This window comes from Corythoichthys intestinalis, chromosome 21 (assembly GCF_030265065.1).
Source record: "Corythoichthys intestinalis isolate RoL2023-P3 chromosome 21, ASM3026506v1, whole genome shotgun sequence".
Taxonomy (NCBI): Eukaryota; Metazoa; Chordata; class Actinopteri; order Syngnathiformes; family Syngnathidae; genus Corythoichthys; species Corythoichthys intestinalis.
This window is the reverse complement of record NC_080415.1, coordinates 18,063,969-18,278,809: the sequence shown is the minus strand read 5'-3', so window position 1 is coordinate 18,278,809 and position 214,841 is coordinate 18,063,969. Positions and strand designations below refer to the sequence as shown.

General features: G+C 38.8%; 7 protein-coding genes and 1 long non-coding RNA gene across 15 annotated transcripts; 4 read left to right on the top strand and 4 right to left on the bottom strand.

Annotated features, from left to right (window-relative positions):
* The first annotated feature begins 2,173 nt into the window (after positions 1-2,173).
* LOC130909877 (cAMP-dependent protein kinase type I-alpha regulatory subunit) lies at positions 2,174-16,213 on the top strand. Of its 3 annotated transcripts, XM_057826802.1 has the most exons (11): positions 2,174-2,340; positions 7,369-7,577; positions 10,146-10,316; positions 10,392-10,483; positions 10,560-10,621; positions 10,697-10,743; positions 10,896-11,054; positions 11,133-11,193; positions 12,451-12,572; positions 12,653-12,734; positions 14,320-16,213. In XM_057826802.1, the coding sequence occupies exons 2-11, from the start codon at positions 7,404-7,406 to the stop codon at positions 14,490-14,492; spliced, it is 1,143 nt and encodes a 380-aa protein (XP_057682785.1). In that variant the 5' UTR covers positions 2,174-2,340; positions 7,369-7,403; the 3' UTR covers positions 14,493-16,213. The 3 variants fall into 3 exon arrangements, with proteins under 3 accessions (XP_057682785.1, XP_057682783.1, XP_057682784.1); XM_057826800.1 differs by having other exon boundaries at positions 10,146-10,483; XM_057826801.1 differs by having other exon boundaries at positions 2,186-2,340; positions 7,374-7,577; positions 10,146-10,483.
* A 3,990-nt stretch (positions 16,214-20,203) lies between these two features.
* Positions 20,204-46,192, bottom strand: fam20a (FAM20A golgi associated secretory pathway pseudokinase). The gene is made up of 11 exons (XM_057825669.1): positions 45,694-46,192; positions 33,414-33,607; positions 33,265-33,315; positions 28,758-28,836; positions 28,586-28,678; positions 25,666-25,781; positions 23,750-23,930; positions 23,564-23,673; positions 23,411-23,492; positions 21,053-21,112; positions 20,204-20,969 (listed from the first exon to the last, which is right to left on the bottom strand). The coding sequence occupies exons 1-11, from the start codon at positions 46,038-46,040 to the stop codon at positions 20,699-20,701; spliced, it is 1,584 nt and encodes a 527-aa protein (XP_057681652.1). The 5' UTR covers positions 46,041-46,192; the 3' UTR covers positions 20,204-20,698.
* On the top strand, positions 39,163-41,108 carry LOC130909339 (uncharacterized). The gene is made up of 3 exons (XR_009061732.1): positions 39,163-39,407; positions 39,601-39,736; positions 39,963-41,108. It is a non-coding gene; the product is annotated as an uncharacterized LOC130909339 (long non-coding RNA).
* Positions 46,193-86,829: 40,637 nt separating the features above from the next.
* LOC130909335 (myoferlin-like) lies at positions 86,830-123,387 on the top strand. Of its 3 annotated transcripts, XM_057825667.1 has the most exons (55): positions 86,830-86,945; positions 87,517-87,585; positions 88,215-88,270; positions 90,838-90,929; positions 99,143-99,251; positions 99,328-99,421; positions 99,499-99,653; positions 99,732-99,860; positions 99,931-99,993; positions 100,085-100,135; positions 100,247-100,277; positions 101,663-101,778; positions 101,856-101,982; positions 102,058-102,161; positions 102,244-102,312; positions 102,391-102,434; positions 102,985-103,067; positions 103,242-103,280; positions 104,955-105,079; positions 105,154-105,267; positions 105,353-105,530; positions 105,605-105,729; positions 105,809-105,918; positions 106,017-106,209; positions 106,340-106,495; positions 106,572-106,703; positions 106,835-106,998; positions 110,045-110,159; positions 110,378-110,480; positions 110,752-110,894; positions 110,973-111,143; positions 111,303-111,396; positions 111,472-111,549; positions 111,637-111,818; positions 111,895-112,053; positions 112,125-112,226; positions 112,290-112,451; positions 113,975-114,140; positions 114,295-114,371; positions 115,039-115,050; positions 115,123-115,221; positions 116,057-116,185; positions 118,572-118,727; positions 118,808-118,899; positions 118,962-119,132; positions 119,259-119,407; positions 119,548-119,687; positions 119,761-119,849; positions 119,926-120,021; positions 120,087-120,228; positions 121,640-121,739; positions 121,835-122,028; positions 122,828-122,937; positions 123,012-123,159; positions 123,268-123,387. In XM_057825667.1, the coding sequence occupies exons 1-55, from the start codon at positions 86,939-86,941 to the stop codon at positions 123,304-123,306; spliced, it is 6,153 nt and encodes a 2,050-aa protein (XP_057681650.1). In that variant the 5' UTR covers positions 86,830-86,938; the 3' UTR covers positions 123,307-123,387. The 3 variants fall into 3 exon arrangements, with proteins under 3 accessions (XP_057681650.1, XP_057681649.1, XP_057681651.1); XM_057825666.1 differs by lacking the exon at positions 86,830-86,945 and having other exon boundaries at positions 87,137-87,585; XM_057825668.1 differs by lacking the exons at positions 86,830-86,945; positions 103,242-103,280 and having other exon boundaries at positions 87,138-87,585.
* aarsd1 (alanyl-tRNA synthetase domain containing 1) lies at positions 122,961-128,158 on the bottom strand. Its single transcript, XM_057825670.1, has 12 exons — positions 128,024-128,158; positions 127,689-127,817; positions 126,074-126,233; positions 125,945-126,002; positions 125,703-125,859; positions 125,520-125,636; positions 125,305-125,435; positions 124,447-124,513; positions 124,276-124,367; positions 124,133-124,187; positions 123,971-124,065; positions 122,961-123,908 (listed from the first exon to the last, which is right to left on the bottom strand). Exons 1-12 carry the CDS (start codon positions 128,060-128,062, stop codon positions 123,770-123,772), a joined length of 1,239 nt encoding a protein of 412 aa, XP_057681653.1. The 5' UTR covers positions 128,063-128,158; the 3' UTR covers positions 122,961-123,769.
* A 2,180-nt stretch (positions 128,159-130,338) lies between these two features.
* On the bottom strand, positions 130,339-131,775 carry ptges3l (prostaglandin E synthase 3 like). The gene is made up of 7 exons (XM_057825671.1): positions 131,634-131,775; positions 131,448-131,561; positions 131,287-131,353; positions 131,115-131,213; positions 130,890-130,979; positions 130,756-130,818; positions 130,339-130,664 (listed from the first exon to the last, which is right to left on the bottom strand). Exons 1-7 carry the CDS (start codon positions 131,666-131,668, stop codon positions 130,656-130,658), a joined length of 477 nt encoding a protein of 158 aa, XP_057681654.1. The 5' UTR covers positions 131,669-131,775; the 3' UTR covers positions 130,339-130,655.
* A 2,644-nt stretch (positions 131,776-134,419) lies between these two features.
* LOC130909920 (olfactory receptor 52E8-like) lies at positions 134,420-136,563 on the bottom strand. The gene is made up of 4 exons (XM_057826870.1): positions 136,533-136,563; positions 135,467-135,728; positions 134,864-135,191; positions 134,420-134,794 (listed from the first exon to the last, which is right to left on the bottom strand). The coding sequence occupies exons 2-4, from the start codon at positions 135,715-135,717 to the stop codon at positions 134,420-134,422; spliced, it is 954 nt and encodes a 317-aa protein (XP_057682853.1). The 5' UTR covers positions 135,718-135,728; positions 136,533-136,563.
* A 6,547-nt stretch (positions 136,564-143,110) lies between these two features.
* On the top strand, positions 143,111-206,886 carry kat7b (K(lysine) acetyltransferase 7b). Of its 4 annotated transcripts, XM_057826787.1 has the most exons (14): positions 143,112-143,315; positions 144,096-144,246; positions 144,326-144,574; positions 144,674-144,756; positions 146,670-146,753; positions 146,843-146,941; positions 147,038-147,148; positions 147,456-147,647; positions 147,722-147,811; positions 147,926-148,066; positions 148,159-148,252; positions 148,329-148,475; positions 148,571-148,677; positions 149,057-150,362. In XM_057826787.1, exons 1-14 carry the CDS (start codon positions 143,298-143,300, stop codon positions 149,156-149,158), a joined length of 1,668 nt encoding a protein of 555 aa, XP_057682770.1. In that variant the 5' UTR covers positions 143,112-143,297; the 3' UTR covers positions 149,159-150,362. The 4 variants fall into 4 exon arrangements, with proteins under 4 accessions (XP_057682772.1, XP_057682773.1, XP_057682771.1 ...); XM_057826789.1 differs by lacking the exons at positions 148,571-148,677; positions 149,057-150,362 and adding an exon at positions 206,823-206,886 and having other exon boundaries at positions 143,111-143,315; XM_057826790.1 differs by lacking the exons at positions 148,571-148,677; positions 149,057-150,362 and adding an exon at positions 202,829-203,002 and having other exon boundaries at positions 143,111-143,315.
* The last annotated feature ends 7,955 nt before the right edge of the window (positions 206,887-214,841 follow it).

Below are 214,841 nucleotides of genomic sequence, written 5' to 3'. Positions count from 1 at the left end.
AAATCTGTCGTTTGCAGCTGCAAAGCTCAACCCTCCCCCACCGGTTATTGCTCAGTGTGAGTGAGTCAGCTTTGCTACATGATGGCTGGAGGAGGTGAAACTCCTGAACAGTTTCCCCAATCAAAGAAAACGAAATCGCTGCTATGGGAATACTTCGGCTACAGAGAAGTTACAAATGGCCGCAGCTTAGAGGAGGAGGGCCAACCGACATGTAAAACATGTTTGATGAGGGTGGCTCCCGAGGAAGCAATACTTCTAATATGATTTCACATTTATGCAAAATTAAAGGTTAGTTAACACTATCATGAATGGTTCCCACCAGCTTCGAGAGTTAACTCCAGCGTGTTTAGTGTGTCAAGCGGTGGTAAAACGTGTTTTATTTCTCTCTATGGCAACTGTCTGTGTGAGAAAGTGTGTGTATATAATGAAAACATGATACGAGTCATACACATGTGCTTTTTATGGAAAATAATTTTATTATTTTTGTTTTGATGGTAATAATGTTGAGCTGTAGCTGTGGGTTTACGCTCGCCTAAAGGACTGCTTTTATTTTCATTTTATTTAGAATATTTCAGTTATTTTTTGTCCCTTTTTCTTAATTATACCATACTCATGTTCCAATTTGCTCATATGTTTGGAAAATAAAAATCCTGTTCAATGAAAAAAAGTGGGGGTTTTTTCACCCAGATATCTCATAGTAACACATTTTAGAGGTGTATAGCGTGATACAGTGAACCGTGACATTTTTTGCTTAGGTTATAATACCGTCACATGCCTAATTAAAAGTCTTTATTGATGGAGTTAGTTATTACTATTTTTTTTTTTTTTTGCCTTATAAAGGGTTAACCCCATACGCGGATTATAAGGGGGGGGCAGGCCCCCCTGGTGGCCGAAAAGTGTCATTGCATTTAATTGACTTTACTATATATACAGTATATAGGTTGTAAAGCAATAAAACTGCAACAAAATGAATGAAATGAACAAATTTTTTTTATTTTTTTATAATGGGTCAAAATTATATTTCCAATAGCTCATGTGACCAGCACCTTAGACGGTCATTTGCTTCGCATATAATTAAAAAAAAAATAGGTGAGGGCAGTTTTATTTTCAAATGATTTTTTTCTTTGATTGAAAATATTTTTCGTTGATTGAAGCAACTTTTTTGGGGATTGACTGATTTTTACACAAATGTCCTACCCATAATATGGCCCAAACACGGATTGTTTCAATCAAAGAAAACTTTTTCAATGAAAAGTTAAGTCTTCAAACGCAAATTTTTCAATCTCAAATATATTGTCGCATTCAAAAACTTTTTCTTGGATTGAAATCTTTCTTTTTTTGATTGAAGTGATTTTGATTTTTTGAAAATACTTTATATATTTTTTTTTGAAGCAGCTTTTTGTTTTTTATTGAAAACTACAGACAAAAAGTCCTTGCCAAAATGTGGCCCAAACACAAATCAACATTACTTCAATCAAAAAAAAAAAAAAAAATCAAAGAAAAATAGCTTTCACATGCATTTTTTTTTTTTTAGTTTTTTTGAATTTCAAATTTATTTTTGCATTCAAACACATTTTTTTTTTCTATTGAAGCAACTTTTTTTGGGGTTGAAAATATATATTTTGATGTATATTTTTAATATATTTTAATATATATTTTGATTGAAGCAACTTGTTTTTTTAATTGAAGCAAGTTTTTTTTATTGAATAATAAAGACACAAATCTACCTCCATATGGCTCCGCCCAGGGGATACGATTTTTTCGCCTGGGGTAACTACATTGGCACGACACTGGCAGGCGTACCATATTCAATGGATGACGATCGTGGCGAAAATTATTGCCTAAGCAGCCTGATTTACAATTCTCCTCAAGAATGATGTGAAATAAAAAATGCTCATTGTCAACTTATTATTATAAATATCCTAGTAAGTTAATTTTATTGTCGACACTGCGTTTCGGGGTCATCAACATGTTGTGCCCCCCTGCCCCAAAAGTCAAACTCCGCCTATGGTTAACCCTCTGCTTTATGCTGAGTTTGTGCATAGGCCGACGTGACTTGTGTGGTTTTCCCTCCCAGTTGGCGCTGAGCTCCTTGACGTCATCGATTTGCATGCGGCCCCTTTAAGGTTGCCAAGGGTTACGGGCTCACGTGTCAGAACGAGGAGAATTGACGTCAGTGACGGTCGTTGATTGGCTCTCCGCCGTATCCGGTGGGGCAGCGGTCCAGGGCTCGGGAAAAAAGATCGAAGCGAGCACAAGCTGCTAACGGTTACAGCTTCGACAAATATCAGCCGTCCCGAGTCACCGTCAAAGGGCTCGGTAGGATTTTACCCCAATCTTGTAAGTAATGCTATTTCCGCACGCCGACGTACAGCGCGACCTCCGTAACGGCGAAATTTGTTTTCTCTTGTCTCGCGTTTGTTTATGATGGAACCCAAGATGGCGTCAATACAAGAGGGCTTTGCCTTTGCACGGTGTTAGAGAGCTATACAGCAAAAATATCAACGTTTTTGTTCAGCGCGCGCTATTATCAGTGGGTGGATAAGTAATATAGTTGTAACGACGGTGTTTTTGTGGCGAATGCAGAAAATAAGTGGCGTGGCTTCCTCTTCTAGCTGCCTTCCAAGCACCCGCTGACCTAGACGTCATTGCACACTGTTCTCACTTTTAAATGCATTTAGTTCATACGTAGTTTTTAACCAGCAACTGCAATTTAATATTACGTAGTCAGCTGACGCTTGCTCAGCAAGATCATTTAAATTCGTAATATTTCTGTCGAATAACTGAAGGCTTCAATTTTCGGAAAAAAAATCTGCCTGTATATTATTGCTCTAACGCACAATAAAATGATTGTGCAGTGTTTGAATGGTTTAAGATCACATGGGGTTATTTAGGCATACGATGATAAGCGGAGTTTCTTCCAATAAAGTGAAATTCCTGGATTGTTTCAACTCCGGAGAAATCAACGCCCCATTTAGATGTTAAGACTTGTATGATGAGAAATTAACTGCTGGTTAAATCTCACATAAATATCCTGGATTGTAGTCATTCCCTAATCAGTTAAATCTAGTGTTCGACACTTTCATAACTCAAAACAGAAAAAAAAAAAAATCTAATCTTTCCCTGTATTGAAATAAAATAAAATGTCTTTAACTAATATTCTGTATTAATTTTTGGTCTGAATTCTCTTATGGATTAGTAAAATATATATCCTTTTCAAACTACAAGAGGGGGAAACAAGTATGTTTTAATAAGAAAAAATTACTTTTAAAAAGTGTCCTACAATGTAGACACCGTAAAAATATAGAATGTAAAGATTAAAAGTTATTTCCTGCTTTAATTGTGATTTGATTGTGTGGTTCCTTACCACAAACTTACTTTGCATTAATATTACTCAAGTAAAAATAAAAATAGTCATCCAAAAAAAATGTACTCAAGTACAAGTAAAAAAGTACTTGGTACTTGGTCTAACTCAAGCAATGAGTAGATTGTGAGTAACTGCTTACGATTTTCTTTGAGCAATAGTATTTTTCTCAGCGCAATATTATCTATATAAAATTTTTAATATACTGTACTACAATTTATTACAAAATCACATTAAACCAAATAAATGCAAAAAAAAACATTCAATTTTATACTGTACTATAACTTAATACGAAATCACATTAAACCAAAGAAATGGAACAAAAAAAAAAAAAAATCATCTGGGAGAGGAAAAAATCTACGGCAATGAGGCATCATCCGTTCAAAGAGCATGAGTACCCTCTAGTGGAGAAAGCATATTTCCTATGAGATTAAAAGGATCATATCTCCAGTTTTCTATGGTCAATCGGTGACAAATAAAAACTGTGAGTTACAATTAGGCGTTTGCCGGTATGGGATTCTGACAATATTATAACCTTAACCAAAAATATCACGGTATTGCAATTAAAGCTCTAAAATGTTTTACTTTGAGATTTATGGGTTTAAAAAGAAAAAAAAAACTTTTTTCCCATTGAACAGGATTTTTATTTCTCAAAACATATTAGGAAATTGGAACATAAGTATAATGTTAGTAAAATTAAAAAAATAATGATTATAAGTTCTAAATAAAATCAAAATAAATGCAGTCCTTTAGGTGACCCTAAACCCACAGCCACAGCTCAACATTATTACGATCAGAACAAAAATAATTGAATAATTTTCCATAAAAAGCCCATGTGTATGACTCGTATCGTTTACATGATACACACACTCTCTTTCTCAACATTTACCACCGCAAGACACACTAAACACGCTGGAGTTAACTCTCGTACCTGGTGGGAAACGTTCATGACAGTGTTTACTGACGTTTAATTTGTTAAATATGTGAAATCATTAAGGGTGTAACGGTACATGTATTTGTTTCGGTACGGGGTGCTCGGTTCGGAACGGAGGCGTACCGAACGAGTTTCTGACGTAATGTAACCTTTACTTTTCGAGGCTGTGAGTCGATCGGGTTACAGTTTCTTTGTGTAGATTATATTTACTCCGTCTTCTCTATTATAAAGAGGACCAACACGGTAGGACAGTATATAACCCAGGAACGTCAACGGCGCGACAACGTGGCTAAAGTCAAGCAGCCAATGCACACCAGTCGCAGTGCGGCCGCGTGTTAGACGCGTCCCAGAAGCGGCTCAATGCGAAGCACGCGAAAAGAACGGCAGTGTTTATTATTTGACGCGAGACGCGACCCTCCTGCGTCAATACTACTAGCTAGGATCGGGCAGACCGGAACTCACTCGTGTAAAAATACGGTGGATCCGGTCGATTTTCAAACTAATATGCAATCTTAACCCACTTTTTGAGTCCATCAGATCTCTTGAGTGGTAGATCGGGGCACAGTTGACTTTTTTTGTTGTTGATTTACTGCTGTCTTCTCTGCTATAATAATAACCAACACGGCCCCGTGTTCAATACAAAACCCTCCTACCACAACAAAACAAGTAGGAACTAATATTCAGATAGGAACTAAAGTCATACAACATAAAATATACAATATAAATAAATTGCTACATCACATTTCTAAAATATAAACACATAATAAAATAAATAATAGCCCATTTAAATAAAATAAATTGAAATGAGCTAAAACACCTGTAATTAAATAATAAGAATAATACACAGATCCTGCTTACACAATTAAAAGTAATAATTTCTGTGTGGCACTTTAACTTGAGAAAATCCACCAATAAAGTAATAAATAAGGGGGGGGGAATGATTCATTGAGGCATTTCATTTGTAAAATACATGTTAAAGTCTTTGTCATTGGGACTGCTTTTCTCTTTAGCACAGGACTTCTTTATCTTCTTTCTTTCAGAAAGAAAGCTGACCAATATGCGGAGTCTGAAAGGCAAATTGTTGTTGGATTATTATCTTTAAATACACGCTACTTTTGAGCAGAATTTTAGCTTTGTATTGGCCAATGTTCCTATTGTTGAAAACACAAAAGTGTGTAATAAACAACTAGCACATTTATATTTTGCATTTTGTTTTCTTACTGTACCGAAAATGAACCGAACCGTGACCTCAAAACCGAGGTACGTACCGAACCGAGATTTTTGTGTACCATTACGCCCCTAGAAATCATATTGGAGGTATTGCCTCCTTGGCAGCCACCCTCCGCAAACATGTTTTACATGTCTGTTGGCCCTCCTCTAAGCCGCGGCCGTCTGTAACTCTTTGTAGCTGATGTATTCCCATACCAGCGATTTCATTTTCTTCCATGGGGGGAAAAAGTTAAGGAGTTTTACCTCCTTCAGCCATCGTGCTGCACAGCTGACTCACTGACACTGAGAAATCACCGTGGGGGAAGGTTGAGCCTTTCAGCTGCAAGCGAGTGATTCTCCATGCACTTTTGGGACATAAAAAATAGCTAATACCTTAGGGACGGTATAATGGAAAATTTTTGCCCTTTTGAAACCTTGACGTTTTCATACCTCGGTATACCTTGAAACCGGTAATCGGCACAATCTGTGCTTTTGAATCATGTTGACGGCAGTGCTCTATGTCAGATACTTTTCAAAATTTTTACGGTGCTTTAAAGCCGCTAAGTGACTAAACAGCCGGCGTAATCATAGAACGGCAAGCTTGAGTGTGATTGTTATAATGGAGTCATATGATTATTTTTGCAATGTCTTATTGGTGAAACTGGTAGAGCCGCTGTTGGCATCTCTAGCAAAAAAATGAAGTAAAATTCAATATGAAGAATGAAGAGGAAAATGTAATGACTACTGTAGCTAAAGTAGCAGAGTAAGAGGAGCATTTCTTCTTCAAAAAAACTACTCAAGTAAAAGTAAAAAGTATGGCTTAGCAAAACCACTTTTAGAAGTACATTTTTCTCAAAAAGTTACTCAAGAAGTAAATGTAATGGAGTAAATGTAACGCGTTACTGCCCACCTCTGTCTATTGCATATGTAGTCTGGCACCACTTCGTTTCAATTATGAAGGTACTTTGATGCTAGTTTTGTTAGCCTGTTGTTTTTATTGCACTTTGTGTCGTTACGTTACGCTCGCAGGCTTTTAAAGCCAAGTTAAGGTGGGGTTTGTTAAATATACAACATTTAATTCTTAAATTTTTGTTTAGTTTTACAATGAACTTCAAGAGTGAGATGCAGTAGACGGCCTGAAGTCAGAACTTGTCAACATACCACTTTATTTTCACTGTAAACAAAAAAATATTATTACTACGTGACCCAGGGTTTATGATTTCCAGTGTGATGATAAACAGATTTTAAGTGGGTGTAGAGTTGTTAGGTTGTGCTTATTTATTTTTGAACATTCGATATGTATGACGTGCATACTGCACAGGATGGATGTGGTTTGCAGGAACTTGCCGTTTCTAAGCACAACACGATGTCAAAGGCCTTCCTGTTTGATAAAGGCCAAACACCCTAAAAGGTTTAAGATTGCGTGCCAGACTAGGGTGGTATCTTATCAAGACGATCTTTTCTCGAAAGTGATGTTACATTTGAATGGAACCTCAAACACGAGGCCTGTCACGCTTTTGTTTCATGACAATTTAAACCAAGTTATTTGCGACAGGCTTTCATAGCCGGTCTTTGTGTTATCAAACTTGACTCGAGGAGATGAAAAATGTTGCGGTCTGAAGGGAGACATCATATGACAGGCTTCAGGCCCGCTGCGAACCAACAGCAAGCGTCTCTTTGCCTTATCGCTACGGTTTGATTTCTTTCACGTTCTTGTTATTTTTGTCCTGTTTTCACACATAAACTGAAATCATCCTATCCCTCATTTATAATCCTGTGATTTCATATGGTGTAATGAAGATGTCATTTGTTTTGTGTTTTGTGTCCCTCTTCCTGTTGGTGCTTTCGCCAACTCCCCAAGGTTAGAGGTCATAGAGCAAGGTTGCGGTTGTCGTCATGGCTTCTGGAAGCACGAGCAGCGAAGAGGAGCGGAGCCTGAGGGAGTGTGAGCAGTATGTGCAGAAACACAACATTCAACAGCTGCTGAAGGACTGCATTGTCCAGCTGTGCACCTCCAGGCCTGACCGGCCCATGGCCTTCGTCAGGGAGTACTTTGAGAGGCTTGAGAAGGTGCGTGTTTGTGTGCAATTTTTGGTACATTATCACCCACTGTACTTAGGGATTTACCGATCCACATTTTGTCACTTGCGGTCCGATCCTGATATCTGAATTTTAATATCTGCCATACCATTCAGATACTAGGTGTCTATGCACTTTAATATTATATTATCAATTTTATCTGTGGCTGTTATAAATTACTCTCTGCAGGCAAGTATGTCATGTACAAAGGTGCTCAAATATGTTCCAAAAAGCTTGAGTTGAGGCAAGTATGCAGTTAGACAAAGGAAGTTAAAAAAGGGAATCCTGTTAATTTGTACAAATATTTACTAAATCAAATGGTTAGGGACATACCAAATGGGAAATACAAAATAAAAGCACATAAAGCTGAATAATGAAGTATCGAATATTGTGCAAACATTTTACACACTGCAGTGTGTCTGAACAACAACAAAAAGTAAATAAAATCACTCAAATGTTAACACTACTCTTCATGGGGTTGAACTTATTCTTTCTAATGTAGCAGCAACAAAACAAAAATTTTCAAGTTTCAACATCTAAGGGTGTATATGAACCTTTCCAATGTGAAATATTGGTTTAATTGAGTGCTGCTGCTCACTGCCCACCTCTCTGGTTGCAAACTGTGGAACGGACTTCCTGAACCGACGTGCAGGTATTACTCCGCTTGTGAGTAGAACACCTTCGTTGAGGAATTCCATTCCAAATTTTGCAGAGCAGGCAGAATGTTCAGCAACAGCAAGGCAGACACACACCCTCGTGGATCGGGAAATTCCCGATTGGCGAATTACGTCTGTATCTGAGCCCAGTACTGGATCAGATCGGTTCTATCTCTAACTGTATTCAAAGTGAAAAGTTATTATTGTGCATGCTAGCATTGTGTGTTGCAGATTTTCCCTTTTTGCTTTACCATCCTCTTAATTAAATGTTTGTGCTCATTTATTACGCATCTATTAGCAATGCTGAAATTAGTTTTGGGGTTAAATGGGGCACTTGAATTTGGCGGTGTGTCCTGATTAATTGAACATGAATTTGATTGTGATTGGTTAATTCCAGACAGAGACATGTCTACTTTGTGCACAAGTATGCCTTTGTCTCTCTTATGAGTCGTAAAGGTTATAGATATCAACAATAAAGGATGTTTTTCCATAGACCTCACTATCAGTTGACGGGAAACGGGGCGCAGGGCCGCCCTGTAGGGGGCCTATTTTTAAAAACTTAAGATATTTTCAAAACCAAAGCTGCTAACAACCTAAAACAAAAACAGGCACCTCCCTTAGGCATACATGAGTATCCATGAGCAGCGGCAACAAAACATTCAAAGTCGGTTCCTAATAAAATTCTGATTATTTTTTATGTAAGTATAAAAAAAAACTTAAAATGGCTTTAAAATGCTCAGATTTAACGCTAGATGCACAAAAATCACCAAATGCAGATAAAATCACCTATATTTTCAGGATCAATAGCAATATTTTACATGTAGTTTTTACATAAGTTTTTGCCCAAAATAGCGACTTTTCAACAGCTAATAAAATAACTCAATTTTAACATCAGAAACTTAATACTTAGGAAAGCATGAAAAATCATCTTAATTTTACTCAACAAAAGCAAATTTAGCATTTTCTTTATACAATCACAACTTAATTTAGGTTGAATTCCAATATTACTATTGCCTCAGCACGTCTTGCCGGCTATTTGGCCCTTGTCGTTTTTAGATTGAAATTGTACATGAAATAAAACACGTATAAGCTGTTTTTTGTATGTATGCAGAAATTACTACTTTTTTTGCCAAAAACGGGTAGTTGGCCGAAAATTACCTGATTATTTGAATGTAAATTTACGCTACTGTGTATGGTTACAAAATCCAACATGGCGGCCATCACAAACAAAGAGCTTTTTAAGTTGAAAATTGTTGTAAATAAATGCGTAAATCCCGGAATTTCTATAGATATGAACGTAAAACAGTCTAGATGTTTGGTTAACTCATTCACTCCCAGCCATTTTCACCAGAGCAAGGCCCTTCGCTCCCGGCCGTTTTTCTGGATTTTGACTGATTTTGCAAGGCCCACAGAAAATTCTGTTGTATTGCTGTGCATGCATTGTGCTATTTTATATAATTATTAGCTTGAATCCTTGACCAAATCACTCTTGACACTCCTGCCTGCTTGTATGCACCAAAACCTTCGTCCTGTTTCCACCTAAATCCGGCGTTTGAGAGCAGCATGTGTGAGTTTATGTGCATGAGTTTATCGCAGTGAAAGCTGCCACGATTATCTGCCCGGAAGGAAGCCGTGGCGCAATGTCTTTAGGTGCTGTCTCGTCAACTGATAGTGAAGTCTATGGTTTTTCAATAATACTGTATATCTTGCTCCTTGAAAGATAAGAAAAATCTATCTATTGAGTCGTACAGGGTGTAGATCACATGAATGGAGGAAACATTTTTCAATTTTTAATTTTGCTGTCATCAAATGATCAAGGCCCTCTAGACTTTTTGTTGGCACAAATTAATCGCTCAAAGCAAATCATATTTATTGGCATTTGCAATTCAAATATTCCTACCAGGAGGAAGCAAAGCAGATCCAAAACCAGCAGAAGGCTAGCAGTTCACGTTCGGACTCCCGCGATGAAGAGGTTTCGCCGCCTATGAACCCCGTAGTGAAAGGTCGCCGGCGGAGGGGAGCCTTTAGCGCTGAGGTTTACACTGAAGAGGATGCCGCGTCCTACGTCAGAAAGGTAACCCACACACACATGCTAAGTCACATGATTGAAGCGGTTCCTTCATTCCAAAGTGGTGTGCTGTTTACTCAGGTCATTCCGAAGGACTACAAGACGATGGCAGCCTTAGCCAAAGCTATCGAAAAGAATGTGCTCTTTTCCCATCTGGATGACAATGAGAGGAGGTACTTGATTTGAACTTAAACTGTATTTTAGGAACTCTTTTGATCAACTGGCTAACTCAGAAATGTTTCTTTGCAGTGACATATTTGATGCCATGTTTCCTGTCACCTACATTGCTGGGGAGACCGTTATTTTGCAGGGTAAGGTTGTTTTTGACACCATATCAACTCAATCCTTTTTGAGTACATACTCATTTTTTGGTTCCATATCCACAGGTGACGAGGGTGACAATTTTTACGTTATTGACCAAGGAGAGATGGATGTGAGTTGTTCCTCATTTAATTTATTTTTGCATTCCAAATATTGTAATCATACTCCCAGGAACTGGTCTTCTATCTAACGAATATGCATGGGATGTAGTGTGAAGTTGCTAAGGTTCCAATACTAATATTTGAGTCCTTTTCTATCAACTAGGTGTACGTGAACAACGAATGGGTGACCAGCATCGGCGAAGGCGGAAGTTTCGGCGAGCTGGCACTGATATACGGCACCCCAAGGGCTGCCACCGTTAGAGCCAAGACCAATGTCAAGCTGTGGGGTATTGACAGAGACAGCTACAGGAGAATACTCATGGTGAGGAGATGTCACAAGTGGGAATAATTCCCTTGGTTCCAAGGAATATTAACAAAATTTTGTTGTTTTTAAATCTAGGGAAGCACTTTGAGGAAGAGGAAGATGTATGAGGAATTCCTCCGGAAAGTATCCATCTTAGGTTGGTTTTGCTTTTCTACAGGCGTCTAGCTCATTTTTAGATTCAAGATTAAAACTAAAATCCTGACACATTCATTTTATAACAGTTCCATCAAAAATAAGACAAATGAAGCGTGACGGCCCGTCAGGCTTATAAAGTGCTAGAGGAAACCCTGAAATGTATTGCCAAGAGGTTTTAAAGTCTTAAATTTAGTGTCTTAAGTTGGCATTTAATTTTGTTAAGTCTCAAATTTGTTAACTATTCAAATGTGCTGCATTGTATTAAATTGTGTCATAAAAATGACAAAATTTAATATGCTGATTTTCTAGGAGTAACTACAAAGTAGACTGAAAAAAGTCAATTTCACTTACCAAACTTATAGGAAGGCCTGTACTATTTTAACATGCTTCCTTGACACTACTTACTACGATTAGTTCATGAATATCAATTAGGGCTGCAGCTATCAATTATTTTACTTGTCGATTAATCTATCAACTAGTTAGTTCAAGTAATCTGATTAGGAACATTTAATGCATTGCAGAGTAAATTAAATGAGATTTAAAACAAAAGCTTGCCACTTTCAAAGAGCATTCCTGAGTGTTTCTTCAAACTATGCAGAATTGCACTTTCATTTAAAACTAAATCAAATGACCTAAGCTAAGCCTCAAACGGTATAATAAATAAATAAATAAATTAGGATCTAACTACAACAAGAGAACGACTGGCTAACTTGCATAGCAAAAGTCCACTAGCTTAAATGCAAACTTTTTTTTTTTTTTTTTTTTTTTTTACAATGCTCTCAACCAATCGTTCAAAAACATATTTCCACAAAAAACTGCTAAATATACCTATAAACTAAATTACGAATGCATAAAAACCATTAGCACAAACAAAAACCTCTTATGTTGGTCTTAACAGGGAGCAGCTGGTTTCAGCCATGTTAAATGAGTTGTGTCATATTCACTGTTGCCACTAGAGGGCAAATGTGAGGGCAACTAGTGTATTCACCCAAATCAATAAAAATAAATGCAAAAATTTACAAAACAGACCATTACAACGCCACTCAACGTCAATTAAACGAATACTCAAAGCAGCAAAATTTGATTCAAAGCTTTTTTTCTAATCGACTTACTCAAGTTAATCGATTAATTGTTGCAGCACTAATATTAATACACTTCAACTGTACTGAAGATGATGAGGAAGAAAAACTGCTAACGTGTTTAGTCTTTTAAAATGATATAGTCATGACTGCATGCTCCTTTTACGCATTTTCTTCAGAGTCCCTGGACAAGTGGGAGCGCCTAACTGTCGCCGACGCACTGGAGCCGGTTCAGTTTGAGGACGGCCAGAAGATTGTGGTACAGGGTGAACCCGGTGATGAGTTCTTCATCATTTTAGAGGTAACCACACAATCCCTGTTTTACATTGTGTCCTCACAAGATATTGGATGGAATTAAACTGCGACGTGTTTCTATTTTAGGGGTCTGCTGCCGTCCTGCAGCGTCGCTCAGAGAACGAGGAGTTTGTTGAAGTGGGAAGATTAGGACCATCTGACTATTTCGGTAGAGAAGCATTTCATTTCTGAATTTTTTTTTATTTGGAGTTGTCAAACAAGTACCGTGGTAGGAAAAAGTATCTAAAACTTTTGGAATTTCTCACATCTCTGCATAAAATCACCATCAAATGTGATCTGATCTTTGTCAAAATCACACAGATGAAAATACAGTGTATGCATTAACTAAAAAAAACCAAGCATTTATAGGTTAATGAGGATAGCATGCAAACAATGACAGATGGGGGAAAAATAAGTAAGTAAATCCTCTCCCTAAAGAGAATTAAAGAGCAATTGAAACCAATTTTTACCAAACATTTCAAGTCAGGTGTGTGCCAATCACTGATGAGTGGTTTAAAGCTGCCGTGGTCACTATAAAACACACACTGGGAAAGAATTGTCTAGATGAGAATTGTTGTCTGGTGTGCATCATGGCTCGGTCAAAAGAGCTGTCTGAAGACCTGCGGTCAAGGATTGCTGATTTGAATAAAGCTGGGAAAAGATTAAAAAAACATCTCTAAAAGTCTGGATGTTCATCAATTGACAGTCAGAGAAGTTGTCTACAAATGGAGAGTTTGGAACTGTTGCTTCTCTCCCAAGGATTGGCCGTCCACCAAAGATGACGCCAAGATTTCAGCGCAGAATACTCAGAGGGGTAAAAAAAAGAACCCTTGAGTGTCTGCTGAAGACTTACAGAAATCACTGGTACAGTCCAATATCTTTGTGCACACATCAACTATATGTAAAACTATGGCCAAGAATGGTGTTCATAGGAGGACTCCATGGAGGAAGCCACTGTTGTCTAAAAAAAAAAAGTTTCTTGTTTAATTTTCACAAAAAGGCACTTGGATACTCCACAGAAGTTTTGGCAAAATATTTTGGGGAATGATGAAATCAAAGTTGAATTGTTTGGGAGTCACACACAATGTCGTGTGGAAGAAAAATGGAACCGCTCACCAATATCAACACCTCATCCCCACCGTGAAGCATGTTGGAGGGTACATCATGATTTGGGTCTGTTTTGCTGCCTTAGGGCCTGGAGAACTTCCAATAATTAATGGAAGAATGAATTCGAAAGTTTATCATAAAGTCTTGCAGGAAAACCTGAAGCCGTCTGTCAGACAGTTGAAGCTAAAAAGAGGATGGATGCTGCAACAGGACAATGATCCAAAGCGCAGAAGTAAATCTACTTCCGAATGGTTTCAGAAGAACAAAATGCACGTTCTGGATTGGCCAAGTCAAAGTCCAGACTTGAACCCTATTGAGAGGCTGTGGCATGACCTAGAGACAGCGATTCATGCCAGACATGCCATGCCAATCTGACTAAACTACAGCAGAATATATATACAAAATATTAAATGTGATGGTGCACTTACCTATATTTCCCCCCTTCTGTCGTTGTTTGTATAATATCCTCATTAAAGTATGAAAACTTCTAAACCGGTGGAATTGTGACAAAGATCAGATCACATTTGATGGTGATTTTATGCAGATATGTGAGAAATTCCAAAAGGTTAAGATACTTTTTTTATACCACTGTATTTGAAGGAATCAGAATAAAACGTATATTTTTGTCTTTTGTGCACGTATTGCAGGTGAGATTGCTCTGTTGATGAACCGCCCCCGCGCTGCCACCGTAGTGGCCCGCGGCCCCCTGAAGTGCGTCAAACTGGACCGGCCTCGCTTCGAGCGTGTCCTGGGCCCGTGTTCAGACATCCTCAAACGCAACATCCAACAGTACAACAGCTTCGTCTCGCTGTCGGTCTGAACGAGCTCGCGTATTCCCTCCACCCTACCCCTCTTTTGCTCCTTTTATTCCCAAGATCCACCGACGCAATTTGCTTTCCTTCCTTTCCCCTCTTATCCCCTTTTTCTTAATTTCCCTTTTTTTCTTTCGTGGTTCCCACCCACCCGTCGCCCAGAGGTGACTTTTAGCCGTTCACCAGCGCTTGTACCAGCTGCTGTAACGTTACCGAGTAGGCACAGTCGCATCACGCTTACCTATGTTATATCCGCTGGTTCCGCTTAATTTTTGGGGAAGAACGCATAGCTAGATTTGTTAGGAGATCTGGGCTCTCAAAGACAGGACAATCAAAAAACCTCACATTGCAAATTTGATCCAGACGGATGTTTCTAGACTTGTTCGAGTCACTGTTACACTCAGCAGAAGCTCATGATTTGCACCAAACGTTGTCAGTTCGACGTGACGGCTCCTTTTAGGAACTTTTTGCTTTTCCATCAGTAAGATGCGAGAATAGCGCGACCTCTAAAAGTTGAGTTTCTGTGTGCAGCTTCCGGGCTGGTGCCAAATGTTTATTATTATTTCAGATGAAATGTTACCTTCGTTCCTGAACCCTAAACATTTTTTCTTCCCACACCCTTTTTGTCCTAATTAGTAGAAATCCTCTTCAAGATTTGCCTTGATGGGGAAAAAAATAAACAAAATATCTAAAGGGGGAACAAACCCGAAAGTATTGTGTATTTTTCAGTATTGAGTTTTCGAGTATATCCACCAAATAACTTGGTCACTTATGCTATGGTTTGTAATCAAAATGTTCTAGTTCAATGATTGACTCAATGACTATTATTCTTATTAAATTTATGGTTAAGGTGATAGTAATCTTGAAAAAAACATTCTCTTTGTCTTTTGTAAACACTTATTTTTCCATGAATTCTATTTTAGCTGTCCAGTGCCACAAAGTAAATGCTTCTTGTCAATTGACACAACAGTATGTAATTGTATTGTGTAATAATACGTTCAGACTTATCCCCCCGCCCCCCACCTAGAGGTAACGAAACCTATTTCAGGACAAAAGTATTTATGTATCGAGAGCGAGTTATTTATTTAAAACTTTCGCTTTTTTGCCTACTGGAAACTGCGCTTGTGATTTGTTCTTTCTGCGCTTTTTCGGCATGATGTTACACATCGACGACTCGACAGCAGCTTTGTTAAAAAAAAAAAAAAAGTGACAATTTTAATGAATATTTAATTTGTTACGTCACAACTCTACCATTGAAGTGATTTCAGCCTAACTTCATGATTTTTATGCTGATTTGCAGTGTAGTCAGGAGTGATCATTAGACGACGTGTTGCCCACCCGCTCAATCACTTCTTCTCCATCCCGCTCCACTGGTAAAAGATAAATCGATTCAGGACGAAGGGTTTTGGCGGACTTCCGTCTCAGTGTAAATAGCAGCAACATCAGCGATCGGATTTCAATGTTTTAGCCACACTTGCAATCGTCCCGGTTTGCCTTAGCTGAACTTTTCCTGGGCTTACAGTAGTCGTCAGTCACTCACCGCGGGTTCAGGCCTACAAAGTGGTCGGTGTGGGCCTGTATTGCGCTAAGCCGCAGGCGATCAGAGGACCATTCTTTTTCTATTCTTCCCTGTATTCAGTTTGACCTCTTATATGTGCAAAGATGTTTATCCTTTTTGGTATAGATTGTTCCAGATGGCAGTTTAAGCAATAAAAAGGTAAAAAGAATTTAGCTTTGCTTCAAGTGTCATTTGTTATTCGTTTTCTAATGATGTACTCGTTTAAAGTGCCTTTTTCTCTTTTGTATTTTTTGGGTGAAAAAGTTGAGTTTCAAACATTGGCAACTAGAGGACACATGGCTTTGTCTTATGGACTACGACGGAGGCCACACAATGAAAGAAAAATAACAGACCTGTGAAAAAAACAGAATATTACGGGTAGGAATGTCCCGATTACATATTTTTGCACACGTGTCCGAGTCTGTCACCTGATTTTGAGAATCTGCAGATACAGACTCCAGAGCCGATACCGAAAAAGTCTTTTGTTCAAATTAAAAAAAGTTCCAAACATGTTACAGCAGGGGTCCCCAACCACCGGGCCACGGACCGGTAGCGGTCCGTGGTGCGTTTGGTACCGGGCCGCGCAGAAATAATAAATAATTTATCAACGGCTGCATTCTGGCCGATTGACTTTGGCCTGTGCCGCTTAACACACCAATATCCCTGTCTACTCTAGATATACAACTACAGGATAGGAGGTCGTTATGGAAATGCATTGATTGGACTGTTAGCAGTACATCTTGTTTTGTATATCTATGTGCGCTTGGCCTCGATAATAACGTATGACGTAGGTCGTAGCCCATCACGTTTGTTCCCGGAAATAATTAGCCCCCACACTAGAATGACTGCAAAACAGACGTCTTTGGACAGATTTTTCTACAGGGAAAAGGGAACCTGACGAGCCAGAAGATGAGCCTACAACCTCAAAGAAAACAAAATCTATGCTACTTCCCAATCACTAAAGACCCACAAACTGCAAAGGAGTGGATTCATGACCCGTATGTGAATAAACCGAGTGATTCGAGCATGTCTGTGCAACAGGAATATCAGCCTGTAGAGATCGCAAATGACGGCGACCTTAAACATACATTTGAGACAACAACACTACCGAGTTTCTGGATTAAAGTCATTTCGGAATATCCTGACATTGTTAGGAGAACACTGAAAGCTGTGCTACAATTTCCAACATCGTATCTTTGTGAAGCGGGCTTCTCTCCCATCTTGTGACCATCTCGTCTCAACGGAACAAGCTCAGGCCTCCCATTGATTCAAGGGGTGAGTTGTATTTTCCCTGCACTTAACACGATGGGGCTAAAAACATGTTACTTTATATTTGCTGTATTTTTCTGCCGCACATTACCCGTGTTCTGACAAATTTGGCCTGCACGTAACGTAAAAAATAACCGCGAATGCAGCGATTCCAAAGTACACACTACAAACTTTAAAGAAAGGAATATTAACTTACGTTTGCCATGTTAGCTGCACACAACGACTGCACGCACCTCTCTCACTTAACGACTTCGCCGTTTCATTAAGCATTAATTTACGCCATTTTTGTGTTGCACATGTATGTTTATGATGTAAATAGTTTAAACAGTAGCACCGTTGGATAACATTGAGAGTCTAACAATATAAAACGGATTTTTTCACCGCCACAAAAGCTTTGGAAGCAAAATTTTATAAGGGTGCAAAATTTGACAGAACACCGGTCCGTGAAAAAAAGATCCAAATCACACCGGTCCGTGGTGCAAAAAAGGTTTGGGACCCCTGTGTTACAGTACTTACTCTTCCGCTTTTTCCTGGAGTGTTGCGGCGTATGAAACACAAATATGTGTGTTTCTTTTGGCAATGCCATTGTATTTCTGGATTATTCTTACTTTTTAGCCCTTTAAAAAATACATACAATACAGGCCTAAAGTTTGGATACATCTCGTTAAATGCAACACAAATGAAGGTCCCAAGCCCATTGATACAGCAATAAATTCCACTAATCAACCCTGTAAAGGCATACTTGTGAAGTCAAATCCATTTTAGAAGACTCCCTCTATAATATTAAACAAGTAGATGTTTTTAGTTATTTTCACCTTTTTTTTGCCGAGTACGATTCCACACGTTTATTCATAGTTTTATAACCTTCAGTGAGAATTTACAATGTAAATCGTCATGAAAATAAAACGCACGAATGAAGTGTGTCCAAACTTTTGGCCTGTACTGAATGTGTATATATGTACTGTATATATATATATATATATGTATATATATATATGTACAGAAAACACCCTGGTGACTTAAGTTTCTCCCTGGGAACCCGAATTTGGCCGAATTTCAAAATTTTCCTATATGCATGTGTGATATATCATTGGAAAGCTTAAAATCTCAATTTTCTGGAGGAAGAAAATTTTCAACAGGAGGGCATTTAAAAAAAATACAAACATTTTTGAACCCCTAAACGCTAACTTGAGATGAGAACATGAGAGAGCATAATTAAAGACACATGATTTTAACGAGATATTATCGCGTACTTACCTTGTTTGATCCAAAAACTCGTGAAGCATGTCTCACCGAGTGTCAAGACATAGCTGTGAATGACCCCAGCCGGACTTTTGGGGGATTTTATGGGTGAAACACGGTAATAGAACAAGGGTCACAATGCAGAAATCGCAGACATCAAGATTTCGAGATTTTGTTTTTCAAATATTTACCCTTTTAAAAGTTTTTGGGTTTTTTTCAATTTTTCTTTGTTTGGATCGATTATCATGTAAAATGTCGGTGGAAAATTCAACGCTAACAAAAAAATACAATTAAGTCATAGTTATGAGGTAGATATCCGTGACCTATTTACAGACTTTATTTTCATTATGACGTAATTTGTTTAAAAGTTTAAAATATGAGAGTGAATAATTTCCTAAAGTCGTTTTTTTTAACTAAATATTAGACATCAATTAATGATTCTAAGCTAAAAATGATAAACATTTCAAATAATAAAAAGAATTTCCTTCTTTTCATGGCTGGGTTGGAACAAAAGTGGTTGCGTGGTGTCTGTAAACGGGGGTCTCCAGGGGAAAAACGGACAAATTAAAAATAGTTCGGGGGCTACACTGGATACACTGCCCTCTAGTTGGAACAATAAATATGACATAACTAGATAATAATTGTCAAAAAAGTTAGCATTTTATCGCAATTAAGCTAGCGGACTTTTGCTATGCAAGGTATCCACTTGTTCTTTTGTTGTACTTAGATCCTCGTTTATTTATTTGAAGCACAGGTATTTTAATTTATTTTTATATGAAAGTGCAATTCTGCATAGTTTGAAGAAACACTCCGGAATTTTATTTTGTATTCACATTTAATGCTCTTTTGAAAGTGCAATCTTAGCAAGCCAGTGTTATACATCCTCTAAAATTTATTCTTCAACGCATTAAATATTCCTTATCCGATTACTCGATTATTCAAACTAATTAGTTGATAGTTTAATCGACTACTAAAATAATCGATAGCTGCAGCTGATCCTTTTTACCCAAATTCCGATCCTCTAAAAAATGGCGCGATTGGGCCGATGTCTGATTACGTGATCAGATTGAGGACATCCCTAATTACGAAATCTTGCAATTTTACAACTTTATTCTCGTAATGTTGTGCTTTAATCTTGTAATATGACAAATCTTGTAATATTATGACTTTATTTCCGTATAGGCCTATTTTTTTTTTCTTTATGTGTCTAAATATTCTGGTGTAGTGGAGGACCAGGCGTGCCAAAATAACTACATAATGCTGTGTTTCTGTTATTAAAATGTAAAATATTTCAATTTGTATTTCCATGTTTATTGTCTGATTACGTGATCAGATTGAGGACATCTCTAATTACGAAATCTTGCAATTTTACAAGTTTATTCTCGTAATGTTATGCTTTAATCTTGTAATATGACAAATCTCGTAATATTACGACTTTATTTCCGTATAGGCCTGTTTTTTTTTTTTTCTTTGTGTCTAAATATTCTGTCATCGTGGAGGACCAGGCGTGCCAAAATAACTACATAATGCTGTGTTTCTGTTATTAAAATGTAAAATATTTCAATTTGTATTTCCATGTTTATTTAAACATTTCAACAGCTATTTTTTTTAAACATGTATTTCACTTTTTATTTGTAAAGACATTTCATATCCACTCAAACAAAAAAACATTTTATTGTTATTTAACATTAAAATCCACTCTTTAAAGCCAGTCTTAAACCACAAAAAAAAATTAACATTAGACTTTTATTTATTCCAACATTCACGAGCAAAAATGCACATTCATTCCAGTGCATCACTTTCATCCTCAAATGATATACTTATGAGCATGGCAGCAGTCTATTGGTTCTTTTATCTCATTTGTTGCCATTGACAGCAACAAATGGATTGGACGTCTATTGCCGTCAATGGCAGACAATTAACATTCTTTTAAGTACTGAATGTGCCCATGTGTAACAATAGGCTTGTCACAAATACACTGATCAATGCATATTACTACATATGGAACCTCTCCAATCAGATCAGATTCCACTTATTTGCACAGCTTGAGATTCACAGCATTGATTTCTGCCTTGTTCCATTAAAATCGAAACGACTGCACTTCATCATGAAGTCTTAAGCAGAGTAGACGTTCATCCTCTGCTGCTACCTGGCCTTTTTGCTCTCTGCGCTTGTCCAAGGGTTCAAAGGGGCCCTAATAAAGTCGTTAGTGATAACTCGGTTGTCGCCCAGCTTGCGCGTACAGCGCTGGACAACTCGTAGGATCTTGAGGAGCCTACGGTCCAGGGCGGCGAGGTGTGCTTCTGTTAGAATAGGCTGAAGGGTGTCTTTCAGCAGAGACTCCCTCATCACGTCACTCAGTCTAAACTCTGGTTGGGCCAACAGCTGGAGTCTCAGAAGGGTGGAGCGCTTTATCCTGTGAGAGGATATTGGACATTATCAAAAATGACCTTCATATAGATGAGTAGTATAGAAAATGGATGATTTGGTGGTACTTACATGCAACACTGAGATAATGGTGCAAGAATAGACATCTCATCTTGGCTGTGCTTCCCAAATCTATGATTACATGATGCCATTACACCATTTTTCTTAATATAGCTTTCATGCACAGATTATGATCTAATTTTTATTTAAATGTTTTCCTTACATTCATATAGGACAGAGGTCTCAAACATGTGGTCCAAGGCCAATTGAGGTCCAACACTTGACATCCAATTCTAAGTATTAAGGGTTGCCCGCACATATTTTGCAATGTGCAATAATCAAATGAATTAGTTGATTGAAGGATCTATTCAAGGTGAAAAAAATCTATTATTTGAATAGTAAAATAAATAAATAAATAAATTACCCCCCCCCCCCCAAAAAGCCATGAGTAATAAAAAAATATGAGCAATTCTAAATAAAGAAACCTTATGGTGCAGCTTTGCACAAGGTATCGACTCCCCAATTTTCATCGCTCTATGTTGAAAAAAAACTAAAAAAGACCTTTTTGAAGAATTCAAGGGGGCGATGGTGAGCCATTTTGTTACGGTTTTTCGGAAGGTCGCAAAATTATCGAACTTTATGCCAAGCCGCATGTATCTGCAAATTTTGGTGAGTTTTCGAGCAAATTAAGGCCAAAAAATAAATAAATAAATTCACATTTAAATAAATTATTAAATGTGTCATTAAAATGCTTCTATTTCAGTATTTATTTATTTCATTATGTATTTCAATATTTATTTTAATATTTCTTTATTTCAATTTTTATTTCTTTCAATTTGTATTGTTTCATTTTTTTCACTTTTTAATTATTTCATTTTATTTTCATTTATTTCATTTTGTATTTATTCATGAATTTGTATTTCAATTTATATTTATTCATTTCAATTTTCAGTGTTTTTCACTTTTTATTTATTTCAATTCATATTCATTCATTTAGTTCAATTTTTATTTCAAAAAAGCACTTATTTCCATTTTTATTTATTTATTCCAACATTTATTTATTTTTTTTCCGATATATATTTCAACATTTATTTCAAATTTTATTTATTTTTCCAACATTTATTTATTTATTTATTCCAATATATTGTTATTCAGTTTTTTTTTCTTCACTTTTTATTTATTTCGATTCATATTCATTCATTTAGTTCAATTTTTATTTCAAAAAAGCACTTATTTCCTTTTTTTTTTTAATTATTCCAACATTTATTTATTTACTCCAATATATATATATATATATATATATATTTCAACATTTATTTATTTCAAATTTTATTTATTTTTCCAATATATTGTTATTCAATTTTTATGTATTTATTTCATTATTTATTTATTTCAACATTTATGTTTTTCATTTTTTATTTATTTCATTCTTGCACTCTTGTTCTCCTTGTACCACATGAAATAATTTTATCCGTCATTGGCTCATCAAACTCGGTGCTGGGCGGGCGTGAACTAGGCGGGGTTTCAGTTGTACGAGTTAATCTATACACAATCAAGATAAAACTCCTTCCTTCCCAACATAGCAGCATGGCAGCGATTGCTGAGGTTCTGCATGAGCTCCCTCTCGCGATAAACCACTGTGTTTTGTAAACCACGTGCTAAGGTTCCGAATTCCCTGCGTCAAAGTGTTCTGCTAAGTCTAACATGTCCGTTATCTACAAAGCTCATAAAAATCCTTTGCATTACAAAAGGGCTCTCCCACCACTTGGTGCTTGGGCCCTCATAAAATAAAAAAATATTTTTAAAAAATGAATTAACCCTCCTGTATGCATTCCTTGTCCTTGTCTTCCTGAAACCCTAATTCAAGCAGTTTAACTGAACTCTAAACGCCAAATTTCATATTGCTTGAACCAACATCTTGTCCTTTGCCGCAACCGCCGCAATATATGTAAATACTCTCTAAAACAAAACACGGTGGTGGGTCATTTTGACCTGAGGACAACGCGAGGGTTAAAAATATTGTAATAACCTAAGAAAATAAGGAGAATGAAAACATAAATTCAAATAAATGTAACCTGCGTGTATTTTGCTCGAAGAATTTTATATATTTTTTTGTTTTGTGACCTCACCTAGCTTAAGTCTTTTGCCTCCATTGACGCTAATCAATGTCCAGTCCATTTTGACTGGGAGGGGCTAAAAGTTGAAATGGATTGGACGCCTATTGCCGTCACTAGGTGTTTATCAAAATCAATTTCCCTCTTTTCTTACTACCACAACACATACTGTGACCTGGGCTGGCAGTGAAAGAGTTAAGCTAATGAAAACCTTAGAATGGATGTCTATGTAGTGACCACTTTCCTTGAAAGGGTTGATTTAAACAATGATATATATATTTTTTTCATTTATTTATTTATTTATTTTTGCTCTTACCCTCTGGCATTGTCCAAGTGGAGAAGAAATCCTTCATCGCCAAATTTGGTGAAAATCTCATAGTGATGTCGGTCCATGTTGCCTGCCAAAAGAAACAAATGCCATGGATCAAAATAGTTGTTGCTCTAAATTTCTCTTAGAACAATAACATACCCATAAGAAAGTCAAATATAGACATGTCAATGATGTTGAGGAGCCGGTTGCCGGAATTGTAAGGATAAAGCTTCTTCACAGTGTCACAGTAGGATGGATTCACCTGCCACCTTTTTTCAGAAAAATGACAACAAATGTTCCAGAAATTTTTCAGCCGTGTTGCTGGATGAAATGGAGGATTCCTACTCTTGCTTTCCAGTGAAGGTGTACGAGCGGGTCCAAGGGTTGGGGATGGAGATGCGGGGGGCGATGCTGAGGCCGGGCAGGTAGGCTGAGAGGGAACCCTCAAGTAGATCAGGGTTCCCGCACACGGCGTATTCTGTCTTACACATATAAAGGCACTTGGCGAAAAAACAAGTGTTGTTAGCTGTTTGGAGAGAGAGAAAAAAGATAATATAGACATTTGTTATTGTTCGAATGCTGCATAATGTTGAAAGTTCATAACGAATATTCTCTATTTTTTGATCAAACATTTTTATATGTATTTTATTTTTTGTTACATTATTATCATTTAAAAAGGGAAAACTGGAAATATTCGCATTTTCATTTTTTAAAGGTTTAAATTAGATGTTTATTCATATATATATATTTTTTAATCCAAAACAAAAAAGGGATTTAAAAAAAAAAAGTTTATTTCTGCAATTTCATTTGTTGATATTATTTTCAAATTTACCGAATACGTTCATATTTCTCTACTTAAGCAATCAGACCTACAACTTCAGTAATTCTGTTTGAACATTCTGATCAATTTTACATATTTACAATGACAACCTTTGCTTCAGGTTGTGTGGTTAGCAGTTTGACGTATTTTTATAGAGTACTGCATGCAAGGGCGTAGGCTTGCATAGGGACGGTAGGGACATAACACAACCAACTTTTCAGGATGCTCAAATCATCCTCACCAACTTTTAAGCAACCTTATTTGCATTATATAAGTGAATTACAGTACTTTCATTATGTTCAGACTTACTGATGTGCCAGTCCATTTTTTTTCACTCAAACGCACGTTTGATTGGTTGATGACTTGAACCCCTCCTCCCCCCCAAACACACGCATTCACAGCCCGACTGAAATACAACATGCCGCCTCCCCCGCCCCCTTCAAAGATGAGGGATATTAGAAGTTTTTTTCCCACCAGCAGCAGCCGAAGTAAGTCATGTAAAAAGAAGTCAATGTTGTGGAGGTGGGGAACACACCACTAATTTTGCTACTGCTACAGTGCTTCAAGTCAATTTTACTCACTTAGATTTCTTGAAATCAGAGTTAGCTGAAAATAAGCTTAACAGACTTATTTTAAGCAAAACGTTTGTATATTTAATCTTAAAAGAAAAACTTGTTTGTCAGCAATGTTCTTAATTCAAGAATACTGTTCAAAACATTATTTGAAATATTTTTTTTATTGATTTAGGCGAAAAATGGCCAACTTTTAGATGAATGGGCTCAATACGAACAAATAGTAATATTTACTTATAGTAAGTGGAAGAATCTGACACATTAATCTGTTAACTAGCCTTTAACACTCTAAATAAATAAATAAATAAATAAATAATAAAAAAGATGGGAGAAAATTGTTTCGCTAGATTTAACAAAAAATATCAGATTAAGACATTACAAATTTACAGTGTAAAGGTTAGTATAGGACAATACAGATTTATTTTGCATTGATTATTTAGCCTATCAATGAATTAGGTTCATATTGGTGAGAAATGCAGCCCTGACCCCCATTCACCAAATATGTTTGGTCTAATTAATGTCCCGTCCCCAGCAAAATGTGGACATGCAGGTTATGCTGTTATATTGTCCCTACCATTGTATTAAGACCAAACCTACACCCTTGACTGTATGTGTTCTATTTTTTCTTCCTGAAAGACTATTTGACATTCGGTTTTCTCCGTCTTGCTTGCTATTTATTATTATCCACTAGATGGCGTTAATTGACCAATGAATAATCCAGCATAGTCGAAGAAGTCAACCAAGCCAAACTAAACAAGTGGTTGTCAACTACATAAAAAAAAATGGGGGAAAAAATGAACGTAATGGATTTGTAGACCCTCAGAAGTACTAAACTTGTCTCTACTTGTCTCTCTGTGTGTTTCTATTACCAGGTGAGGTGAAGAAAACAGCCCGTAGGTCGTCATTTCGGGTAACTTGGAGCACTTCACCAGTCAGGTTGAGAAACCTGCCAACAACCGGTGGAACTCGGCGGAAGTCCAAGATCCTAACACAAAAATGTCACATCCACAAAAAAAAAAGTCTGTTTATGCGTAAGTTAACCTTATTATTATTTTTATTTACTTTTTGAATCGCCACTGAATGTGAATGTGTTTTTCACTCGAAAGTTACGAGGCATGTCCCGGTATGATAACCCTAAGCCAAAATTTCACGGTATCACAGTATTGCAATCACTGCTCTAAAATGTGTTACTTTGAGATATCTTGGTTTAAAAAACAAACAAACTTTTTTTCCCAGGATGATTATTTTTCAAAACATTAGCAAATTGGAACATAAGTATAATGTTAGGTTAAAATAGATTAAAAAAAAAAATATATATATATATATATATATATATATTAAAATTCAAATAAATGCAGTCCTTTAGTTGAGCCAAAACCCACAGTCACAGCTCAACATTTTTAGCATCAGAACAAAAATAACTGAATTATTTTCCATAAAAAGCACATGTGTATGACTTGTATCATGTTTACAATATACACACACTTTCCTTCTCAACACAGACAGTTGCCAATAAGAAAAAAAAACATGTTTTACCACCGCACGCACTAAACAGTAGAGGCGTGCGAAATTTCCTATTCTTAGATTATTCGCGATTCAGTCGCTGAAGATTCGAGAACGATTCACAATCATCCAAATTCCGATTACTGAAATATGCCAAATAAAGCAGAACTAAAACACAGTCAACGCGATCTTCAGGACGCAATGAGGAACAGACCGACAACTTTTGCCGCTAGATTTAAAAAAAAAAAAAAAAACCTGACTCCAGCCGCTTCAAACAATACCCACGTTGCTACAAACTACATCCACATAACGCTACAGTAGATATCACATGTATGTATCTAGAATTTGATGTGAAATGATGGACTCGGCGGCGTTAGCACATGTATAAAGAACTAGATGCGAAATGACAGACTTGCCGGTGTTAGTAAACAGCCGCCATCTTAAAGCAGTAGACTTCTCTGAAAGGCTGTTGTAGCGAAGCTTCCGAGCGAACCTAATTAACTATTTATCTAAAATACTCCTAAATCGGCAAAATCTTGACTTGAATCTATCATTAAATGATGAAACAGTTTTCAAACTTTCACATGTCGAAGGGAAATTATGGAATAACGGGAGCAATTTTAACAACTTTAATGGTTGATTCACAAAATTCTATTAATTGAATGTAGTTTAAAGCTGCTGATACAGAATGGGGACTTGAAAATTTTATTTACTGTTTTGGACTGTTAACTTGATAGAGAAATAGTAGTTTATTCAAGTCTAAGAGGATTTTTGTGGGTGCATCAATAATCGAATTGTAGCCTCCGAATCGTAATCGAATTGTTAGGTGCCCCAAGATTCCCACCTCTACTAAACAGGCTTGAGTTAACTCTCGTAGCTGGTGGGAAACATTATTGACAGTATTAACTAACCTTCAATACTGTATAAATGGGAAATCATATTGGAGGTATTGCTTCCTCGGCAGCCACTCTCTGCAAACATGTTTTACATGTCGGTTGGCCCTCCCCCTGTAAGACGCGGCCTTCAGTAACTTTTCTTTAGCTGAAGTATTCCCATACCAGCGATTTAGTTTTCTTCGATGGGGGGAAAAAGTTCAGGAGTTTCACCTCCTTCAGGCATCGTGTAGCACAGCTGACTCACTGACACTGAGCAACAACAGGTGGGGGAGTGTTGAGACTTACAGCTGCAAGGGAGGGATTTCTCCCTGCATTTTTGGGACATAAAAAATAGCTAATACCTTCGGGATGGTATGACAGGAATTTTTTTGCGGTTTTGAAACCTTGACGCTTTCATACCACGGTATACCTTGAAACCAGTAATCGTCACTCCACACTCGAAACACTAATGTACATCCCTTTCCAATATCCGATAAGATATTTCTCAATAACTGATTTAGTAAGTAATCATACTTTCTAATCAGTATCATGTTTTGACACATTTACACAAATTTAGACTAATTTGTTACCAACATAAAAATCTTGCATTCATTTAATCATTTCATCCTTACGAGGCTCACAGGGGTGCTGGAGCTTATCCCAGCTACCTGCTGTCAGAAGGCAAGGTTCACCCTGAAGTGTTTATCAGCCCATTGCAGCAAAAAAATCTTACATTGTTGATCTTACCCGATTAAAAAAAAAATACTAGCAAAAACCAAAAAGTTATATATTTTTGTATAGAGTAACTAATTGATGCTCCAATATTCTCTCTGAAAGAACGTTCACATTCCTGAGCCACATTTTTAATCATAGATCAAACAATTTGAGTGTTTCCTTGAGGAATTTGAGAGAATTTGTCCGTGTTAAAAGACTTTAGGCAGGACTGAAAATTATATAAAAATATGAATGTGTCTCGATTTTTTAAAAAGAGTTGTTTGCAAAATAATAACGTGGGTGAATTTATATTCAGTAATTGTTAAGAAAAATAAATAAATAAACATTTTGCAACATTTTGTTGTCGTCTGGTGGTGAATTCTATGTTTTAATGATACTTTCGAGTCTGCATGACTATACTTAAAGTTAATCACCCTGCCTCAGCTACTTTGCAGTCAAGGTTAGTAAGTATGTGTATTTCTGAATTATTGTTTACCTGACGTTTTGAAATTATAGGTTTGTTTTTCTGTATTGCCATTTCACCACTTTGATACATGTAGTCAATTTTTTCCCCGGAACAATTATGTCTAGAAGTCACTGACATTTTAGTGTCTCACTTGGCTGACTTGCCACTGGGAGGAATGAAAGGTTTTCTATGTCTGCTATGTAATTTTAAATTTAGTATTGCAGTCTGTACCTGTCCAAGTGAAAAGCAGCAATCTCTGCATTGTGTCTCTGGACATCGACGAAGTAGAAGAAATCTTCTGGAGTTTCCTCGTCCCTCCGCTGCCTGACATGCCAACACAAAAGTATTATTTATAAGTGTGCTTATGAAGATGGTGACTCAAGCTCATCAGATGTGAGCTCACCTCATTGGCTTGAACATGGCCTTGCCAAAATTCTGCAATTTCAGTGCCAGTTTCAGGTGGTGTCCGCTGGGCTTCACCACTAGACAGAGAAAGAAAATCTTACCTGAAAAGATCTTACAAATGGCTTACTTTATGGAAACCCGCAAAATATGATTAGTGTAAACATTTGCTATCTGTAAGCTGAGCTGGAGCTAGAGGATATTTGTGAAATGAGAGCGAGACTGCGTCTATTTGACGAGTGGGAACTAAAGGGAACTGTCAGTTAGTTGGTTGTATTTTGTCCCATTAGGCATTAATAATTAACTTAAGCACTGCATGGAATCCTTTTTAGTATTTAAAAAGAGGCTGAGCTTTAAATAAGTGTTGTTGAAGACCATCATCACTAGATTTTCATACTTTTAAATCATTTATTTTATATGCTTTATTTAGTTAGAAAATTCCATGCTTCTATTCGGAGTGGTTTGTTCCAGTTTCATTCTGTTATTTGACAAACACTTTGTACTAGAGATTTCCCGATCGGGTCCGATCACGTCATTTTCAAAGTATCGAAATCGGCAAAAAAATATCGGCCATGGCTTTTTTTAAATATATATATATTTTTTAATTAAATCGTTTTCTAATTGTATTTAACGTTACAGACATACTATGTTACACTCATCCAGAGTCTTTAGTTTAGGCTTAAGGTAGGGTTATCAAATTTATCCCAATAACGGCGGTAATAAGTTTTTTTTTACATGTATCATGTTAAAAAATTTAATGCAATTAATGTATGTGTTGCACGACCCACTCACGCATTATCGCACTCAATCTGTTATGACGCCATTTTACCTATATAGAGAGATAAAAGGCTGCATAAAATAAGTGGAGTGAATTTTGGCAGCCTTTGAAGGCTTATTTTAAATGGCTAAAGCCTTACAATTCTTTTCCCCACAATTAGATTTATCATGGGAAGCAATGTGGGGAATAAAGGTCGCATATGATCTTTTTCTTAACACCTTATTTTACTACCCAACGCAGAGAAGATATATGAATTGCTAGCACTACGCACAGTCATGGTTCCACTTCCCATCATGGTTCCTCTTCCCATCATGCATTGGGACATGGCTGCAGTATCATTTACTGAAAGCTCAACAAATACACTAGATGGCAATATTTAGTCACAATATACAAAGTCACAAGTCTTTCTATTCGTGGATCCCTCTCACAGAAAGAATGTTAATAATTTAAATGCCATCTTGAGGATTTATTGTCATAATAAACAAATACAGTACATATGTACTGTATGTTGAATGTATATATTCCTCCGAGTTTTATTCATTTTTTTCTTAATGGTTTGCCAAAATGTATAAGATCGGGAAAAATTATCGGGAATGATTGGAATTGAATCGGAAGCAAAAAAAAGCAATCGGATCGGAAAATATCGGGATCGGCAGATACACAAACTAAAACGATCGGGATCGGATCGGAAGCAAAAAAACATGATCGGAACAACCCTACTTTGTACGTATAGGTTTACAGTCTGTGTGCTTAAAGAACAGCGTAAATGAAATACATGTAGTCCCCGGGTTACGACGTAGCTGACTTACGTGATTTTGACTTTACGAAATTACGACGCCAGTGTCTTTCGCCATTTTGTTGCCACTCGTTTTTTTTATTTTTTTATTTATTTTTTTTTAATAATGTTGCCTTTTGTTTTGTGATGCATAGTTTTGTTTTGGTGCAGCATAGAGCAGGTAGTACTTCCGCACGTGAGTAAGAGCACATGTACACACGAAGAAGAACGCACGTGCACACACGAGGAAAAGCGCGTTTACTCCCACGAAGAAGTCGCGCACCCGAGTAAGAGAAAGAACAGGAAAATTACAGCTGCAAGCCTGCGCGCACTTTTGTTGCTTGTGAAGCAACCACAGAGGCAACACCTGTATTTTCAGTGGTATGAAAAAGTATCTGAACCTTTTGGAATTTCTGCATAAAATCACCATCAAATGTAATCTAATCTTTGTCATAATCACACAGATGTAAAAACTGTCTGCTTTACTAAAACCACCCAAACGTTTATAGGTTTTCATATTTTAATGAGGATAGCGGGCAAACAATGAAAGAAGGGAGAACAAATAAGTAAGTGAACCCTCTGCCTAACCTAAGGAGACTTAAAAAGCAATTGAAACCAATTGTTAACAAACAATTTAAGTCAGGTGTGTGCCCAATCACTGATGAGTGGTTTACCCCGGGCCGGACTTTGGACATGTCTGGCCTAAGGAGACTTAAAAAGCAATTGAAACCAATTTTTAACAAACAATTTAAGTCAGGTGTGTGCCCAATCACAAAGCTGCCCTGCCCACTATAAAACACACACCTGGTAAGAATTGTCTTGATGAGAAGCATTGTCTTATGTGCATTATGGCTCGATCAAAAGAGCTGTCTGAAGACCTGGGATCAAGGATTGTTGATTTGTATAAAGCTGGGAAAGGATACAAAACCATCTCTAAAAGTCTGGATGTTCATCAATCGACAGTCAGAGAAGTTGTCTACAAATGGAGAGAATTTGGCACTGTTGCTTCTCACCCAAGGAATGGCCGTCCACCAAAGATGACGCCAAGAGCGCAGAACACTCAGAGAGGTAAAAAAAGAACCCCAGAGTGTCTGCTAAAGACTGACAGAATCAACTATATGTAAAACTATGGCCAAGAATAGTGTTCATGGGAGGACTCCACGGAGGAAGCCACTGCTGTCTAAAAAAAAACATTGATGCGCATTTAATGGTCACAAAAGGCACTTGGACACTCCACAGAGGTTTTGGCAAAATATTTTTTGGACTGATTAAACCAAAGTTGAATTGTTTGGGAGTAACACATAACGTCATGTGTGGAAGAAAAATGGAACAGCTCACCAACATGGACACCTCATCCCCACCGTGAAGCATGGTGGAGGGTGCATCATGATTTGGGGCTGTTTTTGTACCTCATGGCCTGGACAACTGGCAATCATTAATGGCAGAATGGATGTAAAAGTTTATCAGGATGTTTCGCAGGAAAACCTTTAGGCTGTCTGTCAGAGAGTTGAAGCTAAAAAGAGGATGGATGCTCCAACAAGGCAATGATCCAAAACACAGAAGTTTTCAACTTCAGAATTGTTTCAGAAGAACAAAATACACATTCTGGAGTGGCCAAGTCAAAGTCCAGACTTGAACCCCATTGAGATGCTGTGGCATGACCTAAAGGCAGCGATTCATGCCAGACATCCCAGGAATCTCACTGAACTGCAGTAGTTTTTTTTTAGAGAAGAATGGCCCAAAATTAGTCGTAATCGATGTGTCAGGCTGATCTGCAGCTACAGGAAGCGTCTGATTGAAGCTGACAAAAGAGGGTCCACAAAATATTAAATGAGATGGTTCACTTACTTAAATTTTCCACTTCTGTCATTGTTTGCATATTATCCTCAATACAATATAAAAACCAATAAATGTCTGGGTCAATTTAGTTAAAGTAGACAGTTTTTTTCTTCTGTGTGATTTTGACAAAAATCCGATCACATTTGATGGTGATTTTATGCAGAAATGTAAGAAATTCTAAAAGGTTCAGATACTTTTTCATACCATTGTAATACTTTTTTTTTTACTGTTTATTGTGCGTTTTCAATTGTGGTGGAATACTTGGGGCGAGTTTGTGTTTGTTTTGATGATGTGCGTACGCTAACTGATACATGCTAATCATTTGTGTGGATTGTTATTGCTGTTTAAGCAGCTAGTTATAAACACAAATTTGAATTGCTGTTATTGATGATGATACTGACTTAATTTAATTTTTATTTTAGTGTCATTCTGCAAGTGTCGATGTCATGAGCAGCTGAATAAAGTCAGCAAACATAATTTCGTAGCTTAGCTCGCTGTCTAGCTAGGACGTAGCTCCAACATATTGGCGAGGACAGTACAATGACGTATTTTGGATAGCTATATTGAGATGTAGCGCGTATTCAGGGATATTTAAAGGGTTAATTCTTAAAAAAACTTAGGCGGAAACTCGGGTTACGTCGCAAGCGTACGAACGGAACTCGTTCGTAACCTGGTGACTACCTGTATAAATCTTTTCAAGCTAATACAAATATATTGTATTATTTCCTATTTTAATGGTCTAAAACAAAAATACACAGTAAACTTAATAAAAAGTCAAATACAAAGTGGTGCCTTGAGATCCAAAATTCAAATAGTATCTCAAATATTTGTTAATGCTAACATAAATTTAATAGAATGTGATAAATTCGACAATTTATAAATAAGGTTTTTGCTTCAATTAGAATATCATTGTGCTGCTCCCTATTGTGTGCGTGCCATCCACATGGGGGCGGTATAATGCAGACATAGAGACATTCAAAGAAGAGTTTCAAATCAAAATCAGAAAGCTTCTTTAATATTAGTTATTTTTCACAAACAATAAACAACATACACTTGTAACAATTACTACATTGGGTTACAGAGGTTTCTGTAAATTTAAAGGTGAACTGACCTTACCTTGGCTGCAGTCACATGCTCCTTTCAAAGCCTTCTCATCTTGAGTGTAATCTGGAAGAATTGACAGTGTTACAACAACAGCTACATTAATATATGTAAGTACTGTACTGTTCTGTCAAGAGAATTTGAGAATGTTGTCCATCTATTACCTGCGTTGACCACAGTCATGTCGCGCATGTCCAGGAGCAGCTGTGCAATAGCCGGGTCACGGCGGGAGTATAGAGCGTAGCGACTTATTCCCATGTGGAATTTGAGCCAGTTGGCGTCAGCGTCGAAGGCCATTTTGTGGTCAGTCACTGTGATGTTGGAGGCGGCCACTGCTTCGTTGTATAACTTCATGTGTCTGGACAATAGTTACAAGTTGAACATACAAAAAGAGAGGAAAAAAAACAAGCTTTTTTTTTTTTTTTTTTTTAACCAAGGGACTTCATCTTTATGTTATTTTTATTCAACAAAAGTATGAGCCAGCTCATACTACATACGAGGAACTACTCAAAATTAATACAATAAAATAATTCTTTTTCCTAAATGTTACTTTTTTAGTTTGTTTGACGAAAATTACCTAATTATTTAGGAAAATCACCTAATTATTTAATAAGATAAACATTTATAAACTATTTTAAATACCCGTATTTTTCTGACTATAAGTTGCACCTGAGTATAAGTCGCGCCAGACATAAAATGCCCAATAAAGAGGAAAAAAAAACATATAAATCACACTGGAGTATAAGTCGGATTTTTGGGGGAAATTTACTTGATAAAATCCAGCACATAGAACAGATATTTCATCTTGAAAGGCAATTTAAAATAAAAATACAATGTAGAAGAAGTTACTGATTAAGTGTACAGTATGATAATTAGAGCTGGGAATCTTTGGGCACCTAACTATTCGATTACGATTACGATTCAGAGGCTCCGATTCGGTTATAAAACGATTATTGATGCACCCCCCCCTCCTTTTTTTTTTTTTAATTAAATGTTTTGTACATTAGTTCCAAAATTGTTCAAAAATCCTCTCAGGCTAAACTAAACTACTATTTCAGTCTCAAGTTAACATATAGCAGTAAACAAATATACAAAAATAACAGTAAATAAAAAACTCCAGTCCCCATTCTGTAACAGCAGCTTTAAACTACATTCAATTAATTTAATGTTGTGAATCAACTGTTAAAGTTGTTAAAACTGCTCCCGTTATTCCATAACTTCCCTTTTGTCTACTTTCGACATGTGAAAGTTTAAAAACTATTTTAAAGATAGATTCAAGTCAATATTTTACCGATTTAGGAGTATTTTAGATAAAAAGTTAATTAGGTTTGCTTGGAAGGTTCGCTACAACAGCCTTGCAGGGAAGTGTACTGCTTTAAGATGGCGGTCGTTTACTAACGGTCGCATCTAGCTTTTTGTAGATGTGCTGTTCACGCTACCGAATCTATAATGCATCTAGTCCTATATAAATGATGTCTACCATTACATTATGTGGATGACGTACTTTTGTAGCAGCTTTTTGGCAGCAGTCAGGTATGTTGTTGTGTTTTTTTATCTCGTGGCATGAGTTGAGCTAGAGCCGTGAGTTGAGCATTGGCATTACCCGAGGGGCCGGGTAATGAGAAGCATGATGTTTAGCTACTCTCGCTCCGTTCTGTCCCGAAGACCGCGCGGCGCGCTGAGTGTGTTGTACTTCCGCTTTACTTGGCATATTTCAATAATCGGAATTTGGATGTTTGTGAATCGTTCTCGAATCTTCCACGGCCGAATCGTGAATAATCTAAGAATCGGAAATTTTGCACACCTCTAATGATAATGTTACATGATGCATGAACAGCAAAATGGGAACGTGGGCGGTATGTTAACGTAACATAACTATTAAGAGTTATTCAGATAACTATAGCATGAAGAACATACTAAAAAGTGTACCAAACCATCAGTGTCACTCCAAAACACCACAATAACATATGAAATGATATAATAATGTGTTAATAATTTCACACATAAGTCGCTACTGAGTATAAGTTGCACCCCCAGCCAAACTATGAAAAAAAAACTGCGACTTATAGTCCGAAAAATACGGTAATAAACAATGAATTCCCATCAGATGGCATTTCATTATTTTATGAATTTAGTAATAATTGAATAAGAATTATTATTTATGTTAATGTTTCATATGATTTTTGTTTTCTATTCATTTAAATAATGAATTCTAAGTACTACATATCTCAAATAAATAGATACTGATAAATTTTTGAAAGTAATGTAACACTATTAATAAAATCAAATTAAAATTTATTTATATACAGTAGCTCTTTGCAAAAACCTCAGAGGATCTCAGAGTGCTCTACAACAAATCAAAATACACAGTACCTGATAAATAAAAGGCAGGAAAGTACTACAGGTAGTCCCAGGGTTACGAACGAGTTCTGTTCCTACGCTGGTGACGTAACCCGAATTCCCGCGTACCTACCAAGCGTACCTAGCAAGGGTGGATCAGTTGATACAAATCCCTTTTGTATGCAGAGAAGGGTCATCTGACCCTAATCAGCATTTCTTTTGTGAGCATTGAGGCCCTCTTTAGTCATTCCAATTCACACTCCCAAAACCACAAGGTTGGATTGCTCCAATTAGTATCTTGAGTGTTTGCAGGGCAGGGGTGCCTTTGCTTTGTCGGACAGTGGACCGCTCAGGCAGGCAATAGGGTGGACAACATTTTTACATATTCCAAAAGCTGCAGTTTGCCTAGAGTACAAGCGACGGTGTAATAAAAAACAAAACATTTTTTATGTGGTGACACATGACACTTCTCCCTTTTCTCGGGGCTAGGTGTTGGAGGTTGCCATTATTCCTTCTGCGCCTTCTTTGCACCCACATAAGAGTGAGCCAATTCCTTTGCAAGACCCACCAAGAAGTCCACCCGTCTCTCTTGCTGTCCAGTGCATGCCTGATACAACACATTGGCATTCAGTGCTGCCATGTCAGTCATGTTGTAGAACACGGTGACTAGCCATCTCCGTGTTCCTCCGTGTTTTACAAAGCAAAGGGGAACCTGCATTTGCAAATATTCAAAATGCTAACTGCAGATATCCAGAGTGAAACCCCCCCTTCACAACTAGGCAGCGACTCCACAGGAGTGTGTAGGGCGGTTCTCTGCTTGATTGCTTGTTTGAGTGGTCTGTTGTTTGACAAAGCCAAGTAGTCAGTTTGTGTCAAAGTGGTCATTTAACGCCTTTCTGAAAACCTCCTGGTCTTTCAATGTTTAAAATTCAAAATAACTATCCAAAAATATTGTATTTTGTTTAATGAAGGAGGATACACTGCCCTCTGGTGGCAGCGTTGGGTCTGGCTGAACTATCGCCTCGTATGACTGAGGAGCGACTGGTCTGACATGGATAAACAGCTGCGCTTTGGTTTGGCCCACATCAGGCTGTAAGTTGTTTCAGCTAATATATTTTTGTGTATGCATTTGTAATCAAGTTTTGTGCTACAGTTTGTGGTGTTATGTGTGAGTGATTTGCTATTAGAATTGTAAATACGTTAGCACTCGTAGCATTTAAGCTAGCTGACTTTTAGTTTACTGAGGCAAATTTGGCTAATTTAACCCCTTCAGACCCGCATTATTTCTGCTAGGCAAAAAAAAAAAAATCTGTGCTGATTTTTTACTCAAACACCAGAACAAAGTGCAATTTTTGGGTCGGGGATAGTTTGTGCTTTTATTGGTTATTTTTTAATGTTAATGTCTTATTAATGACAAATGTGCACTTTACATTATCGTTTTTGAAGTTGGGTTTGGTCAGCCATTTTCAAAGAGCCAAAAAAAAAAGCAAAGATGGTTTTCCAAACCTCGTGATTTGATTAAGATGGGTAAAGTTTCATCCAATCATTTCCCAGAAGTGGCAATTGCAACTAAATTCAGTGTATTTATTGGTTTAGAAACGCCAACGCTTCATGTCCTTCAGCAGCATGCTTCGGTCTGAAAGGGTTAATCTACTAAATTTACATATTAATCAGACTACATGGACGTTTGAATGCCTATCGTTTCAAGTGTTTTATTGTTACAATATGTGTCGTTTTGAGCATAAGAGCACATATGTGTGTTACAAGATTACAAATTGTCAAAGTGAAGGAAGTAAAAAGCTTCAAAAAGCACAATTTCCTTGTTTGCTGTCTGTTAAACTGAAGAATTTCACTTTTAGTGAGGACAGAACATGTCATATTAATAAAGTAAAGTAAAAAATAAGATACTGTGAGGTACAATAAGGTACTGTTTATGCGACTAAAAGAAAAACGACTGGAGACAAAATGGCGGACAAGATTGGCATCGTGCAGCTAAAATCACGAAGTAGAGTACGTCGTAACCTGGGGACTGCCTGCATACAAATAATTATGAGGGGAAAAAAGCATTGCGCTAAGTGATTACAACAAATAAAACAATTAAACAGATAACATCAGAATACTGTACATTGAAACCCTAAAGAAAAATACATAAAAATACTAAAAATATCATATGATTTTTCATTTTTCATTTGATTGTATAGAATTGTTTGTAAAATTAAACTTACATTCATACAATTGAAAAAATGTTTTATTTTTCTGATGTTTTTATACAAAACAGTTTATTATACTGTCTTTACACACTACAGTAAACATAGGCGGAGTTTGACTTTTGGGTTAGGGGGGCACAACATGTTGATGACCCCGAAATGCAGTGTCAGTAATAGAATTAACTTACAAGAATATTTATAATAATAAGTTGACAATGAGCGTTTTTTTGTTTCCCATCATTCTTGAGGGGAATTCCAAATCAGGCTGGTTTGGCAATACTTTTTGCCAAGATCGTCATCCATTGAATATGATACGCCCGCCGGTGTCGTGCCAATGTAGTTACCCCAGTCAACAATTGAAGCAACTTTTTTGATTGATGTAATGTTGATTTGTGTTTGGGCCGCATTTTGGTTCCGACATTTTTGTCTTTATTATTCAATCAAAAAATAAGTTGCTTCAAAAAATGTATTTTCAAAAAGAAAAAACACTTCAATCAAAAAAATAAAAATTTCAATCAAAGAAAAAGTTTTTGAATGCAAAAAAATATTTGAGATTAAGGAATTTGCATTTGAACACTTGATTGTTCATTGAAAATTTTTCTTTGATTGAAGCAATGCTTTTTGTGTTTGGGACATATTATGGGTAAGACATTTGTTTCTAAATCATTTAATCCCAAAAAAAGTTGCTTCAATCAAAAAAATATTTTCAATCAAAGAAAAAAAATCATTTGAAAAATAAAATTGCCCTCCTCTAATTTTTTTTTTGTTTTTATTGGTAATTTGTATGCAGAGCAAATGACCGTCTAAGTTCCTAGTCACATTATCTGTTCGAAAATCATTTTGACCCATTATAAATTTATATATTTTTTTATTCATTCATTTTTGTTGTAGTTTTATTGCTTTACAACTTATATAGGTAAGTCATTTACATGCAATGACACTTTTCGGCCACCGGGGGGGGGGGCCTGCCCCACCTTAAAATCCGCTTATGACAGTAAATGGCAGAAGGTACAATTGCCATGTGCACCTGTTACTATATGGAGGACCAAAGCTGCCAAAATTCAAAATAAAAATAAAAATAAATCAATCAATAAAAAGCAAAATAAAAACGAAAATAAATACAAAAATAAGAAATATGATACAAAAATTAAATATAAATACAAAAATAAATGTGGAAATAAGTAGCTAATTAAATAAAAGTAGAAATAAAAATGAATATTTATAAAAAAAAAAAAAGAAATTACATTAAAAATGTAAGAATAAATACAAAAATAAATGTGGAAATAAATACAAAAATAAATATATTGATTGAAATAAATGTCAATCAATAAATAAAAACGCTTTGCCTTATATTGACTTATTTCATTGTCAGCGCCAACTTGCAAGTGGAAATGTAATTCAAATGAGGAGGCGTTCCTAAGGGTGCCATGGGTTGAACTATTCGCTTATTGGTTGATCGACATTCGATTTCTGAAATCTACTAGCCATGCCTGCCACAGACGACAGAACGTGGGTCTGAAAGTCAGGGAAATAGCCGACCTAGTAGTCCTACTTGGTGAGAAGTGGGGGAATATGCATTATCCACCGTCGAATGTCAAAGCATGGTATAAGGTGAGTTTGTATGACAGTGGCATATTTTAAAATGAAAACTTGGTTATTCGTATGGCATGCTGCACTCTCTATATATCTGACTGCTACTGGTATCAAAGCTATTTGAAACTGCTCCAGTGTAGCTTAGCAGAAGTTACAACTAAGTTCTCATGAAAGCAAACGATATTCCTGCTCACCATAACATTGTTTTTAGAGTCTCTGGCTTGAATAATTCCACTGACATCGCAACGTTGGATGCTGGGTGATTACAGGGATCCCAGGATCTCATCCAAATTCTGGGTTCAGAATGATGCAAGGACATCTCTGGTTCCGACGTACAAAGGTTCAGAGTAAGTGAATGTCATTAATAATTTGACTTGGACTATAGTTCCATTCATTCAAATGAAGTTTTGTGTTTAAAAAAAAAAAAAAAAAACAAGCCGAATCATGACTTTGCCATCAGGGTTAAACCATTTTGTTATTTCAAGTCCTGCTTAAACACTAGAAATGACTTCTTCAGCTTTTATGCAATGCAACTTCTTAAATTGCAACTTGTTTTCCTGTTTTTTCATGGAGTGTGCAAGAATCCATGACACGTCTGGATCCACCGGGAATTGTCCGCACACTACAACTACAAACTGTTCGCCGTAGAAGATATTCTGTGCCAGCCCCCAGCAGTCAAAGGCATAGCTATGGCAACCATAAAGTCATAAATTAAGGCTCTGTATTGGGGGACTCGGAAGGAAGTACAAAAATAAATTAAGACCATATTTTTTTCACCCATTTTGGAAAGATGAACCCATATACAGTATATTATAGACCATTTTAAATGTATTTTAAATATTTCATGCTTTTATTTTTTATTACGTGCTAGGAATCTAATTCATTTTGATTTGGAATGCTTTCGCTGCCAGCCTCTCCCAGTCAAAATGGATTGGGTGTAAAGCGCTGTCAATGGCAGCCAATAAGTTAAATGTTGATGTTTATGGCTTGCAAAAATAAGAAACCCTAAAATTTAATGTCTCAGAATTAAGAAAAAAAAAATTCTGGGCCCTGCAACATATTGTCTGTTATTGCAGAAATGTTGGTATAGTTTTTAGTTGCCACTTCTGGGAGATGATTGGATGAAATTTTACCCATCAAAATCAAATTATGAGGTTTGGCACGCCCTCTTTGCTTGTTGGCTCTTTGAAAATGGCTTAACAAGTTCAACTTCAAAAGGGATAATGTAAAGTGCACATTTCTAATCAAAAACATAACATTAAAAAAAAACAATAAAAGCATGAAATATCCCTGACCAAAAAAGTTAAATAAAATTATATAAATACGAACACTTTCACAGTCTAGGGCTAGGCACATACAGATGAGGCTAATCAATAACTAATTTGCCATATATGATGTGTGCATGTTTAGTTATATTTTAGGACTAGTTGGTTCAACTTTAAATTACATATTTGGAGTTTTATGTGATGGTCCACATGGTCATCACCCCCATGTCGGTGTCAGTCCCTGAAGTGCAGCTGCGACAGGCCTCGACTCCTGAAGAAATTCAGCAGATGTCAGAATTTTCTAATGTATTGAATGTCTACAGCGAGACAATCCATCCTGCGTCAAATATTTACACTTGTTTTAAATGACTGCATAGCATGTTGGTTGTGGTTGATGTGACAGTACCTCAGTAATGTGAAGAAATAATAAAGGCAATGATTGTTTTTCTGCAAAGTAATATTTTATTGATGACCAGTGTAATACAATACAAATTATAAACAGGCAATTGATGTACAAAAAAGGACTTCAGCACAACTAACTCGTTCATCAAAAAAATGTCCACTGGACACCAACATGAGCCACTTAAGGTCAGTAACTTTTTCTCCTAATACTGGCCAACTGCTCACCATCAGCATTCCCTAAAATGTAAATTCATTGTGTCTTCGGGGAGCTTTAGGGGGAAAAAAAAGCACGTAGATAAGTGAGGACGAGAGATGTCTTGTTGTTGAGGAACGACACCCCAACCTTCCTCGGAAGTATCTAGAAGAAAATAGATGACAACGGCAAAATGGTATAACAGATTAGCTACGAAAGCATTAAACGAGACACCAGCCGGTGCAAACAGTCTCCCGGAGCACCACACGAACTTGACTGTGTGAATTTTGCTTCACTAAATTGCGCTAACGCTAAACTATTCCTTGTGAGTTTAATGTTGTTAGCAGCTTTATCCATGTCCCGCCTTGCCTCCCCTTCCTGAGACCCAATGCGAGGTATTAGCTTATGGAAAATTATATAGATTCAACATACCTCAACTGGACTTAAGTAAAAAGTTTTTAAAAAACACACACCAAATTACCAATTTAATACGTACTTGTCCTCATCCAACCGATTGCCAGCCTTCCGTAGCCGCTTGGACTCCGGACTCCGACCTTCTCGTCTCGTCCCATTATTTTACGAAGCAAGCAAGCAAAAGCAGAAGGAAGGCAGACATTACTTCGTCGATCGAGAGGATCACTTAAATGGCATGTCGATCGACCAATGGGTGAATAGTTCAACACATGTAGTACCGCCCCCTCATTTGAATAACATTTCCACTTGCAAGTTGGCGCTGACAATGAAATAAGTAAATATAAGGCAAAGCGTTTTTATTGATTGATTGACATTTATTTGCATCAATATATTTATTTTTGTATTTATTTCCACATTTATTTTTGTATATATATTCATTTTTATTTCTACTTTTATTTAATTAGCTACTTATTTCCACATTTATTTTTGTATTTATATTTAATTTTTGTATCATATTTCTTATTTTAGTATTTATTTTCGTTTTTATTTTGCTTTTTATTGATTGATTTATTTTTATTTTTATTTTGAATTTTGGCAGCTTTGGTCCTCCATATTACTACTCATACATAGAACAGAGCATTCTGTTAAACTAACCAGAACCAGACTAGGTACAACATTATCATGTTAGTATAATATATTCTGATACATTAACTGTATCTTTGCAGTGCAATTTGTCTTTTGTAAAATATGTCCCTTGGCTTAATAACGGTTTCAGTAACACTTTTCTCTCATACTAGAAAAGTTGATGTACTGTCGGGCCACCACATCAGCAATGATGATATTCTGTAGTGTAGCATCAAATTGATTTTGAAGCAGTCATTCCAAGGCAATGTAACTACATATTGTTGCTTCAAATGGTAGTAGAGAAGAGGAAATAGCAATAAAGTAAAGCTCGAGTGCTCATAATTCTTCTCCCTTTCCACTTCAAGAATCCAAAAATCTCTCAATCTTGCTGAACGAGCAGACACGAGTCAAGACAGCTTCGTCCTGCGCAGATGAAGGCTGGCATCACTTTGTTTTTTTTGTCAAAACGCTGTACCTTCAAGTGAGCCAGACTTGGGATATGACAATAACATGCTTGTAGTGTGGACTCGGATGATGCGTGTTTTAATCAAGTGTTGTCTTAATCACTTCTCCCTAAAGCAAACACTCATGATTATCAGTGTGATTTTACATCAGTGAGTGTGCATCTGTTATCATGTGTTGATGCAAAGGAGTATTTTTGTAAGCGGTGGGTTGAATGACCGTAAAATCAGTGACTCTGCCCCTTGACCACAACCAGGCCCTCTTTTTACATGCTTTCACCATGAGAGGATGAATACAGTATGTTCTTACTTGCTTCACGTGTGGCAAGGATTCTTCAGTAAACAACCTCAAAATAACTGACAGACATGGAGCATAAACCACGAGATTGTGTAAATGTGTGCCACATGCTTTGGACCAGGTCTGTCACCTTGAATCATCTGGATCTCACGCAATGATAAATGCTGCTTCTCTGCGGGCGTGTCCCTGAATTGGAAAAGTTTATAAAACGCAACTTTTTTTCCCCTCTGTTTTTGAACCTTGTGGTTTTAATAACTAAACCTCTAATTACAAATAAATAAATAAACAGAGAACATTTCAATTCATCCCAATTTGGGTGAATTCAGTTACCGCCTACTTGCGTGACTGTTACATTATCCAATAACACTCCAAGGTTGGAGGATGCCAAGTGTAGCTAGCGCATTATCGTACGCACATTTAGCTTTGTTCCTCGACTAGCATTCCTTGTCCTATGCTACGTTTGTTTAACTTTTTCTCACAAGGAGACACTTGGTGCCATTGAAGGACATTTTTTCCACGATATCCACACCGTCACTGCCAGTCGACGTTTAATCTGGCTGAGAGCGACTTCGCTCGGCTTCGTCGCCGCTAAGACTCGGCCCACTCACCTCCTCTCGATCGATTTCACTTGTTGCACAAGAAAACTGCTAATCTTATACAGTGGGGCAAATAAGTATTTAGTCAACCACTAAAAGTTCTCCCACTTGAAAATATTACAGAGGCCTGTAATTGTCAACACGGGTAAACCTCAACCATGAGAGACAGAATGTGGGGAAAAAAAACAACCAAAATCACATTGTTTGATTTTTAAAGAATTTATTTGCAAATCATGGTGGAAAATAAGTATTTGGTCAATACCAAAAGTTAAGGTCAATACTTTGTTATGTACCCTTTGTTGGAAATAATGGAGGCCAAACGTTTTCTGTAACTCTTCACAAGCTTTTCACACACTGTTGCTGGTATTTTGGCCCGTTCCTCCATGCAGATCTCCTCTAGAGCAGTGATGTTTTGGGGCTGTCGTTGGGCAACACGGACTTTCAACTCCCTCCACAGATTTTCTATGGGGTTGAGATCTGGAGACTGGCTAGGCCACTCCAGGACCTTGAAATGCTTCTTACGAAGCCTCTCCTTTGTTGCCCTGGCTGTGTGTTTGGGATCATTGTCATGCTGAAAGATCCAGCCACGTCTCATCTTCAATGCCCTTGCTGATGGAAATAGATTTTCACTCAAAATCTCTCAATACATGGCCACATTCATTCTTTCCTTTACACAGATCAGTCGTCCTGGTCTCTTTGCAGGAAAAACAGCCCCAAAGCACGGTGCTTCCACCCCCATGCTTCACAGTGGGTATGGTGTTCTTCGGATGCAATTCAGTATTCTTTCTCCTCCAAACACAAGAACCTGTGTTTCTACCAAAAAGTTCTATTTTGGTTTCATCTGACCATAACACATTCTCCCAGTCCTCATCTGGATCATCCAAATGCTCTCTAGCGAACCGCAGACGGGCCTGGACGTGTACTGGCTTCAGCAGCGGGACACGTCTGGCAGTGCAGGATTTGAGTCCCTGGCGGCGCATTGTGTTACTGATAATAGCCTTGTTACTGTAGTCCCAGCTCTCTGTAGGTCATTCACGAGGTCCCCCGTGTGGTTCTGGGATTTTTGCTCACCGTTCTTGTTATCATTTTGACGCCACGGGGTGAGATCTTGCATGGAACCCCAGATCGAGAGAGATTATCAGTGGTCTTGTATGTCTTTCATTTTCTAATAATTGCTTCCACAGTTGATTTCTTTACACCAAGCGTTTTACCTATTGGAGATTCAGTCTTCCCAGCCTGGTGCAGGTCTACAATTTTGTCTCTGGAGTCCTTCGACAGCTCTTTGGTCTTGGCCATAGTGGAGTTTGGCGTGTGACTGACTGTGGTTGTGGACAGGTGTCATTTACACCGATAATTAGTTAAAACAGGTACCATTAATACAGGTAACGAGTGGAGCCTCGTTAGACCTTGTTAGAAGAAGTTAGACCTCTTTGACAGCCAGAAATCTCGCTTGTTTGTAGGTGACCAAATACTTATTTTCTACTCTAATTTGGAAAAAAATTCTTTAAAAATCAAACAATGTGATTTTCTGTTTTTTTTTTTTTTTCCCACATTCTGTCTCTCATGGTTGAGGTTTACCCATGTTGACAATTACAGGCCCCTCTTTTCAAGTAGGAGAACTTGCACAATTGGTTGTTGACTAAATACTTATTTGCCCCACTGTACATAATATCATGAATGGATCAAAAGTCCTTGAATCAAATCGTGACATGCTTTATAGTATCGGCATGTATTGTTGTCGTTAAAGGTCGATACAGTATCGAATCCTCATGAAAATGGCTGACCTACACCCCTAACCTACAAGTGAATTTTTTTCTGAATTGTTATATTTTGGTGGTGCGACTTCTAGTCATATGTGCACTACAGTGTGGAATTTACAGTATATCAATTGTACGGTATCTTTGTTAACAGCTGTTAATAACCAAGTCATCTTGGTGGTCTTGGACCAATTTTAACTCATTGGTTGCCATTGACTGTAATAGAACTTTGCTTCAAATGGATTGGACGTCTATCGCCATCAATAGCACTAAAACAGTAAAGCCATAACTGACCTTTCCCATCGTGACACCTTCTTCCTGTTGTAGTCCATCAACTGGTCCACCTGTAGCAGCCTCTCCTCTGGTACCAATGTTGGGGAATGAATATTATATAAAGGATGGGTGAACAGCCTGTTCAGCTTGGAGCCCCCATCGTTAAATCCAGAAGGCTCCACATCCTGAAGCAGTAAAGAAGTCCAGTTGGAGAACTGATCAGAATGGCTGAAGTTGTTCTGGCGGCACGTGCAGAAGTGTCCCGATCTTTCTCCTGCGCTCCGCAGTTTTGGCAGGAGGATAAAGTAGAGGTCAGCGGAGAAGATGGCGATGATGGTTACGGCCAAGAGGAATCGGTCTTTTCTCATTATTGAAGAGAAAGCAGGAAAAATAAGTTGACTAGAGGGGGTTTCCCTGGGGTAAGCGAGGCATTACCGCATGGCTACTCAGAAGAACTGAGTGAGTGTGTCAGCAAGAGTTGCTGACAGTTGGGCTGCGTCCTGAGAAGTGCTGCACTGTGTGTGAGGGAGGGAGACACAGTGAGTGCATCAGAGAGAGGGAGAGAGAGAGAGAGAGGAAGGGGTGGAGTTGCTTAAGTGCAGGTATGTAAACACACCGGTTATGGGTGTTCTAGAACTGGGTGCATAAAACTCATCACAGCAAGTAGATGTGGAGGTTTGAATGAAAGGTCCGTATTTGGCTTTCAGTTTATTTGGCAATTCCGTTAATGAAATTTCTATGGTTCTTGTCTTTCTTTAGATATATTCTGAACTGTGAAGCAAACATGCAAACCAACTGTAGACTAGGCTGGATTTGGCAGTTTTCTAAAATTACCGTATTGGCCCGAATATGAGACGGTGTTTTTTGCATTGAAATAAGAATGAAAAAGGGGGTTGTCTTATATTTGCGGTCTAGACGTCATACCCATTCACGACGCTAGATGGCGCCAGATATCATTGAAGCAATGTTCTGTCATGACAGATCTCAGCTACGCTCCCCTTTCACGACGCTAGATGGCGCCAGATATCATTGAAGCGATGTTCTGTCATGACAGATCTCAGCTACTCTCAAGTTTAACCAGTTTGCATTATTTTATGGCAATGTTTTTCCTTATTCATATTTGTTTCAATACTACAGTTACAGTTAGACTTAACTTTGATGGTTAATGCAGTTATTGCAATTTGTTGTTGTATCACAATAGATTGGTTTATTTACATTTAAAAAACCAGAAGCCATTCATTTACGAATGTGAGTGCACTTTAGTTTACATATTTAAATTTTCAGATTTGAATGAGGCAAAATAACATGCTTTTTCTCTCAAATATATTGTTATACTCATTTTTTTTCGGATGCAGTGTAATTATTTTCTGTATAGAAATTAATTTGGTGTTCAAAAAGTCTTTTTTCAAACTTGAGTCTTGAAAAAGAGGGGGTCGTCTTATAATCAGGGCCGTCTTATATTCGGGCCAATACAGTACTAAGCCCTGAAATTGAAAATTGTCATTGTTCGCAATTTTTCATTTTTGAAAGAAGAAATCTAGAAAAAAGTCTTCTTTGACAAGGTAAAGTTGGAGTTTGGATATTTGACTAATGACCGATTATATTTTTGGCATTAGTTGACTAATAGGCGCATATAGAAATTACATTATTTACTGTTAGAGTATATAATTCCGGGCTTAAAATTATAGCTGTAAATATGCATTGGAACCAAAATGTATACAGCGGAAAACACAGACAAGACTGAAAAAGCAGTTTCTGCTCTTGCAACCTTCTTTAAAATAAACTGCTGTATTTTAAGCCAAAAGAACTGTTGTGTTTGATAGAACAACATGTTTATATGGTGCCATAGCAGATTCATGGCGCATTAAACCCCCGAACTATTGTTAATTTGTCCGTTTTACCCTGAAAACCCCCGTTTACAGACGTCGCGCAACCGCTTTCTTTTGAACCCAGCCATAAAACGAAGGTAATTAATTATTATACTTCAAAAAGTCTGTCGTTTTTAGCTTAGAATGATTAATTAATGTCTCATATTTCCTTAAAAAAAAAAAAAAAACGACTTTAAAAAATTATTTATTCACATATTTTAAACTTTCAAACAAATTATCTCAAAATGAAAAAAATGGCGTCTGTAAAAAAAGTCATGGATATCTACTATCGCTTAATTGTATTTTTTTTTTTGTTACTGTCGCATTTTCTCCGATATGTTAGATGATAAATAATCGATCCTAACAACAACAACAACAAAAAATTGAAAAAAAAAAAAAAACGTTTAAAAGGGTAAATATAAAAAAGAAAATCTCGACCAGTCCTTAATGTCTGCGATATCTGCATCGCGACCCTTGTTATATTACCATGTTTCACCAATAAAATCCGAAAAAAAATCCAGCTGTGGCCATTCACAGCTGTGTCTTGACACTCAGCGATACATGCTACATGGAGTTTTTGGATCGAAACAAGATAATATCTCCTTAAAGCGTATTACAACACCTGGGGAAATGCTAATATTCCATCATTTATCCATAAATGCATGCCTTTTTGATTCATATAATGCCACTTCGTGTAATTACACACATCGCAACACCGAGAAAATGGTAGAAATTTGGATCGATTGTCAAGCTAAAACGACCGGCGCCCGAGATCCCAGAAATCTAGCGTAATGTGTGCGTGACGTCACAACTAGGAAACAGTGCTTAGTACTGAATGGCGGCGATGATTGCGGACAATTTTGTCTCTAGTTGCAGCGACGAATCCGACGTAACGAACGTTCTTCTAATGGTGACGAGGAGAGTTATAAACCTTTCTTTGGTGTTTTGGGTTATCAATTTGAGCTCAAACGAAAGCCAATGCAGCCTAATGAAACGATCATTGAGGGGAGCAATCATACTGATGAAACACCGGCAACAGATCGTGTGGGAAACACCGAATATTTTGTTTTGCATTTCTTTTTGTTAAGCTGATACAATGTGACCGCAAAATAATGTATAGAATAATTATCATTTATTGTGCTATCGTAGGTTTTCGCTCTGCCAACAGACACAAATATGAATGGGATTAGAGGATTTGTTGTATATATTTTACAAGCGATAATTTATACATGTGTCCAGTCCTATATCCAATGCGTGATGTTTTTTTTATTATAAAAGAGTTCTCACTCTGGCCATTTCGAGCTTGGCTGCTCCCCTCCTTTGCTTAGCCTAGGGTGGTGGGGTGGTCTCATCAGTGCCAGTCATCGTCCTCTTTCTTGATATCTCGGGACATTTAGGTGGCTGCACGTGTATGGTGGGCACCGCGTCTGCTTTCAGCAGCAATTTCTTAGCAAAACCTGATTTCATTTGTCCATAGTTCGAATAGCTTTTAGGTGTAAAATGCGCACCACACAAAACTATGCCGGAGGCTGGGTCTGCAAAATTAGCCCTCTTTGCACGGACGAACTTTACTCATTGTCTGCGTCGTCCAGCTCTTTTTCTCGCGTTCGGAAACTCATGGGTACTACATTGAGACAAATGGCTATTTGTACACCACTAGCATGACAGGTTTGAACCATTTTAGCGATTTTTTGATAAAACACGAACGCAACTCTCTCGTCGATAAACAACGATGGCACCTGCCTCGAACTGCCAGCCCCATTCGGCTGTTTCTGGAATACTTTCGGAAATGTTCGTAATTTTCGATCTATTTTTGATAATTTTTCATGAATGTGATTTAGTTTTTTGTTAACTTTATTATTATTTGTTATCTTGCCACATAACGGTTTTATTGATACCTCACAGCCCCTTGGTATTAGGAACTTCAAGTCACCTGAGTGTTTTCCGCCATACGCTGAATTTTTTTTTTTTTTTTTTAAAGTATGAATACTATGTAAATATATCAATATTTTCCATGCCAAGTGCAGATGTATGTAAATGTCATATTTTGGAGGGTTTATGCAGGTCATTAAAAAGCATTAAAAGTCATTAGATGGTTTTGGTCAAAATTCAGGCCTTAAAAAGCATTAGACTAAATGTTTGAGGCATCAAAAATTATATAAACTTGATGGTTTAAAAAAACTTTTTTTAAACATAATTTATCAGGGTTGTCTGATATGATCGGGTCGCTGATAATATTTACCGATAAAAGCATTTTGAATTCATTCGGATAATCAGTTTTGGGCCATTTTGCATTTGGCCTTCAAAGTGAATGTAGTGTTGAAGCCTTCTGTCTTTGTCGAAGGGCTGGTCATGGCTTAGCACAGCAGTAATGCTTATAGACTATTAGATGGTTCCAAACAAAGATCCTTGGGATTTGTTATGTTAACAGACCATTTGCATTCATGTTGCAACAATTAAATGAGCAATAAATGACTGGTGCAATATAGGCACTTTTTTCTCATAACTTCAGTTGAAGTCCTTTTCTTTCACAGAATGTTTATTGGAAAACCTTGAAGTTGTATCCAGTAAAGTAGGGCATGACAATCCGATTAGCCATAATACAAGGGCGTAAGTTTGGTCTCAACATTTGTAGGGAGAATATGGCATAACCTGCATGTACACTTTTTGCTGGGAACGGGACATTCTTAACGATCAATGCAAAATAAATGTGTATTGACTTATACTAACTTTTATGTGTATTGGTTCAGCCTACTCCGTTCAATTCAAACCTTTTGTTTTCAGAAATTACGAAAGAAACATTTTGAAAATGTCCAGGAATTGTCCAGATTTTATGAGCAAAATTAAATTGTATTATTTGAACATAAATTATATTAACATACACAATGAATACAAGCTTGTTAATCATCTCTTAACTATTCAGGAATGCCAAAAAAATAAATATTTGTCTTAAGACCACTCCACATTGTCTCAATAAAGAAATTAAATACAACTGAAAAAACTTCTTTGTCAGGGAATAACAAAAAAAAAAAAAAAATAGAGCCGTCCTTCAGGTAAAAAAAACTAGTTTTTGCCCACATGCACAGCCAAACTCAAAAAAATAAAAAAATAAAATGAAAGCACCAGTGGGCTGCTTTAAGATCACATAAATAAAGGAAAAAGTAAAATTAGGAAGAAGGGAGTAAAACTCAGTTCTCTACATTTCTCACAGTTTAATTAACGTTAACAGTCGAAAACACATATAGGAGGACACTTCTCTCTAAGCATCTACCTACTCGAGTTTTGCAGGGAAGCATGTTCACACAGTTTAATGTTATGCTAACTCTGATGCATGTCGGAATTTCAGTAGCAAAATTAGTGGTGTGTTCCCCGCTTCCACAACATTGACGTCTTTTTATATGTCTTACAGTGGCTGCTGCTGGCTGAAAAAAAACGTCTAATATCCCCGTGTGTGTGTGTGTGGGGGGGTGGGTCAAGTCATCAACCAATCGAATGTGCTTTTAGGAAGAAAAAAAATGGACTGGCACATTTAGCAAGTGAAAAGAGGTACATGTACTGTATGTCTGAACATACTGAAAATAATTCATCTAATAATGGTAGAGTCAATTACAACAATTAAAACATGGAAAGACAATCTAAATGACCTGTTTAACTGAAGCCATTATATAACGCAAATAAAATTGCTTAAAAGTTTGTAGGGACAATCTGAGCATCCTGAAAAGTTGGTAGTGGTAGTGTTTTGTCCCTATGCAAACCTACGCCCTTGCCATAATATGTTATATAATACCGCATGTATCTGTATTGGTTTGATATCTGTATCGGATTTTTGGAGTTGGGCCGTATAGGGATATTGGTTATCGGTTAAAAAGTCATTCTCGGACAACTACTTACATTTTGTGTGTGTGAAACTATCAGATGGGCATTAAATTAGTTTAATGTGGCATTAAAAAGCATCAAATGAGATTTGGTGATACCTGTAGAAACCCTACTTTTTTTTTTGTTTGTTTTTTTTTTTTACAAAAATAATCACTACAGAAATAATGTTTTCTTTTAAGAGGCTCAAAAAATAGGATTTGGACAATTCAAAGGAAACTCTCTGACAATTCATCGATTATCAAAATTAAGTGTAAAATAGTGTCTCTATAGATTAACTCATTGGCTGCCACAGTGAATGATCACTGTCTAGCCTCCCAGTCAAAGTGGATTGGACGTCTATTGCTGTCAATTGTGCTGAAACAATCATTCATCCCAGTTCACATCTCTTATTCATAGAGGTTCCAAAAATGAAAATCTGGAAAAATACATATTTAGGTTGTTGCTGAACCTCATGAATGGTTAACAAGTAGAGAAAACATCCTCCACTCACAGGCCAAGACTATTTCTTATAAAAACACTCAACTTGTCGGCTACAAGAGCTCTTTTTAGCCCTCAGTTCCCTATAAACTGAGGTAATGAAGATCTCATACAAGGCATGTGCATGTGTGTTGTTGTGGTATTTGGGAGCATACGTCGTCTGTTTGGGTGTTTGCGCGTCTGAGCATGTGGGTGTGGGTGGAGAAAAAAACCACACGTCAGTGTCTGGGAGTTGTTTTATCCTTTCTGGAAAGAAAATAAAGTGAGGAGACTTTTGCCAATTTGCCGTTTGTCCAAATCACAAACACACATACTTGTATGTTCACACACAGAAAGTCAGTATAACTATAAATGTTAAAAAAGTGACAGTTTTCTTCTTTGTCCGGAGTTACAAAAACAGAAAAAAATAAATATATAAAAAAAAAAAAGTAATTCTATTTTGCAGATGCTCAGGCAGTTCAATGTGAAATTTGACCCGTATCGATGAAACTACAGTTTAAACTGACAAAAAAATAATAAAAATGTAATCACCAATAAATATTTATTACTTTTTGCATGACTGAGCATAATGTGTGATAACATGGCAACATGCACTATCTAAAATATTCAAGAGACATTAGCAGTTTCTGTGGCTGAGGGGGCAAAAGTGCACTCTACACCTTGTCTGTTTGTATTCATCTCTGCACTCCAGACTCCTCACATTTGCTTACCTTGCAAAATAACACCACCACACACACAAAGCAGTACTATATATATGGCGGAAAACACAGACAAGACTGAAAAAGCAGTTTCTGCTCTTGCACTCCTCGTTAAAATAAGCTGCTGTATTTTAAGCCAAAAGAACTGTTGTGTTTGATAGAACAATATGTCCATATGCTGCTATAGCAGATTCATGGCGCATTGAGCCCCCAAACTATTTTTAATTTGTCCGTTTTATCCTGCAAAACCCCGTTTACAGACGTTGCGCAACGGCTTTTGTTTCAACTCAGCCATAAAACGAAGGTAATTAATTATATTTATTATTCAAAATATGTCATTTTTAGCTTAGAATCATTAATTGATGTCTAATATTTCGTTTGGAAAAAAAAAAACGACTTTAAAAAAATTATTCACTCGCATATTTTAACTTTTAAACAAATTACGTCACAATGAAAAAAATGGTGTCTGCAAAAAAGGCACGGATATCCACTTCATAACTATCGCTTAATTGTTTTTTTTTTGTTACTGTCGTATTTGCTCCGATATGTTAGATGATAAATAATCGATCCAAACAAAAACCAAAAAAAAATTGAAAAACAACGTTTAAAATGGTAAATACAGTGGGGCAAATAAGTATTTAGTCAACCACTAATTGTGCAAGTTCTCCCACTTGAAAATATTAGAGAGGCCTGTAATTGTCAACATGCGTAAACCTCAACCATGAAAGACAGAATGTGGGAAAAAAAAAAGCCCAGAAAATCACAGTTTGATTTTTAAAGAATTTATTTGCAAATCCTAGTGGAAAATAAGTATTTGGTCATTACCAAAAGTTCATCTCAATACTTGGTTATGTACACGTTGTTGGCAATAACGGAGGCCAAACTCTTCACAAGCTTTTCACACACTGTGGCTGGTATTTTGGCCGATTCCTCCATGCAGATCTCCTCCAGAGCAGTGATGTTTTGGGGCTGTCGTTGGGCAACACGCACTTTCAACTCCCTCCACAGATTTTCTATGGGGTTGAGATCTGGAGACTGGCTCGGCCACTCCAGGACCTTGAAATGCTTCTTACGAAGCCACTCCTTTGTTGCCCTGGCTGTGTGTTTGAGATCATTGTCATGCTGAAAGACCCAGCCACATCTCATCTTCAATGCCATTGCTGATGGAGGGACATTTTCACTCAAAATCTCTCGATACGTGGCCCCATTCATTCTTTCCTTTACACAGATCAGTCGTCTTGGTCCCTTTGCAGAAAAACAGCCCCAAAGCATGATGTTTCCACCCCCATGCTTCACAGTGGGTATGGTGTTCTTGGGATGCGTTTCAGTATTCTTTCTCCTCCAAACACGAGAACCTGTGTTTCTACCAAAAAGTTCAATTTTGGTTTCATCTGACCATAACACATTCTCCCAGTCCTCTTCTGGATCATCCAAATGCTCTCTAGCGAACCGCAGACAGGCCTGGACGTGTACCTTCTTCAGCAGGGGGACACGTCTGGCAGTGCAGGATTTGAGTCCCTGGCGGCGCATTGTCTTACTGATAGTAGCCTTTGTTACTGTGGTCCCAGTTCTCTGTAGGTCATTCACTAGGTCCCACCATGTGGTTCTGGGATTTTTGCTCACCGTTCTTGTTATCATTTTGACGCCACGGGGTGAGATCTTGCATGGAGCCCCAGATTGAGGGAGATTATCAGTGGTTTTGTATGTCTTCAATTTTCTAATAATTGCTCCCACAGTTGATTTCTTTACACCAAGTGTTTTCCCTATTGCAGATTCAGTCTTCCCAGCCTGGTGCAGGTCTACAATTTTGTCTCTGGTGTCCTTTGACAGCTCTTTGGTCTTGGCCATAGTAGAGTTTGGAGTGTGACTGAGGTTGTAGACAGTTGTCTTTTATACCGATAATGAGTTAAAACAGGTGCCATTAATACAGGTAACGAGTGGAGCCTCGTTAGACCTCGTTAGAAGAAGTTAGACCTCTTTGACAGCCAGAAATCTTGCTTGTTTATCAGTAACCAAATACTTATTTTCCACTCTAATTTGGAAATAAATTATTTAAAAATCAAACAATGTCATTTTCTGTTTTTTTTCTCCACATTCTCTCTCATGGTTGAGGTTTACCCATGTTGACAATCACAGGCCTCTCTAATCTTTTCAAGGAGAACTTGCACAATTGGTGGTTGACTAAATACTTATTTGCCCCACTGTATATGAAAATGAAAATCTCGACCACTCCTTGATGTCTGCGATTTCTGCATCACGACCTTTGTTATATTCCCGTGTTTCACCCGTAAAATCCCCCCAAAAATCCAGCCGTGGCCATTCACAGCACTGTCTTGACACTCAGTGATACATGCTACAGTTTTTGATCGAAACAAGGTAAGTACACGATAATATCTCATTAAAGTCAGGGCGTCTTTATTTCTTCTTTCATGCTCTCACCTCCAAATAGGGTTTCGCTGTTTAATTTTTAAAAAATGCCCTCCTGTTCAAGAGTTCAAGCCTGCATGATGTATCACACATGCATATCGGACAATTTTGAAAGTTAGCCAAATTGGGGGTCTCAGAGTGGAACTTCAAGTCACCTGAGTGTTTTCCGCCATATATTTATTTATTTGTATGCTCCGGTCGTAACGAAATATTTAGCTTAATATGCAAATTCACATGACTGGAGACCGGAAGTAACAAAATAAAAGCTGGTGGAGCAGGTCAGACTGTGTGTTTACGTTGCTTGAAAATGAATAAAACCTACTCAACGGTGGCAGTCTGTTCTTAGACATAAGTCATTTTGATAATAACAATATATAGGTCAAATACATATTTAGGAGAAACTATTTAATGGGTATTTTGTGTGCTCCAACTGTTATTGTGTTACTTCCGGTCTCCAGTCATTTGAATTTGCATATTAAGCTAAATATTTAGTTCCAACCGTTTCAAGATTTAGCATTTAGCATATAGGATTTAAATTTAAGATTTAAATTAAATATTTAGTTCTGGATTTAAACATTCAGGTACAAAACTACCTATTTAAAAATAAATATTTAAGTTGCTAAGTAATGTTGTAAATGTGCAAAAAAAAAAAAAAAAAAAGGGACTAAAAATTTCACACCACGTTTTAAACATTGTGTGGCACTAAATGTGAAAATGTGGTAATTTTCAGCATGTGCTTTTTTACAAATGGTGCCCCATAGTTTTCATCAACAAAAACTAGACGAAGACAAATACATTTTGAAATGACTAAAATAGGACAAAGACTAATTAGTATTATCATCCTAAAGACTAAGACGAAAATTAAAAGAGCTGCCGAAAACAATTGATTTCCAAAACTTTCTAAATATCACTCAAATAAGACTTAGAGTGTCGGCTGTATTCCATTTATGGTTACAAAACGATAAAAACCAGTTCTTATGTATGAGTCTTTGAAACTGAGAGGAAAGGAAGTTCATTTTTCTCCAGCGTTGGCTTTTTGACAACACTGGGACTGTGGGTAAATGCTCACCCATGTGAAGAAGCATATGAAGAAGCACGGTTTTGGACTGCCTTGGTAGTTTCAGAAGTTCCCATCAAAGCATTCCTAACATTTCCTTTTGACACAAAGACTTTTTTAACATCTTTTAAAAGCCTGCAGCAGTCAGTCTAGACAAGCTGGCACTCTTGGCCACAAACTTACAACGAGGCAGCAAATCACAGTTTAACAAAAAGCACAGCGGAGGCTATACGCATGCATTAGAGTAGCCCAATCCAGACAATGAAAAATATACTCAGCAACGCCTCGGTTGGAGGATTTTCCCCACATCAAGTGCAACTAAATATAACTCGTTCCTCTTCATTCGTAGCGTTGCAGACAACCTCGACTAAACAGTGGAAGCTTGCAGCCGCAGCGCTATCCTAAAAGACTTTTTACATTCTTCCAGACTTGAGCCTTTTATAGTCGCTTGTGCTGACCACTGCTGGATGTACGTAAGCCTAAACCTGCGCACATGTCAATTATTCAGAGAAAGTTGAAAGTGGAATTTTCAGAAATCTTGAAAAATGCACATGCAGTCAAGGTTGTTATTGGTGGAGAGATGAAGAAATGCTGTTTATCGAGTGGTGTTTTTTTTTCCTGATGTGTGTTACCAGAAAGCTGGGAGGTGTCCAGAATGCTGACTTTGTTCGCATGTGCCGCAGTATTCATTTAAGATCTCCTGAAGCGAGATCATTCATAATTAAAAGTAGAGGATTTTCACTTTCTCTGTTGCAAGCTAGGCTTTTGTGCCTTTGTACCCATCCAAGGCAAGGTTAATAGAGTTGACCAAAACTAACAAACATTTCGCTAAAGAAACTGAATTTTTGTCCGTCTGAGTATAAATCAAATCAAAATGAACTAAAATTACAGCGATAACACCTATGTCTTTTGCCTTTTTAAAATTATTTTCATTGCTGTTCCCCTTATTAGGGAAAGTGACCACTTTTGGTAATCAAAAATTAATTAAAAAGACAACCACGTAAAGATCTGGACATCATATTTATGGTCATAAAGACCAGTGTTTTTCAACCTTTTCTGAGTCACGGCAAATTTTTACATTGGAAAAAATCTTAACATAAAAAACTAAAAATTTTCCAAATGATTTTCTGTATAATATATTTAATTATAACATAATTTCTCGATATTTATACTTACTCAGTGTGATATTTGATGGAACGTAAAACATAATGGGGTAGGTTGCGTCTCATCCATGTTGAGAGTAAATCCGAAACTAAACACAGCTTTCACTTTATTGCCTTGCCTTTGAGCTCTTTGTCTTCGCTGGTTGAAGTAAGCAGTGTGTTAACAAAGTTAAAACTGCGAAATCAAACCAGAGGAACCCATGAAATCTCCAAAAATGGATTCAGCACGACGTAGATGAGACTCTGAGACTTTCTGTGCTGTGCGTCAACTCCTTGAAGCACCTATATATATGGTTTGAAGTGGAGTGTTTTGAACAGCATCCAGCTATAAAGCGCCAGTGTGGATCTATCTCGCCATATGCCTTAAATCGAAACCAGCTCCAGACAAGAAGTTAAGGATGTGATTTAAACCTAAGGATATATCTAAAAGATTGGATGATTGTTCTTATCACTTCGTTGATCATTCGTGGACAAAATTATAACAAACTGTCAGCCTGTGTTGACGTTAGGTGTAGATTGATACGCCGGCCACTTGAGTGACCAAAACCACGTACTGATTAGCAAGAGGCGCGCAGTGTTGAAACCACACATGTACAGTAGTTTTAGTAAATAATATTAAAGATCATCATAATTACAATCATCATCGTAATTACAATATCAAAGGCAACAAGTCGTTTCATTCATAACTTTAGTATTTTTTGAGCACTGGACACATGAAAATGCAAGGATAGGACGAACATGCCTTCTATAACACAGCGGCAACATGGCTACAAAAACACCCGGTCTTTGCGGTGGCATGAGCTTGGTTCCACATCTGCCTTCACGAACATGTCCTTCCCTGCCGTGAAGATGGCGGATGGATGTGGTATTTCCAAATGGTCTTTTTTAAGGGATTTCGATGAGTAATGTTACTCCAGCTCCACTGTTGTTTTGGATGGAGAAGTTGTAAAACGGAAGTTGCTAGCAGAAATGCGGAAGTACCTCGGAAACTTGTCTACACCACGACTCATAGTAGGGCCTTCATCTGGGTCTGAATCTTGTCCAGGGCTCAGTTTGGATTTCGTAGTTGTCCTTTTTATTAACTTATCCGCCATGACTTCCGTGTGTGTCACAAAGAAGGTTCTCTGTCACGTCCAGGCAAGCAAGGTAACTGCTCGTCTTGCCTTTGAGAACTACTCAGAATTATAGCCATCAGTCTCCTTGCTGTCCGCGACAATGTGTACCCCAGCACGTCTATTGTACATAATTTAATTAGACTCATCAAGTGTCGATATACACTAAAGCAGGGGTCCTCAAATACAAATCTTGAAGGTTCACAATTATTTTTTTCATACAAGCATGGGTCCATGGGTATTAATGTTGGTCAAGTACAAGGCAGGTCAAAGGTGGTTTTCTTTTGACCAAACAAAAATACAATGCACATTCTGATTAAATAAAAATAAATTAACAAAACATTTTCTTGACTTAAAAAAAAAAATACAAAAAAAGGATGCAGGTACAATGTTAACATATGTACAATAAATAATTGAAGATCTGTCATTGAGGTGCAAACAATAATTATTGACAGTACGTTTTGTAACCGTTAAACACTGCTGGACAAAAAAGAAAACGTGCAAATAGTAGCACAGTACATGTTCACATGTACAGAACATAGATGACAAGCTCTGTCATTAAGGTGCAAACATAATAATTAATGACAGTAACTTTAACTGTAAAACAGTGCTCAATGAGAGAAATGGCATTTGGGGGTCACAAAGCCGTTTACTCACGTCATCAGCCTGTACTTCAGTGTGTCTTGTGGTTGATGAATCTGAGAGTGAGATTTGTTTGATTTTTGTTGTCATTTCCTCCTTTTCTATTCCTTTGAACATTGTTGCCTTCACTTCAGTCAGACACTCTTTTATTATTTCGCCATCATCCAGAAAGGCTTCTTAAGTTTGGCCAACACCCGCGACACTTTGAATGAGCACTCCGTAGCAAATTGTTGTTGTGCCATAGATTTAACAATAACCTTCTTTGACTCTTGATATGACCGCTTCAACCTGTTATGGTAATTTCTTGCCTTTTCAGTTCAGATTTAGGAGGAAACTTAGCTTCATAAGAGCTGTGCACTTTAACAAAATGGCGTTTCCCATTTTCAAGTTTTATCAGAGCAACTGTCTTGAAGCATATTAAGCACATAGGTTTGGTACTTGCAGTTGGTAAAATGGACGCATATTTGTCAGTCCATTCCTCATTGAAACGGCGATTTTCATTGTCGACTTTTGGTCAACTTTGAGCATGCCATTTTATAAGATTCGGTCTTCTACTGGGATCGCTAAATGCCGGGTGCGACTCATGTTTCACACTGGTGCGGTCTGTCCACTCTATTAGCATGCAGGCTTTCTCAGCCAATCAGTGCATCATTGTCACTGAGATGACAACAGAAGTGGGAAGATATTTGGAACATGGAACATGGAAAATATTTGACTAAAAATGAAACAGAATTCAGCGATAGAATAGTAGCGTTTTTTGTTGTTGTTGTTGTTGTTTTTTTATTTAAAAGTGCCATTTGCTCTGGGTCCACAGAGAGGTGTGCCGTGGTCCGGTCGTGGACCGTGGTCCGCTAATCGAGGAAGCCGGCACTAGTATCCTTTCCATTTTATCCATATGTGATGACGTCAATCCTCCAACTGCGTTTTAAATTCCAACATATTGTCATGGACAGCAAGGTGGCTGATGGCTAGAAATCTGAGCAGTTCTTGAACGCAACACAAACAAATAACTCGCTAGCCTACACATGACTGAGAATGTTCCACCTACTCCTTCCTTCCTACTGCAAGTACGCCCGATGACGTCCGCGTGCTGTTAACAAGGCTGAGTGTCCTTCAAAGTACCGTGTGGGACCACCCTAATAATGTTATAAATGATATATTTTAAGAAAGCTATATTGGATAATTTCTCACGGTACACCTGACGATCTCTCACTAGCACACCGGTTGAAAAAGACTGATATAGACAATATTAGAATTTGGTATATTTGTGGCCTACACCTAAAATGTGATGGTCTCAATTCTAATAATTATATATATATATCTATATCTATATATATATATATATATATACATACATATTAGTGCTGTCAAACAATTAAAAAAATAATCTAGTTAATCATATATCAATTGTGTGATTAATCATGATTAATCACATTTCCCTCGGGATGAATAAAGTTGCTCTTCAGGAAAAAAAAAATCTAGGAAAATACTATAATTGACTTAAAATTTGTTTTAAGATGAAATGTATGATGTGTGAATGATAACCAAATCGAGTTTTAAAATTTTATTTAACAACTCAGCTCGTATAAAATAAAAAATAAAATAAATTGTCTGTATTATACAGCAAAGAGTTTTAACAGATTAAAGTGCTTTAGGCTAGTTGAGCTTCGATCGAAGGACAGTTCATCACAGCAGTATGTGCACACAACTTTGGTTTTATCCAGGTTTCCATTAAGCAGCTTTTTAAAACGGAATTTGTTCATCATCCTCACTCATCGTGGCTGGCTGCATTTTGTCCTGCATTGCCGCGCGGAGAATGTAAACATCAGCGTGTAGGACTACGGGAGACAGTTGTGGCCAAACTTAGTGTGAGCGGTAAATTTCGTTTTTTTTTTTTAATGCGTTAATATTTCCAGATTAATCATGGTCGTTAACGCGTTATTGTTGACAGGCCTAATATGTATACATGTATACATATTAGAGATGTCACCGATCGATCGGGTCCGATCACGTCATTTTCAAAGTATCGGAATCGGCCAAAAAATATCGACCATGCCTTTTTTTAATATATATATATTTTTTAATTAAGTCGTTTTCTAATTGTATTTAACGTTACAGACATAATATGTTACACTCATCCAGAACCTTTAGTTTAGGCTTAAAGTAGGGTTATCAAATTAATCCCGATAACGGCGGTAATTAATTTTTAAAAAATGTATCACGTTAAATATTTAACGCAATTAATGCATGCGTTGCACGACCCACTCACGCATTGTCGCGCGCAATCTGTAATGGCGCCGTTTTACCCATTTAGAGAGATAAAAGGCAGCGTAAAATTAGTAGAGTGAATTTTGGCAGCCTTTGGAGCCTTTTTTAAATAGACTAAAGCCTTACAATCCCTCTCCCTATGGTTAGAAAAATCAGTGGAAGCAATGTGGGGAAGTAAGGTAGCAATTGATCTTTTTCTTAACACCTTATGTTATTTCTCAACCCAGAGAAGATATATAAATTGGTAGCACTACGCACAGTCATGGTTCCACTTCCCATCATGCATTTGGGTTGAATGGCTGCAGTATCATTTACTGAAAGCTCAACAAATACACTGGATGGCAATATTTAGTCACAATATACAAAGTCACAAGTCTTTCTATCCGTGGATCCCTCTCACAGAAAGAATATTAATCATGTAAATGCCATCTTGAGGATTTATTGTCATAATAAACAAATACAGTACTTATGTACTGTATGTTGAATGTATATATTCGTCCGAGTTTTATTCATTTTTTTCTTAATGCATTGCCAAAATGTATATGATCGGGAAAAACTATCGGGAATGATTGGAATTGAATCGGGAGCAAAAAAAAAACAATCGGATCGGGAAATATCGGGATCGGCAGATACTCAAACTAAACGATCGGGATCGGATCGGGAGCAAAAAACATGATCGGAACTAGCTAATATATACAGTGGGGAGAACAAGTATTTGATACACTGCCAATGGGAAAACCCATTGGCGGTGTATGAAATACTTGTTCTCCCCACTGTATATATATAAATATATATATACATATTATTTTTTTGTTTTAAATGTTTATTTTGTTTTATTGTTATTACCTTTTCCACGAGGTGAACTGGTCTGTATGTTTTTTTGTGTGTGTTCACTGTTCAACATAACCCAAGAACAAAAAAAGGGGTTATAATCAAATTTGAAGGATATGGGGGTAATGGAGTCAAAGGTCACAGAGGTCAGAAAATGAATTTTGTGATAACTTGATAATGTATTGGCCTATTCAACTCAAATTTCCAGGGTAGGTAATCGGTAATAATAGTAATAATAGAGACTGGGTCTAAAGTCAAAGGTCATAGAGGTCAGAAATATGGTGACGCTTTGAATTAGACTGCTTTGGCAGAGGTCTGCATTTTCAGAGTGCTCTTCAAGTTATTGTTTTTATGTTTTTAATGAATACATAAAATTATAGATTAATCAAATGTAAATGAAAACAAAATTAATCTAAAAAATAAACACAGAAATACACTCTCGTAGTGGCATCCCTGCTATCTCTCCCAGTCCAAATGGATTGGACGTCTAGCGCCATCAGTGGCTTGGTTAATGATACAGCTTATCTAAATCCCAAACTATAATTGGTGTGTGCCTGTGTCTGACTGTACAGAGCCTAATTGTTATTCTCTTTTCAACAAGCTGTCAGTAACAGAAAAATATTTTCAAAATCTTTTGTCGAAACAATAACAACACAAACCCCGGCTCTTTAAAACATCTGCACCTCCAGATGTTTTCAACCCAGCAAACTGCAAAATTCTTGAGGGTAAAAGGTGATTAAAGATAAAAGTTGAACTTGCAACCTTTTGTTTGTTTGTGCAGAACATCTGTTGCACTAAGAAAAGAAATGTACCTTCAGGACATTGGTCCTGGAATGTTTGGTCCCATTTTATTGTCGTGGTCTGGAAAAAAAACAGGGAAACCCACTGCCCACTGATTTACTGCATATTTTCTTGAATCTTGCTTAGATCTCAAGATTCCTGCCCTTTTCATCTCTGTATAATTTGATATCCTGAACATCTGTGTGTTTTAAGTCATTTTTAGCATTTATGACTATGATCCTGATGCACCCTCTTTGCATGGGTACACTGTTAACCCTCTGTGGGCTCAGTTAACGTACCAGTCCACGCCCCTTTCTCTTATTTCTTAAATATAATATTCAATATGTGTTCAATAAATGTCCCCAAATAACCTGATATGACCAGGACAAGCCCCCCAAATGACCTAATATGACCAGGACACGCCCCCTAAATGTCCCCAAAGGACCTGATATGACCAGGACATGTCCCCCAAATGTCCCCAAATGACCTTATATGACCAGGACATGTCCCCCAAATGTCCCCAAATCAACAGGAAGTGACCTGATATTGTCCCCGAAATGTCCCCAAACCAACCTGGTCGGGGCTAAGATCTTTATCTCCACACAGCAATGCCCCAGAGTAATTTCTCCAGAAATTGCAGTTTCTAGTTCTTAGTGCTCTCCTAAACATTTAGTTCTACTTTAGATCGAGCCAATGTAGACAAACTTATGAGGTTCGCCTCTGGTATGTAGCTGGCTCGCTGATATTCCACATCAAGTCCTGTCCAAAAGAACCCACTTGATCGCCATCAGTTGCTCACTGTCCAACTGAGCCATCTGTTTCATCGTTAAGGACTAAAGTGTTTCTCGACCACCTCAAGGGCGTCCACGTAGACTAATTTGTGAGCCCTCGTAACAATGCAGCAGCTACTCAGAAATAAGAGATGGAGTCAGGTCATCTTGATTTAAGTTTTAGGATGCCATCTGCATCAATACAAAATGAAGAAAACAATTTACAACATGCCTTACAAAAAATCTAAATCAGTTATCTATTGTGTTTGTGTGTTTTTATAGAGGTGGTTCAGTCAGTACTGTAAACCAGGATATTTTGGACTTAAACAAAAAAAAAATCACCACCTTCTCAGTTTATATTGTTTTGTCACAATCTGGTACAATTTGACAGACAGTAAATGCTTCGTGTGCCACAGTTTACTCCACTTCCCTTGCGCGAGTCCACATAAGCAGTGGTCATAGTGCACCAACCCCACACCGCTAAACACAGTTCTGGAAAGGAAAAGGACATAGCTGTGGCATAGCTGGAATTATACCAGTTCAGTTGAGGCAAAGTGTCACTGCTGTTTTGAAAATACATCTAAAGGCCTGTCTGCACCTGGCTTTGTTTGTTTCAATGTACATTTTTCATTGTCAACACGGTAACTCTTCTGACATTATTTTGTAGAGAAAGCAATTTGTTTGTCTATCATAATTCATTTCTATTGGGTTTGTCATTTCATTGAGATAGATAAACCAGTCAAGCTTTAGCGAGGGAACGAAGGTCAAAGCCCCTTTAGCCTATCACCCACTTTCTGTATAGCATTTGCTTGACATGTTGTCAAGTTGGCTCTAACAAGTTCATTCTGTGTTTACTCAAATATACAGTGAGGAGCAAAAGTATTTGCACCCCTTGTGATTTTGCAAGTTCACCCACTTAAAGAGCATATGACACTAAAAAAAGAGTCTAAAATGTCATTATTATGTGAATTAGAATCATATTTTGAGACGATTCGACTATATATAACAATTTAGCAAAGCACAGATGACGAGAAATTCGTCTTTTAATCTGCCGGTTAGCCACGCCTACCATTATAGGGCTTTAGCGTCCCCAACAGGTGGATGACGTCAGCGGTAGACTTGGCTCATCGATTTTACTATTCAGCCCATTGAGGGGAAATTATTCAGAACGAGGAAAACGCGACGAAGAAAGCCGCAAAATGTCATTGTTTCAGTCTCTCTACTCCAATATTTTTACAGGATATTCTTTTTACCCAAGTATTTTTCCCAAATAGCTATATAAATGGCTTGAGAAGGACCAGTCAGCCCGTTGAGGGGGAACTATTCACAACGAGGAAAACGCGACGAAGAGAGCGGCAAAATGTCATTGTTTCTGTCTCTTTACTTGAATATTTTTACAGGATACTCTTTTTATCCAAGTATTTTCCCCAATTGCTAAATAAATGGCATGGTCATGACAAATAACAGTCTTGTGCTGAATGGAATATGAAATAATAAAAATGCATTTATTCAGGACGACATGGCAAAATTACTCCATAATGGTCAAAACTGTCGACTTCACCTTTACTGTCGCACCTCCCGAACGATATTTTATGACACCTATATCAGACATATGTTATTTCCCTTCCCCGGCTTCGGAGAATGTAAACAAACCAGAAGGCGTGACAGCTAGCCGACATGCTAACCCGAAACGAGTGATGTTTCAAAGTCTTCAAAGCAGAAAATCACACATAGCTATCCTGGATTATTTGACATGACGACCCGGTTGTCAAATGTCTTAGCGGATCGGCAAACCGCCCGGCGGAGAGCAATTTACAGTTCGTTCCCCGGAGGAGGGTGGCTGGAAGCCTGGAACTAACGCAGCTAATGTGCTGCTGCTAATGCATTAGGAGAGCTTTTTACATGCCTATCAATGATCAAACGTAAGTAGTCCTTAATTTAAAGGAAGTTTGTAGTGTTTACTTTGTAATCGCTGTATTCGTATTTGACATAATACAAAACAAGATGTTTACTCACTTCCTCGTAAGTCCAATGGTCCCACAGTAAATGTCCACAGTGAATGGGAACCTTTTGAAACTCCAAAAAGGCGCATACGCCTCTCCCTCATACAGAATGATTTTTCTGCAGCCGTTTGGCTGGCGTGATGCGAAAAATAAACGTATTAATCCGCAAAATCAGCTGAATCCTTCGTCCTCATACACAACAGTACACTGTAGCGTGAAGAGGACGTCTTCTACCGTACACGTCACAGCGCCCTCCTCCTTAATGCAAGACTGAAGCCGGAAGTCACTCATTTTCCTGGCGCGGGATTCAAAAAACTAAATAAATATAGCGATCGCTTCCACACACATCCAAGCGGTCCATATCATTCAGGAGCATAAAATACCGCGTGTATTATGAAATAAACATGCTTTTTCGTGTCACAGGCACTTTAAACCTGAATTATGCTCCTGTGTTGCGATGACGGCGAAGTGACTACGGCGTCAATGAGCATTCGATAGTTCTGCGGTGAGGGAACGCGTTGCTCTGTAATTCACCGCCAAGCCACTAGAGGGGTGTGGCGTTATGTTTGTACGGTTTTGGGGCATAATTGTTGACTACCTCTAGTCTAGTTTAACAGGGAAAAAATAAACAATGCAAGATAGAACGCTTGAATGTGGATCTTCAGCTCATCAACACTGAATAAACGTTGATCATACAAATGTTGAGGCGCAGGCGATGCAGAAGACTGTTTCGAGGCGGTCTGGCTGACTTTTTATGGTGCACAGAGAGTTCTAGCCTTGGGTGGAAACCAGCAAGCTGTGGCGGCTAGCTTCAAACTGCCGTCGAGCACTGCGTCCAGCGTTTTGTCTGAGGTCTGCAAAGCCCTCCAGCCTGATTTGTTTGCAGTGTCCTACAACCAGCCAGTGGGAAACTATAGCAGATTTCTGGCGGCTATGGAATTTCCCAAACTGCGTTGGAAGCCTTGATGTTGACGTTATCATAAAAGAACCGAGGCACTCTCAATCAGTGATGATGTATCCATGGTGAACTGTCTGCTGTGTAAAATTAAACATCAAAACAACTCTTTTAACACCAAACCTGTGCTTTATTCTTGATATACTTGAAGTTTGACACGTAAATAAGTCGGACTCACAGCAAACATATGTACACAATAAATGATGAAGTGTACCAACAAAAAATACGACATAAAATGATAAAAACCTGGCAGTTTTGGGCCGACTGGGTCAGCGCTTCGTGTGGCCATTCGATTCCGAACACACACACACTTGTCTCGGTGGTCCTTCAATTTTTTAAATTCAATCGCTGGCTGACCTCCAGCCCCATATTTTCAGCAATCTCCTCCCACGAATTGCTTGCCATATGGCAGTCTTCATAATGTCTTGACAAAACATTGTAGAAGTTGTCTTACTAGCTCTTCGTTGATACTCTCGTCGGCTTGGTCCATTTTTGCGTGTGTCAAAATCATGTTTGACAATGGCGGTGATATCACGCTGAACCGGAAACAACAGTCTGAGCGGACCAATCACATTCCATTTCCACCACATCATATGCGTCGACGTGATGCTAGGTTAGAAAATTCACTAGGAGCACGTCAGGCTACGCCGCAGGGTCGTAAATCGGGTCTTCATTGACGGTGCAGGTCTGACGCGGAAGCAAGAAAAATAGGTAAAAATCTGAAATTTCAATCATAGATGCATTTCCACTTAAAGAGACATAATTTAAAAAAATAATCCGGAACTCACATTGTATGATTTTTCAATAGTTTATTTGTATTTTACTGGGGTTCATAAGTATTTGTACCTGGAGGAGACCTATTTGGTCTGGAGACGGGCAAGGCCACTCCAGAACCTTGATATGCTTTTTATGCAGCCACTCCTTTGTCAGCTTAGCTGTGTGCTTTGGATCATTGTCATGTTAGAAGTTCCAGCCACGACTCATCTTCAGGTCTCTGACTGAGGGAAGGAGGTTGTGGCTCAAAATCTGACGATACATTTCACCATTCATCCTTTGCTTTATACAGTAGTCTCCCTATCCTTTGCCGAAAAGTATTAGGTTTCCACCCCCATACTTCACAGTGGAGATGGTGTTCTTGGAATTGTACTCATCTTTCTTTTTCCTCCAAACAAGAAGAGTAAAGTTTGCACACAAAAATTCTACTTTTTGCCCATGGTAGTGATTGGATTATGACTTACTGTGGGGTGCACACGTGACAATATTGAGCTCAAACGGGTGGGGAGTGGGTGTTATTCATGAGGTTTTTTTTTTTTTTAAAGGTAGATTGAGTGTCTTTTTGAATGTCACAATTATTGCTGATGCTCAGGGGTACAAATACTTAGGAACCCGAGTAAATTACCCCAGTAAAAAAAATCCTAAAATCTGATTTCTGAATATTTTTAGATTATGTCTCTATGAGTGGAAATGCATCTATGATTGAATTTTCAGACCTCTACCTATTTTCTAAGTGGGTGAATCTGCAAAATCACTATTGGTGCAAATACTTCTGCTCTTCACTGTAAGCACAGTGTACCTCGACATACGATTTTAATTCGTTCCAGGACCTGGTTTGTAAATCGAAATGGTCCTCTGTTGAGTGTGATTTTCCCATAAGTTCCACAGCCTAAAAACATATGCTAAATCCTTAATAAATACTGGTACAATTACAAATAGCAATTACACAGAGCAAAACAAATAAACTATAAATACAAATCGGAATAATATAATAGTAATAATGTAGTGAATCGGGTTTTAATGTGGCGGTTGTGTTTTGTGTTGTGACTGACGAGAGATTGAGAGCGGTGCGAAAGAATGGGAAGTTTTTAATTTCTCTTTTCATGTTGTTGTTGGCGATGGCGGACAGTAGCCGTGTTGTGTTGCACAAGTTCTGAAATAAATAATTAAAAACCTGACGAAGCTGGCGACTTCTTTGCCGGTGATAGAATACTAATTATAAAAATCTGACATAAAAAAGCGATTTTATTGTCACCTTAACTTATAGTGACGAAGGTCGGAAGAGACCGGCCATACCGTCGAGCCGGTTCACTTACATGCACACCACGCTCATTCTAATTCTTAAAACCAACGAAACGCCGGATTTATGTTGAAAAAGTGCAAAAGCTGTACCACATACAAACATGAAGGATTGTCTCAGGAGTGATTTGTTCAAGGATTCAAGGTAGTTATTATATTTTTTGTACCATGCATGCATTTTGAAACGTGAAAAAAATCAATGGGAGAAATTACCCGCTACGGCATTGGCGTCATAGTTCGTAATATTTACATAAAATAAATGCTGACTGCACTTTTTTGCCTATAACCAAGAATTGTGACTGTTTTACGTCCATATCTATAAAGAATTCAGGGATTTAAGCTTTTATTCACAAGAGTTTTCAACAGAAAAAAGCTCTGTTTTCATAAGGCGGCCTTTTGCTTTTGCTTTACATTTGCTTACTGACTAGCATCATAGTTCGCAATATTTACGTAAGATAAATGCTAACTGCACTTTATGTGCTTTTAACCAAGGATCAAGACTGGTTTACATCCATATCTATGATGAATTCAGGGATTTAAGCATTTATTCACAAGAATTTTCAACGGAAAAAGCTGTCTTCATAAGGTGGCCGCTACATTTGCTTACTGACTAGCATCATAGTTGACAATATTTACGTAAAATAAATGCTAACTGCAGTTTTTTTTTTTTTCTTTTAACCAAGAATCGAGACTGTTTTACGTCCATATCTATAAAGAATTCAGAGATTTAATCATTTATTACAATAATTTTCAACATCAAAAGCTCTTTGTGGTGATAAGGCGATGCCGTAGTGGCTTAATGACTAGCATCATAGTTCGCAATATTTACGTAAAATAAATGCTAACTGCATGTTTTTTTGCTTTTAACCAAGAAGCGAGACTGTTTTACGTCCATATCTGTGAAGAATTCAGGGATTTAAGCATTTATTCACAAAAATTATCAACGGAAAAAGATCTTTGTTTTCATAAGGCGGCCGCTACATTTGCTAACTGACTAGCATCATAGTTCGCAATATTTACGTAAAATAAATGCTAACTGCACTTTTTTTTGCTTTTACCAAGAATCGAGATTGTTTTACATCCATATCTATAAAGAATTCAGGGATTTAAGCATTTATTCACAATAATTTTCAACGGAAAAAGCTCTTTGTGGTGAAAAGGCGACGCCATAGTGGCTTAAAGTGCTTGTGACACGAAAAAGCATGTTTATTTCATAATACACGCGGTATTTTATGCTCCTGAATGATATGGACCGCTTGGATGTGTGTGGAAGCGATCGCTATATTTATTTAGTTTTTTTAATCCCGCGCCAGGAAAATGAGTGACTTCCGGCTTCGGTCTCGCATTGAGGAGGAGGGCGCTGTGACGTGTACGGTAGAAGACGTCCTCTTCACGCTACAGTGTACTGTTGTGTATGAGGACGAAGGATTCAGCTGATTTTGCGGATTAATACTTTTATTTTTTGCATCACGCCAGCCAAACGGCTGCAGAAAAATCATTCTGTATGCGGGAGAGGCGTATGCGCCTTTTTGGAGTTTCAAAAGGTTCCCATTCACCGTGGATATTTACTGTGGGACCATTGGACTTACAAGGAAGTGAGTAAACATCTTGTTTTGTATTATGTCAAATACGAATACAGTGATTACAAAGTAAACACTATAAAATTCCTTTAAATAAAGGACTACTTACGTTTGATCATTGATAGGCATGTAAAAAGCTATCCTCACGCTCATTAGCAGTTAGCTGTTAGCACGTTAGCTGCACAATTCCAGCCACCCTCCTCCAGGGAACGAACTGTAAATTGCTCTCCGCCGGGCGGTTTGCCGATCCGCAAAGAAACTCGACAACCGGGTCGTCATGTCAAATAATCCAGGCTAGTTATGTGTGATTTTCCACTTCGAAGACTTTGAAACATCCCTCGGTTCGGGTTAGCATGTCGGCTAGCTGTCAGTCCTTCTGGTCTGTTTACATTCTCCGAAGCCGGGGAAAATGACATATGTCTGATTTAGGTGTCATAAAATATCATTCGGGAGGTGTGACAGTAAAGGTAAAGTCGACTGTTTTGACCATTATGGAGTAATTTTGCCATGTCGTCTTGAATAAATGGATTTTTATTATTTTATATTCCATTTAGCACAAGTTATTTGTCATGACCATGCCATTTATTTAGCAATTGGGGAAAGTACTTGGGTAAAAAGAATATCCTGTAAAAATATTGAAGTAAAGAGACAGAAACAATGACATTTTGCCGCTCTCTTCGTTGCGTTTTCCTCATTGTGAATAGTTCCCCCTCGACGGGCTGACTGGTCCTTCTCAAGCCATTTATATAGCTATTGGGGAAAAATACTTGGATAAAAAGAATATCCTGTAAAAATATTGGGAGTAGAGAGACTGAAACAATGACATTTTGCAGCTCTCTTCGTCTCGTTTTCCTCGTTCTGAACAATTCCCCCTCAATGGGCTGAATAGTAAAACCGATGAGCCTAGTCTACCGCTGACGTCATCCACCTGTTGGGGACGCTAAAGCCCTATAATTGTAGGCGTGGCTAACCGGCAGATTAAAAGACTAATTTCTCGTCATCTGCGCTTTGCTAAATTGTTGTATATAGTCGAATCGTCTCAAAATATGATTCTAATTCACATAATAATGCCATTTAAGACTTTTTTTCTGGTGTCGTATGATCTTTAAAGACGAGCAGCACATTCAACATATTTACGTAAAATGATTGTTAATGCCCGTTTTTTTTTTTGTTTGTTTGTTTTTTTTTTTTTTTTTGCTTTTAACCAAGAATCGAGACTGTTTTACGTCCATATCTGTAAAGAATTCAGGGATTTAAGGATTTATTCACAAGAAATTTCAATGGAAAAATCTCTTTGTCTGTGATTGCCGCGGTCAACTTTGACGGCCATGCCAACAATGCAGGCCCCTATAAATCGGCTCCGTGCCCCCTGTCCCCTCAATATATTATGAAGTCTATGTGACAGTTTTATGACACCAAGTTCAAATAAAGTGTAACCAAAAGTTGTATTATTTTATTAAGTGGTGACCTACATATAATGTGGACTGGCGTGCAAATAAAAGAAATTGAATAAAGTCATCATGCTTCCCTACCTTATCTTTGGCCAATTAAAAGCTATCTTAGTTCAGACAAAAATGTATTATTACATTATTCTTTGAAGAATAAAGACATTTTTCCAGATTAAAAGGCATAATAATAGAATTAGGTTATATTTTTACCTCAAGCGCCTTTTACAGACAGGCATCACAAAGGCCTTGTGTTAAATCCCCACACAAATTCATACACCATTTATATATTTTTTAAATAACATAAAAAATGACATTCTACCCTTATTAAAATTTAACTTACCATACAGAGACTTTAAAATGGCTATCATGTTTTACTGACTTCAGGATTATGAGAAGGTCCTTGGAAAATTAAAAATATCTGTAGTCTACGTGCTCTGGCCTAAGACAGCAATTCATTCATCAATTTATATTGCATTGTGGCAATGCTGTTGTTTTCACCACCTGGGTCCACTGATGCAGTTTAAAGCTCTCGGCTAAAAAGTTGCAGTCATTTTTTATAAATGGACTCCTGGAAAGCTCAGCATTGTAGATGCCTGCGAAATTTGTGATTCAGCACAAAACTTCCTTCCTCTTACCAAGTTTTCACAGTAAACGATTTTATCATTCTCGGAAATCACATTAAATGCTACATAGCTATTTGCAGGTTACTCCTATTAAAATGCCTCCTTAAAGTCTCCTGAATAAGAAGCCAATAACAAAACCTTTTCCAAATTTGAATACAACTACTGACAGCTTTGAAAAATAAATCTTACCACAGAAGAAATATTGTTCATAGTTGGCAAGCGGAAGGTGTAACACAAGAGTGTGAGGTGATAAATTATGCACATCTGCGCGCCCAGACTGTACATTCTGTGTTTATGCTGGCTCATACATCATTAGATTCAATGTGTGCAGAAGAAGTGGGTGTAGAGCTTCTCTAGGAAACCACTCCAGACATGAACCCTAATTCAAATATACAATATGAGACGAGGTCAAGTTAATATTAGACGTCTATCCCTTAATGTCTGTAGTGTCATTTTTCATTGAAATAACCATACAGTAGGGCAAATAAGCATTTAGTCAACCACCAATTGTGCAAGTTCTCCTACTTGAAAAGATTAGAGAGGCCTGTAATTGTCAACATGGGTAAACCTCAACCATGAGACAGAATGTGGAAAAAAAAAACAGAAAATCACATTGTTTGATTTTTAAAGAATTTATTTCCAAATTAGAGTGGAAAATAAGTATTTGGTTACCTACAAACAAGCAAGATTTCTGGCTGTCAAAGAGGTCTAACGAGGCTCCACTCGTTACCTGTATTAATAGCACCTGTTTTAACTGATTATCGGTATAAAAGACACCTGTCCACAACTTCCGTCGGTCACACTCCAAACTCCGCTATGGCAAAGACCAAAGAGCTGTCGAAGGACACCAGAGACAAAATTGTAGACCTGCACCAGGCTGGGAAGACTGAATCTGCAATAGGTAAAACGCTTGGTGTAAAGAAATCAACTGTGGGAGCAATTATTAGAAAATGGAAGACATACAAGACCACTGATAATTTCCCTCGATCTGGGGCTCCATGCAAGATCTCACCACGTGGTGTCAAAATGATAACAAGAACGGTGAGCAAAAATCCCAGAACCACACGGGGGGACCTAGTGAATGACCTACAGAGAGCTGGGACAACAGTAACAAAGGCTACTATCAGTAACACAATGCGCCGCCAGGGACTCAAATCTTGCACTGCCAGACGTGTCCCCCTGCTGAAGCCAGTACACGTACAGGCCCGTCTGCGGTTCGCAAGAGAGCATTTGGATGATCCAGAAGACGACTAGGGGAATGTGTTATGGTCAGATTAAACCAAAATAGAACTTTGTGTTTGGAGGAGAAAGAATACTGAATTGCATCCAAAGAACACCATACCCACTCTGAAGCATGGGGGTGGAAACATCATGCTTTAGGGCTGTTTTTCTACAAAGGGACCAGGAGGACTGATCTGTGTAAAGGAAAGAATGAACGGGGCCATGTATCGAGAGATTTTGAGTGAAAATCTCCTTCCATCAGCAAGGGCATTGAAGATGAGACGTGGCTGGGTCTTTCAGCATGACAATGATCCCAAACACACAGCCAGGGCAAAAAAGGAGTGTCTTCGTAAGAGGCATTTCAAGGTCCTGGAGTGGCCTATCCAGTCTCCAGATCTCATCCCCATAAAAAAATCTGTGGAGGGAGTTGAAAGTCCGTTTTGCCCAATGACAGCCCCAAAACATCACTGCTCTAGAGGAGATCTGCATGGAGGAATGGGCCAAAATACCAGCAACAGTGTGTGAAAAGCTTGTGAAGAGTTACAGAAAACGTTTGGCCTCCGTTATTGCCAACAAAGGGTACATAACAAAGTATTGAGATGAACTTTTGGTATTGACCAAATACTTATTTTTCACCATGATTTCCAAATAATTCTTTAAAAATCAAACAATGTGATTTTCTGTTGTTGTTTTTTACCCACACTCTGTCTCTCATGGTTGAGGTTTACCCATGTTGAAAATTACAGGCCTCTCTAATATTTTCAAGTGGGAGAACTTGCACAATTTGTGGTTGACCAAATACTTCTTTGCCCCACTGTAAATTACCATGGTTTATAAGGCCATTGTGACTATCTTCTTCATATATGTCCATGTCTGTAATATAATGTCCCTAGGAAGTCAATGTCCAACACTGACGATTTAGGATGACATGTTACCACATGTCTGCATTAGGTTATACAAATGAGAGTAGTGACGCTGGTACAGTTTGGCCCAACTTTCCTTCCGTCATCAGTCAACCACCCTCCCTGCGGCCTCGGTCTGTCCGCCAGATGGAGCGGTGCCAGGTAATCTTTGGATGCTACCACAGGCTCATTAGAAATAGGGGGCACACCAGCAGGAAACAAAAGCTGCGTGCTCCTGTGTAAACTGCAGGGTGGCAATTTTTTAGTGGAGGTAGCAAAATTTCTCACCTCTGTATTTTACAATGAAAACTGAGTAAAAATGATTCAAGTACATGTCTAAATACTGATTAAAAACCAACATCGTACACATTGGAATGATGAGTGAGAAACATTGCAAGCTTGTGTGGTCATGCTTTAAATCCGCAGACTGACTTGGGCGTGACCTTATGTGACCCACAGCTGCAGTGATGCGTAGCTGCATTTGTGTGGGCAACAATACAAGTCACAGAGAGAAAATGAGGCATCATTGCAAAATACTTATTGTGGAGGTTTTAACTTGCACATTTCCTATACATAAAATGCAAGGGTGTAGGTATGGTCTCAACATTAGTAGGGACGGTATAACAGCATAACCTGCACGTACACTATTTGCTGGGGATGGTACATTAATAAAACCAAACAGATTGAGTGATTGGAGGTCAGAGCTACAGTTCTCACGAATATGAACCTAATTATTTAATAGGCTAAAAGATCAATGCAAAATAAATCTATATTGACTTATACTAACTTTCATGTGTATTGGTCAGGTCATTCGTTCGACTCAAACCTTTGTTTTCAAAAACTACTAATGAAACATTTTGAAAACTACCAGAATATTGTAAATGTTTGGGGGTTTTTTATCAGCAAATTTGAATTGCAATATTTGAACATGAATCATATCAATATACTTACATGCAGTGGTATGTGAAAAAGTATGTGAACCTTTTGGAATTTCTCACATTACTGCATAAAATCACCATCAAATGTGATCTGATCTTTGCCAAAATCACACAGATGAAAAGACTGTCTGCTTTATCTAAAACCACCCAAACATTTATAGGTTTCATATTTTAAGAGGATAGTATGCAAACAATGACAGAAGGGGGAAAATAAGTAAGTCAACCATCACATTTAATATTTTGTGCCCCCCCCCCACCCACTTTGGCATCAATAACTTCAACCAGATGCTTCCTGTAGCTGCAGATCAGTCTGGCGCATCGATCAGGACTAATCTTGGTCCATTCTTCTCTACAAAACTGCTGTAGTTCAGTCAGATTCCTGGGATGAATCGCTGTCTTTAGGTCATGCCACAGCATCTCAATGGGGTTCAATTCTGGACTTTGACTTCGCCACTCCAGAACGTGTATTTTGTTTTTCTGAAACCATCCTGAAGTTGATTTACTTCTGTGTTTTGGATCATTGTGTTGTTGCAGCATCCATCCTCTATTTACCTTCAACAGTCTGAAAGACTGCCTCAGGTTTTCCTGCAAAATATCCAGATAAACTTTTGAATTCATTTTTCCATTAATGATTGCAGATTATCCAGGCCCTGAGGCAGCAAAACGGCCCCAAATCATAATGCTCCCTTCACCATGCTTCATGGTGGGGATGAGGTGTTGATGTTGGTTAGCTGCTCCATTTTTCCTCCACACATGACGTTGTGTGTTACTCCCAAACAATTCAACTTTGGTTTCATCAGCCCACAAAATATTTTTGTGAAAACGTCTTTCGAATGTCCAAGTGCCTTTTTGCGAACATTAAATGAGCAACAGTATTTTTTTAGACATCAGTGGCTTCCTCCCATGAACCCCATTCTTGGCCATAGTTATACATATAGTTGATGTGTTCACAGAGATATTGGACTGTGCTAGTGATTTCTGTAAGTCTTAAGCAGACACTCTAAGGTTCCTTTTTACCTCTCTGAGTATTCTGCGCTGAACTCTCTGTGTCATCTTTGTTGGACAGCCACTCCTTGGGAGAGAAGCAACAGTGCCAAACTCTCTCCATTTGTAAACAACATCTCTGACTGTCGATTGATGAACATCCAGACTTTTAGAGATGGTATTGATCTCCTTGATCTCAGGTCTTCAGATAGCTCTTTTGACCAAACCATGATGCACATCAGACAATGCTTCTCATCAAGACAATTCTTACCAGGTGTGTGTTTTATAGTGGGCAGGGCAGCTTTAAACCACTCATCACTGATCGGGCACAGACCTGACTTAAAGTGTTTGGTAAAAATTGTTTTCACTTGATTTTTAAGTCTCCTTAGGCAGACGGTTCACTTACTTATTTTTCCCCCTTCAGTCATTGTTTGCATGCTAACCTCAATAAAATATGAAAACTTATACATTTTTGGGCGGTTTAGTTGAAGCAGACACTGTTTTTAAATCTGTGTGATTTTGACAAAGATCAGATCACATTTGATGGTGATTTTATGCAGAAATGTGAGAAATTCCAAAAGGTTCAGATATTTTTTCATACCACTGTACACACTTTTTACCTCGACTATGATTAATGCATGATTATTTGAAAAAATGTCTGCATAGGCTGCAGTTTAAATTATTTTTAAATAAATTATGTAGTTAATAATGTTAAATAAATGCAAGTCACCAGCCTATCAAACGTGCATTTGAGCGGAGGAAATGGACCTGCACATTCAGCAAGTGAAAATTGGTAAATGTAAGTCTCAACATAATGAAAAAATTCACTTAATAATGGTAGGGTCAATTCTATCCTTACAGCATTTGGGAAGACAAAATTACCTATATAACTGAACTCATTATTACATGCAAATAAGGGTGCTTAAAAGTTGGTCGTGTTATTGCCCCATCCTTCCCTATGTAAACCTATGCCCTTGATAAAATGGGAAGGGATCATTTTAGGATAAAACAGTGCAGTCTGAATTATGGCAACAACAATGTAAATGGGGCCCAGTTGCTACATTTGGTTTCCTTACAGATTCTACGATAAATCATGCCTTTGCAAAAGATAAGCATGCACAGTTTTAAGTGTTCGAGAGACATCTTTTTTTTTTTTTTTTTTAATAAAGTTTTTATTACTTTGGTGACTTTAGTTAGCTTTGAGAGTCAACATTAAACACTGCTCTCTGTATAATGCTCAATTCACTACGACTACTGTATCAAAGATGTTGGTTAAAAGATGTCTTTTTGAATGAAATCTGCACTTTATTATTTGAAAAATAAAAACCAGTCACAGTACCACCAGACCACCACACATCTTAAAGTCATTTCGTGCAACATTTGTTTCTGTTTTTCTTCTACATGCTCAGGCCAGCACTTAGTACAACGCACTTTGTCTTGTCCACTGGGAAAAACGTGTGTTTGATAATGAAATCAAGAAGTTACATAACAGGTCCAGTGAGGACATTGTCTGTGCTTTGTGCTTTTTGAAAACACATTTTAAGTGTATTTACATAGAACAGTTGACCTGCCAAGTAAAGTCAGGATCACCTGAAATAGCAGAACACTTTGATCGAGGCATTTTTTACCTCACTCTGGTCAGAGCTTTGAAAGAATTACATCTCATTGTATAAACAAAGCACATTAGTTCACTTACCAAACCAAATTTCTGAAGTCTTTTGCTATTTTCAAAAACTTAAAATTCAAATATTTTCAAAACCAAAGCCGCTAGTGAGCTAAAACCAAAACAGGCACCTCCCTTAGGCATATATGAGTCTGTATGAGCAGCGGCATCAAAAAAATTCAAAGTCGATGCCTAATAAAATCCCGATTCTTTTTTTCATTTACAGTGGGGCAAATAAGTATTTAGTCAACCACTAATTGTGCAAGTTCTCCCACTTGAAAATATTAGAGAAGCCTGTAATTGTCAACAAGGGTAAACCTCAACCATAAGAGACCGAATGAATGGAAAAAAAACCCCAGAAAATCACATTGTTTGATTTTTAAAGAATTTATTTGCAAATGATGGTGGAAAATAAGTATTTGGTCAATACCTAAAGTTAATCTCTATATTTTGTTATGTACCCTTTGTTGGCAATAACGGAGGCCAAACGTTTTCTGTAACTCTTCACAAGCTTTTCACACACTGTTGCTGGTATTTTGGCCCATTCCTCCATGCAGATCTCCTCTAGAGCAGTGATGTTTTGGGGCTGTCTTTGGGCAACACGGACTTTCAACTCCCTCCACAGATTTTCTATGGGAATGAGATCTGGAGACTGGCTAGGCCACTCCAGGACCTTGAAATGCTTCTTACGAAGCCACTCATTTGTTGCCCTGGCTGTGTGTTTGGGATCATTGTCATGCTGAAAGACCCAGCCACGTCTCATCTTCAATGCCCTTGCTGCTGGAAGGAGATTTTCACTCAAAATCTCTCGATACATGGCCCCGTTCATTCTTTCCTTTACACAGATCAGTCGTCCTTGTTCCTTTGCAGAAAAACAGCCCCAAAGCATGATGTTTCCACCCCCATGCTTCACAGTGGGTATGGTGTTCTTGGGATACAATTCAGTATTCTTTCTCCTCCAAACACGAGAATCTGTGTTTCTACCAAAAAAATTCTATTTTGGTTTCATCTGACCATAACACATTCTCCCAGTCCTCATCTGGATCAGCTCTCTAGCGAACCGCAGACCGGCCTGGACGTGTACTTTCTTCAGCAGGGGGACACGTCTGGCAGTGCAGGATTTGAGTCCCTGGCGGCGCATATTGTTACTGATAGTAGCCTTTTTTCTGTGGTCCCAGCTCTCTGTAGGTCATTCACTAGGTCCCGCCGTGTGGTTCTGGAATTTTTGCTCACCGTTGTTGTTATCATTTTGACGCTACTGGGTGAAATCTTGCATGGAGCCCCAGATCGAGGGAGAATATCAGTGGTCTTGTATATCTTCCATTTTCTAATAATTGCTCCAACAGTTGATTTCTTTACACCAAGCGTTTTACCTATTGCAGATTCAGTCTTCCCAGCCTGGTGCAGGTCTACAATTTTGTCTCTGGTGTCCTTCGACAGCTCTTTGGTCTTGGCCATAGTGGAGTTTGGAGTATGGAGTTTGGAGTTGGGACTGACTGAGGTTGTGGACAGGTGTCTTTTATACCAATAATGAGTTAAAACAGGTGCCATTAATACAGGTAACGAGTGGAGCCTCGTTAGACCTCTTTGACAGCCAGAAATCTTGCTTGTTTGTAGGTGACCAAATACTTATTTTCCACTCTTAATTTGGAAATAAATTCTTTAAAAATCAAGCACTGTGATTTTCTGTTTTTTTTTTCACATTCTGTCTCTTATGGTTGAGGTTTACCCATGTTGACGATTACAGGCCTCTCTAATCTTTTCAAGTAGGAGAACTTGCACAATTGGTGGTTGACTAAATACTTATTTGTCCTATTGTATCTCCAGTATTCCGTGGTCAATCGGTGCCAAATAAAAACTGGGAGAGAGGTTTAAATCTGCGCTTTCCAGTCATGTTGAGGGCAGCCCTCTTTATGTCAAATACTTCATTTTTTATTGTGCTTTAAAGATGGCACGTGACTGAACAGGCTGGCGTTATCATAGAACGCAAGCTTGCATCTGATTGGTTTAATGGAGTCATGTGATTATTGTTGCAACGTCTCATTGGAGAAATTAGTCAGACTACTCTTGGCATCACTAGCATAATTTATTTTTTTTTAATGGAATTTTATTGTCATCATCGCCATCGGTATCATTGACAATCATTGACAATTACAAAATGTGATATGATTTGCCCGAAGGAACCGTAGAAGACGACAAAGGCGGAGGAGATGAAGCATATACTTATCAGTTTCCCGTCCCCCATACAACTAAAGACGCACATTCAGGCATGGAACATACATCAAAACTGTAAAATAACACAGTCAACAATCTGGGTTTAGTAACTAAGCGTCCAGTCAAACAGCTCGATTAATTTTAGGGCGTACAAGGTTATGACTTTGTCATGTCCCCGACATTTTTGCATCTGTTTGCTGTGGAACATTTTGTTGTGGCTATGTGTGTGACATGTTATCACAGCTGGTGTGAGTAGCGACTCGAAGTGCTTTTCTTATAAGTCTCTTAAAATACATTGCTGAGGTGTACATGGTGGCAACAATTGGCGCACACAAGGTCACTGTAACAGTTTCATCAGACATGAATGTATGAGAAAATCAAACAACATGCTGTACATATTTTATCCCAAGATTAATGTCTCCACAACGAAAACGTGCTTATTATTCGTTTTATACAGTATCTTTTCCATGTACTCAGTAAACTAGACATTTGAATCAGGAGGTCGGTAGACACAGCAGATAATTATATTTTTACAATTGGGGATTAGGAGTTCAATTGTAATACATTCCAGGAGATTTTCAATCATAATTGCAACACTGCCTCCCCCCTTAGATGCCCGATACTTTTGTGTCATGTTATATCCGTGCAAATTAAAGTCAGCCTTTGTTGTCTTTAGTAGATAATCCTTAATGTGTTCAAGATTCTTGTAACTCCTGCCGTTGATAAGTTTCAGCTTACCGTCCACATCCACGAGTTGTTATACTGGTCGGCTGTGTAGTATTTACAGTTATCCAGCTATTGTAGTCAATTGGTCAAGACTCGTAATGGCTTTAATCTTCATATCTTGCGTCTTAACAAGGATCCTGCAATAATAAATCTAATATGTAAAATGAGGAAAAATGTAATGACTCTTGTGTGGCCCAAAGTCGTTGAGTAAGAGTAGGGTTTTTCTTCACAAATCTACTCAAGTAAAAGTAAAAAGTATGACTTAGTAAAACTACTCTTATAAGTACATTTTTTCTCAAAAAGTTACCACAGTAAATGTAACGGAGTAAATCTAACGCTAACCTCACCCACGTGCTGCAATCACTTTGAAACTTTAAAGCCACGATAACTTTTTCCATTATTAACATTGTAAACTATGACCTATTTTCTTTTTTTTTTTTCATGAGGGGAAATGAAAAGAACTCCAAAAAAAATGAGTTACACCCTCTTTTAACTGATTTATTGACATTGGAAAAAAATGGTATATTTTAACAGGGGTGTGTCGTCTATTTCACTTCCAAAGAGTACAACTTGGAATGGCAAAACTATTGATAAGCTTAAAAAGATATATCCGAGTGAGGTTATGGATAATCTCAAAAATCATGATGAGTATTAAAAAATGGAAGTGGTATTGAATGGGGGAGCCATTGGCGTTGCCGCAGGACTGGAGTGATGTGGTGGATGGGGTGAGTTGGGCATCTAGGGATCACCAGGGCGGAAGAGTTCTTCACAAGCTAGTAATTTGTGAAATGACTTATGAGGTAGACCAAACAGAAGACGTTTGCAGTGATTGAAATGGGAGATGATGAGTGAGGCTCTGGCCGGGGATTGTGGCAGTATGAGAGGTTAGGGATGGGCAGAAGTGATGAATGTTTTTTGAACGGAACTAAGCGGTTTGTTATATGTGGCCTGAAAAACAGGATGTGATCAAGAGAAAATGGTAGAGATCTGAGTTGTAAAAATAAGCTGTTTTGCCTATTTCCCCTTTTTACTTAGCATAAATGACAACATATCAGCTATTGGGCCAGATATTCATCCTAGAGCTTCCACTTGCACTGTGTTTAGATGAAAAAAAAAATCTGCATCTGTAATTCTGTAGTGGAATGTAACGAAGTAAAACTACTTTGTTACTGTACTTAAGTACATTTTTGTGTATTTGTACTGTACTTGAGTAAAAATATGAAGTGATGCTTTTTACATTTACTTCACTACATTTTACAGCAGCTGACTGTACTTTTTACTGATGCGTTGTTTTGTTTTGTTTTTCTTAATGTGATAGTATAGTACTTTCCTTCCTTTTAATTATCATGAACCCTGTTTGTAATTGTTGTAAAGCGCTTTGAGGGGCTTTCAGGTTTTTGGAAAGGGCTATAGAAATAAATTTGATTGGTTGATTGACTGAGTGATTGATTTACTCCACTACTTTTCAAACTGTTGCCTGTGTTACATGTTACTTTTGTTTTTGTGTTTGTCATTTCAAATTGTACAAGCAAGATTATGCAGGTGAACAAGATATTGACCAATTAAAACCACCACACTCTTGTACAGTAGGTGGCAGTATGCACCTGATAGTTGCTTTGAGTTTTTGGGCTTGTTAAGCTTCTGTTTACAGTAAAGTCAATTTTATTGCTTGTTTTTTTCCATTCAGCAGTTTTAAATAAAACTGAGCAGTCAATTTTCTGGTTCTAATGAAACGATAACGAAAATAATTCTTCAACGAACACTTTTTTCATGACGATGACGTAGGATAACAGGCTAAAAACATGTTTTGGGGGACTAAAGCATAACGAGATGACTGCCAGTTTTTGTCTGACGCCACGAGAACCAGACGAAAATGTGAAACAGTGTCCGCCACATGTTCACATTGTGTGACATTTAACGCGTAGTTAGCCTGCATCCTAGCAGTGTCTGGTTGTGTCACTCATGTGACGTGCTTCGCCCCCTAGACCTTCACGACACACGAGTGTGTCTCACCAGTCTCCATGCAGGTAAGATGTGATTTCTTATCTTGGCCAGAGAAAATATACAATACTGCATTATCCTTTAAAGGTCTGTGTTGAGTGATCATCACACACTAAGTGCAACTCGTAGCATTAGCATAGCATTTGCATTAGCTTTAGGCTTACGGCGAGCGTCCTCTTAAACTCTCGGACAACTTTGTTTAAATCCTGTTTGTGGATTCCAGGTGGGGGTAATTAATGAAAAATAATATACTGTTTTCCTACTAAGTCTGTATTAACGCCAAGTTGGCATTGTTCTTGTAGACGCTACAATATGTGCTCGTCTGCCAATGTTCATTCGAAATAGTTGGAAACCTTTATTTATTTTTGTATAATTTTTTTTTTTAATTTCACAAAAGTTTTATGAAAATATTTTTAGTAAACGTCGACTAAAACTGGACAAAATTTGTCTTGATTTTTTGTCAACAAAACTAGACAAAGACAAACACAGTTTGAGATGACTAAAATATGACGAAGACTAATAAGTATTATCGTCCCAAAGACTAAGGTTAAAACAAAAATTAAAAGGGCTGCCTAAAACAACACTGAATATTGTATATATCTGAAAATTGACTTAGATCTCTGTATGTACTGTATGTATGTAGGCCTATATCAAATCAAATTTATTTATATGGCCCTGTATGAGACCCCAAAGCTCCTCAAAGTGCTTTACAACAACAAATGCAATTATACGTATATTACATTATACTTGTACTTTTAATTAAATTATTTTTTTGCACCTGCATCTGTAGTTTTACTTAAGAAAAATAAAAGAAAGTACTTCATCCACCTATACTGTTCTTCTACCCGAATTTTTTAATATGGTTACACAAGTTCCTGAAGCAAATCCCATCAAGCAGTTACAATTCGATGCTGGATTCAAATTTACAGAATAAATGTGGCACCATCAAGTGGAAAAATAGGGCAATGCACCCTCCATTTGCTGTCCTGTACTCAACAACTAACATGAACATGAACGCAGTATATTATGAGAGCTGGTGGAGAGGAGGAAGGGAATTAATTCCCTATTTGCAGCAGTTGCTGGTGTGGCCCTGTTGCCGAGGAAACTGGTAACAGTCACAGTGAGTCAAATGTCTGAGCATTGTGGGGTCTATTCCAGCATTTACTGTTCTACTGTATTTCAGTGGTATCATGCATCCTTCTCACAAATGGAATTAGTGTGCCAATAATTCCTATAAATAACATAGGTACTTTTGCTTGCATGTATTTTTAAAACAGCTATCACCGCAAAAGCACCTTGCGATATTTCTCACAGGGACGGTATGTCCGCAATATATGTCAGCCTACACAGACAGGTCTTGTAACGTCATGTAACACTGATATGTAAAATTTGAAAGCAAAATGAAATCTGGTGTGAGTTTCTTCAGTCTCTTAAACAGAAATGGACATGTCCAGTGTTCTATACTCAAGATTGGCTTTTGTTAAAGCCAATCTTTTTTGTTTTTTGGAGTGAACATCCAAAAGTCCATACCTTGAAGACTTGATCTCAGTATTATTGCTGCAGACGTAATTGTTCACTTGCATGCCCATCATACTAACACAGGGGTCGGCAACCCAAAATGTTGAAAGAGCCATACTGGAGTGAAAAAAAATGTCTAGAGCCACAAAAAATTTAAAGCCTAATAATGGAGGCATCACATGCTGTATCTATCTATATTAGCTATATTAGCCTACTTATCAAAATGACTAAATTGGCTAAAAATACAGCCTTCATGATTACCGTAGTTTCCGTACTATAAGGCGCAACTAAAAGCCTTCAATTTTTTCAAAAAAGCCGACAATGCGCCTTATAATCCATTGTGCCTTATATATGGATCAATGTTAGTTAATCACGGCATGAAATTCCGTTTAGCTCAGCTCCATCTTGTGGATGCATAACGCAACGCCAACCACCACTACTACTACTACTACTACTACTGTGGCTTATAATGCAGTGCGCCCTATAAATGAAAACGGTTTGAAAAGAGGCCGTTTATTGAAGGTTGACCTTATACTCCAATGCGCCTTATAGTGCGTAAATATGATAAATGTATATTTTCTCTGCAGTGCATCCTATTGAGAATGATGCACCACGTGACTACTCTGTTGTATGATGCTTCCTCGTTTAACTTCATGACAATGTTAATGAACTAGAACAATGGTTGTGCCATGTTTTTCCTCCTACATAAACCATATCAAAACTAGGGCTGTCAAACGATTAAAATTTTTAATCGAGTTAATCACAGCTTGAAAAAAATTAATTAATCGTAATTAATTGCTATTCAAACCATCTCTAAAATATGCCATATTTTTCTTTAAATTATTGTTGGAATGGAAAGATAAGACACAAGACGGACATAAACATTCAAATACTGTACTTAAGTACTGTATTTGTTTATTATAACAATAAATCCACAAGATGGCATTAACATTATTAACATTCTTTCTGTTAAAGGGATCCACGGATAGAAAGACTTGCAGTTCTTAAAAGATAAATGTGAGTACAAGTTATAGTGATTTTATATTAAAACCCCTCTTAATTTTTTCGTTTTAATAAAATTTGCAAAATTTTAAATCAAAAAATAAACTAATAGCTTGCCATTGTTGACGTCGCCAAGCGGTGACGTCACATCGGGCTCCCTGCCGTTCTTCCACAGTGTTTTTAACTATGTAAAGTAGTGATTGAAATACACCACAAGGTGTCAATGGCGAGTTTTAAATTAATTAGAGATCTAGTCAAGGCGAAGTCTGAGTAAGTTTTATGTGTATTTTGCATAGCTATTTTGATTGAGAATGCCAGTTCTCTTTGCATTGAGCGCTTTTCTTTTTGTGAACTTTTTTTTTTTTTTTGAGAGATAGGAATATTATTTTTGTTGTGCTTTCACTAAATGATACTGTAGCGACTTAACTGTTCCGCCCAAAAGCATGATGGGAAGTTGGGCAACCATGACTGTCAGTGGTGGCTGCAAATGGTATACAGTATGTTCTGCGTTGTGTTCAATTAGGCGTGTTAAGTAAAAGAACGTCTCCTGCTCTTCCCAAACGCATGATGCTTTTTAGGTTCAAAATTCTTGTAATTAAATGCGTAAATTGCGGAATTTCTATAGATATGACTGTAAAACAGTCTAGATTCTTGGTTAAATGCAAAAAACTAGGTAGTTATCATTCATTTTAGCCATCATCATGTTGGGCAACCATGACTGTTAGTAGTGGCTGCCAAAGCTTAAGCCAATAAAAGGCGCGGTCCAATGAACACCTGTGTCCACTCGCATTTCTCTGCCTTTTCGCTCTCAATGTGCTAAAACGGCATTATTGTAAACTGTTTGAGGCAACGCATGAACTGGTAATTCCGTGTATGCGTTAATTGCGTCAAATATTTTAACGTGATCAATTTCCAGCACCTCCGCGACCCTCGTGAGGAAAAGCGGCATGGAAAATGAATGAATGAATGAATGGAATTTAAAAAATTAATTACTGCCCGTTAACGCGATAAATTTGACAGCCCTAATCAAAACTAAAAATATATTTCCATACCCCATCTTTTTCCATTTTCAAACATTTTTGAAAACGCTCCAGCGAGCCACTAGGGTAGCGCTAAAGAGCCACATGCGGCCCTAGAGCTGCTGGTTGCTGACTCCCTGCACTAACACAATTTAACATCCTTTTTTATTCCTCAATGTACTTTTTTCCAAATCAAAGACACTAGTAAAAAAAAACAAAAAAAAAACACAAAACACAAAAGCAGGCAGTTATTTATTATTTTTAGAAGCGTAATGATGATTATTGTTCATAAAACAAATACAAATGCAAAGGAGAAGTCCGATAGCTGTCACGTGATCAGCCAACTGGAACCAGGTGAATATTGATTGTTTGGAAAGTAGACGCCAAAAGAAGACGTTGGTGGATTTAAATCAGTGCTTAAACGACAATGGCAGGTTAGAAAAACATGATATGCACAATTTACCTATTATTATTATTGTTGTTTTGACAAACACAAAAGGTCGAAATTTGAGTTTGTACATGAACCAACGACGGCATGTATCAGTACACTGTGTCAGCCACTAGATGGAGACAAAGTAAAATATATTTGGCGACACTGACATTACAATAAAAGAGTAAATTGAGGTTTTGCAGTTATTTTTGTGTCGTGTGGAACACAAAGAAACTGTTAGAAAATTAACTTTTAATTCAAAAATTTCCCGATTGTCTATTTAGGAGTTTAAATTTAGCTTTTTGTCAGCGCCTCGCAGGATGGCAGCAGCTGCCCGCGATCTGTCCCCACTCAGGATAATTACACGCCCGTGGTCCGCCCTCATTTCTGCTTCCAACAGTACACTTGGAAGGAAACTTTTGTGTTTTTTTTTTTCCTCTCTCGGCGTCCCGTACGCGTCTGTGAGGATGAGAAAGTTTATTATTCCCGTCGGATTAGACTATTTTACTCATTAGTTTGTGATTTTCCGTATCAATTTTACAAAAACTTGATAATCATGTTGCGGATTTTGGTAGAATCAGCCGCAGGTCTGCCAAAAAAGACGCTTGGAAGTCCTGATCCCATCACGACAGTGATATTTCGAGGTAAGTCTTTCTTTAGTCATTTTAAGTATTTGTATTTAAATAAATTAATTAAGATTTAAAAAAACAAAAAAAACAAACAAACTTTCAGGACAGGATTAAAGACTTGGTAAATTGGTCAACATATTATTGCATTGATATAGTATTAATTCAGTCATCATGTTATTTCTTCTGCAATGTGCATTTTCTATTTATAGCTTGTGCTTCATCCTTAACAACTTTTCCAAAAGTATGTTATCCAAGGACAGATCCCAGCAAATTGGGCCTACATGTCCAAACATTCCCAGTTGGATGACAGATAGGAAAAAAGAATGTGATGCTGGAATGAAAAGGCAGTCAAGTTGGGTCCTATCTCGCATAGTAAAATAAACAAAAGTCCAGGGGCAAAATGGCTCCAATCACGACAAATACTGCATGTTAATTCAGCAGTTACCTATAGCCTGCAGGTGTGGCTGCTTATCTTCCACTTCCTTATAAGGCAACAACTGCAGTTTATGCGTTACATACTATTAAAAAAAAAAAAAAAAGTCCAAAAAGCACATTTAAGATATTTCTCAAGATAATACTGCTGCTTTCTGTTTCAATGTTTTTGTCACCATCAAATATCTTTTTTTTTTTTCTTCATTTTTCAGAGGAAAAGAAAAAAACAAATGTTATTGACAATGAGGTGAATCCAGTATGGAACGAGGTAAATGTCCAACGCATGCAATACGTCATTTAAAAAAAAAAAATCACTATTATTTTACTTTGTCCAATCAGATTCCAACCTCTTTGTTGCCATGTTAATCTAGTCTGCCTTTGGAATAATACGTTTGGTTCAATGTAACAACTTCCAATGTATTGTCAACGGGAATGTTTCTTGAACCAATCAGATTTTGAATTTGCTTGATCCAACTAGCTAATTAATAATAATGGCAGCATTTTTGCATCCTTTGATTGGTCCGTCAGAGCAAAACTGTTCACTCCTACATGCACAGTGGTACCTCTACTTACGAAATTAATTAGATCTGGAAGTAGTTTCGTAATCGAAAAATTCAGTTTGAGACATATTTTCCATGGAAATGCCCTAAAGCCCAGGTCCCCGAAATTCAGACATAAATCTTTTATAAAGCATAAAAATGCATCAAAGCATAGAACTAATACATGATACAATTAGGCTAGGTTCATACTGCAGGTCTTAATGCACAATTTCTATATTTTTCTCATATCTGTTTTTTTGGCATGCCTCTTTAGACTGCATTTGTCCATTAAGCCCGTTCAAATATTACGTATGCGCACTAATTCGCAGTCCGACACGCGCTGAGCAAACTGACCTGCATGCGCAGAAGCATCTAAACAAATAACTACGCACTGTGTGTACATACGTTTGCCCTGTCTCGGCCATGTAAGCAATACTGAGATATTGCTCATTTGGTGCACAGTAAGAAACCGTGCATTATTAGGCTTATCCTTTTCTTCATCGTATTTTATTTTTGACTGTAATCAAGCCCGCCTCCTGCGTAGTAAAAGCAGAGTTCAAGCTAGGTGCTAACGCTAATGAACAGCTACATTACTGCCGTCTTGGGTGCTGCTCTCGCTCTTTGCTGATGTCATTGCTGCATGAATACCGATTTGGGGGACTTGACAGTTCAGACCGCCACCACATTCTGAAGAAATGTGGCCCAGATCGGATTTAAACCACATACGAAAGTGACCCAGATCGGATTTGAAATGTTCCACTTTTATGTGAGTTGTCCTGTTCAGGCCGTCAAGTTAATGCCTCACTCGAGTTGGAAAAACAGGAAAAAATCAGATTCTTTCATTAAGAGCTGCCGTGTGACCCTAGGCTTAGACTGTTGCACAGTAAACATGAAACGAGAGCGTAAACGACAAAAAAATAGAGAATAAAAGTTAATTCACACATGTAAAACTATCGGAACACGAGGAACGAATGAAGAGGATGCTGGGATACACACTTACATATACGGTAGAGGTCCCTCTTAGCCAATTGGAAGCCAGGAAGATGCTACGCAATAGCCAATGGCAGAGCAGCTACAATTATGTTACATTCAGTAAACTCTGGGAGCTAGGCATGTGCCGGTATGAGATTCTGACAGTATGATAAACCTAAGCCAAAATATCACGGTTTCACAGTGTCACGGTATTGCAATTATAGCTCTAAAGTATGTCTTTGAGATGTCTGGGTTTAAAAAAAAAAAAAAAAAAAACTTTTTCCCATTGAACAGGATTTTTATTTTTCAAAACATATGAGCAAATTGGAACATAGCGTAACAAAATATTCTAAATAAAATAAATAATAAATAAATGCAGTCCTTTAGGTGAGCCTAAACCCACAGCCACAGCGCTACATTGCCATCAGAACAAAAATGATTGCATTATTTTCCAAAAAACGCATGTGTGTATGACTAGTATCCTGTTTACATTATACGCACTCTGTTTCTCAGCACAGACTGTTGCCAGAGAGCAATAAACATGTTTTACCACCGCTAGACACACTGAACACGCTGGCGTTAACTCTCGTAACTGGTCGGAAACTTTTCATGACAGTGTTTACTAACCTTTAATTTTGTATAAATGCGAAACCATTTGGAGGTATTGCCTACTCGGTAGCCACCCTTCACAAACATGTTTTACATGTCGGTTTGCCCTCTTCCTCTAAGTCGCGCCCATCTGCAACTTTTCTGTAGTCGAAGTATTCCCATTCCAGCGATTTCATTTTCTTCAATGGGGGAAAAAGTTCGAGTTTCACCTCCTCCAGTCATCGTGTAGCACAGCTGACTCACTGACACTGAGCAACAACCCGTTGAGCCTTGTAGCTGCAAGCAAGGGGATTTCTCCATGCATTTTTGAGACATAAAAAATCGCTAATACCGTAGGGGCAGTATGACGGAAAATTTTTGCGGATTTGAAACCTTGACGTTTTCATACCACAGTATATTTTGAAACCAGTAACCGGCACATGTCTAGCTGCAAGTAGCAGCCCATACTATATTTTAGCCTTTTGTATCCTAAAATTCTTTCATAACAAGAGGCAGTATTTTCCAGTCAAGGTGTGTCTTAACCTGAAAATTCTGTATGTAAAGATGTTCGTAAGGAGAGGTACCACTGTATGTAGAAATAACTCATTACTCACTGTTTTAGCTTTTTTACCATTTTCTGTACAGTGATATCTTACATTTCTGCCATGTCTAGACAGATGCAAAAATCTATTACTCATGTTACAATAGCTGACACGTGCTTCACCTTATCTCGCAGCTCCTTGAGTTTAACCTAAAAGGAGCCGCACTGGAACCCAACTCCCACATCGATGTGATTGTGAAAGACTCAGAGACCTTTGGGAAAAATAAGTAAGTGGGTCTATGCACTCCCCACCCTGGAGATTTAGTTCCCCATTGTGGCCTCTGGCTTTATGTCTCACGCAGTGATACTCCCAGAAAGTCTATTAAATTAGACGACTGACTTTAAAAAAATGTAAGGCTCATGAAGCTTTGATGAGCATAAAATAATGTTTTGTTGGCCGCTTCTGCCCCCTCACACCCTGCTTGCCATGCCGAGACTTGCTGAGTCGTGTGGGACGACAGAACCTGATTGAGCAACAATGGACTGATGAATTGCTGTTTGTGCTCTCTGTCAGTGAGGACAGGGCAGAATTCTAGTCCAATCATGTTTTAGTAACAATATGTATGAGCATGTTAGGACTGAAAAATAGAAGTTGCTCCAAAATAGTTCAAGGTTCTTATGCAGAATCACATATGGGACTAATTGAAACCAACCACAAAGAATGTTTCCTCTGGCTCACTAATTACGGGCATGCAATTCTTGACTTTATGAACAGTTTTCTTTCTTCTAGTTTCTTGTGCTTTAGCAAGTTTCCTCCTTCTGCGCATGTGACAGTCATAACTAAGGGAGGAGCTTTTCCCCAAATGGCTGTCTCCAGCGTATGAGTCCACGTTGAGCAAAGTTTTCCACTGGCTTGTCTGACACACTCCCTAAAGATGTCCACAGTCATAGCACAGGGCCTTCCCCCCTCTCTTGAGTAGTTTCCCAGAATCTGTTTTTGTGCTTAATCTACATTGTTTTAGCAACCCAAGAGGGGAAGGGACGCGCCAATTGGTACCCTTTGGACTGATTAGATTTGCCTAATTAGAAGCAGCACTGCCATGATCCCATCATCCGATCACCAGATTCATTTTCCGTTGGCTTGTTAGATTAACAAAACAATAACAATTTATACATTTGTTGACTATTTCAGTATGTCACAGTAACTCCATTCGTTTTTGAGACTCAACTTTGAAACGCTTTAGTAAACACTGTGACTTCTTTTTAATGATTGTGTGAAAAGAGGCAGGACTTTTGGTACTCATACGTACTATACCCAACACTGATTAACAAAAGTCTTGGGACACAAAATTTCAATAAATCAATAGAGACTTGCACTCCAAAATTCCCCCTGAATCTTTTGTCAATGTCTCCAAAACCTTTTGGACAAACTTTGTGGGGCAGTTTTTTGAAATACTTTTTTTGCAGTGTGAGGTACAGAAAAGCAAAACTTGGTTTAGTGTGTTGTGGAATAATTTAACAGCCCCAAAATCAAGGGCGTAGGTTTGCATAGGGACGGTAGGGACATAAGACTACCAACATTTCAGGATGCTGAAATTGTTCCCACCAACTTTTAAGCAACCTTATTTGCATATATAATGACTTCAGTTATATAGGTAATTTAGATTGTCTTACCATATGTTGTAAGGATAGAATTGACCCTACCATTATTAAGTGACTTAATTTCATTATGTTCAGACTTACTCTTTTTCACTTGCAGAATGTGCCGGTCCATTTTTTTCCCCTCAAACGCACGTTTGATTGGCTGATGAGTTGCATTCATTTAAAACGTATTTATTTATTTTCTTTCTTCAAACTTTTTGGGGGTTTGGTTGAACAAAAGTTACATGTTACAGTACTGTACTGTACTTTTTACAGTACTTCCGCTTTTTCTTGGAGTTTATCTTTTAGGAATGCAATTGTATTTCTAGATTACTTTGCTACTTTTTAGCCTTTAAAAATTATAATATATATATATATATATATATATATATATATATAAATAAATAAATTAGGCCTGAACGATATTGAAAAAAATTAACATTGCAATATATATTGCCAAGGCTCCACAGTTACTTTTTCATTGGTTGCACATGTGCGCTTAACTTTTTATCTTAGGGTGCCCCAGCACAAAATGTAGGCGCACCCACACCTTTCATTGCATCACCTTTAACGTCACACTTTTAATCACTCTCTGTAACATTCATATAACTCATGAGTGAGTCCACTCAAATTCACTCACGCTGCCGAGAACAGCCTATTAGCCTACTATCAAGATTACTAAATTGGCCACAAATACAGCCTTCATGATACCGTATTATCTGCACTACAACGTGTACCTGAAAGCTTTCAATTTTTTTAAAAAGGCAACACTACTACTACTACTACTACTACTACTACTACTAATAATAATAATAATAATTAATTCAGTGCACCCTATACATGAAAACTGTTTTAGAAACTGTTGTACGATGCCGCCTCAAGTTTAACTTTGTCAAAATATTAATGAAATAGAAGAATGTTTTTGTCATGTTTTTCCTCCTACAGAAACCATATTAAAAATATATATATATATATTTCCCCATCTTTTTCCATTTTCAAACATTTTTGAAAACGCTCCAGGGAGGGAGTTGCTGTCCCCCGGACTACAGTAAACGATGATTAACACATTTGTGCTTTCGATCGTAGCGCTACAGAGCCTTCACTTGCCAGATCAAAGTTACAAACCTGTCAGTCATCGTTAACTTTAGGTAGCAAACTCCAGTGACCTGCTGACCAAGGGGCAGTTTACATGGCCACTCTGTGACATGAAGACACAATGACTATGTTGTGGAGTGGCCTCGCGTTCGTATGGTGTCGGCGAAGATGGGAGGCAAAGACGCAAACCTTGGAATCCTGCCTCCAAAGAGGAAGAATTCGATTGCGGGGGCTTGCTCCGCATGCATATCACAAACTCCCGCGGCGCGGGACCACGCCGATAACGTCAGCACTCGTACACGTCACATTGGCCGTGCGCAGCAGTGCTACTAAACATTAAAAACAGCAAATATGGCGGAAGGTCGACTTTAATTCACTGTTTTTATAATATTTTTAATTTAAATAGATTGAATGTTTCCTTTTTTGTGCCTTTTTGAACAAAAGAAAATGCCATTGCTTGGAGTAGGCGGGCATGTTGTCTTCCGGGCTGAGGAGGCATCATTCGCTGTCGGCTTATAAATCTGCACTGCCCCCTAGGGCCTGGCTTGAATACTACATCGTTTTCATGCGGAATTGCCACATTGGTTCGAATGGAGACGGACCCATATAAATGCAAACATGAAATTTTTCGTCTTCTCGGAGAGTCTCCATGTAAACGGCCCCCAAGAAAAGCAGCCAGAGGGAGAGTGACACGCTGTACGAGCATGAAGCAGGAAAACATTAATATATATTGTTTAATTAAAAACCCGATCCTTTTCACCCGATTTCTCCCGATCCATAAATTAACACTGTTAATAGTTTTAACCGTGCATTAACTACTTACTACTACTAAATTATTATTTATTTAATTATTTTCCTCAATAACTTAAAAGCGTGCCGAATACTACTTTTGAATTAATTATTGGAAGACAATGCGATTTGCGTCCATAGCACAATTTTGCTCAATAAGTGAATTCAGCTAAGTAATATTGGATTGTTTTTTTCTTACTAGCTCAGAAAGCATAATTCTAAGATGGGACAACATGTTAGTGAAGATCATCAGACCAGTGTCATTACTTCTCGGCTATTAACTAAACAGTCCTAGATTGTGACGTGAACTGTCTGTGGAAAAAAAAACTGAAGAAAAAATACGCTAATATAATTAAGGGACAAAGTTCATTCTTTTCTCTTGTGTTAGGACTTGGTCAGAAATGATACACTGACATTCAGTAGAAAGAGTCACCTTAAACTGCATTGTTTTGATGAGGAAGATCCCATTAAAGCAAAGGCTAAGAAAGATGGTTGGAAAAACTTGCATACCAAGCATGTAGAGTCACTGACAAAAGTCAGTGTCCCCCTTGATGAAGGACGCAAAGTCCTGCAAAAAAAACCACCACTCTATCCACCCAGTCCAGCTGTTTGTTTGGTCACAGTGTGAGTGTGCAGCTGTCAGAATCTGAGTATACAACAACTCTGTTGTTTTTGTGTTAATTATTGGCTTTTATGATGGTTTTCTCGCTCACTCAAAATGTGATTCGGGATTAGGGATTTTATTTTATAATTATTTTATTTTATTATTTTCCGTTTAAAGTCCTTTACCTTTCCCTTTTTTTTTTTTTTTTTTTTTTTTACGATCAGGCGGAAATAAAATATGGTCCCTTCTCACAAGAACGTAAACGTCTTCCAAAATGTTCTCAACCCCTGACGCTCGAGAAATCTTGTTTGAAAGGTGCCAATTGAAACCCCTTGGAAAGGGGAAAGGCGGCAGTGATTATTTTGTGGCAAACTCTGAATGCATCGTATAGCAGAGGTGCAGGTGTTCTGTCAAATTTTTCACCCTTATAACATTTTGCTCCCAAAGTTGTTGTAGCGGTGAATAAGCCCTCTTTTACCTTCAGTTGGACTCTCAATAGTACCCAAAGCTGCTAAATAAACAAGTTACATCATAAACATACGTGTACAACATGAACATGGCGTAAAAATAAGGATGTTTACAGTGAGAGAGCGGCCTGCAGTTGTTGTGTGCAGCTAACATGGCAGGATGTGTCTTTTTCTACAAGTCCGTCCACGATCAAACGTAAGTAAATATTCCTTTGAAGTTTGAAGTGTTTACTTTGGGACCGCTGCATTCACGACCATTTTAACATTAAGCGCATGCGCAGAACCGCAAAGTTGCAATTTCTGATGGGGTACAAAATTGGACAGAACAAAAAGGCGGCGTCGTAGCATTCTGGTGGATGTCACGGCCGATGAAACCTAGATAAATGCACTTTCTTGGAAGTTTGGGACACTTGAGAAATGGGTCTCACGCCTCCAGTTGCTAAGCTAAATGAGATCTAGATGTAACAGTAGTTCACAACAACAACAAAAAACTACTTGCCGAAACTAGTAAAGCTCTTTACAAGGCTATTACAATCTCTTCAATAAGTGGAATCGATCGAGAACCAGTCGAGTGGACCGAGTCCTAGCGGCGACAAAGCCCAGCAAGTCTCTCCTTGCTGGTGTGTTTTTTAGGTTTTGGACCCAATCAGAAATTGCAACTGTGCATGCGTGTAAAGCTACAAATGGCCGCAAATGCATCAGGTCCAAAGTAAACAACTCAAAATTCCTATGAAGAAAAAGAAATGTCTAATTGCGTTTGGTCATGGACGCACACAAAGGAAAGTTCTCCATCTACACATCCTACCATGTGCTCAACTCTACTGCATGCCGATCTTTCGCTGTTAACGTTTTTCCCGTGCTGTTAAGCATTTATTTACGCCGTCTTCATGTTGCACATGTATATGTTGATTTAGCACCTCTGGATAATATTGAGCGTGCAGCTCGATGTAAAAGAGTGCTTATTCACCGCCACAAAACTTCGGGAGCAAAATATGATAAGGGTGAAAAATCTGACAGAACACTGGATTACAAAGTGACTGGCAGAGGGGGTGTGGAAGTGGTGGAAAAGACTAAAAGAGGAAGTGGTCATCCCATAAAATTATTGTACTAAACCACAGCAAATGCACATGTATGCATTTAAATTATACTTTATTTGTATACTGCTCACTTGATTAAACTCCAAACTACTCACACTCGGGCTCAATGCACTGTACTTGATGTGATGCGGGACGAGAACAGAGGTGGGTAGAGAAGCCAAAAATATAACTAAAGTAAGAATAGCGTTACTTCCAAATAATATTGTTCAGGTAAAAGTCCAAGTCGACATCCAAAAATTTACTCAAGTACAAGTAAAAAAAGTATTCGTTGAATAGAATCCTCGAGAAATGAGTAACATTGTGAGTAACTGCTTGGAATGTCATTTTTATTTTATTATTATTTTTAAAAGGTGTTTTTTTTTTCTCAGCACAACATCCTCTGTACTAACTGTTATTATTATACTCTACTATAACCTGTTACATGAACATATTAGGCCAAAAAAGTGACACAAAAATCAAATTCAGACCAGAACAAAATGAAACATCACCTGTCCTTTAATCCTAAAGCAATAGACCCTACTCACCAACGTCACGAAAATGACGTGTCGCTGTATCCGGCCGCCATATTGTCCGTCTTTGTTTATCCATATTCTCAATGGTTTCAATTTGTCATGCAATTCATGGAATCCCCGGTGCTTTCAGACGCTGTAAACTCATTGGATGCGTTGCATAAAAGGCGTTATGTGGAAAAGCTTCAGTCTATCCATTTGCCAGATCCATATTTGATGCCTAAATCGATATTTTTCGACCCGCTGTCTTCGCCCTCTCTGCCTGACATCTGCTACCCTGATATCTACAAGTATCTTTTCCACAGAAACTCAGCCTATTCTCACGAAACTTTGAAAAACATTAAGTGCAGCACTCTAAGCAACATTACCCCGTGTGATTTCTAAAATGGCGACAATCAAAAAAGAAAAAAAAGGTTGACTGCGATGGCCGACGCTTCAAGGATAGGTGGATATTGGACTATTTCTTCAATAAAACACGGAACAACTGTGTCTGCCTCATTTGCAAAGAGACAGTCGCTGTTTTCAAGGAGTTCGATGTGACGCAATTTTAGCAAACGACACGCTGACATGTACGACAACATTACAGGGAAGATACGCAGCGAGAAATTATAGCAACTTGAAGCTAGTTTAACTTCACAGCAACAGTATTTCGCAAGAGCCCGAGTGTCGAAAGAGAACGCCACAAAGACGAGGCTGTTGAAAGTATGAATTAAAAATTATAATAAAGCAAATGTGACACACAGAAGGGCTTGCTAAAATTTGTTTAAATATATTGTTCTATGTAAATCAGCCAAGGTATCCCCCCGCATTTTTACCACACCAAATCTGGCCCCCTTTGCAAAAGGTTTGGACACACCTGTTTAACTGATGATCTGTAGACGAGGCCAGCTTCTTTCACTTGGTACCACCTAAATATTATTCAAAATGTAATGATGGTGGAAGAAATAAGCATCTTGAATTTGAAACTGTATGTTGTCGGCGATTAGCCTCGCAATGATCTTAATTGTGGTTGTCAGCCCAAAACCCTCTAAATATATATTAAATGCATCTTACCAGATATAAAATGACTACTACATAATCTGTGGTAATCGTTTATAGCCCAGTTTTCTCGTCGAATTGCAGCAGTCCATCTCGCTCTCCTCTCCGGGTCTCTCGGAATACGGTAGAAGTTCAAGTCTCTGTCTATCTTCTCTGTTATTGCAGCCAACCGCAACACACGCCTTCACCATTTTGATTATTAATGTTAACGAGCAGAAAAACACGCCATAATAGGAGGAATTTACGTAGCGGTAATGCATCAACATGACGAGTAGACGGACAATATGGCGCGGAGGCGTGGTTGTGACGTCATTTGAGTAGGGTCTATAGTAACTGTTTAATCTTGTGCCTTATTGAGTTAACGTCAACCATTAGTTTCTTGGGACCACATTACTATGCTGATACAGTATTTTGATCTACTGTACTTTTGAGATTGTTTTGATAGTCTATGTTTTGATTTCTTTCCCCCTTGATTGAAATCAAATATAATTTTCTTGTGGAAAACAAACATCACCTGTCCAAAGAGCATCAGTGCCCTCTAGTGGAGAAAAAAAAATTGTTACCTTTGATTGGTATAATGGAGCATGTGGTTTTTGTTGCGACGTCTCATTGGTGAAAATGAGACGGCCTCTGTTGGAATCTCTGGCAAAAATAAAGTCAATATGTAGACTAAAGATGAAAAATGTAAGGACTCTAGTGTAGACCAAAGTAGCGAACTAAGATTAGTGTTTCTTCACAAGTCTACTCAAGTAAAAGTAAAAAGTATGGCTGAGTAAAACTACTCTTAGAAATAATTTTTCTCAAAAAGTTACTCAAGTAAATGTAACGGAGTAAATGTAACGTGTTACTACCCACCACTGGACGAGAAGCAGCGTTGCTTCTTGCTGTGTTTTGATTACGTCATCACAAAAGGACGACGGTTCTTCACACTATTCAGTCTAAACTTTCGGTCTTTTAACCGAAAACCGAAATTGCAATATAGCTTTTTTCAGCTGAACATTTTCGGTCACATCTCTAATTTAAAAGGTTGTCTCCAAAGAATTTCAATTTGGATAATGAGTGTTGCCATTGCCAATACAGGTTAGCTCTGGGTGGTGACCTCAATCTGCCCCTTTTTGTGAATATGATGCTTTTCATCACATAAGCAGCAATTTATGACTATTGGGCCCCATACATTTGTGACTGAGAGCTGGAATTTATTTAGCACAGGAAATTAGTTCAGCAGTGTCACAGGCAACTAAAGATATGGTTTCCTGACAGATTCATCGGTTCAACAAGAATTCCTTTAAGAGAGCTTGCCTCTGGTCAACTTCGATCACTACCGTCCAAAAATGTGCCTCTGGTGGATGAGAGTGGCCACAATATTGGTGTAAGTACATTTTGCGATGTTAGGTTTCGTATCACAACATTTCGGGTTCAGATAAAAATCCGATTTTCCCTCGCAGGCGACTGTTAACCTCACCATTGGCTATGATCCTCCACTCAAAGCTAACTCCAATGCAGATGAATCCAATGATGGTGATTCTACTGTGGATTCTGGTATGTTTAACAACTCTGTGTGATGGCAAAACCCAAAAGGACTTAACCTGCGGCCGTTTTCACGCCACACTGTTAAGGTGGTGGAGATCAAGGTGAGGAGATGGTACCCGACGGGGTCCCGGGTGGTCCTGCGACCACTCCCTCCGCTGGGGGTCATTCGGCGAGCATTCGCAGGCGAATTGCAAGGTCGCAGAATCGACACCGGCTTGTCAATAAACCTCAAGACTTCCAGGTAGATCGACCGTTGGAGTGAATTAGGTTTCTGATTTTCCAAACCCCCTCGCACTGGATTGCGATGTCGGTCTTTCAGATCCGCATCCGTCTCATCGAGGCCCGTCAGTTGCCAGGCAACAACATCAAGCCAGTAGTCAAAGTGCAGGTGTGCGGACAGACCCATAGGACGAGGATTAAGCGGGGAAACAACCCGTTCTTTGACGAGGTACACAATTTTTTTTTTCTTTTTTGTCCCTCTTTTAACTCAAATGGTAACTCATTTTGCTTTATAACAGATGTTTTTCTATAATGTCCACATGCTTCCATCAGAACTATTTGAACAGAACATCAATTTCTGGGTGAGTACATTGAAATTAGCATAATGTTCCATACTTTTGTGGCAGGTAATTATTGAATCGGATGTCAACTATTTTTCCATGTATCCTATAGGTTTATAATTCCTACTCCCTGAGGGCTGACAGTCTAATGGGAGAATTTAAGGTACCTTTTTGTATTTATAGTAACTACTATATGTCCATTTATGTCCCGTTTGTTTGAAGTGTACCATTTTTTTCAGTAGTCTGACTCATCTTTCCATGTCTTCTCACACAGCTTGATGTTGGCTATGTGTATGATGAAGCGGGTAAGCTTGTGACAAACAACTCATTTCCATTTACTTGCCTGCGTTTGTTGTGAAAGTCAAAACACTCTAGAGTACTATAATGTTCGTATTATAAGGCGCACTTAACTGCAAAGCTTCATTGCTTCAAGAAGCTACGTTTGGCCATCACTGCACCCTTGAGGGAGACAGTCAACCTATGCTATCGTCCAACATGCCTCCTAGCATGCATTGCATTGCTATAGCTGTAAATAACAATCAAAATTAATGTTCTGAGCTAATTATTTCTTCAGTTACTGTTCCAGTTGTTTCATTAATTGCTAGTTATGGTATTTGCTAGAACTTTATTTGACAGTGGTGCCATAAGACTGTCATGAGCATTAATAAATACCTATGATAGATATCATTTTGTCATACGGCGAATTATCCCACTTTAGAATGGATGTAAAAGATCCGAGCTGGACATAAATTGGTTAGTGACATAATTTGTCGGCTGACACTTAATGACATCTGTCATATGCATTCACATTAATGCCTATGATAGTGTCATGTCAAAATTTTGACGGTCTTATGGCAGTGTTATGACACCGCTGTCAAATAAAGTGTTACCTATTAACCCAATTAATCAACAAATACACCGCACTGGACAATAAACCCCAGGATTCAAAATGAGATAAAAAAGTAGCGGCTTATAGTCCGAAGATTACGGTATAGCTTTTGTATAACAAACAATGTACAGTGTTACCTCTACTTACGAAATTAATTGGTCCTGGAATTAGTTTCGTAACTTAAAAGTGTCTTTACTCACAGAATTTTCCATGCCCTAATACCCGTTCCAAGCCTTCCAAATTTCAGACATAAATCTTTTATAATGCATCATAATGCATCAAAATATGTAACAAATACATGTTACAATTAGATTTTTGCACAATAAGCATAAAATCAGAGTCAAATCAAAGAATAGAGTAGAATAAACTTAATACACTCATGTAAAGCTGCCTGAACACTAGGGGCGAATGAAGAGGATGCTGGGATACACACATACACATACAGCAGAGGTACCTCTTAGCTAATTGGATGCCAGGAATGCCAGGCAATAGTCAATGGCAGAGTAGCTATAAGTACGTTACGTTCAGTAAACTAGTTGCAAGTAATGGCCCTAGTGTATTTTTGCCTTTCGTATCCTGAAATTTCTTTCGTAACAAGAGGCAATATTTTCCCGTTGAGGTGTGTCTTAACCTGAAATATCTGTATGTAGAGACATTCGTAAGTAGAGGTACCACTATATTATTTCAAAGTATAAAAATTAATTTAGCCCATGCGCACTGGGTTCTTACAAAACATACAGTTGTCAGTCTATGCAGTCAATCAGGAAATATTTATTGGTTTATAATTTTGTCTCGCTGTAGGTCACTGTGTCATGAGGAAGTGGTTGCTCCTGAATGATCCGGATGACTCCAGCTCAGGAGCAAAAGGCTACCTGAAAGTCAGTCTTTTTGTGATGGGCATCGGTGATGAGCAGCCGGTAAGAAATGGAGCCTGCTCAGCGTTTGAGGGATTGTGTAATCGACACTATCGCGCTTCTTCCCCATCCTCACACAGTCAGAAAAGAGGGACTCTAATGACGACCAAGATGACATTGAAAGCAACTTGCTGCTCCCAGCCGGTGTCACGTTACGATGGGCCACGTTGTCGCTGAAAGTATTTAGGGCGGAAGACATCCCGCAAAGTAAGACAACCTTGCAGAAAGTTATAAGATTAAATGCCTAGACTGCACTAAGATTGCAAATTGATTCTGTTTTAGTGGATGATGCATTCATCCAGTCACTGAAGGAGGTGTTTGGAGGAAATAAAAATAAGAAAAATCTGGTGGATCCTTTCTTAGAAGCTCGTTTCGCTGGCAAAAAGGTTTCTAGTCGTTCATCTCCATAGCAGTGTTCCTACCAACTATACAATGTGTAGATAATTATAAATACTCTTGTCCATTCAGCTACGGACTGAGATCATAGAGAAGAATGCAAACCCAGAGTGGAACCAAGTGTTGAATCTACAAGTCAAGGTGATTAATTGATATTTTAATACTGCCTATTGCACATGACCAATGCGATGAATATTTCAGTTGTTCTTTCTGTTTTAGTTCCCCTCTATGTGTGAGCGTGTCAAACTGACAGTGTTTGATTGGTAAGTTGAAAAAAATTATCTTTGTGTGCGCACCATAAAAACGCACGCACTCCTTTCTGCGATGTGGTCAGCTTTAAAGTGTTTGTGTGCTCCATCACCAGCCATGTATGGCCAATGAGTCAGACTGGGTTGGCTCCTCCCTTCCCTCACAATAACAAACTCCAGTTGGCACAGCCTTCCTGCTCATTTTCATCACGATACACTCCTGAACGAACAATGAGTCTGATAAAGGCGGTCCAGGAAGGCAGGAGGGAAATAGGTGCAAGAGGAAGTGTTAGAAAAACTTTGACTGATTTGCTGTTGAAAGCTGTCCGAAACACTTTGCTGCTGGTCACATTATGACCTCATCAAGTCAAGAGCTGTAGCACAAAATTCACTTCCATAGGAATAAAAATGCCTACTTTTGATTAATAACATATTTTCTGGCTGAGTGTGCTTCATACAATGATGGAAAGCACAGGGATGTGCACATTATGGCTGAGTTTATTTTGCCACATGAATGTGTGCGCTGAGCTGTGTGTTAATGAATGTGAGTTATGTGTGACTGCAGGGATCGCGTGACTGGGAATGATGCTGTTGGCACCACATACCTCAACCTGGCCAAAATAGCCTCCTCTGGGGGAGAAATTGAAGGTAGGGTTAATCATTTATTTGACACAAAAAAACCTAGAGCTTGAGTTAACATGAGATGTGGATTGAGGATGTTAATAACGTTAAAAGAAAAACATGTTCCAACCATTGTTTCACTTTTGATACTGACTTCTAAATATTGTTTTCGTTGTTTGTTTTATCCCCCGCGTGGAATAGAGGAACATGCAGGAAATACGGAAGTGTCATCATTTGAAGGTTCACCTGTGCTTTAATTTGCTGTGTTGCATGTGTGCTATCATTTGTAGTTTTTTTGCATCCAAAACTTTCAAGTACAGTGATCCTCCGTTATATTGTATATAATTTAGTCATGTAAATTCATGCTACATTGTGAAAATGTACAATTTATGGTGATCATTTTTATTATGGTTTCACGGTAGTGGCGGTTCTAGGGTTTTTCTGAAACGGGCCCACATATAACCCTCAGGGGCCAAGTGTCGCTGACATCCTTGTTCAGTGTTTGTTTTGGTCAACAAGGCAATACGCAGATTATCCTGCATGTGGCGGTAAAAAAATCTTTGCTTGACGCATCAGTATAGTTCAGTGAACTTGCCCCACGCCCCATCAGAGGCACATTTATATAAAGATGATGTAAATCGTATATGCTTGTTTGCAGTACAAATTTTTGTTTGTGCTGCTATCGTTTTTGAGATATTGATTGAGGTCAATCTGAAGTAAACCAGCCCCCCATTTTGACTAAAAATGGCTAAAAATGGTGTCAATTGTTTGTGCTTGGTTTGTGCTATTTTGTACTGTAAAAATGTTTGTTTGTGCTGCAACGATTTTGTAGATATTATGCTTTTAATTTGGAACGGAACCGCAATGGTGCCATTCATTTGTGCTGCAAAAATTTTCGTTTGTGCTGCTATCGTTTCATAGATATTGAGATATTAATTTCGAGTGATCATATCACTCGTAGTCATTCTGTATCCTAATGCTGCATTTGAGGAAGGTAGGAAGTCGGGCTTATCCCACTCGGATGCACAAAGGATTGACACTATTTTTATCCATTTTTATTCAAAATGGGGGGACTGGTTGACCTCGGATTGACCTATAAAAAGAATTGTAAATATCGCAAAAACGATAGCAGCACAAACAAAACTTTTTATAGCACAAACATAGCACAAACTATTGACATTTTTACATCAATTTGCATCCGATGGGGGCCAACTTCACAGAAATGTAAAGTTTGTAATAATTTGTATTTAATCATGCTATGTGTATACATACATGGAACAGTAAGTTTAATCACTTTTCAGAAAAGCCATTTTAAATACGAAAAGCAGCGTTAATATTTAACGTACTCTAGATACAACATCTCATTCTCTCACTTCAGAAACTAAGGATTCGCCAATTTCCATGCTTTGTGCTGAAATGGGAACGGGCACTTCAGGGGCCATTCAAATAAGAGGTGGGACCACTGCCCCTGTGGCCCCACCCCTAAAACCGCCACTGTTTCGCAGTATGCTTACTATAACTTTCTCAAAAACAGAGAAAACTTGTGAACACAATGAGCAGACCCATGCCGGTTCTGCTGTCAACCACTGCTGACACCGGGACACTCACAAGCAGACTTGCTTGTCACCACAGGGATATTCTGTTTAAAACAATTAGTTTTTTTTAGAATATCCTATGCGATAAACAGGGGTTCACTGTAATTCTTATGCTGTATGTTGAATTTTAAGCTCTGCGCTTTATTTGTACGTCCTGATTGCAGTGTTCAACACAATTTTTCTTCAAATCATTGTGCAGTACTGCATGTGTGTCTTCTTCACTATTGCCTGATCAAAAGCTTTCCTGCATACTAACATCGAGGCATTTAGCTCTACAATGTCAAAAACAATTCTAAGTTGTGTTCTAATCTGCTTGAAGCTGGAACGGGAGAGTCAGAGGTTGGTTTCCTGCCTGTTTTTGGTCCCTGCTACATCAACCTGTATGGTAGCCCCAGAGAGTTCACTGGACTGCCGGATCCTTACGAGGATCTGAATTTGGGGAAGGTAATAGTGAAAAATACAAATTTGCGGTGTGTGGTTATTTCTTCAGCGCAACATTCAGTTAATTTTCCTAAAAGGGTGAAGGAGTAGCCTACAGAGGGAGGGTCCTTGTTGAGATGTCCACCAAGTTGGAGGGCAAAGTTGACAAAGCAGTAGACGGCATCCCTAGTGATGACATCTTGGTAGTGCAGGTACATACTGATTAAAATTAAACTGGTACTTCATCTCAAATCCTCAAGTCCTCAGTCTTTTTTTTCCTTTGATCTCTTGCATTAGAAGTACCAAAGGAGAAGAAAGTACTGTCTCTGTGCAGTCTTCCACAGTGCCTCAATGATACAGGAACCAGGGGAGCCGATCCAGTTTGAAGTCAGCATCGGTAACTACGGTAACAAACTTGACACCACCTGCAAACCACTGGCCTCTACCACACAGTATAGCTGTGCTGTGTTTGATGGTGAGTGATCCAATTTGGATTGTGATTGGCTAAAAGGCTGGGGAAGTATTTTTAACAGCATGTCATATTTTAAGGTAACCACTATTATTACCTGCCGTGGGCGGCTACCAAGCCAGTCGTTGTGGTCACCTCATTCTGGGAGGACATAAGCCACCGCATGGACACAGTCAATATCATCATGTACATCCTTCACCGATTGGTAATAGTCAATTCTACTGTTGATTTTTTTTTTTTGTGCAATACAATGACTGACCCTGAGATGTTTTTCTTTGTTAAAGCAATCTAACCTTGAACTCTTTCGAACGGCTGTGTCAGCTAAAGCGCCCGACAACCAACTAACTGCGGTGTGGGTGAAGTTGCTAAGTCAGCTAATTGAAGACCTAGAAAAGTAAGTTAAAGAAGAATCATGCAGCAGGCACACCAAATAAATATCTGGTTGGTGAACCATTTGCAGAACTGTAGTCCCTCATTGTGTCCTTTCTCCAGTTTCCCAACACCAGAGCTGGAGGGCCGCTCCAATTTGACTTCCCTGGACATCCAGCTCAAGAAGCTTCGAGACAGTGGCTTGAAAAGCATCAACCAAGCGGCCAGACGCATGAGAGAGGAAGCCCAAGACCTCCCTGACACTATGGCCGACATTGAGTCATGGGTGGACAAACTCGCAATGCTTGCCGAAGAGGTGAAAAGTGATCTTTCACTGCCAGCGCACCCTGTATTTCACAAAACTGTGTGAATTAACAGAACTGACCCTTCTTATTTGCGACTTTAATGGATGATTCTTCACTGTAATATGGTTCATGTACTTTCAGCCCCAGAACAGCATGCCCGATGTAATCATTTGGATGCTTCGTGGTGAAAGGAGGGTAGCGTACACACGCATACCGGCCCACCAAATCCTCTATTCCACATATAGTGAGGAGGCTTGTGGGCAATACTGTGGCAAAACCCGCAACATCTTTTTAAAGGTACAGATAAATCTGAATTTTTAGCAAAGCTTTGCTATGTCTTGTTCATTGAAGTCTAATTGGCTGTCATGTTCAGTACCCAATGGACAAAAACAAAGGATTGAAGGTGCCTGTTCAGATCAGAGTCAACATGTGGCTGGGTTTGTCTGCACATGAAAAGAAGTTCAACTCCTTCTCGGAGGGAACCTTCAGTGTGTTTGCAGAGCTGGTGAGTTCATTCAAATAAATGTCAGAGCTTGGCACACAGAAATTGCACAAGACTGAAAGGTCATTGTTGGCCTAGTATTGTTTTTTTTTTTTTTTAATGAAAATTAAGCGTCATGTCCTTTGGTTTTGCAGTACGAGAACCAAGCCAGTATGTTTGGAAAGTGGGGAACCACAGGACTGGTGGGGCGCCATAAATTCTCTGACGTAACAGGCAACCTAAAGCTGAAAAAGGAGTACTTCATGCCCCCCAGAGGATGGGAGTGGGAGTCAGACTGGTTTATTGACCCAGAGAAAGCGTGAGTCTTACTCCAGACCACACATATCACACAAAATTCTTTCATCATTTGTTCTCCCTGAAAATTTTACATTGCTTATTATGAATCCTTTCTGGATGGTTATTTACATAGTTCATTTTCACGACTACCCAGAGGAAATGAGTCAGTTGCTCACATTCCTAGCATGCTACTGATGATGATTTATTGAGAAAATACTAGGGTCCGCCAAGGATCTGAAAGGGTTACTTTAAACAAAGGGTGTAGGTTTGCATAGGGATGGTAGGGACATAACGCTACCAACTTTTCAGGATGCTCAAATTGTCCCCACCAACTTTTAAGCAACCTTATCTGCAAGTTATAATGACTTCAGCTATATTTAATTTAGATTGTCTGCTCATATGTTGTAAGGATAGAATTGACCATACCATTAATAAGTGAATTATTTTCATTATGTTCAGACTTGCATATACCCCTTTTTCACTGGTGTGCCAGTCAATTTTTCCCCTCAAATGCACGTTTGTTTGGCTGATGACTTGACACCCCCCAACACACACACACTCACAGCCCCAGCCACATGCCGCCGCCTCCGCCCCCTTCGAAGAGGATGGATATTGGAAGTTTTTTTTTTTTTTTCCCGCCAGCAGCAGCTGCAGCCACTGCAATTAATGTAAAAAGACGCCAATGTTGTGGAGGTGGGGGACACACCACTAATTTTGTCACTGAAAGTCCAACCTGCATCAGCGTTAGCATAACATTAAACTGTGTGGATTTGCTAACCTGAAAAACTTGAGGAGGAAGCTGCTGTGAGAAATGTAGTGAACAGAGGTTTATCCCTTTCTCCCCAATTTTCATTTTTATTTATGTGGTTTTAAAGCAGCCCAAAGAAGCTTTCTTTTTTTTGTTGGGTTTGGCTGTGCTTGTGGACAAAAGCAATAGTGTCTTACCTGAAGGAGGGCTGAATTTTTATTTGTTTTTGTTATTCCCTGACTGTTTTTTCAGTTTTATTTAATTTATATATGTATATATTATATATAAATTTCTCAATGTTGAGTGGTCTTAAGACAAATGTTTATTTTTTTGCATTACTGGATAGTTAAGAGATTATTAACAAGTTTGTATTTATTGTGTATTTTTTATATAATTTATGTTCAAATATTGAAATATAAACTTGCTAATTAAATCCAGACATTCATTCTGGAAGTTTTCAAACTGTTTCTGTTGTAGTTTTTGAAAACAAAGGTTTTAAGGCAACGGTGTATCACCTGAACCAATACATATGAAACTAAGGTCTAGGTTTGGTCTCAACATTGGTAGGGATGATATTACCGTAATGTAATGCAAACAATGATCCAAATAAGGGACGGCTAGCTTGACTTCGTTGTTCCTTGTGGACGTTGGCCTGAACGCAGTAGTTTTGCAGGTCAGCAAGTTTAATGTTTTGCTAACTTTGATGCAGGTCGGACTTTCAGTAGCAAAATGAGTGTTTCCCCTACCTCCACAACATTGACGTCTTTTTACATGACTTACAGTGGCTGCTGCTGGCCGAAAAAAAACTTTCTCTCTGAAGTGGGCGGAGGCATGTTCGATATGAATCTGTTGGGGCTGTGTGAGTGTGTGTGTTTGTGGTGGAGGGCTTTAAGTCATCAGCCAACCAAACGTTTGTTTGAGGGGGGAGAAAAATGGACCGGCACATTCAGCAAGTGAAAAGGGATAGGGAAGTCTGAACATAATGAAAATTAGGGCTGCAGCTATTGATTATTTTAGTAGTTGATTAATCGATGAATCATTAGTTCGAATAATCGAGTAATCGGATAAGGAACATGAAAAATTAAATTACCTGAGCTGAGCCTTAAACGGTATAAAAATATAAATAAATGAGGATCTACAGTGGGGAGAACAAGTATTTGATACACTGCCAATGGAAAAACCCTTTGGCAGTGTATCAAATACTTGTTCTCCCCACTGTATGTACATCAAAAGAACAATTGGCTAACTTACATAGCAGAAGTCCGCTAGTTTAAATGCTATAAAATGGTAACTTTTTTTTTTTTTTTTTTTTTTTTTTTACAATGCTCTTAACAAATGGTTCAGACTCATATCTCCACAAAAATAGGCTAAAAATACCTCAAAACTAAATAACGAATTCATTAAAAAAAAAAAAACTATCTCAAACAAAAACATAGCTTACGTTGGTTGAACAGGGAGCATCTGGATTCAGCCATGTAAAATGAGGCAGACTACAAGGCAGTGTATCCACCCAAATCAATAAATCTAAATGCAAACACTTATAAAAGAAACCATTAAAACGCCACATAAACGAATACTCGAAGCAGCAAAATTTAATCCGAATCTTTTTTTCTAATCGAATACTCGAGTTAATCGATTGATCGTTGCAGCACTAATGAAAATAATTCACTTAATAATGGTCGGGTCTATTAAATCATTACAACATATGGGAAGACGATCTAAATTACTAATATAACTGAACTCTTTATATAATGCAAATAAGGTTGCTTAAAAGTTGGTGGGACAATTTGAGCATCCTGAAAAGTTGCTAGTGTTATGTCCCCACTGTCCCTATGCAAACTTACGCCCTTGATATGAAAGTTGGTATAATTCAATACAGATATATTTTGCATTGATCATTTAGCCCATCATTTAATTAGATTCATATTCATGAGAAATGTAGCCCTGACCCCTATTCACCCACTCTGTGGGGTCTTATTAACGCGCCGTCCCGAGCAAAAAGTGTACATGCAGGTTATATCGTCCCTATCAATGTTGAGGCCAAACCTACGACCTTGCTTTAAACGCTCTCGGACCTAAATTTACAATATTTTTAAGTTGCTAACGTCACAGTTTTGCATATAGAAAATACTATTCAAGCTGTAAAGGAGTACAGTACTACTGAATGAATTTACCTTATGTGCATTTAATGTTCTCTGATCACTCTCTCTGGTTACTCCGCATGTAAATCTCTTAAATTACTCGAATTTTATCATTGGAGCTTTATCATTAGCGGTGATGTTTTACGGTACCATGAACCTAATGGGATCTCTGTGGTTAGTCTCTTAACTGAAGCGGATGCGGGACACACTGAATTCATGGATGAGGTTTTCCAAAATGAGACGCGCTTCCCTGGTGGAGAGTGGAAAGCGGCCTCCGAGCCCTTCACTGATGTGGTGAGAAAATCATTTACATGCATTATGTACTGTAAAGTGCTAGCTAACATAAGCATACGTATACATGTGCTCATAAGTGTTAGTGAAACATGGAGGATTTGGCAAAAGTGTTACTACAGTATAAAAAAACAAGAATAGCTAAGAGCATCTGAGCACATTGTGAAGTTTACTGTATTTCATTTTCTCGATGTTCTTCTACCTAATGAAATGTCTCACAGAATGGTGAGAAGAACCGAAATCCATCGGAGTTTGATTGTCCCCCTGGTTGGATCTGGGAGGATGAGTGGACAGTTGATGACAACAGAGCTGTGGATGATCAAGGTACTGTCATTAATTCAGTGGTTAGGCTGTACATTTGCCACTTAGACCTTCTATGGGGGTTTATCTAACCCAATCTAACTTTTATTATGTCTTCTATCATGTGGCATTTTTACAAACAATCAGTAATTAAACTAATGCAACATATCGATATGCAATTGTGCCATGATCATAATCTAGAGCTGATTGGAATCAATATGTGTGCTCAATAGTTTTTAGGGCAGGAGATAAGGCCTTACTGATGGTAAACTAATGGGAAATATGTTTACCACAGGATGGGAATATGGACTGACCATTCCACCAGATGACAAGCCTCGGTCATGGGTGCCAGCAGAGAAGGTGTACCACGTCCACCGTAGGAGACGTCTAGTTCGACCTCGCAAGAGAGCCGCACTTCCTGCAGGCACAGCTGTGGAGGTAAGCATCTTATTAGCTATCTTCAAATTGTTTTTTAGGTCTTACAAACATACTCTGAACTTGTAATTTTGTAAACAGAAGCGGGACCAAGGAGATCCGGAGGGTTGGGAATTTTCGTCACTGATCGGCTGGAAGTTCCACAGGAAGGAACGGTCGTCAGATACGTTTCGTCGGAGGAGGTGGAGGAGAAAGATGGCGCCAGAAGACCGCTTGGGAGCATCGGCCATCTTCAAACTGGAGGGTGCACTGGTGTGTGGAAATCTGTTTTATTCTTAATCTGAAGAAAGATGAAAGTAGTATCAATTCCTGAACCAGTTTTGGTATTAAATATTTACTTATGCATTTGGTTTTAACAGTGCCACTTCCCTCAGTAGTCTTTAAGCTGTATGTTGATTTACTTAACAACAGGGTGTTGATACGGAGGAGAAAGAGAAAAGCTCCAAGGGTGATGTCACTAAGATGTTTGGTGCTAACACACCCACTGTGTCCTGCTCTTTAGACAGTGAGTGATTACTATGAGTGTTAATATAAATAGCGATGACTCCCCTCATGATGGTGTTCCTTCCGTACTATTCAGGGTCATGTATGTATCACCTCCGTGTTTATGTCTACCAGGCAAGAAACATGACATCTATGGATAAAGACAGTTTTTCTGGTATGTTGGCCACTAGTGGTAAAAGGATTTTTTTTGTTATTTTGGGCAAAATAAAAATAAAGTTTGTTTTGTGTGTTTGGTGCACAGATCCCTACGCCCACGTCTCCTTTCTACATTTAAGTAAGACAACAGAGAAGTTGCGTGCGACATTAAACCCAACCTGGGACCAGACTCTGATTTTTAACCATGTGGAAATTTACGGGGACCCGCACGCTCTTGCACAACATCCCCCTGATGTGGTCATAGAATTCTACGACCATGACCAAGTGGTAACGCTAGAAGCAAGGAGCCATTGAGTAAATCCACTATGAGAAAATTGTCTGAGAAAATAACTTTACTGTCCAGGGCAAGGACGAGCTGCTGGGTCGGTGTGTTTGCGTTCCACTGGTGAAGATGAACGCTAGCATGGATCAGACACCCAAACTGCTTTGGCATCCCATCATGCAAAGGGGGCGCGAGGAAGGGGAGGCGCTGATTGCCGCTGAACTTATCCTTAAAGATAAGGTCTGCTATCTAAAAAGAGTATAGAGATTATGTTTGAGTACAAATACACCATATTTGCTTTGTTTCTACAGTCAGGAGAGTCTGATCTTCCACTGGTTCCCCCAAAGAGGGCAGAGAACCTCTACATGGTTCCACAGGGAATCAGACCCATTGTGCAGCTCACTGCAGTTGAGGTAATATCTTTTCTGTTTGCTTGTCTGAAACCTTTAATCACATCTCTAAATTGTTGCATCCAGATTCTAGCATGGGGTCTGAGAAACATGAAGCCATATCAGCTGGCAACAGTGTCCTCACCCAGTCTAGTGGTGGAGTGTGGCGGACAGAGGGTGGAATCTGCAGTCATCAGGAACATGAAAAAAAGCCCCAACTTCCCCAGTTCGGTCCTCTTCATCAAAGTGGTAAAGAACAATCACAGACAATCTTAAAATTTAACATTTTCCCATGCCAGTCAGCAACTGAAAGACATTTAGCTCACTAAAAAGGAAATGAGTCTCCACACACTTAGCTTTGCGGTTAACCAGTTCATTCTGCAACAAAACATTACAGCAATCTAATTTTAAAACAAAACCTGCTTACTATCACATTCACACTAATATTTATTTGGCAAAAAACACAAAACCAGTGTTTCCAGCTTTCATATTGTTAGTCAACGATGAACCATAGACTTCACCATCAGTTGACAAGACTGCTCCGACAAACATTGCGCCACGCCTTCCAGTTGGGGGCCGACCCAGGCAGAGTGTTTGGTTTTCGCTATGATGAACTCACACATATGCTGTGTTCCAACGCCAGGTTTAGGTGGAAAAAGGGCGAATGCTTTACTCCATACAAGCGGGCATGAGTGTCTCCAGTGATTTAGTCGAGGATTCAAAATGGATATCGTATAAAATATCCCTATGCATGCACTTTGAAACGTGAAAAAAATGTATGGAAAAAAACTAGCGTAACTGGAGCTTGAAATATTTATGTAAAATGAATGATAACTGCCCGTATTTTTTCTTTTAACCAAGAATCTAGACTGTTCTATGATACTATCTATAGAAATTCTGGGATGTACGCATTTATTTACAAGAATTTTCAACTTAAAAAGATCTTTGTTTTGTGATGGCCGCCACGTTGTATCCATACACAGTAGCGTAACTTTACAGTCAAATGATCAGGTAGTTTTCGACCAAACTCCCGTTTTTTGGCAAAGAAGTAGTAATTTAGACTTTTCTGCATCCATACAAAAAAATTTGCCTTTTACGTGTTTTATGTAACATTTCAATCTAAAAAGACAGATAGTTGGCAAGACGTGCTGAGGCAATAGTAACATCGGAATTCAACCTAAGTAAGTTGTGATTGTGTATAGAAAAATGCTAATTTTAATTATGTTGGGTATAAGTAAGATTCTGCACGCTTTCCTCAAGTATTACGTTTCTGATGCGAAAATTGAGTGATTTATAAGTTGTTGAAAACTTGCATTAAATAAGAAACAATTAAGTTGCCATTTTGGGCACAAACTTATATGATATGTTAAATTTTGCTATTGATCCTGAAAATAAAGGTGATTATCTCTGCATTTGGTAATTTTTTTGGTTTTATTTTGTTTTTGTGCATCGAGCGTAAAATTTGAGAATTTTATAGACATTTTAAGTTTCTTAATACTTGTATAAAAAAATCAGGATTTTATTTGGGAACGACTTTGAGTTTTTTTTAAATGTTGCTGCTCATGGAGAATAGTATATACCTGAGGGAGGTGCCTGTTTTGGTTTTAGGTTGCTAGCAGCTTTAGTTTTAAAAATATTTTGAATTTTAAGTTTTTAAAAGTAGGCCCCCTATGGATCAGCTTTTATAGTGGTCTATCGATGAACAAAATCTGAATATAATTACCAAAAACATGTATGAGCTTGTTTCATATGTCTTCCTGTCAACACTTCAGCTCCTACCAAAGGATGAGATGTACGCTCCTCCAATTGTGCTGAAGGTGATTGACCACCGTCCATTCGGCAGGAAACCGGTGGTGGGCCAATGCACCATCACCTCTTTGGAGCAGTTTCGTTGCGACCCCTATGTCATCAAGGCCGAGGGGGCTATGGCTTCCAAAAGTAAGAACACAAAATAACATCAATAATTGAGATTTTTTGACTTAACAACAGAACAAAATACCAATGGTGGTCAACATAGCCAGTCCCAAATGCTATAACTGATGTCCTTAATAGAATATGCATCCTAAACAGTTTTCATTTTGTACTCTTGCAGTGGCCCTCATGGCAACGACTCATTCCAGACACATCTCTATCAACATGGAAGAAACGACATTACTATTAGAAACTCAGGTGAATAACCGCTCCTCAAAAATATTTTCAGATGTTCTAATAACTCAATTGATTTTTAAAATTTTTGTTAAATACTAAAAAGTCACAATTTGGCCTTTGGAGTCAAATTTGACAAATGGTGTCACTCTGGCTTGCAGTTCATGTGCAGCATGTCAGCTGCTGTCAACAAAATGACTCCCCCTACCTCCTACTTTGTATGTATGGTTAATGTTATTGCTAACGCTCTCTCACAAAGCTGGAGACTAATAACACTAGAAGGCTGATCAACCACAGATCTAACGACGTCACAAGGCTATTAAGCTATGCTGAAATTGATACATGTTTTGTTCATTTATTTATTATATGATCTAATGAACACTGAACTAATGGAGGAGACGAATGTAACCATGGGCTGCAGTGCACAAGGCTAGTAGGCTTTGACATTTGTATCAGGAGCACACTGAGAAAAATATTTGGCTGGAAAAAAATTGGTTTTGTTCAACATGGTTGATACGGTTTTTAATAAGTCATCAAAGTGCTGTGATACAAAACCGCTGTTGTAGCCTCCTCTAGTGGCCCAAAATAGGGGGAACAATCAGTCCTCAATTTTTTTTCTTACCAAAAATGTTTTTCTAATCATTAATTTATCTCTCCTTATGACTTCCCAATGCGTGATGTGTCTGCACAGAGTGTAGAGAAGGTAAGTCGCAAGTTGGTTGATATTTAAACTGAGAATGAAGTGACGGTAAAACGTTTGGAATCCAATTTCTAGGAAAAGCAAACGGTGGATTGGTGGAGTAAATTCTATGTTTCGGTGGGAGAGCATGAAAAATGTGGACCTTACCTCAAGAAAGGATATGACACTCTCAAAGTAAGATATACGTACAAAGTACACAATTTTATTCATGAGTGTTTCTATTGCTTTGGTTTTGACTTGAGGTCGACCGTTATGGGATTTTCAAATATCGATATCTAAAAAAATACATTTCAGCCGATTGCCAATATCAAAGGGCGATTTTATAGGCAGAAATTTGAGGGAATTAAAAAAAAAAAAAAAAATGCTTCAACAGTTTCAGATTTACAATGATGACCTGAGACTTAAAGGATTAATTTGGTCTAGTGCTACGAAACCAACGAACGCAGCACATTTTTATGATTATACACACTCAGCAAGAACAGTACAGTACATCATTTTTAAATAAACCCACCAGGATGTCACGACGAGATGTAAACAAGTGAGTTTAAGAGGATGCTAGCCATGCTAAAGCTTACGCGAATGCTATGCTAATGCTACGAGTTACATTTAGAGTGTCAGGATTACTCTGTAAACACCTTAAAAGGATAAAGCAACATTGCATATTCTCTCCTTCAAGATTAAAAAAAAAAAATCTTACAATATTTACAAAACAGGCTAGCCTGAAGCTTTATGTAGCATCCTGTCTTCAAGCTGCTGCAGGGTCCTTCCGGGGTCTGGCTGTCAGTCAGCGGTGGCCATGGTTGGCCACACAGATATATGATCAAAATCCTTAATTATGGGCATATTTTTTTGTTAACCAGCCGATGGCTATTGATGGAATAATGTCCATATATATATTGGCCGGAAGATCCATCGGTCGACCTCTAGTTTTGACGCGTTAGGAGGGATAGAATATTAGAGGACTTCTTGACTAGTCAGCCCTTGTCTTTAATCTCATTTGTTCCCTCAGGTGTATGACCGCGAACTGGAAGACATAACACAATTTGAAGGGCTGACAGATTTCTGCAGCACCTTTAAACTACAGCGAGGCAAAAACGAGGATGGCGATGATGACCCGAGTGTCGTCGGAGAGTTCAAGGTACTTTGACACTATCACAAGCACATTTATATTAGTTACATGCGATAAACCCCCCCCCCTTTTAGTTTGTGGTCATAGTTTTTTTTAGAAAAGGATAGCTTTATATGTCACATAAGAACCCACATTGGTGAGAAACTTTTCTGCTCAGTTTGTGGACAGATTTCCTCAGAGGAAATGTATTAAGAGACGTGTGTGTTTTGGTAAAAAAAAGCCTGTGGTGGACGAAGTACTCCTTTTTTACTAAGTAAAAATACAGATACAGGGGTAAAAAATACTTTGTAAAAGTGCAAGGATCTTTGAAAAAAATACTCAAGTAAAAGTACCAAAGTACTTGCTTTAAAATTTACTTTGCAAGTATTTCTCCCGATGTATAAAATTGAGACCTGAGCCAATACTGAAAGAACCAGAAAATTCGTTGACTGCGCAATTATGTTTACATCTGTGCAGAATGGAAAAATAAGCAATAGAATTGACTGCACTGCAAACAGAAGCTTAACAAGCTAAAAAAAAAAAAAAAAAAAAAACTCAAAAATTTAGCTTAATGGCGGATTAAAAGCAACAGTTAGATGCATACAGCGACCTACTATCCAAGATTTTGCAGCGCCCATCTGAAGGCACGCTCCTCTCACTGTTGGTGTTTATTTGTCAATATCTTGTTCACCTGCCTAATCTTGCTTGTGCTCTTGTTGCTGCCTCTAGTGCTCAATTACGGTATAGTTGCAAGGGGCTTATTGATTGCGCCGGAGGCATGAAAACGATACTATCAGTTCACAATGAGGAAAATACAAAAGTAACGTGTAACGCAGGCAACAATTTGAAAAGTAGTGGAGTAAAAAGTACTGATACTAGTGTAAAATGTAGTGAAGGAAAAAGTACCACTTCATGAAAATATACTCAAGTAAAGTATAGATACACAAAATGTACTAAAGTACAGTAACAAAGTACTATTACCGTATTGGTAGCCTGGTACTCCAGACTCACCGCTGTTCCAGCTATTGAGTCTGGCCACCATTAAGCGGATAAAATATAAACATACGAAGAGAGCGGAGTTTATTCGACATGGCTAGCGCGAGACAGACTGTTGTCAATGACTTGTGTCGATGTGTTTTTGGTCATTTACAACTGATATTACCGTGGATTGGAACATATTCTCGGCTCTCCTGTTTGCCATCTGTGTTGTTGTGGAGACGACTTCCAACGCGGAAGAGTGACGTTGCTCATTAAGAACACGTCATGCAAATAAAAAAATCTGATTTGTCGATTGATTTTGTACTTGCTCGAGAGGCAAGTGGGCTGGGTCCTAGACTATTCTCTCAGTGTATGAAAAACACAGGGGGAACAGTCTGGCCGTGTATTGGCCCGAATATGACAGTGTTTTTTTGCATTGAAATAAGACTGAAAAAGTGGGGGTCATCTTATATTCGCGGTCTAGACATTATACCCATTCATGATGCTGGATGGCGCCAAATATCATTGAAGCGATGTTCTGTCATGACTCATGACAGATCTCTGCTACTCTCAAGTTTAACCAGTTTGCATTATTTTATTGCAATGTTTTTCCTTATTCAGATTTGTTTCAAGACTACAGTTACAGTTAGACTTCGCTCTGATGGTTAATGCAGTTATTGCAATTGTTGTTTTATCACAGTAGATTGGTTTATTTACATTCAAAAACCAGAAGCCATTCATTTACGAATGTGATTGCACTTTAGTTTACATAATTAAATGTGGCAAAATAACATGCTTTTTCTCTCAAATATGTTATAATCATTTGTTTCAGATGTACTGTAATTATTTTCTCTATAAAAATTAATTTAGTGTTCAAAAAGTCTTTTTTCAAACTTGAGTCTTGAAAGACTTGAAAGTCTTATAATCAGGGCCGTCTTATATTCGGGCCAATACGGTATTTCGTTACATTCCACCACTGCAAAAAGTGCTAACCAATGATGGACTTGGACAAGCCTTTTCATTCTGATCCAGGAGTAGGACTAGTTTCAGTGCCAAGCAGCATTATTCACCATAGAATCATTGCTGGTTGATGCTATCTTAGCTGGATAATACAAATTTTGATGGGGTGGAGCGAGTACCTGGACACGATCATATTTATAATGGCTTAGATCAGTGGTCTCCAAACTATTCCACATAGGGCCGCAGGATTTCATTCCAACAAAACAAGACCACATCTTGTCACCAATATGGTGTTTTATAAGTGTAATCAGTTGATTGGAGTCGGGTGCTGCTTGTTTTAGTAGAAACAACATTGGTGGTCTGTGCTTGATCGGTATGAACAAAAACCATGACCCACAGCGGCCCTCGAGGACTGGTTTGGATACCCCTGGCTTAGAAGGTTGTAAATTGTGAAGTGTTTTTGGGTTTATATATGCAGGGCTCGTTTAAAGTGTACCCCCTGCCAGATGACCCAGGTGTCAGCGCTCCTCCAAGACAATTCCGAGAGCTGCCAGATAGTGGACCTCAGGAGTGTCTGGTCAGGATTTATGTGGTCCGAGCCATCGATCTGCAACCGAAAGACAATAACGGCAGAGTGAGGATAAATTGCCAATATAATCCTTTTATTTTTTTTGTTATTCTGCTATATGTGTTTGATTTCTCCTTTTCCTTTAGTGTGATCCATACATGAAGATATCCCTTGGAAAAAACACAATTGATGACAGAGACCACTACCTCCCCAACACAACCAATCCTGTGTTTGGAAGGTAGCTGAGGAAAATCTTCACTAGATTGTTGTTTGTACTATCTTGAACTTGTTTATTTGTAGGATGTTTGAGATGACGTGTTTCCTGCCTCAAGACAAGGACCTGAAAATCTGCGTATATGACTACGACCTGTTGAGTCGTGATGAGAAGGTCGGGGAGACTGTGATCGACTTGGAGAACCGCTTCTTGTCGCGTTACAACTCTTACTGCGGCCTGCCACAAACCTACTGCACGTAAGGCAAATTATCTCAGCTCAGTTTAGAAACAGTACTTGCATTAACGGTGTCTGAAACGTCACCATGCACCTGCTTTTGACTTTTTTGCTTTGTGTTTTATTGTTTCTTTGGTTTGACTACTAGTTCTGGAATCAACCAGTGGCGGGACCAGCTCAAACCCTCTGAGATCTTGGACAACCTTGCTCGTCTTAAAGGCTATTCCAAACCCAGGAGTGAAGACAATGGCAATTCGCTCACCTTCAATGGAAAACAATATGTGCTAGCCCAGTTTGGTCAGTTCAACACTTAAATATCTCATTGGGAGTTTATCAAAATTTGAAGAGCTGCCCTTACACATCATTAGTTCCTGTGGTATACAGTACATTATTAAAAAGACATTGATTGTGTTGCATGATTTGTTTTCTCCTACCAGAGGACAAACAGCAGTTTCATGAACACCTGGGTCCAGCCTGCGAACGTTTGTGTCTGCACGTCCTGCGAACACAAGGATTGGTACCTGAGCATGTGGAGACCAGGACACTGTACAGCAGTTTTCAGCCCAATCTGTCCCAGGTTGGTCCAGGCACTCATACACACATCATATCAGGGTCCTTGTTTAAGCAGATCTTTCTTCACGTGACTTCAGGGAAGGCTTCAGATGTGGGTGGACGTTTTCCCCAAAAGCATGGGTCCGCCTGGCCCACCGTTTGACATCACACCACGAAAGCCAAAGAAGTCAGTATAGCTAAAACATTTTTCTTTTGGTTCATGAAACGTGTCACCTGTGCTGATATTCACTTTTTTTTTAAAGGCATTTCCTGCGTGTCGTCATTTGGAACACGACGGACGTGACTCTGGATGAGACTAGTGTCACCGGAGAGAGCATGAGTGACATTTACGTCAAAGGGTACAGATATAATTGAAGGTATTTTTTAAATAATCGTTTTCCAATGTGATGTTAATCTGTTGCAGTTGGATGCCAGGAATGGAGGAGGACAAACAGAGGACCGATGTCCACTATAGGTCTCTGGACGGAGATGGCAACTTCAACTGGAGGTTTGTCTTTGAATTCGACTACCTTCCTGCAGAGCAACTCTGCCTTGTCTCCAAGAAGGTGAGTCCTCTTCCTTTATTGGTGTTTAGAAGAACTTCCTATAACTGGGTCAACAAAATAATTTGTCATATTTGATGTTGTCGTGTTTCATTTTCTGAACTTGACTTAAAGCGAAGGTTCAGAATTTTTTTACATTAGGCTTTATCTTCGAGTTAGTGAGGGTTTAATTAGTTGGTGGAGTTGATTTCAACAAATTCCGTGCAGTTAGTAAGTTATTTGTTAGTTTCAGGGCTCGGAGTGGCTAAGCTAGCGCAAGTCAATGGGGCCAACTTAGCATGCCAATAAAAAACGATACAGATCCAACATAGTCAAATAAATTCAAAATGCAGATCATTGTTCCAAACACCCATGAGGCCAGAACGATGTCAGAAAAAAAAACTGCCTTAATTCATTACATTCTGCAGGACTATTTTATTAGATGAGTAATACGACCCCAATAGAGAGGATTGCTATGGCCACTTGAGCTCACGCTCCATTTGAGGAAAGTGTGAAGTCGGACTTATCCTGCTCGGAGGGTACCAGTTACGACCTCAAAGCGAATGTAAACAGCACAGATGGCTGATCGCGGCAGGTTGTTTTTTATTTTGGCCATCAAAAGACATTTTGACCGCCAGCAAACTTGCCTTCTCGGAAGCGATCAAATAGTGGAGGCATTCCAATGATATTTTTCTTGATCGAAGGTTGAAAACTCTGACTTCCAACCTTCCTCGAATGCAGCATTAGTGTGCTGAGTTAACTGACTGTCGGCATCATGGTGCAATGTGCATTTATTGTCTGTGGAAACGGAAGAAATGGGCAAAGGAAGGTTTCCATAAATTCCCTATGAAGAACGAGGAACAATGTAAACTGGTTACTTGCTGCTGGCTGCGACATAAAAAAAATCTGCGGTGGAAAAAAAACCATAGATCACTCCGCCCTGCTCCTCTTCAGAGCTTCTGGATTACAAATGTTACTGTTCATACTGCAATTATTGACATGCAATTGTACGTTTTAATAACTCTATCCTGAAAACATCCAACATTATTGTTTGCATGGGTCATTGATGATTTTCATGTGTGTTTGTTGCCATGTTGTTTTTTATTAGCATGCCAATTCAGGCCAGTTGACTCACGCTAGCTTAGCCACTCCAGAGCCCTGAAACTAACAAATAACTAACTACACAGAATTTGTGGAAATCAACTCCACCGACTAATTAAACCCTCGCTAACTCGAAGTTTAAGCCTGATGTCAAAAATTCTGAACTTCCCCTCTAAGATTTTAAATACCCAACATTTTCTTTAAAAAAAAAAAATCTATTTGCTACTGTACCTTTTATGACGTGGTAGCCTATTCGTTGCAAAAATGTGTTTTACCTGCAGTCGCTATTTTTGTGCTAAAAGGTCTAACTTATGTTTTTTTCCTCCTTTTACAGGAGCACTTTTGGAGCTTAGACAAAACTGAGTTCAGGATCCCACCCAAGCTGACCATCCAGATATGGGATAATGACAAATTCTCACTGGATGATTATCTTGGTGAGAGAAAATGGTTAAATAATGATTTACAGTTTGGAATACCACAGATCAGATCACAACTTTATATTTCCAATAACCTGTTGCTTTGATCCCAGGAACTCTTGAACTCTATTTGAACAACTTGCTTCCCCCTGCCAAGACGCCAGAGAAGTGTTCACTGTCCATGATGGATGATGTGGACACAGATGTGCCACACAAGCCTGAACCTGCCAAGTGTCTGTTTACTCAGAAATCAGTGAGGGGCTGGTGGCCCTGTTCCATTGAGCGGGATGGGCACAAGAGCTTGGGGGTGAGGATGGATAAAACTAGGGCTGCGGCTATCGATTATCTTAGTAGTTGATTAATCTATCAACTAGTTAGTTCGAATAATCGAGTTATCAGATTTGGAACATTTAATGCGTTGCAGAATAAATTTTAGGAGATGTGAAAGAAAGGCTTGCTAAGATTGCATTTTCGAAAGAGCATTCAATGTGAAAAGTAACAAAATAAAATTCCCGAATGTTTCTTTCAACTGTGCAGAATAAAATTGCACTTTCATTTAAAAATTAAAATACCTGATCTTAGCCTCTAACGGTATAAAGAAAAAAAAAGTACAAGAGAACAATTGGCTAATTTGCATAGCAAAAGTCCGCGAGCTTACATGCTATAAAATGCTAATGCTTTTACAATGCTCTTAACAAATCGTTCAAACACATATTTCCACAAAAAACGGCTAAATTAACCGATAAATTAGGAATGCATTAAAAAAACACAATAGCTCATACAAAAAAATTATCTTATGTTAGCCTTAACAGGGAGCAGCTGGATTCAGCCATGTTAAACAAGTTATGTCATATTCACTGCTGCCACGAGAGCGCAGCGTACCCACTCAAATCAATAAAACTAAATGCAAACTTTCAAAACCATTACAACGACAGAAACTGAACGAATACTTGAAGCAGCAAAATTTGATTCGAAGCTTTTTTGCTAATTTTTTGAATTACTCAAGTTAATCGATTAATCATTGCAGCACTAGATAACTTTGTAATACATGATCTGATCATTTTACATTTGATGAGAGGCATTTAAGATGATGTTTCCCGTTTTAGGGTAAAGTGGAAATGACTTTAGAAATTGTGAGTGAAGCTGAAGTGGATGAAAAGCCAGCAGGAAAAGGCAGGGATGAACCCAACATGAACCCAAAATTGGACCCTCCCAAGTAGGAACTCACCGACACCTTTGCATTCTTGAATTCTTTCGTTATTTGTAAATCCACATGTGTATAACCAACAGGCGCCCCGAAACCTCATTCTTTTGGTTCACCAACCCGTGCAAGACCATGAAATTCATCGTGTGGAGAAGGTTCCGGTGTCTCTTCATTGCAGTCATCATTCTTACTATTGTGATTCTCTTCCTTGCCATCTTATTGTATTCGCTACCAGTGAGTATTATCAGGCCTATAGTGTTAATAGTGCAATTCCTTGAGAACTATGAGATTGCTTTGAGTGATGTTAAATGATAAAATTATATATATTTTTTTCTTTTACAGAACTATATCTCAATGAAGATTGTGAAGCCATTAAAATAATGTCCAGCAATCAAGTTTCAGTCAACCCAAGACTGTCAAAAGGGTCAGAGGAATGTTAAATTTTTTTTTTTTTTTTTTTTCCTCCAATCTTTAGTTTGGGCAAAAGGTTATGAATGGTAAGGGGTGCTTGCTTATTTGCACTATTTAGACATTCAGTCACACAAAAGTGGGATTAAACAGGATTGGTGACGCTTTTCTACACAAACACTGGTTGCCTTTTATAATGGCTCTATTCTTCACATTAAAAGCACGACACTGATTACAATGTTTTGGATTTAAAAAAACAAAAAAATGGCATAATTTATTCAATTTTTAAATTGGAAGTATGATTTTATACATTGATAAATTAGCTTGACTGAATGAGCAGCAAACAAAACATTTTAAACATATCTTCTGAAATGTATTGTTTTCCCTTTGTATTATGATTGTTAATAATAAACTAAGAATTAAGTCATGGCTGGAGTTATTGTTCCTTTGAGGTATGACGATTGCAGTGTTGTTGTAATAAAGCTTCCACCTCGCTTCTACGTGCCAGGCTGTTGGCTTTGCCTTGGAAACGTCCATTTTTTCCTGCTCCTTTCCCTTGAAGCAGCTCCAATAACCTGAGGGCATGAAGTAATATCTCAAAAATACTGTCAGTATCCGAAGTGATAGTTTTTCTTACCGTGGTCCCATCGCTGTCACTTGCTCGCTGGGTCCAGCTAGCAGAAACATACCAGGCCCCTTTTCCTCTCCTACAGTAAGGAAAACTAAAGTTTCCTGGGTAAAGCGGAAACAAAAAAATTACAAAAAACGAATACAAAAAAAATCGATTTTATATTTTTACCTCTGTGTTCATTTCATTAACAATAATATTCATGAATTCATTGTCGCCTTCTTTCCTGTAGATCACAAAAAAAGATCCATTAATTTGAAATGCTCGCGTTGATACTTAATAAAAGCTGACAACTGAGAAGTAGCCTCGCTTACTTGTGCAAGCTGAAGAAGTTGCCGCGATTTGGGTCATTTTTAAAGTTTTGAGTGATGATGACGGCCATATCTCGAAGCAGGGTCAGGTTTGTCTGACAAGTATAACAGCTTACAAATCCGTATCACTTTTAACAGAATAATGACAGAAAAACTACAAAAATGCCAACTCACTTTCTGCACAAGCTTCATTGATTTCTGCAATTTGTCCACTGCCTCAACATGCTCATCAGGCCCAGTTCTGTTGACAAAAGTAGAAGTGTAGTGGAATAAAACTATAGAATTCTATATTTGGTCAAAGCGGAGTAAAAAAAAGTCAAGCAAACCCCCCAAATCATGCAATGCAGTTTGTGTTCAAAGCCGTTTTTGGTTTAAGAGCAAATTATCAACAAAAAAATTACTAGTATATGTAATAGGGCAGCAACAAACAATTATTTCATGAACTATTAATCATATAAATGCTATACTTTTCAATTATCTCCACAATTTACTTTGAAGTTGTTTTAGGCACGTTTTAAGTAACAAAGACAAAATTGATGTCTATTTCCTTCAAAAAAATATTTTATTACAGCTTTGCGACTTAACTGTAGTCTAAAACTGTCGATTTTCATCGTTTTTATCGGTTATTGCAGGCTTATTAACCCCTTCAGACCTAAACATGCTGCTGAAGAACATAACGTGTTAGCATCTCTAAATATACTGAATTCAGCAGCTATTGCCATTTCTGGGAGATTTGTTCATGTCCTACTTTGACTCAACAAAAATATAATTAAGAAATCTGGTAATATTTACAACTGAGAAGTTTTATGTATGTTATAATTTCAAGAATTCAGACAGGTTAAAGGTATAGAAGGTCCTAAACGATTAATTGGTTATCAAAATAGTTGATTAATCGATTGTTGCACTTCTAGTATATTAGCAGTAAAAGTTTTGCACATTTCATTTTTACAATAGTAAAGGGGTTGAATCGGCACTGCTACTTTACTAATTTATTCTATAATTCATGAGAAGTTTAGGACTTTTGCAACTTACTTTAGAAGAGCCACCAAAGAGCGCTCAGTACAGTAGCTTTTCTCTGCATATTTCAACACCCTGTTTCCCACCAGGAAAATCAGGTTAGTTTTGTTTTTCTTTCCTTTCTCTGTCCCCAGCAGTTTAATAACCTAAAATCAAGATTAAGGAGGGAAAAAATGTACATTCCTGGATATGAAGAAAACCGTTACTAAGAGAAATATTTTTTTAGGTACCTGTAAGTGACTGAGGTTCGACACATGCGTTCCACAACACATGTTGGCGTCGACTCCCTCGATATCAATTATTCGAATTGGCCACGCGTGGTCGTCGGGCAGCTCTTTGCTCCTCACCTGCATAGCGCACATTTAAACTTGGATTATACTGAATCGTTTGGGCTACCACTTATGTGCACACACCTTTTCCAGCTCAGGGCTGTCACCATAAAGTAGCTTAACATTAACTGGGATGTGAGCTCTGATCTTCTCATTGGCAGCTTCCTCCAGTGCCTGCACTTGGCCTGGTTTAACAGCCGGGGTGTCCAGTTCAATGTTGCTTCTCTGACGCCCAAGTTCCCTGAGAATAAAGATGGTAAAACAGAAATGTGAAAATAGTGATTTCATTTGAAATATGCAGTAAAGTGTTATTTATGTGAATTTACCAAGATGTTGTCACATATCCAAACATGCTTTCAGCCAATGCTGAGATCAAATGCTGTCCTAAATAGGAAAACAACACTCTTTAGTATTAATTTGAGCTCTAGGAAATTCCACAACAATCTGAGGTCCACCTGAGTGTTGCTGCATGTGGTCGAACCTCCTCTGCCAATCTACCTTCACTTGCACCTCCTGACCCACCTCCAGGGGTGAGCCCACAAAGTGTGCGGCATCTTGGCCCTGTCTAGTCACTCTCAATACTGGGATGTCAGCAATCAGCCCGTGGTCATCTGGCTGGTTGAGGTCAACAGAAAATATAGGATTAGTTATTTAATCCATCTTTCAAGGTATGTGCTGGCATTTTAGTCTGCTTTACTGCTGTAGCTCCTTTACCACCCCCGGTTTGCTTTTGTTTGCCTAGAACTTTGAAAGTAAAGAAAAAGCAATGCTAGGTTTGAATTGGTGTTGTTTTCATCAACGATGACTATAACGAAAATATTTCTCCAACAGACAATTTTATCATGACGATGACGAGACCATAAGGTGCTACAAGCGTATTTTGAGAGACTAAAACAAAACGAGACTCATGCCAGTTTTCGTCTGATGACACGAAAATGCGCCATAGTTACCGTCATATGTTCACAATGTGTGACATTTTATGTGCAGTTAGCCTACATCGTAGCAATGACTGGTTGTGTCACTCATTTTACATGCTGCTGCTCTCCACTCTCCAAGCTTGCACACACAGTAAGATGTGTTATCTTTGCAAGAGAGAATATGCAATGTTGCTTGAGCCTTTAAAGGTTTGTGCTGAGTGATCATTGCACACTATATGTAACTTGTAGCGTTAGCATAGCATTCGTGTTCATTAGGCTAATGTTAATGGCTAGAGTCTTCTTAAACTCTCTGACAGCTTTTTTAAAAAAAAAAATTTAACATACATAGAGTTTGTGGCGTCCAGGTCAGTATAATTATTCCAGAATAATATACTCTTTTCCTGCCAAGTGTGTAATATCACTAATGGCGTGCGAAATTTTCGATTCTTAGATTATTCGCGATTCAGCCGTGGAAGATTCGAGAACGATTCACAGCCAAATTCCGAATGTTGAATTCTACCAGGTAAAGCGGAAATAAAACACAGTGCGGTCTTCATGATGCAATGAGGAACGCACCGAAAGGAAAAATCATGTTCAACTCATACCACTAGATAAAAAAAACAAAAAAAAACAATAATACCTGACTGGGACCGACAGCCACTACAAACAGCGCCCAGTTGCTAGTTGCTACAAACATACGGCAACATATGGCTATGGTAGATATCACATATTTGTACAACTAGATGCGCAATGACACTTGCCGGCGCTAGTAAACAGCCGCCATTTTAAAGCAGGAGACTTCTCAAGAAGGCTCTGTTGAAGCGGACCTAATTACTTTCTATCTAAAATACCCCTAAATCGGCAAAATCTTGACTTGAATCTATCTTTAAATGATGAAACGGTTTTAACGGTTTTCCCACCTTTAGTAATATCACCAAGTTGGCGTCGTCCTTGTAGACGCTACAATATGTGCTCGTCTGCCAATGTTCATTTGAAAACAATTCAGTTTTTTAGTATTATTGTCGAGAAGACTGAAACTAAAAAGAAAATTAAAAGGGCTACCAAAAACAACACTGCTTTGAATCATGAATTTACTTTATAAGTGTACTGAAGGGATTAAACAAAGGAGAGCGGGGGAAAAAAAGCAATTTACCTGGCCACCACCCTCAGGAAATAAAATGGTGTCCTTCAGCTTGACAGTGAATCCCTTCACAGTTTCTTTCTTTCCACCTATTTCCTGCTTGAGCTCGCCAGGACAACAGGATAATACAGTTGTGACAAACTGACAGGGGGGAAAAAATGAAAAAAATTACTGTGCACCTGCATAACAACTCTTGATATGAACAGTTTAATCATATACTCCACTCTAATATAAATGCATTATGCAAATATGACTTTGTAGTTCTCGCTGTGAAAAGTACTGTTATTAAAAAGCTATTTTTTTAGCAGCTGTATGCGCGTTATTTCAAGTTATAAACGTGTTCTTACCTCTTTCATATAACAATCCCGCTGACACTGGAAAGTCATTTCACCTAATTTGTGTGGGAGAAATTCCGCTATTGATTGAAGGACAGGACAATTAAAGAAGCATGTTTTGCTAGCAGCTAATCGATGACGTTTTGTCTTACGGGAAGCGGGAAGGTCAAACTGAACAAAACTACTTTTACTATTTTGACATAAAATATGTGGAAAAGACATGATATTTTGTGATTTTGTGAGGCCTACATCACCCAAAATTTGATTTCTACATGGACGCTAGGTCTCAATTTTGTATGCAGTGTATGTATTTCACTGAACTTATTGCCCGCCATTGACAATGACAGACGTCCAATTCATTTAAACTCTAAGGAGTGGCTCTTTCATTGCCATTGACTATGCTAAACGTCCAATCCATTTTAACTGGGAGGGCTGACAGCTCTGCCAGCCTCTTCCAGTCAAAATGGATTGGACGTCTACGCCGTCCATAGTATCAATGAGCAGGGGTAGGTAGAGTACCCAAAAATTTTACTCAAGAGGAGTGTTACTTCAAAATATTACTCAGGAGTAAAAGTAGTCATCCAAAAATGTACTCAAGTACACGTAAAGTATCCAGTGCAAAGAATACTCAAGTAAACAGTAGCATTTTAGGTCTCTGTTTATTTAAAAAAAAAAAAAAAAAAAATATTTTAATTTTTTAAACAATGGTATTTTTTCTTTCAGCGCAAACTTATCTATATTAACTTTAGTTATAATGATACTGTACAATAACCCATAACCCATCACATTAAAACAAAGAAAAAAACAAAAAAAAAAAAACATTAAAGAGAGAGAAAAAAAACTAATGAAGCATTATTCTTCCAAAGAGCATGAGTGTGAGTGCCCTGCCCTCTAGTGGAGAAAATAGTTTCTAGTTCGAATAGTGAATACTCTAGTTCAGGGGTGTCCAAACTTTTCGCAAAGGGGGCCAGATTTGGTGTGGTAAAAATGTGGGGGGCCGACCTTGGCTGATGTCCTTTACGTTGAACGATATATTTAAGCAAATTTTAGCAAGCCATTCTGTGTGTCACATTTGCTTTATTATTATTTTTTATGAATTATTTCATCTCGCAACCAGCCTTTGTGGCTTTCTTTTTCGACCGTCGGGCTCTTGCGAAATACTGCTGCAAAATTAAACTAGCTTCAAGTTGCTTCAATTTCTCGCTACGTATCTTCCCTGTAATCTTGTCATACATATCAGCGTGTCTTGTTTGGTAATATCGCCTTACATTGAACTGTTTTAAAACAGCGACTGTCTCTTTGCAAATGACGCAGACACAGTTGTTGCGTATTTTAGTGAAGAAATACCGGTAGTCCAATTTCCACCTATCCTTGATGCGTCGGCCGTCACAGTCAACTTTCTTTTTTTTGTTGATTGTCGCCATTTTAGAAAATTGGGAGTAAAGGGTAACACGGGGTAATGTTGCTTAGAGTGCTGCTGCCTTTTAGTAGATAAATGAAGAGCAGCATTTAGTGTGTAAGCTACTTCATATGCTGGTAGCAGTACTGCTGACCAATTTATTAAGTCTGTGTGCGGGCCAGACGTTATTGCTTTTATGACAGAGGCTGGGGGCCGGATAAAATTTGACCGCAGGCCGCATTTGGCCCTCGGGCCGGACTTTGGACATGCCTGCTCACGTTCCTTCATAGTTACTATTCTGAAATTAAAAGAATCATGTCTCTGTTTTTCCGTGGTCAATCGGTGCCAAATAAAAACTGGCAGCGAGTTTTAAATCCCCGCTTTCGATTCATGTTGAGGTCAGAGCTCTATGTCAAATACTTCATTTGTTACGGTGCGTGATTGGCACACGTGATTGCAGGATTGATGCTTGATTGAACAGGCTTGTGTGATCGAAGAACGGCAAGCTTGTGTCTGATTGGTGCAATGGAATCATGTCATTATAATTGCGCCGTCTCATTGGTGAAATAAGTCGCGCTACTCTTGGCATAGCATCGCTAGCAAAAAATAATAAATCTAATGTGCAGAATAAAGAGGAAAAATATAACGATTATTGTGTAGCCCAAAGTAGCGGAGTGAGAGTAGCGTTTTTTTCTCCACAAATCTACTCAAGTAAAAGTAAAAATATGGCTTGGTAAAACTACTCTTAGAAGTACTTTTTTTTTTAAAACTTACTCAAGTATATGTAACGGAGTACACGTAATACATTACTACCCACCTCTGCCAAATGTTAAATGAGTGCTCTATAAAGGGTTAACAAATAAATTACATTAAAATCCAATTTTAGTAGTAACAATTTTTTATTACCATGAAAACACGATGACACCAGAAAAACCTTTTAATATAGACATGTTTCATACAAAAGAATATTCTTAAATAAACACAAAGTTCCTTAAAACACAATTACGGAGATCAACAAACAACCTGCCGTTCTTTAAATCAAATGGATATAGACAGTACAAGTACAAAGAACCATATAATCAGTAAATAGAATGAAGAAAAAGTCACATTTGTAAATTTTTCACAGCACATTTACAAACATTATTAACCATGATCATCAACCATTATTAAACATTATTAATTGTCTCTATCCTGAGGAATTGAGGGAGAGTGGTGGCCTGGAACCCACAGTAGGTTGTGGTCGTCTCAGTCAGACTGTGGTTACCAAAAACAAAAAATCGAGATCAGTATTGTTAACTGATGTTTTTATTTATGACATTACATTTAAGCAAATCGCTAGACTTACATCACTTAGATCCCCCATGTCTGGTGTTGCTCCTTTATTAGATGTTGCCATATCTTGGATCATCTGTAAAAGTTTGAGAAATATTTAAAAAATGACTTGAGAACTGAACTTTAAATGAACTTGGTTCATCTTACGTCGACATATTTTTCATACTCCTCCCTTCCATCCTCTTCTTCATCCTCCCAATCCCTCCAATTATCAAAATCTACAGAAATCCAACTGGGCTGCATAAGGAAGAAAAGCATAGACGCATTGTTTTTTAATCTTTACGTCAAATCCAATTGTCTGTGAATAATCCATAGAGGGGGAAAAAAGACACATAGACATATTTTCCATAAAATCAATTAATATTGATATACCTTTTCTGGATCCTTCTGTAGACGAGGCCACGCGTAATCTGGTTTTATTTTTCTTAGCAATACACTGATGGTACGGTCGTACACCCTTTCTCTGGAGTCCTTTGAGAAATGAAAAGTATTAGAACACTTTTCATAATTAACCTATTAGATCGGATTTAATCTGGATACTGACGTGAATTTGGACTTTTTCATAGAAGTACAGTTCATTGTAGATCACATCATCTGTGTCATTCTTGCAGCTGTTAAAAAAGACAAAGCAAGTCGGCAACACAAATTTCTCAAATTTGCATTTGTAAAAAAAAAAAAAAAAAAAAAAAAAAGTTTTGAACTCACCATAAAATCATTTTGTCTGTCTGGATGTCAACTTGGACATCTCTTGGTTTCTGCACCCTGAAGTTGACGGTGACATATTTTTTCCTGTCAAACCACACTGCATGTGCAGGCTGGCTGTTTAAAAATGGAGAAAAATGTACATTGATAGATTAAAAAATCAAACGGAAAAGTTACTTGTTATCTTACCTCTCCTCTGGTCTAACGATCTTGGGTTTGTTCATTGTAAACCTCTGCGTGAAATGGCAGAAATGCTCGCTCTTACAAGTTGGGTGCTCAAATGCATTTGAAAGGCCTGGAAGTAGCTATTTATAGTAGCTGGGAGAAGTTGGTATCAGCTGTTGGGGGTGGTTCCCCACTACCTTTTATGGCCAGGGAGTTGAGCTCTCTATAAAACATACATTTTCTGGATTACACCATTTAACACATTTTGTTCCCAGGTTCTAAGTGGTATTTCCTAGTTCATTTGGTCGCATTGACATATAAAAAGAAAACGTTTCTTTCCCAAAAAGTTTGGGTTTGTGGTCAGGACTTTGACATTCTATTTTCCACTTTTCTTTATTGTTGCACTTTCTAATGCTTTTATATACAGTCATGTGAAAAAATTAGGTCACCCCATTATATATTCAGTCCATTATTAGGAAATGTTCACATATCAATTTCATATCTTATTTTTCTTTATCTCTGGTAAAGAAAGTAAATTAATTGCAGGTAAACAACAACAAAAATAACATTGTTTTACTCATTAAACCAAATATATCAACAAAAAATGCATATTCTAACTGAGGAAAAAGTTAGGACAACCTAATAGCTGGTGTTACCACCTTTGGCTGAGATAACTTCAGTGAGACGCTTTTTGTAGCCATCTACCAGTCTTTGACATCGGTCTGAAGAAAGTTTGCCCCACTCCTCAACGCAGAACACTTTCAACAGTGACTGACTGTTGAAGTAAGAGAAAACACGATCGTGAGATCAAAGGAGCTGTCTGAGGCCTTCAGAAAGAAGATTGTAGACGCTTATGAGTCTGGTAAGGGATTTCAAAAGATCTCACAAGAATATAAAATCAGCCATTCCAGTGTCCGGAAAATAGTGTACAAGTGGAGGACATTCAAAACAACATCCAACATGCCCAGGTCTGGCCGTCCAAGCAAGTTCACCCCGAGAGCAGACCGCAAGATGCTAAAAGAAGTCTCCAAAAACCCTAAAATGTCATCACGGGACCTACAGCAGGCTCTTGCTAATGTTAATGTTGATGCCTCTACAATCAGAAAGAGACTTCACAAGTTTAACCTTCATGGGAGGTGTGCAAGAAGGAAACCTTTGCTATCCAAGAAGAACTTGAAGGTCATACTGAAGTTTGCCAGAGTGAATGTAGACAAAGACCAGGACTTCTGGAATAATGTTATTTGGACAGATGAATGTAAAATTGAATTATTTGGATACCAGAACAGAGGACATGTTTGGCGTAAACCCAATGCTGCATTTCAAGAAAAGAACCTCATACCAACTGTGAAGCATGGAGGTGGAAGTGTCATGGTTTAGGGATGCTTTGCTGCAGCAGGACCTAGCCAGCTCGCCATCATAGAATCCACCATTAATTCTATCTTGTACCAGAGGGTTGTTGAGGAACATGTGGGATCATCTGTGAAAAAGCTGAAGCGAAACTGGACCCTGCAACATGACAATGACCCAAAACATACCAGTAAATCCATCAATAACTGGCTGAAAAGGAAGAAATGGAGAGTCAAAGCCCACATCTTAATCCCATTGAGATGCTGTGGGGTGACTTGAAACTGGCTTTACATGCAAGAAACCCCTCAAACTGTTGAAAGTATTCTGCATTGATGAGTGGGGCAAACTTTCTTCAGACTGATGTCAAAGACTGCCAGGTGGCTACAAAAAGCGTCTCACTGAAGTTATTTCAGCCAAAGGGGGTAACACTAGCTATTAAGTGGTAGGGTGTCCTAACTTTTTCCTCAGTGAGAATATTCATTTTTGTTGATATATTTGGTTAAATGAGTAAAACAATGTTAATATTGTTATTTTTTTTCCTCCTCATTTTATAGACTAACAAAGTTTTTCTGCATAACTAGGACGTTATGACATTTAGCTAAACAAAACTTTTACCTTTTTAGTGGCACTTTTTCATTTAGTTTGGACCCAAGCCTCACAAATAAAAATGATTACAAGCCAGGAACATAATTTTATTTCTTTTTTTCTGTTACATGTTGTTATATTTGGCTTTTTTTTTTTTTTTTGTTAAAGTATACATTAACCATAATGCGAAGCAATAACTTCATAGATGTGTTATCATGCACTGGAAACCCTCCCCAGTCATAATGGATTGGACACAGCGGCTAATGGGAGCCAATGAGTTAATGTAAATAAATAAATGTACCTCGTCTAAATAAATCTTTAAAATTAGTCTTGCACCCTGGAAAACTATGGAAAAAAATAAAGGGACTATTGAAGAATCTTTCTCTGGTTTTGTAATTTGAGGTATGTGAGTAAAAATTTCTAGCATACACAGAGTACTATATGTTGTATATGTACTGTATATACATGGACAGTGAGTATATGGTCTTTTTTTTCTCCCCAGAGCTTTAAACGAAGGTAAAAAAATATCACATCAAAAAATCCTTTGCAGAATAAACGCTTATAGACTTAAATATATTAAAATTTAAATATCCACAAAAAAAAGTCATTTTACAGAGAAACTGTTTTGGATTTAACTATACTGTATTTGGCCCCTAAATTAAGTGAAAAATAAAAATTGCACTTGATTGGAAAAAAAATAAATAATAAAAAAAAATATATATATATAAAATTTTAAAAAACTTTGACGATTGAACAGAAAAAAAAACTGTTTAGAAATGCAATTAAAATAGTCAGGGCCTGACATGGTATATTAAGGAAAATACAGCATAATTTGGGATGTATTAGTAAATATGGATCCCCAAAACAATAACAAGCAACTACTTTGGTGCTGTGCGTGTTCTGATCCTGTTTTGAAACTTCCTCTTGAGGTTCTCCTTGATCTCTTTCATTTTGAAGCAGTAAATGAGTGGGTTGACGGCAGCGGGCAGCAGGCTGTATATCATAATGACCACGACACGTACAGACTCGGTGAAGTGGTAACCCTGATTGTTGGCCATGTACACGAAGCATCGCGGCATATAGTATAGTCCAGTGATGAGCAGCTGTGGTGAACACGTAGACAACGCCTTGCCGCGACTCTCACCACCGTACTTCTTGGCAACTGTCACAATGATGGCAAAATAGGAGAAGATGATGAAGGAGAGCGGGCACAGGAGGCTGAACATGGCCAGAGGGAAGGCCAAGACCAGAACCTGGAAAATGACACGCAATGTTAAAGAAAAATCTGTTGGAAAAAAAGTTTCCAACTTTGAGACCTCTACCTGTGATTGAACGCAGCTGAGTCTGGTGATTGAAAAGTGGTCGCAGTAGCACTGTCGGATGACGTTAGAATTGCAATAAGGCATCACAACTGCCTGCGTGACCACCGCCACCATCCATGAGGCAGGCATGAGCCAGGAAATGGCACACAGGAGCGTCACGCCGGTGTTGGTAACCACCGTTGGGTAGTGCAGCGGGTCACAGATGGCCACAAAGCGGTCCAGTGCCATCAGCATCAAGATGAAAGAGTGCGTGGCGCCCAGGAAATGAACAAAGTACATCTGCGTGAAGCAGGCCGGGAAGGCCACCAGAAATTCGTTCCGCCAGTACCTTCACATGACAAAAATCAGTAGTTGACACGTGACCCAGATTAACACATTAACTGCTATTGACTATTATCTTTAAACAGAGAAATGTTGGAACAGCAGTGAACCTCCCCAGGAGTGCCTGGCCAACCAAACTTAAATGTGAGTGTCGGTTAAAAAGCATTAATATGACAAAATAAGACATTTGAATCTGGATTTCTTGGGTTAGGGTTAGTAATTTTCCCATGACTAACATTATTATTTTTTGTTTGTTTCCGAACATAAATCTCAAGAAATTACCTCCAAATGATCCTAGGTAGTGTGACTGTTCCGAAGAACAAGTCAGTGAGGGCCAGGTGGCAGAAAATGAGGTATGTGGGCTTATGGAGGTTTCGGTCCAACTTGATGAGAACCAGAGTGAAGATATTCCCAACTGTGATGGCCAGGAAGACCGCGAGGAGCAACGCAGACACGACGCCATAATACGTAGATGTCAGGCCAGGAAAGCCAAGCAGGAAGAAGTGAGTAAAAGAACTGTTGATAATCAACATCTTGGTCTGGACTGAGAGGGGAATTGACAATTAGGAATGTTAAGGAGAATGTTAAAATAGAAGCTATGCGAGGGTAGAAAAGTAATTAACAAGTCATATATGTTTAGTTGTCATCATGAAGTATCAGTGCCAAGATTAGAAGGGACAGGAACAAAACCACATACTACCACATTGGTACACCACAGAAAGTTAAATCCCAATGTGAAGGAAAATAGTGCATATATTCAGCAAAAAAAATGTTTTTACAAAGGATAAAATACAGATGCATTAGATCATACGGTTAGTAATGAAGAAGTAAAGTAATGTCAAAACATGGGAAAAGACAAGGAATGTTAGGGAAAATATAATATATTTATGTTAGCAAACCATTTTAACTTATGTAGGCGTGCAGATTTAGGCATACATTTTAGAGAATGACATGGAATGTTAAGGAAAATACTGCATGGCGTTTAGAAATATTTACATATGCAATTTGCAATTCACATGAGACAAAATATTGATGAAAATTTAGAAGTATCTGTGCCCGGGATAGTGAAATTTAAACAATCTGTTACATGGAAAACATGAAAAATGACATGAAAATTGCAAATGATCAGCAGGTAAATGAGCACAAAATGCAACAGTTGCAATAAAATATTGATACAAAACTTGAGAGTCTGCGCAGGGGGGCTTGTTCAAACAACCTGTTAAAGCAAAAAGGGGCAACATGGAAATTAACCTGGAAAGTCAAAGAACACAGCACATTTTTGGTGTCTCTCTGGCACTACAGCACCAAGAGCGGCAGCGAGCTGTTGGCAGTTAAACATCAAACGTACCTCTGAAGCTCTCCCTGGCGACTACCACGCAACGTGTGTTCCATTGCTTATTTTATGTGTACTGCAAGCTTCCCAGGTGGATCAAATTCAAAACATCAGCTGTTCTTGCCGCTGTTGCCCGAGTTGGCGTCACACTTGACGACAAGACAACAAAAGCCCTGACCACTTGTAACCTTTTTTTTAGGGCTGTCAAATGATTAAAATTTTTAATCGAGTTAATTACAGCTTAAAAGTTAATTAATTGTAATTAATCACAATTCAAACCATCTCTAAAATATGCTATATTTTTCTGTAAATTATTGTTGGAATGGAAAGACACAAGACGGATATATACATTCAACATACGGTACATAAGTACTGTATTTGTTTATTATAACAATAAATCAACAAGATGGCATTAACATTATTAACATTCTCTTAAAGCAATCCCAGGATAGAAAGACTTGTAGTTCTTAAAAGATAAATGTTAGTACAAGATATAGAAATTTTATAATAAAACCCATCTTAAGGTTTTCGTTTTATTAAAATTTGTAAAATTTTCAATCAAAAAATAAACTAGTAGCTCGCCATTGTTGATATCAATAATTACACCATGCTCACTCATGGTGCTGAAACCCATAAAATCAGTTGGACCCAAGCGCCAGCAGAGGGCGCCAAACACAAAAAAAAACAAGTAACAAGCGGACATTACACTGTGCTGTCATTGTAATCAATTTGAGCGGGCCATGTGCGTTAATTGCGTCAAATATTTTAAAGTGATTAATTAAAAGAATTAATTACCGCCCGTTAATGCGATAATTTTGACAGCCCTATTTTTTTTTTTTTTTTTAGTAATGTATTACCTTTTTCACTGAGGATGGTTAAAATAACATGAGTGGCTAAAGTGTCAAAATTCGAAGTACATATGGGGTGCCAATAACGGTGATAGACATCCTATATATTTGAACTGGCAGGGGGCAGCTAATGGTCGCTGTCAGCCATCCCAGTTCAAATGGACTGGACGTCCTATGTCGTCATTGACAGCCAGTGAGTTAATGTTTGTACCTAGAGTGTCTATGTGTTTCCTTTTGAGTTATCTGTCTGTCTGTCTGTCTGTCTGTCTATACAGCTATTGATACATACATGTGTCATACATCTATAAAAATAAATGCTTGCGTGGAAATATTTAAAGCAGAGACTGGTTGTTCATGCACTTGATTTAAATGAGCAGAACATATCTTTGAAGCAATTGACGCAGAAATTGAAATTTCTCCAAAGAGTTAATACTTTTTATGCAATTGTAAAGACTGTGTTTCAGATTAAATTAATTTTTACAGTTATTTATATCATCATCATCATCATCACAGCTCTTTCGTTGGGGCTGGTTTCCCATCCCGTTGCGTAGAGCTGACCAGATGAGCTAGGCCCCTCCAATACTGGTGGTCTTGTGCCAGCAGATTTGCATCCTTCAAGGTAACTCCGTGTTGTTTGAGGTCTTCCGTGATGGTGTCAAGCCATCGAGTGCGGGGCTTTCCTTGTGGTTGTCTCCAGCCTGCAGCCTTTGGGTCAAACTGTAGGATGGCTCTTGTCGGGTGGTCAGGAGGGAGACAGAGAACATGGCCAAGCCAGCGGATGCTGCGCTGTGCATCCAGGCGGGAGGCTCTGGGCTGATTTGTCCAGGCTTGCTGGGTTTTGTTGGAGATTTTCTGGGGCCACCTGATGTTCTCATGGTTCCTGCTGTCAAAGCCATCTATTCTTGCGGCCAGTGTCTTGTTTAAGGGCCATGTTTTGGAGCCATAGAGAATAGAGAGTACGGCGGTGTTGTAACTTCGGAGCGTCGTCTTCCATGAGATGGCTTGGTGCCGCCAGAGTGGTTTCCAGAGACACTGGAGGGCAGAGGCTGCCAGGGCTCTCCGAAGGAGAATCTCTGATTTAAGATCCCCGTTATCGGTCACCGTGGACCCCAGAAAAACGAAGCTCTTCACAGGCTCTACGGTGTCATCGCCAAGCAGGATGGGGGGTGGATCAGGTCCCTCAACGACATGCATGAATTTGGTCTTGGTCCAGCTCACTTGGAGACCAAGCTTTTCTGCCTCTTCACTGTACTGTATATACTCAAAGCGTCCCTCAGCTGGTTGTAGGAGGTGATGAGCAAGATGGTGTCGTCAGCGTACTCCAGGTCGGTCAGTTGGTAGTTGCAAAGGTCGGTCAGTTATTTATATACTCATTTATTAAAGGGAAAAACTGGAAAAATATCATCTAGTGACCAGAGGTGGGTAGTAATGCGTTGCATGTACTCTGTTGGATTTACTTGAGAAACCTTTTGAGAAAAATGTGTTTTTAAGAGTAGTTTTACTAAGCCATACTTTTTATTTGAGTAGCTTTGTGAAGACAAACGCTACTCTTACTCCATGACTTCGGGCTAACCAAGAGTCGTTACATTTTTCCTCTTTATTCTCCATATTACTTTTTTTTTTTTTTTTTTGCCAATGATGCCACGAGTAGCTCCACCAATTTAACAAATGAGACGACACAACAATAATCACTGCATTCCTTTATACCAATCAGACACAAGCTTGCCATTCTATGATCACGCCAACCTGTTCAATCACGTGGTTTCTCTAAAGCACCGTAAAAAGGAATCATTGGGAGTATTTGACTTAGAGCGCTGCCCTCAACATGACTCAAAAGTGTGGATTTAAACTTCTCTCCCAGACCACGCAAAAGGGGAGATATGATCCTTTTAATTTCATTATAGTAACTATGGAGGAACTATTTACTATTCAAGCTAGGAACTATTTTGTCCACGAGAGGGGACTCATGCTCTTTTGACGAATGATGCTTCATTTCTGTTTCCTGTTTTTTCTCTTGCCGGGATTCGATTTTTAAAAAATTATTTCTTTGGCTTTATGTGGTTATGTAATGGGTTTTTGTACAGCATTATTATAACAACATTTTATATAGATAAGTTTGAGCTGAGAGAGAAAAATACCATTATTATTATTATTTTTTAAATGTAATCAGTTACTCACAATTTTACTCATTACTTGAGTATTCTTTTCACCAATTACATTTTTACTTGTTCTTGAGTACATTTTTTTGAACGGCTAATTTAACATTTACTTGAGTAATATTATTTTGAAGTAACACTACTTTTACCAGAGAAATTTTTTAGCTACTCGACCCACCTCTGATAGTGACACATTTCATCTTGCAGTACTAATTACGACCACATTATTTTCCTGATTCAGAGAAGTAAAAATCATAACACTGTATAAGAAATATAAAATGACCTTTAAAATGTCATTCAAACAAACATTGAGAATTTAAAAAAACAACAGGTGTTTAACCACATGAAGTTTATGATTAAAACTGAGCAAATATTATCAAAAAAGTACAATAAAAAAAACACTAATGGCATGCAAGCTCACAAGGGAAACATCAAGGCAATCGTCCTTCTGAATACAAAATCCCAGTGTGTATTTTAATTGGTTAGAGGCATTAATGTCCCTTGTGTCTAATGGCTTATTATCACCACGCAGCCTTTAATACACAAGCTGCAGCCACACTTACTGAACACAAAGCCCAATTTTCATTATAAATACTGTAATTGTTTACTGGGAAAACAGTTGTCGTTCTACATCGTGAAAGAGGAATGATTGAATATTGTAAATTACATGTTTAAAATAAAGCCCAAAAGGCGATCGATATTAAATGTTGAGCAATGCTAGATATACAATATAGTTTCTTAGGAAACAAAAATTGTCTATTGAGTTTATTCCTTACGAGAAAAAAATAGTGGTTGAGCAGAACAGATGTACTGTATATCCAAGGTGTTCTCTATTAAATTCTGAGTTTCCACGTGATTACAAATACATAGAATAATTTACTCAGAGGCACAAATGGTTATCTTTGAGTTTATTTCTTGTTAGAAATGGAGCAAGAGGAAAAAAGGTACTCAAATTCAGTACTGTAGGATTTTGAAACTAAATTTTGAGCTGCTATGAAACAATATTCTAAGTCATTCCTTACAATCCCCTTGTATGACACATTGTTGCTATGCAGTGGCTTATGATCCTAAACACGTTTTTTTTTTTTCTTCTATAGCTCGCAAAAGCTGGGGTTATTTTTTGAGTGAAGTTCAAATTGGTACCTTGGGAGAATGGCGAAAGTGTTACAAAACAGCATCTCAGCTGTTTACGCTATCCCGACACCTCCGAGGTTCATTAAGAGGTGCCTTGGGGATGCGAAAGTTTGCATTTACTTACAAACAAAACAAGTCGTTAAGCTTAATGAGGTGAGCTCATGACAAAACATTAAGGCTGGAGTGACACTTTTGTTCTACGCCAATCCCAAATCAGGAATTTGCTTCGAATGACATACAGAAACATAACATCTGTCACATTGTTTTTTCCACCATTTTTTGTCAGGTATGAAATGGATAAATATTATTAAGCAACACCTTTTCAATATCTCCAATTTAAAAAATAAAATAAAGTCACCTCTACGTTACTCAAGGGTGTAGGTTTGGTCTCAACATTGGTAGTGACGATATAATAGCATAAACTGCATAGCACACTTTTTGCTGGGGACGGGAAATTAATAAAATTAAACACATTATTGAACGGGGCTCAGGGCTACATTTCTCGTGAATATGAACCTAATTAATTGCAAGGCTGAATGATCAATGCAAAATGAATCGGTATTGACTTATACTAACTATCATGTGTATAGGTGTAAGTGATACAACGTTCGATTCAAACTTTTGTTCTCAAAAATTACTAAAGAAAATTTTTGAAGTGCAAGTCCCTTTATTAAAAAAACTGGGAGCTATCCACGAATGGGTCCACTTCTGGGGAACACTGGAACACGTCTAGATATCCAAGGACCTATCTACATCTAAGGCATATTAGACTACCCCAAGACTCGAACAAAAGTTCTCTCATAAAATTCTGATTGTGATTTCATTACAGTTTTTTTTTTCATGTCAGTTCATGATCATGTCATGTCACCCATTCTTGGAGAACTCCCTGTTTTTTGTTGTTGTTTTTTTAAAAATATTTTCTCTCTGAACACTCTGAAGCTATCGTGTTGCATTACCGTAATGCACATAATGCAAACAATGATCCAAATGAGGGACAGCTAGCTTGATCTCTTTGTTCCTTGTGGAGGATGGCCTGACTACAGTAGTTTTTCAGGTTAGCAAGTTCACACAGTTTAATGTTAAGCTAATTCTGATGCAGGTCAAGCTTTCAATAGCAAAATTAGTGGTGTTTCCCCCGCCTCCATAGCCTTGACGTCTTTTTACATTGCTGAAAGTGGCTGCTGCTGGCTGTGAAAAACTTCTAACATCCCTCCTCTTCGAAGGGGGCGGTATGTTGCCGATATGAAACTGTCGGGGCTGTGTGTGTGTGCGTATGTGTCTGTGTGGTTTGGAGGAGTCATGTCATCAGTCATCAAAAAATAACTCTCTGAACTCTCTGAAGCCACCGTGTTGCATTACCGTAATGCACATAATGCAAACAATGATCCAAATGAGGGATAGCTAGCTTGACCTCTTTGTTCCTTGTGGAGGATGGCCTGACCACAGTAGTTTTTCAGGTTGGCAAGTTCACACAATTTAATGTTATGCTAACTCTGATGCAGGTCAAGCTTTCAATAGCAGAATTAGTGGTGTTTCCCCCACCTCCACAGCGTTGACGTCTTTTTACATTGCTTAAAGTGGCTGCTGCTGGCCATAAAAAACGTCTAACATCCCTCCTCTTCGAAGGGGGCGGCATATTGCCGAAATGAAACTGTCGGGGCTGTGTGTGTGTGTGCGTGTGGTTTGGAGGAGTCAAGTCATCAGACAACCAAACGTGGGATTCAGGGGGGAAAATGGATGGGAACATTCGGCAAGTGGAAAGGAAGAAATGTAAGTCTGAACAATGAAAATAATTCACTTAATAATGGTAGGGTCAATTCTGTCCTTACAACATATGGGAAGGCAATCTAAATTACCTTTGTAACTGAATTCATTATATTATGCAAATAAAGTTGCTTAAAAGTAGGTAGGGACAATTTGAGCGTCCTCAAAAGTAAGTAGTGTTATGTCCCTCCCTACCGTCCCTATACAAACCTACGCGTTTGATGGCACTCCTATCACAGTATGCCACCACGGGTTAGATTTTTTTGTTCGTTTACTTCTGAAATTTCTTCAAATATTTACTTTGTTTCTTTGTTTCTTTCTTTTTTTTTTTTTTTAAAAAAAACTTTTTTTTCCCATTTTTTTACTCATTCATAATAATAATCCAAAACAAATTAGGCTCAGTGTGTTTTGAGAGTTTAGTAATTTGGAATTTTAAAACTAATAATAATAATAATGATGATGATAATAAACTAAAGCAACATGCTTGGTCTGACATGCGTGCAACAATTTGGTGAGTTTTTAGTGTTTTCAGGCCCTCAAAATTAACAATGTCTCGCTGCGAGATTTCTTGTACAATGAAAAATGACGTTGTGTCGTCACTCCCATCCAGACAGTGGCGGTGCACAATTTAACCGACTTGTCAACCACCAACAAAGAGAGAAAAAAGCAGACGTGTACCGACTCTGACAATGGTGCCTCCTGCTGGCCGAGTGATGAACCGTCAGTCTTTTGGTCGACATGGCGCCAGATCCACACTACACTGCTTACATTTAGCTAATACTAGGACGATTATACTTTCCTTTTGACATCTTGCAATCGAACGAAATACTGCCTTTTGTTTTGAACGCGCACCTAAGGAAATCCACGTCAAGCTGAACATGCCTCGCAGGCGTCAGGTAAGAAAAGCAAAGCTAGCTTTAGTGCTAGTGACATTGGCAATGAGGTTAGCTTCTTTAGTTAGGTTAGGAACAATGTAAATGTGTACGTTTCCTGTTTTGTTACATAAGTGGAGCTTTTACACGTTAACGATTTTTGAGGGTATTTTGAAACTAAAACTGCAATGTAAATTAAGAAACGGCCCACTTTTGTAGCTCTAGTGTGTTGTTAGCTAGAAGCTAACACGTATAATAATATCTTTGTCTGTCAAATGTTAAACAATGCGTGTGTTCTTCGAACGATATACACGCCGAATCCCCCAAATGCCCCATTGCAATTGTTAGATGAGTCTTAATTTTTACATAATTTGCTGCTTACAACGAAACCAACTGTGAAGTCTTAAATGTGTAGATTTACTAATGAAGCTTGGTGCGTGCTGAAAACAAAACCGGGTACTACCAAGCTTCAGTGACACCACCGGGATTGTATGACACACAAGCATGCACCTAACTTAATTAAAAATAGTGTTATATTAAGTAAACAAACATTGGGTGTTCCGTTGTTCAAATTTCATTGGCGGTTAACTGCTAGCCAACTGGCCGATCGCACAAGATTGACCACCCAGGTTTTGTAAGAGAGAAATTGCATGCTAGACTAATACGTAATTGTTTGTCCTGTGGGATGATTACCGAATGCAAATACAGTAGATGAACTAATTAAGCAGTCTTTAGTTTTGTTGTAATTTTAGGTCCCGCTATATACAACAATGGCTTATTTTCCTTTTTTATACAACACAATAGAGACATATGGCAGGGAGTGGTTCCGATGCAACTGAAGATTCGGACTCCTCTGCTGAAAGAGAGCAAACCAACAGTTCAGAAAGTGATGGAAACAGGACCAAGAGACAGCGTCTCACCAGAGCCTCCACTCGCCTGAGCCAGAGTTCTCACGGTTTGTGAACTTGCAATATAATTCAATATTCGATCTCATTTCTTAAAATAACCATTGTATTTGGGATTCTTTGCTACAGATACGGCTGACTTGAAGCAGGCAGCAGACCAAGACGAATCCCCACCACTTACCCCTACAGGAAATGCGCCATCATCTGAATCTGAGCTGGACATCTCCAGCCCGAATGCCTCGCATGATGAGAGCCAGGTCAAAGATCAGGTCAATAGAGACTCTGATAAGGACCTCTCCCATCGACCCAAACGTCGTCGGTGCCACGAGACGTACAACTTTAACATGAAATGCCCGACACCTGGTTGCAATTCACTTGGTAAAATTGGCTTACATTTAGCTTTAGCTGCTGAAAAGAATAAGGAACATCTCATCATAACCAAATATTGTTTCTTTCAATAACGTTTCTTTGAAACAGGTCATCTCACGGGAAAACACGAACGCCACTTTGCTGTGTCAGGGTGCCCTCTGTATCACAATCTTTCTGCAGATGAATGCAAGGTGAGAACTTTTTTTTTTTTCAATTATTATAAATTAGGGGTGTAACGGTACACCAAAATCTCGGTTCGGTACGTACCTCGGTTTTGAGGTCACGGTTCGGTTCATTTTCGGTACAGTAAGAAAACAAAATGCAAAATATAAATGTGCTAGTTGTTTATTACACACTTTTGTGCTTTCAACAATAGGAACATTAGTCCATACAAAGCTAGAATTCTGCTCAATAATAGAAAATACAATATTCTGAAATGTAGATATTATGAAAAACAAAATAAAAAATAACTTTGGCTAAGACTTTTTCTTTAAAATAAATATCTGATGTGCAAAGTTGAACAGTTGCAACACTGAAGTGAAGAGTTGTTCCATCTATATTCTTTTTTAATTTGAGTTCCCCACCCAGAGGGCCAACCATCTTCCATGTTAACATATAACCGTTACCCACGCTGCTCACTGCACTTCTACTGTATGTGGTGCGACGGCCCTGGCCGTTTAATTGTTATCTTTTTTGAGACTGTCAGTCATCTGATCGCCGCGTCTGCCAGCTGGCTGCCTCCCCTCCCAACGTGGCGTACTCTGATTGACGCCGGACGGGCTGACGACGTCACCGCCGCTGACGGGCCACCCGAACTAGCCGCTGTCTGACATGTATCCATTATGCAGCGCTTTGTTTACATTTGCGGCAATAACGACACTTGCTTGACGGCAGCTAATCCGATACACGGTAATACGGCTCTGGGTAATACTATTTGGCCGTTGTTTGAGCATGCATACCCGCGTGTGTGCCTGAGTCTTGTTAACCAAATAAAGGCAGCGTTAACAAAAGTCATCTGACCGCTCGTCATTTTACAGTCAACACTCCGAGTTCGCAACTACGCATTTGACAGCATACGTGCCGCGTCCCTCCTCGCTCGCTGTTTGCTCGCTATTCATTCACCTGTGCATTTGATCGCTATTTTGTTACACTCCCGCTTTTTCGGTGAGGTCTTTTGTGTTCATTCGTTATTGGATCGTTTGTGTTCACCACTGTAAATAAGATCACCGCAGCAGTAGAGGTAAACTGCCGTTTTCGTTCAACCCGTTTTGTTTTGTGTAGAAGCCAGGTTGGTGCCAGTGGCTGTATTGTTTTTTCTTTTTTACGATCAGGGTTTACTTAGCGGGTGGGGTTCAAGCGTAGTTTCATTTTGTTTGTTGTTTTGGCCTGGGCTTACGCTGAAGCCAGCTTCTTCCGCATTTTGTATATTTTGTTCATTGCGAGTTCGACTTGTGTCAATAAATTTGTGTCCACTTGCAACTTGTGTGCGTGTCTCGTTTTATGTTACGCCCTTAGCAGCCGTCCGTGGGACGTAACAGTGGGATTATGGGAAGCATGAGCGGGCATTCCGCGCTTGCGTTAAATGCGTTGAATATTTTAACGTGATTAATTTAAAAAAAATAATTACAGCACATTACCGCGCTAAATTTGACAGCATTTTACATTTCGTCAGAAACTCGTTCGGTGCGGCCCCGCACCGAACCGAGGACCCCGAACCGAAACGGTTCAATACAAATACATGTACCGTTACACCCTTATTATAAATGCAAAACACAGGTAACAATTTTAAGTTTATAGTAATTCTTGTGTTAGTCTATTTTATGTATATGGCACTTCTCGCAATGAATACTCACATATTGCTTTCTGTGATTAAAAACATCTTTTTAAAAATATATTTTAAATAAAAAAATAATTTTTTAAAAAAAAAAATGTATATATTTTTTTAATTTACTCTTAATATGTTGCTTGTGCGATTACTAAATTTGATCTTTCAGGGAATCAATTGGTTATCATAATAGACATCTTAGTCTCTCATAATTGTGTAAAGAGAAGAGTATATGCATTATATTTTACCTTTTCAACGTGTGTTTGGCTTCGGTATCAGGTAAAAGCTGTCAGCCGTGAGAAGCAAGACGAGGAAATGAAGGGACAAGAGGAGAGCAATTCTCGCCATGCAACACGTCATCAAGTCTGTTTGCAATCAGAGCAAATGAAGTTGACTCTCTAAACTGTCAAATAATGTAATAGTATTGATGTGTCCTTTTGTGTTTTATTTAGACTCCTACGTCAAAGCAGAGCAGATACAAAGAGCAAGTAGCTGAAATGAGAAAGGGGAGAAACTCAGGCTTGCAGAAGGAGCAGAAAGAAAAACACATGGTACCACAGTGGATCTCCTTAATAGCTAGCTGTTGAATTGCTTTTCACTTGTTTTGTGGTTTCATCTTTGTTTTCTATTCTTTGTTGGGTCCACAGGAACATCGACAAACACATGGCAACACCAGGGAGCCTCTGCTGGAGAACATCACTAGTGATTATGACTTGGAGCTTTTCAGGAAAGCTCAGGCCCGTGCCTCTGAAGACCTGGTAATAATCTATTGCTTGGATGATAATAGCGATGAACACAGTCAATCAAATTAAATAGGATAGACATTAAAAACAAGAAGTAAAATTGCATGTCCTCAAGCACCTGTTTCTGTTGGTATTTCATTGTTTCCTTCTTGAACTTGCCTAAGTATCCTTGAGCAAGATACTGAACCCCACATTGCTCCTGGTGCTGCGTCACCAGTAGGTAGATGGCAATATTGTGTAAAGCGCTTTGAGCGCCTTGAAAGGTGGAAAAGCGCTATATAAGTATAACACCATTTACCATTGTCTTGGTTCTGTCCTACAGGAGAAGCTTCGCATTCAGGGTCAGATCACCGAAGGCAGCAACATGATTAAAACCATCTTGTTTGGCCGCTACGAGCTGGACACTTGGTATCACTCGCCCTATCCCGAGGAGTACGCTCGCTTAGGTCGCCTTTACGTGTGTGAATTCTGCCTAAAGTATATGAAAAGCCAGACCATCCTTAGGCGACACATGGTGAGAATCCTAAACATTATTCCAAAAATACGAAAACTGATTCTATTAACAATTTAAATTCTGCTTTTGTTCAGGCAAAATGTGTGTGGAAACATCCTCCAGGTGACGAAGTGTATAGAAAAGGTTCTATATCTGTTTTTGAAGTTGACGGCAAGAAAAATAAGGTGGGTTGATGCGGATTTTCATGCATACACAACATCTTGCTGATAACCATCATATAAGCAAGCAAACAATAAAGAAAGGACTAAGAATGATTTGATGGTTTTATTTCTCCGTAGATCTACTGCCAGAATTTGTGTTTACTTGCCAAACTCTTCCTTGACCACAAAACACTCTATTACGACGTGGAGCCTTTTCTCTTTTATGTCATGACTGAGGCCGACAACACAGGCTGCCATTTAGTGGGATACTTTTCCAAGGTAAATACAGAATTGAGCACCACTCTGAATTGCGAGAATAATAATAAAAAAAAAAAAAAAAGAATCATAATTTTTTTTTTTTTTTTTTAAAGGAGAAGAATTCATTCCTCAACTACAATGTTTCCTGCATTCTGACCATGCCTCAATACATGAGACAGGGTTTTGGCAAGATGCTTATTGACTTCAGTATGTATACTATTAATGATCATCTAAAAATCAAAAAGTTTCCAGACTGACTTTATTAACTTGTCTTTTTTTAAAGGCTACTTGCTGTCTAAAGTGGAGGAGAAGGTAGGTTCGCCAGAGAGGCCTTTGTCGGACCTCGGCCTTATCAGCTACCGCAGCTACTGGAAGGAAGTGTTACTCCGATACATGCACAACTTCCAGGGAAAGGAGATCTCTATCAAAGGTACATTAGAAAATCCAAAACACAAGCTTGTATAGTTAGAGGGAAAACAAAACATATTTAAGATTTGAACAAGTTGGTGCTGTTTTGATGCACAGAGATTAGTCAGGAAACTGCCGTCAATCCCGTGGATATCGTGAGCACGCTACAGTCACTTCAGATGCTCAAATACTGGAAGGGGAAGCACTTGGTATTGAAGCGTCAGGTAAGAACTTCCCCTGTGGCTGTTTTCATTCCTTTGCATGCAATCAAGCCCCCCTGTCATTGTGTTGATGCTAATGTGTGTCATGATTATTCACCCAGTGAGTGTGTTCACGCTAATGCATGTTTTATGTAGATTTCTTGACATTTTGGGCAACTAATATGTAGCTGTGGTTTTTAACGTGTGCTTGCAAGTTTTGCCTAAGCATGTAATTTAATTAACATTATCCATTTTCCTGTCAAAATGGATTGGACGTCTGGTGCTGTCAATGGCAGCCAATTAGATAATCATTTCAGCCCCTGCTCTGCTAATTTAAAATAACATGTCCTTCCATAGTTGTGCATCTTGAGCTCACTGCTTAGTTTCCTTTTCCTCCATTCAGGACTTGATTGATGAGTGGAAAGCAAAGGAAGTCAAGAGAGGCAATGGTAACAAAACCATTGACCCCAGCTCACTGAAATGGACCCCTCCCAAGGGGACATAAGCTTTCAGATCCTCAGGCTACTCAATAAACTCACCTTCAGCCTCACCAGCCGCAAGTAGCCTCGACCTTCTGTCAGTATAGATCAGAGAATCTTTGTTGTTTTTTGTTGACTTTTTTTTTTTTATAGAAATTTGACTCCTCCTGTTTATAAAACGCCATGTTTGTCAAATCAAAGGGTGAATAATCTCAAGATAAACATTGAATGTCAAATGACAGTCGATTACATGAATGTGTTGCTCATATAAATCAATACATATCTATATTAGCTGGACATTTTTTTTTACATTTCAGATGTGAAAAGAATCATTAGGATTTGAAACAAAAGTGCAAAACAATGACTTAAGCACTGTGTCATCGTATTTGTTTTGTTGATCATTGTATAGGTCATTTTTTTCTTGCTTCTCACATCGATACAGGATTTGTAAGCATTCCTTTGGTAAACCTGCCAAATATTGAAAGAATATAATTTTTGATATTCTGAAAATCTAAATTCTGAAACTACCACTGTAAAAGAATGCACATGAAATCAAATAAAACGACCTCAGGTTTTTGTACTGTTACATTCATACCCTGCTTGTGTGGATTCTCTTAAACGTATCAGTATGGTCGCTGGAGACGAGGCTCTTCGCGTTGCAGATTCTGTAAGAGACGACACAATATTTTGCCTTGATTTATTAAAGTATTCATATGTCCAGAAAGAATCTGAGAATGTGTAAACTGGTCTGAATGTTTTTAAGAAGTCTATATGCTAGTGTTGTTTTGTTATTTTTGCTCTTTGGGATCTTTCTCAATTAGCTCATTATCTTTTGTTTGTGAAAGAAACTTGATTCATCAGTCACTGATTGGTCAATCACAACTGTTATTTTCCTAAACTAGTAAAGGATTTCTACACTGCCATGCATCTACAATAGGATTCCCGTGGGGTCTTACAAAGTCTTAAATCCAATCATTTGAATTTAAAGCCCTGAAATGTCTAAAATTCTCCTAAAATCTCATAAAAGGTCTTAAATATTATCGTGAAAGGTCTTAAAATGTATAGAATTTTGTTTAGAACATGAGTAAACTCCAATCTCTGTTTTAAATGTTCCGCTTTTTGGGGACACTGTAACGTAACTACAAAGCGAAACTACCCGTGCTGCCCAGTCAGAATTTAGCGATCACCACCAGCTCAGCACTGCAAAATCACTACCTTTAAACTAATTAAATTCCCTTGTTTTCAGTGTCAATCTATTTGAAATAAGTGAAATTATTTGCCAGTGCTTCGAGTAAATTTTACTCCGATTTCTTGAAGAAAAATAGCTAGCTGAAAATAAGTTAACTTATTTTAAACAATAAATTACTATATTCAATCTTAAAAAAAGCTTTGAAATGTCAGAAATTTTCTTAATTCAACAATTGATATTGTTCAAAACATTTGAAAGCATTTTTTTCTTGATTTAGGTAAAAAAAAAAAAAAAACTTTTAGATGTATGGGCTTAAGAACAAATGGTAATAAAGTAAGTGGATTAATCTGACGCATTAATATAATAATAATTATAATAATACATTTTATTTGAAGGCGCCTTTCTGGCACTCAAGGTCGCCGTATACAATCATTCAAAACATTTGAACGTTAAAAGTGAGAAAATTAAAGTATAGAACGTTTAAGGCAGTTTTAAAATATTACTGCCCTTATATCTATTTTAATAAGTTAAAAACAAACAAACAAAAAAACAGACCAGAAATGAGTGATTATTATGGATAGGCAAGTCTGAACAGGTGAGTTTTGAGTTTGGATTGAAAAACTGGGAGGGAATCTGTGTTCCTGAGTTCGGGTGGGAGTGAATTCCAAAGCCGTGCTGAGGCGAGCGGGGGGGACAGACAATTGTATGGAGGGGCGAGGTTATGGATGGCCTTGAATGTGAGGAGGAGGATTTTGAACTGAATTCGAAAGTGGAGGCGAAAGTGGACCGGGAGCCAATAAAGCTGTTGGAGGACTGGAGTGATGTGGTGGATGGAGGTGCTACGGATGATGCGGGCAGCTGAATTCTGGACCAGTTGGAGTTTATGGAGGGTTTTTTGAGGGAGGCCGAAGAGGAGAGACTTGTAGTAGTCCAGGCGGGAAGTGACAAGACTGTGAACCAGAATTGCAGCAGAATGTGGGGTGAGGGAAGGGCGGAGGCGATAAATAGTGCATAGGTGAAAGTGGCCAATCTGGGTAATGTTATTGATGTGCGATTGAAACGAAAGTGTGTTGTCCAGGATTACTTCTGGGCTCTTGACTTGGGGGGAGGTTGAAACAGTGGAGTTGTCAATGGAAAGGGATAGGTTATGGTTTTTTGAGATGGTAGACTTGGAGCCAACAAGGAGCACCTTGGTTTTATTGCTGTTGAGTTTCAGGAAATTGTTTGTGAACCAGATTTTTATTTCTGTGATAGTTAATCAGGGATGAGGGCGGGAGAGAGGAGTGTTTGGAAGTGAGGTAGAGTTGGGTGTCGTTGGCATAGCAGTGAAAGTTGATGTTGGATTTATGAAAAATATTGCCACGGGGAAGTAGATACTGTGGGGAGAACAAGTATTTGATACACTGCCAATGGGAAAACCCATTGGCAGTGTATCAAATACTTGTTCTCCCCACTGTATATGATGAAGAGTAGGGCCCCGAGGACAGAGCCCTGAGGCACACCAGAGGTAATTGGGGAGGGTGTAGATTTAAATGACGTGAGTTGGATATATTGGTTGCGCTCAGAAAGGTCGGATGAGGACCACTTCAACAGGGTGCGGGTGATGCCAGTAGTGGAAATATGTAAACTAGTCTTTAACGCTAAAAACAAGATGGAGAAAATGATTTGACTAGATTTAAGAAAAATAACTGGAACGTTATAAATTTGCAATGTGTGCCCGTGCAGTTGTGTGTTGACAGCTTAGTTAGCATAGCAGGGGAGAAAACTTGAAACTGAAACGAATTACAATACTTGCATCCATGAGTAAGTGGGCAACAGCCATTGGCTGTAGAGTTTATAAGTCTTGATTCACAACAAAGGAATTGGAGGAATAAAGAGAAGTAAATTCATATACTTTGCAAGTAATTCCGGGCCTCCTTTTTCAAGTCTTTTATACTTTTTCTCGGTATTATTGTGAAATAGGTCTCAAATTGTATTTATTATGGTCTTTAAAAAGTCTTAAGTCTTAAATTTGCTTGGTTACCCCTGCAGAGGCCCTGTTAAAATCTTAATTTAAGACCTTGACTATCTAGATTCTAAATTTGTCTTAAATTTAATGGAAAATTGCAGTAGATATTAAATTTCCAGACGATGTGTTTAATTCCAGGCATATAACTGTAGTCCGCCATAATTATGTGTATTTGTTTTACCAATGGTTGTGCACTAAATACGAGAGTTTGGGGTTAATATATGTTGTCCACAACCTCTGTACATCAGGAACTTGAGTTGTCGCCATGACGCCATTTCCTGGTTATTCGTGTAGAGATGAGCAGAAATATGTAGAGATGGAGAAGTGTAAATTTAGTCAAAAATGGGTGGAAGATGGTTTATTTAAGAGGAGGTTGGCACATAGTGAAAATAACATTACCCAGTGCAAAGTCTTGCAAAAAGACTTTCGTTACGAACAATGGGGGTCAAAGCCGCGGAGTCACACATGAGTGGAGAAAAACACCAGTGGTTTATGGCAGCAGGTATGTGTTTACAGTGAAAAAAAATAATTTTTTTTATCATCAGAAATTTTTGCGACATTTTTTGGTCTTCTAATTTTAAGGTTTTAAAAATGTCTTAGAAAGCTTCCATTTTACTTTTAATATGGTTTTCAAGGGATGAATGACATGTAGCAAATCACCTGAACGTTTCCCCATGAGTCCATAGAACCGATTGGCTTTGGGTCTTTTCACGATTGCTGCGATTGGCCGAAGCAGAGTCCACCACAGTGATTGATCTTGATCCTACCCCAGCAAAATGTTAGATAAAGCTCAACATATAGTACTCTTTGTCTAACACGAGCTTGAAACCCACCTGCAATTCATGCAGTAACTGCTGTTCCTTCAAAGGAGATGTTCCATGATAGGTTGGTACCAAGGTGCAAAAAAGCACAAAAACAAACGGCACTTTATAATTATCCATTCTTCTTTCTGGCTGCAGAATGCAACAGCTCTGGTTCAAAACGAGGTGCGCTTTGAACTTCCTCGCCGGCCTCATCAGGAGCTTTTATACCTCTGTCCACACCCCTTTCTGCAAGATCCCGCCCACTAGACAAGATCACGCATCCAAACATCATGTTTTGATCAGCGCGCAGGTGCTTTGAGAAACATGAAAAACTAATGGATTTAAGCCCGAAAGGCAATTACCGCCAGATGGACTATCATGCGCAAGCAATGTTGGACAATTTAATGTGGGGTGGTGAATCAAAAGAAATCAGAGGGTCACTACAGTATTTGCATATGAAATACTTCAGTCACAAAGAGTTCCAATGATTAGAGAACACTTGATTTCCATGTGACGTAGTTGAGAACGTCATTTTAGAATTTGTCTTTGCTATGTGCGGTAGCAGTGGCGTCCTCAGAGGGAAGAAAAGCGCACCTTTTGCAGAGTATGTAACTGCCTGCCCGGTTGCCTCGTTAGAACAATGTGAATTAAAAAAAACATTGCAGATGTATTTGGCAATTACATATTTATTTACATCTTTAAATATATAGCAAGTTGGCAACCTATTCCAACCTAGCAAGGATTAACAAAACACTTTATTTTCTTTAGGGGTGCACGATTTCCATTTTTTGAAACCGATACTGATATAGATAACTTCCTGCTCCTTAAGGCAGATAGCGATACGATAATCGATAATATATACTGTATATAATTTTTCAATGTACTAGTATATTCGCCTGAGTTTTTGAACACCTGTAGGTCAGAAAATACTAGAGGTGGATTCAGCATAGATTTTCCTTTGACCTAACCGGAATTTTCATGATGACATGAACATTATCATAATGAACAAAACAAAGACAAGAACAGTTTTGACGTCAAATAAAGTGCCCATATTAATTTTTTTCAAATAAATTTAAGTCAATCACAATCAATTAGTCAATATCATTGACGATGTGTTCCCCTGAACGATAAGCACAGAACTAAAACATAAACCCAACAGGCCTCTCAATAACTTGTTAACATAACACTGTAAAATGCAAACATTTGCTAATTGCTATAGTAAGGTTCATCACTCAGAGATGGAAAAATAAGGCCTCTAGAACAGTAATAAAACTTTGCATACTTGCAAAACAGAAGTGGAAACAAACGCACACATCCCAATCCACTTACACTGTGCCAAAATTGATATTAATAGGCGCGATAATATATAATGTTATTGGATTTATTGGGATGACGTCATAATTCCTATTATCGGACCGATAGTTATCGTGCACCTCTAATTTTCTTATTCTTTCCTTTCGAGGCATGATTGCTGCTGCAAGTAGTGTTAAAAAAACACGCATGCTTGGTGACATTACAACAGGCAGGTTCTCTGCAAGTTTGAACAAGCCAAATTTAAGAATTTTAAAGACTTTTTTTTAAAGACTTATTTCACATCGATACTGGCAAAAAGTACAGAAGACTTGAAAGAAAATGACCACGCAGCACAGGTAGTTGCATTTTGTAGTGATATCATAACTGCCTTGGAAATCAAAATATTTAAAAGCGAGACTGAAGTTTATGCAAGTTCTAAATAAAAGTTATGTCAATAGATTTTTAAGACCTTTCAAAATCATATTCAAGACCTTTTGTGAGATTTTATGAGAATTTTAGACATTTTAAAGCCCTAAACACACAGGCACTATACAGCTAATTTTATGTTTGGCATTTAGCAAATAGATGATGCCTATAGCCTGCTTTATATCGGCTTTATTGTCATAACTATGTATCCTTGTGCCCATACTTAAACGAGGGAGCCTACAGTTTTCTTTGAGCTTATTTGCTTTCTTCTACACGAACTTAGCTTCACTTCCTCCGGGTGAGTTTCAAATATTTAAATTTTGAGTGCGTTTATTGTTTCTTAGTAGTTTTTTTAAGCAACATTTTCCCAAAGTGGCAGTACTAGTACTAAAAATACAAACACATTACTAAATATTGAGCAACACACATAGTTGAGGAACTGATGTTTAGAGGGGCACACACATACACATTATGTGTTACCTCTGCATAGGGGCTGCAGGTGGGGTCGAGGAGATCGCGTGGATGGAAGCTATTGTACTTTGCAGCATCTGCTAAAAGTAATTTGCCGTGTTCGCGCTGTGCATTCACGTTTTAAATGATGGGCATTTGGGCACATTGGAGGGCGTGTGTTTCCGCGTTTGGAGGACAGAGGGCGCTCTAACAGTGATTATGGCTGCAGCGCTTGGAGGGCACACGCGTTATTAACATAATAATGATCATGACTTAATAACCTTGATGAGGGCACTTGCTCGGATAAGAGGGCAAGGGCCAATACCTAAGAACCACCTGGCGTCTATGTGTACATGCCAGCGTACGGTAGGTTCGGTACTTATACTCAAGCTTACAGCTTCTCAACTGAAAATATCACATTTCTGTATTCCCGCATGGAAGCATATTGATATTTGTATGGAATTAAAGTAAAACATTTGTCATGATCTGCATTTACCTTAGACAACAAAAAAGTCCATTTACTCAATCATAATTTATGTTTGTGCAGTTTCTGCACTGTCAGTTTGTTTTTGATTTTGAGCAAAGGGTTGGTAATTTAAAAATTCAATTTATCTTATTATCAAAGAATGAGTTGACAAATCGTTCGGGTCTTAAAATAGTTTGTTACAGCCCAAGCACTTTCTCCTTATAGCCTATCAAAGAAATGTATAACTATAGACCATACATTTTTGAAGCAGCCTTAGTGAGTAATCGTAGGCGCTGCAAAATCTAATTATGCAATTCATATTTAATTGACTGGTTTTATTTTGCAACATTGTATGAAAAACATGTATGTGTTTCAAGATCTTGAACAGAACATAAACACAATAGTCCTGGGTTTTTGATACAGACAAATGGCTTTAATTGGATTTTTTTTTTTTTAATGAAAATCTGCTTCATCTGTGATTTATTACTTGTGGTCAATGTCTCCTGTGGAGTCTTTATAATATAATCTAGTTTATGACTTTATGCACTGAAATAATGTTGGATATTGTTCCAAATGCTTCCTACTGCACAACTGATTGTCATCCCTGAGGCAAGGGAAATTGTCAGCGTATCAACTCTTTAATTTGTCTGTGGTTTGAAGTAATATAAAACAAACTTTATCTGTCAGTGCTATGACTAAGTGCTTTCCCATTCCGTTTCCTCTGCGCCACACTATTGGGAGTATAGCCGTCTTTTCCTACTAATAAAAGAATTTGGGTAGTCGTAAGTCTTGGAAGTTGGAAAGTTCCGCTTAGAGGATGTACAGGCAAATGCCAGCAGGAGGTGATGTTTGGTAGTAGCTACCACTGAGAATGTAATTTTACTAGTAGGCTACTGTAATAAATATGAAATGCTGTTATTATCGTGCTATACATTAATGTGGCCAAAGGAATACCCCTTTGGTGATATATTTGATTAAAACTTGATTAAAACAAAGTATTCTTCCAGCATGCATGAGTATGGCAAAACAAACGAGCTCAAGAAGGTCGATGAAAGAGTGGCTCATCTTCAGACCTCAACTCAATATAAAACCTGTGAAGGAAACTGAAGCTTTCATTTCCAAGCGACAAACTACAAATTGTAGTGATTACGACAATTTGGTAAATATTGAGCATTTTAACAAGTACAATAGATACGGTATTTGATTTGATCCCCAAGCAAAACACAAATAATACTTAGTGGACCAACCCTTTTTGGCAAGGTCTGTGATTTGGTCAACAGATTTTCGCATAACTGAGGTACACATTTTGACTCGTGATATTCTGTACAATCAACTATCATGCAAATTTAATTACAAGCAGTTTTAGTTTTACGCACGCTGGAAAAAAAAAATATATATATATATATATATATATATATATATATATATATATATATATATATATACTGTATATAAATGCTATTTAGAAGTTTTTTTTAGCTGCGTGAACTAAAAACAATGAACGTATTATCCAGTAGGTGGCAGTGTTGTATCACACATTCACTGACAGTCCTCATTCTAAATGCTCATTGAATAATTTGGCGTCTACTATAGAATAGACTTTGTCATTAAATCCATCTGGATTACTAAAGACATTTATAAACACTGCTAAAAAAAATAAAGGGAACTCTAACGTAACACGTTGTAGAGCTGAGTGAATGAAATATATTTTATTAAATACTTAGTTCTTTCCATATTTGAATGTGATAACAAAGTTATACTCAGAATTAAAGTGGAAAAGCACACTACAGGCTGATCCAACTTCGATGTAATGTCCTTTCAACAAGTCAAAATGAGGCTCAGTAGGTGTGTGTGGCCTCCACGTGCCTGTATGACCTCTCTACAACGCTTGGGCATGTTCCTGATTAGGTGGCGGATTTTTTCCTGAGAGATCTCCTCCTAGATCTGGACCAAGGTATCACTGACCTCCTGGACAGCCTGAGGAGCAACCTGGTGGCCTGTAGGAGATTCCAGGAGACAGTTAGTTACTCCAGGAGACCCGGACAGGGCCGTAGAAGGTTTTTAAACCCTCAGAATGATCGGTATCCACTCCTTTGTTCAAGGAGGAACAGGATGAGCATTGCTGGACCGTACAAAATGACCTCCAGCAGGCCACTCGTGTGAATGTTTCTGACCAAACAATCAGAAACGGGCTTCATGAGGATGGCCTGAGGGCCTGACGTCCTGTAGTGAGCCCCATGCTCACTATCAATCACCGTAGAGCTCGACTAGCATTTGCCATACATCACCAGAATTTGCAACTACGCCACTGGCTCTGTGCTCTTCACTGATGAAAGCAGGTTCGACTTAAGCACATGCAACAGACATGAAAGGGTCCCTTGATTCCGTGGAGAACGTTATGCTGCCTGCAACATTATTCAGCATGGCCGGTGTGGTGGTAGGTCAGTGATGGTCAGGGAAGGCACATACCTGGAAGGACACACAGACCTCTACAGGTTAGATAATGGCACCCTGACTGCTATTAGGTATTCGGACGAAATCCTTGGACCCATTGTTATAAGCTACGCTTGTGCAGTGGGACCTGGGTTCCTCCTGGTCCACGACAATGCCCAACCACATGTGTCTGGAGCATGCAAGCAGTTCCTGAAGGAAGGGGGAATTGATAAAATTGACTGGCCCCCGCGTTCACCTCATCTAAATCCAATCGAACACCTCTGGGACACTATGTTTAGGTCCATCTGGAAGAGCCAGGCTACTCCTCAGACTGTCCACGAGCTCAGTGAGGCCCTGTCCAGATCTGTGGGGGGAGATCCCCCAGGACACCCTCCGTCGTCTCATTAGGAGCATGCCCAAGCGTTATAGGGAGGTCATACAGGCACGTGGAGGCCACACACACCACTGAGCCTCATTTTGACTTGTTTAAAGGACATTACATCAAAGTTGGATCAGCCTGTAGTGTGTTTTTCCACTTTAATTTTGAGTATAACTCCAAATCTGGACTTCCATTGGTTGATATATTTGATTTTCATGGATAATTTTTCTGACTTTGCTGTCAGCACATTCAACAAGAGAGAGAACAAAGTATTTTATAAATATATTTCATTCATTCACACAGAAAATGTCTTAGGTTTCATTTATTTTTTGAGCAGTGTATGTTATACATTACATTATATTTTTAAATAACTGATTGAAATAATTCATAAAGCTAGGTTTGCAACTTTGAGAAAACCTCTTCCCTTCTACTCTGAATATAATGAATATCCTATAGTCTATCACAAAATATTTTACTCCCCAATTCATTAAATGAAATGACAAATGGGGAATTGAGCCCAAGACAGTCCAGACAGCGGTTACACTGCTCAATAATTATCTTAATGATTTGAAGATGATCATCTGCAGACCAGTCTTCAAAGATATGTTCTGCAAAGATGTATAATGAAAAACGTTTGGAGCAAATGCAAATGAATGAATATAAATGACAAATTCCCTCATGACTTAAATCACAGTCACAGCGGATGACTAACTGGTTTCAAGTTGAAATTTCACACACCAAACTAGAGCAGACATGATGTGATGAGGACTCCATCCATACAATGGTAGGCGGTGCACCCTCGCTGACATGAGCTAATAAATCATGGTAGTTCTCCATCTTGCCCAAGTGCGGCCAACGCTCTTGTTCTCCAAGTTGTTTTTCTCGTTTGGTGCCCTGTGGCACTTTTCTGTGGTTTTTCCTTTCTTGAGAAGAAGAAGAAAATGGCTCTTCAGTGTTCTCTTGAGTGAAATACTGCTTTTGCGTGTTGGCTTTGACTGGGTGCTGCAATCTGGTACCACGATGGCTACGTCTCAGACTGCTTTATGGGCTCATCATGTATCAGGATGGATGTGTCTTTTGAATCTTGTCACCGAATAACCCAATGGATGCAGTGTCATAGCTATCGCTCATTCAGACAAAAGCAGTCACACTTTTTGGAGGTAATATAATCAGCAAACATATCACTCTCACAGGCCTAAACAGTTTAAAGTAAATCACAGTGTGTCGACTTGTGATTATGCGGTCATACCCATACAACGAAATGATTCTTCATACTTCATATTCCACTGCTGCTTTGGCATGATGCTCAATTAAAATGTCATTCCCAGCCTGACACAGTTAGCTGGTACTATTTCAGTTTGTTTTACAATGGCACAGAAAGGTTACTTTATTACTTAGGTTGTGTAAATGCTGCTGTTATATGAGAGAGGAAAAGACTGCCTGTAATACAGTTTATTTTAAGAAATGCTTTCATGAGGTGTTATGCAAAAACAAAATACAATAGTACTGCAAAACCCATACTGGGTGGTTACTAGGTTATGAGATTCCGCTGGGATGTTAGCTCAATCCTGACATGTTTTTCCTTCTCCCTGTTTGTAATCAGGATATTGACTAAATACTTATTCGGCATGTTATATTGAAAAGTAGTATAGGCGATTGGTCACACTGAGATTGCGCCAGCACAGTGATTTTCTTCCCAGACAGGAACTGTCAGATGCTCAGGACGTTGTGAGAGGGTGCATTGTCATGGTGAAGTTAAATACATAAAAAAAAAAAAAAAAAAAAAAAAAAGAAGAAAAATGATTGTGTTGTCCTGCCAAAAATCTTGAGCACTGTAGTAAACAGCCCATGATGTCTTTGTAGCAATGACGGTTGATCCTTTCCTCCTTACAGTGGCATGCAAATTGCCCAAACCTTTAACTCTTTCTTGCCAAATGTATCTCATTTGATACAGTTAGAATTTCATGATTTTGAGAATAATTCAGAATTTTAAAATATCTTTTCTCAAAAAAAATAATGGATGCAAGTCAACTCATGCATCTGCAGGTTCCAAGCGAAAAAAATAACAGGATTTAGCAAGGGTTATAGATATTAGAGCGCTTATTACACATTTTTTGTTGTTGTTTTTTACAAATTTGAAAAATAAGGTTTCACTTAGACCTTATTTTTCAAATTTTGTGATTCTCTGATAATTACTTTATATTGCAGGCATTAAAGGTTTAAAGTGCGTATGACACCAAAAAGCATGTTTATTTCATATTTCACGCGCTGTTTTATGTTCCTGAATGGAAGGGACCGCTTGGATGTGTGTGTAAGCGATCGTTTTTATATATTCAGTTTTTGAATCCCGCGCCATGAAAATAAGTTAGTTCAAGCTCCAGTCTTGGGTTGAGGACGAATGCAAATGTCAAGTCACCCAGGTCAGCATCTCACAATACAGCATTGCTTTGTAGCACGCAGATGGACTGCGGATTCAGCTGATTTTGCGGATGAATTCGTTTATTTTTCGCATCACGCCAGCCAAACGGCTGCAGGCTTTTGTGGCTGCACCAGGGAGAGGCGTGTGTGCCTTTTTGGGTTTCAGAAAGTTCCCGTTCACCCCGAAATCGGCCAAAACAAGTGTGCGACAACTGTGGGACCATTGGACTTACGAGGAGAGTAAACATCGTGTTTTGTATTATGTTAATTACTGGGATCATGGCATACATTTTAATATGGAGGTGGCTTGCATTTTGTGGCTGATATGCTCCTTGTCCACTCAGCTGACGACCGGCGGCTTGCCGCACATCCCCCCGCCGGGAGAGCACTATACTCGGCTTATTGCCCTCTTCGTGTGACTGGTGTTCTGTCAAATTTTCCACCCGATCTGAAATTGCAACTTTGTGTTAAAAGTGGCCGCGAATACAGCGATTACAAAGTAAACACTCCAAATTTTCTTTAAATAAAGGACTATTTAGTTACGTTTGATCATGGATGGGCATGTAGAAAAGCTCTTCTCAGACACTTTCTGCCATGTTAGCTGCACATCAACTGCAACCGCTCTCCTATGACTCTCTCGCTGTTTACATCTTTGCCGTGTAGCAAAGCATTATTTTGCCATATTCGTGCTGACCATGTGGCAGCGACGCGCTCCTCCGACGTCGGTCGGTTTGTCCGGCGGTCATTGTCCAGCTGCTTCCCCGCAAACGAGTCCTCTGCCTTCAGCAGGGGAATGACGAGCTCTAACTTGCTCGCCGCTGGGCGCACTGCCGATCGGCGATGACAATCGACAACCCCGCCGCCGTGTGAAATGATCCGGGCTAGTGAGGTGTGATTTTTCGCTTCGAAGACTTTAAAACATCACTCTGTTCAACTTAGCATGTCAGCTAGCTGTCACGCCTCTTGGTTTGTTTACATTTTCCGAAGTCAGGGCAGGGAAATGACAAAAGCCCGACTAACTACCGTGGCATAAAATATCGTTCGGGAGGTGCGACAGTAAAGGTGAAGTCCACAGTTTTGACCATTATGGAGTAATTTTGTCATGTCGTACTGAATAAATGCATTTTTATTATTTCATATTCCATTTAGCACAAGACTGGTATTTGTCATGACCATACCATTTTTTTAGCTATTGGGGAAAAATACTTGGGTAAAAAGAATATCCTGTAAAAATATTGGAGTAGAGAGACTGACACGATGACATTTTACGGCTCTCTCCGTCGCATTTTCCTTGTTCTGAATAATTCCCCCTCAATGGGCTGAATACTAAAACAGATAAACCATTCTCCTGCCGACGTCATCGTCCTGTTGGGGACGAGAGAGCCCTATAATCGTAGGCGTGGCTAGACGGCGGATTAAAACACTAATTTCTCGTCATCTGCGCTTTGCCAAATTGTTGTATATAGGCGAATCGTCTTGAAATATGATTGTAATTCACATAATAATACGATTCAAGACAGTTTTTTCTCCTGTCGTACACACTTTAACTGTATAAGGGAAGAAGTCATGGAACCTTTCTGACATACCTTCCACTTCAAATGGATTCAAATGGACATCTTTCACTGCCAGCGGCAGCCAACGAGTTATAAAACATGTTCTTACTACACAGACATCCTAAGCATATTCCAGTAAGGCCCAATACATGTTTTCTGGAAATTAGGCTACATAATAATTATGCTCAATTGCAATGGAGGCAAGCTGAGCGTCATTAACTCAACGATATGTTAATTGTTGTGGGTTTAGTTTTTGCTGCTTATATTTTCGCTCAGCCATTTGGCTGCATTTTAGAACAAATTTTCAAACAATTAGATCAATTAAACTACAACATTAAATGGATAATTCTCATGTCAGTGAAAACCTGGCATCCTTGTAAAGGTATGAAGTTTATTCCATTGCCTGTGTTGGATCTCATTTGTTTATCAACACATTGTTGTGATTTATGTTTATTTACTTATTGTGTAAACCATGTAAGGAAAGCACACATAGCACTAGCCAGTTGTAATCTATACTAATGTCATATTGTAGCTGTAGATGCAGTACTTCATAACAAAACTTCATTTCATTCGCTGGCTGTTGGGTTGAATTCCTTCTCAAGCAGAGAATTTGGCCACGTTATCAGAGATCTTGTTTGTATTGTGGCTTCCTTGACAGTCTCAGCTGATGGCAAGGCCTACTTTGGTCAGATGTGCTTACTTTGTCCAGGAGCCATTCACCAATTCATTCCCAAAGCCTCAGAGGCTTGGAAGCCAAGTGCGTAATTGCTCCTTAAGTCAATCTGCAAATTTTGTGGCATCGAAGCAGCAAACATTTGGCCTGGAATCATTTATTCATAAGAAGTAGCACTCCATGTTTTAAAGTTAGTAGATGTACTCTTCTTGGAAAATCACATTTCAATCATAGAGTATATGTTCAATTACAGGATTGTGGTTTCCCTACATTTTTCATTTATCTGGATACAATTCATTAAATTTGTCCCATCTTTATGGGTATCACCATGTTTTTGTGGTTCTGGTCCCTATATGTCTCATCCAAGTATTGAGTGCCCCCTTTCTAGGCAGCTGCTGCAAGTCTGTATGTGACTCATGAGGCAACAGTGCGGTTGCAGCAGTGTCACATTAAAAGCAGACACATCTTAAAGCCCTCCATCATAACAGCTCTTCTGACACCCAGCCTTTTACGAGTCTCCTTCAGTATGAACTGTTCTTCTCGCTACTCTTTGTTTTTCAATTTTTGTCTTCTCTATCCCTTCTTCCTTCTGTCATTCTCACTGTCTCCTCAATCCTCCTCCTCTCCCTGCTGTATTTGCAGGCAGCTTTAGTGCCAGACACCCTGAGGCAGCGGTAGCGCCAGCGAGTCTTCCCACCTCTGTTTTTGTGGTGGGAGATGACATGTCAAAGCTTTGAAGGGCAGGAGGGAGGGAGGGAAGGAAGGAGGAACTTGGAGAAGGGGAGGGAGCACATCACTCGGCGCAGAGGCGAGCGAGGGACCCAGAGAGAATGTCATGTGGCCTACAGTCAGCCTCAGATATACTCTCTTTCTCCGGCTGTCTATGTGGGCAGGCAGGAATGGCGACAGGAAGCAACCCCCTCCCCCCCCCCCCACTCTCTCCTCCTTCCCACACCCTGCCTCTCTTCCTCTCACTTCCTTCTATCAACCAATCCACCTTTTCTGAACGTGGGCCTGTTTTGGCTGAGGTGAATATCCCTCATCATTTTTCTTCTCGCCCACAGGCGTGCCCGTGCATCGTAACTCATTCTGTGATGAAGTGTGCTGAGGTGTATCGAGGTGTGGTGAGGTGTAGACGGAGGGCGGTAGCAGACAAAATATGTTGGATTTCACATCCTTGGGCATTGCTTTAGTCACCCATGCAAATGGGTAGAACAAAATGTACAGCAAACCTATGTGTATACAATAAAACCAAGCTGTATTTATTTTAAATTTTTTAGTGGGAACAGAGGGTTCTTTGACCTTTCTGACTTGGCTCTTTCATTTCTACATTTGCTTTTTATATCATGTGTAACAACAGTAGATGGAGAGGTTTACCCAAAAACTTGAATTCAAACAGATCTCTTTTTGAGCATTATTATTTGTATACCTCACACATGGGGAACAAACAGTAAGACAATTGACTCCCCGCTGTTGGCATCTGTCACATTTGAAATTACCAAAACTGGTAGCCTTGATTCTGTGTTTTACTGATTTAGAGTATGCACAAACAAAATTATGACACGCCTGTTTGAGGATAAAGTGAGCTCATATCTAAAAGCTTTTCCATCTACTTTTTGTTACAATAGAAATATATCTTGCATTATTGATTGAACATTATTTCACTATGGTAATATTGTTGTTTGTGGATACCATTTATGATTGCAAGATAAACTGCGCTGTAGTTTAGCTTTAACATATTGTTGGCATTTATATTCTAGCCAAACGCCATACATTCTTGTTTTTGCTCATATTATCTGACTCAAACAACACTAACTTTGAAAATCTCTAACAATGACTTTCGACAAAGTTGAACATTTAATCCGAGTCGAGTACAGTAGAAAATAACGACAACAGCAATCAAAACTGTCAGGCAAACAGAGGAGAAAAACTGGGCCCAGGCTCTCATTTTAGCAGCACGCCTCTCAGCACCCTGAGAAATGACGACCTCTTACGGAAATGTTCAGTCTTTTTGAAGGTTCAAGAGGCGGGTAGGCAGATCAGAGGGGCTGGCGGGGTGGTGCCCAGGGGTGCCACAAAATCTTGGATTGGGTAAAACAGTTCGTGACCACTGCTGTCGGGGCGACACTGATTGTCTTCTGTCAGCGTCAGCCTTGAGTGGGCTGACTTGGTGCACGACACCAGCTTAGAACTATCTGTCTGTCCGTTATCATATGGCGATGGTGTGACGTGTATCGTCAACTCGCCGCATACTTGCCTGTTATTATCACCTAGCCTTTAATTTCCTGGATAAAGGGCCCACACAAACATTGTTTCTCATGCACTCATAGTTTAGGTATAGCTACACGATGTTTTTAATATTTTTATTTCATTTTGTACTAAAGCAATAGAAGCAGGCCTGTCGACGATTATCGATTAGCATATTAGTAAAAATACAATTTTCCTTCAATACCCAAATCTTTTGCTCTTTGGAAATTATAATACTGCACCTATTTCTCAAAGACGCTATTCTTTGGATCCTGAAAATGCGCAGATTTGAAAGCAAAAATGTCTAAACCCTGAAATGTGGATGCATTTTTATTTTTTTTATTTTTATTTTTTTAGTGTTAGCATACACAGATGCGTCACTACCAAAAAATATATATATAATGATCCACAGATACCCAATCCTTGACAAAAAGGTCAGTTTCTCTCACCTGCTTTCTTGTACAGATTTAGTATGCATTTTGCGTCTAGACAATTTCACATATTAACATGCCCAAATCTTTTACTCCTGGAAATCACAATAAATACTGTGGATTTTTTTTTTCCTGCCCCAAAAGTATTTCGTCATGAGGGTATACAGTAGTTATGACTGGAAGAGCCTGCAGTTTGAGGTTAACTTTTTGCGCTAATTTGAGTATCCGAGCAGTGGGATTTGCACAGAGGCAGACAGGCTGGGACCACACAGTCATGATCAAACATCTTCTCAGATATGCTCTGTTTCATGTATGGCCTTTGTTGGCTCCCGGTGATTTCTCCCAGTCAAGCAAATAAAATGATGAAAGGAAAATCAAGGCCTTTTACTATGGGCATAAAAAAATAGAAAAAACATTTGCATTTTCTTTGATATGCGCTTCAGATGGCACTTTTTGATCCATACCTGTTCTTATTTCATGTAGCAGCTTTAAATTTGTGTTTTTTTACCATGGTTTTGAGAAAACGGTAACTGGGACATCACAAGTATATTTTTCTCTACACAAAAAAATTACTGGAGAACACACCTTACTATTTTTCAGTTAGCATTCTTTCTCTTTGAGCCGGAAAGACCAGCTTCAGGCAAACAACCTGAAGCTAAAACAAAAGCCTTGCCCCGCTGAAATGCACTCATTGGGTGCCTTTTCCCCATGAGGCTAAATATGGTAATAAAAACGTTTGAAATGTTCACTGTATTATTCAGAGAAGTTGCCCACAAATATGCTTGAATATGCTCTGAATATGTCAATCAAAATTGAGAATTATTTTTGGGAATGGTAGATTTCTTATAGCTCTTGTATTGGATTTTACATAATATCTTCGAGATTTAACCCTCTGGTGCATAGCAGTCACTACAATGGACAGCTACTAAACATTTTTCTCATGTCCTTAGAAGAATAAAAAAACTTCAGAATAAAAATCTTGACCAAGGATTTCATAATTCATGCATCAGAGGGTTCATTCTGTGCCACTTTTACAGACTTGTTCTTATTCATGTTTACTGTATGTTTGTTTGTTACAATTCCCGGCCATTTTGATAGTCATTATCAGCATTTGAAAAGTGCGAAATTATAGGGTAATGCAGTAGTTACACTTACTATTATACTATTAGCAAGACAAGGTATTATTATGAGATGTCGATCTCTGTGTCATTCTTTCAATGGCTGCATCAGCACTCTTGGCATCAGCGACAATTAAGTGCTAAGAGCTAAAACACTTTCCTGCTGAATAAAGTCTGATCCTGTCATTTTTCACTAGCTACTGCCACACGTTGTTATCCCCATTCCCCTGTACAGTAAATGTGCTAAAACCATTAAGAAAACGCTTCTTCCCACAGATGAGAATAAATTCAGCCTAACTCTCCTTATACCCCCTTCCCTACCCTCCTCTACATCTTTGGTGTTGTGTCTAAATTTTCCATGCCTGGCCTCCCTACTGCTGAGAGTGCTGTTCCCTGAAGCCGCAGTATATTTTGAAGCAAGGTCGGGAGAGAGACAAGAGTCTCCAAAATCAGGCACAAGACTCCCAGTGTTCCACTGTTCGGTTCGCTCTTGGCAGCCACTCCTGACCAGAGAGGTCTAGCTGGCCGCAGCCACCCTGTGTGTATGTGTGTTTGTTCATGACCATATGCAACCCCCAAACCCTCCTATATCCAAAAAGCTTTGGTTGACTCATTTATGAGCTCGCCCATGCAGCAACAGTACCTGGATATGAGTCAGATTTTTTCTTTTAATCCAAATTTTTTTTATTTCAATCCCTAAAATCCATACCCTTCTCATGTTGTATCCACCACAGCTGAAGAGTATGTGGGTCCAAATGTCTTATTTTGACAGAGCTAAACACACAAGTGATTCCGGGGAGCTCCCCCAAATTGGTTCCATACCTCGTTTGACAGTGGTGAGGTCATCCCCTGAAGGGAAGGAGCTCAACATTTTGATTCTGACAATGCTCAAATTTCACGCATACTCTGCCCCTGCCATTATTGACAATCACACAAAATGTTAAGTTTTCATAAAAGTGGAGCAGTTTTCTTTCATTACCTGACAAACTGAGAGTTGTACTTTAAAAAGACAAAAAGTGGGAGTAGACCATACATCCAAACCTCCTGCTCGATTAACAAATACAGCACGGCTGTGACATTAATCCTGTATAGTTTGTTTAGTTTATAGTTATAGGTTTTAAGTCTGTCAATGGAATTCCATCCGTCCATCTTCAGATGGAATATCCACCCAGGGTCTGGAAGTCTAGGACGTAACATGCAAAACCACAACGAATATAAATAAATTGGCTGTATGTCGTTCCCTGCTTTTGTCTGGTCAGGACACTCCATACAGAGCCTGCCAAGCTGAGCATCTACATTTGGTTTTGGCTGTTCCCCTCTCCTGACAGCTCAGCCCGGGCCAAACCACAGGAAAAGGAAGCAAAAGGTCCTCTCTGAAGGGCTTGTAAAATATTGTACCAAGTTAAAATGGCCAAAATGAATGGCAACCCTCAGTACTTCGACAAAAAAAAAAAAACCTTTGAAGGAGGGAAATGGGGCGAGCACTAGTCTTTCTCTTTCCCAGACCCTTGTTGGACTCTCATGGTCTGAGTCTATTTCACTGTTTTAGGGGTTTTCATTTACTGGCACAGGATGTTTGTATAATTTTCCAGGAACAAAAAAATGGATTCAATAATGTGTCCACTTATTGTTCAAGGTTCAGGAAATCAATGTTATCAGCTCTTTAAATTTGTTTCTATTTACGTATATATAGCGACGTTGGCGCAAGTGGGCAAGAGGATCAGGGTTTTGAATTCTGCCTACCGCTTGTGAACATTATCATTGTGTCCTTGGGCAAATCTAACTTGCCTGTGTGAAATTCGTGCTTGGGGTGAGTGGTTGGTGTTGGTCAGTCAGTGGTCGGCGCAAATTGGCTGCTTCGTTTCTGTCAGTCTACCCCAGGCAGCTGTGGCTTCAATGGTAGCTTATTGCTGCATGATTAATGCAATATAAAGTATCTTTGAGTGTCCTGAAAAGCACTATGTAAATCCAGTGCATTATTATTTATTTTATAGAAATGACTGTCCTTTGAGTAAAGCCACAAAAGGAAATATTCCACAGACAGACAACATGATAAAAAAAAAAGTCAACCAGTATTCTCACTTTTTTCTCATTTTGTTAATCAATTATAACAATATGGTGATATCCTTGGAATGCATAAATATGCTGTTGCACAGTATTTTATGAGCGCTACATGTATGTGCGTCAATGTGAGGTCTCGGCACACAACCGATGTGAGCCAAGGGCCATCTGGTCACCGTTGCCATGCCGTGGTCCTTGTGAAGTGCTTTCACCGTGGCCGCTGTGGTCTTCCGTGGCGACTGGAGACTTGCTGTACAGCACTTGCAGGCCAAGCAGCAGACCTCAGAAAAGGAAATTTGGGTCGCTAAAATGGAGGGGTTGCTCCAATGCTATTTACAGAGCCCTCTACCGGTCCAGCGCCACCCACGATATTCCATATGAGAACTGCTGTGTGTGTGTGTGTGTGTGTGCGTGTGTGTGGTGCATGTGGTGTGGTGCGTTGCGTTGTGAGTGATGGGGGTTTAAGAGGAGAAGAAGGGAGGAGGGAGGGTTCATTTGTGTGTATGTGTGAGTACACATAAAGTTTATGAGGAAATGCATTAGAGTATACGACGAACTTTTCGCTTTTAATGAGGCTTTCCATGGCTTGTCTGGCATAAGGATTTTTTTTTTTTTTTAAATTAAAAACACCCTCACACTTTAATCATAACTAATAGAAATAAAGTTTGTGTCTCTCTAATTCTTATTCATATCAATTGTAACAGACCAAATCTCTCATAAAATTTCACAATAAGAGCATGAAACCACAGTTCACATCCCTTCAAAAGACACATAATCAATCACTGTCACTTTTGAGGATATTGACTATTCAGCATGCCTTCTGGAGCCGACACGGAACTGATCCTTTTCTAACTTGCCTGTATAAATATCTGGGGCGTCATGGTTGCTGATGATGGAAATAAGATGAGGATATGGAGAGGAGGCTCAGAATAATGAGAAACCTGCATGTCGGAAACTTTCTGGTGAGATCATGGGCATTTCTCGTGATACCCATCTTTGGGCTTGGCGGATTTTGAGATGAGCTCAGTCAATTTTGGCCATGGACTGGAAGATGATCTGCTGTCTATTACATACAGTTTTTCAGTGATGAACTGCATTTTATGGATGGATGGAGTGGTTACAAATGTGACTCATAATGAGAGTCTGCAATGGATGTGTAGCTCATGCTCATAGCCATATCACAAGCTGTATTTGAGAGTGGTTCACCTAAAGTTCAACGGCTACTCCGCCTACATGTCCTCGACGTATAAGAAAGATAATCAAGTAAACAATATCTGAAATGGCTGCAGTCCAAAGACACATCCCACTGCCACCCAAGGGGAGACCTCCAGCATCTCTCAAAGTCTCTCAATGTTGTGAATATTAGGTTAAGGTTATTTTAAGCTGACCCACTGCAGAAACAAATTACAGTGCAAGAAAGGGGGTGAAAACCAAGTGGGTTGTCCACCATATAATTTTCCTGTTTCTCTTTCAAAGGATGAGGTATTCCTCGAGGAAGCCTTGTGAAATTTACAAGCCATGACCCCACATCAGCGGGAAGGAGGCTCTTCTGTATGAGGAAATAGAAAGCAAATTCTGTATGATGCTTCATGATTTCTGACTTGGTTCTTGATGAAGTTGTGACTTAGATGCTTTTTCACATACAATATGAAACTCTAAAGACACCGCAATATTTTGGTAGGAAATGGAATCGGGAAAAAAATCACATTGTTTGATTTTAAAGTATTTGCAAATCATGGTGGAAACTAAGTATTTGGTCAATACCAAAAGTTAATCTCAATACTTTGTTATGTACCCTTTGTTGGCAATAACGGAGGCCAAGCTTTTCACACACTGTTGCGGGTATTTTGACCCATTCCTCCATGCAGATCTCCTCTAGAGCAGTGATGTTTTGGGGCTGTCGTTGGGCAACACTGACTTTCAACTCCCTCCACAGATTTTTTATGGGTTTGAGATCTGAAGACTGGCTAGGCCACTCCAGGACCTTGAAATGCTTCTTACGAAGCCACTCCTTTGTTGCCCTGGCTGTGTGTTTGGGATCATTGTCATGCTGAAAGACCCAGCGATGTTTCATCTACAATGCCCTTGCTGATGGAAGGAGATTTTCACTCAAAATCTCTCAATACATGGCTCCATTCATTCTTTCCTTTACACAGATCAGTCGTCCTGGTCCCTTTGCAGAAAAACCTCCGTTATTGCCAACAAAGGGTACGTAACAAAGTATTGAGATGAACTTTTGGTATTGACCAAATACTTATTTTCCACCATGATTTGCAAATAAATTCTTTAAAAATGTAAACAATGTGATTTTCAGTTTTTTTTTTTCACATTCTGTCTAACATGGTTGAGGTTTACCCATGTTGACAATTACAGGCCTCTCTAATATTTTCAAGTGGGAGAACTTGCACAATTAGTGGTTGACTAAATACTTATTTGCCCCACTGTAACTCAGTATCATCAGAAGCAACTGGTCAGTTGACCTGTCACACTGCAGCATTAACTAGCCCAGAGAGGTAAAGAACTGCAGCAGCAACATTGCGAGCCAATTTGAGACTTTGGCCCCAGACCATTCAAGAATAATGCAAGGAACATCAGAAATCTTAATGAGTTGAGGGACTTTCTGTCCATTAAAGCTAAGGTATCCCATTTCAGGTGACATTGTTATTCCAAATAAGATCTTAAAGTGCAAGACAAGACCTTGATCAAGTGCATCCCAGTGGAAAGCATCTTTTTTAACAAATGTGAAATAATGGAGGAAAAATGCCACTAACAGCCTTAAAACATTGCTTTCTCTGTTATTCATGATAGTTCTAAGAAATTTGTAATTAGCATATTTTGATTTATTGCGAAAATATTTTTCACATGTACAGTAATAGGTTTTTTCCTTTAAGAACGCTTACCTTGAGCTCATCTTAACCACAGTTGCACCAGCCGACCCATCATTACCTTTTCCCAAAGGGATGGTTCACAACTCATCTTATATTACTCAACGTCTTTGTAGTTTGTTTCTGTGATTAGTGTTTATGTTCATCTTTGCATGCTAATTTGCTACAAAGGAATTCAAGGCCTTTGAGAGCTGGACAGACTAAGTTTAGACAAATAATACTTTCGCTGCACACTTATGACGCAGCACATCCTTTACTTCAAGCTGCAGCATTAGGCCATATATTGTATCCGTTTTAAAGGGGGCCCTCGCAGTTCGGTGGGGAGGGGCTAGAGGATGTGCACTGCAATGTGGCTTGCTGCTTAATTATGGGTCGCGAGCTGCAGCTCGGCTGGCCTGGGCGGGTGTTGGAGCCAGTGGGTCTGGCACAGGGAGGTCTGGCCACAGACCCCGGCGGTGACGGCATGAAGTCTGGGACGAGTCAGAACACCAGCCTGGGGTTTGGAGCATTCCTCAAATTCCCTCCTCCAATGGCTGCCTGTCTATGTATGTATGTGTGTGTGTGGTTATGTGTGCGAATTGCAAGCAATTGGAAGAAATGTGTGAAAGATGCAATGTCTGTGCATATGTATGTATTAGTGCATGTCCACTGCTGTACTGTATGCATGTGTTACACCCATGGCGGCATTATTGCGTGCCATAATGTAATGATAGAATATTTTGGACAGCTCGACAAACTTTTGGCAAGGTTTTACCAATGACACATCTTGAGTTATTGCATGTGTGTATCTCAGTTCGGAGGTCTAGGTTTAACCCTAAGGTGCCCAAAAATCTCCTGTACATAATTTATTTAATTGGTGTTGCATAACAGCTCACCGGTCATGCCATGCTGTTTCTTTTTTTTTTTTTTTTTTTAAAGTTGTGTGTGTCATCTGTCATCAGATGGTAAAGTTGGTTTCAACCTTTAAAAAACTATTTTTGAATCTGTGTGGTAATTGACTAAGAATTCTATTATGACCTACTTTTACCTTTAAGCATATTTTATGCAGGTGCACCTAATATTGTGGTAAGTAAGTATTTGCACTTTTGGCTAAATGCCCAGTTTTGTTTAGAATTTGACAACAATTGGTGGTTGTATCCTTGGTTTTGTGTAAAAATATAACAGGATTGCTTTTTCCCTCAATAGTAACTTTACCCACATCTTCGCATCATCCAGAGGTGCTTTTGGTGGCTCATTGGCCCTTCACGTCGTAGTTTATTGTTCATAAGTCAACCTCACCTGCCAGTCCGACTGGCTCCTCGCCACTCCCAAATCCAAACAGGCTGCCTGCCATGTTGTCTGAAGGCAGGTGTGGCAGAAAAAAGGATGTTCTGAGCATTGCGTGATTCCACTAGTGACATTTGTTTTGTTTCCATCGTTACTGCAGCTGTCAGGGAGTGGCTTTAGATGACAAAGAGCCAAGTGCATTCTGGGTGTTTCAGTGTTTTATTATTATTATTTTTACCTCTTTGAACACATTTTATAAATACTTTCCAGGTATGTAATGAACCATAACCAAGCACAGTATGGATGAATGATTTTATGCTTAAGGCCAACCTATCAGTCAGTCAATCTAATACCACACACGAATGTAATGTTTTTACTCCACATCTTGTGGTCTTATTATATAATAATGGGGCTCCACTATCCTAATGGTTTTTTTATTTTATTTAACATATTATCATAGAACAAATGCACAAATTCATGTACTGCAGCCAATGGTCTAAATTTCGATTCCTGAGCTTTGCCAACATCTGTCCTTGAGCAGGGTACCAACTACAAAGTGATTTAGTTTCTACATGTTCTACATAGCTTAACAGTGAAATAGCGTCTAATTCATATATCTTCATATATCTTATTTTTTTTCTCCTGGGTATCTCATACAGCGCTTACAGTATCTGCTGTGTAGCATTGATACGACTAAAGAACATAATTACAGGTAGGTTTGATTTAACATTTTGGACATAAACATAACCAAGGTTGTGAGTACCGTACATGAAACAGCTTCTTCTAAAAGTACATGATACCTGAATTAGTCATTCATTACATTGTTAAATGCGTATTGCCAGAGGAGGGTAGAGTAGCCAGTGACTGTATTCTAGAACAGTGGTCCCCAACCTTTTTTGCACAGACTGGTGTAATGTGGGGCAAAAAAATTACACGATGGGGCTAAAAACAAACATTAAGCGCAAGGAAAATGTAATGCACTATCCGCTGAATCAACCTTTTTTTTTTTTTTTAACAGCCACCTCTCCTAAAACTTGATGGCAAATATCCTTGGTCGCAAGCCTAATGAGCTCTTCTCCAATCGTAAAAGGTTTCTTGGTTTTAGCAATAAGGTTTGCCATGATGCTCTTGGCGCATTTTTTTTTTTGCCTCTTTTGTTAGCTTTTAGCCACATATAATGCAGAATGGGCTTGATTGTAGGCTCCTCTTATGGCTCAGCAGGTGGCCTTTTCCCGGTAAAAAGCTGTCCAAAGATGTCGCCGCCCGCAGCACACAGCCAACAGCAGCTGACGTTACTGTTTACCTTGACTGAAGCTGGGCAGCTATAGGTATGCAAACACACCAGTAATGGCAGCCAACCACTAGATGGCGACGTACACAAATCTATACTCGGATAAGTCAATAGAGTAAACAGACTGGCATATTGATGTGTCGAGAGGCACAGACCAGATTGCGGTCGTTAACAAATAATTTTATTTCTCTGGAACCTGGTAGGAAATGCGCCATGGCCCGATATATGGGTATCGCTGTTTTAGAGCAATATGACCAAAGTTCAAGTAAAGTAGTAGTACAAATAATTTCATGAGTGTTAGGTTTTGTGTTGGTTTCTCCTAGTGTGACTTGTCCCTGTGATTGCCCATTGCTCCCACCTGTGTGTGTTCTCCCAGTGTATCCTGCAATCTGCATCCACCTGTGTTACCCAGCTGTTCCTCGTCTCGTTACCCCTTGTCTGCGTGTGTGTATATAATGACCCAGTTTCTTGTCACTCCTTGTTGTGTCAATGTCAGCGTCTATGTCCGTGCCAAAGTCAAGACCTGTCCAAGCCCTCGTGTACCAGTCCCTCCGTTTAAGTAAGTTTTGGTTTGAACATTGCCTTTTTGATCCGTAGTCCTTTTGTTTGTACTTTGTGATTTTGTTAGTTATTATTAAAACGTGTTTTGAGTTCTCCTCGACCTGCCTCGCTGCCTTTTTGGTTTCCCTGCATTTGGGTCCACACCACCTGTCTTCCCGCGTTACCCTGACAGAATGACGCAACCAATGGTGGACCCAGCGGGAAAAATCCGATACCGGCGTGCACGCCGACGACCATCCGCCCGTTCCCCTGATTATGTTCTGCCTCGTCACGTTTTTTTAGATTCAGACTTTTCTGATTTTGAAGAATATCAAAATTCATATGATTTTCTTTCTGACACCGACTCCGACCCAGATTTTTATTCCATGCCCTATTCTTCACCCTCTCAGTTTTTGTCACGCCTCAGTCATTCCACGTCCCCTTCCCAGCCTTTTTCTCTGGACCCTTACCTGGGTTCCCGTTTGGCCATCTACACTGGACCTCCGCGGGGTGGCCAGCGGGGGCGTCCAGGTAAGGGCCGTAGTTCCTTCACTCCTCCTTCAATCCCACCATGTAACGTTCCACATAGTCTGCCATCGAACACCGTACGGAGCCTCGGCGTGCTCGTCCACGCCGACGTCACGGGCCCGCGCCGGCTCCCCACATCAAAGTGCCTCCCGCGCCGGCTCCCCGCAGTCAAGTGCCTCCCGCGCCGGCTCCCCGCAGTCAAGTGCCTCCCGCGCCGGCTCCCCGCAGTCAAGTGCCTCCCGCGCCGGCTCCCCGCAGTCAAGTGCCTCCCGCGCCGGCTCCCCGCAGTCAAGTGCCTCCCGCGCCGGCTCCCCGCAGTCAAGTCCCTCCCGCGCCGGCTCCCCGCAGTCAAGTCCCTCCCGCGCCGGCTCCCCGCAGTCAAGTCCCTCCCGCGCCGGCTCCCCGCAGTCAAGTGCCTCCCGCGCCGGCTCCCCGCAGTCAAGTGCCTCCCGCGCCGGCTCCCCGCCGTCCTGTGCCCGCGCCGGCTCCCCGCCGTCCTGTGCCCGCGCCGACTCCCCGCCGTCCTGTGCCCGCGCCGACTCCCCGCAGTCAAGTGCCCGGGCCGACTGCACCTGTTGACTCCTGCGACCAAGCTGCTGTCCCACCAGCAGACTCCTGCGACTCCACTGCTGTCCCGCCAGCAGACGACTCCGCTGCTGTCCCGCCAGCACACTCCTGTGACCAAGCCGCTGTCCCGCCAGCACACTCCTGCGACCAAGCCGCTGTCCCGCCAGCACACTCCTGCGACTCTGCTGCTGTCCCGCCAGCACACTCCTGCGACTCCGCTGCTGTCCCGCCAGCAGACGACTCCGCTGCTGTCCCGCCAGCAGACTCCTGCGACTCCGCTGCTGTCCCGCCAGCAGACTCCTGCGACTCCGCTGCTGTCCCGCCAGCAGACGACCACGCTGCTGTCCCGCCAGCAGACGACCACGCTGCTGTCCCGCCAGCAGACGACCACGCTGCTGTCCCGCCAGCAGACGACCACGCTGCTGTCCCGCCAGCAGACGCTGACGACACCGCTGCTGTCCCGCCAGCAGACGCCGACGACACCGCTGCTGTCCCGCCAGCAGACGCCGAAGTTCCTGGCCCTCGCCCAGACGATGCTGCTCCCTGCTTCTTGCCACGGCTTGGCGGCATGAAAGACAGAGCACTGCCTCGTCTGGGACGCCCGCCTGATCGGCCCGTGCGGTCGCCCAACGTCTGGCGCCCTGGACGCCCTCCAGATCGACCCTTGCAGTCAGCCCATGTCTGGCGTCCTGGACGCCCGCCTGACTGGCCCTAACGGGCTGGTGTTGCTCCCTCCTCCGAGCAACCTTCTGACTTTTCGTTTCTTCGGGACGTCTGGGATCCGTCCCTTGGGGGGGGGGGGGTACTGTTAGGTTTTGTGTTGGTTTCTCCTAGTGTGACTTGTCCCTGTGATTGCCCATTGCTCCCACCTGTGTGTGTTCTCCCAGTGTATCCTGCAATCTGCATCCACCTGTGTTACCCAGCTGTTCCTCGTCTCGTTACCCCTTGTCTGCGTGTGTGTATATAATGACCCAGTTTCTTGTCACTCCTTGTTGTGTCAATGTCAGCGTCTATGTCCGTGCCTAAGTCAAGACCTGTCCAAGCCCTCGTGTACCAGTCCCTCCGTTTAAGTAAGTTTTGGTTTGAACATTGCCTTTTTGATCCGTAGTCCTTTTGTTTGTACTTTGTGATTTTGTTAGTTATTATTAAAACGTGTTTTGAGTTCTCCTCGACCTGCCTCGCTGCCTTTTTGGTTTCCCTGCATTTGGGTCCACACCACCTGCCTTCCCGCGTTACCCTGACAATGAGTATGTAAAGACTTTACTCAAGTATGGAGTAACCGGTGAAAGCTTAACATTTTTTTAAATGAGAGAATGTGAAATGAACTTGATCTAACCAAGTAAAATAAATGTGCAAATTCACATTTTGCTAAAAACATAAATTAATAAAGTACACACAATAGATAACACTTCTATACAATAACAATTACGGCAGTCGTCTTCAAGTAATGGTCTTATACTACCCCCCTAATTGTGAGCACAGTTGGCTCACCATACAGAGATTACAAAAATAGGAATAAGACTACAGTGGATATAAAAATATCTACACACCCTTGTTCGTTGCCAGTTATTCTGACGGGTGGAAAATGAGACCACGATAAATTATTTAAAAACCTTCTCCACTTTTATTGTGACCGGAACCTGTACAACCTAATTGATGTTTCCTTTTTAAATATATTTTTGAGATGTGTGGTAAAAACACTACTGAAATAATCAGCTTGAACATATGGTAAGTGTGGGTGGACTCCAATATTTCAGCTGCCAAGTAAGGCAACGTTAGGGCCTTACCAAAACATTGTTTCACTGAAATGACTGAATAAGCAAGCTTATTGAGCTGATTGACTGATAAAGTTTTAGTGCAACTACTGTAATAAAATTATTGACTATCATTTGTTTGTGTGTATGTGCATATGTGTGAGAGCATTTTCAACTTCCGTAAGATGTTTTCCTAAGTTACATATCCAGAAATTTCCACATTTACATGACTACTAGTAAAGATGAAGCAATGTCAGAGTCAGAGTTTACCTGTCAGAGGCAGGTGGCGGGAACCCTTTCAAAGCATTTTTTTGTGTTTTGAGTGTCGACTAGACACACACTGTAGACACAGACGACAGCTAAGTGCTATGAAAACGAAGTCTCAGCCCACTAAAAACACACATCAAAGCGGTCGCGCATCAACAGTATCTTATGCTCACAGCTTAAGGCCCTTCTATACACATCATACTTGGCAAGTCTTCGCTCCATATAGACATCATGTCAACTCACCTGTGACTCAAGTGAAAAAGATATTTTGTGAAATGCACAAACACATGTGTTCGCTAGTAAAGTTTTATTATATAACTCTGGAACAAAAACATGCCTTTAAAAATTTTTTTTTTAAAACAAATTTTCGTTTCTCTTATTTTAATGCATACACTGCACTACCTTCCCCACACAATCCCATCACGGTGCTTGGTAATGGCTGCCAGTCGGGTTCCTGGCAGCCACAGTAATAGGGTGATATGTGGGTCCCACACTTTTTCTCTATGGCATGGCTCCCGGGGGCGTGGCCTCCTCTCTACCTGGGCTGCCGGCCACGGGGGTGGGGGGCGGCGGCGATCTTGCGCCGCCCCGCGGGGGCTTCTCCGTGTTCTCCTGCTTCCGTCTTCCCCTCTCGTCTCTGCCTGGTAATCCGCCCTGTGCTCCGGCGCGGTTCACTGGCTGGATACCGGTGGGTTGGTTGGTATCGCCTGCTCCAGCGGGCGAGTCCTGCTCTGCCCTGGGCTTGGTGGGCTGTTGGGGGTCATGCAATGTGCTGTGCCGGTTGGGGGCCTGCGGCTGTGGGTCGAGGGCTGGGTGGGCGAGGGTGCTGTGTCCCCTTATCCCATCCCTGAAGGCCGGTTGAAGGGGGTGCGGGTGGCCCGAGGGACCACTCTGGATCCCTGGGGGGTGACGATAGCCCCTTTGCTTGGCTGCAGGAGGAGGGATGGGCTGCGCTGGGACTCCCACATGACTAGGTGAAATTAGACATACTCAAGTAGAAAACCTTTGTGTCAAGATTAGCGATGAGACAGCATAGAATAGGATGCCAACATACTCACACTCACAAGGGATTCACACAAATACTGGGATCTAGACCACATGGCTGATTTGGTGTATGTTATCCTCCCATGTGATACATTAAAACTGTTCAGATCAATCGGACACCCAGATCTCCATTCTCCGTGTCAAGCAGCTGAACAGGACAGGTTAAAAGAAAAGAAAAAAAATTTGTGTTGACCTATACAAGTAAAACGGAAGTAACCTCCTCATACTGTATGTCCTCATTTGTCATAGCTTTGCTATTGCACCCAAGGTTAAAGTGCTTCAAAATAGTAACAAAGAGGGGAAGATGGGCACCGAAAGAAGCCTTATTTCTTTCTACCCGCACAACCTTTATTTTGACAAGGATGGAAGAAAAGGGTATTTATATATGGGGCTGTGTGCTGTGGTTTCTCCACAATTACAGAGTGGCAGTGCTTAGACTGGGAGGCGTGCTGAAGGTTTATAGAGGGGGACATGAGGGAAACAGCCCTTACAACCTGCCATATAGACAAAAATGCCACGCATTCATACAGTATCGTGATGTATGCATGAAATGCTGTAAAACTACAAACAAATCATAGTGAAATGGATCAAGACTGTTGATATAAGAACGCAGGCACACCGTGTTTCCAGGCAAACCTCAGTTGCCTCAAAATGTCCAACTGCAATGAGGCTCAATTTCTTTGTTTAAAGGGTGGTCAGTAATGTTTTGAACAGTTTGGGTTTGTAGGCTGGAGTGCCTCTTTGTAGACCTGCTGTATTATGGTTGCAATATAAACAAGGAATTTCTACCAAACGTCTCGAACAACCGCTGCAAGCCGCATCATGGAGAACAGTGGGAGTTTGTGTTTGTTTCGTGGATGCAGTGTTGAATCTGGCGTTAGCTTCTGTGGGGGTGAGAGGAGGGGAGTATGGGGGAAGCGGGGTTTTGTGGTTATGCCGGGGAGCCTGGAAGTCAGGCAGGGCGGTGGCTGAACCACCTTCCCTCCACAACATCCACTCCTCAAATGCGCACACACCAGTATATTGATGTGAACGTACATTTTTATATTGCAGCATTGAAGTACAGACAATCACACAGTGCTTGGCAGCTCTTCTGAGGGAATTCACAGTATAGTAAATATTATAATCACATTTTGTAATATGAATTCACAAAAAAGTTACCCTGGATGGGTTTCAAAGTGGAACGGTTTCAAATGAAAGCAATTATTGTTCCTAAACATGAGTAATGCAGAAATCTGAAAATCAGAATGTGTGTTCAGTCGACATGCGTGAGTATGTCACAACCAAAATGAAAATGGACAAAAAGCCCACTGTTATTTATGCTAGTAATGTTCAGCACAATCACATGGTCACATACAGTTTCCGCACACTATGTCAAGAAACTTCTTTTGTGCCCCAGTATATGGTAAATTTAGCAAGATCCTGTGAAGTACAGACTTCCAAATACGTTATTTGGAAAAAGTTGAAAATGTGATAAGAATCTGAGTTGTAAATATTTCTCAGTATTTTTAGTTCATTGGCAAACTGTTCATGTTTGAGGAAAAAAACTCAAGCTTTGAGTCAAAGTGCCTTTCACTACGCTCAAAGTGAACTTTGTATTTTATGAACAATTATTCTTGCCTGACTAATTAAAAATGTTTCGGAAAATATTGACGGAAAACACTCAGTTGACTTGAAGTTCCGGTCTGAGACCCCCAATTTGGCCAAATTTCAAAATGATTCTTTATGCAGGTGTGATACATCATTGGAAAGCTTAACATCTCAATTTTTTTGGGAGGGGGGGGGGGGGGTTTGAACCGGAGGGCATTTAAAGAAAAAAATTAAACCCCACCTAAATCCTAACTCAAGGTGAGAGCAGAATTAAAGACACCATGATTTTAACAAGATGTTATCGCGTACTGACTTTGTTTTGATCCAAAACCTCCGTGTGGCATGTCTCACCGAGTGTAAAGACACAGATGTGAATGGCCACAGCTGTACTTTTGGGGGATTTTATGGGTGAAACACGGTAACATAACAAGGGTCGCAATGCAGAAATCGCAGGCATAAATATTTTCAAATATTTACCCTTTTAAATATCCCCCTCCCCCCCCAATTTTTCTTTGTTTGGATTGACTATTTATCATCTAAAATATCGGGGAAAATGCGACAATAAAAAAAAAAAATAATAATACAATGAGGCGCAGGGTTTCCCCTAGGATTTTTTGAAGCTGTGGTGGTGGCCTGCATCGGAGTCGGACCGCCTCACCATGTGCCACAGCAAAATTGCGTCATATCATGACAAATTAATTTTTTTTCTTCTCTTTTTTGTTTCCGAAGAAGAACCATATCAAAGATCTATTTGTAATATTTCATTAGCCAGGCTAATGTCGTAACTCTCAGCTACGGTACATATACGTAAAATGCGTAGCTGATTACAGCTACATTACCCTACGTAATAATACAACTTTTTTTTTTCTTTTACACACAACTTTTTTTTTTTCTTTTAGCAATAGTACTACTTACATCTCGTAGTCCTTATTTTTCCTTTTATTTGGCCCTAATATGTACTACATTAACACAACAATACTAGTCCTTCTGTTAATGGACCAATGGCATAGGTTTGCATAGGTACATTAGAGACATAACACTCGGAACTTTTCAGGATGCTCAAATTGTCCCCACCAACTTTTAGGCAACCTTTTTTGCATTATATAATGACTTCAGTTATAGAGGTCATTTAGATTCTCTTCACATATTTTGTAAGGATGGAATTGACCCTACTATTAATAAGTGAATTACTTTCATTATGATCAGACTTACAATGACACCATTTTTTTTCCCCCTCTAACGGACGTTTGATTGGCTGATGACTAGTTAAATTCCTTTGTTTTCAGTGTAAATCTAATAGAAATAAGTGAAATTATCTGCCAGTGCTTCAAGTACATTTTACTCAGATTTCTTGAAATAAGGAAAACAGCTATCAGAAAATCTTAACACTTATGTTAAGCAAAAAAGGAGTATATTTAATCTACGAAAAAAAGCTTTTTTTCGTCAAAAATGTTCTTATTTCAAGAAGTAATATTGTTCAAAACATTATTTGAAATAATTTCCCCCCTTTATTTTGGTGAAAAATGACCAACCTTTAGATGTATGGGCTTAATAAGAACAAATGGTAATATTTACCTAAAGTAAATTGAATAATCTGACCCATTAGTCTGTTAACTAGTGTTTAACACTCAAAACAAGATGGAAAAAAATTATTGAAATAGATTTAATGATTCCAAACTAAAAATGATAGACATTTCGAATAATAAATATAATTACTTACCTTCTTTTTATGGGTGGGTTGAAACAGAAGCGGTTGGGCGCTGTCTGTAAACGGGGGTCTCCAGGGTAAATGCCACAAATTAAAAATAGTTTGGGGACTTAATGCACCATGAAACTGCTATGGCAGCATATAGACATATTGTTCTATCAAACACAACAGTTATTTTGTTTACAATTTCGATGAAAAAAAAATAAAACAATAATCATTCAGTCCAGCAGGTACTCAATAGTTTCACAAATTTCACCCAAAGATGTTACAGAGCTGTAGTGTACGACAGCTAAAGGATGAGACTGGAAGGACATTCAATGTATGGAACACACATTTCACAGTTTGCATATCAGAACATTTTCATTTGTTTGCTCTGTAAATGGTACCCTGAAAGTGAAGTGCATCCAAGATGTAAGCATGCCTGGCAGGCAACAGGAAACTTAAGCCGGCCTTGTTGATAGGACGGTATGCTAGAAGCAGAGAGACCGGTGCTACAGAGTGTAACATTAATTAAAATGCTGATTGCCCCAATCCTTTCACTTTGGAGCACTTCAGATTTTTCCAGTTCTAGTTTAGTTACCGCACTATGGGTGTGAGCGACTGCAGGAGCAGTCCATACACTTGTTGTTTCTGCTTGAATGACACACATAAGGGCAAAGCAAACAAGTAGAGCAGGTGATGATAGATCAACTTTGAACATTTACCGGCATTTGTTTCTCTTTGCTTCAGAGCTGTACTTGTTATTTAATTGTTAGTTGGTGATGGTATATGTTTGGCAATCTTGTGGGGTAGAAGTGTTTTACTTCATTATTCATATCTCCAATAACCTTTCCTAATTAGAATGTACAGTATAGATGTATTGTATGATTTCCCGAAACATCTTTGCTACTTGTTTCTATAAGATAAAATAACAATAATTTGTATAGGTTCAACATCCGTGCTCAAAGCGGAGGAGTATCCTACCTTTACTGGTGTGGTTGGGGAGCTCCTGTAAAGGAGACACTGGTAATCAGGAAGTCGTTATATGGTTGTGTCGGAGGTGTGCATGCGTTTGTGTGTGTGTGGCTCTTGTTGGCTTAAGTCCATAAGCATTTCAATTTAAAAAAAAAAAAAAAAAAGTCATCCCCCCACCCCTGTTAAGTTCCTTGAACTTTTACTCAAGTGTTGTTTTCAGGTACTTCATCCAAGACTGACCATTGTTTCCTTAGTTTATGCAAATGACTACATGATTTGGCATTATTTTTCTTTTTTTTTTTTTTTTTTTTTTTTTTTTTTTTTTTTTTTTTTTTTTTGAATTTAAAATAAAAAATTGTCTAGATACATTAGGTATTTTGGTGGGTTCATGGTGGAAAGAATTACTGCTATTTCAATTTATTTAAATGGGAAATGATGTTTCGAGGTAACATTTCAAATTAAGCATTTGGGAATGGAATAAATGGAGCTCTTATTACAAAGCAATTGGGAAAAAAAAGAAGAAAAAAAACGTAGCGAATTGGGCGTAGTCATCCTAGGTAATATATCACATTTTGTTGAATTATTTAAATATCTAATCAGTATTTGTATCTCCATTCACTGTTGGACTACAGGCTATCCATGTTCACAGCTTCAGCCCCAGAGATGTATGCACAGGAATTTTATTTTTTCTGCTTCTTCCTCTTCTCTCAGCGCTTGCTGGCAGATCAAATAAGAACTTCACCCGTCAACTGTCAGTGGAATGTTCCAGTGCTCTCATCCGTCAACACGACTAGAACAGGCATAACTGAAACCCAATGTAGGCCCTAGAAAGCCCCCGGGGCAGCATCATCTTACCTGATGGATCAGCCCCGCAAGATGTATATGCACACCAATCGTCACACAGCTTTATGCTCACGCATGCTTAGCGAAGCCCTTGACACAGGCTTCATCTCTAAATCCAACATGTTCTACCTTGCATCCCGGCCCATGTGATGTCTGAGCTTTAGACTGGGCGTTCCAGTGTCTTTACCACCAACCTTGGAGAAAAAGGAGGATTTGACATGTGTCAACAAGAATACCTGTAACTGGGGAGATGTGCCTTGGGGCTACTTGGTGATTTTCTCATGATTGTGATGGCCAGACGCAGATGACGGTGCTTGCAAAAGTAAACCTCTCTGCAGGACTTGGTTGGCTTAAAGTGGCGTCAGAGGCACATATGTCACGGCATTCCGGCAGGATGGCTTTCTTTATGTAACAAGCACGCAGCACTATACAGTGGGGCAAATAAGTATTTAGTCAACCACCAATTGTGTCAGTTCTCCTACTTGAAAAGATTAAAGAGGCCTGTAATTGTCAACATGTGTAATTCTCAACCATGAGGGACAGAATGTGCAAAAAAACAGAAAATCACATTGTTTGATTTTTGAAGAATTTATTTTCAAATTACAGTGGAAAATAAGTATTTGGTCACCTACAAACAAGCAAGATTTCTGGCTGTCAAAGAGGTCTAACTTCTTGTAATGAGGTCTAACAAGGCTCCACTCGTTACCTGTATTAATAGCACCTGTTTTAACTCATTATCTGTATAAAAGACACCTGTCCACAACCACAGTCAGTCACACTCCAAACTCCACTATGGCCAAGACAAAAGAGCTGTCGAAGGACACCAGAGACAAAATTGAAGACCTGCAACAGGCTGGGAAGACTGAATCTGCAATCGGTAAAACGCTTGGTATAAAGAAATCAACTGTGGGAGCAATTATTAGAAAATGGAAGACATACAAGACCACTGATAGTCTCCCTCGATCTGGGGCCCATGCAAGATCTCGCCTGTGGCGTCAAAATGATAACAAGAACGGTGAGCAAAAATCCCAGAACCACACGGGGGGACCTAGTGAATGACCTACAGAGAGCTGGGACCACAGTAACAAAGGCTACTATCAGTAACACAATGCGCCGCCAGGGACTCAAATCCTGCACTGCCAGACGTGTGCCCCTGCTGAAACCAGTACATGTCCAGGCCCGTCTGCGGTTCGCTAGAAAGCATTTGGATCATCCAGAAGAGGACTGGGAGTATGTGTTATGGTCAGATGAAACCAGAATAGAACTTTTTGGTAGAAACACAGGTTCTCGTGTTTGGAGGAGAAAGAATACTGAATTGCATCCGAAGAACACCATACCGACTGTGATGCATGGGGGTGGAAACATCATGCTTTGGGGCTGTTTTTCTGCAAAGGGACCAGGACGACTGATCTGTGTAAAGGAAAGAATGAATGGGGCCATGTATCGAGAGATTTTGAGTGAAAATCTTCCATCAGCAAGGGCATTGAAGGTGAGACGTGGCTGGGTCTTTCAGCATGACAATGATCCCAAACACACAGCCAGGGCAACAAAGGAGTGGCTTCGTAAGAAGCATTTCAAGGTCCTGGAGTGGCCTAGCCAGTCTCCAGATCTCAACCCCATAGAAAATTTGTGGAGGGAGTTGAAAGTCCGTGTTGCCCAACGACATCCCCAAAACATCACTGCTCTAGAGGAGATCTGCATGGAGGAATGCGCCAAAATACCAGCAACAACCAGTGTGAAGGGTTATAGAAAACGTTTGGCCTCCGTTATTGCCAACAACGGGTACATAACAAAGTACTGAGATGAACTTTTGGTATTGACCAAATACTTATTTTCCACCATGATTTGCAAATAAATTCTTTAAAAATGACTGTTGACTAAATACTTATTTGCCCCACTGTACATGTACTGTACGCTCACGTGCACGTTTGTGTGAGTCTTTCAAAATTACTGTGTTTGTGGCCAAAAGGGACCCATGTTTCTATCTCTGAAGAACAGATGACAGGCTTAAGGGCTCAGGCCCGACAAAACACGGATTTTCTGTGTTTGCTTTATCGTTCCGTGTGCTGGGAAACGAGATTTGTTGGAGTCACTGGGCCTCATATGTTTGTTGCTTATCATGTTGTTAGCTTTGGTCTTGTTGAAATAGTAATACTTTTCCTACCACTCTAACCCACCACATTACTAGGTAATCTTGCACAGTTCAATCCCATTTAATACAAAAGCTAAAAAAGCTTACAAAGATGAGCGTAAACTAAATTCAATCTGTTAAGAAAAGTGAAAAAAGCCAAGGACCAACAAGGAGTGATTCTAGGACCCTCATGCTTCCTTTAATGATGTGATGAATATGAGATCTAGAAATAAAAACAATGTTCAATATGAGAAAAATTCTCGACGTCCTACAGAAAGTCTTGTTAGAAAAAAAAGCTAAAATATGAATGAAACAAATGCCAAGTTTTTAAAATAAGGCTTCAAAACTTGAAAATACAGGTGGCCATAAACCAGGAGAAGGGCAATTTTAAATGGGATTACTTTTAAACTTATGTGATATAACACAAAATCTATTAAAAACAAAACAAACAAAAAAACATAATAAAATGATTACGTAAAGCTCACTTTAGTTAGGTTTGTTACACAATGTTACTTTCAGAAGCCGAATAACTTGTCAGATGGCCTATTTTCAAGTCTGAGAATAAATCAGGAAAAACAATACCCAGGATGCGTGTGAAATTTGTTTTTTAAATGTGCCATTTTGCTTCTGGGGGCGGACTGTTGACAATGAACATGTAAATGGATCTGGAGCAAATTAAAATAATAATTGTTTCCTCCTTCATTCACCATTTGACAATTATGAGAGCGGGGTTAACGTTTTAAAAACCTTGTTGTGTTGCAGTTCAGTTACATCGACAAACTGCACCTACAATAATGTAATTCACTTTAAACTCTAAACCCCTAATCTTCCTAAATTCCGTTCCTGATAGACGTATATTGCTGTCAATGGCAGGGAAGGAGTTAATGAACCTAAATCAGTTCTAAGACATAAATGTTCTTCTGTTCATGGAAAAATCTCATGTGCAAAGATCCGGGGTGGGGTAGAGGCGGGGGCTTTGTGTGACAGGTTGCATTACAAGACAAAGCGAGGCCAATGATTGCTATCAGCTGTCATAGGCCTCAAGATGATGGAGCTTATCACAAGAACTGCTGCTGTTTCAGTCGTGGTGCTGTGTTTGAGGTCAATTCGATACCTTGGTAAACTGAAGTGACTGAAGTTTTGGCACTTACTGTATTCTTTGTTCTATAATTAACGACCTGTGCATGCTAGGCGCTACATTTGGATGTAACATTCCATGCAAATGTATAAGCAGGATCAATTAGCATTGGTAAATAGTTTTATTTTCATGTCACTATCTACCTCAAGATAGCAATCATTATGTTGTAACTGCGGCACTTTCATCTGTCAGTTATTAACATTAGCTCTGCATTAGTTGTTCTGTCATATCAATATAGGTAAACTGATATTGTAATTATAAGATAAGACGGTTGGAGACCCCCGAGGAGAAGCCTGCTGTACGAGTGTGTAACATTATTAGTAGGGTTATTCCACAAGCAGGCACGGTGGAGCAGGGAATCTCTAATTGCCTCAATTATCAAGAGAAACCTCCATTCCAGCAGGTGGTTAGAGTTCTCAGAGTGTTGCATTCATTCGGTCATTAAATTCTAATCAATTAGCAAAAATACAAATAACTGCAACTCCGAGTCACCTGTCATTGTAGTTAAAAAAAATGCTAAATTAATCAGTGTGTGGGCGTGCGTGCGTGTGTACGCATTTTCAGGTTATGACCGAGCAAAACAAATGATCATTTAAAAGTCACGTAACAGGGTGGCACGCCATTTCCAAGCCAGCAGACTGACAAAATCAAATGTGCACCTCAGATGAACCTAATGTCATTAACATGACATGCTGCTTAAAGCAATGTTCTAACTGCCTGTTTCTCTGTTGTGCTGCCAGGTTGTCACTCTAGTTGGATCAACTGGTTTCAAAGGTAATGTAGAACAAAGCAAAAATAACTGATGGTTCCACAAGATTGGGCTATTTCATCTGTCTGTAGTTTGAAGAAAGTAAATGCACATTTACTACAAGCACCTCTAGGATATTTGATATTTAAAAAAAAATAATGTTGACATCAAGGTAAATGTGTATATCTTGCTCATCGCGTGCCAAGAGGTTAGGATTAGTCACACAGTCTGAGGTCTACCATGTGCATTATTTATCAGCAGGCTCCATTCTCACCTCACGACGCTGCAGTCATACTGTAAGGATTTATACCTCTTGTCTGACAACAAGAAGGCATTAGTTAAAAAAAATAGTGACAGTAGATCTGGATGTAGGCTTTTGCTTTGTGCATGAATCTAAAATGATCAGTGACAGACAGCATTCAGTGTTGAAGTGTGAAAACTGGACTAACTCAACGTCTTTGAGCCTGCGGTGGGGAGACACGCTCTCTTGTTTTCAACAAGGTACAAAGTACTGTTAGGCCAGAGGTCTTAAGGGAACTAATTGATGCAGGTGAAGGGGTGTCAGAGTTGCAATGAATATTTAAGCATGATCAGGTGTCCGCTGCCGCTTGAATACATCAAAATGTTCAGGCACATGGGACCTAGACCTTGGTTCTTCTTGCACAGTGGAAAGAAAACTAACACCTGTAATCCCTACAACGTGTAGGAGCTCCGAATGTATGCTGAGACCTGAATGTACATTTGGGGTGCATGTTCCGCCACGTGGATGTTTGTACTTTCTTTGTCAGGATATATTTGATTAGTGCATGGGAAATGCATTTTTAAGCAAAGTGCTCCTCTATATTTTTCTGATTGTGTGTTTATGAAGTAAACATTCAAAATTCAAAAGTTCATTTTAAATTACCTTGAGCACTGGTAAAATAGTATGTTGCCTGTTTCTTGCATATAACTAAAATTTAACATGATTTACATACAAAACAAATACTTTCCCTTCTTCCCTCATGGTGATTAAAATCCATATGTTAACTGAATCAATGACCATGTAGATTTCCAATTGTAAACTGAAAGTGGGAAGAGGAATCAACACACGTCCACTTTAAATAATTCAACCACCTTGACCATCTCACATCTCTTGGTCCCCCTCAAGCTCCTCTTTCATTGCTTTTACTAATTACAGCAACATTCTGACTGCTCATCTGCCTTTCCACTAATGAAGTGCTTTCTATTAGGATAATAGCCAAAGACAATGTATTAAAAGTCTATGAAGGAGGAACCTTTTTGTAAATGCTTCCCAAATTACCTGCTGTATGTCTCGTCTGGTTTACAGACACGGCCATTTGTCATTGTCTTTACATTGAATTTCATCCTAAAGATATTTACACGTTAAAGGGGGAAACTCAGAATTTTTTTTACATAAGGCTTAATTTTCGCGTTAATGAGATTTTTATTAGTCGGTGAAGTTGATTTCAACAAATTCTGTGCAGTTTGTTAGTTATTTGTTAGTTTCTGGGCTCCGGAGTGGCTAAGACAGAGTGAGCCAGTGGTGCCTGCTCAGCATACCAATAAAAAACTACATACTGTATGTACACATGCAATCAATAGTGTTGGCTATGTTTTCATGATAAAGTTATTAAAGGTAACCATGGATAGAAAGACATGCAGTTCTTAAAAGATAGATGTTAGTAAGAGTTATACTAATTCTATATTAAAACCCCTTTTAATGTTTTCGTACGCTGCCGGACTTCCACAGTGTCACTCTTTAACTCCATAAACGTGTCGTCGGTCTATCACACAATAGTTTACCGTGAAGATCTACAAAAAATTTTTCACATCACTCTCCTGCTCCATCACTAGAGCAGGAGAATGCTGTCACTAGCAAACTTGACACATGCACGCTACTTGTCTCATCCTGTCTTTCCTGTTCGTTTTGTTTTTGCAGCTCATTTTGTGAAATATCGACAGGGCTGTCCTTCTCATTAATATTCCGCTGGGTTTGAAATTGTAAGGGCAGAACCAATGACATGTTTATGTAGTTAAAGAGTGACACTGTGGAAGGCCGGCAGCATACCCATGTGACGTCACCGCGCTTCGACGTCAACAACAATGGCGAGCTGCGAGTTAATTTTTTGGTTTAAAATGTTACAAATTTTATGAAAAGGAAACATTAAGAGGGGTTTTAATATTATTATAACTAGTACTAACTTTATCTTTTTAATAATGACATGTCTTTTTATCCGTGTGTAGGTTCCACAACGTAAAAGCCCCCAGACTCGACGCTCTCCCCGTTCGTCTCCCTCACGCGCGCTGGACAGCTGCCAAAAAAAGACTCCCTCACTGTTCGTTCTAAGTTCTTTCCTTTAATATAACAAAAAATGTAAACAAAATAACACACAGAAAGAGATAGCAAGTAGAGCGAAAAAGAGAGCGAGAGATCGGTCGAAAAACTGTATGGCTCTCTCTGGCTTATGCTTTGACGCAAACGTCCCACACACGGCCACTTCCGCGTATATATTAGGGTTGGGAATCTCTGGCATGAAGCCGATTCGATATGTATCTAGATACACTTGTCATGATTCGATGAAAAAACGATACATTTTTAAGGCCGAGCGATTTGATACGATTCGATACAATTTAAGAACGATACGGTTCGATACAGAGGGAAAAAGATACGATAGTAAACATTTGTTGTGTGTGTTCATGCAGTATTTTAAACATAAAGAGACCACATTTCTAATAGCTGAATTAAACAACAAAATTTCATACCAATGTTATGTTTTTTTTTTTAATGAAAAAAAATAATAAAGCGTATAATATGACCGTCATTTTGTTGGATGGGATTGATAATACAATACAACTCCAGTGACAGACAACCATAAAGTGCAGTAATTTAATTACTGTATTTCCTGGTGTTTTGAACACAATACATAGGTAATTTAAGTGCAAACTTTCAACGTAAACATCTTACATGCAAAAAATATTAATTATATGCAGCAGCTCGAGAAAAAAAGAATTAAACCTACTAGTGTTATCATAAATAAATAATGAATTATGCTTTACCACTGGTATAATTGGGGGAATAAAAGCATGGCATTTTAGACAGACAGGTCTATAATCATTACTTTAACCTTATACACAGCAAAGTCATTCACTTATGCCTGTGCTTCCTCATTTTTTATTCCTCATCACTGTATATATCCTTTCTGAAGGGCAGATTTTTCTTGAGGAAGCTCAACTGATCCACATGTTCATGTTTCAGTAGACTGCGTTTCGGAGAGCCCTGAAACTAACAAATAACTGACAACCTGCACGGAATTTGTTGACATAACTCCACCGACTAATTAAACCCCCGCAAACTCGAAGATTAAGTTTAATGTCAGAAATTCTGAAGGGAGAGAAAACTACTTCATTGGAAAATAGTGATGCTTGTGCTGGATGATAATTGCCTTCATTGCACATTGGAGAAAAAGAACCTGCTAAGCTACTTTCTGATGCCAGCAAGATCAACTGCATTTATGCACATCATAGTTGAAATACAGTGCCGGCCTAACAGACAGTCACTCCTGAGGAATGTATTTGAAGTTCAGTCAGCAGAAGGAAACTCTCAGCTACCTCCACCTATTTTATTGTGATAACTAACACAAATTTAATTTGAAAACACATTTGAAACTTAATAATAAAAAAAAAAGTTGTTTTCAATCTACATGGAAAGTTTCTTCTGCAAAGAGAATGGCAGATTTATAAATTATCCCCATTCTGTTTTATACTTTTTGCACACTGTTAATTCTCCTGGCCATATCACTAGGGGGCACTCCTGAGCCATAGAGGAGAGAAAAGAGGCAACAGACAAAACTCCATGCAGACGCAGCAAAATATTTCCACACAGGATGGAGCAACTCGAAGCTACCAGTTACCATCCTTGTCATGTGGCCAAAAAAAAAAAAAAAAAAAAAAAGCTGAAATTTGGTGACTTTTTTGAGAATATATAAAGATCAGCCTCACCCATCAGCCACCTGTCAGTTTCAGGTGTAATGGCAGTTGGTATGCAGGATGGCCGTACAACAAAATCTTTTCCATCTGAATGAAAGCATTGTCCGATCAGGGGCCTTGCAGGAGACTGGGGGCATTGTGCGTTGCTGCTGAGTCTGAAGGGACGTAGCTGTCACCAGCAATAGCCTGGAGGACACGCGGCTGTCTCTACTTTGGTTTGCCGGTGACAGGGGGACAAGGGGCTACTTCTAGGTGGAACCTTGTTGCCCTGATCAAATGATGATGAAGTGAGCTGTTCAGATTCCCAAGCGTCGATGACGGCTGTCAGTGCTTGTTTGATGCTGGATGTACCCTCTAAAGGCCAGCGGATTGATAGATGATCGAGATCTGGGATAGAATAAGGATGTGGGTTCTGTGTCCTTGTTTTACACGATTCTAGAGTGTCTCATTTGTTTAGGACCAATTGAGTCTCATTATTGTCTTCCTTTTTTTGGCTAAACTCAAAAGACGTCTTCCATATGTGGAAGTACTTACCATTTACACTCTCTATTTTTTGTTAGTCTCTTAGTCAATCTGAGTCATTCTGGAGTGGAGACATGCCCAGCTCTCCTTAATGGCCCTTTGTTCAACCTGCAGGTTTAAAGGTCAGGGGTCAACTGCACCTGAGGCCGATTCCCACAAACAAAAGCTCTGTGTTTACTGGCACCAGGCCACCACTTCCCTGGCTCCTGCATAAGGTAGCCTACTGAAATAGACAGAACATTTTGATAAAGGACCTTTCACATGACAATGTTATGAATTACACCCTTTTCCTGTGGCTGGTGAATTGTGTAACTGTAGTTTCCTAATTTTTTATTTCATTTTATTTTTCTGCGAAAAAAAATTGTTAAGTTTGATAGACAGAAAATCAACTGTTGATATTAATAATTGTAAATATTATAATTATTGTAATTCTACATGTAGAATAAGTTTGAATTAGATGAATCAGCATTTTCTCAGAAACTTAGTGTTGAGAGATACTGTTATGGTGCTGAAATGCCAAATACGTTAAGTAACGTAGTGCAAGACAATACTTTACATTGCTTAACCACAGCATATATTGATCACTATGTAAGCTCTACAGATATAAGCAATTTGATTAGAAGGTAATGATTTAAGGCAGTAATTCAAAGTGTATTCTGATACGTCATTAGTGTCATGTGGAAATTAGGCAATTTCACTGAATTGATCCAAAATTATTCACAAGAAGTATTGTAAGTAAGTTGTTTGCCGTAACAACCTAAAGAACAATAAAATGCTTTTTCACTAAAAGACAGAAAAAGCAGTTTATTTTGAAATCAATACACCCCTGTACCCCTGTATAAAGCAAGGCTCCAATGTTATTAAAAAAAATGCGAGGTCAACACAAATAATTTCAAAACTTTTTCCATTTAATGTAACCTACAACTTTTATAATGCAATTGAAAAAGAAATATTTTCAAACAATTGATGTCGTTGCTGAGTTTTGCACACCCTCTTTTATAACTGGGGTGTGGTTTTGTTAAAAATTAACAAATCACATTCACAGGCTAAAAGGGAATCAGCTCACACTTGCCACTTGATTAAGTCCCAAATATACTTCAGATGTTCCATTAAACCGTAACAAAACATCCCAAACATATGTGGAAAATAGTGTTACAGTCTGCTAAACATTGAAGTTTTTGGCTGTAACACTGCAAACACAACGGTGCTCATCACCCAACTTGCAGGGAAGTGTAGTAGTGACAGCGTCATGCTTTGGGGCTACGTTTGATGTTAGGAAAGACTACTAGAACATCTGAAATGTATTTAAGATTAATCAAAGGCACTCACAGTGGTAACAGGTGGGTGCTGCCACTCTTTTAAGTTTGAGGCATATACATTTAAATCTGAAAATACCACATTTTCCTTATAAATTGTGAAACCACATGATTTTAGTTGTTTATTTTTAGGCCTCTCTAAGGGAAAAAAGACTTTTTATATCTAATGTACACATTTGAGCAGCGTTTCCATTTTTGGTGAGATTTTTTTTTTTTTGTTTGATTTGCATTGGAAACTTTCCTGATGCTGTGTGCCTTGGCCTAATATATTTGGGGAAACTCTGATTTAAGGAAACATCATGACACGCTCATCACACATACACACAAAATGTCAGTTTTCCGACCAAGTATTATGAGTGTTGAGCTAAGAAAGCAAATTACTCATCCATCCCGAGAATTTTATTCAAATCTGTTCAGTGACAATGTTTAGTAGTATCATTAAAATAAATGACTTTTTCAATGCACAATAGAATGTGAAAGCAATGACTGACTTCATGTTCCTGTCACTATTTTTAATGGACTTGTGCAGTAGTGAGAATGGACACATCCAAGACATGATTGCAAGCAAGACTTGGATATTCCAACAGGAACGACAAGCATCATAATTCTCCAACATAAATATCATTGAATACTTTTTTGGGAGGCTTATCATGGATGAAAACTCAACAATTCCGCTTCCTGCCATTCGCAGCTCCTCTGCGGCACCGATTCAAGGACAACAGATGGGAATCCTTAAACTGCCACACATCCGCCCATGTGCTGAAGCATACTTGGGGGCTGAACAAGCCAGATTGAACTCCAGGATGGAATAAAAGAATTGTCGGGTGCTGGGAACTGGGGGTTGGCAGTTGGGATTGGGGGATTGATGGAGGCTGGGTTGTACCTGTCAGGGCATGAGTGCAACAGGTGATGCCTGTCCCCGGGGCCAATCCTGGAACATATGAATGGGCCAGCCCCCACCACCTGTCACATTGTCACTAGGATTGGAAAGCAGCAGGGTGCATCCCTCCACCTTAGCCAAGTTATTTTACCCCCTCCGGTATTGCTGTTTGTCCAGTTCTCCTAAATGTAGATTGGGTATGCTTGGAACTGTTTACCTTTTCACGTAAAATGAACTTGTTTTGCTCGTGGACGCAAAAATTGAGCACATTTTCTTTGGATTTACTTCCAAAGGTTATACTGAATTTCACATTCTCAGTGATGGAAGATAGCATGAGAAGTGACATCTGCTACTTTTGGAAAGACAAAAGAGACACAACATGTGGCAAAAATCCCGAGAAGACACGACTGTTCCGCCCACACGCTTTGATTCCGAAGTGAACGTCATCGCTATAAACAACAGAAATGTTCGGCACAGAACTTCAGACTAGTAATGATATAGATTCCTTGCTATGACAGACTGCTTGGAATCCTTTATGACATCATGTGACACAACCCAGCAGCTGCTCGTCAGTACTCAGTGAGGCTTTTTCATGTTTTTGACTTCTGACACTTTCAAAAGTACCGATTCATTCACTTGAGCATCAATTTGGAACATTTCCCTGTTTGAGTGTTCTTTGAATTTTTAGATATCCAAGATAAAATGTTTCTGTCACTCAGTTAAAAAATTAGGTAAAAATGTCAGAAAGGTTAAGGTGCAATAAGCATTAGGCTGTGGAGTGTGAAATATGTTGTAAAGTTAGACCAAAGTGTAATTCGATAAGTAATGAAATCAATATTATGACACATAATCCCAACTGTCAGCATGGGCGGTGCAAATATTTCCTTGTGCCTGAAAAAAGAACACCACACTTTTAAGATTATTACTATAATTGTTAATAATCTAACAAGATTTTTTTTTTTAAATTTTCAAATGATATTTTTTAGGGGAAGAAAATCTAAACAGTATAAATATAAAGTGTATCACAAAAGTGAGTACACCCCCTCGTGTTTCTGCAGATATTTAAGTCTATCTTTTCATGGGACAACACTGACAAAATGAAACTTTGACACAATAAAAAGTAGTCTGTGTGTAGCTGATATAATACTAGTAGAGTTTATTTACTTTCCCCTCAAAATAACTCAAAATATGGTACGGTATGCTATTTTAAGTTGTCAGGCAGTAAGGTATTCCTAACCTTGCATGCTCATAGCACTTCATCCAACTGGTTTTCAGTAGTCTCTGAATCATAGATCCGTAGGGGGCCTATTTTCAAAAACTTAAAATTCAAATATTTTCAAAACCAAATCCACTAGCAACCTAAAACCAAGACAGGCACCTCCCTTAAGCATACATGAGTCTTTATGAGCAGTGACATAAAAAAATTCAAAGTTGTTCCCTAACAAAATCCCGATTAATTATTTTTTATACAAAACTTATACAAAACTACATTTTTTATAACAAAATTTGAAATGGCTATAAAATTCTCAAATTTTACGCTAGATGCACAAAAATCACCAAATGCAGAGATAATTAACTATATTTTTAGGATCAATAGCAATATTTAACATATCATAGTTTATGCCCAAAATAGCAACTTCGATTTTTTTTTTTTTTTTTTTTTTTTTTTTTAATTTAGTGCAAGTTTTCAACACCTAATGAATCACTCAATTTTCACATCAAAAACTTAATACTTGAGAAAAGCATGCAGAATGATCTTAATTTTACTCAATAAAAGCAAAATAACAATTTGGTTGAATTCCGATGTTACTATTGCCTCAGCACGGAGGCACGTCTTGCTGGCTATCTGGCCCTCGTCGCTTTTAAATTGAAATGTTACATAAAATAAAACAAGTAAAAGGCGATTTTTTTGTTGTTGTTTTTTTGTATGGACACAGAAATCTCTAAATTACTACTTTTTCTTACCAAAAAAACGGGCACTTGACTGAAAACTACTTGATTATTTGAATGTAAAGTTAATGCTACTGTGTATGGATACAACATGACGGCCATCAAAAAACAAAGAGCTTTTTAAGTTTAAACTTCTTGTAAATGAATGCGTACATCCCAGAATTTCCATAGATATGAACATAGAACAGTATAGATTCTTAGTTAAAAGCAAAAAAATGGGCAGGTATCATTAATTTTACATAAATATTTCAAGCTAAAATTATGCTATCGTGTAAATCCAACGTGGCGGCCATCAAAAAACAAAGATGTTTTAAAGTTGAAAGTTCTTGTAAATAAACGTGTACAAACTGGAATTTCTATAGATAAGAACACAGAACAGTCTAGGTCATTGGTTAAAAGCAAAAAACCAGGCAATTATCATTCATTTTACGTAAATATTTCTAGCTAAAGTTACGCTAATTTTTTCATGCATTTTTCTTTTCTCGTTACAAAGTGCATGCATGGGGCTATTTTATATAATAATTACCTTGAATCCTTGACCAAATCACTTGACACTCCTGCCTGCTTGTATGCAGTAAATCTTTCGTCCTTTTTCCACCTAAATCTGGCGTTTGAACGCAGCGTTTGTTTATCACTGTGAAAGCCAAACGTTCTGCCTGGGTCGGCCCCCAGTGGCAAAGGGTGGCGCAATATTTGTGGGAGCTGTCTTGTCAACTGATGGTGAAGTCTATGTGTTATTTTACGTGTATTTTACAGTTGACCTGTTTATCAATTGTAATGTGTTTTCTTTTTATGTATTGTGACGTATGACACATGTGCAGTGTGAATTTTGTCATTTACTTTTCAAAACTTAATCTTTTGAAATTAAATTTCCTTTTTCTTTTCAAACAAGTACAACTGTAGCCTTTACTTTAGTTTGTCCACAGTATCTTAGTGCTTCCATGCAACCATTACTTTCAATAAGTTCCCATTGTTGTCCCTGCTGTTTAATTGTGATGTTGTTGACTGCATCAGAAGAGGCTTCCCGCCAAGCTTTGCTGTTCCTCCTCCCTGCTCTTTAAGTCTTCACGGCACCTTCTCGTGTGACACACAAACCATTGCTCCTTCTGTGAACAACACACAACTGTGCTTATCCTCAAAAGCCTTTTTGGCTATTGCTGTGTCAATGCGCAACAGGCAGCAGACACTCAGGTTCGCCATTAAAAACAAAACAAGGCTGGTTAAAATAACAAATGGCTTTTTTGGCGGTGAGATGACAAGTAGCGGGTCTGACTCACCTCAATTGCTCAACAGCTGCAGAAATCTTAATGGAGAGACTGCATGGCACGTCATTTGGTTAACCTACTAATGTGTTTGCTGTAAACGGATTGTGATTATTGTTCTTGTTATATGGGTGCCCTAATTTGATCTGCCCTTTGCGGGTGTACCAACTACATAACTTACCACCCTGACTTTCCATTGTTCTACCAGTAACCCCAACCAAAACCAAATCAAGTTCTTCCCTGCCCCTCCCAATCTTTCTTCAAAGTCTTCCTCGAACTATGCAATAAAATGAAGCCAAATGATGTTTATTTTTATGCACTCAACTGATGTAGCGCTAGAGATTTGTTGAAAGTTTGGTGTTCATGCAAGTTAACATCATAATTCCTGTATGCTTAGCAAAGTTTCCTAAGGGCTTTGGTTGTTTTACACAGCCTTTAAAAACTTTCTGTGGGATTAAAAGAGGTTTGATGCACACAACGCACTGCTATTTGCCTTTAGGCAGGAGAGGAGGAACCTTTCCACTCTCTGCTCTCACACTCCATGCTAGTCACGCAAGCCTCATCAAACACACACAATCACACACCTACACATATAGAGTCACAGGAAAACGCACAGATGAAAACTCACACTCGAAATGAATGAGTCAGAATTGCAAGCCGGGATGGTGAAGTCTCATATTGTGTAAGGTTGTGTTTGTGTTTTATGTGACTATTTGAAATTCTAACCACATGTTACTGTTATAACTATGTGGATGAACTTGGGTATTTGTTACACTGCTTTGCAGTCAGTTGACATTGGGATTCAGAGATTTCTCAGTCATTTCATGTATGAGAACAGCAACAGCAGCGACTTTTGTATTTGCATGACAGAATGTCGACATCTACTACAAACACACTCTATTGGAGACACCTATATGATTTAAAAAAAAAATCTATGTTCAGCAATATTCTATCAGAAAAAGCCTATCGCGATTTGACGTACCGTAATTTTCAAACTACAAGCCGCCACCCACCAAATTTGACACAAAAACGTCATTTTTTCATAGATAAGCCGCACTGGACTATAAGACGCAGCTGTCCTCGCTGTATTATGGGATATTTACACCTATAGATGTTAACCAGTAACACTATATTTTACAGCGGCATTATCTGACTGTCTTAAGACCAAAAAAAACACTACAAAGCTTTGAACCAATTGGATGGAAAGCTTCATTCCTTCAAGAACCTTCATTGGCCATCACTGCTTCCTTGGGGGAGACGGTCAACCTCTGCTGCCACCTGATGTCCAGACATTTTGTTTGAAAGGGACAGATTGAAACCCCTTGGTGAGGGTGCGTTCCCGGCAGCAGTGACCATTGTGTGGCATACTCAGCACGTCTTGTAGCAGAGGTGCTGGCGTCGTAGCATTCTGTTCGGTGGGATGAAAACTTGTTAAATGTGCTTTCTTGGAAGTTTGGGACACTCAAAAAAAAAAAATGTGTCTCACGCCTCCAGTTGCTAGGCTAAATGAGATCTCTGTGTACGTTTGTGTGGAACTGTAGTTCACAACAACAACAAAAAACGTAAACTGTGGCTTAAACTAGTAAAGCTCTTTACAAATATATCAATCTAGTACTCCTTAAAATAAGATATGCAACGAGTGGAATCGATCGAGAGCCAGATGAGTGGGCTGAGTCTTAGAGGCGATGAGGCCGAGCAAAGTCGCTCCCACCCGTATTAAGCGGCGACTTGCAGAGTGCATGTGGAAGTAGCGGGAAAAATGTGACAAAAAGACGAAGTGGTTGCGCCATAAAATTATACTAAACTACAGCAAATGTACAAGAATGCATTTAAATACTACTTTATTTGTATACTGCTCGCTTGATTAAACTCCAATTTACTCACACACGGGCTCAAATGCACTGTACTCGATGTGACGCGGGACGAGAAGCAACTTTGGTTCTCGCCGTGTTTTGATTGCGTCATTACAAGAGGTCTACGTTTCTCCGCACTATTCGGTGGTAAACCTTCAGTCTTTTAACCGAAAATGCATTTTTGGCTATTTTTGACGCCGGGTTTTCAGTCACATCTTTAATAAAGAGTATTAATCATCATGTAATTTAAAAAAAAAAAATATATATATATATATATATATATATAAACTGATCATGGAGAATACAATATGAGAAATGATGAGAAATGATGTCGACATCACTGTTTTATAAAATTTTGCAATTAATGACTAATAAAATATATGATTGTATGCTACTGTGGTGTAGTTGTCCAACCTAAAAGTGTTCACAATATAATTATGACGCAAACTTATGATTTTCATTCTATTAATCTTGTTCATGTTTTGATTTTTTTAATACAGGTAAAATAACTTCACAATATTACTTCGGGTAGTTTTGGCGGTGGAAAAAATGATATTTTATAAAAAGAACATTTGGAAGGAGAAGCTTTTGTATTTGACAGCATGGATAAGCCAATGATATTGTCAACATGTCTCTGAAGTTTACAGATTTCCAGATAACCATATACTAAAGCCTCAGTAATAGATACTGTTAAATGTCTCTAAATCTCATCATCAGTTATCTTTGGAATGGTAGATTTTCTAATATTTGGCTCTCCTTTTTGTGCATGTGTACCTAATAAATTGCAGTTTCAGTGTGTATTGCATTGATTAATTTGGATGGCTCTATGTTAAGTTTCTGGCTTGCCAAATTGCACAAAAACAAAGCAGTAAAAGCAAAGCTGGCAGCATGCTTCAAAACGACCTAGAGGGAGGGCATGCATTGCTCAATGTCTAACTAAAAAGATGCACCGCCACACGCAGTCAACGGATAATAGGAGTCACATCTCCCTAACCTCACATGGCTTGCTGTCATGCCACGCAATATTGACTGAAGACATAATTTAAACAGCTCACGCATAGACACTGCCATTTTTCATTATGTCTACAAAAAGCAACCATAACAAGACTGACAACGCAGGCTTTCAAACATGTCTTTCTTTGCATGACCAGTCATCATACAAGGGTCTGAGCAGAGGTCAGGTGTCTCATTTGAGGTAGAAAGTCCTTGGTTGCACATCGAAATTTCACATTGCAGTTGTACGGTTGAGACCCTCAGATTTCAAAAGTTGTTTAAATGCTCTCAGATGCTTGGGGGATGAAAAGTGTGGTGTGAAGGTGGGCTTGCACCCGTCTTTGAGGAAAAAGACATTTTCAGACCAATTATGACTGAAAGCTTAAAGAAACAGGTGGTGGTCCCAAGTATTATTATCTTTTTTAAGTAAGGTTTTGTTTCCAAAAAGTACTTTATATTTATTGTAAGCCACTGTTATTTTGTACTTTGGAAATTTACACTGCACGTAAACATGGAGGGTCTATTTGTTGATTTTGAAGGACTCGTTTAAAGTTGATTACACAAAAATTTCAGTAAAATTAATGTTTTGAAACAAGTTAAATGCAATTTTATTTTACTTAAATGTATTAGAACATAGTATTTTTTTTTTGTTTGCAGGAAGGGTTTGGATTTTTCTGTATAAACTCAAACATTTAGTGTATAAACTGGAAGTAATGTTTTTTTTTTTTTTTTTTTTTTTTCTGTTTCACATCTGCTTGGAGTCCAGCCTCTGGCAGCTGTGAATCAGTGTTCCTACATATCGCTATTCCACTCGAAATCATGTTAGTGTTTCAGAGGAAAAAACAATTTGGGCATTCATTTACCTAACAAGTCCAAGTTTTAATTTGTAAAATGTGTTTGTAATTAAGTTTTTGAAACAACACTTGTCCATATGTGATTATACATCAATAAAAATGACAATGGTAGACCAGCATTTGTGTTTAAAATGCTTCTCCGGAAAGTTTTGTAATTTTCTATGCCATTAATGCCTAATTTGACTTTTTAAAGCATATACGTCTCATATTTTGATGACGGGCATTCAAAAGATGTCATAAAAGCCACAAGGACAAGCATTTGACCATGCCCCTAAACTGCTAATCTGACACGTAAGTTACAGCATTTTCAGGTTTTTTGAGCTCTTTTTTAAAATGAGGATGATTCGGGCAATTTAAGTATACATATATTTGCTTTACGTAAATGAATCTTCTCAAACCCCAAATGTTTTTTTGCTAGATTGTTGAAAAACCTACCCTAAAAGTGATATTGTGCCATTTATGGTAGTAGAAATGCTTTCTCAGTCATTTGTTTACTCAAAACTCTAACATTCCAATTCAAATGTCTTAGTCATGTGTGTAAATGCAGATTTGGACATCATCCCATCTTGGCTATGAGTGCCTGATGTTGCTGGAACCACACATCGTGTCCAATGGTTCTCAAGTCAAACAATGGTGAATGTTAATTGATCGTATTCTTAGCAGTTAGCACTGTCAAAGTGTGATGATTACAGTGAATTTGATACTTGGATTCTTTGCTTCTTCTGCAATGAGAACCCAAGATGGCGGCTTTGCCCTCGGTGTAGTTCACATACAGTGGGTTGCAGGAAGTGATTAACTATAAAAGATCAAAGTCGGCGACTCAGGATAAACACTCCTACTCCTCTGGGGTAAACAGCACTACTTCCTCTTTTTACAGACTGACGGCTGTCTCCTCTGCCACAGCACAGCGCACACATTGTCCCCACGTGAGGCACTGACCCAGCAGCCAGGAAGAGCGTGTGACAGCTCAGCACAGATAGAGAGATTGATAGGCTGCCCAAATAGTAAGAAATCAGAGCACTTTGCATTGTAGGGGCAATCTACAGTATGGAAATGTTCATGATACGTGGCAAATGTACTCAATCTTGGTACTTAAGTACAAAATTATACGCCCCCTCTCCCGCACACTGACTGACAAATAAATGTGCTAATAAAGGCAGCTGAGAAAATACACATTACCTGAATGCTTTTTGTTTCAGATTTTTGAATGCGAGACACTTGTGGTTTTTGGTTGGCACATGTAATCAACACCGTTGCCACAAATTATCCTTGGTGCCATTCAAAAACTATTCTCTTAATTAGACCATAAAATAACTTCCTTATCCGAATTTGCTGTGTCATTGTCAAACTAATAATGTTTCCAACTTCCATTTTAGACTCATTTTAGGGCTTCGTGTTCTCAATCAATCAATCAATCAATCAATCAATCAATCAATCAATCATAATTGCATCTATGAGGCAGTTTTGGACGTTGAAATAATATTTAACAACACACCCATTAATATATTCTATATTCTCTGTATTCTTTATGAACAAATTCTGCTCCACTTTACAGAGTCACTTGGAGTAGTCTTGAAACTTTTTTTTTAGCACTGTCTGGATTAGTAACAGGCCCATCTCCCTATACTTTTGTCAACATTGTACACTCCATTCCACCATTTGATTGTCCTGTGCTCACATATCTTCAAAGTCATATTAACCACTTTGGTTTTAGTTCACACTTAACATCCTATGGTGGTGCGCCTACACAGGTCGCATGCATAATAAGCTACCTATAGCAAGCGATTGGACACCAGGGAAAGCATCAAATTAAGAAAAATTGTGTAAGATGAGATCACAACTGCCAAAGCAAAGTGTTAAGTGTCAGTGGTGTGAAGTAACAAATGAATAGTTTGTTCAAATCTTACACTAGGCGTTTATTATGTTTTTATACTGTAACATGATTACCGTAATTTTTGGACTATAAGCCGCTACTTTTTTTCCTTCATTTTAAATCCTGCGGCTTATAGTCCAGTGCGGCTTATTTGTTGATTTATTTGGGTTAATAGGTAACACTTTATTTGACACTATCATCGGCATTACTGAATGCTTATGACAGATGTCATTAAGTGGCATCCAGCAAATTATGTCACTAACTCTATTTATGTCCTGCTTGGGGCTCTTTTAAATCCATTCAAAAGTGAGATAATTTGCCAGATAACACGAAATGACATCTGTTATCAGCATTCATTAATGCTCATGACAGTGTCATATCATAATTATTATTGTCTAATGATAGTCTTATGGCGCCACTGTCAAACAAAGTCTTACCAAATACCATAACTAGCAATTATTGAAACAACTGGAACAGTAATTGAAGAAATATCGTATTGGCCCGAATATAAGACGGCCCTGATTATAAGATGACCCCCTCTTTTTCAAGACTCCCCTATTTTGAAAAAAAGACTTTTTGAACACCAAATCTTTGTACAGAAAATAATTCCAGTACATCCGGAACAAATGATTATAACAATATATTTGAGAGAAAAAGCATGTTATTTAGCCTCATTCAAATCTTAATGTCTGAAAATTTAAATATGTAAACTAAAGGGCAATCACAGTCGTAAATGAATGGCTTATGGTTTTTGAAATGTAAATAAACCAATCTATTGTGATAAAACAACAAAATTTCAATAACTGCATGAACCATCAAAGTGAAGTCTAACTATAACTGTATCTTGAAACAAATCTGAATAAGGAAAAACATTGCAATAAATTAATGCAAACTGGTTAAACTTGAGAGTAGCTGAGATCTGTCATGACAGAATATCGCTTCAATGATATCTGGCGCCATCTAGCGTCGTGAATGGGGAGAGTAGCTGAGATCTGTCATAACAGAACATCGCTTCAATGATATCTGGCACCATTTAGCGTCGTGAATGGGAATAATATCTAGACCGCGAATATAAGATGACCCCCTCTTTTTCAGTCTTATTTCGATGCAATAAACACCGTCTTATATTCGGGACAAAACGGTAATAGCACAGAACAAATTTTGATCGTTATTTACATCTGTAGCGCTGCAATGCATGCCAGGAGGCATGTTGGACAACAACAGTGTTGACAGCAGGTGGCAGCAGAGGTTAACTGTCTCCCCCAGGGGAACAGTGATGGCTGAATGAAGCTTCTTGAAGCAATGAAGCTTTGCAGCCAATTGGTTCAAAGCTTCATGGTGGTTCATTTGGTCTTATGACAGTCGTGTGATGCCGCTGTCAAATAAAGTGTTACCGTTTAATATCTATTGGTGTAAATATTCCATAGTACAGTGAGGACAGCTGCGGCTTATAGTCCAGTCCGGCTTATCTATGAACAAATGTCATTTTCGTGTCAAATTTGGTGGGTGGCGGCTTATAGTCACGTGCGCCTAGTGGGAAAATTTTGGTATTCCCTTTAATTGTGCATCTCCACTTGGTGTGGGAGTTATAGTCACCTGAGGACAGGCAGCATAATACAATCATGTCATTATGTATTGAGACAGTAGTAATTTTTGTGTTCCATCTCTTTCCCGTTTTGCATTGAATTTTGGCATTATTCTAAGTGTAGATTATTGTAAATGCATGCAATTCTTTGCTTAATGTTTAGTTTAACTCTAGACGTTGACTGGGAGTGGCATTGTAGTGCTTGAAACCACTGCTAGTTCTGAGCTAAGAAGTTCACATCCATGAAACATTGCTCATGTTTCACATTTTTACAGCACTTGAATGAAATGTTCCTCCTTTGTAAGTCAAAGCAAGAAACAAACCAAACCATTGCTGGTATTTGACAGCTGTGCAAATCTGGTTACTTATATCTCACTGTCCATATTTTTTTTTCGTCAAATAACTGCATGAGCGATTATATTGTGATCCTCCGAAAAGAAATGTCTTCGTTATTTAATATGGCATTCTGAATTCCTGCATTCCACATAACGCGATACGACTATTTGTCTTTAGAATTTCGTATTAACCTTTTGATGTTGATGCTATGTTTACATCAATGTCAAGGCAGCCCTTGTTGAATCCCCCACATACCCCCTTCCTTAGGTGAAACATAACCTCCTTTTGGGCTCAATGGATGGCAGATCACAGGCCCTCGAGATCTAAAAGAGACAATTATCCTCAATTGAAGGCTGACAGTAAGAACAAACACTTTGTAAGCGGTGCAGGGGTCTTTCTTCTCTCTGGAGGTCAGGGGGCTAGTCCACTGACCAGGTCAAACTGAAGCTTCATGAAGGACCTGGCTGGCATGTTAAAACATTTTTGGGGGGTAAAACCAAGACAAAGCGCGAGTGTTTGTAGATCCAAACTGTCACAGCTCAGTCAGTCAAGCTTGTAGTAAGTAAGTGTGGGCAAGAACCGGAAAGTAAAAATACATTATTTGGCCTTGTTGGTGCGTTTAGGCTCCAGCCTTTGACATTGTCTTTGTGCTTGGCTTCTATGATGGCTGGAGCAGCCTTTGCTGTGGTAGGCATGCAGCTCCGAGGCCAAATGTGGGTTTAAAAATAGCGAGGCCTGTGGGTGTGCGGCTTGCTCGCGCTGTTTCTCTTGGCCCGTCGAAGACCCAACATATTGCCATTAATCCGCTTCATATGCAAAGCAACCCAATATGATTCCTTGTCATAGCAGCTTGCCAGCTCTGCTCACAGTCAATCACGTTTTTGTTCCTGATACGACAGCGCTAACATACTGAGGGTTTTGTGCTGCTGTTTTTCTGGAGCCACTCAGGCACCAAACAAAAAAAAAAAACCCTTCACACACAAATGACTTCCAGTAATAGAAACATTTTTGGCCTTCTCTGCTTGCCATTAAGAAAAAAACTAATCTAATAGAATCATTTGTCTTTTCGCCTGACAGGTCCAGGGGACGCTTCCATCGTATAATTGGACGAGAGGTTCATTGACATCATGAGAGGTCAAAGGTCAGAGCTGGACAACCTTGCTTTTTTTGTTGCCGAGTTGTGTTTGAGAGTTGCCAGGTGTGAAAGGTTTTTTGCTTTTTGTGCGGGAGTCTGATGTGAACATCTGCGTCGAACGTCTAGCCAGTGCACGAGGAACAGGCTTGATGCTGATGGTAAATGGTGTTATACTTATATAGCGCTTTTCCACCTTTCAAGGCGCTCAAAGCTGATGCTCAAATGTGGACTCATTTAGGCAAAAAGAGACACACGGGTGAGGAAAGTTATTTATCAAGTATTTGTGGGGGGGTTTTCTTCTTCCAATCACTACAAAAAAGCGGAGTTGTGTTCACAAATGTTATGTTTTCAGGCTAAATTAAATTAGTTTACATCCAGTAAGTCACCTCTGAGTGAAAAATACAATATCAAGAATATTTTTAAAATTTATTTTAAACAGAGAGAGAGTTTCCGAGGTACTTCAGCTTTACTTACGCATGTCTGCAAGCAACTTCCGTTTTTTAATTTCACCATCCAAAACAATAGTGGAGCTGGAGTAACATTACTCATCAAAATCCCCGAAAAAAATACAATTTGGAAATACTGCATCCATCTGCCATCATCACGACAGGGGAGGACAACGTGTTCATGAAGGCAGATGTGGAACCAAGCTCATGCCACCACAGAGACCAGGTGTTTTTGTAGCCATGTTGCCGCTGTGTTATAGAAGGTATGTTCTTCCTATCCCTGCATTTTCATGTGTCCGGTGCTCAAAAAATACTAAAGTTAAAATCTTGTGCATGAAACGACTTGTTACCTTTGATATTGTTATTACGATGATGATTGTAATTATGATGACCTTTAATGTTATTCACTACAACTACTGTAACTACTGCCTGTTGCTAATCAGTACGTGTAGATGGCACAATTATGTGAACGCGTAATTGCAAGTGTTACATGTTTTTGTTCGTTTGCTTACAGGTGGAAAATGCTGTTAGGCAAGGGAAGATAAGTTGATGTGCTTCACAGCAACACTTACTGTACGTCGATGGACATATATCGAGACTACGTCGGTTTACCCGGGGGCGACCGAGAGGCTAGGGCTGGAGGCGGTGGCTCGCCTCGCGGCGGACAGTCAGCTCGATCCCGAAATCCAACTACGAGCTTTTCAACTGCAGCAACTTTAAGATAAGCTTTTGGAGCTGGAATTACCGAGGACAGCTGGAGGAAGCCCGTCTGGAGGCCGTAATGTCCATTTTTGGAGATTCCGTGGGATCCTCTGGCTTGATTTAGCAGTTTTAACTTTGTCAACACACTGCTTGCTACAATCGCAGTTCATGTTGTTCTTTCTAAACCGGAAGTTCGGAGAAAACATTTTCCAACCTCGTTACCTGTATTAATGGCACCTGTTTTAACTCATTATCGGTATAAAAGGCACCTGTCCACAACTTCAGTCAGTCACACTCCAAACTCCACTATGGCCAAGACCAAAGAGCTGTCCAAGGACACCAGAGACCAAAATGTAGACCTGCACCAGGCTGGGAAGACTGAATCTGCAATTGGTAAAACGCTTGGTGTGAAGAAATCAACTGTGGGAGCAATTATTAGAAAATGGAAGACATACAAGACCACTGATAAGCTCCCTCGATCTGGGGCTCCATGCAAGATGTCCCCACCGTGGCGTCAAAATGATAACAAGAACGGTGAGCAAAAATCCCAGAACCACAGGTGGGGGACCTAGTGAATGACCTACAGAGAGCTGGGACCACAGTAACAAAGGCTATTATCAGTAACCAAATGCGCCGCTAGGGACTCAAATCCTGCACTGCCAGACGTGTCCCCCTGCTGAAGAAAGTACACGTCCAGGCCCGTCTGCGGTTCGCTAGAGAGCATTTGGATGATCCAGAAGAGGACTAGGAGAATGTGTTATGGTCAGATGAAACCAGAATAGAACTTTTTGGTAGAAACACAGGTTCTCGTGTTTGGAGGAGAAAGAATACTGAATTGCATCCGAAGAACACCACACCCACTGTGAAGCATGGGGGTGGTGCTTTGGGGCTGTTTTTCTGCAAAGGGACCAGGACGACTGATCTGTGTAAAGGAAAGAATGAATGGGGCCATGTATCGAGAGATTTTGAATGAAAATCTCCTTCCATCAGCAAGGGCATTGAAGATGAGTCGTGGCTGGGTTTTTCAGCATGACAATGATCCCAAACACACAGCCAGGGCAACAAAGGAGTGGCTTCGTAAGAAGCATTTCAGGGTCCTGGAGTGGAGTGGCCTAGCCAGTCTCCAGAACTCAACCCCATAGAAAATCTGTGGAGGGAGTTAAAAATCTGTGTTGCCCAGCGACATCCCCAAAACATCACTGCTCTAGAGCAGATCTGCATGGAGGAATGCGCCAAAATACCAGCAACAACCAGTGTGAAGGGTTATAGAAAACGTTTGGCCTCCGTTATTGCCAACAACGGGTACATAACAAAGTATTGAGATGAACTTTTGGTATTGACCAAATACTTATTTTCCACCATGATTTGCAAATGAATTCTTTGAAAATCAAACAATGTGATTTTGTGTTTTTTTTTTTTTTTTTTTTCCACATTCGGTCCCTCATGGTTGAGGTTTACCCATGTTGACAATTACAGGCCTCTCTAATATTTTCAAGTGGGAGAACTTGACCAATTAGTCGTTGACTAAATACTTATTTGCCCCACTGTACACACACATATATATATATATATATACACAATATACATATATATATATATATATATACTTTTTTTTTTTAATTACACTTTGGGAAAATAAATGAAAAAGTATGTCCTATAGCTGTCTCTTTCCAATGCTAAATGTGAATAAATACATTGAAGAAGAAAAAAATTGGGAGGGGGGGTCGTGCGCTATTTCGCGGCTTTGCACTTTTCGCGGCGGGTTCTGGTCCCCATGAACTGCGAAAAACAAGGGGTCACTGTACAATTAGGCTTGCAAATTGGGTGAAAATCAAGCTATTGTTTCTGTTCTTTAATGTTGTTGGCATATCATCTGAATCCGCTGAAACCGCATCCTGATCAATCGTCAACTGTCAATCAAATAATACTACATACTGGGCCGACACATCCTTATATGCTTGAGCGATGAAACCATGAAAATATATCTGCTTAAAGCCTGCGGTGGCTGGAAGATGTCCAGCCGAGTCATTATGGAGCTTTACACGTCCTGACAAGAGGCATTAGCTACCAGCTAGTTTCCAAGCTTGCAGGCTCACTCTTTCGTGGCGTCGCTTTCTCGCTTGGTGTTATTTGCTTGTAGGTCCATATAACAGAGGAAGGTATTGAACACATTATTCACCCTGTGGCTCACATAACGTGAAAGACATTTGAGCACAAACTTTATGCTGGTATGCGAAGCTAACTAGCTAAGTGCACTTTTTAGTCTCTGACTAAAACAAAGGCACTCAAAATAATTGGAATTATTGTATTATTGATCATATCTTCTTCACAATAATCATAGCCAAGAGCATAAAGATAAAGTGCCACTGTTGCATCCAAAACACAGCACGCTTTCAGCCTCCTGATATAAATAGACAATGTTTACTCACACGTCCAGTTTAGCCTACAATGGTCCAACTCTGTGCCTGACCCCTAACATAAACACGACATGGCTCCTTTCCCCAGCGACCCAGAGGGGTGCAGGTGGTCCACATGGACACCTCTATACGGGTTCTGACCCGGGTTCAAAGGTCACAGCCGTCAAATGACGACCTTCCTTGCCGCCCCTAATTGCCCTGTTTATATTTAGTCCACACCGGGCTGTGTTGAGCTATTATAAGAAACATGAACATGAGGCCGTGTGCTAATTACCGTTGGGCCAGCCGACCCTCACTTTCCCTGATCGCTACCATATGCTAACCCACTCAGAAAGTGAAGCCTCGTCTGTCACCTTCACTGTCTCTCAGTGCTGCGACAGGATGATACGTTGCACAAAGTGTGCATTATTACAAATGTATGCTGGAATCACTGAAGTGTTGAACTTCACAGGGAAGAACTGATAAATCTTTCGCACTTACCACATTATCCTACTATTTCTTATTCAATATAGTTGAAGCTCTTTGTAGTCATCTTTGAAGTGGCTCAAATCAAAATCGATCACATACATATATAGCACAATGCATAAAAAAAGGCTGATGTGGACAATATTAAATATGATGTTACAATGATCATAATCAATATGATTTTATTATTATAAATAGTTGTAGTAGAAACAGTTAAATACATGTTATAGAGTATTAGAAATACAGTTTGTCCAGAGTTACACTGCCAAAAAGTAGTTCAGTTGTGTTTAACCTTTGTTCATTGAATTTGCATTTATTTAGGTAGAGCAGTTTCATTAGTTGTATTCATGTTTTTTTTCCTGATATCCAACTTTTGAGTTCACACTGTGCATAATTTTAATGGAATAAAATAACATCAAAAACACATCAGGAAAAACCCTCTACCTTGGTTTTAATAACACTTAGACATACTACACTGCTGTTTTTGTTGTTGTTGTTGTTGTAATGATGAGGTGTAGAGCCAAGTAATGTCTTTGGTTATACTCGACATAAAATGGTTGTAAACTATGCTATATCCTGATTTGATATGCATGTTCTGTATATGCAATGGTTTATGTTGGGGAAAAAAAGCCCAGAGCTTTGTCATGTGTGTCAGCAATGTTGCATGTTTCCTCAAAAGCGGAAATCAAATAAAGAGCATTATCACAGAGCCCATTGCTGGAAAGGATCAGTAAATGTGGTACAAGCATTTAAAGAGGCACTAAGTAATTGGGTCGATTTAGGCCTATTTTGTGGTCTGAAAGAGGTTTGAAATAAAGCAGCAGAGGTGTCTGTGGTGCTGAAGTTGTGAAGTTTACAAAAGGTTTGATTGGAGTAGGAAGTTGGTTGTGTGGATTAGCACAAAGAGCGCGCATGCTTCTGTTTGGCACAGCAGACATTTGATCTGACGATTACCGAGCCGTTAGAGAATTAGCGTCGAATGATCACTGTGATAATGTATAAAAAGTTGTATCTAGAAAACTAGTTGAATCTGTATTCATATAGCTTCCTATATGTTCTACATTTACAGTATTGAATCCTGAATTACGGGAAAAAAATCGGGTCTCATTATCGAAATTGTCTCTCATTTGAAATAATTTATATATACAGTATATATATACTATATATATATATATATATATATATATATATATAATATACAGTGCCTTGCAAAAGTATTCAGCCCCCTTGAACCTTGCAACCTTTCGCCAAATTTCAGGCTTCAAACATAAAGATATAAAATTTAAATTTTTTGTAAAGAATCAACAACAAGTGGGACACAATCGTGAAGTGGAACAACATTTATTGGATAATTTAAACTTTTTTAACAAATAAAAAAACTGAAAAGTGGGGCGTGCAATATTATTCGGCCCCCTTGTGTTAATACTTTGTAGCGCCACCTTTTGCTCCAATTACAGCTGCAAGTCGCTTGGGGTATGTTTCTATCAGTTTTGCACATCGAGAGACTGACATTCTTGCCCATTCTTCCTTGCAAAACAGCTCGAGCTCAGTGAGGTTGGATGGAGAGTGTTTGTGAACAGCAGTCTTCAGCTCTTTCCACAGATTCTCGATTGGATTCAGGTCTGGACTTTGACTTGGCCATTCTAACACCTGGATACGTTTATTTTTGAACCATTCCATTGTAGATTTGGCTTTATGTTTTGGATCATTGTCCTGTTGGAAGATAAATCTCCGTCCCAGTCTCAGGTCTTGTGCAGATACCAACAGGTTTTCTTCCAGAATGTTCCTGTATTTGGCTGGATCCATCTTCCCGTCAATTTTAACCATCTTCCCTGTCCCTGCTGAAGAAAAGCAGGCCCAAACCATGATGCTGCCACCACCATGTTTGACAGTGGGGATGGTGTGTTCAGGGTGATGAGCTGTGTTGCTTTTACGCCAAACATATCGTTTTGCATTGTGGCCAAAAAGTTCAATTTTGGTTTCATCTGACCAGAGCACCTTCTTCCACATGTTTGGTGTGTCTCCCAGGTGGCTTGTGGCAAACTTTAAACGAGACTTTTTATGGATATCTTTGAGAAATGTCTTTCTTCTTGCCACTCTTCCATAAAGGCCAGATTTGTGCAGTGTACGACTGATTGTTGTCCTATGGACAGACTCTCCCACCTCAGCTGTAGATCTCTGCAGTTCATCCAGAGTGATCATGGGCCTCTTGGCTGCATCTCTGATCAGTTTCCTCCTTGTTTGAGAAGAAAGTTTGGAAGGACGGCCGGGTCTTGGTAGATTTGCAGTGGTCTGATTCTCCTTCCATTTCAATATGATGGCTTGCACAGTGCTCCTTGAGATGTTTAAAGCTTGGGAAATCTTTTTGTATCCAAATCCGGCTTTAAACTTCTCCACAACAGTATCTCGGACCTGCCTGGTGTGTTCCTTGGTTTTCATAATGCTCTCTGCACTTTAAACAGAACCCTGAGACTATCACAGAGCAGGTGCATTTATACGGAGACTTGATTACACACAGGTGGATTCTATTTATCATCATCGGTCATTTAGGACAACATTGGATCATTCAGAGATCCTCACTGAACTTCTGGAGTGAGTTTGCTGCACTGAAAGTAAAGGGGCCGAATAATATTGCACGCCCCACTTTTCAGTTTTTTATTTGTTAAAAAAGTTTAAATTATCCAATAAATGTTGTTCCACTTCACGATTGTGTCCCACTTGTTGTTGATTCTTGACAAAAAAATTAAATTTCATATCTTTATGATTGAAGCCTGAAATGTGGCGAAAGGTTGCAAGATTCAAGGGGGCCGAATATTTTTGCAAGGCACTGTATATATATATATATATATATATATGTGTGTGTGTGTATAAGTCTGTGTATATGTATATGTGTGTATGTATATGTGTGTGTGTATGTATATGTGTGTGTATATGTATACGTGTGTGTATACGTATATGTATGTGTGTATATATATATATATATATATGCATAAAATAGGGCTGTCAAACGATTAAAATTTTTAATCGAGTTAATTACAGCTTAAAAATTAATTAATCGGAATTAATCGCAATTCAAACCATCTATAAAATATGCCATATTTTTCTGTAAACTATACATATATTCTGTAAAATAATTTGTTGGAATGGAAAGATAAGACACAAGATGGATATATACATTTAACATACGGTACATAAGGACTGTAGTGGGCATTTCACTCTACTGTCATTTAAATCTGTCTATGCTGTCCTCACTCCGAAGCATCTACTTTTTCCAAAGCTAGACAGCTAGTGAACGACGCCTTAATAATCAGACTTCGTCCTTTTTCATCTGATTTATTAATAAAATGGCCTCAAACCATTGTCCTCTTTAGACCGTAGTGAAACTACCAAAAAAAAGTCCACAACCATTGCATTAGCAACAACGTTAGCTTAGCACGCTATACGGGTTCACTAAACATAAACAAAAAGCGTCTCATACAAAAAATATAACATTTCGCTTACTAACATAATATGTACATTCTTTACAACAACCATACTTACGGACAAATCTTGTCCAAGGATCATATAAGCACAACATTACAACGTAGGCGTCAGCCCGAGACGTCGTGCAGCCATATTGAACTGGCAAGAAAGCAATAAACCATGTTGCAAAGCGACCACAAGAGTTCGCTGTTACACAGCACAAAAAACCTTGCTGTAAAACTTACCAAAAGGCAGAATACTGTCTGAGCGGGACATGTGCGTTAATTGCGTCAAATATTTTAACGTGATTAATTTAAAAAATTAATTACCGCACGTTAACGCGATAATTTTGACAGCCCTAATACATATATGTATATATATGTGTGTGTGTGTGTGTGTGTGTGTGTGTGTATATATATATATGTATAAATATATATATATATATATATGTTAGAGCTGTCAAACGATT

Bases quoted from the DNA above. Each gene is read 5' to 3' on its own strand.
- LOC130909877 (XM_057826800.1), top strand. From the start codon at position 7,404: ATGGCTTCTGGAAGCACGAGCAGCGAAGAGGAGCGGAGCCTGAGGGAG. The intron at 7,578-10,145 runs GTGCGTGTTTGT...TATTCCTACCAG, and splicing joins ACTTTGAGAGGCTTGAGAAG to GAGGAAGCAAAGCAGATCCA. The intron at 12,573-12,652 runs GTAACCACACAA...TTTCTATTTTAG, and splicing joins AGTTCTTCATCATTTTAGAG to GGGTCTGCTGCCGTCCTGCA.
- fam20a (XM_057825669.1), bottom strand. From the start codon at position 46,040: ATGAGAAAAGACCGATTCCTCTTGGCCGTAACCATCATCGCCATCTTC. The intron at 33,316-33,413 runs GTAATAGATGGA...CAATTCTTCCAG, and splicing joins CATGACTGTGGTCAACGCAG to ATTACACTCAAGATGAGAAG. The intron at 23,931-25,665 runs GTAATAGAAACA...CTCTCCAAACAG, and splicing joins TGTTTTCTTCACCTCACCTG to CTAACAACACTTGTTTTTTC.
- LOC130909335 (XM_057825666.1), top strand. From the start codon at position 87,498: ATGTTGCGGATTTTGGTAGAATCAGCCGCAGGTCTGCCAAAAAAGACG. The intron at 105,919-106,016 runs GTAAGTTAAAGA...TCCTTTCTCCAG, and splicing joins CTAATTGAAGACCTAGAAAA to TTTCCCAACACCAGAGCTGG. The intron at 110,481-110,751 runs GTACTGTCATTA...TGTTTACCACAG, and splicing joins CAGAGCTGTGGATGATCAAG to GATGGGAATATGGACTGACC.
- aarsd1 (XM_057825670.1), bottom strand. From the start codon at position 128,062: ATGACTTTCCAGTGTCAGCGGGATTGTTATATGAAAGAG. The intron at 125,860-125,944 runs GTAAATTCACAT...CTTTATTCTCAG, and splicing joins GGATATGTGACAACATCTTG to GGAACTTGGGCGTCAGAGAA. The intron at 125,637-125,702 runs GTGTGTGCACAT...TGCGCTATGCAG, and splicing joins ACAGCCCTGAGCTGGAAAAG to GTGAGGAGCAAAGAGCTGCC.
- ptges3l (XM_057825671.1), bottom strand. From the start codon at position 131,668: ATGAACAAACCCAAGATCGTTAGACCAGAGGAGAG. The intron at 131,354-131,447 runs GTGAGTTCAAAA...CTTTTTTAACAG, and splicing joins ACAGACAAAATGATTTTATG to CTGCAAGAATGACACAGATG. The intron at 130,980-131,114 runs GTATATCAATAT...TTCCTTATGCAG, and splicing joins TACAGAAGGATCCAGAAAAG to CCCAGTTGGATTTCTGTAGA.
- LOC130909920 (XM_057826870.1), bottom strand. From the start codon at position 135,717: ATGTTGATTATCAACAGTTCTTTTACTCACTTCTTCCTGCTTGGCTTT. The intron at 135,192-135,466 runs GTAATTTCTTGA...TGTCATGTGAAG, and splicing joins CTACCTAGGATCATTTGGAG to GTACTGGCGGAACGAATTTC. The intron at 134,795-134,863 runs GTAGAGGTCTCA...GTCATTTTCCAG, and splicing joins TCAGCTGCGTTCAATCACAG to GTTCTGGTCTTGGCCTTCCC.
- kat7b (XM_057826787.1), top strand. The intron at 147,812-147,925 runs GTGGGTTGATGC...ATTTCTCCGTAG, and splicing joins TTGACGGCAAGAAAAATAAG to ATCTACTGCCAGAATTTGTG. The intron at 148,476-148,570 runs GTACATTAGAAA...TTTGATGCACAG, and splicing joins AAAGGAGATCTCTATCAAAG to AGATTAGTCAGGAAACTGCC.